Source organism: Typopeltis vanoorti, chromosome 6 (genome assembly GCF_054136105.1).
Source record: "Typopeltis vanoorti isolate ZY-2024b chromosome 6, IOZ_Tvanoo_1.0, whole genome shotgun sequence".
Classification (NCBI taxonomy): Eukaryota; Metazoa; Arthropoda; class Arachnida; order Uropygi; family Thelyphonidae; genus Typopeltis; species Typopeltis vanoorti.
In genome coordinates this window covers 29,774,497-30,033,743 of record NC_143554.1, presented here as the reverse complement: position 1 = coordinate 30,033,743, position 259,247 = coordinate 29,774,497, and the positions used below count along the sequence as shown (strand labels likewise).

Below are 259,247 nucleotides of genomic sequence, written 5' to 3'. Positions count from 1 at the left end.
AAGAGGACCTACACGCTATTAGGTAGGTATCGCTAATGTTTTGTGCCACTGGGTGTATAAGCCCAGCAAATGTTAGCACTTTTAATAATTTTTAATTGTTTTAACTTCAAGAAAACAATACGAGTTACAAAAAGGAAACTAAATCAAAATACGTAACAAAAACTGTACAATGCAGAAATACATTTATGGAAAAATTAGTAATACTAAATAAGAACAAAATCTATACAAAACGGAACATAACGACTAACAAAAAGTTGCTCAAGTCAATGCGCATAAATATTAACTGAAAAAAGTGAACAAACTGCAGCACACAATTATTATTATTATTATTATTATTATTATTATTGTTGTTGTTGTTCTTGTTGTTGTTGTTTTAAAAAATAATTATTAATGCTTAACAAAACGTTTGCTCTAGAGCAGTGGTCTCCAAACTTTTCGCCGTGAGGTCCACATTGGGTACTTCAGCACTATTCAGCGGGCCGTAATAATAAAAAACTCTTGAACTAGATATATGAGTTTTTTTGAAAGCAGATAAAAACTGATTACAGAGCATGCGAGATTAAATTATCGTATATTAATGACAACAAATACTATCAGCAAATTTTTGCTAGTCGTTAGTTTTTCAACCGAATATACACCGACAATTTACATGTAACTTTTTTTTAAATTTCGTATAACTTCGAGTTTTTTGTCAATGAATACAGATCGGAAAATTTTGTTTTTATTTCGTTTTTTTCTCGTTAGTTCATTTTAACCGTGTTTTTACCGACTTTTTTAAGTGTTCTTATTTCGCGCGATAAAAATTTTTTTGTTGATAAATAAGTTTATTCGAATGTAACTTTTTTTATTTCATTTTGAATTCTTTTATTTTTTTTTTCTTCGTTAGTCTATTTTAACCGACCTCTTACAGTCAGAAAGACCGTAACTTGGATTACGGTTACTTTTTGCTATTCAGGAATATATTTTGAACACAATTTTAATTAATGCATTTGAAATCTATCAACACCACGTGTTTTTTTTTTTTTTTTTTTGCGAATTCTTATAAAAATTAGTCCAGTTGGCGGGCCGGATAAAATCATATCGCGGGCCCCATCTGACCAGTGAGCCGTAGTTTGGAGACCCCTGCTCTAGAACATACAATATACAGGAAAACCTCGTTTAACGCGAATTCGATATGCGCGATAATCAGCTTGAGTGGCTGAGTGAAATGATACTATTTCCTGCTTTAAGCTAGTGATTAATCAGTTAACGCGATTTTTTTACGTTACCCGAAATTTTTTGTTGCCAATCTGCAGCGAACGGAAAAGCTGGAAGTCATTATAAGAGACATGAAAGTAGTAATACAATGATTGTGCGAGAGGGATACAGCGAGTCTACAGTTTGCACTGTATTAAATAAGAGTAAAGAACAAGGAAAAGTTGCTTCTACTTCTTTAAGCGTGCAGATCACCCGAAATAGAAACCATTTATTGATCCTGATTGAGATGGAGCGTCTTCTGTCACTTTGGATTGAGTATTATAATAAAAATAAATAAATACCTCTTAGTACATGGAATATTCAGGAAAACTGTCAATATTTTTACCTTATTGAAAGAGATCAAATTTCAAGAAAAATGTAAAAGCTTTACTGCGAGTTTAGGATGGTTTGAACGTTTTAAAAATCGAACTGGACTGCATAACGTAATAACTGGGAAATCTGCTAGTGCTGATAAAGATTCTGCAGCCAAGTTTCCTGGAGAATTGTAAAGGATAATTCAGGAGAGTGATTAGGATGAGCGGCAAATAAAAGTCAAAGAAATTGGTATCTTTTGGAAGCGTATGCCAACAAAAGCTTTCCTAGCTAAAACTGGAGCATCTCAAACAGGATATAAAGTAACTAAAGATCGTCTTACGCTTTTATTAGGAGGCAATGCAGAAGGAAACTTTAAACTCAAGCCTATATTAGTTTATCGTTGCCAAAATCCAACATCTAAAATTATTGAAGAAATCAGCACAATTGGAAAAGAACTTGGATTTAATGAACTGCATAATGAAGATGTGAGAAACTTGCTCGATTCCCATTCAGAACAGTTAAGCGAGAATGATCTCCTTCAACTAGAAGGAGAATATTACGACTAAGTAGCTAACTGCAAAAGAACTTGAGCTAGTGTTCAGTCACACCACACTGAGTATGCTAAGGAAATTTTGTTTGATGCTGATCGTGATATGGAACGAAGCTAGTCCACCGAAATCTTGATAACGCAATCGCTAGCTATCGCAAATTGCATGACGAGATGAAAAAGTCGAGCACGATTCACATATCTTTACTTAATTTGTTTTGCAAAAAAGTAGCTCGGAAAAATGTTTAGACATTAAATAAAAATTTAAGCAATTGATTTTTATCAACTTTGATGATTTTATCCTCTATTATAGCTTATACTGTAATTGTTTCCAAATTTACGCTAACTGATTAATGAATTATAATTATTCCTATTGTTTATTGTATTCGCTTAACGCGATTTCGCTTAGCGTGCATTAATTGATGGATTAATTAATCACGTTAAGCAAGGTTTCCCGTATTGCAAATATGCAAAACAAAAATAAATGCCGAATACATTGTATGTTTTATTATTATTAAAATTGCTTTCATGGCTTACACATGTAACATAAATTATATAGAATTTTATTTAAAAAAAACAACTTCAAAATCTGTAATATATTTCATCCGCTGTTAGGTGAACATCGTCAGGAAGAAAGGGGCTGTTAACTACATTCAAAGGATGAATCAAAATTTGAATGTAGTTAATGGTCTCTCTCTCTGATGATGATGTTCAAGAACGTTGGAAGAAATATATTGCTGTTTTTGAATAAACTTTATATAATTTTTGTTACACGAGCATGCTGTGAAACCTACTTTAATATGTCTAGCACACATATTCCATTAAAGCTATTTATTTTATTGTTATGTATTACGCATTGTGTTTAATGCACATGAGATCGTATCAAACATATATTGACATTAATTCCATACACTGTAGTAATATTAAACACGAATAAAACAATCACAAAAGAACGTTGTACTTCATAATATTTTTATTGCATGGTGACACAGTTCATTAGCTAATTATCCTTCGACATGATTCTATTTTGCCATTTAAATTGTCTAACTGCAACTAAAATTGAAATCTTTTCATAGTTTAATAGATATTCTGATATTTGACATCAACTGTTTATTAATTAATTTATTTATTTTAATAGTTATTAAGTTGCACAAATTGTAGTTATTGTGGCATGAATGACAAAAACTGCAATCTCTTCCCCTAAACCGATGATACATAAATTATGTATCAATATATTATGATCGTAAAGCTTTAGCACAATATCCGGGAGGACGTTTATATTCTCTGAATTATCTCATAATTTCAATAAATTATTTTTAGTTTAAAAAAATAGAAATACTTGAACGTTTCAGAATTAAACTTTCCTTGCAAATTGATTTATATTATTGATATCTATAATTATAGATAATAATATTCACATCACCACCCTTTTAAATCATAATATAAATTATTAACTGAATGCTGTTCTCATTTACTCATTTTCCAAATGACTGAATTAGAAAAGATCATTGATTTTTAAGACTTAAAATATGCTACGGTACTGCTTTTATATGAAGAAAAATCCGAAATATTTCTGAAATTCACTGAGTTCTTGTCAAATATTTTAAATTATGTCTAGACATCCGTTGCATTATTGAGCATACTGTGCGTGTTCAACAATGCAACGCATGTTTAGCCACTTAAGTGTGTTCAAACACTATAGTGAGAACAAGCACGTTGTGCGTGTTCACACTTACATGTTTAGCTAGCTACGAGCAGGATATATTCCTTTGAGTTTATACTAGGATCTACATTTAAGAGTTTTTGGATTCGATGCTATTTCTATAGATTTTCAAGTTCTTCTCTTGGTTAGTTATAACTAAGGTACAACAATTCGTACTCACTCCATAAGACTCGGTGTCTCTCTGTCGAGGCGTCTTGTGGATCAGCTGAAGAGAGTACATGTGGTGATAGAGCTGAGACTCACGTCTTTGGTATTTACCATCTTTAACACGTTCTTCAATGCGTTTACAAAATAATACATACTTACACATACCTATATGCCTCTTCCTACCATTACAGATATTGAGTATTATTTCAACACTAGAAACATGAGTCCTTTATATTACTGACGACGATGAATTATTTAAAGAATCCAGTTCCTAAAAAAATCTTTTTACAAAATGACTATAATGAACGCCATGTCTCAAGACTTCTTAACGAACATACCATTGAGGTACTTCTAATGAAAAATCGAAAGTTTTATTATTCTCTATATTAGCTCTTTTTTTATAAAGCTATCAAAAAATCCTTAGAAATATACAATCAAATTAGTATTCACTCCTGTTATTACAATGAGATCACAACTTCAAACCGTTAAACCTCAACAAGGTTCCTTAAAATATCCCTTTTTTTTTTACCGACTATGGTGTAACTGCAGACATTGTACTATGGACAGACGGAAAAATTTATTTAACAACGCATTGAAAAAAAAACACATCCAAGATATTGAATACCCAATACCGAAGGATCGAGGTCGCAGCTTTGTCATCACATGTATTGTCTTCAGCTGATCCACGGGAATCCCATAATATTTATCCCATAACAAGATGTATCATTCGGAAATGATACATCTTGTTATGGGATAAATATTATGGGATTATGAGACAAACAAACAAGTTATTGTTCCTCTATATCGAGCCTTGATAAGACCTCATCTAGACTATTGTGCCCAGATATGGGCGCCAGGGTTTCTTCTTGATGGGGAGGAGGTGGAGAGGATCCAGAGACGAGTGACCAAGATGATAGCAGGTCTGTGAAATGAACCTTATGAGAACAGATTGAAGATTTGTGGGTTGCAAAAATTGGTTGATAGGCGGAAAAGGGGTGATATGATTGAGACACTCAAATTACTGAAGGGTTTCTATAGGATTAATCCAGAAGATATTTTTGAGAATAGGATTGATCGTGGGAGGACTAGGGGCCATACATGGAAGCTGGGAAAGTGTGGTTAGCAGGGGTGTTAGAACTAGTTTTTTTACTTGGAGAGTGATGAATGAGTGGAATAAGCTGCCAGAGTCTGTTGTGGGTGCTATGACCGTGAATGAGTTCAAGGCGAGGTATGATAGATACTGTGTGAATGTGAATAGTTGCTCTTGACATGATGTTAGGGCCTCCCTCGATGAGTCTGTCGACTCCTTGGAGTTGCCCGAGATGATAATAATAATAATAATAATAATAATAATAATAATAATAATAATAATAATAATAATAAATCGGAACTACTATACCGTTTTTCTGCTGAATCCTGGCAAATCAGCAGAAAAAAAGTTAATTATTTACGCAGCATCTCTTTTAATTTGCACAATTTTTAAATAATTTCATTATGTTATGTATCACTGACATTCACCTTAATAAAGATTTACCTTTTAATGATTTTATAATACCCTTTATCATCCATTGATTATTTACAAAAATGAATGCAAAATGTCTTACGGCGAAAATGTTTACTGGGAATTTTCCTACGTCGAAAATCTTTACAGCGAATATTCCAAGAACCATCATGGCCATAGCTAGCAAAAACGATAGATGCTTAACAACGTAACGTATGTCTAGAAATAATGTAAAATCATCGAAATCATGTATCTCTATAATGGTTGTCACCTAATTAATCTTTTAATGTTTCTTTGTCTATTAGTTTCCTTTATATACAGTATATAAAGTTCACTGTTAATGCCCTTAAAATCTATTGCTATATAAAGGTATTTATATATATGGCATTTCTGTACAGAAGTGTGAATACTGTATTAAGAACACTTGGAGTTAAATATGCAAATACGATTACTGGTCGTCCTGTGGCACGTCTAGAAATACTTCCTGATTACGATAGTTGATGAACAATTAATTTCAATAATAATAAATGACCATCATTGTGTTCTGTTCTTCAGATGATGGTATCTGACGAATCTGATTGATTCCTGGTTAAGACATCGCGCTTGGATACTTCTTCCAACTGCCCTATCTGAGATATACCTTAAAGCTACTTCTTTATATCTGCTAATCCATTTCATTCCATATATTCCTTTTTATTTACATACTGTTATATTTCTAAATGACCTCTCATTGAGTAATATGACAGTCTTTGCATTGTAAATTTTCTCTCTGTTCACTACAAAAAAAAAAAAAAAAAAAAAAATTGTGGAGCAGCTTAAAGGTCGAGATTCTTCTACAAAACTCTGCAAGTTGTAATTACCAAATAAAAAAAAATGTATGAAATGCTCAATAACTAATAATAGTAATTAATTAATAGCAATTCTGGTCGATAAATTCTAGTAATTTATTTTGTATTAATTTTTCATTATCTTGTCTTACGGTGCCTTTTTATATCAGATACTGTAAATTTCCTTGCTTTCATTTTAATCATTTAACATTAATGAATTTTATAACTTTATATTATCTTAAAAATAACAGAAAAGGACTTTAGTCAGAGAATTATAAAAAAATAAAAAATAAATCGGCAATGAGCATGCGAACGAAAGGGTAGTTAAAAGTTTAGCTACATGCATCAGTCTGTTTTCTCTGTCTCTCTCTCTAACACACACACACACACACACACACACACATACATAAAAAGATTTACAGTAGTCCATATTATATAACTTGGACTTTCTGTCCGGATAAGATAAAACATGAATGGCAATGCAGTTTGAGAGCTTATAGGCAGACTAACAGCTTAAACATGAAAATGAAATCTTCTTGTGCACGTCTAGACTCCTGAGGTTGCAACTTTAATTCGTTATTAGGTTGTTTTAAATGATCTATGGTGGTTTCCCCTTGTTTAGAAGCAACAAACCTTAAAAATCTGTGTTGTGGGAGACATTAATCGAATTTGTCCCGGAACTCTGAGATCCTAGTTAATCCGCTGGGCTTGTATAATTGCTTCAACTAGGAGATAAAAGATAATAAGATACTTTAAATGAACTATTTCGTTCCTTTCCTCTCCAACAAAGAGAGGAGAGGAACGAAATATTTAATAAATTATTGATTTTCAGAGACACTACTAATTAAGGATGCAGGAAAGATAGCAACAGAATAGGAACTATCGAATCAGTTCGACAATCTCGATTCTATTGTATATATTTCCAGCAAATTTTCTGCCTTCAAAGAGTATGCATTTCAAATAAATTTTAATATTTGACAAATTTAATAAATCCTGAAAGAAAACAGGTAGTCCAAAATGAATCGCAGAATCTCATTTTGAAAAGAAAAAAGAAAAGAAAAAGAATAGTTTATTAAAAACTTGCATAATCCTTGTTTAAAAAGGACTTACACCAAATGAACACGAGATTAACTTCAGTAAAACGATATTTCATAATGATGTTATCATTACCTGCATTTTGACTAAACACAATATTACACTATTCTTCCACAGGTTCCATTTTTCAAAAGACAATTCATCAAGAAACCAATTCAGAGATAATTAATTTTCGATTAATATCCTTTCCTAATTCATGGAAAGAGTTATTTTCTTCTGAATTGCTATTTAGTGTTCTCGTAAGAGTCCTAACATTATCTAAGACAACATTAGCAGGAATGGTAATCAAGACTATTAAGAATTATTTTTCTTCTACTCACATGCACATAGACACATACTACGTTGCTTGGAGAAAAGTCAATGCACACTCCATGGGGCAAGGCGCATCGTGCCATGTAACGAGTCACATGTTTGCAGTTGGTATAAATTGGAGGAATATGATGCTCCCAATTCAGTGCAACTGTGTCTGAGTGAAATGGCTGTTAGAAAGGAACTAGCGGAGTTTTATAACCGTTTTGATAGGGTGCCATGTTGACTCGCCGTAGGGTGCTATGAAGGATAATATGAAAATACCACTATTCGTCGGCCGACATGTTGAATACGGAGTTCTGGGCATCAGCTGAAACACAAATCTGCACAAAGACATTCAGAACACCGAGGTTCACAACATGGGTTTCCATGGTAATGCAAAGAGAGTGTACAGAGTTCTTCAGTGATGCAAAGAGAGTGTACAGTGGAACACGGAAGCCGTGACTGTTTGTTACACTATGGTGTCCGTTGACTTCTTTCCAAGCAGCGTGTGTGTGTGTGTGTGTGTGTGTGTGTGTGTGTGTGTGTGTGTGTGTGTGTGTGTGTGTGTGTGTGTGTGTGTGTGTGTGTGTGTGTGTGTGTGTGTGTGTGTGTGTGTGTGTGTGTGTGTGTGTGTGTGTGTGTGTGTGTGTGTGTGTGTGTGTGTGTGTGTGTGTGTGTTTATATATTATACATATATTAAATTATTTTATAATTATATATTAAAACCTAGCTTATAAAAGTGTTTGGTATCTTTAACATATATATATATATATATATATATATATATATATGAGAATTTTTTTACTCGGTTGGAATATTATGGAAAAGTCATTAAAGATTTTCCATATATATATATATAATCTCCTCTGATGTGAGAAACTTTTATCAAGGTTTTTCAGTCAAAGGTGAGTTAGCCAGTCGTCTCCTACGGAAGCGGAGGGCTCCTGGAGATTCGGGTTTTATTCGTCTTTCAAACCGACCCCATAAACACATATATCTACAGACATAGGATTACACATATATCTACAGACGTATTTCTTCCATCTGCGAGATGGAAAAAATTAGAGTGTCATAATCTTAGGTTTCTACTGCACATTATGGATCTCAGGTAGAAATCCGTAATCTTCAACCTCCTAGATAGAGTGACACTAGACAGGACAGATACTCGAAGTAAAAGTATTCATATTCATTATTATATGTATTACTACTTGTTCGTTTCGGTTTCTTCTATCGTATGAAGGAAAGTTATTAAATAATGCTCAGCTGGCATTCATTCTTCGCAAATAACACTGATCTTAAATTTATTGCAGATGTTTTCCAATCATAATGTACCAATACTTACCAGTTGTAGTTTTATTCCTTTACTTTTATGAACTTTGTAAATTGCTCTTCTCAAATAAAAATGGAATTGTCATGTTTTATTTATTTTTATTTTTTGCTACAGTTAACTAAATAAATATCTCAAAGATCGTTAATGTGAAGTTATCAAACTCCGGACTTTGATACAAGAAAACGAAATAGAATAATTCTAAGGAGTGAATTAAAAAAAAAGCGGGAGGGGTTTCCATTTGGCCTCCATAGCAGTCAAGATGTGATATTTATTTTTTTTCTCTTTACACACACACACACACACACACACACACACACACACACACACACTCACTCACTCACTCACAAACTTGGTGTGTACCCTAACCAGATCATGGGGAAGCGATTTGACAATAAAAACAAATTTCAAAAGTAACCGATAATTATATGGAAAAGTATGGTTTTATTATAAATCCTTAGTAAAAAAATATGAAATTTAAAACAGTACATAGTATAATAAATGAAGTAACATTGCATTTCATTGTACATAATGTGTGCACATCTTCAGTATAACGTTTATAGTACAAGAATTCGATAGTTCTCTTTACGTAATAGGCTTAATGGTCTATTACGCCAAGTAACTTGGTTTCATAAAAATCTAATCATATAACAAATCGGTTAATCCTCTGCATGGCATGCTATTTCATTTCTATTTTTCAGACGGCTTTTTCTGTCTTGCAGAATGAAAAACCCAACTTTCCAGAAGGAAAATTCTTCGCCTCCATATCAGACTGGCTACGTCTCCTTCATGTGAAAAGCTCTTATGAAGGGTATCTCGAATCCTAGACCAGATCCAAAATCAGGTCTACCCAACCAAAGGGCATCGTCGTTACAGACTGCGTTACGAATATTTTATAGATATGTAGTAATATAAATATTTCAAAATTTTAAATATTTAAGTTCATTTTATATACAGTAGAGAAAATTTGCTGACAGAAAGAATTTCACTTTGTATATATAGACAAAAAGAAAACCAGTAATTATATATGAAGATGGAACACGCAGTGAATAAGACAAGAACTTCAAAATACTAGTTTACCATTATACTATACCAGAGTTATACTTGCCCTTCATTTGATATTTTGCACATATTTTTTTTTAATTAACGTCACTTCAATAATCCATTTTGATGAAATTGCAATTCATTTTTAGGTAAATTATTTCCATCGAGAATTTTCTCTTTCGATGAAGTGTGGTTTTAGAATTAACAGACTATCAAGTGATTTTTGGTGAATTGTCTTTCGATATATTCTTTTTTTTTTCTTCAATGAATTGTCTTTAGATTAATTCATTTTTCGGTGAATTGTCTTTGGATTAATTATTTATTTTTCGGTGAATTGTCTTTGGATTAATTATTTATTTTTCGGTGTTGTTTTTGGATTCATTCTTTATTTTTAGGTGAATCATCTCATGATTCTTTTTTTTTTGATGGATTATCTTTAGATTAATTCTTTGTTTTCGATGAAGTTCGTGCTTTTTGATTAATTATGTTTCAGCAGTCGTTAAGCGAAATACCCTTCAATGAGTTGATTGCAGTATGGTTTCTGGACACTGTTTATATAGATGGTGGTCATAATTAAAGAGGAGGTGTTCAGAGCCCTGCAGTGAAAAATACATTGGACGAAATATAACCAAACTTGGTAAGCACCCTCTGGAACTTTGGGTATTTATTAACAGAAGATAAAAAATAGTACAAAATTCTGTCATCAGGGGACATTTGACACCAAAAGCGCGTGCTTAATAGCTAGAATAAACCCAACAAATCAATTTTCGTAATCGTATAGATGTGGTTCAATATGTCCTTTCAGATGTTCTGTGAATGACATATTCTATAGCGGAACGCAACAGATCTGCATTGATTTGCCTCACATATTGCGTCATTCTGTCTTTGAGGGTTGCTAAATCAGGAACATGTCCTTCATACACCAAGCATTTCAGATGGTCCCCACAACCAAAAGTCACAGGGATTGATATTAGGCTAACGAGGTTGCCATGCTGTGGGAAATGCAGGATTAATCACTCTGTGTTCTGTGAAGTGTTTTCATAACAGTTACTGTACTGGCAATCCAAACCCCATGTTCCAGAGTGTACTTACACCAAGTTTTTTTGAATTTCGTCCAATACATTTTTTGCTTTCGTCCAATACATTTTAAGGGTTGGTTCTGAACACCTCCTCTTTAATTTTTAATTATGGCCACCCTGAACTTAAACATACAAAGTGGAAATCTTTCAGTTGATGATTTTGTTTAATTTATGATATATTTAGTTTAATATATATAAATTTCACTCTACTATGAATACTGTAATACAATATTACACATTATGTTGAATGAAATCTTATTTTTATTTGATTATACTCTATACTGATTTTGAAGTCAACATTTTATTGAAGATATACAGAATCATATTTTACCACAAAGATATAGAGCATATAGAACAAAATATTTTTTAAAAAATCGTTGTCATAGATGGAATTTGCCTAAAATGATTGATATCCTTCGAAACTTGCCACTCGCAAACTTTTTTGTGCTAAAGTAAATTTAAATTTGATTTTTTCCATTACGTTTCTAATTAACATTCCTAGTTTTTTTTCAGGTATCAAACAAACTTATAATTGTGTTACTTATTATGTAGAGAAATAGTATAATTTTCTTTGGAAGCATTTAGATTCATCTAAATTACTAATATTGATTAAGTCACTAATGATGCCTCAGCTGTCTACGTAAATTGCAAAAGAGGACAAATGGACTGCAATTCGTGTTTGTAAAAACAGCCATGCCATTTGTACACACATATCAATGACGACGAGTAATATTTGCACAAGTAACAAAATCGATCGCTCGCAAAAATATCATTAACTTGGAGCTTTAATTTTGAGTTGAATTGCTCTGATTTTATAACATTTTTATTCAAGAAAATGAAGAATTTCCGACTTTTCATAGAAGCGGAAAAACTGAGTATAAATTATAACAACGATTTTAATATTTTACTTTATTTATACTTTTTACTTATCATCACATATTTTTTGTTTTGAATACAAAAAAGAACAGGAGACAACCTTTTGAAAATCTCTGTTCGCAAAAGCATTGGCAGTATTTCCATGTAAAATGGGATCAGTGCTGTTAGAGAGAAGAAAGCAGGTGGATATTCTTTTCGTGAATAAGAAGACAGAGGAAATGTAATTCTTAAAAGCCTCGATTTTCCGATGGCTGTATTTGTCTCTTGTAAATACCACAAGGTACTACATAAATGTAAAAGATAATCTTTTGTAAGAAGGAATGGCTTCGATTAGATTAATCGTCTTTCAATAAATTGCTATTCTGTGATTTTTTTAATAAATTCATTTTAATTCGTCTTATAAATTCGTCTTCTCACTTTTATTGGATGTTTCCTCAAGTTAACAGATATTAAACCAACACACAGAAAAAAGCGTATCTAAGAATGAAATGGTGCATCCAGGGCCCGATGTAAGGTATACGCATGTTGTAGAAGAAAGGAGAAAGTAAACTTCGGTGATGATAGAGTATGATAGAGTAGGTGATGATAGTAGCACTTGATGTTAAAACACGACTTTTGCCTATTCGAAACTTGAAGCGACTAAAATCCATGTTTGTGCTCTAGAAAAAAGTCGCAGTTTATATTAGCATGTAGTGTAAGTGATATTTTCATAATTACTTTAGACATCATAGAAGGCCCAGAATTTTTTAGAAGATACAGCTACAATTCCGCAAAACTAGTCATAGCATGGTATTGGGAACTGAACTATTAGGAAACTTTAATAGTAATGGTTTAATAGTCTATTTTTAAAAAAAAATTCAAAATGTGTGCATTCCAAGAGCGATATACTTATTACAGTTTTCACATTTTTAAGAAACATTTCATAAACATTTTCCGTCACCTTTTGTTCTTTCGTTACTTTCATTTGAATTCCTTAATGTCTTTAGATCTACTTCCTTGTAACCCCAGAAACAAAAACAGCTGTACGGGAGTCAGAGATACGGTGAATAGAGCGCGTGATTAGGTATGACACTTTTTTCCCCTCAGAAAATCACCTGACAATTTGTGTGTGTGTGTGTGAAAAAGAGAGAGAGAGAGAGAGAGAGAGAGGAAAGACAGCGGTGCACTTCAAGAAGAAGAAAAACCAATTCCCGTTACGATAACTTAGTCTCGTGTTAGCCCCTTAGGAGCTGCTTCATTAAATTTGAAATAATTTTTCCTACTGATAATCTAACTTTTCTGAACAAACCACTCATAGATTATGTCCCTACCTTTATCATCAGTGACTGTGATAAGGCGGCACCAGTGTTGGATTTTTTTTTTTGGTAACAGAATATCTTCGCCTTTAGCGATCCATTCTACACATTGTCTTCTGGTTTCTAATCACATTAAAAGAATCAAGTCGTCACCTTTACAAGTGACGACTTGATTCTTTATTATTCTTCAAAGAATAATAAAATTCAACTTTAAAGAATATTCTATATTCTTTAAAGTTGAAAATAGTTGTTCGCATAAATATGTGCATTATGAACATTGAAAAAATACGCCTAATTGCACATAACACGTTAGGGTATCGATCGACTGATAAATAATTATAGAACTTTGGAATTCCGACATCATACATTTTGGTTTCAATACGGAATCACACTGAATTCGATTAAATCCGACTGTAAATTGACATTAACAGTTTAAACATCAATCGATAGAGGAGAAGTAAATAGGTAAAACTGATTTTCATATTTCTTAAAATCTAAAAATCTTCTTTCGAATTCCTTTTCTAATAAATTAATTTGATTGGCATATTCTGAAAACTTTAATTTCGGTGATTTTCGTAATAATGATTGAAAATACTCAAATTGGGATAAATTTTCATTTTGAATTTGTTTTTGCCAAAGTAATAATTTCTGTTTGAAAATGTTAATATTGTCAAATAACATGGTAACTACTTGATGTTTGGCTTGTAGCTTAAGATTAAGTTGACTAAGGTGACTTGTAATGTCAACTGAAAAAGCCAGGTCCTTTATCCATTGATAATTTTTTAATATTTCACAATCATAATTTTTCGATTCTGAAAAAATGGTAATTTTGTTCAGCAATTCGAAGAATCGCTTTAAAACTTTATGACCGGAAAGCCATCTAATTTCTGTATAATAAGGTAGAGATCGCTATATTCACTTTCTATATCTTCTAGAAAGTTACTAAATTAGCGATGATTAAACCCACGTGCACGAATATAATTTACAATTTTACTGACATTTTTAGGACATGTCCGATATTTAAAACTTGGAGCATAGTGATTGATGATGAATAATGCAATCAAAATGTTAAAAATTATTATTACTTTGTTCTTTGCATTTTTCTTTTATATTTGTAACAATTTGTTAACTCCTTTAACAACACCAGTCATGTCGGGAGCACCATCAGTTGCAAGACAAACTAGCTTTTTAACGGTAAATTGTATTCATTCAAAACTTCCATAAGGGCGTCAAAAATATCAACTCCAGTGGTTGTATCGTGCATACGAATAATTTCTAGAAGTTCTTCACTTACTTTTAAGTTCATATCACATCCACGAATAAAAACAGCCAGCTGAGCGATATCCCGTACGTCTGTACTTTCGTCAATTGCAAGGGAATAGGTCTGAAATGTTGAATTATTGATTTTAGTTGATTACTTAAGTTCCCGGCTATATCATCAATTCTGTTAGCAATGGTATTTCGAGATAAGCTTATATTTTTAAATTTCTTTAATTGATCAGGACATAACATTTCAACTGCTTAAATAATACATTCACGAATAAATTCTCCTTCAGTGAATGGTTTCGACTTGCTTCAACTAAATGTGATAACAAATAACTGGTTTTTACCGTAGCTCTATTATCTTCAATAGGTTTGATACTTTTGTTGATTTTGAAGTGTCAACTTTAATTCTGACAATTTATCTTCAAGAAGTTTCGCAACATATTTGTCATAGTTTTCTTTATGATTTGTATCCTAATGCATTTTAATATTATATTCTTTGCAAACTGCAATAGAGTTTGTACATATCAGGCATAATTTTGTTTCCTTGAATACAAAAATATTGTAACTCCCATTTTTCTTGAAAACTACCAGGTTCTTTTTCAATTAATCGTTTTTTACTCACACTGGTTGAGGTTTCGACATTATTTTTATAAATTTATTAATTATAAAGAAAACACTACGCTTTCTTAGAACTTGAAAATTGCTAAAGGCTAGCCTCCAATTTTAACAAGCAAGTCCACGTACGTAGACTTGCTTGTTAAAATTCGGAAAAATTCGATATTTATTGCAGTGGTGTAACAAGATTTTTTGAAATGACAAATAGAACATTATTTCCTTTAGAAATTGCAGAGTAGTTTGGCGTATAAAATAATCTTAAGTGGAAATGTTACTTGTTTAAATATGTTTATTTAATTCAGTGTTGTCAAAAGTTAAATAACCATATTGGTTACAAAGTTTGGCTGGCAGCATGTTTACTTGTCGGCCTACCTCATGCGGCGGCCGTGGGCCGCGTGTTTGACATGCCTGGCTAAGATGCTCAGAATGTTTTGCAAAAAAAAAAAAAAAAAAAAAATGGATATCAATAATGAAAATATTAATATACCGTATTCTCTTCAAATGTTTGATGCTCACATAATGTAGGATATTCTTCTATGTTTGACCAGTCCAAAGCAGACCACTTGAAAACAAGGATTATTTAATAGACCACAAAGCTGAGCTCTTTGTTTTTTTTTTCTTTTTTTACTCCTTACTTAATACATTTTCTGATCACGGAGGCTCTATCCGGAAATGATTTAATGGCAGCTTCCATCGTAAAAAAGCAGCCTGCTGAGGTGTTCAGTTTTTTAATGTTTATCTGTTTTAGTTTTTGGTCTTTTTTTTTTTTTTCGTAGTCCATTCTAGTTTCAAATTCTACAGTAAAAATTTGCACTACTGCCTTAAATTTCTTTTTAGTCCATTATATAAAAAAAACATAAGGTTCTATACAACGCTGTATAATTAATGTAAAAAAAAAATTGCTCCTAAGCTCAATAAACTGACTATCAACCCCGCTGCAACAGATACTACGAAGTAAGCTAAGGAACATTAAAATTAAGTGGGCTACTTTAATTCTTTGTTGACATTTTTTTATTTTTATTTTTTCTGATTTGCGTTTTTCATACCATTGACATGAAGATCTGTGCTTATGAAGCAAAAACTTAACAGATAAACTGTATTAGAGGTATTAGTGGTCGAGAAACTCTTAAAAATAAGGCATTCTTGATTTTTCGTCATCGTTTCATTTGTTTGTTTGAGATGTGGTTCGGTATTTCCAATGAAATTGGAAATACCGAACTGGAAATCCAATTCTGACTGTGTATACTATGTGACAGGTAATATTACGTATGTCTCCAATAAATTCTATTGCAAAATAGGCGATATTTGTTACCAATAACTAAAATACTAAAATACTAAATACTAAAACAATAAATGAAACAATAAATTTGCAGTTATCGGATAACCAGCCACTACATATATTATAAAAATGTTGTTGGAAATATTAAAAAAAAAAGTCTTAAAACCATTACTGGGATTGATTTGTGTTGTTTACTAATTATGTGGTATTTAACTAGACATCCAGGTTTGTTCAAAAACAAATCTGCAATGTGGTATTACTTTTGTGATTGATCTAAAAGTACAAGCTAGAAAAATAGCTCTTATTTTTTTTAGAGTTTTTGTTTTATAATTTTGTTAATTCGATAAGCAACATGCAAAAAATGAGATGGACATTTTACCTATGAGGTTTTTTGGTAATGTTTTGTAATTACTTATTTCTGTAATTACATATTTCTGTAATTTGTAATTACTAATATGCATGATTCCAGTGAACCTTATAGAAAGTGAATGTTTTGTAACAAAAAATGCCTCCAAAGTGCAATCGCGAAGACATTACATTTGTACTTTAGTTGGAAAAAAACGGGACTCGAACCCTTCCTTCCACGCAAGAAACCTCTATGTAGTTTTTGAAATGAAATGAGTTGTCCGTCTCACAACAATTTTCATCCTGCAAAAACAGCCAAACCGGCCAAAAGAACCCACAATAGCAGACAAAATACACTGATCTCATAGCATAATTGTTTCGGTGTAATTCCTGTTCACCCAAACCCAAACGCAAAGAGCCAGTACCGCTTTGTGGCTTCCGTATACAAATAATGCGCTCTTTTGTATGTATTTAAAGTTCAATGTTCTTTCAAACCTGCATGTTGATATTGCAACGAAGCTATTAAACTGCACTTTTAGACACGCAGTTCTAACCTTATGTAATCGTGGACCTATGAAAACTTCATGTGCAGTTGGAATCAAAAATAGTAGTTACGCCACTAGAGTGGAACTAAAAATAAATGCTCTTATGGGAAAATCAGTTTTCCCAACAGATTGGGAAAATAGTCATATGAGCATGTCTCCTGTTAAAATCTGTGCCTTATTTGATCCTTTCTTATGATATCTTTTCCTACGTGTTAAACTAGACCGCATGTTAATTTGTTACATTGATAAAAAATATGGTGCTGATATTATGCTTTCTCATTATTGTATAATTTTATCACGAATATTTTGTAGCATTTTCTTTCTTTATCCTCCTTAAGACTACAAGAACTACTGTATATCGCAGGTTCCCGAAATCCATTTTCGTTTGGTATGAACAAACGCTGTTACGCGTTTGTTCATACCAAACGCATGACCTGCTTTAGAATTTTTAAAAACAGATCAATACAGTACTGAATGAATATTCTAAAATGTTTAGAATAACATGAATTATAAGAAAAAACGTATAATATCACTAAACTTATTCTCGTTGCTCTTAAATGTATTATTATATATAATATGTGTATCAGAGTACTCTTTGTGAAGTATGCATTTTTGCAATAATCCTTAGTCATCTCTAAATAACTCGCTCACTAGCGTCAAATGAAACGCACATGCATTCTATTAAGATACACTGCCGCCTCTGATGTTGACACTACAATTAATTCATGTCTGTCTCAAGGACAACAGGCGAATTCTGTCACCAATTCTGAGGATATTTCAGACATACATGTTGGCTTATTTTATGCGTTTGAGGAAGCATGATAGAAAAACGTGACAGATATCGTTAACATATTCAGTTTTCCTAGATAGAAAAAAAAAAGATAAATACTCGATGAGAAATAGAGTGGACAAGCTTTCCTTCTCCGTTTGTTTTCTTATGAGGCATTTTATGTGCTTGCTCAGTAGTGTGTAAGCAACTATTTCATTTGTTCCGTCCGTTGGACATTTGACAATTTTCGACTTCATCTCACATTTTATTTTTAAATCTGATCCATTTAGTAACCAAATTAGGCAAAATGATTCAAAACAATGCAAAAATTCACGTACATTATATTTGCAATAAATCCTCTACATTCAGTTGCTGTGGAAACAATGGTGTCACCACACAAAAATGCTATTACGAAAAGCACTTTTCCATGATTCTCTAACACTTCTGTACTGTTTGCACAGTTGTGGTTAAATAAATACACTTCATTTTAAGATTTCTCCTTGTGAAAATGCGTTATTCGCATTCTAGCAGCGCTTTCTGCAAACATAAATAATTTAGATAGCAGTGGCGAGTTGCTAGGTTTCCAAAACTCCGTTGCAACTTCAGCTGACTGGTATTTCTACGTACAAATTTATAAAGATGCCAGAATTTTTGTAGTTCTCTAGCGACTCCATGGGAGCAGAGGCAGCCAAGTAAAAGAAGAAAACACAATTAAATATCCTTTGTGTGTGTGTGTATGTGTGTGTGTGTGTGTGTGTTCGCTAGTTCTAACTTCTCAGTTGTGATGATGAAGAGTAGTTTCTCCTGGTGCTCCGACGATGCGTGCCTTCCCATTTCACTTATGGATAATCTCAAAAATAAGCTCCAAGAAAAGAAATATGTATGCTAAAAGAAAAAAAAGAAAAGAAAAGGGCATTTATGTTTTCTTTTTCCCTACATTGTGGAATTTTATGCTTCTTATTTTGAATATTAACTAGTAGCTTTCGATCTAGATCAGGAGCAAATAATTAATATTTCTTTTCAAGAACCAGTTTAGTGTCTAAAATATTCATTTATTTATTTGACATCGTGTCAGATAAATAAGGTTAATTTCATGAAATTTTTCTCTCTCACATAAATTTTAACTAAGCTTTTTTCTCCAACCGAACGTCTTAATTACACGTTAAGAATTACTGCGATGTCTTGGGATGTGACAACAAAGCTGATAATTGAGTTGCCGTCACTGCTCAAGCGTGAACGTGCGTGTTACTGCAAAGTTTCTGTTCTTCCAACTAGTAATTTGATAATCACAACCGATGGAAGAGCTTTTCGTATAACTATTAAGTTAAGCATGCAGAACCTTAAAAGTGTCTACGTAAAAAAAAAATTACTAATAGCTAACATAAGACCATTTCTTCTTGAGCATGTTCTGTAAAAATTATTATTAATCAAGGACACTCTCGAAATCATAGAGCAATAACGAATACATTTATCTGATGAAAGTGATTTTATCTCATCTCATATCATATCGCCATTCGCATAATTGGTATCTCTCTCTCTCTCTCTTCATAAACCTAATTTTTCTAGTGAAGGATGATTAATCCAATGTCCATACTTTGTTTTTAATGGAGGAAATGGAAACGATTTTCTGACAGGGAAAAAATGTTATGAAAATACGGAGGTGTCTGTATTTATTCCAGTTGAAAATTCCTTATGAATGAATAAAAACAATTTAATTTAATTTAATTTAAAAAAAACAGGAGTAATACAGTCAAAAAAAAGAGGAGAAACTGTTGAATGACCAGTTTCATACGCCTAATCGCATTTATTTTCTATATTAAAATTACAAAATAAAAAAAGTTGTATTAAAAGCGAGTTATACATGGAATGAATTTAAACCACATGTTGAATACAGCATAGAGACTCCTGACTGACTGTTGTGATGCGCAGTGTAACTTCTGTTATTATCAAATTCATTGCTATGTAGGTCTTTGATATATGCTTTCATATATGCTCGAAGATGTACATGATAAGACGTGTAAATCTAATCAATAAATAGTTTCTTCTTTTTTGAATGTATCTTTCGTGGGTTTTTGCCTCTTAAGTAATAATAGTTTTTGAATGTTCCACGTGTACCATGGGGATTTGAACTTTCCATGGTATTTTCCATTGTTTTCCCGACTTAAAAGAGTTTTATATAGGTACTAGAAACGGACAATATATTATTGAATATCGCATCGTAATCAGTAAGAATGCGACTCAGGAGAAATTAAAACGGTACAAAGTAACTCTGTAGTAACCATAAACATAGAAACATTTCGTAAAAAAAATTAATAAATAAATAAAAATAAAAATGAAAACTTTTCAAGTAATTCATTCCTAACATTAAACAAAATAAGGAAATGATCATAGACCATCGTAACATGGAGCATATTTTTCCGTATAGTACAACACTATTTCATTATTAAACCAGTTATGTAACAGATTTTTGTTCTTCCTAATTTTGACATTAAGCAGTCTGATAATATTGAAATTATTCGATAAATTTTAACAGAGGTGCCAAATACTAAATTTCAATTAAATCCCATACGTCAATGTGGAATTATTTCTTATCGTTTCAAATTGTTACATAATTTTGCTAACTGAGAGCACAGTTATCGCAATATATAGTTTTGAACACTTTTGCTCTCGTAAATATTGGGTTTCTTGGTGATGGGGAGGTGGTATAGAGGATCTAGAAGCGAGCGACCAAGATGGCAGCTGGTCTATGGAATGAACCTTACTAGAACAGATTGAAGTTTTGCGGGTTACAGCAACTGGCTGATCCGCGGAAAAGGGGCGATGTGATTGAGACATTCAAATTACTGAAGCCTTTTTACAAGATTAATTAAGAGGAAATTTTTCAGAATAGGTGTGGTGGTGATGGTGCGAGAACAAGGGGTCATCCTTTGAAACTGAGCAAGCGTGTAGTTAGTAAGGGTGTTAGAACTAGGTTTTTTACTTGGAGAGTGATGAATGAGTCTAATAAGCTACCAGAGTCTGTTGTGGGTGCCATGAATGTGAATGAGTTCAAAGCAAAGATGAAAGATACTGTGCAAATGCTGAATAGTTCTTGAGATGATGTTTAGGGTCTCCCTCGATGAGTCTAAGGACTCCTTGAAGTTTCCCGTAATAATAATAATAATAATAATAATAATAATAAACAGCCTGGTTGAAATAGTCGGATTATCGGAATATTAAGTCTCTAAAGTGTTAAAGTTCATACTGTAGACGCTTACAGTGTTGATCAATACTGATGGGTAAACAATGCAAACTTTAATTCACCAATTAATGTGCTTCAATAGAAACATTATCGGCGATAAGAAACGCAGCCATTTCACGCCGTTTCATCCCACTGAGTTCGTCTCTTCACTATGCCTTTTATGTTGCTCTAAACCCGGAATTCAGTTGTTGAACTATGATGCTTCACACGTCATGATGAGAGATAATTTAATGAATATTGTTTGATTCATGCCACAAATTGGTTACGTTACTTTTTTTACATGCTGTAATTTATGAACCTGAATCCTCCTCATCAAAATATGTATGCAAGCCTAGAGGCAGATTTTACTTATCGTTTTTAGGCGATCATTAATTCTACAAAAGTGTTTAATGAGGTATTCATAGTTATAGCCTACGAATATTTCATAAGCACTTCCTCATAGAAAAATTGTGAATATATATATATTTATATATTTAATTATATTTATATTTAATTATTTAAAATAATATATTTAAATTTAAAGTAATATATTTAAAGTAATTATTTAAAGCGACTTAAAAGTGGATAGTGCGTGAAATTGAGGGAGGGGGCAGAAACGAAAAGTAAAAAGATATGCTGCATATCAAAATACACAATTTTGATATGTGAATTTGAACTGCTGTAAGGAACTAGAAATTAACAACCATCCTTAGCTTAATAGCAGCTAAATGAGATGTTGCGAAACGATCGATGCCAATGGTTTCAGCTTGCATTTTTCCTCATGTTTCTAATTGTGTCTGTAATGAGATTTGATGCCAGAGCATACTTCATCTTGAACAGCTTGCTATTAACCTTTTTTTTAAAAAAAAAAAAAAATTAAATGATGACTACGCACAGTCGGCAGAAATTAGCGGTTGCATTCACGGCAAAGAGAATTTAATAGGAGGAGGAGCGTTTCGAAGGTGATATGAAAGCAGAGCCGCAAAGAGGAGAGTTTTATTAATCATGCTTCATTCTCGTCCCAGTCATGACCTGAATTTCTGAGGCAATTTTACAGCAGCGCTAGCATGTTTGCTATGCAGGAATTACGTATCTACATGGAATCTACGATACGCTTCCGTAATTTCGCTTATTATACTTTTTCGCAGACATGGTTAAGTGATGTAAGCAATATCTATAGTGATTTTATTTTGTTTTATCGTTATTATTTGTCTCTAGCAATTTCGTCATTAAAGGAGTGAAACCCTGTGGTATAATCGCATTGCGAGTGATAAGACAGACAGAAGAAAATAGTTGATATTTTCTTTAAAAGAGACATGCCGATGTATGTATGCATGCATACAGGAAATTCTGCTGCAATGAGGGTTGCTTGATATGTGGAATGGATGAATAAAGTAGTTAATTCTAAGTATACGATAGATTTACTTTTCGTGGGTGAAAGTCACATGAAGATCCTAAATATGGTATTTACTGTATTCAAGGCACTTCAGAATGACGAATAGGTTTATCAGATTTCAAATGCTCATTCATCTGAACGATAACTGTGCATGCATCTGCAGAGTATTTGGTTTAATTTGGTTGGAATTATATCCAAAGCAACTAAGTGTATGTGCGAGTCTGGTATCGTATGTGTTAATTGCGTAGTTTGTCTGGTCAGTGTGGTGGTCACGTGGGATGAAATATCTAGATTGCGAAGGGGAAAAACCCCTGTCACATATGTGAGACTGGCTAATCTATGGAAAAAGAAGTGCGAGACATAAACTTCAGTGTGTGTGTATATATAGGGGGGGGGGATTAATCAGTATGATTTGCTTTCTGAGTCTATAATTTTTAAGGCATTATTCTCTCGTAAGATGGAGGAAGATCTTCAAACTTGAGAGTAGTATTTCACAACTTAGAAGACTTGAACTGCGCAAAGGATAAGCGCAGTTCAAGTTCAATTTAGAAATTACTCCTAAACTAAAAGAAAACGCTTTGCATTTCAGATGTTATATTTTTCTGTCACGGAAAGCAAGATAATAGATTATTTCTAGATGGCAAGTGTATTCTATAACCCTAGTATTTTCAAATTAGGTGAAGAGAGTATTTTAGACATAGAGAGAGAGAGAGAGAGAGAGAGAGAGATGGTGGAGAAATGAGTTATAAATGGACCAAATATGACTAATTTAATCTCCTTCCACTGAAAAATGGCATTTTAACTCTGTGGGAGAACACATCATTTCTAAACAATCTTGCAATAGACGTAGCTAATTTCTTCAATTCGCTATTTATTTAAAATATCAAAAGTTTCATTTATAATTCTTATAATATGCTAATGTTTATCTCATAATAAGACATCCATTAGTAACCTAGTTTTATTATTTCAAGTCGCATGTCAAATTAATGATTACTAATATGAGTAACTCCACTCGTGATCTTCAAGAAGGCCTTTAGGTTACTCTAGTCATCTTTTATGTCACTAATAGAAAGTCCTAAGAAACTAAGATAATTCATCTTGATGTTTTAAAGTCATATTAGTTACTACATAAAAGCTTCCAAATAGACTTTTATTTCATAATCTGTGTGCAACTGGATGTCTATTCATTTGGCTATTCATTGCGTGAAACGTTCCTTTGCTTTCATAATAATATTCTTCGCTTTTCAATGCTTAATTTCTACGTTAAGTATTAAAAAAAACTGTAATCCCAGAAATACAAAAATATAAAGAATCTGCATCAAAAATATCTTGTATTCGAGTTATCTCTTACTACAATGTTACTAAAAATGTTATCGTGTTTGGTAACAGGATTTTTTAGCTCTACATCTTTTAAAGTCTGCATATGGTGTACCTCTACATCGATCTGTCCCTGGCCACCTGAACTCGAGATAGATAACATACGTTAGAAACCAGTAATGATGCAGAAAGTTTAACTATTAAAACGAGACATGTGACTGAAACGAGAATTTTACCCCCACAGAGACACTAATGGAATTAGATTTTTTCATGAGAATTTGAAATTCTTTCCCCATCAGTAGAGGTTGTGCAGAAGTTTTTGAAGTCTCGTTTCTCTCTACTTTTTATGAGGTTATCCGCAAGGAACCAATTGCATTTTAATACTCTTTGATGAGACTTTTTATGAATGATTTATATTTACAACTGACGTAAGTGTGCTTCATCAAAGATATAGTTTTTCTTTTCTTCATCTTTTAATAGATTTAGGACAAATAATCTCTACTCTCATTTCATGTCTTCTTGACCGTCTTACTTTCTTCTTTCAATTTATGTTATATTTGTTTCAGTCCAGCCAAACGGTTCTTGTCCATTTGGTTTAAAATGTTCTGTCCACTTTTCTATTTAGTTTCATAAATATATAGTGGCTTATTACTTTTACATTAAGCGAGTGTAGAATTTCTTTATCGGTTTTGTGGTCCAACTTAATATATTCAGTGGTTGTTTTCGAAGAAACTTCATTACTAACTGAATTATTAATACTGTTATTATTATTATTAGTAGTAGTAGTAATAATAATAGTAATTATTTATTAAATTTAAATAAGCTGTATAAGCTACTAAAAGCTGAATATTTTGATTTTTAGTCGTCTTCTGATATTTCAAGCACTCACCTGTTACAGTATTTGGTTATGTATACAATGATGCAATGAATCACTCTCTATATAAATATTCGTTTATATGGAGTGATTCCAGCTGCCATAAACTTTATAGTATTAATACCTCAGAACTATTCCAATAAACGTTCCAATAAGCATTAGTCAGGAAATTACCTTGCTTTTCAGAGATATAGCCCCTTTCATCATGAACGAGAAAGCAACTTGCAAAGCAGATCGACTCAACTCGATGAATCACGTCATTGAAACCATTCAAAATCACGTGCAGTACATATTTAGATTGACGTTCAGTCTAATTAATATCGTTCTTCCTAAGAAAAAAAACATTGACCGCATGGAAGAGAAAAAAAACTGCGTCTAGTTGCACGGAATTCATGCACTAGCACATGGAGGATTCTGGTGGAAGAGAATGCATATCGAGCAGTTGCATGGAGGTTCCTGCATGAAAACTAGACCCTTACCATTTTCAGGGGGATTCAAGCACATTTATTAGACGTTCATTATCACGTCGATTGTTTGTTAGTTGTTTTTTTACAATAGTGCACGCAAGAACTAACGATTTCTTTCTTTTTTTCTTTTTCTTTATTTACTTTATTTTTTTTTCAAGACTAGACAATGTTCACTTGAGCTGTATTTTCAATTATTGCAACTATTACATAATATCCAATAAAAATCCACATGCGAATATTCAATCAAAATAGCACCAACGTATGGGCAAGCATTCTCAGTCAAAGAATATAGGCAAGCATTTCGGAAACATTACTATGACGATATGTTCATCAGACATACTTACATTAACTTTGTACTCCGACTTCTTATAAAACCAGGTAGAAATATTTTCCATGATGCGCTCGACGACAGTGTGGAGAAGAAAGATGTGGTTCTTGAATGATGGATCCCCACACTTCTGCCATTAATTCTCGAGGGTATCTCGATAAAAGGATTCTTGAAAGAGGGACTGGTCGATAATGGAATGAACTCAAACCACTGGGGAACGTGTTGAAAATGCTGGTATTGCTATTAGGCATTAACCATGAACCTTCGAGTAAGTGAGCCTGTCAGTGATGATCATCTCAACTGGAAAGTCATTTTGAACACCTGCTGGTGAAATATGTTCATCCTACAAGGTTTCGTTTAACGGTTACCAAGGTATTTATGTTTGCTTATTGACATTTTGTCTTCTATCTGAATCGCATGTTGTCAGCATTCGTACTCCCATTAACAGAGCTCTGGCCTCAAAAGTACAAGGTTTTTCTAAGTCCATGTTTATTAGAACTTTTTTGTTAATTTTAGCTGTAGGGTATAGTTTACAACAGGGATATGGAATCATCTTTGTGTGTGTGTGTGTGTGTGTGTGTGTGTGTGTGTGTGTGTGTGTGTGTGTGTGTGTGTGTGTGTGTGTGTGTGTGTGTGTGTGTGTGTGTGTGTGTGTGTGTGTGTGTGTGTGCGCGCGCGTGCGCGCGCGCGCGAGCACATGTATTGAGAGAGAGAGAGAGAGAGAGAGAGATCTCTGCAAGTTATCCTATTTTCGGTCTAAGGCTGAACTGATTAGAATCACGCCAAGACAGTAGAAGACGACGAGAGTATTAGATCACGTTTCTTGATTGTTTCTGTTTCACGCTGATTTCTGTTTGTGGGGAGGTTCAAAATTCTGCATAGAAAAGCACGATCTTAGTTGTCAGTGTGATAGCAACTTAAATTACACTACGCTAAAGAATATTAGCCAGAGATTACCAAGAGATATTCATAGAAATATCGCTGCTATGGCAACACGTATACATTATTAGGATAGACAGACAGATTGTCATAACACGCAATCCTTTAACTTGCTATCTCTTCTTCCTTTAGGCATCAGGCATAATAGACTATTATGACCAAAAAGCTTAGTGTCTTGTAAATATGATTTTAATAATGATGTTGCGGTTAATATTTTCTCCATAGATACAATGTTTTCCATTTTTGTAGAAGATAAATCCCACCTTTCCACAGGGTGGAGGAAGTCAGTCACATCCATATAAGTCGGATTACTTCATCTTCCTGTGAAAGGCCATTAATTGCAACACGAATATCCAGGGTTTTCATCTATACAGCATCATCAATATCACACTGTAGAAGTCTGTATATTGTTTATTTTTCCTCTTGTTGGAGACGTGAAGAAGAGCTCTTTAATTTTAAAATAAAAATCACATAATTACATGTGTTGATTGGCTTCTAACTAACATGCTTTTCATATGTTAGCATCTTTTCCGGACTTGATATATTCGCTTTAATTTGGTCCTAGAACGTCTGTATATATCTGAATTCTAGGACCAAATTAAAGCGAATATATCAAGTCGAGAAAAGATGCTGACATATGAAAAGCATGTTAGTAAGAAACTAATCAATACATGTCATTATGTCATTTTTATTTTAGATTTCCAGAGCGCCTGTCTCCATCTCTAACAAGGTGAAGAAACTCATGTTGAAGTCCCCAGCACGATCAGGGCAAAATCAGGGTGTACTGACCTTTCATAAACAAGTAAAGCTTGAAGAAAGTCTAATAAACTATGAAACGTATTAGATCTGTGAAATTCGAGAAGGTGAAATGCGCCTTCGGGAAGAGAGGAAAACAACACTTACTTTAGTTCTAAAACCTAGGTCTCGATGGTAACACCATGCCCTTTAGATGGAAATACTTGTCTTCGAATCCTGTCTGTGGCGCGAAGAACCCTCATAAGTGCTTTTTAAATGGAGTTGAGTTAGTTAGTCTCATATAGGGATGGAAAGTTTTTTCATCCAGAAACTAGGAGTTTCTATCAAGAAAAGAAACAAACTGATCAGAAGAATACATGGAACAACAGCCATAATATACTAGCCCTAGTTAATTCAAAACAACTCAAGCCAACATGTGCCACGAGTACTCCGAACTATCTCGTAGCCAAGAATGACGAACTCATACTAATTACATTTCATACGAAAACGTCTATCATTTTAAGCAGTTCTTGTGCTAAAAAAATGAAACAATTTCCATAGAGGAATTTTCGTTCTTAATTATAAAACAGAATTGTAAAATGGAATATTGCATTTGGCCTTTCAGTTCCTACTGTAATGAAAGAATAACTCCTGAAATGATAAGAAAACGCAATCCCAAATTCCTGACTTATTACTAATCGATTACTGAAGTCCACCCAACAACTTTATTCCGCAAACGTGCACGTCTTTTAAAGATAAGGTAGTACAACATGTTTGCGCTATTACCTCTCTACTTACTCTGTTACGTACGAAGTGCTACCCAAACGTTTGGGGAATTTGCCCATAAAGAAATTACCCTAACTTCTAGTTTCCGCCATCTCCCTCAAAGTAATCACCTTGGGCATGTGTACAGCGCTTCCACATGCATCCATTGAAGCCCTCCATTCTGCCTGGATCTCTTTAATCGTGTCAAAATGACACCCTTATAGTCGGAGTTTCATTTGAAGAACAGGAAAAAGTTGCGGTGGGCAAGGTTAGGCGATTGGAGAAAATGGGGAATGACTGTCATGTTTTGGAAGCCAGGAACTGTCTAACAGCGAGTCATAGTGGAGAACCCATTGGTTGTTCTTCCACTTGTCTGGACGTTTGCGCCAAATGCTCTCCCTTTGGGCTTCAAAATCTCAAAAGAAAATTTGCTGCTGACAACACTACAACCGGTTCGTGCACGCTATTCAAATTCCCCGAACTTTGATGTCGGGGAATCTGAGTAGTGCGCACACGAACCTGTCGTAATATACTATAAAACCTCGTATACCATATAAGTGCATAACATGGGCTTTGCAATATTTTCTTTCTTCGGTTTATTTATTTAGTTTTATTTTTTGACCCTCTTCGTTTTATACGTCTTCTTCTTCTTCATCTTCTGTTATATTATCCATATATTTATCTAGCAGTTCTGGACTATGCACACTACTTTCTCACAAACGAAATCAAAATTACTACTGAAAACTGTTTTCGCATAAATTAAGTTCTAGATCTTTCTTTCATCTATCTTTCAACTATAGAAATTAATGGTGATAATACTTGGAAACTTACTTCGTTCTGGATTAAAAGCCTTCTTTTGTATATATAGCAATTAAAGTTTCTAGAATTTTCACAGCTACCTTTTCTTTAATAGCTACACATACCTTTAATAGAAACTGTTACGTATTTTATGGAAAATATCTTTGTTCAGGAGTTATCTTTCAGGTTGTCCATATGGAAAAGAAAGACAAAATTCTACGTCAAGTGATTTTATCCGTTTAATTCACTCGCTTGAAAAACAAGTAGAATAAGAAAACGAAAAACATAACATTTAAATACACACACACACAAAAATTAAAAAAGGCAACGACATTCAGAACAGTCTCGATTCTTAAAGGGTTTTAATAATTCTATCTAGCAATAAATGTGATTACATAATTGGAACCTCAAGCATTATTGAGCCCTTGATGACATTAACGTCGATCAAAGACAAAAATACCAAAATGTTATTAAGGTGAATTTGTTACCTGTCCTCATGGGTATTCTCAAGATAACAAACGAACTGTCTTTCCTTGGCAAGCCTATCAGTATTTCCTGAAGTCGTTATTTTGCATTAGAAGAGGATATCTAATTGTAAAAGCTGAATAGTATTCATTTTTTCAATCATTCTTTCGAAAGTATTACTCATCGTGGTTTGTATGATCTCTTTCAATATTGAAAACTTATTTTTTGTTTATTATAGGAAAACTGCAAAAAATAAAAAAATAAAAAATAATAATCTTAAACTTTAGTAAAACTAAGGAAGCATTTCGACATTTCCGCTGAAATTAATATCAAAAGACTGGAACAGTTAAAAAACCTATAAATAAAATCACGCTTTTACAACAGTAAGAAAAATAAAATAAAATGCAAGAAAAACTTGGAAGATTTACAACCTGTACTTGCTCAACAAGATGCTACATCTTCTCAAGGAAAATCCTCTTGCACACCACACTCAAAAATTCATGTTGTTTCCACGTTTCCTTATTATTATTTTTCTTCTTTTATTCATATAGTTTCATTTGTCTGGAACCGAAAATCGATATTATAAAAATAAAAATAAAACAATCAGTCCATGAAACAGCAGCAGCAGATAAGACTCATTCTCCGTTATATAATGAGAGAAGGGGGTAGGAATCTCACAAAAACAATAAAAATTTCACATATCAAATGAAAACACAACCATCTCTAAAATATAAAAAATGCCTGCTCCTATAATCAAAATAATACATCGCACACAAACATGTACTTATAAAAACAAACATTTATTTGACATTTTAATTATGACATCTTCCTTCCATTTTATAATGATGAAATTCATTTCCTCTACACAATGTCTGCCACTAATTTCCTTAAACTTCATTCCCCTTTTTGCAACCATTATAATTACGTTCCAGTCTATTCGCTGATTAGAGGAACTCTTCTAGCATTGTTTCAGCAGGGTTCGAGTTGGTCTATCTTTGGCAAAGTAAGCAGGGTTTTCTTATTTAAGAAAGTTGTGTATTTAATGCTGCAAATCAAAAAAGACTAGAAATCACACGATTCAGGCGATAATATATAATATTAGGGTTAGGTACCATAAGATCATGGCGAATGTCTGCTGTTCTCTCCTCCCTGGATGCCTGTGATATAACTATCACTAAAGGCTATGACCAGCTATCACTAAAGGTTAATTGTGGAGTTTTATTCCTAAGTGCCGAATAAAAGACGTTAGATGATTGATTTATTTTTAAAAGCTCTAAAAAAAATTAGAAGTTAACTTTAAATTTTAATTACACATCTATATATATATATATATATATATATATATCTGAGTGTTTGTATATGTACTTGTGTATAAAATGGTACTATGTAGGTAAAACGTATTTATATATAAAAGTATAAACGTACAAATTTTATACATAGAAGAAATATATCTGTTTAGATTTATAATGAAATAAAACATGCATCACTACAGGCTATATAGAAATACATGATGCTTAAAGCAGGGCAAAAGAGTAGCGGAAACACCATAAATTACCAATGCCGATAATTGGAGTCTGCCTGTGACGTCGGTAGCAACAGCGGTAGTGGTGCAGCTTGCATCAGTTGTATTGAGCAGCGACATGTGGGACCGTGATAGACGTACAATTTAAATTACATAAAGAGTGGCTATATATTGGCCTAAAACATGGTACACATCTCGAACAATATTTTTGGATTACTGTTGAGGTCGTGGAAAGTTATAACGATGCCAGAATTTCACTTGCTTGATTTACATGAAGTCTGCAGCAAGAAAGTACTGCTCGATGAATGAGAGCCTTTCGAAGAAGTTGTCAGTGATTGCCCCACAGTTAAAGTAGAGATGGTGGAAGAGTTGTCAACTTTGTCAGGAGAAGACAGATGAATCGGAAGACTCTGGTTTTGTGTTGAAAGATTACATGTCTTGTGAGTTAATAGACTACCACCATGAGGATATATTTAGAAAGAAATACTACCCTGCTGATGGAATGTTCCGATATGTGGAAAAAGGCTATACATATGACTGATATTATGATGGAGTAAATAGAAGAAAAAAAAGTTTAATTTGTTTTAAATTTTTTTAAATATTCTTCAGTTTTACTTGTTTTATGTCAATATTTATTAAAATTAGCTTAGTCATAATACAGAATCACAAGACGCAACATTTCTCAACGTTATCCTGCTGATTAGAGTACCTCTGGTGTTACGGTGAACAAGTTTTGAGATATGCATTAAATGAAGAAGAAGAAGAAGAAGAAGAAGAAGAAGAAGAAGAAGAAGAGGAAGAAGAAGAAGAGAAATTATATATATATATATATATATATATATATATATATATATATATATATATATATATATATATATATATATATATATATATATATATATTAAAGATACCAAGCAATTTTAAATAAAACTTGGTTTTATTCCTATTTCCCAAGTAAGCAAACAAGTAAGTCAAGTTTGCGCCTGAACTTAGTGCAAGTCAGGGCGACTCCGCACGTAGTGCAAGTCCAGGCAACTCGTGGTAAAGGTGGAGTAAGCTTTGATCACTATCCTTGGTATTTACCCTTAATGCAAAGCACATCCCCTAGCGGAGATGTATGATGCTATACATTAAAGGCAAGGGTCACTACGCAGACCGGTTTCGGCCTTTATTGAGGTCTCATCAGCGGGAGCCAGGCTTAAGAAATGCCAAGGTTTAAGTAATACAGAGCTTATAAATTTTACCAAAAGTTGCCACAAGGTGCTTTGACCTTAAATTAAAAATCTCAGGATAGCGGAGTTAAGCAGCTTATCTTGTTAAATTGAACAAGATAATTGGGCACCTGAGTAATGAGTGGTTTTGTTTTACGATGAGAAGCACACACACAGTAGAGCAATCGAATAACAATAATAGTAATAATAATAATAATTTTTTTAAACATTTTATTGTCTCAGATAAATTACATACATAGATACAACAATAGTTTTATATTCACGTATATATATATATACATAATATTTATAATACATTACAATTGTGAATAACAAATACTGGCGAGTTATTAATATTCTTAAATTATAATAATTTTTTTTTAAATAAATAATATTTTTGTTCACTGCTAAAATATTTACACTTACATATATACAATAGTTATCTTGAGTATAATAGTAATATTTTTTTATTTTTTTTTTAATAAATAAAAAAAAAAAAAATTATTATGTTTCAGTATAAGTTACATACAATGTTAATTTTTACAGTAATTACTATAAGGATTATACGGAATTTTTTTTTTCTTTTTTTTTTTTTTTTATGTCTCAGATTAATTGCATACATAGTTGCTGTAGTAATTATATATATATATATATATATATATATATATAATATTTATAACGCATTACAAGTGTGTATAACAGATTCTTGCAAAATAGTAATTTTCTTCCTCGAAGCTTAGCAGAGCTTATCTGGGGAAGATAATAGATGACTGAAGGTGGTAGTTTCATGGTTGTGTTCCTATACTGGTCACAAGCCAGGTGTTGATTTTACTGTTTGTTGGTACGTGCTTGAAAGACTTCGACTGCTATTACAGTTTAACTTTTTTTTTTTTTTTTTGTGCAAATAGGGTTGAATTTAGACGTGGTATGTTTGTTCCTTTGTGTTCTTGTAGTGATAGTTTTTGAGAGGGGGGGGGGGGTTGTCACAGGTTTGTGTGTGTGTGCATGTGTGGTGGGGGAAGAGAGAGACAGGAATTGCTCTAATTTTCATTCTCGCAATAATATTTATATAGTGCCTGTTTCAGCTCTCTGTATGTTCCTAGGTTTCTGTTGTCGAACGGCAGTTTGTTTATCATGTCAGGTACGTAGAAGTTTCGAGTGGCTTTGCCGTGGTGATTGTTGTACTTATATGTTATGTAGTTTGTTGACTGTGGTCTTGTTATTTGATATGTTGTTCTGGTTATCTATATGTTGAGCTGTAGTAGTGTTTTAACATGACTGTCTAGTGGCGTAAGTGTTTCACCTTAAATATTTTGTGTTTTGTCCGTGCTTCCTGCATAAGAGTGGGTTGTTCCCAGAATATGAATTTTATCATTTTATCTTGCAACCATTGTAGCCTGTTAAGTCTGTAGTCTGCGCAGAATGCGTATGATGTGATTGCATATCTTAAAATGTTTTCACATAATGCTTTATAGATTAGTATTTTTATGTGGGTTGGGGCAATGTCTTTTAATCTGTATAGTTTGTTTTGCTATTATCCTAAGCTTGGTATGTAGGTAGTTTGTATGGCTATTCCAACTTTGATCCGCATCGAAGTGAAGTCCAAGATAGCGTGTTGTTTTCACCTGTGTGATGGTTGTGATTTTAGGTTCTGCACTTTGTGTATAGGAGGATGAATGTTTGATAGTGAGATATTTAGTTTCTATGGCCAGGGTTTGGGGGTTTTTGAATATCATTAGCTTTGTTTTTCCAGGGTTCATATATATGCCGTTTTCGGTTAACCAGTTAGTGATTTGATTGATGTCGTGTTGCATATTTTTGTAAGCGATATTTGCATTGTTGTGAATGGATACTATGGCCGTGTCGTCTGCATACTGGAAGATTTTACTTTTTAGGGGGAGTTGGCTTATGTCATGTGTGTATATGTTAAATAGAATGGGAGATAGGACAGCTCTTGCGGTACTCCACAGGTTACATGTACCTCTTTGCTGTGTGCTGATCCTATACGGGTGATGTGCTTTCTGTTTTTCGTGTATGCTTTAAACCACTGGAGTAGACGACCTCCAATTCCGATATGGGTAAGTTTCGTTAACAAGGTTTTATGTGTTAGTGTGTCAAATGCTTTTGTTAGGTCAATGAATACCACTAATGTTATTCTGTTTTTATCCAATGCAGCGTTTATTAGATTTGTGAAATCTTCCAGGAGTGTTGCTGTTCCTTTATTTTTTTGAAAGCCATATTGTGTTTTGGGTATGATTTGAAATTTTTCAACGTATGTGGAGAGTTTCTGATGTACAATGCGCTCCATGATTTGGTTGATTACAGGCAGCGTAGCGATAGGTCTGTAATTACTTATTATGTTTCTTTTTCCCTGTTTGTGTATGGGTGTGATTAATGCAGTCTTCAGTGTTTCAGGTACGTGTCCCGTTTCGAAGATTTTATTTAACAGTTTTTGTATGACTGGAAGTAGGTCGGTTGAATGTTTCTTGATGTCTTTTGGTCTGATTCCGTCTATCCCTGGTCCTTTGTTAGGATTAATTTGTTGAATTGCCAGTGATAGTTCTTCTTTTGTTACTGTGGGGAACCACATCGACTGGGTTGCTCGTGGACCTAGTGGAGAATGTTCGTTTGTGTGAGGAAAGGTTGTTTCTTGTAGCTTTTGGACAGAGTTCACGAAGTGTTGATTAAAGTTATTTGCCAACTGTTTGAGGGATTTGGGGTCGCAGGCAAAGCTGTGTTTTATTGTTTCTGAGGCAGTGGTTCTGTGTATATTGTCCAGCATTTCATTAATCAGGTGCCAGGTTTCCTTTATGTCATTCTGCGCGGTTGTTAATTTGTTGCTGTAATAGTTTCTTTTTGCCGTTCTAATCTGGGTTGTTAGGAGATTCCGTTTTCTTTTGTATTCAGCTTTTAAAGCGATATTGTTTGGCGACTTCTTAAGTTGTTTCCATAGGGCATCTTTTCTTTGTATGTCTGTTAGTATGTTGTCTGTTATCCATGGATTTTGTTTCATGTATTTTTATTTTTGTTAATGCTTTGTTATATATTTTGTTAAATGCAAGTTTAAGATTATTATATACAGCTTCAGCAGAGTCTAGAGATGCTATCTGCATCCAGTCTGTTTTTCTGATTTCATCGTTCACTATTGCTTCGTTTAGAATGCTATGATACTGTTTTGTAGTCGCAGTGATTTTTATGGGTTCTGGTTCAGTGTGTAACTGCAATGCTGTGAAATAATGGTCTGCTAGTTTGCATGTTATGACGGCTGCTGTGTGGCTGTTTGGAGGGGCCCTTATATTTATATGATCAATGCAGGTTGAGGTTGTTGTGTTTCCGACTATCTCTTCTCGTGTATACGACTGTATGGATGGGGTTATGTTATATGCCGATAATAGGTCTAGGTATTGTTCTGTGTTGTTATTTATGTTCCTAATGTTTATATTAATGTCTCATATTACTATCAAGTATTTTGAGGTGCCTACTTTTGTGGCTGAAAGCCATCTGTTTAGTTCTGCTAGGAATTTTGTGGTGCTTAAGTTGGGTGGTCTATATATTGCGTTTAATATCAGGGAGTTTTCTTGTTTGATGTTTTTAATTTCGATGCATATGTTTTCTGCGTATTCTAATTTATAGTTTATTTCTGTTACTTCTAGTTTATGTTTGGTAAACATTATTATACCACCGCCTCGTTTTGTTTGTCTGCAGTGTTAGTGTTGTTGGATGTGTGGCATTTGGTAGGAGATTGCCTCTTCGTTTGTCGTAGATACTTCAGTCAGTATTAAGATGTCTATTTCGTCTATATCTTCCTTCAGATAAGCTTGCAGGGTCAGCCAGTATTTTTGAATGCTTCTGATGTTGATGTGGAGAATAGATAGTCCTTTTTTGGGGATTGTCAGTTGTTTCCATTCTGATATTGATTTCAGAATAATAATAATAATAATAATAATAATAATAATAATAATAATAATAATAATAATAATAATAATAATAATAAATTAAACATTCTGGTTGTTTTCACTAACTTGCAATAACTTGCAGTGACATCATTAATAAGGAATTACAGTCAATGGTCAACCATCTTTAAAAAAAATTCTGTGCTCATATTCAGAGGCGTTAACTCACAATGTAGGGCGATTATGGTTTAGACCAGGGGTCTCCAAACTTTTCGCCGTGAGAGCCACATTGAGTACTTCAGCACTGTTCAGCAGGCCGTAGTAATAAAAAACTCTAGAACTAGATATATGAGTTTATTGAATTATTACATTGCACCACTTGCAGTGGTGCAATGTAATAATTTGGATATTTCGGTTAATTACTTACCCGAAATTCCAAAAAAGAAGGGGGGAAAAAAAGTTTTATTTAAAAATTTTATTTTTTTTTATTTATTTCAAAAAAAAAAAAATTGTAAAAATTACCAAATAAATCTCATCACGACAATTTCTATGCACGAACTGATATTTTTTTTTTTTTTTTGAAATAGCCGAATTCATTTTTTCGGTTCGGGAAACAATTTGTTTACATTTTTGCCAGTCGTTAATTTTTCAACCGAATATACACCGGCAATTTACATGTAACTTTTTTTTTAATTTCGTATAACTTAGGTTTTTTGTCAATGAATACAGATCGTTTTTTGCTCGTTAGTTCATTTAACCGTATTTTTACCGACTTTTTTAAGTGTTCTTATTTCGTGCAGCATAAATTTTTTGGTTGATAAAAACGTTTATTCGGATGTAACTTTTTTATTTCGTTTTGAATTCTTTTAAGTTTTTTTTCTTTTACAGTCAGAAAGACCGTAACTTGGATTACGGTTACTTTTTGCTATTCGGGAATATATTTTGAACACAATTTTAATTAATGCATTTGAAATCTATCAACACCACGTGGTTTTTTTTGTTTGTTTTTTTTTTGCTGATTCTTATTAAAAAATTAGTCCAATTGGCTGGCCGGATAAAATCATATCGCGGGCCGTAATTTGGAGACCTCTGGTTTAGACAGAACTAACAAAGCCCGTGATGTCGAAAGCATAATAGTAGATACTAGAGTTAAATCGTAAATTTTAATAAGTTGAAGGAATTAAATAAATAAATAAAACAGATTTTTTTCGAATACAGTTCTGTTTCAGTAATGCACTATATTCTCATAGCTTTAGTTCGAAATCCGATTATTTCTCTGTATTTTTTTTTCTCATGCAATATTCTACTGAGTTCAAATCCCTATTCTAAAATCATTATACTTTACAATCCGTTTTTACCACATAATTTTCTTTTTCGGTTTCCAATGGAAGATCTTTATAGATTCGATTCTAGTCACATATAATTCACATAAAGGAAAAAAAATCTTTAGTCATAGACTAAAGATTTTTTCCTTTATCAGCTGATTCCAGAATTATTCAGTTTATTCCACCTCTAGTTTAAGCAAAAAAGTGTTCAGATTGTAATCCCTATCTGATCAAAATCGACCGTGGATTACATATGAGTGCATAGAAATAATACCAGTTAGGGTTAGGAACATATCCTCTAGCAAACCACAGGAACACACTAAACCCTGGATTGCGATGTTCAGTGTTTATGCTAGAGGATGTGAAGACTGGTTACCTGTCGATTTCAAAATAATATAATATAATATTATAAATATAATATAATATAATATATATATATATATATATATGTGTGTGTGTGTGTGTGTGTGTGTGTGTGTGTGTGTGTGTGTGTGTGTGTGTGTGTGTGTGTGTGTGTGTGTGTGTGTGTGTGTGTGTAATATATATATAAGATACTTTATATAATAATATAAGGTGTCGCCTATTTCATTTTAGGAATAAAGATATTTATTTTATGGTTATTATTGTCATCAGAATAGCTCAGTATTGCTTCCTTGTTAATGTTGCTTGTTAATGCTGCTGATGACATAATATAATTTAATTTCCTGAAACAAATTTGTAATGGCTTTAGTAAAGTCACTAACATCAGTGCGCTTTAATTTCGTCAAGTTTTACTTGGTTGAAAAGACTGGGTTCAAATCCTGTCACATATTTGAGAAAATGTTTGACCTTTTCAACTAAGGCCTTGTTAGCAGGTTTTGGATGCTAACTATACGATTTTTTTCAGCTAGAAATTAAAGCTTTCTATACATTTATAATTTATGTCGAAGGTAAAAGTTCAAGCCGTAAGTTGGGTGTATTAAATACATAACTACTTGTTTTCATTTGTTTTGCATGTTTTTCATCATCATCAAATTCCTGCCATGTACCCTCAAGGGGTGTACAGGATATGATAGTACTATATGAAAAATTTACATCAACACTAACTTCCTATCTACAATTTCTCTCCAAATCAGTCTGTTGCCTGTCTTATATTTCTATCTTCTAAGACACTTTTTCAATCAGATCTTATATTTCTATCTTCTAAGACACTTTTTATTGTATCAATGCACCTATATCTTGGTCTTCCTCTGGGGGTCTTTTTCCTGCCAACCTGGCAGAGAAAACTTGTTTTGTAATATTTTCTCTCTCTCTCATTCTGTTTAAGTGACAATAACACCTGAGATTAGCTCTGCAAACACATTCCTGGATGCTAACAATGTCACGTTCTTTCCTAATATCCTCTTTTTTAATATGATATTGCCATTGATGCCATCTGTTCATGCCCCTAATCTTTCTCAGGACTCCCATATGTGCGGTCTCTAGTCTTTGATCAAGTGTTTTATTTCTAACCCAGTTCTCAGATCTATAACTTAAAATTGGTTTGAACACTGACTTGTATAGCTAATTTTGTGTTTTGACTAATTTCTCTCTTTTTCCATATAAATTTATTCAGTTGACTGCCTACCATATCAGCTTTGTTGATTCGATTCTGTTGTCCATTTCCATATATAATTTACCATCTTCACTAAAAATCGTACCTAAATAGCTGAAATGTTTTACTTGTTCTCTATTCACAATGCAGTTGATATTTTCAATGCTTCTGCTTGTTTTCATTTTATATTTTTGTGGGATTCAAAAACGGCATTTTCTGAAGAAAATTCATGCTACTCTAGACCGGCTAGCTTAGATGCCAGTAAACAAGCCTATAAAGTTTGAACTCGTTTTTCTCTCTTGTTTGCTTATTTGTACAATAGTACTTGCTATTCTTCTGGCTGAAGGTATCCTAATCCAAACGGACAAAACCGGTTAGAGAACAAACGCATTTATTGACGAAATAAACTCCCACAGCGCCTGGAAAGCAATTGAAAACTCTCTAAGAACTTACTATCATAGTCTATCCTCAGAGGGCAGCACTGGATAGGATAAGGTAGGGTAGGCTCGGATACAAGAGAATAGGATAGAAAGGCCATAAGTAATCACTTTAAACATGAGCTGACATTTTTGCGTGATGGAAAATTTCTCTTTCAGGAGCTAATAGTCATGGTGTATTGTATGAATAATTTCCGTCAGTAGTTTTTAGATAGGTTAAGTAAAATATGCATATCAAGACAAAACCGCCTGCAGTAAAATGCGTTCAAAGAAGATCGTAGAATCTCATATACAATGAAATAGGTAAGTTATGAATTGTTTTTCCTAGTAAGGCCATATGAATTTCCTTGCTGATTTACAAAAGTTGTTCTAGTTACCTGTTATATGTATAACATTGAAAAATCACATGTGATATGAATTTGCTGTTATTTTTTAATGTTTGTTAGAAACGTATTCGTTCGCTTCATTTGGTAACGGATTACGATCGCATATTAATAGATAGAAAGTAATGCTTTTTGAGGAATTAGTATTGTGAACAAAATGTTTTTACGTCACCTGTTAATGCAGTGCTACAAAACCAAAGTAAGTTATACCATATATGAGTATTGACTCACCAAGGTATCTGACTATTTTTCCTCGCATTATATTGGTAATTGTAGGTCGTGTTTCTCCTAGCTCACTCGATGGCAAAGATGTTGGAAATACCTGGATTCTAATCCTAGGGATTTCTAAAGAGAAATACTTATAAGGATATTTTTTGTTTTTCAAATGAAGAGGTAGGAGTTTTTCTTCTGGAAAAAAAAAAACGGCCAACTGTCCACAGAAAATTAAGTAAATGGAGAATAAGGTATATAAAAACTGCAATATTATGTTGTATGAAAATCCAGAGATTCTGGGGGAGGGGAGAGGAGAGAACCCTGCACTTATACGTGAGATGGGTATGAGTGTAACTGAATAACTTTCACACTTATGATTCTCTCCTTCTTATTCTCCAACGGGAATCGAATCCCGTTGGAGAACGAATCTTTTTAGCCAAAAAAGTTGTCGGTACAATTTGCCCTGAGGAGGAAGTGCAATCATGAGGCGTGATACGATAATCTTGTAGTAATGTATCTTAAAAAGGACTTTATAGCTCAGTCCATTTCACGAAGCTTTTCTGGAAAGAGTTGAGCGAATTCTAGGACTAGAAGAACCATTACCAGGCCTTTTCAATGGAAGGTAAGTTAGCCAGTCTCATACTGATGTGCATAATTTTAGGTGCCCTCCCTTTTTCCTCTCTGAAACTAGGTTTTTCATTCTCACTATCAGAGAAACCGGCTAGTAGAAAGCACGCAATTTTCAAAAAAAATAAAAAATAATATATATATATATATATATATGAAGTTTTTTATCTTGGGTATGTTATATATTAAAGATACTAAGCAATTTTAAATAAAACTTGGTTTTAATCCTATTTCCCAAATAAGCAAACAGACAAGTAATTCCAGTTTGCGCCTGCACGTAGTGCAAGTCCAGGCAAATCGTGGTAAAGATGGAATAAGCTTTGATCACTATCCTGGGTATTATAAATAAAATTATTAAAATAATAATTATATATAATAAATATATAATAAAATAATTATTATAAATAAAACCAAGTTTTATTTAACATTGCTTGGTATCTTTAATATATTACATACCCAAGGTAAAAAAATTTTCTACATCTATCTCTCATCCTGAGATTTTTAATTAATAAGGTCAAAGCACCTTGTGCAACTTGTTTTGGTAAAATTTATAAGTTCTGTATTACTTAAACTTTGGCATTTCTTAAGCCTGGCTCCCACTGATGAGACCTCAATAAAGGTCGAAACCGGTCTGGGTAGTGGCCCTTGCCTTTAATGTATAGCATCATACATCTCCGCTAGGGGATGTGCTTTGCATTGAGGGTAAATACCAAGGATAGTGATCAAAGCTTACTCCACCTTTACCACGAGTTGCCTGGACTTGCACTACGTGCAGAGTCACTCAGACTTGCACTACGTGCGGAGTCGCCCTGACTTGCACTACGTGCAGGCGCAAGTAAGTTGTTTGCTTACTTGGGAAATAGGATAAAAACCAAGTACAGTAGGACTTCCGTATCCGCGTTTTCACTTATCCGCGGTCAACCTCGGTCCGAAGATGACATACGAAAGGTCAACTTACGAAACTTTCATGGTCTCTACAAACATTCGGCTTTGAAATAATATTGGATCTAATATCCACTTTACTTATATAATTTTACATCGCCGAAATGAAGCCGTAATGCTCTTTGTAATAGACAGTTCGGCTGATCGCAGAGATTGTCCAACACCAGGGCAACTCGTTGCAAAGGTGGAGAATACACACATCTGAGGTTGCTAAGATTCCATTCACATTCAGATAACTTTATTACAGTATGTTGTTATAATTGTTCTGTTTTATTATTAGTTATTGTTGTTAATCTCTTACTGTGCGTAATTTATAAATTTAACTTTGTCATAGGTATTTATGTATAGGAAAAAATATAGTATATATAGGGTTCGCTACTATCCGCAGTTTCAGGTATCTGCGGAAGACGATGGAACCAAACCCCGCGGATACGGGGGGGGGCTACTATATATATATATATATATATATATATATATTTCTTATATATATATTTCTTATATATATATATATATATATATATATATATATAAGAAAGAAAGAGCGTAAGAGGTAAGAAAGAGCGTACGAGAATATAAGAACATAAGTTACCTTCATAACTCTGCTATAACCTTTCTTGTGGTTATATCAGTTATTATTATTACCCAAGACCTCATGGAGTCAAAGACTCATCTGGGAGTTGCTTTAATATCATTTTTGTTTTAAGTATTTATCAGAATTTTCCATCCGGCCTCCCCCTGGTAGTCTCTAGCTCCCTCGCTCTTATATTTCTTAACCTGACATCAGTACTGGAAATCTAAAATACTCAGTGTAGTTTAGATTTTCAGACCTTCGTGTGTGAATTTGCCATAATAGTAATAATATGCGTTCAGAGTAGAGGCAATCTGCTATTGAGTAAAGATATTTCTTTATAACGCATACCGTCAGATTTTGACTATATAACTGCAGATTGGCTGTGAAAATGTTGAATAAGCATTCTGATAATATTTCCCTTTTGACGAATGCTGCAGTCAGTGTTTTAAGGGAATTATTCTGCAGTATGAAAAATATTACAATAATGTAGTTGAACTGCAAAGATTAACTGGTTTTCATTTAGAATCAATAGTGAGCATTCTAGAAAATCTCAGTAAGATTTAAATATATATATATTTTTTTTTTTCAAAATTCACTTTTAAATTCATATTATTTAATAAATAAATAAATAACAATAATAAATAAATAAATACGTAAATAATACAAATAAATAAATAAATAAACAATAGTAAATAAATAAATAACAAATATTAAATAAATAATAAATATTAAATAAATAAATAAATATTTATTTAATTTCATCATCCTTTTGTCCATCGAGTATTGTTCATCGAGTCTTTGTGTTCAGTGGTGTTTTTGTTGCTATCCGGTTTCGATCTAATCATCCAGTAGATGATAAAGTTTCCTAGGTTGACTACTCTTCGAATAGAAAGAAAGGAATAATTTATTTTGACATTTTGGGGCTAATTTAATTAAATCTATTTAATTAAATCTATTTAATTAAATCTAGATAAAGTTTTACATTTGATTTTCGAGATGGCTACAGCTAAGATTTTTTAAAATGTTATCTAAGGGACTACTCCCTGTGTTGCTAGTTGACTTTTAAAAATTGGCAATCTTCTGTAATCTTCTTTCTTAAATTTGCAATTTGTTTCTTGAAAGCACCATTAATTTGTCCGCTGGGTGTTTGTCAACTAAATTATATTATGGAAAGTTGTTCTGAATAATTGTTGGTGAAGGAAAAGGGTTTCTATTTTTAATGAGTAGTGCGTTTTACTATTATCTTCATTCTTTTATTTTCTCTCCGAATGACGCAAATGACAGGCATAGCAGACTTTGTAGAAAATATTAACAACCCCCTGTCATACCTTTAATTAGGTTATACAAAGTTAATTTACTTGGCTGTAACACACCATTTGGCCGACCTAACACGTTATTGGAAGAAAAGACTAATAAACTTATTCTGGCATATTTGCGACTGATGGCTTGTTTCTATGTACAAACTGTGCATTCTTTTCTTAGGATTCTCTTTGGATGACTATAATAATAATCTTCATTAATAACATACAGAAACGTTCGGACACCTGCAACTTATATGGAGTCCTTCAGTCCTCGGACTGATCACAAAGTCCTAATGGGTTACGAAATGTCTTTGCAGGCAGTATAAAATGCAGGCCTCCAAATATTTTTTTTTCTAACACAACCTAAAATCTAAGCGCCTTCTGAGTCTAAGAGTTTTTTTTTATAATTTTAAGAGAACGTTCTTTGAGAGTTTCCTTTGAATTTTAATGCCTAATACTATATTAATCCTTTTCGTATATTTATCTTTAAACTAATATATATATATATATATTAGGTTAAGAACAGAATAAGATTGTAAAATATTATTTCTAATTTTTTAATTATTTCTAATTTTAGCGTTTAAGAAACTAAAATAATCATGTTATTAGTTTTCATTGTGATAGTTTTTTTTATTTGTTTGCTTTACGGCGGATCACAAGTTTGCCACTTGATATTTTTCTTCGAGAAGAAATGAGGGTATTTTAAAAAAAGTAATGCCAATCACGATTAGGGACACCAGATAACAGTAGTTGTGTACCATATTAACGCGTCACCTTTTACAATCATGCTGAAGAAATGCACTCAACTTGCTGGAATGGCCAGCTGCCAACCAGTTTATAAAAGTTACGGTTAAAAGCCATGCCATTTGTAACCTTTCTGGGGGAAAGGAAAAGGTGCTGGAGAGTTTAGTTTTAATGATTATGAATGAATTAATAATAATTAATAAATATGCATACTCCGTGCCTGTGTAGCTCTGTGATTTGCGTCCACAGAACTAAACTACCAAACGAAGACCGTTATAGGTTTTGTTTTAATCATCGATTAAAACACAACCTATACGAAGAGCTTTCTTTGGTACAGGCGGGTAGGTCCTTCCTTCCCGGCAGCTTTTAAGTTCCGCAGCTCAAAATAAATAAATATGAATACATATATATATATATATATATATATATATATATGTTTTTTTTTTAATCGACTAGGAATTCGTACTATTTCAGGCATAATATAATATATACGATTATAGACACAAGATGGCAACGCTTGTATACCTTATTCTTTACCCTGAAAGTCTTGATTCAGTGATATCCTCCACCTTAGGCAGTATAAATCTTTATTAATATCATACATGTCAGTGAAAGCTAGAATGTGGAGTCTTGTTAACTATCAATATTCATAAATTTAGCGAAAGGTAAAGGAGCTCCATCTATTTCATTTGCAAATATCATGCATTACAGGATTTATTATTAATTTTTATATACAGCCTTCTACATAATAAATTTACAAATTTATACCAATTATTTTTAATATCCTATGATCTAATTCCTAATCGTTTATCATCCCCCCCCCCCCCATGAAGACTGATATGACCAGCAGGTACAAAGAAGTTTCTGGCCCATGTGCTCCAGTATTTTACAAATATACAATTATATTGTAGAAAAAGTCATCAAAAATTTGAAATGTGGAAAGGCAGCTGGAGTAGATGATATTCGATCAAAATTTTGCAGTGGTTACTCTACATAATTCAGAGGACCTGGTCAAAAGGTCGAATTCCGTGATTGGAGTAGAGCTCTCATAGTTAATCCCATCTATAAAAAAAGGGAAATAAAACTAAATGTGAAAATTACGGAGGAATCTCGCTCTACGAAATGTTCCAGGTAAGATTTATGTAAGCATACTTGAAAAGAGGTTGAGAAAAATTGTAGAAGAGAAACTTAGAAAGAAAAACAATCTGGATTCAGGCAAAATAGAGGTTATCAAGATCGGATTTTCACTTTAAGGCAAATAGTTCAGAAATCCTTGGATTATGACAAGGATCTGTACTTAAGTTTTGTAGATATGTAAAAGCATACGACAAGGTGCCCAGAGAAAAGCTTTTCAAAACCCTCCAATTATATGCGGTGAATAGAACATTATACAGACCAATACATAATCTATATTTAGTCAGCTTTAGTCAGCTGTTAGACTTGAAGGAAATACAAGATGGTCTGATGTGAAATCAGGGGTAAGACAAAGATTATCTCCACTCTTATTCATCATCCATATGGATCACAGTATGAAAAAAGTGGCGTTAAGCCTGATATTATAATTGGAGATGTCAAACTTAGCTCTTTGCTTTATGCAGAATGATGATGTACTCCTAAACACATCTAGTGCAAGTCTCCAGGATTCATTAACTAAACTGAATAACAACTGTAACAAATTTGGCATGAAAATCAGCCATAAAAAAGATCAAAACTATGAAAATAGGCAAGAGCATAGAAAACTTCAGCTACATTCTGAATCTTAATGTGATATTATAGAACAAGCAACACATTTCAGCTATTTAGGCACAGTTTTTAATGAAGATGGTACGTTAAATATGGAAAATATGGAAATAGGCAACAGAATAAGCAAAGCTGGTATAGTGGGTGACCAGCTGAATAAATTTATATGGAATAAGAGAGAAATTAGCCAAAATACCAAACTTGCAGTATACAAGACATTGTTTAAACTAGTCTTAAGTTATGGATCTGAAAATTTGGTTAGAAATAAAGCACTTGATTCAAAGACCAGATATGTGAGGGTTCTGAGAAAAATTAGGGGAGGGAACCGATGGCATCAATGGCAGAATCATATTAAAAATGAAGATATTAGAAAGGAACTTGACATTATTAGCATTGAAAATTAGCATTGACAGTAGCAGTGGCACACCCAGGGGGGCCCTCCCCCTCCAAAAGAAAAAGGGAAAAAAAACACTAGAAAATTTTCCAAAAATGTTTTCCAAATTAAAATTCTTCTTTTTTTTTTATTTATGTTGTGTCGTGTCTTCTATTTCTATACTATTTATGAAATAACGGTCACATAAGGTTGAAATACCCTATAGCTCTCGGGAATCACGGCCGCTATGAACGCAAGGCGAACGAAGTAGTGCTCGGGTGGACAGAGCGCTACTTCGTTTGCCGAGCCGGGCCAGAGGAGATCACGGGTTTCTTGTATTGGCGATCACTGCAGATGCTCAGTCATAGGTCGTATGCAATACCTAGTGTGTATTCTCAAATCGTCTCCTCAACTCGCTCCCCCAATATTAAATCATGAGTGCTTGCCCCCCCCCCCCCCATCAAGATTAAATCCTGAGTGCGCCACTGGTCAGCAGCGTCAATCTAAGGTGGTATGGCCACTTAAATAGAATGGATGAAGAAAGGTTAGCAAAACATGTTTGATGTCAAGATGGAAGGAAAGAGAACCAGAGGAAGACCAAGGTCTAGATGGATTGATTCAGTCAGAAGTGTCTTAAAGCACGAAATGTTAGATATGACATTACTGGAGTGTTCACAGGTAACACATTGATTTGTAGGAAAAATTGTTGATAGGAGATTAATAATAATATAATCCATTTAGTTGATTTTTTTTTTTTTTTTTATAATCCATATTCTACCAATTCTGTTTCCCGGTAGTTGCGATGGAAGAAAACAGTACTAAGATATCAATATTGACGTTTAACAATATTAAGTAGTTTAATTTCCTTTATGACAGTGCTCCTACAAATTTCTCGTTTTCTAACATATCGTAAGGTTTCTGTCATTTATACGATCTTCCCGTGATGTCTCTGTTATAACTCGCATCAAAGCAGTTACCTTCTTAGTTCCCTAACGCATACATGAAATTATATAGACTTAATCCTATACTTTCCTGTAGACGCGTCTTACGTGTTTGTACTAATCTTCTGACTCATTTCCAATCATAGATACTTCTTATCTTCTTCTTTGACGTAAGTAGAAACTTGACTTAACATGCATGGAAATAATCTCGGCAAGCTGCAGCCACGTTACTGATAGATTTATTTGTTGTCATCATTGTATCCGGGAAGCTCTAGGGAATGCTACTAATTATACTTCAATTATCTTTGTGCGAAACGGTGCATTATAAGAATGATGTTGTCCTCTGCTTGCCCAGATTTCTCTATTATGTCACTACACAAAGTTATTTGATACGTGGCTAAACATCATCACCAAATGCTACGATGTAATTCGAGATATTTCACATTACTTTTATCAAATAAAAATATCTCTTTGAAATTAAACAAGGCATGGTATTTGTTTCACAATCAAATCCTTCTTGGTTATATATAGACACAAAGTAGTTTCTGAAATGCTATTATGTTGCCAGGATAATTCCAGAGATTTGCCAATTTGTAAGAAAAGGTGAATTTATAAGACTCTTGCGTAACTGATCAAGCAAACTGAAAGTTTCTGTCTCAAGTTAAATTTGAAACCTGAAGTTTACTTTCATCACAAAAGATTTTTTTCTTTTAATTGTAATAACAAACTTACTCTGATAAGTGTGTTTTACTTCATAGAAGAGTCTTTATATATCGATATAAACTGATTTTTATCAAATGTACTGTGTGTTTAAATACAGTAGGACATTCCCGTTTGAATTATCCAGTTTCATACAGCGGAAGCATAATTTTCCTTTCTCCGAAACTTGGATTTTTCATCCTGCTGAAGAAGCGATCCACCAGAAGAAACACATGCAGTTTACAGACATAATACACTGACCGCACATAGTCTTAGTTTCTTCGGCCGTAATTTCATCTCAATGAGTCTAGCCTACCAATTTTAACCCTGCTGGCTTTGCCATTTGCTGATTTCGCGAATAATTTTTGAGAATTACTCTGTGGATCACTGGAGTTGCTGTAATTTTTCGCGGTGTTTAGCAAGAGAAAAAGTCAGACTAAAGTTAAGTTGTTCCTTGGAGTATGATATCATTTTCTTTCTTACGTACAATTCGTTAGCTAGCCTGCACGTAGAGTGGTCTAGTCTTCATCTGCTCGCGCTCTTTCTGTCATACACACACACACACACACACACACACACACACACACACACACACACACACACACATGCGCTGAAATTAGCTTATCTCTTACGGTGATAGCTTTTTCTCCCAGAAAATCGGATTTTTCATACCGCATGGAGAAAATTGGCCAGGGAACACACACTTAACTAACAAACAAAAATGCAAAAAGCAAAACACAATTAGTGGGTGGATATGACATAGCGTGTTTAAATAATGAATTATATAGTAGTGTACTGGTGGATGACTTGAAGTGTATGGTGGATTATTGGATATAGGTGGTGTGGAGCGCCTTTCTGCGACAAATCCTTGAACTTCATGGAGGTGTCACACAGTACTACCACCACTCCTCCTCCCCCTACTACTACTACTACTACTACTGCTAATAATAAGAATTTCATGCATGGTGGATTCCAGAGCGTTTTTATTTTAAATTGAAAAGCTGGTTTGCTTGTTTGTTTGTTTTTAGTTGTGTTCGGTCATAGTTCGGTAATTACATTTTTCAGAAGAATGTGTAGATCGTCATATCCAGCTATTCGGTTAGTATTTTGTATAAGTATCAGTTTCTCCAGTAATTGGTGTTTGTTACGTTAGCAATATATAAACTGTATGTACTGTAGGTTTGCATGATCAATAGAACGGATATACAGAGACATACATTTATAATAGTATGTATATACGCACAGCAAAACTGTACATATATTTGTAGAATTTAAAAAAAAAAAAAAAACTTATCAGTGAAAGTTGAAATATTCTACAGTCATAATTCCGACTTCTGACCTGCGAAGAAATAGAATTCAAGAATACCGTATGTTTATTGCATAAACATTGCCAGAAGAATTTAATAAATGATCCAAAGAAGCAGTGAGTGATGTGCTAAGTAAAAAAATAAATAAATAAAATGAAATAAAATAACATGAATAGAGTTAAAGGAACGACAGCTAATCTCAACTAAGCAGGTGCAAGTTGTTAGCTCATCCTATTATATTCACGTGTTGAAAATGTTTGCTTTAAATTAGTTTAACCGGTACTTCAATTAAACAGTGACGAAAGCAAGAATATCATTAAAAAAAATATGTCTGAGAAAAATAAAAATCTGAATTACAAAAAAGGAAAAACATTAATAATGGAAAAGTTTTAATCAAATCCAAAGAAAATAAAGACATTAATTTAATACATAACGAAATCTCAATGGAATGGAATGATACGCTAGCAGCGAATCAATGCAAAAAAATATCTTCCAACGCTAATTATCTAGTATAGTGATTCTCAGCCTATGGGGCACGCCTCCTTTGGGAGGCGCGAAATATCGAAAGGGGAAGGGGGGTGAAGAAAGTGGAAATCAAAGGAAAAACTTAAAAACTACTTTATTGAATCTATTCTCCCACTTACCAACTGTCCAAGTATCTTGCGAAGATTTTACAACAGCACATTCACGTCTCGGATACTTATATTAAAAACTCAAAACATTTTATAGATAAAATAAAAAACATCCCTATTTTCGAAGAGGATATACTAGCAAGCCTGGACATTACATCTCTGTTTACTAACATTCCAGTGGTTGAAGTCATCAACATCTTAGACAACGTGTTCCCAAAAAACATCACTACTTTGTTCAATCACTGTTTAACTTCTATTTTATTTGGCAAAAAACGATCTACAAACAACTCACTGGATTAGCTATGGGTAGCCCCCCCTATCACCTCCTTGTGCTGACTTATTCATGGAAGATCTAGAGAAAAAAATCTTAACCCAGATCATTCCAAAACCGAAAATTTGGTACAGATATGTAGATGACATCTTTATCATTTGGGATCATACGAAAGAAGAACTAATGAATTACCTCAACCAAATCAATAGTTTCCACAATACCATCAAATTCACATTAGAAATGGAAAAAGATAAAAACTGTCATTCCTTGACATTTTAATAAAGAAACAATCCAATAATAGTATCAACCTATCTGTATACAGAAAACCTACAAATACTGGACGTTACCTCCATTTCAACTCAGCTCATCACATAGCTCAGAAACTTAGCATTATCCATAGTCTCAAGAAAAGAGCTATACAGTATACGACAGACAAGGATGACCTACTAACGGAATTAACCACAATATCCAGAGAACTTTCTTTAAATGGTTACCCAAAAAGACTCTATAACAAGATTCTCTTTACTGATATACCACATCAACAACGTGATGACGTCCAATACATCAGTACAATTACGATTCCTTTTGTCAGCAACCTTTCCAAAAAATGAGCTAACCTTTTAAAACCACATAAGATCAGAGTGGCATTCAAACCAATCAACACTATTCGGAAATTTTTAAGATCACCGAAAGATCCTCACCCATTCTACAAGTACCCTGGAGTATATAATATACCTTGCTTATGTGGTATTAGTTACGTAGGTCAGACCTCTAGAAGCTTTGAAACGAGAAAGAAAGAACACATAGGATATGTCAGAAATAACAGACAAGACATTTCAGGCCTTTCATGCCACTTTGCCTCTACTAAAACCATCACATTGAGTGGGATAAGAGTCTTATGCCATACATAGAAGATAACTACCATTCAAGAACCTTTAAAGAAGCAGCTATAGTCGCCCGTAAAACTGAAAACCTAAACAAGAATCAAGGTCTAATTTTACCAGAAATTTGGAAAACTTTTATCAGATCATTAAACATCAAAGAAATGAACTTTCATAACAATTACGTCATGAGCCATAACGAATAAATCACGTTAACGAGACACGCACATTGTCACGCACAATACCAATTTTTTGTATGAATTAGAACCATCATTAGAACCATCAATTAGAACCTAGTCTGTAACCTTCATTTTAGCTTACTAGTTTGTATTCCCTGAGGATGCCAATAGAAAAAGATTGGCGAAACATGTAGGAGGATAAAATAAAGCTACTTGACAAAGATTATATAAAAAAAGTGTAATAGTCTTATGAATAATTGTCAAGAAAAAATTCAACATAATTCGGAAATTTTAAATGATTTTCAATAGTTGCAAATAAAACTTTGATGTGTTGCTCTTCTGCCTTGTACGTTCAAATAAATTCATCCACATTTGCAAACACTTCTAATTTTCTTACTTTTCCTTTTTGGTAAAGCAACAAAAATTCATAACTTTAGTTATGAATAAACTACCTTTTAGTTTTTTACAAAAAAAGCATTCACTTTGTCACTCATCTCTAAAATATGTGTATTTTTTCCCTTGGAGTTGCAGGTTTAATATATTTAGTTTCTCGAATATCTCCACCAAGTAGCACAACTTCATCCCAAATAAGTGGTCTCTAAACTTCTCTGCTTCTTCGTGATTTTCCTCTTCCAAGAAGATTGCTATTTCGTCTCTTAATTCGTAAACACGTTGTCAACATTTTCCCTGTGATAACCATCTTGTCTCGCAGTAAAATAGTAACGCTGAATGTTTCGCTCCAGCCATGCATTTGCAAAGTTCAGAAAACAATCTAATTTAAGATTTTAAGGGTCTCATTTTTATATAATTCACTCCGGCTATAACTGTTGTTAACAAAATGTTAACAGGACTCATTTCCAGGACAACCAGGACTCATTTCCTTTTCAGCAAGAGCTTCTCTATGAATTATGCAATGTGTCCAAATACATTGTGGGGATTTTTCCCTCACAAGGATTTGTAAACTTTTAAACCTTCTAGCATAACTCGAGTAGAATTATGTTGAAATATTTTTCTAAACAATTTTTCCACTGTATGTTTGCCTTGCATGTAAAATCGCCCAATATTTTGAACAATTCAGGTGCTGTGGCTCTCCTTTCTATTGGTTTACAAAACAATAACTCTTCAACTGCTGATAATCCATCACAAAATCGAACATAATCGAACAATGCAGCTTTGATTTGAATGAGCTGAATTGAGAATAATTGGTCACAAAGCTTCGACAAAAGTTATTGCTGCATATCTTCACATATATCACCAACAAAATTAATATACCATTAACACTAATATACACATCACAAATCACCATCATCCAATGCCTACATCCCATCCATAAACAGTAACAACAACATAAATAGTGAAGGCTAATCCCATTCTCTTCATAAAAGCGAACCCAAGATTCGAAGAAGGTGGGATTAATTAGCCTCACTCATCCACACGTAATCCTCATAATGACTGCAAATTATGTAACAAAACAGTCAGTACGGTGTATAATAATAATGAAGATACTGATATAAAAAAAGTATATGAATTTGTATCCAAAGAAAAAAAAAATATTGAAAAGAAATAATGTACCTTAAACTGAGTAGAGTATAATGTACAGAGCATCAAGTGTAATATGCATTAATTGTAAATATGTAAATATTCTGTACGATGAAAATAGAAAAATTGTTATTTCATAGATAATGTGTAAGCATGCAAATAATTGCCTGTAATAGGCATATGTATGTAATTTATCTGAGCCATTATCATATTATTATTATTATCCATTATTCAAAAATTACGTATTATAAATATAGATACAAAAAATATTATTATCAAAATTTTAATTGAAATGCAATGTAGAAAATAAGACACATGCAGCACTTAGTGCTGAATTTTTGAAGGTGATTATTGTAATTGTGTAAATACTGTATTTCAGAAATCAATAATAAAAAAATGAGAGAAGGGGAAAATATTATTATTATTATTATTATTATTATTATTATTATTATTATTATTATTATTATTATTATTATTCCAGTATATTAATTATTATTACGTAACACCTTCAATGAGTCCTTGGACTCGTTGTGGACGGGCAATAAGTTCGTTGAAATTTCCCATTTCCAAAAAACTTGTGAGTGACTTAAGAAGGTTACTCCTTTTCAAGTAAGTAGCTCAGCTCTGTATTTGTCATGAATCTCTGCCCTGAGCTCGATCACTGAGTCGAACCTCATCCCAGTACAGCATTCAGCATTAAAAAAAAAATTACGGCTGTCAGAAACAAATTTCAGAAGAAAGCAAACATCATTTCTTCAGGACTTACTATACTATTATCGGGCGTAGAAAAGAAATTATCTTTACAAATTCCACATTTTTTAATCATGATTTTTGCACTCGTAGTTCACATGAAGTAATCCTGAGCAGTGCAATCGAGGTGCTTGGTGAGACATCTGGAAAGATTAGAGAGCAGAAGGAGAGTTGGTGGTGGAATAATAATGTACAAGTTGCAGCGACAGCTAAGAGGAAGACAAAGCAGAAGTGGGATGAGTCAAAAGTGGAGGAGGACAGAGAGGTGTACAGAGAGAGAAAGCAAGAAGCCAAGAGAGTTGTGGCACAGGCGAAGGCCATGGCATATCAAGATCTGTATAATCAATTAGAAACAAAGGAAGAACAGAAAAAAATTTACCAACTAGCGAAATGTAGAAATAAAGCAGTAAAGGAAATCTTACATGTGAGGCAGATCAAAGACGCTGAAGGAAGAGTATTATAGACGGATGTGGCCATAAGAAACAGATGGAGAATATACTTTGAAGGAATTTTGAATGAGGAAAATGCAAAGACTCACAGAGAAGATGGGTAGCCTTCTGAGGAGATGGCGCAGAACATCAGTAGAGTGGAAGTGACGGAGGCCATGAAGAGGATGGGAAATGGAAAATCGGTGGGCCCCGATGGGACTCCAGTGGAGGCATGGAAGGCACTGGGGGAAGAGGGAATTGACCTGCTGTGGGACCTGTTCATGAAAGTTTGCCAACAGGAAAAGATACCCGAGGAATGGAGGGAGAGAGTATTCTTGTTCCCATCTACAAGGGTAAAGGGGATTCACAAGACTGTAAAAATTACAGAGGAATAAAGTTGATGTCCCACACAATGAAAATCCTAGAAAGGGTTCTTGATGGAAGATTGAGGAAGGAGGTGGAGATTGCAAAGGAACAATTTGACTTCATGCTTGGTAGATCAAAAACAGATGCTATCTTTGGGTTACGGCAGATGATGGAAAAGTTTCGAGAGAAACAACGGGAGCTACATCCGGCATTTATTGATCTGTAGAAAGCATACGATAGAGTGCCAAGGCAAGAAATCTGGAGGTGTCTGATGGAGGAGAAATATGTCAGGTTGGTGCGGGAGATGTACAGAAATGTGAAGACAAGTGTTCGGACCTGTCTGGGACAGACAGAAAGTTTTCAAGTAACAGTTGGCTTGCATCAAGGGTCAGCATTAAGTCCGTTTCTGTTTAACATTGTGATGGAGGAATTTTGAATGAGGAAAATGCAAGGACTCACAGAGAAGATGGGTATGACGGAGGAGGTGAGAGAAGATGCACCTTGGACAATGTTGTATGCATATGACATCTTGCTGTGTGCAGATTTAAGAGAAGAAGCTGGAACTAAACTGGAAAGATGGAGAAAAGTACTGGAAGATAGAGGTATGAGACTGAGCAGATGTGTTACACAGTGGGCGGCGGCCAGGAGACAGATCTGGAGCTGGAAGAAAATGCCATCAGGAAGGTGAGGGACTTTAGATACTTTGGTTCAACAGTGGAAGAAGATGGAGGAGCTGAGAAGGAAGTGGGATGCAGGATACAAGCAGGTTGGAGGAACTGGAGGTAGATGGCTGGAGTGTTATACGATAAGAGGGTGCCAATCAATCTGAAAGGCAAAATCTATGGGACAGTAGTGAGGCCAGCTATGACGTATGCTGTAGAAACTGTGGCCCTGAGGAAAAATAACATCAGCAGGATGGAAGTAGCAGAGATGAGAATGCTTAGGTGGATGTGTAGTGTGACCAGAAAGGATCGTCTGAGAAATGACTATGTGAGGGGAACAGTGAAAGTTACGAACTTAGGAGCGAAGATACAGGAGGCAAGGTTGAGATGGTTTGGTCATGTGATGAGGAGGAAGGACGAATATGTGGTAACAAGGGTCATGCAGATGCATGTGCAAGGAAGGAGGAAGCGTGGGCGGCCAAAGAAGAGATGGAGGGAACTGGTAGAAGAGGACTTGAGGATGAAGAACTTGGATGTGGTGATAGCCCAAGACAGCAGGATGTGATGGAGACTCATCATCAACAGTGACCCCACTTAAGTGGGAGAAGCTGCAGAAGAGGAAGAAGTTCACATGCTAAACATATTGTTCATCATCTATCAATTTTTGAATGTGAATTACTGGATTGCACTTAGTGGCATCAGATACAGTATATTATTTCAGGAGTCCAGTGGTCATTTTCAAAACAACCGAAATTATTATTCAAAATTTTCAGTTTGCCATTAAAACTGATATTATTTCATATTAGATGTATACTAAGCTATATCATACATTAGAAATACAGTATCTTCACTCTTCTAAATTTTGGGTTTTTGAGGGAATATTTGATAAAAAGTTATTTTTTTGTGTGGAATTGACAGTCGTCAAGTAAAAACGGTGAAATGTTTCATATACCTGTTTCCTGCTTCAATACTGGTAAGCTGAATTTTATGAAGAACACTGTTAATATTTTGGGTATTTGTTTTCACTTTGCACTGAAGTTAGACACATGTTGGATACACAGATATAAGTTCTAATTCTCTTGTGTGAATCTGAGCAAGAAAATTTGTTGCTGCACAAATTTTCTTGCTCAAAAGTTGCTGCCTAAAGCAACTATTATTATGGTAATAACTTTTTTATTCTTTTGCCAAATTCGGCGTGTGTGTGTGTGTGTGTGTGTGTGTGTGTGTGTGTGTGTGTGTGTGTGTGTGTGTGTGTGTGTGTGTGTGTGTGTGTGTGTGTGTGTGTGTGTGTGTGTGTGTGTGTGTGTGTGTGTGTGTGTGTGTGTGGAAAGTTTTTTCCCTTGGGTATATACTGTATTAAACATACCAAGCAATTTTATAAGCTATGTTTTAATCCTTTTTCCCAAGTAAGCAAACAGACAAGTAAGTCAAGTTTGCACCTGCACGTAGTGCAAGTCTGAAGCAACTCGCGGTAAAGGTGCAGTAAGCCCCGATTTTAGGTCTAGCTCCCACCGACGAGACCTCAATAAAGATCAAAACCGATCTGCGTAGTGGCCCTTGCCTTTAATGCATAACATGATACGTCTCCACAAGCGGTTGTGCTTTGCATTAGGGGAAAATACTAAGGAAAGTGATCGGAGCTTTCAGTCTGCCCATTCAGTCTCTACCAGTGGAGACTGAATGGGCAGTTCAATCTCCACTGGTAGCCAATCAGAAATAGCTTATATATATATATATATATGTGTGTGTGTGTGTGTGTGTGTGTGTGTGTGTGTGTGTGTGTGTGTGTGTGTGTGTGTGTGTGTGTGTGTGTGTGTGTGTAATCATAGACTTCTACTCCGTTGTTGTGATACATTTTTAAAAAATAGATTTAATGACTTAAAACCGAGGTAACTTATAAAGTTTTAATGAGAATAATACAACTAGTTTCAGCTTATAACAGCCTTCAACAGGTATTCAGTAAAAGAAGAGTATGGTAATAAGCATTGAAGTATCTAAAAAACTGGGAATTACAGGTAAAAATTGCAACACATAATTGAAACATAAAACGTTGTATTTTTTAAGTTGTTCTAACTGGGCGCTATTGTTTATTGCGTGTGTGCGTGCAGGCTCTCGTGAACGCCAATATCGAATAACTGCAGTATGGGTATCTGGGATGTTATAACTTAAATTGCTGTTTAAGTGTTCAGGATTCAGAATGATTTCCCTGGATTCTACAAATTTCTTTCGAACTCATCACCACAGCAAAAAATATTTTCTGATTTATCGCAGCAAACGGAGTGACTTCGGAGATTATCATTAGGATTGTTTGAAAAAAGAACATGACTGGACAACGCAGTTGCACGTGACCTTTTATAGGAGATGTCTCTCTTATGATCCTCTATACGTTGTTCAATAGATTTGTTGGTTTCACCAAAATAAGGGATATTGCAATCGCACCATAATTTGTATATACCTGGATATTTTAGGTTGTGATGAATAGGTTTTGGATGGCTGATAAGAGAATGGATTTTTGGAAGAGTGGTGAAGAGCGTTTTGATGTATTTTTTAAGGACCTTAGCCAATTTGTTAGAGACTGTGCTAATGTATGGGGGATGGAGATTCTACCTTTAAAATTATTATTAGTTTCTGTGGTGCACTGTCTAGGAGGATCCAGAAGAAATTTCTTAATCGTTTTTTCGGAGTATCCATTTTGTTTAAAGATAAGAGAGAGGTGATTTATTTCTTTTTGTAGTTCATCTGATTTATTCAAAAGAGAGTGTGCTTTGTGTCCTAAGGTAGATATAGGTCCAAGCTTCTGTGGTGAGAAATGATGAGAATGACTGTGTAGATATCTACTGGTATGAGTAAGTTTCCTGTATATAGAGATTTTTAATCTTTCAGAGCATCTTGTAATCATTACATCCGGGAAAGGTAAGGAGTTATTTTGTTCTAGATCAGCAGTAAATTTTATATTAGGATGTTGGTTGTTAAGATGATGAAGAAAATCTATGAGAGATGTGCGTCCGTGACTCCATATAATGAAAATATCATCAACATAACGTTTTCATAATATAGGTTTAAATGAGAAGGAAGAAATAGCTTTCGTTTCAAAATCTTCTAGGAAAATGTTAGCTAGAACTGGAGACAATGGGTTGCCCATTGCCAGGCCTTGTTTTTGTTGGTAAATGGAGTCCCGATATCTAAAGTAACCAGAATGAATGCAATGTTTTAATAAAGCAAACATTTTCTTTTTGATAATTTTTCCTTTAGTAACGTAAGTACTTCGTCTGTAGGAACGTTAGTAAATAAAGAGACAATGTCAAAACTTGCTATAGTGTCATTTTCATTAATGGAAATATCTTTGATATGAGAAACAAAGTCTGTGGTGTTTTTGATGAATGATGAGGATTTATTGGAGGAAACATTTTAGGTGCTTTGCTAGATATTTTGAAAGATTGTAAGCAGGTGAATCAATTCCTTCCACGATTGGGCGAAGAGGGGTGTTTTCCTTATGCATCTTTGGAACTTCATAGATGCGTGGTATAAGAGGATGTAGAGAGCGTAAAGAAAGGCGAATATTATGAGGAAGTTCACTCATAGTCTTTAACAAATTCTTTGTACGGTTTTGTAATTCTCTTGTAGGATCTTCCTGAAGAATTGAATAAGTCATGTTGTCTCCAAGTAATTGAAGAATTTTGCTGTGATAATCTTCAGAGTTGAGGACGACCGTGGAATTGCCTTTATCTGCAGGAAAAATATCAATGTTATTATTCTTTTTAAGTTTTTTTAGAGCTTGTCTCTCAGCAGGAGAAATATTATCTGTGGGAGGTTTAGCATTAGTGATAATGAAAATCGATTCAATACGGAGAAATTTCGCTAAATGATTAGGAATGAGAGAACTTGCTTTTTCTATTTTTGTAAGAAGAGATTCTTTAGGGATAAATTTTGGTGAGGGAATGAAATTGAGACCTTTACTTAAAATATCTTTTTCCGCATCTGCTAAAATATGAGAACATTTGTTCACAACAACTTTTGTCTGGATTAATACGCGTTGTAGCACGATCAGATGTATTTTGTATTCTCTTCAGCATTTTTACCTGTAATACCCAGTTATATATATAAATATATATATATATATATATATATATAACTGGGAGCAAAATAGAATGCTGTAAATAGGGAATGTCAACCTTTATGTGCGAAAGTCTGGAATGGCTAAGATGGCAGAAGAATCAACATTGACTGATCAATGGCATCAACTTGTGGCCAGCCGTCGTGGAAGAGATTGGAGCCTCACCACGTATTTATCTGCTGTCAACCATGAAACACACCATATCACAATATGAAGTTAGAGACCCCTGCAACCATCAGCTCTTATAGCTACAGGGAAGAAGAGCTTTAAACCAGTAATTGTAAGACAAGAACTACTAAGGTAGTGTATGAAGATGATATCCCAAACCCTCCAGGGAGGATATTCTCAGATGTCCCTTGTCTGAAAATCAGGAGCAATCTCTTGAAAATAATAACATGGAACGTCAGAACACTCTATAAGGCAGGCAAATTAGACAAGTTAATCCAGGAATTAAAAGTGATGAAGGCTGATATTTCAGGTATCAATGAAGTAAGTTGAACAGATATAGGAATAATAACGATAAAAAATCACACTATAATCTACTCTGGCAGTGATTTATACCTTAACGCAGTAGCACTTTTCCTAAGTAATAGAACTGCAAAATCTCTACATGGTTATTAGCTCATAAATGAGAGAATCCTAACAGCCAAAATCACTGCACAACCATTCAACTTGTATATTATCGAAGCATATGTACCAACCCAAGACCACCCGAATGAAGAGTTGGAACAATTTTATGAAGACATCCAAACTGCAATCTCTATTGTCAGGTGTTATAATTATAATGGTGGGCAACATAAATGCAAAAGTGGGCTCAGAAAAAATCTCATTTTGCATGGGAAACCAAGGGTTTGGAACTAGTAATGAAAGAGGTGAAAGATTAATTCAATTCTGTGAAACCAATGACCTAATAATTGCCAACACACTATTTAAAAATCCTCCCAGAAGTCTATATACGTGGAAGAGCCTTGGGGACATCTATAGAAACCAAATTGACTATATAATAATAAGCAAAAGATTCCGAAATGCAATAACACAAATAAAAACACATCCTGAAGCAGACATAGGATCGAACCACAACTCAGTGATTGCAAAAAATCCAAATAAAACTTAAGATACCAAGCCAAACAATTAATAGGAGAAACTTATAATTCTGACTCACTTAACAACCAAGATATTAAAGACCGCTTTATAAAAGAATTCCTAAAATCCCTTAACAAGTCGGGTACCACAACTCACATGGAAAATAGAACACCAAATGATGAAACATAAACTGCAAGCATTCAAGAATAGCATCAATCAAGCAGACAAAAATACACTCCCAAAATTAAAAAGGAAAGGGAATAAACCTTGGATAAATGAAAAAATATTAAAGTTGATGAAACAAAGAAAAAAGTTAAAGAGCAAACTGAATATAAAATCATGAATAAAGAAACAGAATGCAGGAAAGCCAAAGAGGAATGGATTAAGAATCAATGCACAGACATAGAAACCCTTCATAGGAAACATAGAAGCAGAGAAATGTATGATAAGATCAGAGAAATGACAAGCAAGACAAATACAAGAAATCATGCAAGTGTCATTAGAGACTCAAGAGACTATATTCTAATGTATAAAAAAAGAAATCATGGAGAGATGGATTGAATACACAAAGAAATTATACGAGCAACAAAGAAATAATATTCTCGAACAGACTGATTTAGAATGACCACCCATTTTACTTTGTGAAGTTTAAAACGCCGTCGGAAAACTAAAACCACATAAAGCTGCGGGAATAGATAACATCTTGGCAGAATGATTGAGGGCTGTCGATGAAGTAGGACTGAAATTTCTAACAAATTTTTGCAATAAGATTTAAGAAACTGGATTTCTACCCAAAGATATTAGTCACTCAATTTTCGTTCCAATTCCGAAGAAAAACAAAAGCTACAAGATATGAAGAGTTCAGGACAACTGGCCTCATCAAAGTATCAAGAGTCTTCTTATATGTTATTCTTGAAAAAAATAAAAGAAAAATAAATATAGACATAAATGATACACAAAGTGGCTTCAAGGAAAACGCACGTACAAGAGAAGGTATTTTCAATGTCAGAACTATCATAGAAAGATATCTAGAAAAACAAAAATATGTATACCTCTGTTTCATAGATTACACAAAGGCATTCGACAATGTTCAACATGAGCAATTAATTGAAATCCTTTCAAAAATAGGCATGAACGGAAAAGACATTAGACTAATAACTAATTTTTACAGGGAACAGACTGCATCTTTAAGAATAAATAGAGAGCACTCAGAAGAATTCCCAGTTCAGAAAGGTGTGAGACAATGCTGTATCTTGTTTCCGATTCTCTTTAACATGTACACAGAAGAAATATTTAATAAAATTAGTAACCTCAAAGGAATCACTGTAGGGGACAAAAATATTAACAACCTAAGATATGCATACAACACTGTTATAGCTGAAAACAAATATGACTTCAAGACTATTCTTGAGGGTTTGCTCTATAAGCAAACCCTAAAGCGAACAGTATGGCCTCAATTTCAACTTTAAAAAGACAAAAGTCATGATAATTTCAAGAGAAAAGGAAATACCAAAATTATGCATCAATATAAAAGGAAACAAATTAGAGCAGATGCAAACATACACATACCTCGGACATTTGATCACGGAGAAAGGCAGGACAGAAGATGAAATCAGAAAAAGGATTGAAATTGCAAGGGCAACTTTCAACAATATGAAAAATTTATCGACATATAGAGAATTAAATCTGAAAACAAGACTAACATTCTCCAAATATTACATATGGCCCACATTATTATACAGAGTAGAGACATGTACACTCTTCAATCTGAGTGTGAAAAAACTGGAGGCCTTTGAAATGTGGATGCTGCGAAGAATTATGAGAATATCATGGAAAGACAAAAAGATAAACGAAGAGGTGTTAGAGATTGTAAGCGTAAACAGGAGCCTGATAAAAGAAATTAAAAAGAAAAAAGTCAGTATTTCGGATATATTGTGAGACATAAATGCTTACAAAGGACACCTCGACGGAACTGTTGAGAGAAAGAGAAGGAGAGGAAGACAAAGACTGGAGTGGATGAAAAATATAGAAGACTGGACCTATCTCTCATATTAGGAATGCAGCAGAGAGGCGCAGAATAGGACATGATGGAGACACGTGGTAGTCAATCTCCTAGAGGGAGAAGACACCTGACAGTACAGAAGAGTCTCTAATAGCTAACCCAAAAAAAGTTAAGCAAGTCTGAGCGCGGTTACTAGTTGGAAGGGTATCAATTGTTCGATGTTGCTGGCATCCTGCTGAGAATTGGCCATTTTCACAGGGTTAACTTCGGCCTGTAAACTGACGTATGTCAGACCTCTTGTGCCCTCGGGTCGCATGGAGATATGACGATATATATATATATCAAACCAATACAATAAAATTCGAAGATAGCTACAAATATTTGAGAATTTTAGAAACACCAGAAAGTGTACAATTAAGATCAAAGAAAAAACTAGAGCAGAATATATAAGGCGGCTAAAAAAACTTCTTAATTCAATGCATAACACTGGAAATTTGATAAAAGTAATTAAAACCTGGGCCATACCAGTTCTGAGATATTCAGCAGGCATTATTGATTGGACCCAACAAGAGGCAGAGAATTTAGACCGAAAAACTCGAAAATTAATGAAAATGCACCATGCCCTCAATCCTCATTGATAGTCATCAATCCTCAATGAGTGACATTGATAGGCTCTACCTATCACTCAAAAAAGGAGGCAGAGGATTATTACAAGTAAAACAAGTTGTTGAAGCAAAACGAAACCTGAATAATTATCTGCAGCAAACAACGGTAAATGTTTTTAATTGAAGTAAGGAAAGAGGGTTTATTTAAACCCAGGGAGACAAAATTGGAGTACACTAAGTAAAAGTGAGAACTGAAAGATGGAAAAATAAGGCATTGCATGGAAAGTACTGTTACAACATAGAGTACAGCGCTGACAGCAACTTGACCTGGCAATGGTTGAGAAATGGAGCATTAAAGAAAGAAATAGAGTCGGTAATTTTTGCTGCACAAGAAAAGGCCATTAAAATCAATGTTATGAAGTCAAAAATGCAAAAAAATTCAAGAAGAGTGTAAATGCACATTATGCAAAGAGAAGGAAGAAACAGTAGACCACATTATTACTGGTTGCACCAAAATCGCACAAATTGAGCACCGTAAAAGGCACGATAATGTAGCTTAGATAATTTCTGTCATTTATGTAAAAAGTACGGGTTTAAATTGTCTAAAGACTAATGGAAGCATGAAACTGACCAAAAAGTGATTGAGAATACAAAAGCTAAAATACTCTGGCATTTCAAAATTCAGACTGACAAAAGCTTGGAATGTAATATACCTGATATAACAGTGGTTGACAAAAGTAAAAACAAGGGTGTTCAGTTTATCGAAATGTCAGTACCAGGAGATAGCCGAATTGATGAAAAAGAAACTGAAAAATTTATAAAGTACCGTGAGTTGCAAGTCGAAGTTGAACGAACTTGGCAAAATAATACGAAAGTTGTTAATAATAGGTGCTTTAGGTGTTATCCCCAAAACATTGAAAAGACATCTAGAAACACTCGAGTTAGAAATCATAGGTTCCCAAAGTGGGCGGTACCGCCCCCACTGGGCGCTGTAGCCTTCTTGGGGGGCTATAGTGGGATGAGAAGCATTTGAGGGCGTTCAGGCAGTCTAGGGGGTTGGTGACTCTTTATAGAAGAAATTAATAATATATATTTAAAAATTAATTATTTTCGTGATTTTGCGATTAGATAATCATTTAAAATTTAAATATTGCATTTTAATTCATCTTATGCCCGTCTTACACGATCAATTTTTTTATCAATTTTCTATTGCAATTATTTAATCATTTGAAAATTTACCATGTCAGATAGAAATAGATGTCAATGAGAAAATAGAGAATGTATATATGTGTGTATAATAGGTTATGTTTGCAGTACCAAATATGTTCGGTATATTTCATTTCAAAATATATATATAATATATAAAACCACTTTTCTAATTGATTTGTACAAAAATAAACCCAATTTTATATAATTTAATATTACGAGTAAAAACGCGGAAAACTTATAATGAGGGGCGTTACAAAATTTATGTCTTGCAAAGTGGGAGGTGGTCTGAAAAAGTTTGTGAACCTATGAGTTAGATGAATTAAAAACCGGGCAGATGCAAAAGGTCGCTTTCTTCGGCACAGCATTTATATTCAGAAGGTATTTCCACAACTCATAGGTCCTTGGGTAGGACTCGAATTAGTGGAATATAATCAGCCTTTTATTTAAGGATGAGGAAGCAAATTAAGCTTGGATTAATATTATATACAGGGTGTTCGGGATAAATTTGACAGTTTCGTAAGGAAAAAGAAAATCTTCTTTGTATCTATTAAATTTAATGAATTGACAAAAAAACATTACAGGCAGAGTTAATTACAATACTATCAACAAGATTTACTCAAAATAACCACCATTAGCATCGATCACAGCTTCAATTCTGCTTCGGAACCTCGAACAAGCTGATGCTACAGTCTCCCTGGGAAGGGCCGCAAAAACTGTTTTAATTTTATCCATTAACTGGGCTTTTGTATTACTGGAAGTGCGATTGGTGTCTTTTTCAACTGCGCCCCATACAAAATAATCCATGGGGTTAAGGTCTGGGGAGTTTGGAGGCCAAACATTTGGACTGGTGAAGTCGTAGAAATTTTCAGACAACCATTTTTGACTTTTCCCAGAGGTGTGGCAAGGGGCCGAATCCTGCTGCCATACATACGGCCTACCATTGGCTACCCTTGTTATCCAGGGCTTGACTACAGTTAGCAACTCCACGAACAAAGCCCGAATTCCAATGCCAGGGTTCTTCAATACCTGTTCCTGCAGATTTGCGAGGAATTCTGCTGTACGAACGCAATCAGATCGTCTGCTAGGGATCTTTCTTCTTGCTACATCCTCGTAGTCACCATTGCAAGTCTCTAGTTCATGCCTGATTGTTTTACTGTATTCAGGGAGCATTGGGCAGCAGTCGTAATATCCTTATTTTGATGGCGGGCACGAATCATCATGATACAAGTTATTCTCTTCCATGATTCAGGTGGGTTCCAGCTATCCATCCTTTCTGACATCTTGTATATGAATGAAGAAGGGTCCAAACTTTTAAATGAAGAGAAGTGTGTGTTAATACATGTAACTTACGGAAAAATATAATTAATTATAAATATGTCAAATTTATCCCGAACACCCTGTATATATATATATATATATATATATATATATATATATATATATATATATATATATATGAAGAGACTTCAATAAAGGTCGAAACCGGTCTGGGTAGTAGTAGCCCTTCCCAATATGCATTGGATTATACACGCACGCCTGAAAGGAGGTGTGCTTTGCATTATGGGATACATACTAAGGCAATTGATACGACGTCATTAGCCTTTATGTACAAGTAGGTCTGACGTAGGCTAACCATACGTACCGTCTTTTTCATATTTTCCGGCCGTTCCGTCGTTTAAATAAAAATGTCAATTTTGTCCCGTTTTTAATAAAACTATAAATATACTTTAATATTGGTCAATCATAAATTATTATTCATAATCTATAATCGTTTGTGGATCAGTGGACCCTCATAAAATCTATAATTGCGAGGCAATTGGATACATGGAATAAGAAAACATTCCTGTATCTGATGGGCAGGTACAGATTTTTTCTGAAATGAGCAAAAAAAAACATCTAGACTTTCAAAACTTTTTTTCATATTATAGAGTTTATTCTTTGTCTTCCAGGAAGTACAGCAAGATGAGAGAATATTTTCTGTTATGAACAGTATGTGGTCAAAGGAGAAATCTTGAGACAGTGAGGCTATGTTAGCTGTAAGACAAAATTGTGTCATGGAGTGTGAGAAGTTTTATGACAAACTGTTGAAAGACCAAAATTTGCTGCATAAGATCACTTATCGGAGAAATATTCATTTAATACTGTCCACCCTCTATGTCTACCTAAATTTTGGTATGGGTTCTGTCACAGAAGAATAATGGTAAGCTCAATATGTTTACGTAATAAAACTTTTTATCGTCTTTTCATGAATACAGAATATTACATAACTCCATCCCGTTTTTGCCATCCCAATGTCCCGTTTTTGTCTCAAGGAAATATAGTCAGCCTAGTCTGATGTGAATACATTTCGCGCGCAAAACTTTGTTTTGATTACTTGGGAAAAGGATTAAAACCAAGCATAAAATTTCTCGATACCCTTAACGTATATTACACCCGAGATAAAAAAAAAACAACTTTCTGTACGCGCACGCACACACACACACACACACACACACACACACACATGCAGCATATATACTTGTTTAATAAAATACAAAAAGAAACTTAGTTTTTCATGTATGTGTCATAGTGAAACACCAAATACAGAGGCCTGGGAAAGGAACCTGTGAGATCCGTAAGGGGGAAAATAAATATATATATATATACACATATAAAACACTTCCTTTAAAAAAAAATTAAGACTCTCATATGTAGAAATCTAAAGGATTTAGGTCGGTTCACCAAGAAAGCTATGATTGTTCCATTTTGGCCAATCTCTCTCTCTCTTTCAGAAATAGTTTAATGATGATACCTTCGGTCTCATGATTGAAGTGTGGTGGAGCAGTATCATGTATAACCCAAATGTTTGTATTCTACAACAAGGGTGCATCTTTGAACAAATCATGGAAGATGTTTTCTACCAGAAATTGCAAGAAAATGCACGTTACCTTTGTACCGCGACTAGTTCCTGTAAGCCTGTTTGGCACATATATGGCCATATTAATGTCACCAAAATGCTTACCCATATACGTTTTATGGGAATTACTGCTGATGTATTGATTGAATGACGTGTGAATACAAGTACGATCTCAGTGAACAAGCCATCCGCAGAAAAACACCCAAGAAAGAAGTTGTTCCTTTCTCATACACTTTTTGCATGAGGAAGGAAAGATTCCATTCATCGACTTAAAGGTCCTTATAGAATGAGGATCATTAAGTCGATCATAACAATTATTTAGTAAAGGTGCTTGAATCCTGTAGGAACTGTATGGATAAGGCCAGAGCCGGCGGTAGGGTCTTTGCCGCCTGCGTGCAATTTCCATCTAAGCATCCCTGTAACGATCCGGGCGTGTGTGATTCTTTACGATAATAAAAATTTAAATTATTTGAAATTTCTTAAATAAATTTTGACAGAACATCCACACGTTGGTTCGCTAAATGTAACGAACCGGGGGTGTTGACTAGGCAGGATAATCGTTAAAAACTCGAATACTCAAAAAATTCTCAAAAGGTAAAGCAAATTTAGATAAAGCCACTTCACTTTAATCGTTATAATGATACAGGGATTAATAGCCTTCTCACCGACCTGAATCGCTAACAAAATTAAAATGAATTAAAAAAAAAAAAAAATCAGCTAACGCCTTTTTATTCCCATATACGGGAGTAGGCGAGGCTATTTAGCCCAATGAATTTTAATTAAAGTTAAAATTTATTTGAAGTAAAGTTTAAAAAATTCTTGCATAATACAAGTTACTAAATTCTTAGTAACATGTAAAATATTTTTAATAATTTTTATTAATGGAACTATCTTTTAGGGAAATAAATGAAACCCAAGATAGATGAGAAAATAAAAAAGAATTCAGAAATAATTAGAACATTTAATATAAGTATTCAAAAAATAACATCTTTACAGAAAAACAGAAAATAAATTAAATTACATAAATATACTTGAAATTTTTTTAAATTAAAATTTTTGGGTTTTTGATTTCCTATTCATAAAATTAGAAATAATGGTCTTAACGTCTAATTCCGCACATATGCCATTTTCAATAGCTATTAACGCCAAACTAACAAGCTTTTTTTGTGACATACTTGTTCTTAAGTAGGTTTTAATCAATTTCAACTTGGAAAAGGAACGTTCTCCGCTTGCTACACTAACAGGTAAGGTTAATAGTATTCTTAAAGCAATTGAAAAGTTAGGGAAAGATAAATTATTGGACAGAATAAAATTAAGAATATCGAAAGGGTTTTGAATATTTAAATTATCCTTCCGAAAAATATCCCGGAAACCACATAACTCGTCATATAGTTCTATTACATTTACGTCTTTATTGTCGCCGTCCTTAAAGAGAATCTCTAAATCGTCACAATTTTTTCGTAAAATCTTCATTATTAATTTGTAGTAATCTGTACAATAAATTGAAATTATCATAATATGTTTTTAGTTGTTCAAAACGTTCTATTATCGAACAAATTGCAAAGTCTAGAAGTGTATAAAACACATTCACTCTAAATTTATCTTCTGGCGATTGTGGTGTTTCGTCATGAAGCTCGTGGTCAAATTGTGGTCTTCTTTCATCGTCGAACTTCCGTACCAGTTTTAAATTCTTGTTCTCCATCCACCTCTTCACCCAGTTCTTTTGCCGTGTTTAGAACTTCTTTAAAATTTGTATCTGATCGATACTTTTGTAAAAATACAAAGCAAGTGTGATGTTCATATTTTTGTCTTGAAGCATTTTACTCACAGGGTTTATTCTGTTAAGTAAATCATGCCAAATTATAAGAGAGCAAATAAATTTGTAGTCCTTTAGTTTAGCACATAATGTTTGTGCTTCATGCTGAGTTTCTTTATTAAAATTTTCATTATTTAAAATTTCAAAAAGTGCATCGTAAATTTCTCTTGGAAAATATTTTCTTGCATTGCAGTTCTTCTTGTGCTAGCGGGTGGATTCCATGCTACTTTCCTCACTTTCTCATTTCGTGGTAATGAAACTCTGTCTTAGGGCCTCTGGAGTTTAGTTAATTTTAAAGAATTAACTAAACTCCTTTGTTTTTTGAAAAATGTGGATTCTTTCACATCTAGGAGACAATTTTTCCTCTAAACACCAATCAAATAAATTCTATCGAAAAGATGTGTATTGTCATAATTTCGAATTGTTCTGCTGGTTTTAGTCTCAATAAACAGATTAAGAGTACAAATTGCAATCAGTGCAGATATTTAGTGAATATTTTGAGTTTAATTTCGGTTCGGGTTTTTGTGTGGATGAACTGTGGCTTTTTGACTGAGATCGATAATGAGCGATTCTGTTCGGTGGTAGGGTGAGCCTGTTACCGAGTGGAACCCCCCCCCCCCTTTTACCGGTCTGGTTAGCCGAGTGATTAGTGTATCTGCTCTCCAACCAAGGCTACGGGTTCGAATCTCGCCGTGGGCTTGGATGTTTGTGATTGTCGGTGAAAATACTAGTGTGGTGATTGGCGGTAGATGACAATGGTGTAGTTGTGCTTCGTTGTAGTTGGTGGAGAATGGGACTCTTCGGAGGTGTGACGTAATAATAATAATTTTATTCGCTTCTATTCTATTCAGCAAGAGCTATTGTATAACTTTCTATAATTCTGGAACGTTTTGCGATGTATTGTCCCTTGAAATCCTCAAAAAGAAAAATCAGAAAGAAAGTTGTCTGGCTCGAAATACTGTGTCAATATTTCCTTCCAACTCCTGACGAATACTTCAAATTTTGTTGTGGTAGTATTCCTTTTAATAAATCTGGCTGAAAGAATTTTTTTTAATTTAAATTCAGTTTTAGCATCCCCCCCATCCCCTTAAAAAAAGAAACATTAAGAAAAAGTAGAAATTAAAAAAAATGACAACTAAGAATCAATAATTCTCCGTTTTAATATGAATCGAGTGAATAAAGAAAGTCTTGTTTTAAATTAGGATAAAGAGCTTTTTACTAAAGTTGCATAAATTTAAATTGCCGTTGGAAATCACAATATATTTTCTGAATATTTACAACTCTGTATTTAGTGCGAAAGGAAATAAGGCGACATCTGTTAAGAAGTTTCATAATTACCGTGAAAGTAACAAACGCCGGTTTTTGTTGTTGTGTTTGACGGTTGTAGTAAAGCCAAGAATCTGTAAAAGATTATAATGAGGTAAGCTAAACGGAATTGTTGATATACATTTAAATACTAATATTTAAGCCACCACCTCCCGCAATGGGAGAAGCTTTCACCTTGCAGTGGGTAGAAAAATAAGTTGTTAAATGTTTAAAAAATAAGTCATACTCAATTTCAAGCAGTACACTTATTTCAATGGCAATATTTAAAAGACTAAATTGAATCAAGGCCGTTTAGCTTAACTTCTTGCCTTCAATGTACTGTGCAACACAGTAGAACTCGAGGAGTTCGCCAATGAAGTGGAATAATGGGTTACATGTAAATGATGTGTTTCAAGTAGTGTAGTGCATGCAGAATGTGAATACTGCACACGCTATATAAATTATTTTATATTGAATGACAAGCTAATTAGTTAGCTACGAAGTTTGTATTCCTCTGCACCAAGCCTTCACACACGCACAAGAGTTTATGTTGCTCTCGTTAACGCATCTTTAAGTTCTCTCATTGGAAATTAAGTTTTTCAGCTTTCTGTTTGACAGAAAGTCGCTGTAGGTAGTAGATAGTTTTGCCCTATAACATCACCCTGCTTATTCCTGGTTAGAAATGCTGTGCTATCTAAAATAAGTTCCTAATTTATTTGACTTGGCTCACTCATTATGCTCATAGGGTTTAATCTTTTGTGGGTGCGATTACCATTTAAAATCTTGGGTCATAGTTTCGATATTCTACGCATACCACATATACTGATGAATTCTGATACATTACAAATTTTCACAATTGTAAAAAATTGTGAAGGCTGCGGGTTGTAACCATTATAACAGTGGTTGACACAAAAATTGTCAATCACTGATCTACCTGAAGAAACTAGACACTTTTAACAGTGGAAACAACTTCAAACAATGTGTAATATCATTAACAGATAAATTAAACAGTAGCTTGTCAGCAGTTTTCTTTCCAGAGGCATTTTGCACTAATTAAATTGCATGTATTAAGCACTGAATCTGTAATATACACCCAATTATTTAAAAAAAAATCTCATTGATCATACTATATGCCACTAAATAATTGTGAAAGGATAATTAATACCTTCCAACAGAAGAACTTCTAATTCTGATGTATCTGCCAGAATTTTTTTGTTATACTATAAGGGAAATTAAAAACACTTCAGAATATTGCTAACAGCATTAGTAATATGTACAGTGAATTATTTGTTGTTTTGATGTTGATCAGCAATTTTTTGAGGCTATGAACTCCTTGTATTATGCCTATTAATTGCATGTCTTTTGACCAATTTGCATGTTTTGCAAGATATGAATGTCATTTTTCTGAGAGGAAAAAAAACAGTGCCCCCTCTATATTAGACTGGTTAACTTGCTCTCAGTTAAGAAGTCCTTTCCATCCCAGAGTGATTCGAATTAAGGTGTTCCAACTGAAGGGTGTTATCAATACCAAACGAGCTATGGAAGCTCCTGAAGAATTGAAACATTAAAAAGTCCTATAACTGAAGTGGAGACTAAATGCAAAATTATTTAGCATACATTTAATGTTATATGTTTTAGTGCCATTCTAGATATTTTTCTCAGATGTCTTAAGTACCTGTCAGATTTTCTTGTGTAATGTGACCTATGAAGTATCCATAATTTATAGACTAACACCATACTAAAAACTAATTTATTCTAGATATTTCATCTTGCATATTATGAGTAATCTTGAATGTGATCAGAGAACAACTGAGAAATTTGAATAAAAGAAACAGTAGAGTACATGTGTTAAAATGAAATCTCTCTCTCTGTGCATGCATTTGTAAGTTCATGGGTTAAAAACTGCCGAAAATAGTCTGGTTGAAACTAAACTTAAAATAATTTGAATTTAAAAAATTAAACTTAATACAATTTATTTAATATAGTTGAGGATAACAATTTACCACAGTGAAGGCATGTCATTCACAGTCATTAAGAAGCTCAGTCGATGAAGTAGGGATTCGGCGTGTTCATTAAATAAATGTTTCTTTGTTTATGATATCTCATTCCCATGTTATGCTAGGCCAGATTTGCAAGATTTTATGAGCTGGATGTGGTCTTGATTATCAAAAATATCTTTCACTTATTTTCCTGTTTGTCCCTGTAGTAAGACAAGTTGCATGAACCTGTTACTTTGTATATTCCAGGTAGCATCTTTAGTAAGTTTGTCCTTTGGAAAAAGTAACAGATTATGAATTTGATTGATGGGATTGTGGGTAGTGATACGTTTATATTTTTTGTAATCTTTGCGACACATGGTTTTGACTGTGGTACACGTGTGATTTTGAAATTACCTAGGAGTTCGACAGATTTTATGGACAAACATCTTGTAGATTTGCTGTGTCCCTTTTATGTGAATGTCATTCCTAAATCCACTAGATAGATTTTATGAATATTCAAGGAATCCATAGCAGATTTTTTAGCCATTTCAGAATTTATTTCAGTTGCAGAATTGGACAGAATGTTTTGAAATCATACAGAGCAGCACTTGATAGTAGATGTAGTTGCACTTGATATCTTTAAAGCCTTTGACTGGGTCTGACACTAAGCAAACTCCCATCATTTACACTGTCTCAGGACTTTTGCAAATAGATTGCCAGCTTCCTGTCTGGATGCACAATGTGTGATAGTAGACTGCTCCATGTCCTCTCACCATCCAACTAATGGTGTGTGTGGGGGGGGAGGTCCCACAAGGTTCAGTTCTCTCACTTACCTTCCTTCTGTATAACAATGACCTACAACCTCCAACCCAATACACAGTTTTGCAGATGACAGCACATTGCATTCCTCCCTTTCATTTGACAAACCCTACCCTACACAACTCATTTCAACCCACAGAGCATCCATCACCACTGTCCTTAATTCTGACCTTGAAGCCATCCTCCAACGGGGCTCTCAGATAAATGATTCATCATCAACTTCAATGCTAGTAAAACCCAGTTCTGTCTTATCTCTCACAAAAAAGAACCATTTTCCCCCCAGTATTATTTTTGATAACACTCAAATTCCCAGACAAGATGACATCAAGCCTCTCCTGGCATAAACACATCACAACCATTGCATCCACAGCTTCCAAAAAACTAGGTTTTCTCTTTTGCTCAAGACGTTACTTCACCTCTAAATAGCTGTAACCTTATACAAATTACAAATCCACCCAGCTATTGAATACTGCTCTTACATTTCGGGTGGGGCTCCTAAAAGCTCCCTCAAAATTCTTGACTCAATACAAGAGAGCAATTAGACTGATAAATGACCCATCTCTTACCAACTTGCTCCCCTCACTGTCACATAGACGTTTGGTCTCTGCATGTATATTCTATAAAAATTTCCATGGGAAATGTTCATCTGTATCAATAATTTCCCCACTCTGTACTAAGCCCATTGGAACACGTACAGCTTCCACCCAACCTCCTTTCACAGTACACCTTGAAACCCACAGAACAAGTTTCTTTTCATCCTCCTCCTCCATCCCTGTTACTGCTGTACTGTGGAACAGTCTTCCCCCAACGTATTCCCCAAGGAATATAACATACAGACTTTTAACTCAAATGTAAAAAAGTTTCTCCTTTCCTAACCCACTACCCATGTTTGGTACTAATATAATATAGGTTGACCAGCCAACCTCTTGTATATTGGCCCAACATAAAAACTACTTGCGGTTGGACTGAAATATAAATATTCTTTAGTATAGTAAAATTTGATGTTAAGAATGAGGAATAGCACTCTTATAATATAATTTGTATATTCAGTTTTGATTAGAGCAGACTATTTTTATCGATTAAATGAATGTAAGAATTCTGTCCTAGCTTAATGGAATTAAATAAAATTTAATATTTGGAAACCCACAAAAGATGTGTAGTTGATGAAAATTTTGGTTTCAAGTTGGACTGCTTTTAATCACAGAATGAATGCAAATCAAACTTTAATAATTAGAAATAATGAAATCAGTAAGAAGAATCTTTCATTCGCTACTATTAGAAGATACAGCAACTTAAGTTTCAAATATTTTAGAATAATATCTGTATTGTGCCATTGTGAATAATGTTTGGTAGCATAGAATGTACAGTAAAATTCAAGTTATGTACGAGGTATTACTGTATATCCTTCAAAAGCAGACAGAAATCAACTTTGGTGATTTTGTCATGAGTTTCCACTCTGGATACCACAGCAGTTTTGTGTATATGGAAGTTGGCATTCATGTAAAATCCTTAGTGTAGTTTAAATTCCACCTTAGTCAGAGCTGTTTCTATGTTGCTATCTTCAGATTTTAATTCACTGTTGGCATTGAAAAAAAAAAATTTGCTGTAGTGAAAAGATATGAGAGCTGGAAAAAATATATACAATTATGATTAAGTGAAGTTCAGTTTGGATTTAAGTGAGTCAACACTGCTGGTTTTTGGCCTGTGTAATGGGGGGGGGGGGGTGGAAGCCACCTTCATGAATTGAGTTCAAAATAAAGCATACCCATTTCTACTCCTAGTGATTAAAAAAAATATATAGATGCATTATTAAGAATCCCAAGGCTAAAACATTTACCACTAAAATTATAAACTCAGGCAGGTGTTTAACTTAGATACTGTTACACCCTGATACCTTAAGAATGTAGAATTCTCAGTTATCATGGTGTAACATGAAGAGAAAATAAAATAAGTCTCCTGTATAAAAGCTAATAGATGAATTATTTAAAAGAAAGAAAAATATTCTTGCATCCAAGTAAAATATATAACAAAAAAAGTGTTTGTTAAACTAACTAATAAAAGAAGGAATATATTACAGTTGTGATATGAAAAAAAAAAATTTAGCTAAGTAAGACAGAAAGGATTAGTCATAAGAAATTGTATGTGAGAGACTAGAGGTTAAAATATTAAGTAAATTCTAAAAATTTTGGAAGGGGGATTAATTTAGAAGCTAGCAAAATTAAAAAACAGTAGACTATCGCTCAGAGTCAATACCTGGATTTGAGACATCGTCATGGGCTCGCCGACCAAAGGATGTTTGGCAGGTCGGTGGAGTCGAATCAAGTAAGGGGCGGAGAAAAGAAATTAAAGAGGGTGCCGTTAGGAGTCAAGGTATAAAAGGGTTAGACCCCCCCCCCCCCAAGGAGGCTTTTTCCCGGAGAGTTTCTTCACGAGCTTTTTCGTATAGGTTTCACGTGGTTTTCCTGAGTGGCGGAATTGGAGTTAATCTCCGTCATCACAACAAGGAAACAAAAGTGAGCGGGATTTCGATTCTGTATTTCCTATGGTAAGAAACAAGGAATGCCATTTAGCCAAAGGAAAGAAGGTATTGTCTAAGTGTTTCATCCAGTGACAACTACGAGAAAGGGAAATCTGTAAAGACGTTGGTGTCCACGTGGCGAGTTTCACAGCCATTGTATAGATGATTCTAAAAGTGTCCTTAATTCAAGTACGAAAGGTTAAGATCGCGTAAGCACAGTTTATTGCCAAAAGAACTTAGGAGTGACAGATTATAGGAGAGATCATACCAGGATAGTACAATCGGAAAAAGGTAGAGGCCAATATAGAAAACTCAAGAGAAAAAGGTGCTGTAAAAATCTCGTGTTAACTGAAAATCATCTGTAATTGCAATCATTATTCTATTACTGAACTGTTGAAGAGACTAAGGAAATTTATACTAGGACTTTAGTACATGGCTGATTATAATGAAAGTATGCCTGTTAATATTAATATTATATAAGTAATTACGTGTCCTGAGAATTATGCATGTGTATTGTAACGTATAGGAAAGTTTTACATGTCAAAGTTATGTGTTAGTACAGTGAAAGGATAATTTAATTTACATAGTTTTAGATAGTTAAATTGAGTGAGTTGATGACATATGTCCAGGTGCTACAGCATATAGCATATTCAGACTAATATAGGATTAACTAATGTGTTAATTAGATAAGGGATTATACTTATGGTTGTATGAGTTGAATTTGTTATGGCAGCATGATTGTAATACCCATATAGGATCATAGCCAAATACTTGTGATTAGATAATGTTATTTTGTAAATGTTTCCCTAGTATTGAATTATATTAGAAATTAAATTTACCATACTAATGAGTTTAATAAACCTTTGTTCATTGATAAAACTCTGAAATTGCTGCCCAATGCATCACTTGAAAAACGTACGAACCTAATCACGCGCACGAACCTAATCATCTGTTAAAAAACGAGATAAAGTGTCACAACTGCAGTATTGTTTCACATTCAGACATATTTTAGTACTTTCTCCTTGTTTTTGTATTTAATATCTCAAACTAACTGTCCCAAAAGGCACAGTATAATATAAATATTAGGGACACTAAGGGGGGGGGGAATAGCTTAAATATTTGTATTTTGGGGTGATATCTCGTGCATAGATAAGCAGAATTTCACTAGATAGAATAATAATCATAAATTGGGACACAACAATACTTAGATGAAACTGATCTATTTTGGAAAATCATGCTCAGCCAAAATATATCTTTCCCATTTCAAGTTGCTAAAGTTTGATTCAATTTAGTTAGGATCTAGTGCTTCTAGTAATTATTTTTATGATTTTCCATTCTGAAAACCCCAGAGCTTTTAAATGATTTCTCAAAAGTACACTTAACTATCTATTGGAGGCCAAACAAAAAAGGTGGTCACAGGTATTTTGTTTCCAAACTTTTAGTAGTTTACTTATTCCTACGTGGGAAAGATTCCATATAAAATTTTAATATTGCCTGAGAATGTTTTGGGAAATCTGCAGATTATAGTGCTATTCAGGCCACTGAACTCAGTTTTAAAAATTCTTGATTCTGTTCAGAAGAGAGCAGTTCAGTTAATTGATTATCCCCTCCCCCACCATCTCTTACAGCCTCTTCAGCCACTGTTTCTTTCATAGTCAGTTTCCACATTCTCTTCTACAGATATTTATGTGATACTGTTCAGCAGATCTCAGCATAAGATGCTAGTTCAGCAAGTTATGCTAGTTTCTGCCAAACCTTTGTGAACATCTGCAACATCCTTTCACACTTTAACTGCTGACTTACCGAACCTTCTATTCCTTTTCTTTTATTCCATCCACCTCAGTTCTGTGGAACAGCCTTCCATGAGAATTACAATCTTCATTTCTTCAAGAGAAATATCAGCAAGTTACTTTGCTCTTGATCTCAACTCACACATAGCATTTATTTTCTAAATTATAAGCCTTGCTAGCCGCTCGTACATAGGAATGATATTAAAAAATAAAAAGTTAATAAGTTGGAAGAACTGGTTGGTTTTAAGTGGCGAAGAAAATGTTGAAGAATTGCTAGTTTCATGAACAAGAACTGTCATCATTATCAATTTCTTAATATGTATCCTTCAGGGATGTTCAGGCTGCTATAACATCATTGCATGATTATGTTTCTTCTTCTTAGCCTTTCTTTGTTGAATGTAGGACATAGGCCTCCCTCCCATCTTCCATTTTTCCTTCTCTTTTGTTTCTGACCATCATTCACTTCTCTCTGTGTCTGGATATCATCTTTCTATCCTTTTCTCTATCTGCCCTCTTTCTCCTCTTTTGGTTGCCATTCCATTATCAACCTTTTCCACCTTTTGTCTCACATTCTCCCTACATGACCAGCCCATCTCCATTTTGAATATTTTATCACTTCTACTATATCTCTTACTCCTGTTTGTTTTCTTATTTCTTCATTCCTAAGAATGATTTTCAGCATTCTTTACCAGTTTTCTCTGTGCTACCCTCAGATCTAACTACAAACTATTAGAAAAAAAAAGAAAACCAGGATGACCTCTTAGGCCAGAACAAGAACTCTAGGCCTAAATCCCTGAAAAGCATGACAATGATCCTCAGATCTTCACATTGCTTCTTCTCCATGTCTCACTACCATATGTAAACACTGGTGTCACACAAGTGTTGAATATTTTCCTTTTTAAATGCAATGATAGTTCTATTATGTGTTCTTTCAGTATATTACAGGCCCTGGTACCTTGAATGATTCTTCTGTTGATTTCTTTATCTTTCTTTAAAACTTACTGTTTGTCCAAGATAGATATATTCATCTACTTGATCTAGTACTTTTCTGCCTATAGTTATTTTGTCCTCTTCATATTCTTTTGTCATATGCTTTGTTTTTTTCAGTATTTTTTAAGTCTCGCTTTTATGCTTTGCTACCATAGTTTATTCGTCATAGACTGTAGTTCTTTACTCTTTGCGATGAGTACTATGTCGAAATTTTATTTTTCACTTGGTCAGACTATAATAAATTTAGTTTAATCCTTTATCCAAGTGTGTGCAAACATAGTTTGCGCCTGAAAGTATCTTCAGGACTGGGGTAGAGTGGTACAACACCGGGAAACTCCTTGCAAAGGTGGAACAAGCTACCAAATCACCTATCTCAGTATCTCCCATAATGCAAAACACATCTCCTTGCAGATATGTATAATGTTATGCATTAAGGGAAGGGCCACTACCCAGACTAGTTTCGACCTTTATTGAGGTCTCTTCAGTGGGAGCCAGGCCCAAGTGGAGATACCAGGCAGAAGAATTAGCAAGGTCATCTCCTCCTATAGGAGCTGCCAAACGGTGTGCCACCTTTTTATTAAATTACTCTGGATTTAGAGAAAGATGTTGAAAGTGTATTTTTCGCTTGGTCAGACTATAATAAATTTAGTTTAATCCTTTATCCAAGTGTGTGTGCACACACTTGTACTTAATAAGGGAAAAAGATATCACAACACTCGTGCTTTCCAGGACAAAACAGCCCTCAACAGATTAAACAAATCTGTCCGAGAAGCTCTTCACAACTACAGGAACCAACAATGGGACAACAAGCTCACCTCCATCTCCACAGCAGATCATTCCATATGGAAATTCCTAAACAACCTCAGGAACAAGCACAAATCCCTCCCCCCCCCACTCTGCAAGCAGAACATCATCTTGAATACACAGATGCTGACAAAGCTGAAGCCATAGCAAGAAACCTAGAGAAACAATGCAGTCCTGCATATGAGAACCTAAACATCAGCCACGTATACAAGATCCATCGTAAAGTCAGGTTCAGAGTAAATCATCCTGATGTCAATTCAAGCCCTATAATGCCTACCTCACCTACCAAAATAATCGGCATCATCAACCATCTCAAGATCAAAAAAGCCCCAGGTCCTGATGGCATCACTAACCAAGTCATTAAGGCACTACCACGCAAAGCCATAGTGCATCTGGCAAACATCATAAACTCCATCCTCAAATGGCAGCACTTCCCCCTAGTCATGGAAAATAGCTGACATCATTCCAATTCACAAACGAGGCAAAGGCCGACACCTACCTGAAAATTACCATCCCATCAGCCTGCTATCCAATTTAGGGAAAATAGCTGAGAAAATCATCCTCATCAGACTCCAAGATCGTGTTCAACCAACTAAATATCATTCCACAAGAACAATTTGGCTTCCGTCAAAATCACAGCACCACCCAACAGATCCATAGACTGGTAGAATACATCACCATAGGATTTAATTAGAATCAACACACTGGAGCCATCTTCCTAGACATCTCAAAGGCCTTCGATAAGATCTGGCACCAAGGCCTCCTCTACAAACTTATCTTTGCTAACCTTCCACTAAGCATGATACACCTGATCAAATCATACCTCTCCAACAGGAGGATGCAAGTCAAAATCAATGAAACAGTCTCAATCCAACGGAAAATCCTCGCTGGAGTTCCTCAGGGATCACTGCTAGCCCCAATCCTGTTCAACATCTATATGGCAGGCATCCCTCAAAATCCTCTCACATCCACCATCGCCCTTTATGCAGATGACACGGCTATTCTAGCCATATCTCGTTACCAAAAAACTACATCCTGAATCCTAGAAAAATGGTTTAAAGACTGGTGACTACAATTAAACCCCCAGAAAAGCAAAACGATACTCTTCACAAGAAGATGAGCATACCCCAAAGGAGACATCACGCTGTTCAACTCCAAAATTCCTTGGAAAACCGAAGCAAAATACCTCGGAATAATTCTCGATAAGCGATTATGCTTCAACAGCCACATCAAGAGCACATGCACCAAAGCTTCAAAAGTTATCGCCCAGCTATACCCCTTGATCAACAGACACAGCAAACTAAGCTCAAGAAAAAAAATTCTACTGTACAAGACAGTGATCCGTCCCACAGTTATATACGCCTCCCCAGCCTGGAGCCATATCTCCAAGACAAACATCCTCAAGCTACAAAGACTACAGAACAAGTGCCTGCGAATGATACTGGATGCCCCGTGGTTCATCAGGAACTCCCAGATCCACCGAGACATAAATATCCCCTACATCTCTCCACTACTAATGCTCCCCAGCAGAAAAATTCTTTATGAAGACATCTATGCATCCAAACCAACTAATATAGCAAGCCGGAAACTATGACAGTAATGACCACTGGAAACATAAAAGACCAAAAGCCATCCTAACACTCAACGACAAATAACCACTTTTGCCCACTCAGGGTGAGCTAAAATAGCTCGCAGATCTCTCCCATCACTGCTCCCAAAACAGACAACAGGGAATATGAAAAGTGTCAAGCTTCACCCTCTAGGCCTCAATAAAGGTCGAAACTAGTCTGGGTAGTGGCCCTTCCCTTAATGCATAACATTATACATATCTGCAAGGAGATGTGTTTTGCATTATGGAAGATACTGAGATAGGAGTGTTGGTAGCTTGCTCCTCCTTTGCAAGGAGTTGCCCGGTGTTGTACCACTTTACCCCAGTCCTGAAGATACTTTCAGGTGCAAACTTCGTTTTGCATAAAAGGATTAAACTAAATTTATTAGAGTACTATGTCATCAGTAAATCTTAGATGGTTGAGGTGCTTCCCATCTATATTAATTCCTTTCACTTCCCAATTTAGTTTTTAAAATATTTTTAATGTTGTATTGAATAATTTGGGTGAAAGTGGATCTCCCTGTCTGTATTAGGAATGGTTTTCCTGTTTTCTAGTTTTATTGTTGCTGTTGCTTTTTTTTATGTAGTCTCTTTATTAGCCTAACATATTTCTTTTCTGTATTTTGTTTTTCTGATGCTTCTGTCATTTTGTCTTGAAATATGGAGTCAAAAGCTTTTGTATAATCTATAAACATTATATTAAGGTCTATTTGGTGTTCATTCGTTTTTTTCTGTTAATTGGTTTATAGTATGAATATGGTCTATCGAAGAAAATTTTTTCTATAACCAGCTTGCTCTGCTGGTTGAGCTTCATCCAACTTTATCATCTATTTAGCAATATTTTTGAAAACAGTTTATATACTTGTAATAATAAGCTTATTGCTCTGTAATTATTTATTTCTTCTTTATTTCCTTTTTATGGCAACCACAATTGCATTATTCCATTGTTCAGGGTTTATTCCTTGTTTGATGATATCATTAAGTAACAAATTCAGTTCTTTTCATAATGTCTTTCCTCCTTTTACTTTATTTATGCTATGGCTTTTAATTATATCATTTCTTATTTCTATTTTCATTAGATTCTAAATTCAGTTATATTTTATTTCTTTCCTTGTATCTTTGTCTTTTCCTTCTCAGTTCTTCTCTTTTCTTAATTAAGTTTTTAGTATTTTGACTTAATCTATTAGTTCTCACTTTACTTTTTTGCCATGTTTTTATCGTTTCCACATTAGATTTCATTATTGATGATATGTTTTCTATTCTTTGTGTAGAGTGTAGATGTCCTCTTCATTTGAAATAAGATTTTTCTCTCAAAATCTTTTCAGATTTTTTGTACTGTGTTCTAATCATTTCATTATCTATTTTAACACCAGTTCCTTTTGTTTCTCTCTTATTTTTTTTCTGTTGTTTAATTTGTTTTAGTTCTGATCGTTTTATGGTCACTATCAAAATCTGTTTTATTTTTACTCATATATTCCTCTACTAATTCTTTATTGTTACTCAAAATAAAGTCTTTCATTTTTTTAGTACCATCAGGCGACTGCCATGTCCATTTTTGTGCTTTTTTCTTTTCATACAAAGTATTCATTATAAATAGACCCTGACTTTCTGCAAATTTTACTAGTCTTTCTCCTCTTTCATTTCTATCTCCACAGTGTTCCTTTGAAAAATCTTGCATGTTTCTTAATTTCAGGCATTATAACTCCATTAACTGACAGTGTTAAGCTAAATTAATACATAATCCTAGTTGATCATGCATTAACAGATGCTAATTTATGTAATATCAGAATTTTAATAGCTTTGAGTATATCTTGAAGAAACACCAGATTATTTATTGTATTATTATTATTTTTTTAATGCATCAGTTGCCTACAGAATGTCGTAAACCTGCAGTATATTGGGGTGGGGGGGACTTGGAGATTTTATATTTATTTTTATATATGTATTTTTATTTATCTTGAACATAATCTGGGAATCCTGCTCTAGAAACTAAAGATGGAACTTTTTGAGGCCATTTCAGGCCTTCACTAAGCAGGGTGACAGTCCTTAGGTAGGAGATGAAATTTTTCTTTTACCTAAGGACATTCACTAACAACTATGCCCACAACCGAGCCCTCACCAGTTGGTTTGAGAGCAGTTAGGTTAAACCACTCAGCCAACCAGACCAGTAATATTACTGCTATACCAGTAATATCTATGCTTAGAAAGAAGTCAACGAACACCATAATGTAAGGAACAAACAGCCATCATGCCTACCTTGATAAGATATAGATCCTCCTTCCACTGTGATGACTGCAGCAATCCCACAAGACATACTTTCCACAAGTGTATGATAGTGATCAATAGGAATTTTGGACTATTCATGTAGACATATAATCGAGTCATGAACGGTATGAGTGGATAATCACTATGCGAATCTGAATATTGAATATGTCTAAGAATGTTTAAGAGGATTTAACCTAAAGAGTGAATGTTAACAGAGATTGTTAAATCTAAGATTATAGTGTGAGACTTATGTTTTATGTGAGCTAATTAAGGTAGATTAAATTTTGATGGGCTTTTCTGTGGAAGGTATTAGAGTTAACAGATTTTGATTTATTCTTTAGATAGTTTTGAATGGAAGCTCTTCTTTGTATTATTAGCTGTATGTACCTTATGTTTAATAAACCTTGCTATTCTTTAACCAAATTTGTCTCTTTATGGAATTCGATGCACTGCTTGTAAAATTAGTTACGAATCTGGGCGGGAGATTTATAGAATATAATTTACGGTCATGATTGCATATCTTGTGTTATCTTTGTACAACTTCTTGATTAATATTCTAAATCTAAAGGTCCTAAGTGGCACAGCAGAAAAAAATAAATTTTCTTAGGACTTAACAAGAAGTTGGTCACGAAGAGCCCGCCACATAGGTTTTGTCTCAACCCTTGGGCTATTCCTTTGTGACCCAGAGATATCACGTGTCACACATAGGCAAGGCTTTAAGGAAACTCTTAAAATATATATTTTAAAGGAAATGGGACACAACATAAATAGCCCGAGGGTCGAGCCAAATCCTATGTGGCAGACTCTTCGTGACCAAAAAGTTATTTTATGATCAGCCACCAGTGTTAATATGCAAATATCATAATTTTTACTTTTTTATTTTCAATAAAAATGAAACAAGCTTTTAATGAATACACATATCAACTATTAGATTCAGACACTATTTTGATTATGTAGTTCTGCTTTAAAAAAAAATTAAGAAGTGTATTTCCAAAATTAAATTACTATATGTATTTCTTCCAGGGTCTATAATTTGTGCTAAATGCCCATGGGACAAGTTATTTTGGTAAAGTAACTCTCACATATGGCAAGGTTTTAATGTGATATAGTACTACATAGGAATTAAAGTCTAACAACACAAACATATCTGGTTAAATAAGAAAATTTTATACTTGAAGAAATATGCAATTTCACTTTTAATTAGCTTTTTATGTTATTTATAAGCTTCCCTGCACAGTTCGACACCCTGAATGATACCCCTTAAATTTTTTGCTTTTTTTCTTCCAAAAGATCACTAATTAGTGATCTTTTGGAAGAAAACAGGATGGGCTGGATTGCTTGCCATTTTACGGCCTTTCAACATGCTGATGGTTTTAAATTGAGGTCATGTGTTTATTTTTCTCTTCATCCTTGCTTTTACATATGGCTAATTGCACAAGATCTTTCTATTAACTCAGCTATGAATCTCAGATCAACTCTGGCCTGAGAGCATAGTTCAAGTTTAGACCTGTGGACAATAATGTCAGCAAAGCCAACATTTCTAACAATTACTAATACTCTAGATTACTGGCTATTTCTCCAGGAGCATATTAGGCTCACTATTTCCTAAGATTGATCCTCATCCCAAATGTTGCTGTTTATTTATTTTCTAGATGGAACATGGCGATTCATAAATGATCATTTCGCACTTTACGATGTACTGGAAGAAGCACTTATTTTAATGCTATTTAATTTTAACAGTGAAGCAAACAATAGGCTTTTTAATCCCAACCAACCATGTCAGCAAAAGTTATGTTTTGGTGAGGGATTAAAAAGCCTATTGTTTGCTTCACTGTTAAAATTAAATAGCATTAGAATAAGTGCTTCTTCCAGTACATCCTGAAGTGCGAAATGATCATTTATGAATCACTATGTTCCATCTAGAAAATAAATAAAAAGCAACATATGCTTGACTGCACGAAGAAAGACTTATAAGTCTTTTTTTCAACTGGTTCCCGAGTTAGTCGATCTCTGGCACGGGCAAGTAGGTTTTTTCTCCCTGAAACTCAGGTTTTTCGTCCTGTAAACCCAAGAAAATCAGCATTGGAACTCTCATTATTTTCAGACATGAAAAATATTGTGTTAGGGCAACAAGATATAGGCACTTGTTAGCCGAATTCTTCACTACGTACCGATTAATTGGTGATAGCTTTGGGCCAGCTATCTCTGATTGGCTACCACTGGAGATTGAACTGCCCACTCAGTCTCCAAAAAGTTAGATAGGGTTAAAATGGCCTCGCCTACTCCCTTATATGGAAACAAAAAGGCATTAGTTGATTTTTTTTTATTTATTTTTATTTATTTATTTTTTTTTACTATTCTGACTCAAAAGACCTACATAATATCATCATCATCAAATTCCTGACATGTATCCTCAAGAGGTGTACAGTCTAATAATAGCATGTGTTTTAAATGTCAACTTTACATAAGCAATCGCAAAACCTATAACACAACTGTACTGTACTGTGTATGTATGGGAATGTTGTTAGGAAGAAAGAAGAAACTGGTTGATGCGAGGTGTTTCTTGATAAGCTGGGGAGGAGATATTCTTTGGGAAAACAGTATGGAGAAGGCTGTTGGGAAGAATGAAAGAAGTAGATGAGAAGTTTATAAGTTTGGAGTTGAACTGCATACAGATATTGACTAATGACTGCTTGTGTTCTTACATTACAGGAAAGTGGAGGTATGATGGTCATCAGTTCAGTGGAGAAGCATTCACTGAATTGATGACCATGAAAATACCTATAGAAAAAAGACAATTTAGAAACAGAATCTATAAAAAGAAAGTGATTTGAGGGAGTCTGTGAAACAGAGTCTCTTCTTGATATGGTTTGAGCATTCTGAGGGAAGTTTTGGTGCACTATCCCAAATGTCAGATCAGTATTTTAAGGTTAGATAGATTTGGGATTTTAAAGTGTTACAAATACAGTCATACCTCGGTTAATCCTATCTCTAGTAACAAAGCCTAGATATAACGAAGTCCGCAATTTCAATCCCCATTTTATGTAAAAATATTAAAATTTTAAGGTTAGTGCCTGGCAGTCATCCAATTGGCAAACAACGGCGACTCACCATGTATTCTCAAGCTGTGGGTGTGTCTGTTTTAACAGTTTTGTATGTCATCCATATAATTTAGTCGTTACTTACACTTCGTAGCAGTGGCACAATCAGGATTTAATCTTGGAGGAATGGGGGCAAGTTGAGTAGACGATTTGAGAATACACACTATGCATTGCTTACAACCTATGACTGAGCATCTATAGTGATCACCAATACATGATACCCATGATCTCCTCTGGCCCGGCTCCGGCAAATGAAGTAGTGCTCGGTCTGCCTGAGCACTACTTTGTTCACCTTGCATTCACAGCGGCCGTGATTCCTGAGAGTTATAGGTTATTCCCACCTTATGTGAACCAAATTCATAAGGTTGGTTGAGTGGATAGCATCTCCACTATCTAATCCATAGGGTGTGGATTCAACTCCCATAGTGGCATCAGAACTTATACATGCTGCTTAGATGGGATATGGATTTCATCACCCAGTGTAAGACCACTGCCTACTTATTAGAGGCCTGAAGTGGCTTGAAAAAGTTCCCCATTTGGTCTCTGAAGAAGGCAGGGTTTCTGGACTTGGAACAAAATAAATAAATTAAAAACATATATAAAATCAATAAAAATAGAAGAAAAAAAATCCTCAATTCACACTTTTCTTACTGGACTGATATTTCTTTGACTATTCAATTTTTGTGAAGGAAAAGTGGCGAAGTGAAATTGAAAGATGCATAGGAATATGGTTACCTTGTGTATATAGTTTCCTTAGTCTATATATCAGTGGTTTGGACTTATCTGTAAGTTTTCCCTCTTAATGCTACTTTTTCTTTCCTCCATTCTGCATTTGGGTAATTGTTTGCAACATGTCTAGAAAAGAAAATCAAAAAGTAATCGGTCCAGTAAGAAAAGTGTATTTGTTAGATTTGTATTATGGCAATCCTGCCAAAGCTTGCTATCCTATAGCATCTTAGTACTATAAGTGGGTTAAATGAAACAGGAGCTCTTCTCTAGTTACCATTTTTCATCTCTTTTCTTCAGGATGGTAGTAAACGTGGTGTTTTTATGTGATTCACACCCATGGAATATTTATTTGTGAACTTATAGCACATTTGTATTGTTGGTGAGTTGAGGATTTTTTTTTTTTTCTATTTTTATTGATTTTATATATTTTTTTAATTTATTTATTTTGTTCCAAGTCCAGAAACCCTGCCTTCATCAGAGACCAAATGGGGTACTTTTTCAGGCCACTTCAGGCCTCTAATAAGTAGGCAGTGGTCTCACACTGGGTGATGAAATCCATATCCCATTTAAAAGCATGTATAAGTTCTAATGCCACTATGGGAGTGAGTTGAATCCACACCCTATGGATTAGAGAGTGGAGATGCTATCCACTCATTTGGTTCACATAAGGTGGAAATAACCTATAACTCTCAGGAATCACAGCCACTGTGAATGAAAGGTGAACAAAGTAGTGCTCAGGTGCACCGAGCACTACTTCATTTGCCAGAGCCGGGCCAGAGGAGATCATGGTTATCATGTATTGGTGATCACTGCAGATGCTTAGTCATGGGTTGTAAGCAATGCATAGTGTGTATTCTCAAATCATCTACTCAACTTTCCCCCCATCCCCCCAAGATTAAATCCTGATTGTGCCACTGCTACGAAGTGTAAGCAATCACTAAATTACGTGGATGACTTGCGAAACTGTTAAAACAGACACACCCACAGCTTGGGAATATATGGTGAGTCGCCGTTGTTTGCCAATTGGATGACTGCCAGGCACTGACCTTAAAATTTTAATATTTTTACATAAAATGGGGATTGAAATTGTGGAATTCGTTATATTTAGGCTTTGTTACCAGAGATAGGATTAACCGAGGTATGACTGTATTTGTAACACTTTAAAATCCCAAATCTATCTAACCTTAAAATACTGATCTGACATTTGGGATAGCGCACCAAAATTTCCCTCAGAATGCTCAAACCGTATCAAGAAGAGATTCTGTTTCTAAATTGTCTTTTTACTATAGGTATTTTCATGGTCATCATTTCAGTGAATGCTTCTCCACTGAATTGATGACCATCAGTGGAATACGAACAATTGATCATTCACAAATAGAACAAGCCAATGTCATATCGCTAAGTATTAAAAGAGTAAGCATTTTTTATCAGTCATGATTAAATTAAAGATATTAATTCAGAAATTCATGTAATAATCTTAAATAACATTAGACTAATATAGAAAAAAAAAAGTGTTTATCCTGATTAAACTTTCCCAAATTTTTGATACAAATATACAGTCATTACGATTCAAGAGGACTTTGAAGTAAGGCCTCCACACTTTCTTTAAATAAACGTTCAAATTTATAGCAACATCTGTGTAAGAGGAGGGTCTTGGACCAAAGGATGTTGTGGCTTGTTTCTATTTTGTGGTGAGCTAATCTAGATTTCTCGGGTTTGTTGTGTTGAATGGATGATTGATGCACATGAATTCTTTTTTCTATAGAGCGTCCAGTTTGTCCAAAGTAGGAAAGATTACAGTTACATGGAACTTGATACACACCAGGTAGAGACATAGTTGAGCGTTTATCCTTAGAAGCAGGAAAATGGGTGGATAATTTGTCAATAGGTGTAAAAGTGGCTGTTAAATCATATTTCTTCAGAATTCTTGAAATTGGTACTGAAATCCTGCAAATGTAAGGAATTGTAACTCGACGTATTGAATCTTTGTTGTTTTCTTTTCTGCTTGTTCTATTTGTGAATGATCAATTGTTCATATTTCACCTTGTTTTTTAAAACAATTCCTATGTAGCCACTGAAGATGGTCTAATATTCAGACTGAAATATTTGGCAAATTAAATAATATTCTTGTGTAAACGTGTATATATTTTATAATCCTAATACTTAACACCTAATATGTATATTTTCTGACATAACTGGTAAGATGCTGATATTACCATTGATTACTCTGATATTCATTTATATGTTTCTTTCTTTAACAAAAAAAAAAAAAAAAAAAAAGAGAGAGAAATAGAAAAGAACTTTAATTAGCACTTTTGGCCTATTCATTCTCACACTTGGATGTAGGAGTAAAATTAAAATAGACTTTAATTTTAAGAATGCATATAATGTATAATATGCATTCTCACATAATAAGGCACTCACTGGAAAATATCAAGAAATAACTTACTTTTGAAAAAATTATTATATCACACCTCCAGGGAGTCTAAAGACTTATCGAGGGAGGGCATCAACTCTACAACTCTTTGTCTCACTACTCCACCAACCTTCATCATCTAACACCAATGCCGTCTACTGCCATTAGTGCTTTCACAGACGATCACAAACATCCATGCCCACGGAGGGATTCGAACCCTCAGCCTTTTTGCTGGAGAGCGGATACTCTAACCACTCGGCCAACCAGGTCGGCAAATGTTGGACATAACACACAAAAAAAATTATTTCTAGTTTCTTTACTGAATCAGAAATCTCATTGTGAAACAACACTAAAGACTGAGCAATAGTGTTTTTAATTTTATTTTTTAGATAGTGATTAAAGTGATGTTTTACTGATTTGGCATTGCAAGCAATTTTCTTCCTCTTTGTGTTCTTGTGTATGTGCACGTGCCAGAAAGCCTTTGTACCGAGTATTATTGTTTGAAGAGAGTCAAATAGTCCAGTTTTCTTCATTTTGATTTCTTATATGCCTAAGAAACTGTAAATCTCTTTCTCTCTCTCTCTCTCATTATCATAATACTTGTTATATATCACCCTGAAATTAATTTAAATTTGGTGCATTCCACTCTTCCATACATTTTAATGCAAAACAGTACTTTTTGCTATAACTAAGGTTTTGAAAACTCAGGTCTGGCCTAGATGTTGAGTCAGTCTAAAAATTTAGACTAAAATAGTATTTTATGCTATTTTATTATACCCTGAATTAGACTGTTTTATTTAATTATACTACATTCTTTGATCACACACCATTTTATGTGATTATTAGCACTCTTGAAGGATAAATAAGTTTTTCATATTTTAATGATAATATTAGTTTAACTTATTGTAGTTTTTGTTTTAAATGAGTATATGATTCACTGAGTTATTTAATTTGTTAGTAATTTTTTTTTTTAAATATGATATTGTTGATATGGTGCCAGTGCATGATACAACAATGGGCAGCAAAGACTTTGATGCCAAGTGATTTGAATTTGCAAGATTTTATGCAGTGCAGTGTGTGTAAGATGTATTCATCATGAAAATTAAAGGATATGCAGAAGGAAATTTAAACTGGAGAGAGAGAGAGAGAGTGTGTGTGTGTGTGTTAAATGTTTCAAAAGTTGAGTGCCAATGGAGCAAATGTTACCAGAGTGGACAGTGTCGACAGTAGGATGGAAGATGTGGCCTTGGAAATAGAGGAAAATGAAATGGGCATGAATAAAGAAATAGTTCACTTGAATGTTAACCTTCACAGGATAAAGCGTGAAATTGAAAATTTGCAGAGGCATCAAGGGATTTGCAGGGCTGAGAAGAGAAAGATGCAAAGAAGCAGATGGTCCAAAGTAATAATAAAGATTGAGCAAACAAACAAGAAAAGCAAGGAGAACATTATGTACAGAGACTCAATGATCAGGGAGTACTTAATGAAAGAGTAACAAAATTGTTTTCCTAGTGCAAAAATATGATATTAGTCATGACATCTGGGTGCAAAAAGGTAAGATAAAAAAAACTAATTGTCTTGGCACAAATGATTTGAGAAGCAAAGAGTATTCTATTGGGGAAGATGTAAAGAAGTTTTAGAAGAAGCAAAACTGAAGAACAAGAAAATGAATATTGTAAGTCTCCTACCACCCTATGATTGAGGTAAATTTGCGAGAAGGTATCAGTAGCAAATGAATCAGTAAGCAGGTTGTGCAGAAAGACTAATGTAGGATTTGATCTATGTTTGACAGAAAGAAAGATTTGTATAATGTTGATAGACTCCATCTAATGGTTTTGGTGTTAGGTGTCAAGAGAGAGTTTTGTTCACTAAATATGCCGAAGCAAAAATTCAGTCTAACTTAAGCAATTAGGATGGAAGCAGGTGAGTTTATGTGAAGGCACCCATGAGGCCAGTGAGTGTGAGAATGACCAAGTGTGGAATTTGGTCTCTCGAGCAAAAATGTTGAAGAGGGTAGTCAATTCAGGAAGTAAAGGTAGGTGGGGGGGGGGGGCTTAAAGAGTTGCTGCAGTGTCTATACACTAATGCCAGCAATATCAGGAACAAGAGGGAAGAGTTTTTGGCATTGGTGAGTTTATGTGATCCTAATTTTTTTAGAAGCTGAAGATGCAATGATTGTGATGTTTGTGCCAGGAGAGGCTTGATGTTAGGGTGATTTCAAGAAATAAAATCTCATCTTTTCTGGAAATTTAATTGTTGTTAAAAATAATAGTAATAAATGGGAGAAAATGGTTCTTTTTTGTGAAAAATAAGACAGAACTGGATTTTACTAGCATTGGAATTGACAAGGCTATTTTAACCCCATTGGAGGATGGCTTGGAGCTCAGAATTGAGGGCAGTGGTTATTGATGTTCTGTAGGTTGAGGTGAGTTTTGTAGAGTAAGATTTATTAAATGAAAGGGAGGAGTGCAGTGTGCTGTCATCTGCAAAACTATATTGGGTTGGAGGTCTACTTAAGTAGGTCATTTGTATATAGAAGGAAGAGAGTTGGTGAGAGAACAAAAACCTTATGGAACCCTGGCATTAATTGAATGGTGAGAGGATAAGAAACCATCCACCATTACACATAGTGTACTTCCAGACAGAAAGCTGGCAATCCAACTGCCGAAGTCCTAAGACAGACCAAATTATAGGAGTTTGCTTAGTAAGCCTTTGTGCTAGACCCAGTAAAAAGCTTTGAAGATATCAAGTGCAACCACATGAGTTTCACCAGACTTCTCCATGGCATTTGTCCAAAGAATGGTGGATCTACTCATATGTATCTGATATGAGTAGATCTCCTGTTGATCGGCAGGCAGCAGAATCTAGGCTGGTGGTCGTTTATTAGTTGGGTGCCTTCGAGGTAGTACGAGCTGGGAATTGATGGTTCTCTCCATTACTTTAGATAGGAGTGAGATGAAAGAGATAGGGTGGTAGTTTGACTGCGGTGCTATATTGCCTGTTTTGGGAATGGTTGAATATAGGCCAATTTCCAGGCTGTGGGATAGATACTATTGGAGTAAGAGTATATACAGGCGAACTGACTGAATTCAGTTCTGGTGCAACAAACCTTCAACAATTGGAGGACTGCCATCAGGGGCCAGGAGACTTTTTTATGTCTAATTTGGACAATCGTTTTCTGATCTCTTTCTGGCAAAAGGACATAAGGGACATTGGAATGGTTGGAGAAGGGATTTACTATTGTCAGTTGCATGCATTGGAGGCAAAGTGTGAAGCAAGAAGATTGTTTTCTTCTGTAGGTGATGATGCAATAGAGCCATCTGGATATGATAGGGATGGAATAGCATTGGGCAAAAGTTACAACCAATTGCTTTGCCAAGAGACAAAAAGGCTCGGCTGCTGTTTGGACAGGCTGCAAGTTCCTGCTTTTTTGATCTTTCAAACTCTGGTTTGGAAGCATTGATAGTTTTCTTGCAGCAGTTTTGGGCTTGTGTATAAGCACTAAAGGAAGATGAAGTTCTTGATGTGAGGCTGCCCCACTTGGCACTGTTATAATGTCAAACTACTCTTGTATAGGAGTGGTTATGTAAGCATTGCTGCATTGGGGGGGATGAGCACTAGATTGTGGTCAGAATTGCCCCCGCTAGGTAATTCTAAGGGTCCTTGGTGAGAAAGACATCTAGGGTGTTTGGGGGTGGTTTGAATTGTCTGGTATTCCCATAGAGTTCTTTTGTTACTTGGCAAGTAAGAGGAAAAATGACTACGGAAGATTAACCTTAATGAGTGATGATGGTCACGAGGTAACAGAAGCATGTAAAATAGTTAAGTTATGGAGTGACCAATTTGCAATGGTATATCGAAGTGAGGTTACTGCTGTAACATGTGACAGACACTGATGTGGGAACAGAGGTGGATCAATTGGATGTTCTTATGATATTGCAGAATCTCAATGTAAATATAACTGTAGAATTAGATGGGATATCAGCTAGGATTTTGTGAGAATGTGCAAGGGAACTGGCAATGCCTTTGACTATGCTCTTTCATTTAAGTCTCAGCTCTGGTAGAGTTCCAAGGGAGTGAAAAGAGGGCAAAATAATTCCTTTGCATGTGTTGTTGTTTCAGTGCTGTGAGGCCATTATGCTGGAGGTTTAATAGAATATTTTCAGAGCTGGAAAAGGATTAAAACTAATTTTAATGCTTCCAATATTTTGTGTTAGTCAGTGAGACATCTTCAGGGATTACAATGGAAAAGGATAACAACAATAGTTTATCACTTCTTAGACACCTTAGTAAACATGCCTTCCTAATGGTAACCTTTCCTTCTCTTATATAGAAAACCTACCTCACACAGGCAGATATACATTCACAAACTCTCCCATCACCACCCCTCTCAACACTATGGCGTTATTAAAACTAATCAATAGAGCCCACAAACTTTGTTCCAGTGGAATTTCCCTTTCATCCGAACTCAACCACATACACAACACCTTCCTTTCCAGTGGCAACAGCACTTAAAGAATTAAAAATAAAAATAATCATTCCCTGGCCATCTCTTCAGAAGGCCTTCAGAAATGCCATCTCCATACCCAACATCTGTGGCACATCAGAAAAAATAGCCAGGTGCTTAAAGCAGTGCATCCACACAGCATTTAATCCCCACCACAAACTTACTACCCTTATCTGTTCCACCAAAGATCAGCTCCTCTCTCTCTCTCAGTGCCTGGAGTATCATCGTCGTTCGTTATCAGCCATTGTCAATCCACTGCTGGATAAAGGCCTTTCCAAGATTACTCCAAAACTGTCTGTCCATGGCTCTCTTTTCCATGTCACTCCTGCAAATCTGATATCATCAATCCACTGTGATTCAGGTTGCTGTTGTGGTCATTTTCCTCTTATGGAAGCCAATCCAGTACCTCTTTTGTCCATCGTTGATCTTGTCTTTGAGCAATATGCCCAGCTCATTCCACTTCAGATGTTTCACTCTTCCTATGATGTCAGACTTTGGTTTGATTTCTTATCCATGTATTCCTTTTGTGATCCAATCTTGTGGTACCAAGTATACTTTCCATACTAAATTGTGTTGTTCTTAATTTTTTGAATTTCCTTTGCATTCAGTGTCCATATTTCACAGCCATATGTCAGTATAGGAAGAATACATTGGTTAAAAACTTTTCTCTTCAGACATAATGGTAGTTGGCTTTTGAATATTGAATGTAATTTTCCAAATGCTTTCCACCCAAGCATCATGCCTTTTAATTTCGTCCATGATATTTTGTTCCATTGATATCTGTTGTCCTAAGTATATGTAATGATCTACTTTAATTTCCTCATTGATTTTTATTATTTCTGGTTAGACATAGCTATTGAACATAACTTGGGTCTTCTGTAGGCTTGCTGTTTTGCTAGCAATTTGGAGTTCATGGATACGAGTCTGTAATTCATGCACAGTTGAAGTAAAGATAACTATGTCATCTGCAAAGCATAAATGGCTTAAATATCTTCAATTTATCTTTAGACCTTTCTCTTCCCAATCAAGAAGTTTGAATATTTCTTCTAAGCAGACTGTGAATAATTTTGGAGATATTGTGTCACCCTGTTTTATACCTTTCTGTATTCCCACAGTAGAGATGTTTCCATTGAAATGAATTGCTGCTGTGGCATTGGTATATGCTGATTTGATGGTTCTGATGTATGGCTCCTCCACTTGTTGGTTTCTTAATGCTTTAAGTATTGCACAAGTTTTAAGTAAATCAAAGGCTTTCTGATAGTCAATAAAACAAAGACATAGTAGTAATTGATATTCATTACACCGTTCAATAATCTGCTGTACAACTTGAATATGGTCCATTGTACTAAAGCCCCTTCGAAAGCCTGCCTGTTCTTTTGGTGGTGCTAGGTCTAGAGTCACACAAAGCTAAGACTTTTGTAAACACTTTGTAAACCACTGATAGTGGACTGATAGGTCGGTAGTTCGTCTTCTTTCTCACCTTTTTTTGTATCAGAATTGGGTAGCCTTCTTCCATGTTGTTGGTACATCATTTTTCTTCAGTCATAAAGTAAAGCTAAGAGTTTGTAGATTATTTTTCCACCTGTTTTCAGAAGTTCAGCTATAACTCCATCCTCACCTGCAGCTTTCCCATTTTGCAAGCTTTGGATGCTCCACAAAACTTTTTCTGGTAGAATCTGTGGTACTTCAGCTGTGTCATAATTGTCTTCTTCTTCTTTTAATTCATCATCCTAATATAATATTGAGTAAAATTCTTCAACTCTTTTTGCTATAGCATATCTATCTCTGGTGATGGTCCCGTCTTGTAGTTTGACTGCAACCATCTGTTTGTTGGTGTTCATCAATTGCTGTTTGACTTTTTTGAGACTATGGTTGTTTTCAATTGTTTGTTGTATGAATTTACAATTGAATTTTCTTATTTCTTCTGTGATACGTTTTCTGATTGTTTTACACAATTCAGTGTATTCAATTTTATTCAGTATTAGTTTGATTGTTTCATTTCTCTTAGTTTCTTCGGAGATTTTGTCTTGTTTGTGTTCTGTGGTACAAGCTATTTCAAGTGAGCATTGTAAATGGTTTTGGGTAATAATGTCATTACTTTCTGATAGATCAGCATTGTCATCTATGGTGAAATGTTTAAATCTATTGTTTAGTTCGTGTTGGAATATATCGTTTTTTTAATGTTGAGTTTGTGTACATCTATGTTTTGCTTTGATCTCCGAAACATTTTTTCTTCTTTCTTTTTGGCAGTTTATTTTGATTTTACTGTATACCATATGACGTCACTTCCAATGTTGAAGGTGTTTATAACAGAGCAGTCTTGAAGGATGTTTTTCTTATTGCTGAGGATAAAGTCAATTTCACTAGTTTTTCCATTTGGACTTTTCCATGTCCACTTTCTATGTGTTTGTTTCTTGAAAAAGGAATTCATGATATACTGGTTTTCTTTTTCTGCAAATTCTATTAACCTTGCTCCTCTGTCATCTCATGCCATATCCAGAATTTCCAATTGAGCTTTCATCTGAATGTTGAATACTAATTCTGGCATTAAAGTTTCCCATTACAATTCTGAAATGATGTTTTCCTTTATTGTACAGTTGGGATACATCATGATAGAAGGCTTCAATTTTTTTGTCAGTATGACCAATTATTGGTGCATAGATTTGGATGATCTTAAGAGTGTATCTTTTCAAAATTTGAACAACAATACTTTCTATTTGATCAGATACACTGCCAAATTCTATTATGTTGTTTTTCAGTTTTTTGTTGATCAAGAATCCAACTCCACTAATTCTTTCCTTATATTGGCCTGTACAATACAGTATGTCTCCATTTTTTAATTGAAGAATTTCTTCACCAGGCATTTGCACACCACAGTGCTTGGCTGCACGAAGGAAGACTTGGTTTCGAGTCTAGTTGGCGACTAGAGGAAATTTTTCTAAGCCTTTTTTCGACCGGTTCCCGAGTTAGTCGATCTCTGGCACGGGCAAGCGGGTTTTTCGTCCCGTAAACTCAAGAAAATCGACCGTAGAACCCATATTATTTCAGACATTAAATATATTGTGTTAGGGTTAGGGACCACGAGATGGCAGCACCGAGCCGTCTCTCTTCACTGTGTACCGCTTAATTAGTGATAGCCTTGGGCCATCTATCTCTGATTGGTACCAGTGGAGATTGAACTGCCCACTCAGTCTCCAATAGTTAGATAGGGCTAAATGGCCTCGCCTACTCCCGTATACGGGAATAAAAAGGCGTTAGCTGATTTTTTTTTTTTTTTATGTCTAACTTCGCACAGTCCAAGAATGTCCCATTTTAGTTGCTTTAGCTCTTCAGTTAGTTCCATGCTTCACTGAAAGAAATTAACAATGTTGTCGCGAGCTAGGAAATGAAAGAAATTAACAAATAATTAATATTTAAGATAATTAGTTTTTTAATGATTACATAAAATAAGTCTCCCAGATCTTCTAGAGAGAGAGAGAGAGGCAATCATTTCGATTTAAATTCGGTCGGTGTAAAAAAGCTTCACAACTTTCTTTAAAGAGGCGTTCATATTTGAACCTGCATCTATGAAGTAGAATAGCTTTATCCCACTGGATATTGTGTTGTGCTAGACCAGACTTCTGAGATTTGTTGTAATCAATATAATATTGATGTTCTTTAATTCTTTTTTCCACAGAACAGCCAGTTTGTCCAAAACAAGAAACATCACATTTCACAAGGAATTTTATAAACGCCAGCCAAAGACAGAGATGACAGTTTATCTTTTGTAGAAGGCAATAAGGAAGAAATTTTGTTGATAGGAATATAAGTGGGAATCAATTAGTACTTTTTTAAAATTCTACCTATAGGTTCTGAGATTCCTGGAATGTAGGGGATTGGAACATAAGATTCAATTATTTGTTGGATTTGATTAGGGTGGTAATTATTAGATACCATTAACTTTTTAATGATGGAAAGTTCTTGTAAGATTTCTGGAGAAGAGCAAACTTTATGTGCCCTATTAATTAGAGATTTAAGAATGCCAAATTTTTGAGATGGTGAGCAGACATTTTATGAATGTATCTGCCAGTAAATGTGGGCTTTCGAAAGACGCTTGTAGATAAGGTACCAGAAGAAGTTCGAGTAAGCAGGATGTCCAAAAATGATCAAGTACCAGAATTTTCCTTTTCCATGGTGAATTGGATATGAGGATGAAAGCTATTTATCTGTTGTAGAAAGGTGGAAAGCTCATCTTCAGTATGTGACCAAATGGCAAAAACATCATCGACATAACAATACCAAAGAGATGGTTGAGGTGAAATGAAAACATAGTCTCTTTAATTGTTTCAAAAAATAGTTAGCCAGAGACTTTTATTTTATGTAATCATTAAAAAACTAATTATCTTAAATATTAATTATTTATTAATTTCTTTCATTTCCTAGCTCGCGACAACATTGTATTTTAATAGGTGATCCACCGAATATTTGTTACTTGTATTCTATTCCTATCTGTTTGTAACACTGAAGATGTACTATTATTTTTAGTACAAAATATCTACCTTATTTCTTAATTAAAGTTATTACTGTGGACTTGCGTGTTGTTTTTAATAATTTTTAATTACATTTTTACTTTGATTTAAAGATATCTGATAATTTTGATGAACATGCATGCAAAAATTTGTTCTGAAAATGTTTTTTTCTAATTTGTTGTTGCTGCTGAATGATTAGCCAAGTGTGATATAATTTTTCCAGGTTTTCTGTTCTTTCTTTGTATTGTTAAATAAAATAATTCTTTGAAAAAATGGTTTTAACTTAAAAATTTTATTTGTCTCTGAGAGTGGCAGCACTAAAGAATTTTTGTACCTTCTAAAATATGCTTAAATTCTTCTTCCATTGTTAATGTTTTTTATTCAGTAACCTCACCAATATTTTTATTTCAATTTTCCTGTTGAAATAAAAATATTTCAACAGGAAAATTGTTTCATTACATTCAGTACTTGAACCAGGAAAAAGTCTCTACATAGTTTTTCTTGCAAATACCATTAGTCGTGTTAGTAAATTATTCAAATTAAGCGATTTAATCTTGAGGTATTTGATTAAATTTGCACTACTGGTATTTTTTTTTTAGAATCACTTCAATGAACTTTAATAGTCATAACTTATTTTAATGGTATTACAACTACAAGCAAAACTAAATTATAAAAGAATGTTTATTAACTGGCGTACATTCCACTGGATTTCAAACCAGCACAATCAGTAAGTGAAATGATTCTCTCCCATATTTTTGGCAGATTAATGTAGCCATACTTGTTAAGGTTAAGAGTGCTTCATAGCATTGCTGACTCTAAAAATAGTCCCTCTGACCTGTAATAATTACTTTATAGCATACTGGATTTCTTACATCTGATCCTGTGTGGAGGGAAGTCCAAAGAACTGTTTTGGTTTTCCAGTCATGAATTGTTATAATGTTGGTAGCAAACGTATTTGTTTTGTTCTCCAAGGCATATGCTAATAGGTGTTCTTCTCTGTGCATAGTAGGCTTAGTCACAAGGAACTACACTCCAGGATATGCTAGAGGATGGAGTTTGTCCTTACCAGAGCTGATCAGAGTTACTAATTTGATGTAGTTAAAAGGTTATATTTTATTGGTACTTTGGCTCTCTTTTCAGATGTACCTCATTATTATTATTATACGGTATTTCCATGAAGTTCAGAGACTCATCATGGGAGACCATACTAATGTTTATACACACAAAACCTATCATACCTCTCCTTAAACTCGTACACACTAACTACATTCTTACACAACTTCCGGAGATAATCCTCTAGTTCTCAGTGAAGCATAACCACACAGTTTGAAAGTATCTGTAGTAAGTACTTCGTTCTCACTGAGTTCCATGCATTACAGTATCATTATTCTCTTTGTAGATTTTTCCTTGCAAAGTAAAGTAACCTGCATTCATAATAAATTTGAATAATTCCAAGATATTAGGGGAGGGATTTAGACATTACATCAAGAGTGCATGTTAGAGGTATGTTAGTAAATAAGGAAGCGACATCAAAACTAACCATTCTGTCCATTAAAGTCATTAGATAACTGATACAAAACTGTCAATTCATGAACAATATAATTAACCATGATGCGAGCACTGCTACCAGTTGATTCAATAATATGCTTCTCAGAAATTATATTGAAAGTGCTCATATGATTTTTGACTATTTCTACCAGTTGAGATGCTGAACATAATTTATAAATTCAAACCAAGGTTAGAATTTCTCTGTAATCATGCATCTCACATCTTTGTACTAGTCCATTTATGAAGGCGACTTTATCTCTGATCTTCCCAGAATTTTGCTTGAATGACACCATTATATCTGTTTTCTTCTTTTAAAAATCGTGAATCAACTTCAGATTTCTTCTTGCAGCTTTTGAAAGCTTGGAATCTGACTTTGTTATTCCTTCTGACATAAACTTTGATTTTGTGATTGCTCTTATCATTATATTAACAACAGTGCTTGTTTAGCAGAACGTTTCTAAAGGTTTTTTTTAAATATTTGTCAATGGTTTTGATTTTTTTAGAAGCGTTATCTTGTATTTCAGTATCATTTTTCAAAATAATGCATTGTTTAGTTGTTAAATGCACATCTTTATTTGTAGCTTCTGAGTTTGCTTGAAAAATTCCCAAACTTTTGATTTATTTTGGAATAGTTATTTTTTTTATCTACTTATTTTCAATCTTTACTAAAAAAAAATTCAAACTTAAAATAAAAATAGAAACCTGCTTCTAAATAAAATTGGCATATTCATGTGCAGTGCACATTATTATTATTACGTGACACCTCCGAGGAGTCCAAAGAATCATCGAGGGAGGGCACCTACTCTGTCTCCACCACTCAGCTCATCAACTACACCAGTGCCATCTACTGGCCACTACCACCAATTGTATTTCCACAGCAATTAACTGAAATATCCATGTCTACAGTGGGATTCAAACCTGGAGCCTTTTGGCTGGAGAGCAGATATGCTAACCGCTCGGCCAGCCAATATGCTGCAGTTTGTTTCTACAATGCATAGCCTGAAAGAATAAAGTTTATAGTCACATGTGTGAAACACACACATGAATACACATATAGATTTGCTTAATTATGGTAACTTTGATTTTAAAAATCCAGAATTTCAGTTAATAATTTTTATTAACTGAAAGTTATTCACAAGCAACATAATTTTTTAAGTAGATGATTGTAAATATGTTAAAATATAAATCAGTTAGCTTATATCATGGAAGCAAGACTATATTCATCCTATCCTAAAAATGGAAAATAAGTCAATCTTCACATTATTATCCCATTGCCTTCACCTCTGTTCTCTCAAAAATGGAGATGGTCGCTGTTAAATTTATTTGTCCCCTGTGGGTCCACTATTTAATTAGTAACAGCAATATGGATTTTAATCTCATATCCACAGCTGATTTCATAGCTACATTTGGGCACATATTATGTAAGGTTTTGGAGAGAAAGTTGTGTGACAGCTGTTGACATTTCCAGGTCATTTGATTTTGTCCAACATGGAGACCAACTTATTGTGTGCTATTTTATGATTTTCCTTTCTCCAACACATAAATAACCCACTCTCACTAACCTCAAATTCTGTTTGTAGTTTTACTGATGCAATAGTACAACATTGTTTCTGTTTATTTGACAGAAACTTGAAGAAAGTGCCTAAGCTTTCCAAGCCTTCCATTGCCTTGATTCTGATCTTGCCATTCTCTGATGTTGATGGGGATAACCTTATGAATCTCAATATTCCCAAATCACAGTCCTCTCTTCTCACAATAAATATCTCAATTAACTTTCTCTTAGATTTGGTAATACATGGATCCCTGTGATTTCTCTTCGTGGACTAACATACATCTCCAACCTTTCCTATTACATCACAGCCCATAATATTTTCTCAGCTTTTCCTCTGCCGATGCTATATAAATTCCATGTTTATTGAACCTTCAAATACTGTTTTCACTCTGGAGCACCATATACCTCCCTAAAAATGCTTGATGCTATCCTAAAGAAGGGTAGGTCTGGTTATTAGAGATCATCCTCCCCCTCCCTTTCCCAACTCATTCCAGTCATTTCTTCTTAGACATTGTGTCTGCTGTCTTTCTTTTCTATAGGTATTTTTATAAGTGTTGTCCAACTGGCCTCAATCATTCCTCCTCTTTGCTTTTAGCCTATAAAAACAAATAACTGCTGGTCATCATTCAGACAGTTCATCTTCAAGCTTACTGAACAACTTTTCATTCTCTTGTTTCATTCCATCAACCTCTGTTCTTTAAAACAATTTTTACAACCACATTCTCCATGGACTGCCATTTCTGGCTATTCAAGAAAATAAATTCTATCTTGCTCTTCATCTGTATGCCTGCATACTATTGATAAGCTACAAGTTTTGTAACATGTGTGTGTGTGTGTGTGAGTGAGGGGGGGGTGATTGATATGTTACAAAAATCAACAGGTGTTAAATAAGCCATGTCACAAAACATGATCCACATAATTGCAAAGCTTACTTAATGTTACAGTAGAATGTTACTAGTTTTTGCAGAATTAGATCTCTATCCATTTTGACCAATATGTGCTGCTTTCCTCTCATGCACAGCATGTTGATACATAAATTAATTACCAGCTTCTTAACTTCTTTATTAATTTATTGACCCTTCTCATTCCATTTTACATTAATGTTAAAGTAGAACGTTACTGGCTTCTAGAACATGTTTATCTGAAAGATAAACTTACTCTATCAGTTTCTTTTTGTGTGTGAATAATTGAGTAAAATTACTACTTGGTAACTGAGTAAAATTTTTAATGCTAATAGTTGTTCATGATTATAGTTCCATCATGATTGTGCTGAACAGGATAATTTTCCTTTTGGAGTCAAATGCATCTATTTCATTATGGCAGTACTGAAATCCAAAATGGCAGAATTTGGGCCAGATTCAGGTGGTAGAGTAAAGGTATGTTTCTACTTCTAGCTCTTGATTTTGTGACCAAAAAAAATTGGTTAAGAAATATTTTTTGTATATTATTCTCTAATCAGAAAAAGAAGATGAAATACACTTCAAAATGAATAATTTAAATAACATGGATACAAGATGCAAGCCATTAATCTTCTCATCAGATGTAATAATCTTCACCCAAGGCAGTAGGCACTAATGGATCAATTAATCATCAAAAATCCTGTTTCTAAGTTTCAGAGGTATGATTCATTAAGTGAAAAGCAAGAAAGAGGTGTGTGTTGCTTATATATTTTGTTTATATTAGGATCCCTTCCATGAAAGGTTGTAAATGTATCATATATAAGAAACTTGAGCGGAGTATGAATTAGATAATTCAGAAACCCTGCTTTAGAGATCAAACATGGCACTTTCTCAAGCTACTTCAGACCTCCTGTAAGCACTGTGGTGATTTCACACTAGATGTTGAAATTTATCTACAACCAAATGAAATTTTATAAAATGACCATGCTTGCAGTGGGATTCAAACCCATGACCAGCTTGTCTGTTGTTGGAGAGTTGAGGTGCAATCCATTCAGTCAATCAATCAGGCTTGTCAGAGTTGAACTTGTCTCTTGCCTGCCCAGCTAGTGACAAGGTAAACCACTAAGTCATTACTGATTGGTTTTGAGTTATAACTTTGCGATGCAGAAATGTTGTCTTAGCTTTAATATTTTTTTTTTCTTTCAGAGAGTTCTTTTGAGAAGACTGTTTGTGAAATAACAGTGTCACTCAATAAAGGTGTGTGTGTGTTTAACATTTGTGGCAGGAAAAATGGACTAATGTAAAGAGAAGCTTAAAAAAATAATTAAATTTAGTGAAATTGTGAACAAAATGAAATGTAATTTAGTTAAAGGCAGGTCCTGTTTAACAATCTTGGTTAAATATTATGGTATTATTATAAGGAAACTGAAAGTAAGAAATAATTTTGTATCATATATTTGGATTTTAGAAACCCATTCTGTGTAGTAATGTGTAATAGTCATGGATATTAGTTGAAAAAATATAGCATTAACTGGTAGGGTACACTATCTGACAGTCATTAAAATGGAGTTGGTCAAACCTTTGCTGCTGTAACAGTCTTCAGTCTTCTGGGAAGTCTTTATACTAGATTTTTGTATGTTTCTGTGATAATTCCCTTCCATAAGAGCACTAGCAAGGTCAGTTACTGATTTCAGGTGATTCAGTATTCCAATTTATCCCAGGTGTTCTATGGAGCTGAGATCAGGTCTCATTGCGGGCCAGTCAAATTTGTCAATACCCATCTCATCAAGCTGTTCCTTTACAGACTTTGTTTTGTTGATAAGGGCATTGTCACATTGATACAGAAAGGGCCTTCACCAAACCGTTGCTATAAAGTTGGAAATTTGTAGAATGTCATTATAAGCTGCAGGGTTCGCATTCTTCATTCCTGGAACTAGGACATTTAGCCCAAACCATGAAAAACAGTTCTAGACCATGATACCTCTTCCACCAAACTGCACAGTTGGCACATCACATTTAGATTGATAGCATTCTCCTGGGATATGCCAAAAGCAGGCTCATCTGTCAGACTGCCAGATGGTAAAGCATAATTCATCACTTCATAGAACTCATTTCAACTGTTCCTGAATCCATTGGTTGTGAGCTTTACACCACTCCATATGACACTTGGCAATGCCCTTGCTGATGGTAGGCTTCTGTGCAGCTGTACAACCATGGAAACCAGGGGAGAATGCTGGTCTTGAAATTCACGCTTGCTCTTGTTATTATTCAGGGAGTGAGAGGTGCGATTGAAGTCTGATTAGCAGAATAATGAATTACTGACCATTTAAAACTATATATTTAGAAATTTATGTACATTTAATCATACAAATACAACATTTATTTTCATCATCCGTATCAAGGATTTAGGTCTAGCATGGCCTGTTCCGGCCTTAAAAGTCATCGTTTGAGAGGTCGTCCTGGTTTTCTTTTTCCTAATGGCTTGTACTTTAAGGCTTGTTTTGGTAATCTTTCTGTTTTCATTCTTTGAATGAAATTGTGTTCCATCCATTTATGTTTATATTTTTTAATTTTTTCTATTACTGGTTCTTGGTTTAATTCTTTCATAATTTCTTATTTCTTTTGTGATCAAATAGGGTATACATTGCAGTTTTTCTCATAAACTTCATTTCTGCTGTTGTTAATCTTTGTCTTTTTGTTTTATTGTCCAGATTTCACTTCCATACATTAAGACTGGTAGGACTAATGTATTGTATACTTTTAGTCTGGTTTGTTTTTGAACTAGGTTTGGTTTAAATACTTGTTATTTTTAAATATTTTGCAATTTTTACGTTTATATGTTTTTCATTTTCATATGTGATCATACATCCTAGGAAGTTAAATGAATTCGCCTGTTCTAAGATCTTGTTATCTATTACTATTTTAGTTCTTGCTGGACCTTGTCCTTTAAAGGCCATAGTTTTTGATTTTTTTGTTGATATTATCATGCCATAATCTTTGACTATCTCATTTAGATCTAAAATAGCTTTCTGTAAGTTATCTTCAGAATTTGTAATTATTATTTGGTCGTCGGCAAAAAAAGGAGAGTGTTTAAATTCACTGTAGGAGAAAGTTTAATTCCTTGATGTAAATTGTTATGCCATTTTATTATTATTTCATTTAAGTAAATATTAAAAAGAGTTGCTGAGAGGGGGACATCCCTGTCGGACCCCTTGGTTTATCTCTCTCATATATGATAGCTCGTGATTTAATCTTATTTGTATTTGATTATTTTCATATATACTTGTGATAGCTTTTAGGATATTATTTGGTATTTATCTTTCTTTTAATATGTTAAATAATGTTTCTTTTAACTTTGTCAAATGCTTTTTCAAAGTCAATAAATGCAATATGTGTTTCTAAATTATATTCTCTTCTTTTCTCTATTATTAATTTTAGGCAAAAGGCCGGGTCTATACATGATCGGAATATTTCATTAGTTTGCTATTTAAGATTCTGCTATATATTTTGTAACAGGAATTTAGTATACTGATACCTCTATAGTTTTTAGGGTTATCTCTATTACCTTTTTTAAAGATAGTAATCACAATTGCTTTTTTCCATTCTATTGGGGTGGGGGGATACCAGTTGAATAAATTTTTTGAAAATATTTATTTTACAAATGATATTCTTTCTGTTTCAGTTTAGTTGACCTACTCGAATTCAAATTCTACCCTATAGTTCTTCTTTATGAACTGGTCAATAACATTGCCATAAAAAGTTGGTTATAACTTAATTTTCCCAAGCAACATTTTCTCGATACATAAAAGGGCTAACGATACAGTCTTTCTTGTCCTTGGGTTGACTACAGTATGTATTAATGCACCTTAGCGCCGAAAATGAGTGTTCCACGTAGGATGTCGTGGCAGGAATACTTACTACCAACTTTGAGTTTGAAAACTTCAGGCATACCCAAGTACACTTTATTGGTGTGCATGAAATTCATTAAGTCTGAAATGCTTCTGTCTTTGAATTCAGACAATACGTACATTACAATTAGTTCAGCCTTTAAGCGAACTATATCGAATAATGATCCATAGGTTTTTTGTCAGGCATGTTACATCGCTTTCAGAGAATTTATTTCTGTAGCTTACAAAAAAAATCATAATTAAGGAGAGAAAAGAACTGAAAATTTGCAGTAGATTTGAAGCGTCTCTTGAATTTGTAACATGATGTTGTCCAGGATTTCATTGAAATGATGCTTAAATCTTAACTCTTCTGAGTCATCGCACACATGACATCTCTTATGACTTGGTTCCCCTTCACAAACATATCACGTATAACATTATCATAAATACTCGTGAAACCTTCCTCTCTCATAGTCTGAATATTTAAAGAGAATTCTTCAATAGTTTTGGCACAATACCTTATATCTTGAGATTTGGTTTGCAAAATTTTAAAGACAACATCAGAAAATGAGAAAAGCTTTGAAAATACTACCAGTAGAAATCGAGTGTTAAACGTATGTAAGAAAGTTAAAAAACCTTGTGCTTTCAAAACTGTGTCACTGTCCCAGTCATTGGAGCATCCAAAATGTGTTGAAAGATTGCCTGTATCATACCATAATTCTCTTTCACAGTGTACACAATATGCGAAGTGAAGTTCCATCTCGTTGGCTCTGCAGTGGGCAATTTCCTTTCAAAAAAGTTCTTAAGAGCAGCTCTCCTCTTTGTAGACTTGAGAAGAAAGCAGTAAGACCAACATAGTTTGAAAGAACACTGTACACTCTTTGATGTTGGAAGCAGATTGCTGTAGTGTTAAATTCAGCAAATGGCTGTAATAATGCACGAAAGTCACACGCGGATACTGTTCTTGGATCCATTTGTTTAAACCACTCACTTAACTGGCTAAGACAGCAGCACCATCATATGTCTGAGCCACAAGTTTTTTTCTCACACTTGTACTCCTTCAGAACTGCACTTGTGTGTTTGAAAAGTGCTGCAGTGGATCGATCTCGGCTCACATCAGTGAAATCCAGAAATCTTTCGTGAACTTCATTGTTGCATTCAATGTAACGAAGAACAGTCGAAAGCTGAGACTTGTTTATGATGGCAGAAGTTTCATCCATAATTAGTGCCATAAAGTCAGTTTGCTCGATCTCTTTCTTTCTCTATTACCTCCATAACTACTGAGGTAATTATAGCAATCAAGTCGTTCTGACTAGCTGAAGATGTACCTTTAAAAAAGACTCCTTCAAATGAGTTGCCAAAAGAGGATCATACTGACTTATTAGATCAAGAAGTTGTACATAATTTCCTCTGTTTGCAGACATCAGGGACTCTTCATGACCACGAAATGGTAGCTCTTGCTTTGATAAGTAATGGACAACATCTATTAAGCCTTTCAGAATTTCGCGATTTTTTTTTTTCACCTTTTATTATGCAGTACATCTCTGACACATTTCTGTTTATCAAGCTGGTGATCAATTGTTGTTCTTCCAAAGCTGTTTAATTGAAGAAAACACTTAATATGGTTGGCAGATTTTTCATGCCTGGTAATAGATAATGTCAAAGTGTTGTAAGTTGCTAATACCACTTTTGCACCACACCCTATTATCACTAGAAAACAGAAGAAAAAGGCCAACAAAACAACTTATTCAATTTCTTTGATCTGCTAACCAGTGAGTATTCTTGTACTGACCTTCACTGAATGAGCGAACATATTCTCTGTTTTTTCCTTGTGATGAGTTTTTAAATTTGGCAGTGACGGACATGGCCTGCTGTTCTTTACAATATCATTTTTCTTCGGGAAAAGGGATTTCTTAATGCACACCTCTAATGACTGTCCGGTATCCATCTTAGCGCCTCAAAATTAACAGAAAACTAATAAATGCAGCAGCTTACATACACAGTCCCCTACAAAGCAGTTAACTTAAACATCACTCACACTTGTAAAGGCTGGCTAGAGCTGCGTATAGCCTGTGTTTAAGCAACAGTGAGACAACTTGGAGGGAGCAGAAATGGCTATGAAATCACAGTGCTGTAGCGAGGACCTGGAAGCTCCCACAACCGATCAAGCAGGTAGTATAGACTAGACAAGCAAGCATCGGTTTTCGATACACAATGCAAAGCTCAATTATTGCCACGCAAACTTAAGATGTCTTCTGTCTACAAAAATAAAAACCTAAATGGAATGCTTATAAATGCATGCATTTATTAACAAATAAATATTACTTCTTTCTCAAGTAATGAGTTTGCACAGCAAGTGTGGAGAATTCGCCTCTGATAGAAACCCATGTTCTTCAGCTCCTGACAAACAGTTACTGTGCTGGCATTGCTTTCAGGGGCATTTTGGAACTTGGTAGTAAGTTTCAACCAAGGGCAAACATTTTTTTTTTGTACCCTAGTCTTTGTCACCAGTCTTGCTCTATATTATATGGCCTAGTATGTGCAGAAATTTCCCAAACTGAGTTGTTGCAAAGGTGGCATCCTATGATTGTTCCACGTCAGAAGTCGTTGTGCTCTTCAGTATAGCCCATTTTATTTTTTATATTTATCTGTGAAGATTAGAAGACCATATGCTTCCTTTTATATCTGTATGAGACATGGTTGTAATGTAATGAAATGTACTTTACTCATGTGAAAAGAGCAGTTACCATTAAGGCAAATGGGATATATTTGGTATTGTAAAAGGTTAAGATTTACCAATCCAAAATGTTAACTTACTTGCTTGGCTTACAGAAATCCAGTAGTATAAAATAAATAAATGACTTTGGACTAATAGTACAATTAAATACAAAGTTTAAGAACTTTACTTGCACAAAGATGCAATTAATCTTTTGTATGAAGTAACAGTTTGAACTCATTAACCACAGTACTGGCCTGGATGGTATATACATCCATAATTACATGGATGTGAATGTCCATTGAATTAAATATAACCTTTGGATATTATGGAAAAAATGATATGGATATAAAGCATATATCTTGATGTATTTGATCTGTATGGCTAGTTCGGTGGTTTAAAGTAAAAATTTGATATAAGGATTTGGTTGTAAAATTTGTTTAAAAAAATTTGGTTACCACCCTTTGTTGTAAACAGTGAGCAGATTAGTAAGGCTAAACCTACCTTTCACAATTTACTTGGACAGGAATATGATACCGTATGAGGTATAGCATCATATTCCTGTCCACCCATTTCTGACTTGTGCATCTTATCAACTTTTCCAATACCTTAACCAGCACTCCTGAGATACATATTTTTCTGTAATTTTCTACTGTCTTGTAGTTTCCTTTATGTGATAGAACTATTTTATCTTCTTTCCACTCCCATTACACCTTCCCACTACTTGAGACTTAAACAGCTTGGCCAGTGGAGCTGCCAGTTCCCATGCACGTTTTCATAACAGACACATACAGGATGATATCTTTTCTAATCCTATGGTCATATCTACATTAAGGTTCTGAAATATCATAAGCTCCTGTTAATCAAATAGGAGATTTACTCAGACCCAATCTAGTGCAAGTTTCCAGTCTCACAGAATATCCTCCTCCAACCACACCCAACCTCATGTCTTCTCGCACTACAAGATACAAAGTGGGATGATCTCCAGAACTGGTACTCTTCTTTCCCATGGCATGACTATTGCTTCTGCTCTTCTGACCCAGACACCTGCACTGAGTGAGCCATAGAAGTCATCCTCAGTGGCATGAAGGCATTAATCCTTCATTCCATCCAAAATTCCTGTCCACTTTTCAAGCAGATGTATGAAAACAATTGAAGAAAAAAACTCAGCCTATGCAGAAGCATGCAATAAATAAAAATTAGCTATCAGCAAATCCAACTTCATAAAAGCCACTAGCAGAAAACTCGTCTCTTGTTTAAATGGCAGCCATGCCTTGTGGTCCCTCACAAAAGCCATTGGACACAACTTCTGCTTACCTGCACTCTCATTCAGATGGTGCCATGGCACCATCTGAATTTCTTTGGGTGCCACAGCACCTAAAGAAAAAGCCAACCTCCTAGCATCACTATTCTCCTCAATGAAGGCAAATCTCCTCTTTCCATACCAGCAAGTGAGCTCCACATGCCTCCTGTAGCCTTTCAGCAGAAAGACATAAGAAGAATATTAAACAACGTAAACACTACAAAGTTGTCAAAGTGGTCCCAATGACATCTCTCCTATTGTACTCAAGCATGCTCCAGAGCTAATGCTTATTCCATCTCATAGAAACTCGTATATCCAACCCATTCTAAAAGAAGGGAAACAAAAGCCTACCAACCAGTTGCCATCACCTCAGTCATCTCCAAAATAATAAGAAAGTTATCAATGATCAACTTCTTCACTACCCAGAAGCCCACCAGTTGAACAGCGACCACCAGTATTGATTCCGTCAATGCAGATCTGTGGCTGATATCTTAGCCTTTATTACTCACCACTGGACATGTGTGTCGTGGAAAGGTTTGGAGAAATGTTTGCCCTTGATATTTCCAAAGCTTTCAATCATGTTTGGCATCAAGGCCTGTTTTGCAAATTGCCTTCCTTGAGATCTACCTGCCATCCTCTGTAACTGGCTAGCCACCTTTCTCTCTGGTTGTTCACCACATGTCACGATGGATGGCACCCTGTCTCTTTGAGCTTTGCCACCAATGCAAGAATACCTCAGGGCTCCGTTCTCTCACCTACTCTCTTTCTCTTATACATAAATGATCTACTCTGTCACTACAAATCCTATCCATAGCTTAGCCAATGATAGCACTCTCCACTCATCTCAGGATGGGTGAAGCATGTGCCAAAGAGATCCTCTCCTTTGACACATTTGTCCTGCCTTTTCTCTTGCAAAAGGGATCTCATCTTACCTTCCCTCATCCTCGGTAATAATCTACACACATCACCAGATAAGATGAACTCTCTCTCCTCCGACTGACATTTATCTCCAATCTCTCTTGGCACAAACACATCACATCAATAACTTCCTCAGCTTCTAAAAAAAACTAGGCATTCTTTTTTACTCAAGAAGTAATTTTACACCTATGCAGCTACTAACCCTATATAAATCCCAAATCTGCTCATCCTTAGAATACTGTTCACACATTTGGGGTGGTGCACCTAAAACCTTAAAATTCTTCATGCAAAATTAAGTAGCATAATGGTTAATCAAGATGTCATGAAGGCAAAAATTATGTAGAGAGCTTACAGAATGATTTAAATAGCCTAAATTTAAATAATTATATAGGCAAAATATAATGGATTCCAGTTTAATGTGGAAAAGTGTCAAGTTATATATTTTGAGATAAAAAGATTACAAGCTATGTGTATACCACATTGATGGAAAGGTACTCCAGAAAATTGATTATTCTTTTTTTTATAAGGCCTTGATATAGCCATGGATAATTACTTGTGCTCAGGTCTGTTTGTCTGGGTTTTTTGAGATGAGAAAGTGGTGGAAAAGATCCAGAGACAAGTGACTAAGATGATGAGTGCTCTATGGAATGCTTTCTGTGACAGTAGATATGGATTGATGCAGAAGAAATATTTCAGAACTAGACTAGTTGGGGACAGAAATCATCCCTGGAAATTTATTAAAAGTGCAGTTAGCAATGATGTATAGGTGTGTTAAGATTTAAGTTCTGGGAAGAATTCATGTTGAAAGATTAATGGAATAAAACAGCATTGAGAAAGAATAAAAAAATACTATTTAACCTTTTAATATTTTAAAAAGTTAAATAGTAGTTAAATAAAATTACAAACAGATGGAGGGTATCTGTATGTGTTCCACCCTCTCACTCCTCCTGCCAAATTTTTCATGGAAGATTTTGAAACAGGCTTCCCCTAATCCATGGCATTTTCTTCAGAAGGCTTAGTAATGCTTTCACTATCCCCTGCATCTGAAGCATATCAGAAAAAATAGCCTGAAAGCTTCGAAGCCCTACTGGAAACTAGCTATCCTTATCTGCTCCACTAAGGACCAACTCCATGCTCTCTGTGTCTCAGTTCTTCTTGTATAGAGAGTACCCTGTCCCTGCAAGTTGACTTACTATGGACAAAAAGGAAGATAAGTTGCCATCTACATAGAAAAACATAAAAATTACATCTGTAGTCATGACTGTGATCATTTGGATCTTGCAGACCATGTTCCATAGCTACCAATTTAAATGAGATAGACTGTTTTTAGAATCTATAGCTCCTCTCAAAAATCATCCTAACCTGAATTGATATGGTTGCATAAAACTTCATAAAATATGGAAAATGCTAATACTTTGAGATCCTAGTTTATATCCTAGGCTGTCAGCAGGTGTTTACAAGGCACACTCCCACCTAGTTTGGACTAGATTTATTCATTCATGTGTTTCATGTGTTTGCCTTTTATGTGTATTACAAGTCTTATACTATACTCTGACTGAGACAAAGAATTAAAAAGTAATTTTAATTCTTTCTCATTTCATTCCACTAAGCTTCCAATACATGCAAAGATGTAAGGGCTAGTTTTTGCATGGAGAGTAGTGAATGAGTTTCCGAAGTCAGTTGGGAGTGCTTTCTAGGAGAGAGATGATAGTTATAATGTGAATAGTGTTTTTCTGTGGTGAGTCTTTGGACCCCATGGAGTATCCCATAAAATAACAGTAGTGGCAGAAACAAAATGAATTACTCAGTGATCACTTTGCAAGTGTATACTATCCAAGTATACACTTGCAAAGTGTATACTTGGATGCATTATATTATATCCAAATGAAATGTTCCCACTTGTTATGAGATGGTGCTGTACTACAGGAAATTGATAAAGTTAGGGATGTGAAGGTGTTGATGAATGGCTGACGTGTTATGAGAAAGTGCAATAAAAATAGCACCAAGTCTCAGCTCTAGTTTATTCTAAGGATGTGGAAAGAAGGCCACATAGTTGTTATGGGAAGGATGCTTCAAGACACGTAGACAGTTCTGGACTGATTAGCAACTCAGAAGTGGTTATTGTATGGTATTAGGAAAGTTAAAGCCATATAATTCAGGAATGATTGGATACGAATAGAAGTACAAAGGTCGTGATAAAAGTTTAATGGAGTGAAACAGCTCTGAAAAAGGATTAAAAATAATATTTAATTATTCTAATATTTCATTTCAGTTACAGAGACATATGAGAGTACAGTATGAGAAGACTTGTGAAACACAAATTAGGTAATGGGAAAGTTTGTGAACATATATCTATGTGTGCATGGTTGGGTTTCCTGTATACTGAAAAGGATAGGTTACCATTAGTTAGGCATGTTACCAAGGAAAAACTTGTTTTACAAATGATCCATAAAAAAAATGGAAGGATGTGGGAGATGGGAGAACTTATAGAGAGTATCCTCTATCTGTCCATAAAATTTGTTCTTCCAAGAGAAATGGCTAGACTATTATTAGTTTCCTTATCTATTGTAAATTAGTTTCTAGGGTGAAGACTTGTGGAAGGAATCTAATGTGTCTAGGTCATGAGTCCAAATAGAAAACACATCATCTGCATATCTTTTCCATACAGAAATTTTGAGAGGGCTGAGTCAAAAACTTGTTTTTCCAAATGATCCATGAAAAAATAGAAAGATGTGGAGATGGGAGAACCCATAGATGTTCATAAAATTTGTTCTTCCAAAAGAAATATCCAGAATGAATAGTGAAGGAAAAGAGATCTATCATGCCAGGAGGGAAAACTTTTTTTTAAGTAATAAGTTGTCATAAGGGAATGTTGGTGAACTGTGAGATGATATCAAAGCTCACTAGGATGAATGACATTCGACGTCATATCCTTGAGTGAAACCTTATTACTTCATAAAAAAAAATTTTCCCTCCTGATGTCACAGTTTTCTTTTCTATTCATTCTGGATATTTCTCTTGGAAGACAAAATTTATATACAGATAGAGGGATTGCCTTTACAGGTTCTCCCCTCTCATCTCCTCTTACCAGTTTTTTTGTGGAAGATTTTGAAAACAAGCTTTCAGCTCATCTCCTCTCAAACCTACCTGTCTAAGATATGGATGGTGTGTTTTCTATTTGGTCTCATGGTCCAGACACATTATACTCTTCCTACCTCAATAGACTTCACAAAACTAATTTACAATGGACAAGGAAACTAAGAAAAGTCTACCTTTCTAGACACCTTGGTAACATACCTGACTAATGATAATGTCCTTTTCAGTATACAGCAAATCCATCCCATCTCAACAAAATGGTATCATTAAAATATTAACCAATATATCCTATAACCTTTGTTTTAGTGAGGGCTCTCTTGCAACAGTACTCAATTATATACACCTCACCTCTGTCTAATATCTACAATTCCCTTAGTATCAAAACAATAATCGATCTTCCCCTAATTCACGACCTCTCCTTCAGAAAGATTTTAGTAATGCTATCATCTACCACTATGTTTGAGGCACATCAGAAGAAATAATAAGATTCTTAAAAAAAAAAAAAAATACAACCTTTCTATATAAGTTTCAAGTCCCACTTATAAATTAGCTACCCTTATCTGCTTCACTTAGGACGAGCTCCCTGTCTCAGTTAGTGGTGTATGTAGAGTTCCATGTTCCTGCGAGTTGGTCTACTATGGATAAATAGGATCAGCCACCATCCACATGAAAGAACATTAAAAATGCATGTGCAATCATTACTGCGGTCGGTTGTGCCTTGCAGACCATGCTCACTACAGAAAATTTAGAAGACGGTCTTTACAATCTACTACTGCTCTCAAAAATCAGCCTAATTTGAATAAATATGGTTGCAGAAAGCTTTTCAAAATATGAGTAACACTGATACAGTTACACCCCGAGTTACGTAAGTAATGTGTCCTGTAAACCTCTACGTAAGTCTAATTTGTAAATTACATACATACAACAAAATGTTCAATGGCTACTCATACCGCTGTATTACATTATTTTTTTACAGTTGGACTCAGTCTCTTCTTGGTAATAATTATGCCCTTTTCAACTCTACTGCACCTTTCGTGCTTTCAACAATGCAAACTTTATCTTTCACTATTGTATTCACTGTCGAAATGGGTCAATTTATTTCCCGAGCTATTGTTGATAGAATTTTCCCGCCTTTGTACATACGAATTATTTTCAACTTTTCTTCTAAAATAATTGCAGACCTTCGTTTTTTAGATTTATTACCAGTGCATTCAGTTTTGAGTTTGCATTCCATTTTAAGGGTAAAAAAAACAGTGAAACTAGCTGTGATAACAAGTGACTGAGTTAACCGTGCGAGGCATCTACTAACTGTACTGCAATAAGGCTGTCCAAGATGCACCTGCACAAAGCTGCAAACGTGTTATATTTAACAATGTATTTATATTTTATTCTTTTTTTTTAATTTCAATATCTACCGTCAATTCTTTATTTTAATTCTATATCTATATTCAACATCTCATCCTTGCGTTAATCAATTTACTTTATTTCTGCCTTAAACTGATTACCCTGATAATCCTATCTTAACACAAGCTATGGTGCTAAACTATGAAGACTATCTATCTACTTGGCCGACTACTTAGAGTAACCACGTGTATTGAACTCTCGGACAAAGGGCCTATTTCCTTGTTGGAGACAAGTCCCTTGTAATTGCTGTCTGGAGTTGTTTCCCCGTCAGATACTGGCAAATTTGTTCTGCTGTGCCAGCCAGTATTCTTAGGTTAGGAGGAATCCTTAACCAAGGAACTTCTCTCAAAAATTATACAGAGGTGATTATCCCTACACTTATCCTTCAGCACCTAATTATCTAATTATACTCAATGATGTTTGCAATCGTGGCCTATAAATATTCAATTATTCTCCACATTAGGTTCTTAATTTATGAGCGATGAGTTGAATTCAGGCATCTAATTTCAGGTTAAAACATAAAGAACATTTATTAAGATCACTAAATTGTACATAGTTACATTCATTCTGACTATTATATTAAAGTCATACTCAGGTGAGGAGCTATCATTGATATTTGGAACTTAATTGGAAATTTAACATAGGCTACTTTTAAGATTCCATCATTTGACTTACACAATACATATATCAAAACTCTAATCTTCTCAATTTATCCTATCAAGCTATGTTAAAGGCTACAAATCATAATTATCACACTCTACTTTATTCACAATCTGAGACAAAGATACCTATACCTATATATTCTAGACCTTTGCAGTTAACGCTAATCACCTAAAGTCCCTCACTAGAATGTTCGTTCACACTTAACTGCAATTCACACTTATTTTACAGCATGCTTCTCATCTAACATAAGGGAAAATAAAACATTACTTTACTAAGATGGTCCACTTTCTGCATACAGTACTGGGTTCTCATTCCTTGAAAACTTAGTTTGGACCATCGTAGAATTACCTTTACACATGTGGTCATACATGGTGTACTTCTCACTTGCCTCTTTCAGCACGGCTGGTGATCTGTCCACGTTGGTCTGGTTCCGTTTCCAGTGATCCTATTCCACATCGCGGGCACGAATATGGGAACTATGGCTGCCAATCCATCACGAGATGAGAATAGAACCGCTCATCTGAGAAGAGTAGGTCAAAAACAAACTGTCACGACTTGAGCATGGGCGAAAGTGTCATGATCAAAAAGCCTTCTTCGTGGGGGGGGGGGGGGGGGGGGGCAACCCTTTTTTTTTTTTTTTTTTTTTTTTTTTTTTTTTTTTTTTTTTTTTGCACCTTTAGCGCTCTCTTTTTTTCTTACGAAACATTGCCCGACACTCACCTTCTTTTTCCGCTAGTCCATCCGGATCACCATGTTCCCTTAGGGCAGCGTATTCTGTGAATTCGAGCATGAGCCACTTTCCGATAATTTACGCTGCCGCAAGCGTAACACTCGTCCAAGCGCCTTGACCCTTATATTACATACATTTTACATAGAACATAATATTGTCGTTGCAACTTGCTAAAACATACTTCTTTACATAGAAATATTGACATAATTGATTTATGCTTTGTATCTTTACATAAAATAATCATTGTATGCTTTTTTCACAATCAGTTTCTATACTAAAGCTCAAGTATCTCTTAATTGTTTTCTAATTCTTGTTGAATCCTGAATAAATTAAATTTAGTATAAAATTTCCCATTCAACACGTGTCCATACGCGCTAATAGATTTGTTACGTAACTGCGAATTTATGTAAGTCGCATGTTACTTAACTCGGGGTATAACTGTACTTGGAAATCTCAATTTCCATAGGTGCCTATTGAGGGTTGTCCCGCCTACCATATTTCTCCGAAAATAAGACCAGGGCTTATTTTCAGGAGATGTCTTATTTTTTAATGTACAACAATCTACATTTATTCATGTAAAAAAAATCTACATTTATTCAAATACAGTCGTGTCATCTTTTTCTGGAACATCGTCATAATTCTCCAAACTCCGAAATCTGGCCTGAATTCAACAATAAGTCTTGAGTTCATCTGTTTACATAGGTGTTTACCTCTCATCCAAAGGCACCTGCTTGGGTATTTACAAATACTTAATTATAATTTATATTATTATTTATTTATATTTAATTATATATTAATATTATTATTTTATAATTCAATATGTACGTTGTGTGTTGCAACGGATGTACTAAATGCATCCGTCTGGCTGACGATCTTAACTTGGGCTTATTTTTAGGGTAGAGCTTTATATTACGAGCATCTTGAAAAATCATGCTGAGGCTTATTTTCCGGTTAGGTGTTATTTTTGGGGAAATATGGTAATTAGGACTCTAGTCTTTCTTCCACATGTTTCACTTAGTTTTGTGTGTATTAAGTTTCATATTGTATTCCTTGAAGATGTATAACTAAAACAAAATGTTGGAAGAATTAAATGTTATTTTTAATCTCTTCTCAGTGGTGTTTCACTCCATTAAACTTCTGACATGAATTTCTCCCATCACTTAAGCCTTAACACACAGATAGTGAATATGGAGGTGGGAGCAGCATGGTGAAGAGATCTTTTATTTTTACAATTTACTTACTTTCTTCAATAAAGTGACAGATGAGTTTGATTATGTAAATAGCTTTGCCATTATATTGCTAGACTTTGTAAAGGTATTCTCATAGAATCCAATTATGTGAATTCAGGCCAGTGAGGATGGACATAATGCTGGCGCTATGAATAGGAGGGTCGCTGTAGCCGCCCCCTGGGGCCTATAGCACTCAATTCCCCGAGTTCCGGACTGGCAGGATGGTTCTCCTTGAATTCTGATGACTCAGATTTTGAAAACTTGAAGGGGGATACCGCCCTTGGTGCCTACAGCTTCCCCCACCCCCGAGAGACCGGATGTTAGGCCGGTTCTCCTTGAATTCCTGATGACTTGAATTTTGAAGACTCTAAATGGGTTCTGCACCCCTGGCACATACCCCCCCCCCCCCGGAGTTCTGGACTGGTTGGCCGATTCTCCTTGAATTCTGATGACTCGAATTTTGAAGACTCAAAAAGGGGGGTTCCCCCTTTTTTTTTGAGTGAGAGGTGTATAGGACCATATAAATATCCTGTAAGAAATCAATATTTAAGTATCATATAAAAATTACTTTGATTGTGCTGTTATTATTGCTATTAAGAATTTTTTTTATATCTTTTTACTTTCAAAATAGTGATTATTGATTTATTTCAGGGGGTTACAATTATTAAACCGGTAGTCTATGGGAATGTTGCCCGTTACTTTGGAAAAAAGAGAGAAGAGGATGGTCATACTCATCAGTGGACAGTTTATGTTAAACCATATAGAAATGAAGTGAGTTATCCTTTTCTATCTTTGCGACTTTCTATTGTTTCTATTTCTATTATGCAAATTTTATTGACAGATATTCATTTCTGAATATCTGTCATTGCTTCAGTACTGGAAATGCAAAAATTGCTCATTCTAAATAAAGTGTGTTCAAATCCTTGACAATGTGTGACATTAAAGAATAACTGATATAAAGAAAGACCCATGGTTTGTGAACATCCTCAAATTGAAAGATGCTGAGTCATCATCAGATTCCTGATATGCATGCACCTTCTTACATATTAGGAATATCTTACATACAGGAATAATAGATACATATGTATCAATCCACCTAATCTTGCTCTTCCTCTGGATACATTTCCTGACATTTTTATTTGCCTTTCTCTCCCATGTGACCATGCTACTTTGAGATGAGCTCTGCTGACATATTCCTGAATGCTAACAGTCTCAAGTTCCTTCCTAATCACTTTATTTATAATGATTTTACTATTTATGCCATCTATACGCCTACCCAATTTTCCTGACAACTCTCATATCTTATCTTCGAGCTCAGTATACAGTATGACTGATTTTTCTCTTATTTCATATAATTTATTCATTTCACTTCCTGCCATACTCATTTTCTAATTGTGTTGTTTGTTTTCTTATTTACTTTGCCATTTTCACTAAAAGTTATGCCTAAATAGCTCAACTGTTTACTTATTCTGTGGGTTTCCTATTAGGATGCAGCTGAAGTTTTCAAAGTTCTCCTTATTTTCATAGTCTGTCATTTTATTGTGAATTTTCATATTAAATTTGTTACAACAGTTATTCAGTTTAGTTAAGGAATCTTGCAGGATTCTGCTGGATTTATTTAAGAACATCATGTGCATAAAGTAAACAGCTGAAATTAACATTGCAATTTTATCAGGCCTAATGACACTTACCTTCATAATGTGGATGATGAATAACAGGATATAATATGTACCCTTTTCACACACCTGATTTTACATCAAAATATCTTGTACTTTCAGTTTTAACAGCTGATTTACAGCTTAAACATAGATTATGTATTGTTTGATATAATGTGTTGCTTATACCTTATAATTGTCACATTTTGAACAGCTTTTCTTTGATTAGCCTTTTCCACATCTACAAAACTGAAATACTTGTTATATTCTCATGATTTCACTATTTGTTAGAATCACTATTTTCTGCTACTAAACTACTCACAAAGAAGTCAAAAAGAAATTGTTTTAATTCAACTAGTTTCCTGAAAAAACTTTTAAACGATGGAAAGCATGCATCCACTGGTTCCTGGGTTGCTGTATACTGCTGGCAGATATGTGTGCTGTGATGGATTAAGGAAGACGAGAAGACTAGATTTCATGTAAAATTATCCCTTGTTTTTTGTTATACTGTAGAGTAGGCATGTCAAACACACAGCCCGCATGACGCCCACCAAACTTTGTAACCAATATGGTTATTTAACTTTTGACAACACCGAATTAAATAAACATATTTAAAAAATTAATGTTTCCACTTAAGATTATTTTATATGCCAAACTACTCAGCAATTTCTAAAGGAGATAATGTTCTATTTGTCATTACAAAAAATCTTGTTACACCACTGCATTAATACTGAATTTTAATGAGCAAGTCTACGTACACATCTACATCCACTGACCACAGCAGTCGGAGGCTAGTTGTTAGCAAGCGATTTTCAAGTCCTATGAAAGTGTGGTGTTTTCTTTACAATTAATAAAGAATTTATAAAAATAATGTCAAAACCTTCAACCAGTATGAGTAAAAAACGATTAATTGATAGTTTTCAATTAATCATTCATAGTTTTCAAGAAAAATGGGAGTTACAATATTTTTGTATTCAAGGAAAAAAAAATTATGCCTGATATGTAGAAACTCTATTGCAGTTTGCAAAGAATATAATATTAAAAGGCATTAGTACAAATCATAAAGAAAACTATGACAAATATGTTGCAAAATTTCATGAAGATAAATTGTCAGAATTAAAGTTGACACTTCAAAATCAGCAAAAGTATCAAACCTATTGAAGATAATAGAGCTACGGTAAAAATCAGTTATTTGTTATCACATTTAATTGCAAAACAAGTCAAAATCATTCACTTAAGGGGAATTTATTCACGAATGCATTATTAAAGCAGTTGAAGTGTTGTGTCCTGATCAATTAAAGAAATTTAAAAATATAAGCTTATCTCGAAATACCATTGCTAGCAGAATTGATGATATAGCCGGGAACTTAAGGAATCAACTAAAATCAATAATTCCAACATTTCAGACCTATTCCCTTGCAATTGATGAACGTACAAATGTACGGGATATCGCTCAGCTGGCTGTTTTTATTCGTGAATGTGATATGAACTTAAACATAAGTGAAGAACTTTTAGAAATTAATCCTATGCATACAACCACTGGAGTTGATATTTTGATGCCCTTATGGAAGTTTTGAATGAATACGATTTACCATTAAAAATCTAGTTTGTCTTGCAACTGATGGTGCTCCTGTCATGACTGGAGTTGTTTAAAGGAAAAAAGAAATGGAGTTGATACAAATTTAAAAGAAAAATGCAAAGAACAAGGTAATAATAATTTTCAATATTTTCATTGCATTATTCATCAGCAATCACTATGCTCCAAGTTTTAAATATTGGACATGTACTAAAAATGTCAATAAAATTGTAAATTATATTCGTGCATGTGGGCTTAATCATTGCCAATTTAGTAACTTTCTAGAAGATATAGACAATGAATATAGTGATCTACCTTATGATACAGAAATTAAATGGCTTTCCAGTCATAAAGTTTTAAAAGGGATTCTTCAAATTGCTGGACGAAATTACCATTTTTTTAGAATCAAAAAATTATAAATTTGAAAAATTAAAAAATGATCAATGGATAAAGGACCTGGCTATTTCAGTTGACATTAATAACTCTAATGTTAATATTAAAAAAATCTGTTCCCTCTTTATTTCGAGATTTTTTTTCTGTTGCAGCCTGCGGCTTGATGTATAATTCTTAATTTGGTAAGAATTTATAATTCTTAATTCCAAGTTTGACATGCCTGCCTCAGAGGCTACTTCATTTCAGCTGATTCTTTGAATGCTCTTGAGTAAAAGTGGTAATCAATGTGGAGCGTTTCAGTTTATTGCCATTCTACTAGATGTTATGTGCTGCCAACCCTAATTTGTGCCTGCTTTCATTCGTAACGTCCTTGATGTGTTCAAATCAGCATATCTCCCAAGATCTGCCAGCTTTTTTATGTATTTTAGTCCCCAACTGCAACTGATCTTGTAAACACCTGGTTTTTTAAGTGGCAGATATGATGGTTTATGAGGTTTCAGATGATTGGAGATTTTGTTGGTTGAGAAGAAAGAAAATAGCAAGATTGCTTCTCCACAAAACATCTAAGTTACTTTCCATTTTTGAAAAGTTTTCAAATATTCTTCACTAGAAATGTTAGCTCTTATTACTTTGCTTGTAGTTTTTTAATTTATTTGTGCTATTTGTGAAACAGTTTTTTAACGAAACTAGTCGAATTTAAACATAATTTCTTTCTGACTTCTTTGTGAGTAGTTTAATATTGAAAAATAGTTATTCTAATATGTCCTTTCTCCACAGACTCCTACACAATGAAACACCTCTGTTTTTCTTTAACTAAGCTTGTTCTTAAGTTTTCCTTCCACAATTTTTGCTAACCTGATTACAAGTATTGCATTCTTAAATTTTACACAGAGCTTGGTAGGAAAATTCCTACCAAGACCCATAGAGATATTTTCCCTAAATATCTCTATGGGTCTGTATTCATTTCCTGCTCTGCTGTTTAGATTTCCAACAAGGACCAACTTTTTCTTATTAGCTTCCTTCTCTAATGAATCAAATTTTCTTCACTTCTTTATTAATAAACCATCTGTGGGACTAAACACACAAATGTCTTTTGATTTTGTCCACATCATTCTTCAATTCTTAGATTGTTTTACAGAAGAGAGATACTCCAGTTATTCAGAATTTGATCCTTTGTCTAGGCCAGGGGTCGCCAAACTTCTTTGACCATCGACCCCCTTTAAGAGTTTCTTGACTTTTTATCGACCCCCTCTATTTTACTATTACGTAATTATAATAGGACAAGGAAAAAAGATGCTTGTGAGTTTTTAGATTGTTTATTTTATGGTTATTACAGTGTTTCTTGTATGTATAATATAGTATATATTATTATATTGGCTTAACGTCAAAGGGATAGTTTTTGTTTTTGATGTCCTTCTTAACATTGCATATTTGATAGGAGGGATAAATAATATATAAAATTTAATTTAGATAACAAAATAACAATAATGCAATCTTCCTATAGGTATATATAGTCTGTACAAAACTACCAGCCCTGCTCAACTCTTCAACATATTGAAGTTTAGTTCGTGAATGAATAACGATTCAATTATAATATGTATGTTGATGAATTTTAGAACATTAACGCACATGTATGTCGATGTGCAAAAATGAGACTGGAATCGAATACGTGTAAGTATGAGTAAATAAGCAACCATGCACAGTTTGCAATCTCGCGCCGCCGTGCGGAAACCACCGACATCCGTTTATAGATAAATACATCATTTTGGCCTACATGATTGGCCTCCATAACTAACTCAAAGTCACCAGAGTTAAAGATCGGTACTATTAACATAAGAAGCCTGAATGGCAAAGAAATGGTGCTGGCAGAGGAATTAGATAAGTACCAGATTGACTTAATAGGGGTGACTGAAACAAAAAACACAAAAACTGGTAAGATCTTTCTGAGCAATAAATACAAAATGTTATATTCAGGCAATGACAATCAAGGAAAAGAAGGAGTAGCCATAGTATTCAACACAAAATACGAGGCTAATCTTCTTGAATGGCAGTCAGTCTCAAGTAGAGTAATGTGGGCAAATATGAGAATGGGGAACTGGACAATGAGACTTATTTGTGCCTATGGTCTCATAGAAGGTTTTACTAAGGTAGAAGTGGAGGAATTTTTTGAGGCTCTAGAGAAAGCTACTGACACAATGAAAAAGGAAAAGTTGGTTCTTGTTGAGGATCTAAATAGTAGGAAGTGATTCTCAGCCATACAAAAATGTTTTGGGAAAATTTGGAGAAAAGAGCAAAGCTAATAACAATGGCAAATATCTGTTGGATTTCTGCTCAGGACATGGACTGGTTATTACTAACACCACGTTCCAACATAAAAATGTGCACAAATTCACATGGAGAGAAGAGGCAAGGAATAAGAAAAGTCTCATTAACTTTCTTATTGTTGATAGTGATGTTTTCTTCCTGGTGCAGGACACCAGAGTGTACAGAGGATTTGAAATTGGAAGTGATCACTACTTATTCTTGAGCAGGATAAAATTGAATTTGATATCGAAAAGAATGACATGTAAGAAAGTTTTAAAGCGAATAAAAGTTGAGCAGCTCTCAGATGTGAACTGTAGAAGACTAAAATATACAAAGATTATTGAAGAAAAAATGAAAGTGTTTGAGAACAGGAACCAAACCTTTGAGATTCAGTGGCAAGCCTGGAAGAAAACCCCGATTGATTCAGCTAGAGAGGCATGTTGTGAAGTTGTCTGCAAGGATAGAAAAATTAGAACTCCATGGTGGACACAGGAAGTTAAAGAGGCAGTGAAGGAAAAAATAAAGCATATCAAAAGTTCCTGGCAAATAAGTCAGCTTGTGCTCTTAGAGAATACAGAGACAAATGTAAGAAAGCTAAACAGTGTGTAAAACTAGCTAAACAAAAGTCATGGGAGAACTTTGGCAAGAACATAGAAAATAAATATCAAGAAGGTGGAAAAATATTCTGGAGGTTGATGAAGAAGCTTAGGAATGGAAGAAAGAGTGCTTTAAAAGGAGTTAGAGATGATAAAGGTGACATGAAAAAGAAGGAGAAAAATATATCCTTGAAGTATGGAGTAATTACTTTGAAAATTTGCTAAATGAAACAAGCAGTGATGACATGACAGCACAGTGATAAAAAAACACTGACCAGGTGTGCAGTCAGGAATACATATCCATACTTGAAGTAGAAAAAGCCATCAAAGGCTTGAAATGTGGAAAGGCAGCAGTAGTAGATGATATTCAACCTGAAATGCTCAAGTATGGTGGTATAAGAGTCTTACAGTGGCTGCACTGCATAGTTCAGAAAGCCTGGACAGAGGAATGAATTCCCGATGATTGGAGTCGAGCTCTAATACTACCCATATATAAAAAGGGAAATAAAACTGAATACGAGAATTACAGAGATATCTCCCTACTGCGTGTTCATGGTAAGATATATGCAAGTATACTTGAGAAACGGTTGAGAAGAATTGTGGAAGAACAAGCTGGATTCAGGTCAAATAGAGGCTGTCAGGATCAGATCTTCACTTTACGACAAATAGTGGAGAAATCAATGGAATATAACAGATCTGTATTTAAGTTTTGTCGATTTGAAAAAGGCATATGACAAGGTGCCAAGAGAGAAGCTATTCAATACGCTACAGTTATATGGTGTCAATAGGGCATTATATCAAGCAATACTTAGATTTGAGTTAAGTCAGCAGTTAGAATTGAAGGAAGTACAGGAAGATGGTTTAATGTTAAATCTGGTGTGAGACAAGGATGTACATTATCCCCACTGTTATTCATTATCTGTATGGATCACATTATGAAGGAAAGTGGTATTAAACATGATATCAAAATTGGAGATGTTAATGTCAGCTCTTTGCTTTATGCGGACGATGTTATACTTCTAAATAAATCCGATACAAGTCTGCAAGATTCTCTGACTAAATTGAATAACTGTTGTAATAGATATGGTATGAAGGTCAGCAATAAAAAGACAAATACAATGAAAATAGGCAGAATCATTGAAAATGCCAACTGTGTTGTGAATGGAGAACCTGTGGAACAAGTAAAACATTTCAGCTACTTAGACACGATTTTTACTGAAGATGGTAAATTAAATATGGAAATAGACAGCAGAATCAACAAAGCTGGTATGGTAGGCAGTCAATTGAATAAATTCATATGGAATAAGAGAGAAATTAGTCAAAACACTAAATTAAATTTAGTGTTTTGACTAATTAAACCAGTTTTAACTTATGGATCTGAGAGCTGGGTCAGAAGTAAAACACTTGACCAGAGACTAGAGACTGCAGATATGAGAGTCCTGAGAAAGATTAGAGGCGTGAACAGATGGCATCAATGGCAATATCATATTAAAAGCAATTATATTAGGAAAGAACTTAGTATTGTCAGCATCCAGGAATGCGTTAGCAGAGCTAATCTCAGGTGGTATGGTCACTTAAACAGAATGGGGGTGGAAAGATTAGTGAAACAAGTGTTCTCTGCCAAGTTGGCAGGAAAATGGCCCAGCGGAAGACTAAGATATAGATGGATTGATATGGTACTGTTGTATCCAATTAGTTTTTTTTATTGTACAATCCTACCGGCTGCGCCCTTTATGTTGTGTCCAATTCTTGTTCACAACTATTTTAACCTTATCGGCTGCGCCATTTATGTTGTGTCACTTCTTCTTATTCACACTTATTTTAAACCTTTGTTGCTTTATTTCCATAAAACGCTATTGGGTAGCACGTGGTACCTCTGAGGGACAGTGGAATTTCCTCGAGATAGAATCAGTATCAGAGTGTCTAAGATTTACCTCTCGTAAAATGCCAAGAAATGTATTTGTTTTGCTGCGCCACTTAGCGCTATTAGATTATTAAACTTTAACAACCAAGAGATAATCTCTGGACAGTACTGAATGATACCTATCAACTCTGCAGATGTGGCCAAAATTTACTCTTTTCTAATATCCCACATAGGTTCGCATTAATATTTTATAAGCGGTGCATCGGATTCCAGAAATCACAGAAAGTCTTTGTTAGAATCAAAAGCAAGGTTTGTTATACTCAAAAGTTGATACACATAATAACACTAAATGAAATCCCATCTTAAGGGTGTTTCAGACAAGGTATATAAAATTCAAACGCTACTATTATACTACAAAAATAATATATAGTAGCTTCCTAAAGTATGAATTATATTAACCTTCGCTAATGCTTGAATCATGTACTTATTATCACAATCACTATAAGACTCCATAGCTCTGTCAGACTACACAAGATAACATTCATATCTTTCACAATCTCTTTATATTATGCCAATTCTTTACTCTAAACATATCCTTAATTTCATTCAATATAAAGGCGAACATTCACACAACGACAGATAGTAGGGTAAAATCAATATTCTTCTAAAGTCCTAGCAATACAATCCTATCCTAGATCATTAATGTTCTTCTTCTATAACATATTAACGTGACACAAATCTTTCATTCCTATTCAGTATAACACAAACAAAGTTTACTTATTTTCCCTTTTCGATTCTTTAGTGCCTTGTAGGTTTACAGGAACAGGCCTTCTGTGGACTGCCGAACTTGCTTCTTTTCGCAGCGAATACGGCCACCAAGACCCGCGACTGCCCATCGGGATCCGTCCGACATCGAGGCACTCGCACCCCATGCCGCCACGAAAGGCGAACACACCAGGAAAATCCAGGAACAAAAAGTCCTTGTTACAGGGTTGCACGACCCTTATATTTCCCCTATACTTTTCGGCGATTCTTGCCCTTTTCGATGTCCGGCCGACTCACACTTGCTATTATGTCATAGCGTCCATTCTCTGCCCTGCTTATTGCACGTATGCTGACATCATTGTTTACTTGGGGCGAGACGCTCCTTCGCATAACCTTTGGACTTGACTCCCCCTCAACTGTTGAATATATGCTTACATTCAATAATTCTTTGATACATGAACTTTTATAATGCTCTGTTACTGTTTTATACCTTCAATATTAATTAACCACATTCGTGAATGGCACAAAATACATACTTATTTAACCTTTTCATAACAGAACACACTTGATTTATATATACATAATACTTATTCTACACTTAGAGGCAATGTATTGTATTTATCTCATTCTTTTGTTTGGAAAAGCATGTTAGACTGTGATAAGATAGGAATACATAATTTTTCACTCTATCACAATCTAACAGTACAAAGTGCCTTAGACGATAGAAATATAAGATCTGGTAATGTTGGAGTTTTGAAAAGTAATAGACTGATTTGGAGGAAAATTGTAGATAGGAAGTTAGTAATGATGTAAATTGTTTCATGTAGTACTATCATATACTGTATACCCCGTGAGGGTACATGGCTGGAATTTGATGATGATGACTATTTTCATGACCTTGCTCCATCTTACAGGTCCTATTCATGTCACTGGTTCCATGATTCCCTCTTAATTGCGTTGTCAATCAGGATGGAGGTAATCCAGGTTAACCGAATTAAATATTACCTGTACAATGTTTTATATTTTTCTATCGACCACTTTGGCGATTTCTGGTCTAGGCCATCAGAAGTATGTAGTTCTCCTGAGATAATTCTTTTTGAATATTTTCAGTCACCACTCTGTCATTCCTATTTCGTTTTTTAATGTTTCAAAATTCCAGACATTTAGAATATCTATCTTCAGTTACCATGTCACTTTTATATCTGATTCTGTTTAGAAAGTTTTGCCACCTTCCTGGTATTTATCTTGTTTTCTTACCATTGTCTTTCTGTGACTTTTGCGTAGCTGTTTTTACATTTTTTTTTTTTTCCCCACTGTATTCTCTCTCAGAGCACATGCTGATTTACTTGTTAAAAACTTTTGATATACTTTCTTCTTTTCCATGACACTGCATCTTCAACTACCCGAGTCCACCATGAAGTTCTGATTTTTCTATCCTTGCAGTCAAGTTCACTTCAAAATTTCAAATTCCCTATGTACTTTTGTATCTCTCCTGAGCTTGCATGAAGATATAATCACCAACAATAACACTCACTTTTTTTATTTCTTGTGTCTTTTCTTCATGTCAATTTGTTCACATCATTATATTGGAATATTGTTAGCAATGACTAGCCCATGTCCTGAACAGAAATCCAGCAGGTGCTTATCATTATTAGTAGCTTGCTCTTTTCTACAAATTTTCCCTAAATATCTCTATGGGTCTGTATTCATTTCCTGCTCTGCCGTTTAGATTTCCAACAAGGACCAACTTTTCCTTATTGCTTCCTTCTCTACTGAATCAAATTTCCTTCGCTTCTTTATTAATAAACCTTCTGTGGGACTAAACACACAAATGTCTTTTGATGTTTGTTCACATCATTCGAAACTGCTATTCAAGAAGGTTATCCTCATGTTTAGCATTGAATATCAGCTACTCCTCCCTTTGCTTTGTTCATTGTTGTCTATACAAACTTATTGTTTTAATACTGACCATATGTAAGATGTACAAACATCTTACATTCTTTGCCTACCAGTTTCGCTAGCAAACTGTCTATCTTTTTCAAGGCGTAACGGAAAAGCATAAAAAACTAGTAAATGCAAATTGAAAGGAACATAAAAACGTTGTAAACAATCTAGTAGCTAAGGTTACATGTTCGCGTGACAGAGACAACTTATTGTTCTTATTCATTATCAAGCATGTGTGTTTGTTGTAAATGCGTAATGTGATTACTGGCTAGCTGTAGTTCAGATGGATTTAGAGAGAGGATCAGGTTTTTCCACGAACTGTTCAGAATAGTACCCTGATTTCTGTTGCGGTTTCTGCTGGTTATTAGCACTATTGTGGCTTCCTTGAATAAACAGTGTTTGTAGTCGTCATCCAAATATGGCTTGGAGCTGTTTTGCCACTTTATCGTGTGGTTAGACATACAGAAATGACGTGCTAAGCGGGAAGAAATGCTTCTGTTGTGGTTTATATCACCAACATGTTCTTTTTGTCTGGTCTCTAAACTCCGTGAAGTTTGTCCGATGTAGGCAAGACCACAGGAACAAGGAATGTAATATACTCCTGGATATTTGTAGAATGGCACCTTATCTTTTGGGGATCCTAAAACCTGTCTGATGCTGGTGGTTGGTTGGAAGATTACTCTGATGTTGTAGGCTCTTAGTATTCTGGCTATTTGATAAGAAATTGACTTGATGAAAGCGATCACTACAGTAGAGATGTACTGGGAGCATGATTCCTCTTGTCTGGGGTTGTCACCATATAGATATTTTTTGATGATACTCAGAGGATATTCATTTTGTGATAATGTGTTGGCTATTAGTGAGATTTCAGAGTCTGTATCCTCCTCTTCTGATCTAAACTTTTAGGCTCTATTTTTCAACATGTGGATAATGCTCAGTTTGTGTGTCCTGTGATGGTTTGAAGTATAATGAAGATATCTTCCAGTGTCTGTAGGCTTTCTGTAAATAGATAATTTGACACTACAGACATTGTTTATTCAAGAAAGCCACACTAGTGTTAATAACCTGTGGAAACCTCAACAGAAATCGGGGTTTATTCTGAACAGTTCATGGAAAAACCTGATCCTCTCTCTAAATCCATCTGAACTACAGCTAGCCAGTAATCACACTATGCTTTAACAACACACGCATGCGTGATAATAAGAACAATAAGTGCTCTGTCTCTGTCACACGAACGTGTAACCTTAGCTCCTAGATTGTTTACAATGTTTTTATGTTCCTTTCAATTTGCATTTACTAGTTTTTTATGCTTTTCCGTTATGCCTTGAAAAAGCTAGACAGTTTGCTAGCGAAACTGGTAGGCAAAGAATGCAAGAAGTTTGTACATATTACATATGGTCAGTATTAAAACAATAAGTTTGTATGTTAAGGGGATAAAAATCCCTTATTGTTTTTCAGCCAGTAAGCAAAACTAAGATCGAAAACTACGATCTGAACGTTTCATGCCGACGAACTGTCGGCAGATCCAAGCGTAAGTGACCACTTGGTAGTGCCACACCAAGGCAACTCGTTGCAAAGGTGGAGCAAGTTCCCTCACTGTTCTTGATATTTTCTCATAATGTAAAACACACAGCTCCTAGGAGATGTAGTACTGCTTTACATTATGAGGAGAAGTCACTACCCAGACCGGTTTCAACCTTTTTTGAGGTCTCATCAGTGAGTAGCTAGACCTAGAATATCAGAGTTTAAGTGAAAAAAACTTACATACTTTCGCTATACGAATGCCAGAAAGGTGTGTCACTATAGTGACCTCTCCTCATAATGTAAAGCAGTACTACATCTCCTAGGAGCTGTGTGTTTTACATTATGAGAAAATATCAAGAACAGTGAGGGAGCTTGCTCCACCTTTGCAACGAGTTGCCTTGGTGTGGCACTACCAAGTGGTCACTTACGCTTGGATCCACCGACAGTTCGTCGGCATGAAACATTCAGATCGTAGTTTTTGATCTTAGTTTCACTTACTGGCTGAAAAACAATAAGGAATTTTTATCCCCTTAACGTATCAACCTCGTCAGAAAAATAGCCGTTTGGCTTTTCATCTTAATAAGTTTGTATGTTTAATTTTCAAACGACCAAATATGTTTAATTTAAACATTGTTGTCTATCTTGTATTTATTAATTTGCAGAATATTACATCTGCTTGTCTTTGTTCCAGTAACATGAATTATATCATCCTGGCACTTCCAATTCTTCTGCCAGTTTCACTGCTTTTCTATTGATACTTATGTTGATGGTGACTATCTTGAATTCTGCTTATGGTGAAGCGCAGATTGTTCCAATATGTGACTTTTCACTGTTCACCCTGGTTCCTTGATGACATCAGTGGAGGAGATTTGTTTGATCAAGCAACATCCCTGTTGGTATGAAATTTCATGTTGTAGAATGTTGTTTTGGTCAGCTAAATCACAGATTGCCAACCCATCTCATTCATTCAGTATCTAGATACTTTGCAATAGGAGTACACTGTGAGAAGGTGAGGATTAAACATTACATCAAAAGCCCCAGGTAGTTCTCCATAGCTTAACAAACTCATGGGTTCCTCTCGGTTATTCAGCTTTCTCCCTTAAGCAATTCCCCAAAATGCTCAAATCTAACTCAGATTTAAACACAGATTAACAAACTTCATGCATGTGTATTTACATTATAAGGAAGTAGTAAATAAACAATGCTTTATTTTATTTTAGAAATGATCCTCTTATCCATTTTTTCTTAGAAATTTGTATCATTAAATCCATCAATCATTACTTAAATTAAGGGGATGTTAAATCCCACATAGTTTTAAAACCGAATAAGAAACTCAAAGATCGGAATCAGAGAGTTTCTTGCCGAATATGGTAAACTATAAAGTATCGGTGACACTAGCGTTAGCCAATGCAAGTGATCCTAGTACGTAGTACAATACCGGGCAACTCGTTGCAAAGGTGGGGGAGGTTCAGATCGCTATTCTTAGGTATTTTCCATAATGTAAAAACACATTTCCTAGGAAATGTATGCTGTTATTACATTATGGAGGGAGATCACTACCCAGACCAGTTTCAGCCTTTTGAGGATGAAGCCTCAAAAAATGTAATAACAGCATACATTTCCTAGGAAATGTGTTTTTACATTATGGAAAATACCTAAGAATAGCGATCTGAACCTCCCCCACCTTTGCAACGAGTTGCCTGGTATTGTACTACGTACTAGGATCACTTGCATTGGCTAACGCTAGTGTCGCCGATACTTTATAGTTTACTATATTCGGCAAGAAACTCTCTGATTCCGATCTTTGAGTTTCTTATTCGGTTTTAAAACTATATGGGATTTAATATCCCCTTAATTTAAGTAATGTTTTCATTGCCGAAATGAAGCTTATTAGCTCTTTATACTTAAGTTCCATCAATCATATTTTCCAAGAAAAATTGATCTTTTGTCCATTACAGTTTGATTTGTTTCACTTACTCATTGTTGCATGTAAACTATAACATGCTGGTTTGAAATCCAGCAAAATATAAACTAGTTAATAAACATCTTTTTTTTGGAAAATATTTCATTTGATGTTATTAATACTGTTATAATAAGCTATGAAAACGTTCAACACCTAAGCTGGTCTGTTAGATTCATTAAAAAAAAATCTTATACTGAATATCATTCTTTGTATATATAATAAGATTATTAATATAACATATAAACAGCAAATGATTACTCTGTCTGCTCTCATTCTGCTCAAAATCTGTGGCAACTGTCCAAATCTGGATTTTCCAAGAAGTGTGTCAATACATTGGATACTAAGAGCCATTATAGGGGCTTTCAGTTGAATGTGAGTTATCTGGTTTCATATGGTGGCAGCAGGTTTTTCTCATAGAAACTATATTATCACATCACATCACATCACAAAGCAGGCAAGACAGGTAGAAGAACACACACACAGTTAGCAAACACATGTCCTCATAGTCTTAAGCTACTATGGCCATAGTTCCAAACACCAAAAATAGAACCTTTTTTTTGTTTGACTTCTGGCACAAATGTCTCATTGTCTTTAGGTTTCCTAGTTTGTAATTTTCCCACACCTCTCTGCTTGAAATTGACTCTTTCATCCAAGAAATTTACTTTTCTATTTGTTGGGAATGTTATTACTGCATCCTTTCTATGATTCATAGCACTTGATTAAAGAATTGTATACTTAGAAAGAGTGCACCTGTTTTAGTTTAATAAGGCTCAGTAACATACTTTACATGTCTTCTCATTATACTGGTGTATTATCTAGTTCTTAAGAGTGCATAATGTGTGTTCCACTCCCACAAACTTAAAACAAGAACTCTCTGCTATCAAAACTATAGAATTAAATGGTTACAACTCTTGTCAGATCCAACAGTTGACTCCTACATTCTGATACTTATGGATTTTTCGACAGACTGTAGGGTTCTAATCCCTTATATTTCTGGTATCTTTGAACATGTTCGTAGAATTTTGAAGAAGTTTCACTTTAATTCGACATTTTTCTATCAACAAAATTTATCGTCTGTTACCATCTGCAAAAGACACTTCTTTCACAAGGGATCTGATGTTTACCAGATCCCTTTGAATGTAATTTGACATACTTTGGACAGAACAGGCCATTCTGTGAAGAAAAAAAAAATTATTGAACATTGAATAAGTGAAACTTCAAAAGTCTTTTCTGGCACAGTGTAGTATTAACACTAAACAGTATCCTGTGGGATAAAGCTTTTCTTCTCCATAGAAGCAGTAAATGTGAATGCTTTTTCAAAAAAAGTTTAGGCTTTTTTACATCAGCCTAAACTGAATTGGAATGATTCTCTTTTTTTCTCTCCCTCCCCTCCCAAAAAAAAGTTGGGGTGGGAGATTCTCATCTTATGTAAATACCAAAAATAGTTTTTTAATATTATTTATTTTAATATTAATTTCTAGCATGTGGCAACCATTTGTAATTGGTAAATGGATTGCTCTATATACATTGTATTCCAGTTCTTAGATTTGCTTGCTGTTTCCATGCACTGATGATGTACTGTCATTTTCAGTATGAAATATTTCTGCTTTCAAGTTTATTATAACTGTGGTTATTGTGTAATAATTTTGTTGTAAGTTTCATCTCCTCCAGCATTTGTTTAGAAGAATTAAAACTGTCAGGAAGTTTGAATTTGGAACAAAATGAAAAATTTGGTAATTCAATAAATTGAAAATCATTTTTGATAAATTGCTGTTTGAATTTCTGATTAATTGATAAATTTCTTGTGTTAACTTATTTTACAGGACATGTCAATTTATGTGAAGAAAGTCCATTTTAAGCTGCATGAAAGTTATGCAAATCAGAATCGAGGTCAGAACGTATACTGTATATATATGTATAAATTGCAAGTTTGGTTTTTTTTATACAGAATTACATTTATTATAACTTCAATAAAAATTAGAATAATGAACAAAATATTGAGCTGTTTCATCACTTTATTTATTATTATGTGATTTCTATTAATATTCTTCTCTGTATATTATTTTTAACGAAAAAATTATTTTTAATTATTAATTTGGTATTATATATTCACTATGTGGAATGTTTTGACTTTGTTTTAGATATTTGGTCCCACTAATACAGAATTACTACAATTCTTGGATAAAATAAACTCTTTGTGCTCCCATATCCAGTTTGCTATTGAACATGAATCTGACAATAGCCTTTCCATTTCTGGATACGTTGATAATCCATATTCTTACAGATAGTATTGGATTTTCTATTTATAGGAACCCTTCCTTTACTGGCAGATACATTATTACACTATCATTTATTACAAGATAAGTATTATTAAAAGTCTTGTACACAGAGCCCATACAACCTGTTCTTCTGATTTCCTTCTGTTAAATGAACAAAATGAAAATCACTCTCACAACTAATGGCTACAACAAAACTACCAACCAGAAGATACTAAGATTAGAATACAAGAACATCAGGACTACATTAAATTTTCAGATCTGAGAGGTCTCATCTACTTCCCATGCCATTGACACCAGACAAAGAGCTCTTTGGAACCAAACCAAGATTCTTCATTCCAGCAGATTCAGATTTGATGTCTGAACCTTAACTGCTCTGTTTATATGCCATTCAGAGTAAGTGATTGCTGTTAACTGTTGATAATTTTTTAATATTGATTGGGTTACTTAATATTTGGTTTCAGAAATTATTCATCTTGTTCTTTGAACTCTAATAGTGCATTTTCCTGTCAACTAAGCTGAGACATGGGCTAGTAAGCACATGCTACTTGACTCATATCTTATGATTCCTAATTTTAAAGTAGACACACCCCAACTCAACATCACCAAAGTTAAAGATCAGTACTATCAACTTGAATTGCAAAGAAATGGACCTAGTTGAAGAATTAGATAAGTACCAGATTGACATAATAGGGGTGACTGAAACAAAAAAAGACAAAAACTGGTGAGATCTTTCTGAGCAATAAATACAAAATGTTATATTCATATTCAGGAAATGACAATCAAGGAAAAGAAGGAGTAGCCATAGTATTCAAAATACGAGGCTCATCTTCTTGAATGGCAGGCAGTCTCAAGTAGAGTGATGTGGGCAAATATCAGAATGGGGAACTGGACAATAAGGCTTATTTGTGCCATTGGTCCCACAGAAGGTTGTACTAAGGTAGAAGTGGAGGAATTTTTTGAGGCTCTAGAGAAAGCTACTGGTTATTACTAACACTATGTTCCAACATAAAAATGTGTGCAAATTCACATGGAGAGAAGAGGCAAGGAATAAGAAAAGTCTCATTGACTATGTTATTGTTGATAGTGATGTTTTCTCCCTGGTGCAGGACACCAGAGTGTACAGAGGATTTGAAATTGGAAGTGATCACTATTTAGTCTTGAGCAGGATAAAATTGAATTTGATATCGAAAAGAATGACATGTAAGAAAGTTTTAAAGCGAATAAAAGTTGAGCAGCTCTCAGATGTGAACTGTAGAAGACTAAAATATACAAAGATTATTGAAGAAAAAATGAAAGTGTTTGAGAACAGGAACCAAACATTTGAGATTCAGTGGCAAGCCTGGAAGAAAACCCCGATTGATTCAGCTAGAGAGGCATATTGTGAAGTTGTCTGCAAGAATAGAAAAATTAGAAACTCCATGGTGGACACAGGAAGTTAAAGAGGCAGTGAAGGAAAAAATAAAGCATATCAAAATTTCCTGGCAAATAAGTCAGCTTGTGCTCTTAGAGAATGCAGAGACAAATGTAAGAAAGCTAAACAGTGTGTAAAACTAGCTAAACAAAAGTCATGGGAGAACTTTGGCAAGAACATAGAAAATAAATATCAAGAAGGTGGGAAAATATTCTGGCGGTTGATGAAGAAGCTTAGGAATGGAAGAAAGAGTGCTTTAAAAGGAGTTAGAGATGATAAAGGTGACATGAAAAAGAAGGAGAAAAATATATCCTTGAAGTATGGAGTAATTACTTTGAAAATTTGCTAAATGAAACAAGCAGTGATGACAGCACAGTGATAAAAAAAACACTGACCAGGTGTGCAGTCAGGAATACATATCCATACTTGAAGTAGAAAAAGCCATCAAAGGCTTGAAATGTGGAAAGGCAGCAGTAGTAGATGATATTCAACCTGAAATGCTCAAGTATGGTGGTATAAAAGTCTTACAGTGGCTGCACTGCATAGTTCAGAAAGCCTGGACAGAGGAATGAATTCCCGATGATTGGAGTTGAGCTCTAATACTACCCATATATAAAAAGGGAAATAAAACTGAATACGAGAATTACAGAGATATCTCCCTACTGCGTGTTCATGGTAAGATATATGCAAGTATACTTGAGAAAAGGTTGAGAAGAATTGTGAAAGAAAAGCTTGGTGAAGAACAAGCTGGATTCAGGTCAAATAGAGGCTGTCATGATCAGATCTTCACTTTACGACAAATAGTGGAGAAATCAATGGAATATAACAGAGATCTGTATTTAAGTTTTGTCGATTTGGAAAAGGCATATGACAAGGTGCCAAATGAGAAGCTATTCAATACGCTACAGTTATATGGTGTCAATGGGGCATTATATCAAGCAGTACTTAGATTTGAGTTCAGTCAGCAGTTAGAATTGAAGGAAGTACAGGAAGATGGTTTAATGTTAAATCTGGTGTGAGACAAGGATGTACATTATCCCCACTGTTATTCATTATCTGTATGGATCACATTATGAAGGAAAGTGGTATTAAACATGATATCAAAATTGGAGATGTTAATGTCAGCTCTTTGCTTTATGCGGACGATGTTATACTTCTAAATAAATCCGATACAAGTCTGCAAGATTCTCTGACTAAATTGAATAACTGTTGTAATAGATATGGTATGAAGGTCAGCAATAAAAAGACAAAGACAATGAAAATAGGCAGAATCATTGAAAATGTCAACTGTGTTGTGAATGGAGAACCTGTGAAACAAGTAAAACATTTTAGCTACTTAGACTCGAATTTTACTGAAGATGGTAAATTAAATATGGAAATAGACAGCAGAATCAACAAAGCTAGTATGGTAGGCAGTCAATTGAATAAATTCATGTGGAATAAAAAAGAAATTAGTCAAAACACTAAATTAGCTGTATACAAGACAGCGTTCAAACCAGTTTTAACTTATGGATCTGAGAGCTGGGTCAGAAGTGAAACACTTGACCAGAGACTAGAGACTGCAGATAAGAGAGTCCTGAGAAAGATTAGAGGCATGAACAGATGGCATCAATGGCAATACCATATTAAAAGCAGTTATATTAGGAAAGAACTTGGCATTGTCAGCATCCAGGAATGCGTTAGCAGAGCTAATCTCAGGTGGTATGGTCACTTAAACAGAATGGGGGAGGAAAGATTAGTGAAACAAGTGTTCTCTGCCAAGTTGGCAGGAAAATGACCCAGAGGAAGACTAAGATATAGGTGGATTCAGTTTACCACTTGTTGTTTTTTGCTATTGCTAATGTTATCAAAGCTTGATTCAGGTCTCAAAAGCAATACAGATTTCTTCTTTATAAAGTTGTGGCTATTTTTCTTTTCTGAGTCCTGAATATAAAGAACAGCAACAGCATGTAACTTGCATGTTGAGATGAGTAGATTTTGGGATGGTGAGTGAATCAAGCATTTTATTAACTTCACGTATCTTGTTAGAACAGAAACCGATGGCTGTATTAGCATTTATAATACGATGTTGTTGGCGAGGAGTGATCAAGTTTTTGAAGTATCTGAGCTAGTTTCCTGTATATTGTAAAAGAAAAGATTCTATTAGGAAGTTATGCTTTTGAAGCATCTAGAAACACCAAACTATTGAGATGGAGAAAGGAATGTATTTGAGATATATAGCAACATTGCCAACCTGTATGGCTAAGAAGTTAGTGTATCCAATTGCCAAGCAACTTGATCGGGATATTGTAATGACTTGAGATAAATGAATTTCATTGCCTAATGTGAGACCACCATCACCCTGTTTATTAGATTCTAAAATAGTATCTTTCTTCTGGTATCCACTATGCAGGTTCTTCGTTTTCTAAATACTATGCATATTATGGGTGAACCATCCAAATCCTTGAACTTTTAGGCTATTACTTTTTGTAGATTTCTTTGGTTGATAAACATTTCACAGACTTCCTTGAATTTATGTTCATATCATGTTTTGGTATGATGTAAGGACTGAGTGCCTTTCCAGTCAGTCCAGTGGTAAGTTTCTATTTTGGGATTGTTCATACTGTTTCACTTGTGTAGAATAAGTTACAGGTACACCTGGATCTTATATACACCTGGGTGGGAAAGGGATCTTTAGAAGAACTTAGTATATCCTTTATAATTTTCGATGGTAATTTAAATGTGGCTTTAATGTTATATTTTTGCTATATATTGTCTAGTCTATCAGATAATCCTTGTATATAATGGATGGCTTTTGCCTTACTATAATCTTTTTTTATGTTTGGGAAGGATTCTATGGATTGTTTTCTAGTTGTAGTCACTTTTTATAAATGTTTCGCTTATTATTTCACATTTATTTCAGAGCCTGCTCATCAGAATAATTGTTAAGTCTGTTTTTAGGGAGAGGAAAGATTAGCAAAGCAAATATTCTTTACCAGGTTGTCAAGAAAAGACTTCTAGTAAGGCCAAGATGTAGGTAGATTGATAAAGTAAAAAAGTGCATTAGAAGACATAAATATAATATTGATAATTAAGTTAAGGGGATAATAAATCCCTCATTATTTTAAAGCCGGATACAAAACTTGGAGACCAAAATCTAAGAGTTTCATGCCGAAGAACTATCGGCGAGTAAGTCTGGGTAGTAACACCTGGGTAGTACAACACTGGAGCAACTCAGAGCAAAGGTGGAGCAAGCTCCATCACTATCCTTAATATTTTCTCATAATATAAAACACAGCTTCTAGGAGTGTATTACTGTTTTACATTATGAGGAGAGGTCACTACCCAGACCAGTTTCGACATTTATTGAGGTCTCATCAGTGATTAGGTAGACCTCGAATATCAAGGTTTAAGTGAACCGAATTTACATATACCCCTACTAACGAATTGCCAGACCGGTGTACCCATATATTATTATTACTACGATAAAGAGCCAAGAGGCTATTTTTCCGGTGGCGTAAATTAAGTTAATGGGATAATGAATCCCTCATTATTTTAAAGCCGGATACGAAACTCGGAGATTGAAATTTAAGAGTTTCATGCCGAAGCACTATTGGTGAGTCCAAGCATAAGTCAACACCTGGGTAGTACAACACTAGGGCAACTCGTAGCAAAGATGGAGCAAGCTCCATCACTATCCTTTATATTTTCTCATAATGTAAAACAGCTCCTAAGAGATGTATTACTGTTTCACATTATGAGGAGAGGTCACTACCCAGACCGCTGGGTAGTGACCTTGCAGTGGTATGTTCATTGTAATCTCTCTTTAACGCCTCAATTCTTTGTTAACTTGAGCTCACTATCGGTGATGGCTGAAGGATGGAGACCAGGTACTGACTGACTGAGTTTGAAAAAGTTATTTAGGACTAAAGCGTATCTACCTCTCTTTTGGGAATAGAAGGCTTTAGAGGATCATTTTTTTATATAATGATATCTGTTATGGCCTATGATGAGTGCATATTATAAATGTAACAATTTTCTGTTTTTGAAGCTTTTGTGAAGATATTTATTTCATTCATTTAGCTGAAATTTCTGTTGTATAGATATGTAGGGTTGGTATAAAAGCAGCAAAATCATAAGTTTCATAGATTGTTTTGTTTTTATTTTATTTATTTATTTTTTTAAATATATGTAGTTGTGACCAAACCACCATATGAAGTAACAGAAACTGGATGGGGTGAATTTGAAATTGTCATCAAAGTCTATTTTCATGATACTAACGAAAGACCTGTAAGTAACCAATGTTCTAATCTCATTTTTGGAATAGATATCTTTTTTTTTAAGTTAGGATTATATTTTACTGATGACTTTATTATTAATATTCAGTTATTTCAAAAGTTTGGTTACATTTTTAGCTTTTTCTTATGTTCTTGATTAAAAAAAAAATTTATTAGTCAATTATTTTCTTTATCTGTAGAAAATCTTTGTTCAGAGAATATTATTTTAATTGTTTGTTCCCTTCATTGAGTGACTTCATCATTCTTCACTAGTTCAATGAGGAGAGTGAGATTTCAATCTTATGATGGGGGGAACTATTCTTTCTCTTCCCCTCCCCACTTCAGACCTTTTGATCCCTTGACCATTCTTAAATGGCTGGTCTTATGAACTATATATAACCTTTAGTTTGCAAAGCAAAGATATTGCTTGTTTTGATCAACCTGCACAATTAAAAATGTGATAGAGATGTGGTTTAGTTTATTTGGATAAACTAAACCACAGGAGGAGAAAGCAACATTATTTGGCTTTTATGTTTAAAATAGACTACTATGGCTAATTCTTTATGGTTTGCATTCTGAAAGCACCTTTATTTATTAACAGTAAAGTGCCTAAATTTGAGTATATAATTTGAGTAGATCAGCACATTTTTCACTTTCTTCCATACTCCAAAAAGATAATTCTTAATAGCCTTATTGCCCTCTTTTGACTTCTGGTCAAGAATTTTTAGGAAGCTTAATGATACTACTGAAAATGTGAGAATAGCATGCTGTTGTTATCTCTGATTTCATTGACATCAAAGAGCTGGTTGTGGAGGAGGTTCTAAGAAATAAGGATTTTACTAGTACAAGTTATGAGTTCCTCATTGAAGAATAATTGGGATGTTGATATTTAATGTTGTAGATGTAGCTATTCTTGATGTGGCGATCGTCAAATTAATAAATGCAGTATACTACTAACATCATCTACACCATGAATTTGATTTTTCATTCAATTAAAGATTATTGTGATAAAAAAATGTAAGCTTCAGCTAATGCTGGGGACTGTGGTATCCCACATGAGTTGAAGAATAGTTTAGTAATCAAAATTTAGAATTATAGATGATATTCTAGAAGTTTTGGTAATTTGTGCAAATCCTGTCAGATGAAACCATAGTGTACTATATTATCATCAGCAAAAATTTTTTGAATTTGCAGTCAAATGGAGAAGGTCGCTGATGTTATAGAAGGAACATGAACATTGATTGCATAATTTATTCTTCTGACTTTTCCAGGATCATTTGTCTAAAGTTGGGTAGCATAACCAAGTAGATCTGTTTTGGCAAAGGGAGAATCTATTTGCTTATCCATAGTTGGGGTAATTTATTAGTCGAGAGTCTGCAAAGTTTTCTTCATCACTTTAGAAAGAACTGAAGTGAGTGAAATTAAGCAGTAATCAGGTGGCAAAAATATTTGTTGCTCTTAGGGATGGGTTGACTATTCACTAATTTCTTGGCTGCAGGGTAAATATTTGTGGAATAGGAGAGAATAAAAAAGACAACACCAAACAAGGCAACTCTGGAGCTCAGACCTTCAGTACAATTGGATAAATACCACCAGGAGTACTTTTTGGTATATAGTTTAAACAAGATTCTTTTGATCTCTTTGGTGAAAAATCAGATGATCATTGAATGTTAAGAATAGTAGAAGGACATTTACCAAGATCATCTGTGCAAGAATTAAAGATAAAATAAGATGCCAGGAGTTGGCTTTTTCTCTGTTTAATGAAAGCAGTAGAACTATCCAGATCAATGGCTGCTCGTGGCTTGAAATCATGGGGGTGCTGCAACATTCGAAATATACATACACAATGTAAGTACAGTGTATACGTGTTTGGATAAAATATCGAAATTATGGTAAAAATTAAAAAAAAAATTAAACATGAAAAAATATTGTTTATTATCAATAAAATTATACAATTTGGTGTAATTCAAAATTACTTAAAAATAAAAATATTCTTCTTGTTTTATTTCATGAAAAAATATTCTTTATAATTGATAAAATTATACAGTTTGGTATAATTCAAAATTATTTAAAAATAAAATCCATTCTTGTTTTGTTTCGAGTGAAAAGGTCAATGACTTTTTCCGTGATGTTTGTGTGACTGTTGAAGAATTTGTAGTTCACTTAAAGTCACTACTGTCACAGAACTTATTTCTTGAGGTTGCATTTCTGAGGTCATAATTGTCAATAACCCCAATAATGTTCTAAAATAAACACTATAATAAATGTTATGTCTTTAATTGCAATGTCCAAATATTTAAAGAGAGAGAGAGTAAACACGATAAGCACTATGAACACTAAACTACTGGCGCAAACTGCATATAAACAACAGTGGAACTGCGCGACGGACTGTGCCGCATTATGCTAATACCTCTTATCTCACTATGACGTGCATATGCTTGCGTGTAGCAATATGACACTGTGGTAAACACAGTGCTGCTGGCGTCCTTCGCCCTCCTAAGTGCTACAAGATGGATTTTTATTATTTTTTATGCAAATTATGAGAATTGTATAGGATTGTTGATGATAAAATTAAATATTATAAGCAAATATAAATAAATTAATAAATATATATTTATATCGAGAAAAATTGGTGTGCTTCAGTTCTGCAGTGCCTATGCATGAGCCGCTCCTGATCCAGATGCAAGACAGGTGGAAGTGTGGTTGAACATAAGTTATGGCCAATAGCTTTGGCAAGAGACTGGAAAGCATAGTTGCTGTTTGGACATAATGTAAGTTTCCTGCTTTTAACTCTTTCAGAATTAACTTTGGGATAGTTTGCTTACAGCTAGTTTGCCCTTTGTATAAAAAGAAAAGGAAAATTAATTTCAATGATAACGAGTTGTGATATGCCTGGTTCTTTTCTTGTGCAGCCTTAGTACACTTTATTGGAGAATCAAGGCTTGAATAAGGATGATAGTTTAAAGTGGAATGGGGATAAATGTTTCCATACCAATAAGCAGTTTTTATTGGTATGGAAGTGAAGCATTCACTATAACAGTTTGAATTAGAATACTGTAAATAAGGAATTCCAGATGGATGAAAGTTACAGTGCATTTCTCCATAGGAGAAGTCAACGCTAGAATGGGTAATGCCTAAAGGAAATAGACAATGTCCATTGTATAGTTAAAAAGGGTCATTTAAAGAAAGGAAATCAAAAAGTTTGGAATCAAAGTGGATGGTGCATGAAGAGCTGAAATTTCAGATTCTTTTAGGAAAAATGCATGGTGTGCACACTGGAGGTGGAAATGAACATTGAAGTTGAACCTAAGACCACGTATATTTGCAAATTGTTGAAATCTTTGGGATTATAATCTCTGCATATAATCTCTCTCTCTCTTTGCTTGACTTTCCATTGTAGTTGTTTTTGGTTGAATTGAAATTGGAAAGTACTTGCAATATACTATTATTATCATTATTACACCTTCCATGGAGTCAACAGACTATCATGGGAGGTTCGTTTAACCGACAACATATTTATCATGCTGAATCTTAAGATTTTTAATACTTCCTGCATTATCAACATATTCCAGTATGCATTCCATTTGCCCACATCGCTCTATGTAAAAAATCTACTTCTCATGTCACTCTTGCACACACTCTTAAACAACTTCTAGTGATAGCCTGTGGTTCTTCCCCTCTCATCTTCTACTCTTTTTATAATCCCTCTCTGGATTAATCCAATAAAATCCCCTCATTAACTTAAAACATCTCTATCATATCACCTTTTTTCTTCCTGTCTGCCAAACTTTGTATTCTACATTCCTTTAATCTCTTTATAGCCACATTCCAGAGCCTTGATATTGTCTTAGTCAGTTGTCTGTGGATCCTCTCCAATGTTTCCACATTACAGTGAAAACTTTCACTTCTTGAAAACCAGGTGGCCAAATCTGAACACAATAGTCCAAGTGTGATCTAACCAGTTCTTTGTACAGTGGCAGAATCATCTCATTATCCTTACATGTTAGGCGTACTTTGTATCAAAAACTGCACATTAAACTGCTGTAAAATCTGTTGTGAAAGAAAGAAAATAATGTTGCTATGTTTAAATTTCATAACTGATTTTCCATAATTTTTTTTTCTCCCAGTGTTTCCTAATATTTAAAATAGTGCTAATAAGGTGTGTATGTAGCTAGACAAGATTTAATTTGCTACTTTTAAATGCTGAGTTTATGTTACTTGTAATCACAGTGCACAAATTTTGTATAGAAATGTCTCAGGAAACTTCCTTATAAAAGTAACTTAGTGCTAAATACACTGTGAGCTTTATTGTATGAATTTTACATTCATATGTGTGTGTAGTAGTGTGGTTTAACTTCTCAGTAATTTATGTCCTTTGTAATAATTGTCTTAGCAAAAAAAAAATAAATGTTGTGTTTTTGTAATTACCTTGGTCTGTTTTCCTTAGCAAATGCACTATCTCTAAAAAATTAAATTTTTGCGAACCTGCGGGCATAACAAATAGTCACGACTTGCATTTTAGAGAATTAGTAGATATGTTTTGTGATTATTTTCTGTTTTTCCCACCCCATCTTTCTAACAATATCCAATCAAATTAGGTGGTGCAGTAAAAAAAAAAAAATAATAAATTTCCTAATTTGACTTTGTGCAAGAGAGGGAAACTGCTCACATTAGACTTGTATCACTCAGCTAACACCTTTTTTTTGTTCCATATTTATAGGGAGTAGGTGAGGCCGTTTAGCCCTATCTAACTTTTGGAAACTGAGTGGGCAGCTCAATCTCCACTGGTAGCCAATCAGAGATAGCTGGCCCAGGGTTATTATCACTAATTAATCGGTATGCAGTGAAGAAGACAGCTAGCAAGTGCCGCCATCTCGTGGTGCCTAACCCTAGCACAATATTTTTAATGTCTGAAAATAATGTGGGTTCGACGGCTGATTTTCTTGTGTTTACGGGACGAAAAACCCGAGTTTCTGGGAGAAGAAACCCGCTAGTCCATACCAGAGATTGACTAACTCGGGAGCCGGTCGAGAAAAGGCTTAGAAATAGTTCCTCTAGTCGACGACTAGATTCGAACGCCTTTCATCGTGCGGTCAAGCGCCATTGAGTGCAAACGCCACTTCTACTGATCTACAGGCTCTTTAGTTTGTCTAATAGCAGGGGGGGTAGAAGTAGGTCACGAAAGGATTAACTTTGAGAGGCTTATGTTTAAAATAGAGATAGTCTAAACATAATGAGTTTGAATTGAATGAATAAAGTAAGGTTAATAGTAAGGTCAAGTTAAGTTAAAATAAATGAGTATAAGTAAACTATAAATAAAATAAGTAATAATAATAATTTTATACTGCCACAGTTTAATGTGCAGTTTTTGCACATTCAAATAATGTGCAGTCTTTGCAACATGCCCTCTAAACTTCACTCTACTGTCAACCATCACTTGCAGATCTTGAATCTCATCCACCTGAAGTATAGTGCCATCATTGTAGTACATAGCCTTATATTTCTGCAATCTAGAATGCTACACATTGCACTTATTAATATTAAAACTATAACCCCCACTCATTTATCCAAGCCAGAAGTCTATTCAAATGTTCCTGATGGGAATTAATATCAGCAGTGCTCCTTATAATTCTCCTCAACTTTGTATTATCAGTAAACAACTGAAGATCCTCAGTCAGTCCACATGATATATCATTTACAAACCAAATAAACAGCTGGGCCCAAGAACACCTTCTAGGGCATTCCACTGGTTAACCTCCTTTTTTAAGATGCTGCTCCATCATACACAACTTTCTGGCATCGTTTATAGGGCCAGTCTCTGATCCATCTAACCAATATACTATCTATTCCCATCCTCTGCAGCTTGTTCAACTTATCACAGTAATGATAAGTTGGTGAACCACTTATCATTATCTGTCAAACACTTTTGCACAGTCCGAGAATATCACAGTATATGATTCTCCCTTATCTAACACACTCGTTACCTTCTCATAATATGCAAGTAAATTGCTAAGATAAGCCCTACCCTTTACAAATCCATGTTGATCATCATAAAGAATCCTTTGTCCATCAATCCAATCTTGTATTTTATTCCTAATCAATCTCTCTAACACACCTCACCCTCAATAACAGTTATATGGAGTGGTCTATAATTGGAAACTTCTATCCTAGCCCCATGCTTGGGGAGTGGTACTATTTTGTCTCTTTTCCACTCCTTAGGCAACTTACCCGGTGCAAAACTTTCACTAAATAACCGGGTAAAGGGCATAACTAACTGTTCCATATGATTCCACATATATCCTTTTTTGGGGGGAAGTAACCTTTTCTTGTTTCACAACTTCCCAAACAAGTACCTCATGATCACTCTCACTATCTGGTAGCAGTTTTAATAACTCATTAACAACTACATCTTATAAAGATATCACTAAATCCAGCACATTAAACCCTTGAGTTGTTTGTCATGCTGCTTAAGATAGTTATCAATTAGAAATTCCACAAACTCTCCCTCCTTATTCCCTTACATTGTCTCCTCCTTTCAATCTACATTCCTGAAATTAAAATCTCCCATTAGGGTCATCTTCTTTTATGTCCAATTAATTTGCCTAAACATTTCACAATCAGTATTCTCTACGTTCCCTGGCCTATAACAGCATCCTACCTGCAATTTTTTGATGTGATTCGTCTGCAATCATTAACAGTACATCTGATAAACACATTAATGACTTTATCAACAACACTTATCCTTCACCTCCCACGACAACTTCCCTTAAGTTGCTTTTAACATTCTTTACTTAATCATCTTTAACCATTTCTTAACCATCTAAATCATTTGTGCACACAAATACCAGTAATTCTCAAGCCTGCTCTTTCCTTTTCTGCAAAGCAGAAAACTTATTTGTTTTAATGTTCCACCAGGAAAGCATGTTTTGTATTCATTTTATCTCTAATGATTGAGTCCCCATACAATGCTATATGTATGGGGGCTCAATTTCGCTCCATACCGTACATCTTTAGATGTACGGTATGTAGCAAAAAAAAAATGGTACTGAACTTTAAAATTCAGTTATTCTGTAATTTTTTTGCGCCATACTGTATAATCTCATTTCCAGATGCTTCTTTTCATTTTCATCAACTCTTGCCTAATCTCTTCCTCTCCATTCCCTTTATTATTACTAACACTTCCATCCCATTGTTGTTTATTACTGACAGTGCTAGCTCTCATTTCAAAAATTCTAACTTATCAATACACTACTTGAGGGAGGGACTATAACAGTAGTTCCCCCTTATCTGCAAGGGATACATTCCAAGCCCCCCCCCCCCTCCCACGGATACCTGAAATGACGGATAGTACCTAAGCCTATATATACTTTTTTCCCTATACATACATAACTAAGGTAAAGTTTAATTTATAAATTAGGCACAGCAAGAGATTAACAACAATAACTAATAATAAAATAGAACAATTATAACAATGTACTTTAATAAAAGTTATCTGAATATGAATGTGAATGGAATCTTAGCAACCTCAACATAAGTTTTTTTTTTGTGTGTGTGTGTGTGTGTGTATTCTTTCCTTATGAAGTGGAGAACTTTCACCTTTTCCCTTAAAGGAAGTACTTTACAGCTTTTCTTTGGCATATCCGAATTGCCAGCATCATTGCTCTTGCACTTTGGAGCAATTATTAAATAAAATAAGGGTTACTTGTGCACAAACACTGCAATACCATGATAGTCAATGAATTTTTACATTTAATATTTTTGAATCAGAGTTGACTGCAGGTAACTGAACCCATGGATAAGTGGGGGGGGGGGGGGATCCTGTATATTAATACTTTCCTTCTTTTTGTCCACTCTAACAGTCTGCAGATCTTTTTTTAGTGCTTTCATAAAACAGTTCTTGCAATACATCCATTGGAAAAATCCAGGTCAGAATCATTGTGCCAAAGCTTTCTGTGCTGCAGATGTGCATTTCCTTATAGACACCATTTTTAGAAAGAAGTAGGAACATAAATACAAACAAGTAGCAAGAACACAAAGAAAAAATTACAGCAAACATTACTGAACAACACTTGTATCTAGCATGAATAAAATGACGCACGGTTACATGGAAGAAAAAAAAAAGCCACAGTATGCACTATTTCAAAAACTGTTCTTAGCACAGCTCAAATAGGCTGCCATATTTACTTGCAGCACTCCTTACTAAGCTGAACATATGAAGAATTTGACCAACTCCTCTGCAAATTGTGGCCTCAGCAGTGCTTTCCTCCTCACAGCAGTACTTCAACTCCTTCCAGGCACACCTAGCAGAATAGTGGCAGCAAGATTATTTAATGGATAACCTGGAAACCTCTAAAGTAGTGGTGTCAAACTAAAATAGGAACATGGGCCATTTAAACTTGTACCTGAAAGAGGCATTCTAACTCTAAAGACAATATTAAAGAGGATATTGAAAATAAATTAACCTCTGAGATTACTAGGCTAAAGCAGATTATTAGACAGACGATGAGGGAACTACATAAAGTCAAGTGGCAAAACAAAGCACAGAATCAGATAAGTTAGTGCATGATAACGAAATTCTGGTAAGTAAAGTTGATTATAAAAAGAAGGATGTTATTTGGTATCGTGATTCTATCAAAAAACATGCCATTGATGAGAAGGGTTATAACATCAAGTTTTCCTGGTGCAAAAATTGAAACTATAACACAATTCAAAAGCAGAAAAGAAAAGTAAATGAGATTGTAATTGTAGTAGGTACTAACGACTTAACTAGTGATAAGTTCAGTACGATGAAGTACATGAAAGGGTTGTTGGAAGAGGAAAAAGTGAGAAAATAAAAATAGTAAGTGTATTACCTCGATAGTATAAAAATGAATTAAGAGGGGCTATGGCGGCAAATTATACTGCTCAAAACAATTAGGGAATATTTGAAATTGTTATAATTCTTGACCGCAGAGATTAATGAATAACTAACTCTTATTTAGAAGTATTGGTCAAATGTTGATAAACTATTTAATAACTAACTAGTTTCGCTGGCTATTGCTATCGACATCTTCAGGGCATAAATAAGGTAGGCAAAGTAAATTACAAGGTAGATGTTAACTGACAATTGTAATTCAATAACAAAATAGTACTGAGCGTGAAACAATACACATGTCGCAGATACATGATTAACTTGTCGAGAAACATTTTGTAGTTGCCGCTGAAGTTCATTCATGTGTGTTTAGTGGTCTGATTAAGGTCTTCCATATATCAGGTAGGATTAAACCTTGATTCCTGTTGAGGTATTTTGTGGAACGGGCAACTGTAGCTGCTTCTTTGAAGATTCTGGAACAGTAGTTTTCTTCCATATAAGGCATATAACTTTTATTCCATTCAATAATATGGTTGGTTGTAGAGAAGTGGGAAGAAAGACCAGAGATATATCTTGTCTGTTATTTCTTACATAACCGATGTGTTCCCTTTGTCTCATTTTGACGTCTAACCAATGTAACTAAGACCACAGGAACAAGGGATGTTGCGAACTCCAGCATACTTGTAGAAAAGATGAATAGTTTCAACTGGCTTGAAGGTCACTCTAATATTGTGTGGTTTTAGGAGGAGAGCCAGTTTTTTGGAAATGGTACCAACATATGGAATAGTTATAGTGGTGATGATATGTTGGGTGACATCACGTTGTCTTTGTGGTATGTCAGAGAAGAGAATCTTGTTAATGAGTCTTCTAGGGTAGCCATTTAAGGTTAGGTCGTTGTATATTGTAGTCAATTCTTCTTGTAGATCATTTTGGTCCGCAGTAAAGTGTATAGCTCTTTTCTTTAGCATATGAATAATGCTAATTTTTTGGGAAATGTGCTGTGATGAGCTGAAGTTGGATTACATCCAGTGTTTGTAGTTTTTCTATAAACAGATACGTTGACACTGTTATTTTCTTGTTTCTTTATAATGATGTCCAGAAATGGTAGTTGGTGGTCCTTTTCAAGTTCAAGTGTGAATTTGATAGTATGGTAGAACGAATTGATTTTGTTTAGGTAATCCAAAATCTCTTCCTTTTTGTGGTTCCATATGATAAAGATGTTATCTACATATCCAAACCATGTGTAGGTTTTGGGTTAATCTGAGATAAGATTTTAGTTTCAAGATCTTCCATAAATAGGTCAGCACAACAGGGTTAGAGGGGGACTACTCATGGCCAATCCGGTTAATTGTTTGTAAATGGTTTTCTTCTTCCATATGAAATAATTAGAAGTTAAACAGTGACTAAACAACAAATGATGTCTTGTGGGAACAAACTGTCTAAGATGTTGATGACTTCAACTACTGGAATGTTGGTAAACAGGGAAGTAACATTGAGGCTAGCAAGTATATCATCTATAGAGATAGGGACATTTTTTTTTTTAATTTTTCAATAAAATGTTGAGAGTTTTTAATGTAAGTATCTGAGTTATGGATGTGATTTAAACAGTAAATAGGTTGGAGAATTGATTCCATCTACAATTGGACGTAATGGGGAGCCACCCTTGTGCACTTTTGGAACGCCGTACAGCCTAGGAGTTAGAGAATGCATAGATTTTAACTTTTTAATTAAATCTGTAGGCCAGTTTGTCATCCGACGTAATAGTTCATTGGTGTCGTTATGATTTTTTAACATTGGATCTGTATTAAGGACATTATAGACGGACGTATCTGATAACAGATGGTTAAGGTTATCTTCATAGTCTTTTGTGTTTAAAATGACAGTACTATTTCCTTTGTTCGCTTTAAGTATGATGATGTCTTTGTTATTCTTTAAGTTGAGCAGGGTTCTTTTTTCCATAGGGGTGAAATTTGTGTGTTCCTTACACCGCAGAAAAACATGGTACGAAAGAAAATTTAAAGAATCCTGCGAAATCCTGATAAACCACCCAAATATCAACAATAAAGATGGTATGAAAATTCCAAGGATTTGGATGGCACACATTCAGCCAACCTAATTTGAAAGATTCAACATAAGTCAGGACTCTAGCCAATCTGCTATTATTAGAAACCATTCCACTCCAACTGGCTGGAATGATGTTAATATATGTATATAGTAGACAACACAAATAATAGGCACACATTCAGCCTATCTAATATATAAGATCCAGCATAAGTCAGGACTCTAGCCAATCTTCAGCTAGTATTAGAAACCATTCCATACCAACTGGCTGGAATGTACAAGTATAATCATGATGTTAATATATGTATATAGATACTTGTTGTTGCACCCAATGTATCTCTACAACCAACAGATAACACTAATAATAGGACTTTAGCATTGATGTGTGTATATATATATATATATTTTTTTTTTTTTTTTTTTTTGCACCAGAGGTCAGGCCAACAATTGTTGTAGCAGTTGGTCAGTATCTTTAACAAACCAGTTTGATTCTAGTGTAGCTTGTTTTCTGTGTATAGTTGTATGCTCCAAAAATGACCTTGACATAAAGGTCGAAACATCAAATGTAGATTTTAGTTATATTAAACTAAAGTTTTTATTCAAACGCGGTAGTTGTCTCCATAATTCTCAAAAATGCATTAAAATCTATGCATTTTATGCATTCTCTAACTCCTAGACTGTACGGCGTTCCAAAAGTGCACAAGGATGTCTCCCCATTATGCCCCATTGTTGATGGAATCAATTCTCCAACTTATTTACTGTCTAAACATCTAGCCAAAATTCTACAACAATGCATCCATAACTCAGATACTTAAATTAAAAACTCTCAACGTTTTATTGAAAAATTAAAAAACGTCCCTATCTCTGAAAATGATATACTTGCTAGCCTCGATGTTACTTCCCTGTTTACCAACATTCCAGTAGTTGAAGTCATCAACATCTTAGACGATTTGTTCCCACAAGACATCACTTTGTTGTTTAATCACTGTTTAACTTCTAATTATTTCATATGGAAGAAGAAAACCATTTACAAACAATTAACTGGATTGGCCATGAGTAGTCCCCTCTCACCCTCTTGTGCTGACCTATTTATGGAAGATCTTGAAACTAAAATCTTATCTCAGATTAACCCAAAACCTACAGCATGGTTTATGCTATAGAATATGTAGATAACATCATGGAACCATAAAAAGGAAGAGATATTGTATTACCTAAACAAAATCAATTCGTTCCACCAATCTATCAAATTCACACTTGAACTTGAAAAGGACCAACAACTACCATTTCTGGACATCATAATAAAGAAACAAGAAAATAACAGTGTCAGCTTATCTGTTTATAGAAAACCTACAAACACTGGACGTTATCCAACTTCAGCTCATCACCACATCTCCAAAAAACTGGGCATTATTCATATATTAAAGAAAAGAGCTATACACTTTACTGCGGACCAAAATGATCTACAAGAAGAATTGACTACAATATACAACGACCTAACCTTAAATGGCTACCCTAGAACACTCGTCAACAAGATTCTCTTCTCTGATATACCACAATATATCACCACTATAACTATTCCATACGTTGGTACCATTCCCAAAAAAACTGGCTCTCCTCCTAAAACCACACAATATTAGAGTGACCTTCAAGCCAACTGAAACTATTCAGAAATTTCTAAGCTCACCGAAAGACTTCCATCCTTTCTACAAGTATGCTGAAGTTTACAACATCCCTTGTTCCTGTGGTCTTAGTTACACTAGTCAGACGTCTAGAAGCTTTGAAATGAGACAAAGGGAACACATCAGTTATGTAAGAAATAACAGACAAGCTGCATCTGGCCTTTCATCCCACTTCTCTACACCCAATCACATTATTGAATGGAATAAAAGTCATCATCATCAAATTCCTGACATGTACCCTCAAGGGGTGTACAGAATATGATAGTACTACATGAAAAGTTTACATCATTACTAACTTTCTATTTACAATTTTCCTCCAAATCAGTCTGTTATTTGTCAAGACTCCAACATTATCAGATCTTATATTTCTATCGTCTAAGGCAGTGCTTCCCAAACTTCTGGATGTGAGGGCCCTGTTTATAAAAATTAAAATATTTAACCCCCCCCCCTCGAAAAAATCGTAATTGAAACATATATTATTATAATATTTATTGTATTTATATTCAATACTAATTTATATCCAAAAACATATGCAGCGAATATTGCAAAAATCAAATGCAAATATTACATTTTTAGCATTTTACATACACATTTGACATGGCACATTATCTCAGATTTTTATATAGGTAGATATATTGTTATTGTACATTTGCATATTTTATACAAGCATATGAAACGTAAGACGATTAGTAATAAAGAAAGAATTAAAAACATAAAAGAAGTTTAATAACAATTTAATGTGATGGATGTGTTTCTATACTGCTACACAGAAAGTCAATATCAGGTGAAATATTTGAAATGGCTATTCTTAGATTTCTTTCCAATTCTTCCATCGATAAGCAGGACCTATGTTTATTTTTAATTATCAATAACGATGAAAATGCTGTTTCACAAAGGTATGTAGATGTGAAAGGAATTAACATATTTAAGGCTGTTTTTGCTAATGAAGAACGTTCTTTTTCTCGTCGAATCCAAAATTCGGATAAATCACTGTTAAGAAATTCTGATTCACGGGTTGAATCTGCTCTCATATCAGTTAGTTCTTCTTGGGATGATCATGGAAGATTGCTAAATTGGAGAGAAGGAGCAAATGGTGTTCTTATCCAATCATATTCTTTATCTTCATTCAAATTAGGAAAATATTTTTCGAAAAAAAACATAGAATTTGTGAGGTGGTTAATTATTATCGTTTTATTTTCTGTTGATAGTAAAATATTATTTTCTTTAACATATTTATGAAGAGAAGCAAACATTTCCGTTTTATTATCCTTAAAACTTTTTAACCATGCAGAAAGTTTACTTTGAAATGCTTGCAATTTAATTTAGTGTTAACATATTGGTGCTTTTTCCTTGCAGAGAAAGATTCATTTCATTAACTTTTTCGAAAAAATCCGACAGATAAGAAATGAAACAACCAATTTTGATAACAAAAATGAAATGCTAACGTGGGAATCTTATCAAGAAGAAAAATTCGTAGTTCATCTTTCAATATTAAAACTCGTTTTAGAACTTTTCTGCGGGACAACCACCTTACTTCTGCGTGATATAAAAGAGTGTAGTAACTGGAATCCATCTCTTGGTATAAAATACGAAACAGTCTTGAATTAGTAGCATTACTTTTTATGTAATTAACTACAGTAGAAACTTCTGATAACACTTTACTCAGCAATTCTTCCATTTGTCGAAATACTAAGTTTTCTCTATGGATAAGGCAATGAACATGTCTTGCATTTGGATAAACTTTTTTTACTTTTGCTACAAAACCTGAAATTCTCCCCGTCATGGCTGCGGCACCATCAGTGCAAATCCCGATACACTATTGCCAATCAAGTTAATATTCTTTAAAAAAATTATTCACTTTTTCAAATATATCTTTTCCTTTGGTTGTACCAGAAAGATTTCTGCAAAATAGTAGATCTTCATGAATTTTAAAATTATAGAGGTATCTAACAAAAACCATTAAATTAGCGTCCATTTGTATTATCTGCAGATTCATCAAGCTGAATGGCAAATGCATTACTTTGTTTGATTTGTGAAATTAATGTAGGCATGATATTATCGGCAATGCAATCTACTCTTCTTTTAATTGTGTTATTAAACACTGGAATTTTTTTTAAAGGTTCTGAGATTTCAGAACCATAGATAGTTTCACAAATTTTTATTGCTGCTGGTAAGATGAGGTCTTCACCAATTGTATGAGGTTTCTTTGTTTTTGCAATTAACAAAGCAATTTCAAAAGATACTTTTACTAATTTGTCATTCAGTTTAGCATGCTTTGAAAAACATTTAGTTTGTCGTTTTAATTCTTCAGCCTTTCTTTGAAAAAACTCAATTGTCTTACTCTTATATTCCCCATGAACAGTATCTAAATGGTGACAAAGTTTTCCAGGTCGCTTGCAATCATTTGATAACTGTTTACAGCAGATTACACACATAGGTTTGTTTGGATTATTATATGATGGTACAAAACCCATATTTCAAATAAGAAGGATCGTATTTTCGAATTTTTTCATGCAACATTTTTTGCATCTTGCTGTTTGGTGCTGAAGATGACGTGGGCTGTTCTGGTAAAATATGAATTTTTTTTTTATTTTTATTTATTTTTTTTTTTTAGTCTGTTGTTTCTGCTTCTTCTGATTGTTTGTTGGATTTTTTTTTTTTTTATCAGCCACTTATCCAACTCAGGGTTACATTTTTAACGTAGAATAGATCAAATAATAGCACCACTTACCGATACTGGCACACCACAGACTAACAACGTGAAATTAGTGAATATTACCTGAATAAGGGAATCTCCGGACCAGGAACATTTTTTCTTTTGTGACTTTTCTCCCTTTACAGTAATTAAGCCTAACGAGAAACAGACATCAAAGACAGGTTATTAAAACGTGGATATGATTGGTGCGGTATTAACAAAAGATTGCATGACCGAAAGATAAAAGCATAGCTGACAATTGAGTTGAAATGCTAACTCTCTTCAACCAAATTCCATATGTGAAACTGCCATAACATTCACTATATATATATATTTCTTAGTTTTAACACGTTCAGTTGAATTTTATTGCTGCCTTGCGAAATCGAACTCACATCTAATTAATAACAATAGTTTTTAGTTAGATACTGTGTTTGTAGGTGCAACACATGGTTTTGCTTGAGTCTATATATATAGCATAGTTTCTGTATGGGGGGGGGGGCATGTGATTCATTAATTAGTGTCATTTTTATCTTAGTTGTCTCTAATTGCACTATTTGTTGAGAAATATATTAGCAGACTGCTCATACCTTAATCATACTTAATCATAATAAAAGTTGTTTACCGCTGCAAGCAAGTTAATATTGCCCCATGTGAACTTGTTTAAGCTCTTTTTCATGTGTGAAGTATATGCAAAACTTTCATTGGTAATGGAAAACTAGCTTGGATGACAGTGATAATAAAAAACGAGTTTTGATATGTATATAAAGTCAATATCAACAGTCGTCTGATTACGAACCCGTGATGAAAGGGACGGGAAGATTTTTACCTTCCCCGGAGAGCATTCAAAACAAATACAATTAACCATTGCTATGAAATGAAACTTATATGACTAAGCATACATTTACTAATATTCATTAAGCGCTGAAATACGCAGAAAGCAAAGTTTGTGAACCAATACCAATGTGTGAATTTTTCCATTAAAATATAAAAAATAACAAAAAATAATAATAATAAAAGTTAAATACGTTTCTTTTAAGATAAGAAAAATCTACTTAGTCTTAAAACATTTTAAATTTGTTTTCATTATTTCACCCCCCCTCAGCAAAACCTATGGTCCCCAAGGGGGCTGCGGCCCACAGTTTGGGAAGCGCTGGTCTAAGGCACTCTGTACCGATCAATCCACCTATATCTTGGTCTTCCTCTGGGTCGTTTTCCTGCCAACCTGGCAGAGAACACTTGTTTTGCTAATCTTTCCTCACCCATTCTGTGTAAATGACCATACCACCTGAGATTAGCTCTGCTAACGCATTACTGGATGCTGTCAATGTCAAATTCTTTCCTAATATCCTCATTTTTAATATGATATTGCCATTGATGCCATCTGTTCACGCCTATAATCTTTCTCAGGCCTCTCATATCTGCGGTCTCTTGTCTTTGGTCAAGTGTTTTACTTCTGACCCAACTTTCAGATCCATAAGTTAAAACTGGTTTGAACACTCTCTTGTATACACCTAATTTAGTGTTCCTACTAATTTCTCTCTTATTCCATATGAATTTATTCAATTGACTGCCTACCATACCAGCTTTGTTGATTCTGTTGTCTATTTCCATATTTAATTCACCATCTTCATTAAAAATCGTGCCTAAGTAGCTGAAATGTTTTACTTGTTCTACAGGTTCCCCGTTCATAACACAGTTGACATTTTCAATGATTCTGCCGATTTTTCATTATCTTTGTCTTTTTATTGCTGACCTTCATACCATATCTATTACAACAGTTATTCAATTTGTCAGGGAATCTTGCAAACTTGTAACAGATTTATTTAGAGGTATAACATCATCCGCATAATGCAAAGAGCTGACATTAACATGTCCAATTTTGATATCATGTTTAATACCACTTTCCTTCATAATGTGATTCATATAGATAATGAATAACAGAGGATAATGTACATCCTTGACTCACCCCAGTTTTAACATTAAACCATCTTCCTGTACTTCCTTCAATTCTAACTGTTGATTTACAACTCAAATAAAGACTAAGTATTGCTTGATATAATGCCCCATTGACACCATATAACTGTAGCATTTTGAATAGCTTCTCTCTTGGCACCTTGTCATATGCCTTTTCCAGGTCGACAAAACTTAGATACAGATCTTTGTTATATTCCCATGCTTTCTCAACCATTTGTCGTAAAGTGACAGCCTCTATTTGGTCTGAATTCAGCTTGTTCTTCACCAAGCTTTTCTTCCACAATTCTTCTCAACCATTTCTCAAGTATACTTGCATAGATCTTGCCAGGAACACTCAGTAGGGAGATACCTCTGTAATTCTTGCATTCAGTTTTATTTCCCTTTTTATATATGGGTACTATTAGAGCTCTACTCCAATCATCGGGAATTCGTCCCTCTGTCCAGGCTTTCTGGACCGATGGACTATGCAGTGCAGCTACTATAAGACTTTTATACCACCATATTTCAGCATTTCTGGTCGAATATCATCTCCTCCTACTGCCTTTCCACATTTCAAGCCTTTGATGGCTTTTTCTACTTCAAGTATGGATATGTATTCCTGACTGTATGCGTGGAGTGTTTTTTACCACTATGCTATCACTGCTTGTTTCATTTAGCAATTTTTCGAAGTAATTACTACATCCTTAAAGGATATCTTTTTCTCCTGTTTTCATGTCACCTTTATCATCTCTAAGTCATTTTACAGAACTCTTTCTTCCATTTCTAAGCTTCTTCAACAACCTCCAGAATATCTTACCACCTTCTTGATATTTATTTTCTGTGTTCTTGCCAAAGTCCTTCCATGACTTCTGTTTAGCTAGTTTTACACAGTGTTTAGCTTTCTTACATTTGTCTCTGTATTCTCTAAGATCACTAGCTGACTTATTTTCCAGGAACTTTTGATATGCTTTCTTCTTTTCCTTCACTGCCTCTTTAACTTCCTGTGTCCACCATGGAATTCTGATTTTTCTATCCTTGCAGACAACTTCACATCATGCCTCTCTGGCTGAATCAATCAGGGTTTTTCCTCAAGGCTTGCCACTGAATCGCCAAGGTTTGGTTCCTGCTCTCAAACTCTTTCATTTTTTCTTCAATAATCTTTGTGTATTTTAGTCTATAGTTCGCATCTGAGAGCTGCTCAACTTTTATTCGCTTTAAAACTTTCTTACATGTTATTCTTTTCAATATGAAATTCAATTTTATCCTGCTCATGACTAAAAAGTGATCATTTCCAATTTCAAATCCTCTGTACACTCTGGTGTCCTGCACCAGAATGAAAACCTCACTATCAACAATAACATAGTCAATGAGACTTTTCTTATTCCTTGCCTCTTCTCTCCATGTGAATTTGTGCACATTTTTATGTTGGAACATGGTGTTAGTAATAACCAGTCCATGTCGTGAGCAGAAATCCAACAGGTATTTGCCATTATTATTAGCTTTGCTCTTTTCTCCAAATTTTCCCAAAATATTTTTGTATGTCTGATAATCATTTCCTACTCTGCTATTCAGATCCCCAACAAGGACCAACTTTTTCTTTTTCATTCAGTTGCTTTTTCTAAAGCATCAAAAATTCCTCCACTTCTACCTTAGTAGAACCTTCTGTGGGACCATAGGCACAAATAAGTCTCATTGTCCAATTCCCCATTCTGATATTTGCCTATATCACTGTACTTGAGACTGCCTGCCATTCAAGAAGATTAGCCTCGTATTTTGTGTTGAATACTATGGCTACTCCTTTTCCTTGATTGTCATTACCTGATTATAACATTTTGTATTTATTGCTCAGAAAGATCTCACCAGTTTTTGTCTTTTTTGTTTCAGCCACCCCTATTATGTCGATCTGGTACTTATCTAATTCTTCAGCCAGCTCCGCTTCTTTGTAATTCAGGCTTCTCATGTTGATAATACCGATCTTTAACTCTGGTAATGTTTAGTTGGGGTGTGTTTTCAGATTTGTTCCAGTAGCTGACTTTGCTGTTTGCCCTGGTTCCCTGGCGAAAACAACTGGGGCCTTGTTTAACCGGGTGGCGTCACAGCTAGCATGAAATTTTGTCATGTTGTACCATCATTTTCTGTATTGGTTTAAGCCAATAGGAATACAATTTGGTCGGCTAAATCCCAAATTGCCAGCCCATCCTCGTTCGTTCAGTATCCAGGTAGATACCTAACATGGTGCACCACGAGAAGGTGAAGATTGGACATTAGGGCAGAATCCCTGGTCGGTTCTCCACATTCCTTTAAAGGCAATGTAGAGGTCTCCACTCCGTTATACAGCTTTGACCCTTAAGTACCCCTGGAATAAAAGTTTTATGCCTTATATAGAAGAAAACTACCATTCTTCCAGAATCTTCAAAGAAGCAGCTACAGTCGCCCATTCCACAAAAAACCTCAACAGGAATCAAGGTTTAATCCTACCTGATATATGGAAGACCTTAATTAGATCACTAAACACACATGAAATGAACTTCAGCGGCAACTGCAAAATGTTCCTCAACAAGTAAATCATGTATCCATGACACGTGTATTGTTTCACGCTCAGTACTATTTAGTTATTGAATTAGAATTATCAGTTAACATCTAGCTTGTAATTTACTTTGCCTACCTTATTTGTACCCTGAAGATGCCGGAAAAACTAGTTGGTTATTAAATAGTTTATCAATCCTTGACCAAGAGTTAGTTATTCATTAATTAGGATATTTTGGTTTTCTTGTAAATTATAAAATTATAAAAATAATTTACAAATGTAACAAATTTATTTAAAAATATTCTTAATACACAACAGTGTAGAACATGCAGCTGTGTATAAAATCATGTTAAGACTTGATTCTCGTAGACAGGCTTATACGTTGGTTATGCATTACTAAATCACTTAAGGAATTGAACAACGTAGATACGAATATAAATTAAATTACACTTTAATAAATATTTCCGATATTTCGGCAACGTCACGTTGCCATTTTCAAAAGGAACTTACAAAAAGGTACGTGCACGCAGGCACTACAACACAGTAACTGAGAATGAAGAGATGAAGCTATTGTTCTCCTAGAAGTCCTGATGGTGCCCTCTAGCGGGCTAAGTAGGTGTTCTTGGTCATCGGGCTGAAGGTCTGCTGATGTATGCCTCCCAAATTTGGGGCAGTCACATACAACCAAATTTGTTGAGGTTTGGAGAGTTTCTTAGGGCTGAGGCTGATTCCATAAATAGTCTTTTGAATTTGTATTTGCTATGGTGTAAAAATTTCGGAATTTTTTCAGGGGTGCCTCGGATGTAGGGAATGGTGATGGATTTAGAGTAATCCTTGTGGAGGGGGGGGTTGTAGGTTTTAATACTTTTTGGATTTTTTTTGGGGGGGTGGATAGACATTGGCTGAGAAAGTGTTGAGGATGTGATTTAGTTCAGTGTTTAGGGCCATGTCATTAAAACAGAGTTTAGCCCTGTTGTATAGTGTTTTCACCACTCCATATTGTTGTGATTGGGGGTGGTGGGATTGTTAGTTAATGTATCTGCCTGTATGGGTGAGTTTTCTATAAACTGAGAAAACCAAGTTTCCATCAGGCTGGTGGGTGACTAGTGTGTGTCTAGGAAAGGAAAGCTGTTGTTTTCCTCTTTTTCCAGGGTGAACTTGATTCTGGAGTGTTGGTTGTTTAAGTGTGTTAAGAAAGAGAGGAGTGTTTCAGAGCCATGTGGCCAAATAGCGAATACATCATCAACGTAGCGAAGCCATATGGTTGGTTTTTGTGGGGCAGAGGCTAAGGCTTTTTCTTCAAAGGTCTCCATAAAGAAATTGGTCAATGGTGGGGAGAGTGGTGACCCCATGGCTGTCCCCTCTATTTGTTTGTAGAATTTTCCCTGCCAAACGAAATAGCCTGAGTTCATTGTGAACTGAAATAGGGCTGAGATATAGGGAGAAAATTTAGCTTGGATTAGCTCTAAAGTTTCCTTGAGTGGGACATTTGTGAATAAGGAGGAGACGTCAAAGCTGGCCATTATGTCAGTATGTTGGAGTGTAAGGTTTTCTATGCTGGCTTTGAAGTGGGCTGAATTTTTTATGTGTGATGGTGTGTTGCCAGTATAGTGTTGTGAGCTCTTTGGCCAAATGTTTAGCTAATTTGTATGTGGGAGGAATCAGTGCCATCCACTATGGGACGTAATGGCACATTTTCTTTATGTATTTTTGGGAGTCCGTAAATACGGGGGAGGGGGGGTATAGAGTTAAACGGCTTTAATCTGGTAACTTCTACAGGCCAAGAAGTGACTTTCTTAAGGAGCCTGATGGTGAAGTTTTCTAATTTGTGAGTTGGTGAGATTGTATTCGATAGGGAGGTAAGTAGCCTGATCTAATAGAAGAGCATTAAGCTTACCTTTGCAGTCCTTTTGATTAAGTACTACAGTTGCATTTCCCTTATCCACTTTGGTGATAACTAATTCTTTATTATTCCTCATTTCCTGTAGAGCTTTAAATTCCTTGTTGGATATGTTGGTTTTTGGTGGTCTTGCTTTTGCAGAGGACACAAGCTACATCCAGTCTTATACTGTTGGCGATTTGATGTGATTTGTTGGTGGATTCCACGTTCGATCTGGATCATAATATCCTCACTAGGTATTTTTCTGGGAACAATGGTGAAGTTGTAGCCACGTGAAACCGCGTTGAGTGCTTTAGAGTGAATGAAGAAAGGTTGATTACAGTGTTGGTAGCAAGTTTTAGATTGACGGTAGAATTCTATTTTAATTTTTCAAATTTTTTAATCGGCCTCGTATTTAAAATAGACCACAGTTCGTGATTTAAAGTGCACGAAAGCTCATCTTCGAAGACACGAATAGCTTCATTAATTTCCGCTAAGAGAAACCGCGTGGCGGTGATTTGTTCACGAAGCAACGCATAGCTAGCGCGGTTATATATATATACGGAGAGCTTTTTGTGAAACAAAACAGTGCTTGAATTTTACACAGTTCAGGATTACCTTATTATCCCAGCAGCGTTTCAGGAAAGTTAGACGATTTAATTGTCTAGACAGCTTCAACTTCATTTTACTGTATTGGCGGGCCTTCCGTGTGATCGTATCTCCGTGGACGATGTTGATTCTCGTAGACAGGCTTATACGTTGGTTATGCATTACTAAATCACTTAAGGAATTGAACAATGTAGATATGAATATAAATTAAATTACACTTTAATAAATATTTCCGCTATTTCGGCAACGTCACGTTGCCATTTTCAAAAGGAACTTACAAAAAGGCATGTGCACGCAGGCACTACAACACAGTAACTGAGAATGAAGAGATGAAGCTATTGTTCTAGAAGTCCTGATGGTGCCCTCTAGCTGGCTAAGTAGGTGTTCTTGGCTTGGGCTGAAGGTCTGCTGATGTATTCTCATTCTCAGTTCTCACTCTGTTCTCAGTTACTGTGTTGTAGTGCCTGCATGCACGTGTCTTTTTGTAAGTTCCTTTTGAAAATGGCAACGTGACGTTGCCAAAATATCGGAAATATTTATTATTAAAGTGTAATTTAATTTATATTCGTATCTACATTGTTCAATTCTTTAAGTGATTTAGTAATGCATAACCAACGTATAAGCCTGTCTACGAGAATTAACATCATCCATGGAGATACGATCGCACGGAAATATTTTATCTATTTTGTAGAAATCGTAGCCTTTAGCCAAGAACATATGGTGCAGATATTTGAGTTCTGTGGACAGAGCTGTATCGTTAGAATATACCCCCCAAAATGGTTCTGGCTCTGTGTGCAAGTGTTTTTAAGATGCCATACTGTTGGACTGGATGATGATGTGATTGTTTATATAGGTGTTGGTTTTCTGTAAATGGAAAAAAATAATGACCCATCTGAATGGTGGGCCTCTAATGTGTCAAAAAAAGGTAATTATTAGGTTATTAATTAAAGGTATTATTAGTGTTTTGTCCATGGGGAAAATGGCAAACACATCATCAACATCATGTAACCACACTAGGGGCGTGTATGTAACTGTGGAAAGAATTTTTTTTTTTTCAAAGTGTTCCATGTAAAAGTTTTGCTAAAGGGGTAACCCATAGCAGTACCATTAATCTGTAGATTTTTCTTCCCTTAAATTTGAATAATTCAAAGATACCAGGGGGAAATTGATCAAATCGAGAGTGTCTATAAGTGGTACATTGGTAAATAAAGAGGTGACATCAAAACTAGTGGTGGAGACATCACTCAAAGATAAACCACCAGACAATCGTACAGAAAAAATGGATACCTCGATACCCACTGAAAGCAAACTAAACATACCAACTGACCCTAACACGTTTGATGTTTTGAACACTCTACCAGAGGAAGAGATGGACACTGGCTGTCCATACTTCCCTAAAACAGTGGATAAATATATATCTGACAAAAGTGAGTCCTCAACCTCTCAAAAACCAGACAAGTCAATATCAAAACAATAGAAAATTTTTGCAATGTAACTGTCGTGGCATCTGCTAGAATATTGACGATATCAAGATGTTGTTGCAGAAACGCAAACCTTTCTGTTTCTGTCTACAGGAAACTTACTAAAGACCCAATGAGGACCATACCTTTAGGAATTTCGCTGTTGTACTTAAAGATAGAACTGGAGTTGGTCCTGCTCATGGAGGAGTAGCTATCCTAGTGGGCAGTCATATTCCTTTCCATCAGGTCCAACTTAATACGTCTCTGGAAGCAGTAGAGATTTGCTTCTCTTTGGGATTTCTTATTACAGTATGTTCAATTTATTTACCACCAAATGCTGAGTTAAATGAAATTGATCTTGATAACCTTATCTCGCAACTGCCTGAACCCATACTTTTGATGGGTGACTTTAATGATCACAATACTCTATGGGGTAGTGCCAACACTAATAGACGAGGTCGAATCATTGAAAACATTCTTGTTAATAATAACCTTTCCCTTCTAAATAATAAACTCAATACTTACTTTCATATTCTGCAATTGATCTTACAATCTGTTCCCCTTTCATTCTTCCACTGCTCATGTGGGATGTTGAAGAGAACATATTTGGAAGTGATCACTTTCCTGTTCTTTGTACAATGTCTTCAGGAACCATGTTCACCCACAGGGATACCTATATGGAAAATGGACCAGGCTGACGTTAACAATCTTGTCTCAGTTTTTTTTTGACATGGAAAAAGCCTATGACTAGGAGATATGGCATATTAAAAGACCTCTATAACCTAGGTCTCAAAGGACACCTCCCTGTATTTATTAAAAACTTTCTGTCCAGGCAAACTTTCCAAGTCAGAGTGGGAAGTACGCTATCTCAACCATATCATCAAGAACAATTTGTTCCCTCAAGGCTTTGTCTTAAGTGTAACCCTTTTTGCTATTAAAATTAAACTCAGTTATTGAACTTCCTCCCACTGTAGACAATGCTCTATATGTTGATGACTTAACAATTTACTGTCACTCACGTAACATGAGGGTAATGGAAAGACAACTTCAGCAAGAAATTGATCATGTCTCTCTCTGTGGGCTCTTAATAATGGGTTTAGGTTTTCAACAGAAAAAAAGTGTCTGTGTTACACTTCTGTCGAGAACACACTCATCACCCAGATCCTGAACTAAGAATGGGACATACTGTTATTCCAGTAGCTACAGAAACCAAGTTCTTAGGCCTCTTCTATGAAAGAAAACTCACATTTCTAGCACACATTAATCAACTAAGAGAAAAGTGCAAAAGAACTTTGAACCTCCTTCACATTCTGTTCTCTACTGAGTGGGGTGCTGATCGAGCTTCATTGCTCCATCTTTATCGTGCACTTATATGTTCAAAGCTGGATTATGGGTCCCAAGTCTATGGTTCAGCAAAACAGAGTAACCTATGATGGTTGGATTCCATCCATCATCAGGGTATACAGATAGCTACTGGTGCCTTTCACACCTCACCCACTCAAAGTCTCTATGTTGAAGCAAATGAACTGGCTCTATCACTTCGACAGAACCAGTTGTCTCTTAATTACACCCTAAAAATAAAATCTCTCCCAGATCACCCTACATGGAATAGTATCTTCTCTCTGCATTGGGAAGCTCAATATCACACAAATCAAACTGCTATACATCCTTTTGGTATGCATATTAAAGAAACTGTGCAAGCTGTTAGTATAAATGTTGATAACATTAGCTACATTAAACATAACAGCATTCCTCCATGGCAGGTTTGCACACCATCCTGCAACCTCTCACTTTGTCAGCTACAGAAATCTTATGCCCCATCATCCTTTTGCCTGCAATTGTTTAATGCACACAGAGCAGCACACACTGATTTCTTACTCATCTATACTGATGGTTCAAGAACTAACACCTCTGTTAGCTGTGCTTCCTGACATTATCTCAAATCAGATCCTGTCACACTGCAGTAATTATACAGCAGAGTTACGTGCCATTCAGCTTGCACTTGTGCATATAAAAGAAAACTGCTACCAAAAGTGTATAATTTATACAGGCTATCTCCTCTCCTATGTATAATCCGCATCCAGTACTTTATGAGGCGCTACACCTGCTTCACAAAATGAAAATCCTTACTTCGATGTTCAGTTCTGCTGGATTCCCAGCCACATCGGAATCAAAGGAAATGAGGCTGCAGCTGCTAAATCAGCTCATACCTTCTCCACGTACTCTTTGACAGTTCCATATACAGACAACTTATAAGATCAAAGCTAATTGCTCAGTGGGAGTTAACATGGCAAGAAGCATCAACAAGCAAATTATATAACATTAAACCTGAAATTAAACACTGACATTCTAGTCAATGTACAAAGAGAAGGGAGGAGGTTGTCCTTGCTAGGCTCTGCATAGGTCACAGTTACCTTATGCATTCTCATTTACTGAGAGCTGATGACCCTCCCATATGTGAAAAATGTAACACACATCTCATTATTCATCATATTCTGGTAGATTGTCAAAATTTACACGAGAGAGGAATGAAATTTTCACTATCTAACCAAGCCATATACACACAGGGAAATTGCATGATGTTTTTAATTTTTTAGAAAGAATTAATCTGTACAAACACATTTGACCATAAATATGTAAATACTTTTTTGCTTAACTTAACTTTTATACATACATATTATTCATTAGGTTAAATCTGACCAATTGTGTATTACCATAGACCTTGATCTTGTATATTTGTATCACCCTGCTGTAATTTTGTTAATATATAAATACCATAATGCTAAACTTAAATTTTATGCATCTATCATCATCACCATGAACCATGGGCTCACTGCCCGTTGATGTCTGATGCCCGTTTCACTATCTTCTTCCACCTTTCTTTGTCCAGTGCACAGTGTCACAGTTTTTGTACACCCATTCCACACCAGTCTTTTATATTGTCTATCCATTCTCTGTATGGTCTACCTCTTCAGTTTAAACCATCCAAAATACCAAACATAAATAACTTTATCTTCCGGTCCTCGCTCATTCTACAGATGTGTCCAAATAATTGCAGCTTCCGTTTTATAATCTTCTGCATTAGATTCTGTTTTGGTTGTATCTTCTGATAAAGCTTTTCATTGGTGATTTTCTGTACCCATCATATTCTTAGAATCTTTCTGTAACAAGTTCTTTCAAATGCCAAAATTCTTTTTCTTGATTCCTTATTTATTACCCACGTTTCAGATCCGTATACAGTACACCGCTAAAGATACATGTTTCCATTACTCTTAGTTTTGTTTGCAGACTGATCACTTTACTTTTCCAGATGTTATCCATGGCCTTCAGATTTGTTCTTCCCTTTGCAGTCCTGATCTTTATTTCTTTTTTACAGTCCAAGTCATATGTCAGTTTACTTCCTAAATATGTGAATTCTACATTTTCTATATCATTTCCATCCACTCATATCTTTTTGTTTCATGTTCTTCTCACCAAATACAATTGTCTTTGTTTTTTTTTTCAACGTTCATAACAAGTCCAAATCTCTTCCCTTCCTCATTTAACAGTTTCAGTGTTTTTTGTAGTTCTCTTTCGTCTTCTTCAATAATAACAATGTCATCTGCAAATTTCAGATTGTTAATTCTCATTCCATGTACAGATATTCCTTTGGCATCTTCTTTCATTTTATCCATTGCTCTTTCTAAATGTGCGATGAAAATGCTTGGTGATATTGGGTCTCCCTGTCTAGTACTTCTGCTTGTTTTAAACCATTTCCTCAAATCATCACCTATTCTAACTGCTGCAACTGCATTCTGATAAACATCTTTTAATATAGCTATTAGTTTTTTATCAATTCCATAGGATTCCAGAACTGCTAATGTCACTTTCTGGTCAATACTGTCAAATGCTTTCTGAAAATCAAAAAGCAAGTATACGTGTTTTTTCTCCTAGCTTTCTCTGCTATTAACCTCATTGTCAAAATCTGTTAAATTGTAGTTCTATCCTTCCTAAATCCTGCTTATGCATCAATGCTGTATAATAATTCCTTTCTGACTCTTTAAGTATTAGTATAATAATGTTTGTTGTAATCTTACTAGATGTAGACATTGCTTTCCTTGATTTGTTTTGTATATACATATGCTAACCTATAGTTATCTATTTATGTACTGCTGAAATCTTTGCAGTAATTTTGTTTATATGTAGATACTGCATCACTTAACATACATTTTGTGTTTGCATCTTATTTACTACTTTATTTTTTGAATAATCATGTAGTGCTGTAGGGCATCTTACCTATTTGTGTACTTTCTAATAATTCTGTTTATATGTATTGCTAAATTTAATTTTCATCCATGCATATTGTATAATAAACTCTTTTTGCCTATTTTTGTACTGCTATAAAGGCATCTATTATAATTTTACATGTGTTTAGATACTGCATTCCTTGGCTTAGTGTTTCATATATTATGTATTAACTGATATTGTTAACAATTTTTGCACTACTGTAACAACCTCTGACCTTGTGTGTTGCTGTGACTGCTGCAGCAGTTCTATTTACCTAGAGATGCTGCTTTGTGTAACTAGATTCTTGTAGAGACATATTGTTTACAATTTTCTGTAAATGCTAATGTTGTAACCTTTAGTATGGCACAGTATGACCTTTGTAGTTTTTGTGCCAAATAAACTATAAACCAACCAACCTAACACTCTCTCTCCCTCTAGGAGTCTTGGGATCTTTATAGCAAAGTGGAGAATGAATAATTAGTCCTGTTTGAAGTTTTCGGTATTGAGACCCATCATATTATAATATAAATAAATAGTTTAATAAAAAATAAGCAGTTAAAACCCTCCTAATGAGAGGTTTTAATTCCAATACCTATTCATCCTTAGACAGGAATCCCACATGGCACACATAATAAAACCAATGGCTTGATCAAAAAGTTACCTAAGTGGCCAGAAGAATTAAAAAATTATTTTTTTCCAAACATCCATCGATCCCAAGAATTTATGGCACACCGAAAATACATAAAAAGGAATTCTGTTACAGCTAATGTAGATGGAAAAGATTCTCTGACCTCAAACTTAGCAAAATATCTGTCAAACCTGATATCACTGCACAAGAAAAACAGAATCATTTGTAAAAATCAGTTTACATTTTATTGAAAAGGTAAAGGATATAAATATAGAACCTTCACACATCTTAGCAAGTTTAGATGTATTCAGTGTCTTCATCAATGTTTCCAGAAATGACATAGTGGATCTACTCGTAAATCTTTTCTCACCAGACACTGTAGGGCTATTCAAACACTGCCTGGAAAACACTTTTTTCATATTTCAAGACAAATATTTGAAACATAAAGGACTTGCCATGGGTTTCCTCCTCTTTCTCCAGATATAGCTAGCCTGTTTATGAAAATTTTTTCTAATGCATTAAAAAACTATGAAAAGAAATCAAAAATTTGGTTACGTTACAACAATATTTTTGTCATTTGGTCAGGAACGGTGGATGAGCTGATTCCCTTCAAAGATTATCTGAAGAACTTTCATCCCAATATAAAATTCACTCTTGAACTAGAACAGCACAAAAAATTGCCATTCTTTGATAACTTTGTCAAGGTAAACAAAGAGAAAAAAGGTTATCCTTTTCTGTATACAGAAAACATACCAGAATGGGGAAATTTTTAAATGCCACTTCACACCACCAACATGTGAAAGATAGGCATAATTAAAACTTTGAGATTGGGCATACAATATATCAAGCATGTCAATTAAAAGGAATAAAGAACTTCACTTCCTGAAAAGGATCTCACACTTAATGGTTTTGAACCCAAGACGATCAGAAAAATTCTTAATACATTTCCCGCAACTACCTTAAACAAGATTTCAAGAATGCGAGCACGTTGCCTTACATCAAGAATGTCACAGACAAAGGTGGCTGCATTACTCTGCAAGTACAACATAAAAGTGGCTTTTTTTTTACCTTTACAACAATATCAAGATTCCTACATCCATCAAAACCTCCACATCACCCCTTATATAAAAAACAGGCATCTATGAGATTCATGGCTTTTGTGGCATTTGTTATGTTGGCCATCAGGAAGGTTGGGTGAGATCTGCATGCCTGAACACATAAAAGACATCGAAAAAAGAAGAGAGCATAAATCAGGCCTCAAATTTCATACAATCACTACTGGCCATCAAGTACTCTGGAACAAATCTAAAAATGTCATATATTGATCATAAACTGTTTTACTCTATAAGAAAATTTAAAGAAGACTCACAAATGCTTAGGATCCCTGCACAATACAATAAAAATCAAGGCTTAATTTTAATCAAGTATGGTCTGCTTTCATTAAAAATTTAACTCCCACGGACCTAGGATATAATACACGTTATAGCAACAACTAGCAATGTTCCAACATGCCAGTAACAAATTTACCATCTGTATTCATATTCTGGTTTATCAATTATATTATTTAACAGTTGTGAAGTTATCAAAAACATCTAATATCTGTGATTAATTGTTAATAAGCTTTTGTTCTGTAAAACTTTCATGTACCACTACCCCTGATGATGCAAGTCTTGCAATGTATGAAACTTGTTGGATTTTAATTGCTTATTTTTTTATTCAACTATTTATATTATAATGGGTTCTCAATACCAAAAACTTCCCAACAGTACTGCCAAACCACAGAAAAGTAAGTTTGTGGTTTGGCATCTAGAAGAATTAGTCCATTATCTAATTTTATATATCCTGGTGATTCTAGATCATCCCCAGTGGTGTTTTTTTTTTTTTTTTTTTTTTTTTTACCAGAAGTCAATCCTCTAGTGCTATTTTATGTAAGCTATCTGATCTAGCTATGTGGCCCAGCCACCAGAGCTGTTTCTGGCATATTTCAGTGATAATATTTTCTTGTGTTGTAGCAATGGAGCTGATTCTCTAACCTCGTCATTTGTTACGTGTGCTGTATATGATATCTTCAAAAGTTTTTGTAGCAATTTATCTGGAAAGTCAATTGTCTTTTCTTATCTTCCTTGAGCAATGCTTAAATCTCACATATCCATATAGTAAGACAGAGTTAATAAGGGTATTATGAGGTAGAGTTTTATAGTCAGCTGTATTTTATTGTCCTAACAAAGTGGCTGTGTTAGGGAAACAGTTGCTTTAGCAGTGCATGCTTTAATGTCATGTTTAGGCCAGTCATCTGTGTTGTATGCTTCACAAGTAGCTGAATCTTTCTTCTACTTCCAATTTTTCATTGTTAACTGAAATTTTCATAGGCTTATTGCCTTGAAGATATTGTTTTTGATTTGCAAATGCTGATCTTTAATCCATTATATATGCTAAATGCATTAAAAACTGTTTGTTAATTCTTGTAAGTGATGTTCATTTTCTTCTATTAGGTCAGTGTCATCTGCATATTATTATTATGTGACACCTCCAGGGAGTCCAAAGACTCATCGAGGGAGAATGTGCCAACAGCATCGAACGATTGCTCTCCTTTCAAGATAATTGATTTTTTTGCCACCAACTAATTCCGCTAGCACTGTTTTCTAAGGCTATGGTTATTATATATTCAAATAAAGATTAAAAAGCATCAGCAAAAGTATGCAGGCTTGACACACACCTCTTTCCATTTTGAAAAGTTTGCTGTGGTTACCATTGATTTCTGTTAATATTTCTGAGGAACAGGAAAGAGTTTTAATTATGCATACTATTTTATTAACCGTTCCATGCTGGTTCAGTATTTTCCACAATTCTTTATGCCATACTGAATCGAAGACCTTCTGTATATCTATAAAATTATGACATAGTATTTTATTATGTTTAATATATTTTTCTCCAATGAGATGTATTGTAAATAAATGATTTATTGTACCCTTGTTTCTACAGAATCCTGCTTGGTTTTCTGAAAGTATACCTTCTGTTTTGCTTGAATCACCGATTAAACTGATGGTTACAATTACTGTAACATTATCCTAATCTTAATTTTGTATACTTTTTGAAACCTTTCAAGAATGAGTTTGGGGATCTTTAAAAAAATAAAAGGAAGGGGGATAGAGAGAAATTAAGACTTTGTGTTCACATTGTTGCCAAAGTTTATGAAAATGAAAGTTTCCATTATAACGTTTTTCAGAAAAATGCCAGGTTATGTTGTTAAGATATGTAAACAAGCACATGTTTAAAAGGAGTACCACTCCAAAATACATTGAAGAGTATGTATGAAACTCTTAGTTTCACAGTAAATCCTTTTGTGAGCCTTATTGTAGAAAAATGTTTAAAATAACTTTTTTTTTCTTTCTTCAGGTTACAATATATCATATTTTGAAACTGTTTCAAAGTGAAACAAATATTATGCTAGGAAAAAAACATCTGGTCTCTGAATTTTATGATGAACTGGTAAGTTAAACTGCTAATCTAAAAATTAATTGTTATCACTTTACATTAAGTTGCTGTTTCTGTTGTAACTTATGAAAATAATACAAATCTGTGAATTGCATGAGTAATTAATTCATTAATCACTTTCTAAACAAGATTTGATAGCTGTTATTCAAACAAATGAAATGGAACTAACCCTTTGCAGAAATGGCTCTCTTTATCAAGGTCCAATATATAACTATAAAAATCTCTTAGAGAAGAAATCATCACAAGAATCCAATATTGTGGGGTATATCTATCATGCTGTGTGAAGTCCAGTAATAAATTAACAAGGCTATCATAGTAAATGAAAATTTCCTTTAGTTTTAAGTCATGTATAGCTGCAGACCTAAAGTGCAAGTAAGGTAACTTTTCATTCACATATATTTATTAGAATAAGCTTGTTAATCTACTGTTGGGCTGTGTACAGCATGAAAGAGCCATTTCTTTATAAAGCTGCTTCAAAGAATTATTTTTCTTACCTTTTGTGGACTAAAAGTGTCATCCAGAAGTGACAATTTAATTTTAGGAATGTAATTTTTTCTTAATATTTTAAAAAATATTTAATAACTGATAATACTGTGCGTTAGCATATTGGAGAAGTGCCAAGTTCGTTTGTCTCAAAACATTTTGCGCTCCAAATATATTTAGCTATCACTATAACAGACTTTGTAAATATGACAGGAATAATTTACTGTAGTGATTTTCCTTCAGCATAGCATTTGTCTCTCTTTTGGCTATGGCAGGAAAGTTTGTCATAATGGGTGGGAGTGGACTTCAATTATCACTACAATATTCCAAGATATTACTCCTCTTCTGTAGGGAGAGGGGAGGTGGAATAACAACTAGGTCTTGACAAGATTGGAATTTTCTATTGTCTTATTTTTTCTCTTCATCTCTAGTGAAAGATAAGATTTTTTTTAACATATGGTCTAAAGGTTTCTGCAGACCTGTAGTTTTCATTTTTGTGCCATGAGTGGGCTAAGTTTTTTTCTTTGTTTTTTAGTTATTTATTCATATTTTAATTTATTTTTTACATAGTTTGGAATGCTCTAGAAACCAAACATAAAACTTTTTTGAGCCTCCAATAAACAGAGTGATGGTCTCATGAACAGTTGCAAACATCCATGCCCATAGCTGGTTTCGAACCTGTAGCCTTTTCATTAGAAAGCAGATTAGCTAACCACTTGTCTAACCAGACCAACCACTCGGTTCCTGTTTTCTTTATTCATAACTTTTTTGCTTTCCTGTAAGCTTTACAAACGTTACCTGTGTGAAAATTAATCTTAATATTATTAAAGTTTATATCTGCTCTTCTGCTATCATTTCATGTTAAGCAAGTATCATTGGTGTAAATTATATATTTAGTTTAGTCCTTTATCAAAGGACTAAACAAATTTATTCAGGTGCAAACAAAGTTTGCACACCTGAAGTATCTTCATGACTAGGGCAACTCATGGCAAAGGTGGACTGAGTTCTCATCACTTTCCTTAGTATCCCATAATGCAAAGCACATTTCCTTGCAGACATGTATAACGTATGCATTATGAGAAGGGTCACTACCCAGACCGGTTTCGACCTTTATTGAGGTCTCTTCAGTGGAGCCAGACCCAGAGGTGATACCAAGGTTGAAGCAATGCAGAAGTCATATTTCCATATGCCAGTTGCCAAAAGGTGTCACACCTTATTATTAAATTACTCTGGATTAGAGAAAGATGTTGGAATTTTTTTTGTTTGATTAGACTATAAATTATATATTTAGTTTAAACCTTTATCCAAGTGTAAGCAAACAAAGTTTGCGCCTGAAGTATCTTCAGGACTGGCTCCCACCGAAGAGACCTCAATGAAGGTCAAAACCAGTCTGGGTAGCGAACCTTCCCATAATGCATAGCATTATACATGCTGCAAGGAGATGTGCTTTGCATTATGGGATACTAAGGAAAGTGATGAGAACTCAGTCCACCTTTGCCATGAGTTGCCCCAGTCCTGAAGATACTTCAGGTGCAAACAGTCTAACCAAGGGAAAAAACTTCCAACAATGTATCATTAGTAATGGATGTCTTGCTCGTTCATCATTTTCACATATCATCATCATGTTGAATCAATCAAAATCTCACATTGATTTATGGAAATTTTACATTATGGTTCTTGATTAATATATTGTGTATATTAATAATTACTATATACTGCTTGGAAAGAAGATGTAGGACCTCTTTTTTCTGCAATGACTGGACGATCCTATGGGGTAGAATTGCTATAAGCGTGTGATAGCAATCAATGAGAATTTTGGAGCATGCAATGAGGTCCTGGACTGTGGAGTCCCTTGAATTCACTCCAGTTCATCCCAGATGTTCATTAGGGTTGAGATCAGGGTTCTGTGAGAGCCAGTCAAGTGTGGTGACTTTCATGTCCACATACCAAGCAGTTACAGCAGCAGCCTTATAACATGTGTTGCATTGCTGAAGAGACAGTGGTTAGCTTTATAGAAATGCCACAAAGTAAGTAGCATTGCATTGCCCAGAAACCTCTCGGAGTTCAATGTCCACAAATTTCATAGTTGGAGTTACACACTCTAGTAAGAGACGTTTGCTGGGCATCTGCTCAGTAGAGGGTTGTATTGTGATTTGTTGTTCCATAATACAGCTTTTCAAGCTTCCACATTCCACTGTACATGCGCTCTCTTTGCACCACTGAAAACGACTTCATGTTGTTAAGCCTCAGTTCTAAATGTTTATTGCAGATTCATGTTTCAGTCAGTGCTCAGAACTTCGCATTCAATGTGTCAGCTGATAAATGGCTGTTTTTCATATTATCCTTTGTAGCACCCTACAGTCCCATTTAGTAATTGTGGTGGGTCATCCACTGCAGGTGGCACTTGCAGTTGACTCCCTGCACTTCCATATCAGTATGATATCACTGATTGTTGATCTGGGATAGCCCAATTTGTTAACAGTTTTCTGAACAGAATACAGCACCCATTAACTTATTTTCAAGCAGTGTATTTTCATAGTTTAGAATAAATTATTTATGACATTTATTTTTTACTTTTTTAAATTAAAGTTCCTGTTTAACATATTTATTTAATTAAGAATAAATTATGAAACTGACTCTTTGGGAGAATTCGTTAAATGATGTATTCAGGTAACTCGTCATTTGTATACTTATCTTCAGTGTTTCTATATGCATGATTTTTGAAGTAAATATGTGATAGTTATTTTTAGTAAATGAAATTGACTACCTTAATTATTCTTTAGATTTGTTCTGATATAAATTCTGAAACCTAGTTGTTCTTTGTTATTTGTGAAATAAATTTTTGGAACTTCATACATTGATAAGTGACTGACAGTTACATTTAACTTTTCAAATATGCAAACTAGCATATTGCATACGAACAGCCAAACTCAATCTGATTGATAGGTGTCATAGGCAGGGCACCCAAGAAAAAGTTCAGTGCGGGTGGGGGGGTATAGTCCCAAATTAATTAAATTACAGTATAACATATGCCTATGAGAATTATTACCAATAACAAATTAATGTTAATGTATTTTATAAACTAACAAACAACAGCATGGCATTTTTCACTGAAATGCAGCTCATTAAAAAAAAAATTCAATGGCCTTTCACAGCCCTACAGATTTCAAGATGGTCTCTTGCCAGAACTTTCATTATCATTGCCAACCAGGTTTGCAGAGTGGATAGTGTATGCTCTCTAACCCAGTTTTGATTTAATAGCTCAATAGTATGTGTCTGAATCTCACTGTGGACATGAATTTCAATGCCTAGTATGAGACTATCACTCCTTTTAGGAAGGGGGAAGTTTAGAAAAAGTTTCTGGATTATGTAAAAAAATAAACCTTTTTCCCATGGTGCTAATGTGCTATAGGTTTACAATTTTTCATGAGTGGAAGTTAACTAAAAATTTTTTATGGTATGATTTCTGCTTTTAAGCTTTGTGATGTGCAATTTAGAAATTTTAACAGCTATTAATTATATTGTATATTGAGTATACTTATTTATGTAGGATAAAGAACTCAACACTACAGACATATGATACACGAGGGCTGACCACCTTATCCTTTGAATGGTTTTTGAATGGAACACTGCATGGTAAAAGAGGGTAAAAGGAAAATGAGATGAGATGTAGGATAAATAGTCATCAAGATAAAACATTTATGACTTGCCACAGATTACTAAAATGAAGATGACTTTAAAAAAAAAATGATATCCTTCAGCATAATCAGTTATTTGAGCAGCAAGAATTGGGAAAAGGAGATAATAGCCTTACTGTTTGCCATTTACCAGTCAACATGAAGATAAATTGCATGCATACTTAACTAGTTAGAATTGGGAAATTTTCCAAATTACTTACTTGTACCCATCAAAGGATCAATTAATGCAAAAATTCTTAAGTTCTAATAACTCAACTATTTATTCCTTTTTGCAACCAAAACAGCAGAGTAGGATATAAATCCCACACTTAATGCTCTGAGAAATTTTTTTGGAAAAGAACTTGATTAACAAAAGTGGTTAATACCTGCTTGATTTATCTTTGAACATCATCTCTCTCAACAGTATGATACTAAAACTAGCCAGTAGAGCATACAACCTTTGTTCCACTGAGGCCTCTCTGACAGCAGAAATCAACCATATACACCACACTTCCCATCTTATGGCTACAGTTTCTACAAAATCAAGAAAAAAAATTATAATAATGAAATAAATAATAATGCATTCTTCTCCCAATCCACAAACTTTTGATATTAGTAATACCATCGCCATTCCGTGTAAAGAAATAAATATCTTCCCAGCTTTCAATCAACATTTGAAACTAGCTACCCTTATCAGTCCAACTCCCTACTCTCTTAGTTCCTGGTGTATATAGACCAACTTGCAGGAACAAGGAACTCTATGGCCAGAGAGGACGATACACGATCTGCATAGAAAATCAAAAATATATCTGCACTTGTGACTCTGGTCATTCTAGCTTTGCATACCATGCTGTAGATACAACTCAGAATCAATTGGACAAAACTACCATGCTGCATTTTAGCAATGAAAGAGAAAGACTGCTCTGAAAATCATCAGTTGTCTTCGGAAATCAGCCTAATCTGAATAAATATGGATGTATAAAACTTCTTAAATTTTCGGAAACACTAATACTTCAAGGCCTACACCAGGCACACAACAGAATATATCCCACCTAGTTAGGACTCCAGTCTGTTGCACTCCCTGAAAATGAATCTCTGACTGATATGAAATTAAATTGTGCTTTTAATCCTTTCCCAATGCTGCTTTACTCTGTTAAATCTCCAACATGAGTTCTTCCAGGCACTTAAGCCTTAACACATTGAAATTGTTTCCATAGTCCCTGTAAGTTTGCCTAGTGAGAGTTGACTGTATCTGTAATGCTGATAAGTGGATGCCGTGTTTGGCATTTGGATTCTAGTATTATCAATGAATGCTTTGTCTCTTTCTTTTGTGAGTTGATCATTAAGATAAACATGCTATTTAGTGAAATTAAAGTTCATCATCATCAGATTCCTGAAATGTACTTCAAGAGTATACAGAATATAGTAGTACTACACTGGTGTTCAAAAGCTAAAGACTAACTACATTTTTACATGCAGATGAAAAATTTTCATGACTACAGCCAAATGTGGACATAAATTTATTGCCAGCATGCTAATAAATTTTATTAACAAAAAATATGTTATAAATTCCTAAGAACATAGGCAATTAAGGTATAGTGCTTACAGAAAACTATGCAGAGAGACATTTCGGTATGGAATATGTCCATCCCAAACTGCCCCACTCTTCCTTCAGAGCAAAGATAAGTCCTTGTTTGTTTTCTGCAGGGGAATTTCGAGTAGCAATGCATCTCCCTATTGTGTCCTAAACATTTTTTATGGTTGTTGAGATCTGGGGAGCATGCTGGCCACTTGATTAATTAATATCCTCTGTCTCCAGAAGTATCTTTCCTGCTTGTGTATGATATGGTGGCATTGTCATCCATAGAAATGAATTCTTAGCCTACAGTCCCGTGGGACAGTCGAACATGACGTGACGTTGAAGAAATTCATTGCAATATGATTCAGTCATGGTCCCTTTTTCCAGCACTGCTGTGTATATATCCCTTTCAAAAACATTTTCGTAATGATAAGCAGTATCACTGTTGCACCAGATCAATATCATCTAGAATCGGAGGAAAGACTAAAACTATTCTCACATGTAAAGAATACATTAGCCCATTAATGTCTTGTTCAATTTTTATGGATACAACATCAATGAAAATGTGCTCAATGTTGAACTGTGAATAAAAGGAGGCAAACTATAGGCCTTCTGGTGTATAGGCCTACTTGTAGCAGATGTCTTGCCATAGTTTGCTGAGCTATCCATGTACCTGTACTTGAATGAGTGTGTTGATTACATTTTGTTGTTTTAACCAAAAATCTGTCTTCATGCTCTGTGGTAGAGCGAGAACAACCTCTTGGCAAACATCTGGAACACACTCCATTAGATTTAACAGCTGCCCGACTTGACCTGGATACAATGCCATGTGAGATTCCAAACTCTGTCAATTCAAGCGTTCTAATAATTCTTCCCCATGTGAAATGATCTAGATGATGTCTTTGAGACATTACAAGACATCCAAGATTTACATCTTTATTCCTTTATGAAAAGAGCTTCCTTCAAGCACAATTTGCCTTTTATCCTATTGAGTGCTATCATGTGACCCCTTTGTGTGTATCATCTTTCTACTCAAAATCGTCAGTTATACAAATAGTCACAAGCTGAATCTGCTGAGTCTGAATTTGCAGGTTATAATCTTCAGAAATAGTGTTTGACCTTAGGTTTTGAACATCAGTATACATGAAAAAGTTACATCATTACTAACATCCTATCAACAATTTTCCTCCAAATTATTAATCTTGTCTTTGAATACTCCAATATTATCAGATCTTATATTTGTATCTTCCAGGACACTTTTTACTGTATCAATCCACCTAGATCTTAGTCTTCCTGTAGGCCTTTTCCTGCTATCTTGGCAAAGAACACTTGCTTTGCACCTTTCCTCTACCATTCTGTTTAAGTAGCCATACCACCTGAGATTAGTTCCCTTAACACGTTCCCGAAAGCTAAAAATGTCAAATTCTTTTCTAATTTCCTCATTTTTAACGTGATATTTCTATTGGTGCCATGTGTTTACTCCTGTAATCTTTCTCAGAACTTTCACATATGTTATCTTTAGTCTTTGATCAAGTACTTTATTTCTAACCCAGCTCTTTAACTTAAAGTGGTTTGAACACTGGCTTGTATACATTTAGTTTTGTGTTTTGACTAATTTCTCTCTTATTCCATATAAATTTATTCAGCTGGCTACTATCATATCAGCATTGCTAATTTTGTTGTCAATTTCTATATTTAATTTGCCATCTTCACTAAAATTGTGCCTAAATAGTTGAAATGTTTTACTAAAAGTTTCTCATTCAGGATGTAGTTGATGTTTTCAATATTTTCATGCCATATTTATCACAACAGTTATAATCTATATCCTTGTCTCATACCTTACTTAACATCACACCATCTTCCTGTTCCTCCTTCAATTCTAAACTACTGACCTACAACTCAAAGATAGACTGAATATTGCTTGGATGTTGTGAATAGCTTTCTCTTGTCACCTGGTCATGTGCCTTATTCAGATCTATGAAACTAATCCCTGTTATATTCCCATGATTTCTAACCTATTTGCCTTAAAGTGAAAATCTGATCCAGACAACTTCTGTTAAGCTTGAATTCTTCATCTCCAAGCTTCCCTTTCACAGTTTTTCTTAGTCTTTTCTTAAGAATACTTGCATAAATCTTACCAGGGACACAGTGGAGAAATTCCTCAGTAATCTCATGTTCTGTTCTATTTCCATTTTCACAGATGTGTACTATGAGAGCCCTACTATAATCATCTGGAATTCGACCCTCTGACCAGGCCTTCCTGAATTATGCAGTTACACTGCATAATTCAGAAAGCTTGGTGAAACTTATGTACCTCCATATTTTAGTATTTCTGGTTGAATATCATTTAATCCAGCTGCCTTTCCACATTTCAGGTTTTTGATGACTTTTTCCACTGTCATGGTGTCACTGCTTATTTTATTTAGCAATCTTTCAAAATAATTAATCCAAACATCTAGAATATCTTTATCTTCAGTTTTCATGTAATCTTGATCATCTCTGATTCCTTTTATACTACTTGTTTCTCCATTTCTTAGCTTTGTCAGTATTCATAATATTTTGTTACCCTCCAGATAATTTATTTTTGTTCTTACCATGTCTTCCCATGACTTTTGTTTAGCTAGTTTTACATTGAAATTGTTGAGATATGATTATAAAGCTATTACTGTGTTTGCTATTTGATTTTTGAACAGTTTTACCTTTCCTGTTATTGTGATAATTTGTTATAACATTTTTTCCCATCTGTTGTGAACACTTGTTTGTTTCAGGATTATATGCATATTATTAAAGGCATTATTTTAATAGCCCTGAATTCTGAGGAAAGGAAGACATCCATTATGGATGTCTTCCTTTCCTCAGAATTCAGCAAGCAACCAGAGAAGAAATTGGCAACCCATTTGTGCATGTAGGGAGGTAAATAACAGGGATGGAAGTCTGGTAGATAGGCCCATATGCTAAACATGACCACATGTCAAGAGTGACCAAGAATTTCTTCAAACCTTTTCCATTGGTTGTTTCCAAAGATAGCTAGGACATCATATGTACAAGAAATCTGATAGGCTTGGCTGGAATTTTAATATCCATGCTAACTGACCCTTTGTGAACCATATTTATAACTGAACTTTCTCTTTGATCCTAGTATTTCTGAATTGGACTCTTTTGTTATGATTATCAGTAAAACTTATCAAGACTTCTCAGAGTTCACTCCAAATATTTCTAAGCATTATAGCAAATTAATTTTACTTTTATGATTTTCACTCCACTTTTTTCTTCATATTCCCTGTCCTCTGTAAACAGGGTTCCATTTTAGATTTACTGTTTGATGTCACATCTTTTTGACATTTGAAGGTAAATCCCAAATAACTGATCCTGGGGATGAAGAACTATTTCTACAAAATTCAGTATATATATATATATATATATATTTCTTGAAACTTGCATTGCAATAAATTGTTTCTTTGTCTATATGTTTGTTATAGTAATTGTCTGCTATATTGGAAAGGAAACTAGGAATTGTTAGTATTCAAGAAAGTGTAAGTAGATTTAATTGAAGGTGATATGATCGTGTAAACAGAATAGGAGATGATAAGTTAGCAAAACAGATGACTGAAATCAAAATTGCAAGTGCGTATGTGTGTAAATGGATTAAGGCATTTCTGCTTGGAAAGAAAATTATTATGATGAAATCTTGATTATATGTTATTATTTTAAGGTACATGTCAGGAAATAATGAAGATAAAATATCATTTAATATGTTAAATAAGCCATCATTGCAAAAAATAAATAAAAATAATTTTAAAAGTTTGGCATTTGCTTAAATGTTAATTCTCACCTGCTTTTGTATGATATATGCCTGGCATGGCCAACTTCATTCTATACGAGTGCCAATATATGATGAGTGGTAGTGTCACAGGCCGCACACTTTTAGACAGAACTTAAATAAAAATAAACTGCATTTTTTCAAGACAATAGTTACATGTATTGAATTACTATATTTGTTAAATCATTTTACTACTGGGAGAACAATATAAAATAGTTGATTGATTTAAATATAAGTTGTTAAATCAATCAAGTATTTTATATTTTAATTACATATTTCTAGTCAAATGAAATGTATAATAATATTTTTATTACTTTTTAAGTCACTTGGTGTTACTGCAGATTTTTCAGGATCCTTCAGCCATGATGCAGCAGCTGTTGACAAGTTCACGTCAGTTGACTTTAGGCCCATATAAACACGAAACAGATTGTAAGTTATACTTTTTTTTAGACAATAGTTGCATATGAGGAATCCATTGAATTTGTGTTTATCCATTGAGTTCATGTTTACCTTGTTTCAATGATTTTTTTTTTTTTTTTAGATGCTAGTAATAAAAAAAAATGAATTTGAATATTTCCATACAAATAGAATATTTTTTTTCTGTCACCATTGTTGTACCATCATTTTAAATTGTGGAATCAACGTAAGAAGCCTGAATGGCAAAGAAATTGAGCTAGCTGAGGAATTGGATAACTACCCGATCAACATAATAGGGGTGACTCAAACAAAAAAGACAAAATCTGGTGAGATCTTTCTGAGCAATAAATACAAAATGTTATATTCAGGCAATAGTAGTTTCGTATGATGATACAATGGCCCTGAGTCCCTTTTACGGGAAGGTACAGCACCATCCCAGCCCCCCCCCCCGGGAAAAAAATTTATCCGGGCTTGGGACCGGCATAGCTGTGGCTGGGTCAGTATTCCTAACTGTAATCCATGTGTGTTCACGGGGCCAGTTTGCCTGCTTGCAGGATGAAAAACACCAGATAAACTGGGGTTTTTCATCCTTCGAAAAAAACCCTGCTGTCCATGCCCAAGATGGGCTTCGCTATGGCTGAGGAAAAAGGAGTAGCTATGGTATTCAACGCTAGATAAGGTTCTGCTAAGGTAGAAGTGCAGGAATTTTTTTAGGCTTTAGGGAAAGCAACTGACACAATGAAAAAGGAAAAGTTGGTCCTTGGGGGATCTAAATAACAGAGTAGAAAGTGATTGCCAGACACACATTCAAAAATATTTGGGGAAAATTGGGAGAAAATAGCAAAGCTAATAATAATTGCAAATACCTGTTGGATTTCTGCTCAGGACATGGACTGGTTATTACTAACACCATGTTCCAACATAAAAGTGTGCACAAATTCACATGGAGAGAAGAGGCAAGGGATAAGAAAAGTCTCATTGACTATGTTATTGTTGATAGTGATGTTTTCTCCCTGGTGCAGAACACCAGAGTGTACAGAGGATTTGAAATTGGACGTGATCATCATTTAGTCTTTAGCAGGATTAAATTGAATTTCATATTGAAAAGAAGATGATGTAAGAAAGTTTTAAAGCAAATAAAAGTTGAGCAGCTCTCACATTTGAACTATGGACTAAAATACACAAACATGATTGAAGAAACAATGAAAGAGTTTGAGAACAGGAACCAAACCTTGGAGATTCATTAGCAAGTCCTGAAGAAAACATTAATTGATTCAGCCAGAGAAGCATATGGTGAAGGTTATCTGCAAGGATAGACAATTCAGAACTCCATGGTGGACACAGGAAGTTAAAGAGGCAGTGAAGGAAAAGAAGAAAGCATATCAAATCAAAAGTTCCTAGCAAATAAGTCAGCTTGTGCTCTTAGAGAATACAGAGACAAATGTAAGAAAGCTAAACACTGTGTAAAACTAGTTAAAGAAAAGTCACGGGAAGACTTTGGCAAAAACATAGAAAATAAATATCAGGTGGCAAAATATTCTGAAGGCTGTTGAAAAAGTTCAGAAATGGAGGAAAGAGTGCTGTGAAAGGAATTAGAGATGATAAAGGTGACATGAAAACTGGAGAAAAAGATATGTTTGATGAATGGAGTAATTACTTTTAAAAATTGCCAAGTGAAACAAGCAGTGATGATAACACAGTGGTAAAAAACACTTGACAGACATGTAATCAGGAATACATATCGATACTAGAAGTAGAAAAGCCATCAAAAATCTGAAATCTGGAAAGGCAGCTGAAGTAGATGATATACGACCAAAAATGCTCAAGTATGGAGGTATAAAAGTCTTACAGTGGTTGCACTGCATAGTTCAGAAGGCCTGGACAGGGACAAATTTCAGATGATTGGAGTAGAGCTCTCATAATACCTATTTACAAAGAGAGAAAGAAAAATGAATGTGAGAATTAGAGGTATTTCCCTACTGAGTGTTTCTGGTTAGATTTATGCAATTATACTTGAGAAAGATTGTTGAAGGGAATCATGGTGAAGAACAACCTGAATTCAGGTCAAATAGAGACTGCCAGGATCAGATTTTCACTTTACAACAAATAGTTGAGAAATCATGGGAATATGACGAAGATCTTATATAAGTTTTGTAGACCTGCAAAAGGCGTACGACAAGGTGACAAGAGAAAAGCTATTCAAAACACTAGTTATATGGTGTCAGTGGGGCATTATATCAAGCAGTACTTAGTCTTTATTTGAATTTTAAGTCAGCAGTCAGAATTGAAGGAAGTACAGGAAGATGATTTGACATTAAATCTGGTTTCAGACAAGGATGTACATTATCCCCTCTGTTATTCATTATCTACATGGATAGCATTAGAAGGAAAGTGGTATTAAACCTGATATCAAAATTGGAGATGTTAATCTCAGCTCTTTACTTTATGTTGGTGATGTGATACTTTTAAATAAATCCAGTACAATTCTGCAAGATTCCCTGACCAATTTTTGTCTTGTTATTGCTGAAAAATCAGCAATAACAAGACAAAGACAATGAAAATAGGCAGAAGCATTGAAAATATCAACTGCATTTGTGAATGGGGAACCTACAGAACAAGTAAAACATTTCTGCTACTTAGGCACAATTTTTAGTGAAGATAGTAGATTAAATATGGAAATAGATGATAGAATCAACAAAGCCAGTATGGTAGAAGTCAACTGAATAAATTTATATGGAATAAGAGAGAAGTTAGTCAAAACACTAAATTAGCTGTATACAAGACAGTGTTCAAACTAATTTTAACTTATGGATCGGAGATCTGGGTTAGAAATATAACACTTGACCAAAGACCACAGATATGAGTCCTGAGAAAGATTATCTGAACAGATGGCATCAATGGCAATATTATATTAAGAAAGAACTTGACATTGTTGGCATCTAGGAATGTGTTAGCAGAGCTGATCTCAGGTGCTGAGGTCACTTAAAAAGAATGTTCTCTGCTAAGTTGGCAGGAAAAATACCCAGAGGAAGACTAAGATATAGGTAGATTTGATACAGTAAAAAGCACCTTAAAAGACAGAAAGATGAAATCCGATAATATTGGAGTTTTGACAGATAACAGATTAATTGAGAGGAAAATTATTGATCAGAAGTTAGCAAGTTTTTAAGTAAGTGAGAAAGATCAGAAGTTTTTTTAAGTCAGTTTTCCCTATAACAAATTTAGTCTAAAGAAATTTTTGATGTAGTGGAAGATCTGTTATAGTATATTACTTTAGCATAGCATTCATTCTATGGAGCTTAAAGGTGATGTAGTCATGTAATAACTGACTTTCAGTTTTTTAATATAATTTCCTGTTAATTAACTGATGCTCTAATCAAAGCTGAATGTATATTGTCATTTCCAGAGCAACATTTGATTGAACTTAGCGCCAAAGTTATAGGTCTTCTCAGCAAGTTGCTATCCTTTAGTCTACCTTCCATTGGATATCCTCCCTTTGGACTGCTGCATTAATGCCATGGGGCTCTGTTCTGTTGTCCGTCTTCTTTCTCTTATACATATGTGACCACCTCCAACTGACCAATAATCCTATCCATAATTTTATTGATGATAGTATACCCCATTCATCCTACTCGTTTGATAAATCCTATAGTGAACAGACATCCATTGCCTTAAACACAGACTTTTGTGTTGTTCTTCAGTGGTGCAAGAATAACTAGTTCACCTTCATAGTTCCAAAAAAATCCTCACCTTCGTTTTTTGCAAGGTTTTATCTCAAATCATTATCCCTTTCCCTTTTGATAATATCCAAATCATCAAGCTGGATTAGATTTCTCTTCTTGAGCTGACATTTACTTCTAGCCTTTCGTGGTAAAATTCATCACATTTTATAGCTTCCTCTCAGTCTCTAAAAGTGTGGCATTCTTTTCTGTAGCATGCTCAGTATATTACTCTTGTCAGTTGAAAGTTTTCCACTTGGTTATACTCTAAATTAAAGATACCAAGAAATTATATACATGGTTTAATCTTTTATCCAAGTATAAGCAAACTACTTTGTTTGCTTACACTAGGGTGCATAACATTATACATACCCATAAAGATATGTGTTTTGCATTATGGGATAATAAGGCAAGTGATGTGAAGTCATCAGCTTCTATATATGAGTTGTCCCAGTCCTGATTATATTTCAGGAGCAAACTGTGTTTGCTTACATTTGGATAAAAGGATTAAACCAAGTATATAATTTCTTGGTATCTTTAATTTACTTTTGTCAATCTCACTGATAACATTATACCAATCCTAGATCTGCCTAACCTTAGAATGATTCTTGTTTAGAGTGGTTCAGTTACTCAGATCCATTTCACTGATCAAGTTCAGCTTTTGTCTCAGGTCAGTTTTAGTATTGTCTTTTCTGTAGATATTTCATTTGCTATTTCTCTACTTTTCACTGTTTGTTAAAATAAGAGTTGTAGCTCTACAACATCTTTTTAAAGTCCAGTTGTAAACCTACCATTTACTTTTTTTTTTTCTTTCATTCCATCCACCTCCATTCTTTGGCATGGCCATCCTCACAAAGCATTTTCCAATAATTACAACTTGCAAACTGATAACAGTTGTTTTGCATAGATTGGTAATACATGTTATTTTGCCTTTCACTAAATATGGGATAGATGGCTGTTATTAAAACTTGTAATTTTTTGTGTATTAAAGTATTGATGTGTTATCAAGCAGAGTGCAACATCATGTATTATTTGAGCCAACTATCATGTGGTTTGTTTCTATAGTGAATCAACATTGATATTTTAAAGCATCAAGAAGGCAGTAAGTTTGAATGATTGAACAATACTTAATAAGATCTCATTTCTGCAGTTAGTGTAAAACATTAGCAGATACCAAAAAGAAACTTTTTTACAGAATTCTGTATACTTGACTGAAAGTATTTTTTATTTTTATGTCTAAATTAGAACCTAATAACTATTGTTATACCTGATATCTTGAGAATATAGAATTCTCAGCTATCATAATTTTTGGAAAGGGGATTAAATTAGAGGCTAGCAAAAGAAAAACAACAGACTATCGCTCAGGGCTGATTCCCGGATTGAGACATCGTTACCAGCTCGCCGATCAAAGGACGTTTGGCAGAAAAACGCCACCCTAATTGGTCGGTGAAGTAAAAACAAGTAGGGGGCGGAGAAAAGAAGTTAGAAAAAGTGCCGTTAGGAGAACAGGTATAAAAGGGTTGGGAAACCCCCCCCCCCCCCACAAGGCTTTTCTTGGTTTTGGTTTTGATTCCATTCCAGGAGAGTCCTTCGCGAGCTCTTCCGTAGGGATTTCACGGTGATTTCCTGAATGGCGAAATAGGGGTTATATCTCCAGCGTCATAACATGGAAACGAAAGTGAGCGGAATTTCGGTTCTGTATTTCCTGTGTGAGAAGCGAAGAATGCCATATAGTCGAGGAAAAGAAAGCATGTTCTTTGTGTTCCAACTTCAGTGACAACTACAAAGAACGGAGAGCTGTAAAGAAATTGATATCCACGTGGCAAGTTGCACAGCCGATATATAGATGATTCAGAGTGTGTTCGGAGTTACGAAAAGTTAAGCCAGTGTATGCCTAATTCAATTCCAAAAGGAGCGTAGGAGAAGCAGATTATTGGAAGAAGATAAAGGTAAAGAATTCAGAAAAAGGTAAAGGTCCATATGAAAATCCCAAGAAAGAAAGGTACTGTAAAATATATCTAATGTTAACTAAAATTTGTCTGTGATAAGTATCATTATTCTAATATGGAACTGTTGAAGTGACCAAGGAAAATTTATACTAGGACTTTAGTATCTGACAGAATATATATTAAAAGTAAGCTGGCTAGTGTTAATGTTATGTGAAAAATTACGTGTCCTGAGAAATTTGCATGTCTGTTGTAATGTATTGGAAAGTAAAAATGCCATAGTCGTGTTAGTGCAGTAAAGGGTTTAGTTAATCTACTTATGTTTGAATAGTTGAATAGTATGAATTAAGTAATTGTGTGTCCTGAGAATTTTGCATGTCTATTGTAATGTATAGGGAAGTTAAAATGTCATAGTTGTGTGTTAGAACAGAAAAAGATTTAGTTAGTCTACTTAAGTTTGAATAGTTATATAGTGTGAAGTAATCTTATTTGTCCATGTCAAGTGAATTTATGTGTTGAATTGTTATGGCGGCATGATCGTAATACCCATTATAGGATCATAGCCTAATTACTTGTATTAAGCTTAATGTTAGTTTGTAAGTATTTAGTTTAGCATTAAATTGAGTAATCACAAAAATTGAATTGTACCATGTTAAGGAATTTAATAAACCTTTGTTCAATGATAAAGGAGTTGTCTGAAATTGCTGTCCAATGCACCACTTGAAAAATTACGAACCTAATCATGCGGGAAATTAATGTTAAGAAACGAGATAAAGTGTCACGACTGCAACTTTGTTACACTTTCAGACATATTTGAGTTCTTTCTCCTTGTTTTTGTATATAATATCTTAAACTAAATATTCCAAAAGGCACAGTATAAATACAAATATTAGGGGTGCTAAGGGAAGAAATAACTTGAGTATTAGTAAAATTTTGGTGATATCTCATGCGTAGAAGTACATAGATAAGAGGAAATTGTTAGATAGAATAAAAATCGTAAAATGGGACACAACACTATGTGAATGTAGCACATAACATTTCTCACATGTTGTTGATTAAGTTTATTCCTATTAGAATAGGTACTAAAAATAAAAGATTGGAAATATTTGGAATAGTGTAGCTTTGTTGGTCTGATTAGTTTAGTAGACAAATCTTTGCTCTCCATGTCAGATATGGTTATAAGTTCAAATGTAAGCCTAGATGTTTATAAGTGTATTTAGGTAGTAGATGAATTTCATCACCTGGTGTGAGACCCAGGGGCACCTGTGTAGCTCAGTGGAGATGGCATTTGCCATCCACTGCACTAGATAAATAAAATAAAGACTTACAAAAACAATAAAGCATTGTGGAATAATATTTATTTGTAAACCTGTACTACATCAACGGGGAGTAACGAGGATATGGTCATACGACTCCAGGGTGAAAGGCTAATTTTAGGGAAGAAATTCAAGTACCTTGGGTTGGTTGTCAAGGAATGGTGACTTGGATGAGGAAATACAGCATCGAATAACATGCGTTTGGATGAATTGGAAAAAGATGAGTGGGGTCCTGTACGACAAGAGAGTAAGTTGTAAGAGGAAAGGAAAGCTGTATAAGATGGTGGTGAGGCTGGCAATGCTCCATAGTCCGGAGACGTGGCCTATAACCAAGGCACAAGAGAGGAAGATGGCGGTAGCGGATGTTGAGATGGATGAGTGGTGTGACAAAGGACAGGATAAGGAATGACTACATCAGAGGGACAGTTAAGGCGGGACCAATTGGCAAGAAGATACAAGAAAGTAGGCTGAGGTGGTTTGGACATGTAGAGAGGTGAGGAGTATGTTGGTAAACGAGTGAAGTATATAGAGTTGGAGGGAAGGAGAAAAAGAGGCAGGCCCAAGCTCAGGTGGGGGGGGGGGATAAGGTGACAGAGGATCTTATGGAGAAAGGATGGAGTCCGAAGGACACCATGGACTAGAGAACTTGGAAGAGGAAGGTTAAAGATTGGTGTGCCGACCCCATTTAACATGGGATAAGGCATAGTGAAAGAAGAAGAAACCTGTACTACATTTGTACTGCGAATAGGCTAAGGAGTTTTATTGATTTTATATTTTTATTTTTCATAGTCCGGAAGCTCTGCTCTAGAGACGAAACATAGAACTTTTTCATTGTTCTATGTTTCGTCTTTTTCATCCCCCAGTGCAATGGACTCACACTGGGGAATGAAATTAATCTTCCACCTAAAGAACAATCGCAAACATTCATGAATCGAAACCCACAGCCTGTTAGTTGGAGAGCAAATATGCTAATCACTTCACTAACCAGGCCAGCTAGATCAGGGGTTTTTAAGATATTTTTTTATCTGCCCAGATTAATAGCATGTTTCTTGATATTAACTTAAAGATGCACTGGTGTAAATGTTAGATTTCGGTTTTCAGGTTATCATAAGGCTTGATTTTAATAATTATAATTCATATCATAATTTGTATTATAGTTATTTGATTACAGCCTTCTGGAATATATTCCTTAGAAAGGTAGTTAAATGTGTTTGATTATCTTTGGTCAATCATTCGAGTTATATGATCAGAATTTCTGGTCTCAGTGCTTGTATAGTTTGGTGAATATAATTACTAGAAATTGCATTTAATGGAGTTAAAAATTTGATGCATGGGAAGATCACTGTTCTATCACTGGATAATTGCGCAGTCCTTCAGCCCTGTGTTTAGTTTCCTCTCTCCTGTATAAATACATATATATTTAGCCAACCTATGCTACTAAGGTACTACAGGTTTATAGCCTTTCATGGATGGGAATCAAATAATTATATACAGTTGACCCTTGAACGACTAGGGGATAATGGGCGCCTACCCCCCCTGCATTGTTCGAAAATCCACATATAACTTTTGACTTCCCAAATACTTAACTACAAACAGCTTGCTGTTGACCGGAAGCCATACCAATAGCATAAACACTCGATTAATACATATTTTGTATGTTGTGTGTGTGTGTGTGTGTGTGTGTGTGTGTGTGTGTGTGTGTGTGTGTGTGTGTGTGTGTGTGTGTGTGTGTGTGTGTGTTATATAAATAAACAACACTTAAACAACAATTTGAGTTATAACATCCCAGATAGCCATGCTGCAGTTATTCAATATTGGCATTCACGTGAGCCTGCATGCACACCTGCAATAAACAATGGCACGCTTGTTAGAACAACTTGAAAAAATATGTTTTTTATGTATCAATTATGTGTGGCAATTTTTACCTGTAATTTCCAGTTTGTTTTGATACTTCAATGTTTATTACTATTCTTGTCCTTTAAGAATACTGAGGAAGGCTGTTATAAGCCGAAACTAGTCGTATTATTCTTATTAAAATCTTTATAAGTTATCTCGGTTTTTTTAGTCATTAAATCAATTTTTTAAAATGTATCATAACAACCGAGTAAAAGCCGATTATCTCTCTCTCTCTCTCTCTCACACACACACACACACACACACACACATTATATACTGTATTCTTACAATAAAGTAAGTTTATTTAATCATAAGGAAGAATCACTATCTTCCTTAAGATTAGAAAATCATAAAGATATTGGTAGCCTAACCTATACACTAATGAATGAATTGTTATAAAATGTTTATTTTATTCTAATTAATTAAATAAATTTAACCCATTAATAAGAGTTCATTTTATGCAGTGCTGATTTAATACTGCATCTTTACATTTGTTTACATTTCTCTGAACTGTGAATGGTGCCATGTACGGTGTGTAAGTTTTGACAAATCTTAACTTTTTATAATAGATTAGTGTATATTTTATGAATTCATAATATACTTAACTCTTCCTTCCCCCCCAGGCTTCGTGGTTCACCTGTGAATTTTTCAGATTGTTGTAAATCTCCAAAAAAATGTTTCAATATATTTATTGAAAAAATCTGTGTATAAGTGGATCTGCACAGTTCAAACCCATGTTCTTCAAGGGTCAACTGTGTGTGTGTGTGTGTGTGTGTGTGTGTGTGTGTGTGTGTGTGTGATGAAGATGAACATTCTATTTTTCTACCCACTGCAGGGTGAAAGGCTCTCCGATTGAGGAAGGTTTTGGGTCCACAACTCCCATGGTGACCCAGTCCATACTGGGAGAGTGTATCTATACTTAGGTGAATGTAGGTGGAAGACGATCACAAATATTCCATGCCTATGCGGGATTCGAACCAACGGCTTCTTGGCTGGAGAGCGAATACGCTAACCCCTCGGCCAACCAGGCTAGCATATATATATATAAACCCTAAAATCCTGTTACCAGAATGCACTTAGAGACATTTTGTTAATTGTGAGAAGAGAGATTCACCTATAAAGACATCATAATAATCGCTATGGGAGCCATACTGAGAGGAAGGAAAGAACCCTCATATTAGAAGCACATATCACTAATTAGAAATTCCAAATTCTTAGAATTTGGTCCACCTTCATCCACTTAACTATCATCTCTTATCATTCGTCTAGTTCAGCCCCCATATCCTAACTCACTTTCTTTTAAAATTCTGTATTTTCAATGTCTGTTTAGTAATATGTGTGGTATCATAATCTCTTTTAATTATCATGATTCCTTTCTCCCAGTGCATATAGCTCATACATTGAATATAGGATTCTAGTTCTATAAAATTAAGGACTAGCTGGACTCAGGTTTTCTACAGTACTTAGTAGATTTGGCATATTAATTTGGGTAGAACAATCATTTCTTCCTTTCTTCTAGTGTAGGTGAATCCTACAATAATTATAGAATTTCATCATCATCATCAAATTCCTGACATGTACCCTCAAGAGGGGGTACATCATTACTAACTTCCTATCTACAATTTTCCTCCAAATCAGTCTGTTACTTGTCAAGACTCCAACATTATCAGATCTTATATTTCTCTCGTCTAAGGCACTTTGTACCATATCAATCCACCTATATCTTGGTCTTCCTCTAGGTCGTTTTCCTGCCAACCTGGCAGAGAACACTTGTTTTGCTAATCTTTCCTCACCCATTCTGTTTAAGTGACCATACCACCTGAGATTATCGATACAAAATTAATATAATGGAAAAAACTCTCATACAAAGATTATTTAATAGTATAATCTTCGCCTGTGTGTCACAGGCATCTTCAGTACATTAAGCTCAAATTAAACAATAACTGACAATTCCAAAAAGTGCCACCTGAGTAGCTGGTGTAAGATAACTATAAAGGTCAATAAGTTTTCTAAAAAAAAAAAAAATAATAATAATAATACAATAAAAAGTTAGGAAAGATTAGCTGATTTCTAAAGTACTATCTCCCAAAAAGGGGATAGACGTAACCCATCGGATCTGTTTAAGTTAGGAGAATGAAATAGAATTTCACATGTTTCTTTATAAAGATGTTCCATGCGAAAATTATACTATTAAATAACTTTGTACATGAGTTTTTTTCCTTTATTAATTTTGTATTGATATGTCTACTCACGGTATACCTCTTTTAAAACTCACCTGAGATTAGTTCTGCTAATGCATTCCTGAATGCTGACAATGTCAAGTTCTTTCCTAATATCCTTGTTTTTAATATAATATTGCCATTGATGCCATCTGTTCACGCCTATAATCTTTCTCAGGACTCTCATATCTGCGGTCTCTAGTCTTTGGTCAAGTGTTTTACTTCTGACCCAGCTCTCAGATCCATAAATTAAAACTGGTTTGAACACTGCCTTATATACAGCTAATTTAGTGTTCCGACTAATTTCTCTCTTATTCCATATGAATTTACTATCATCAGTAAAAATCGTGCCTAAGTAACTGAAATGTTTTACTTCTTCCACAGGTTCCCCGTTCACAACACAGTTGACATTTTCAACAATTCTACCTATTTTCATTGTCTTTGTCTTTTTAATGCTGACCTTCACACCATATCTATTACAGCAGTTATTCAATTTAGTCAGGGAATATTGCAAACTTGTAGCGGATTTATTTAGAAGTATAACATCGTCAGCATAAAGCAAAAAGCTGACATTAACATATCCAATTCTGATATCATGTTTAATACCACTTTCCTTCATAATGTGATCCATGTAGATAATGAATAACAGAGGGGATAATGTACATCCTTGTCTCACACCAGATTTAACATTAAACCAACTTCTTGTACTTCCTTCAATTCTAATTGCTGATTTACAACTCAAATAAAGACTAAGTATTTCTTGATATAATGCCCCATTGATACCATATAATGGTAGCATTTTGAATAGCTTCTCTCTTGGCACCTTGTCATCTTCCTTTTCCAGATCTACAAAACTTAAACACTGATGTTCATTATATTCCCATGCTTTCTCAACAGTTTGTCGTAAAATGAAGATTTGATCCTGACAGCCTCTATTTGGCCAGAATCCAGCTTGTTCTTCACCAAGCTTTTCTTCCACAATTCTTCTCAACCGTTTCTCAAGTATACTTGCATAGATCTTGCCAGGAACACTCAGTAGGAAAATACTTCTGTAATTTTCACATTCAGTTTTATTTCCCTTTTTTACATATGGGTAGTATTAGGGCTCTACTCCAATCATCTGGAATTCGTCCCTCTGTCCAAGGCTTTCTGAACTATGCAGTGCAGCCACTGTAAGACTTTTATACCACCATACTCGAGCATTTCAGGTTGAATATCATCTACTCCTGCTGCCTTTCCACATTTCCAGCCTTTGATGGCTTCTACTTCAAGTATGGATATGTATTCTTGACTATATGCCTGTTGAGTGGTTTTTACCACTGTGCTATCACTGCTTGTTTCATTTAACAATTTTTCAAAGTAATTACTCAATACTTCAAGCATATCTTTTTCTCCTGCTTTCATGTCACATTTATCATCTCTAACTTCTTTTACAGCACTCTTTCCTCAATTTCTAAGCTTCTTCAGCAACTTCCAGAATATTTTCCCACCTTCTTGATATTTATTTTCTATGTTCTTGCCAAAGTTCTCCCATGACTTTTGTTTAGCTAGTTTTAAAAAGTGTTTAGCTTTCTTACATTTGTCTCTGTATTCTCTAAGAGCAAAAGCTGACTTATTTGCTAGGAACTTTTGATATGCTTTCTTCTTTTCCTTCAATGCATCTTTAACTTTCTGTGTCCACCATGGAGTTCTGATTTTTCTATCCTTGCAGACAGCCTCACCACATGTCTCTCTGGCTGAATCAATCAAGGTTTTCTTCAAGGCTTGCCACTGAATCTCCAAGGTTTGGTTCCTGTTCTCAAACTCTTTCATTTTTTCTTCAATAATCTTTGTGTATTTTAGTCTACAGTTCACATCTGAGAGCAGCTCAACTTTTTATTCGCTTTAAAACTATGTTACATGTTATTCTTTTCAATATGAAATTCAATTTTATCCTCCTCAAGACTAAATAGTGATCACTTCCAATTTCAAATCCTCTGAACACTGGTGTCCTGCACCAGGGAGAAAACATCACTATCAACAATGACATAGTCGATGAGACTATTCTTATTCCTTGCTTCTTCTCTCCATCTGAATTTGTGCACATTTTTATGTTGGAACATGGTGTTAGTAATAACTAGTCCATGTCCTAAGCAGAAATCCAACAGGTATTTGCCCTTATTATTAGCTTTGCTCTTTTCTCCAAATTTTCCCAAAATATTTTTATGTGTCTGACAATCATTTCCTACTCTGCTATTTAGATCCCCAACACGGACCAACTTTTCCTTTTTCATTGTGTCAGTTGCTTTTTCTAAAGCATCAAAAATTCCTGCACTTCTATCTTAGTAGAGCCTTCTGTGAGACCATAGGCACAAATAAGTCTCATTGTCCAATTCTCTATTCTGATATTTGCCCACATCACTCTACTTGAGACTGCCTGCCATTCAAGAAGATTAGCCTCGTATTTTGTGTTGAATACTATGGCTACTCCTTCTTTTCCTTGATTGTCATTTCCTGAATATGAATATAACATTTTGTATTTATTGCTCAGAAAGATCTCACCAGTTTTTGTCTTTTTTTGTTTCAGTCACCCCTATTATGTCGATTTGGTACTTATCTAATTCTTCAGCTAGCTCCATTTCTTTGCAATTCAGGCTTCTTATGTTGATAGTACCGATCTTTAACTCTGTTGATGTTGAGTTGGGGTGTGCTTTCAGATTTGTTCCAGTAGCTGACTTTTCGCTGTTTGCCCTGGTTCCCTTGGCGAAAACAACGGGGGCCTTGTTTATCCAGGTGATGCCCCAGCCGGCATGAAATTTTGTGGAATTATAGAAATTATAGAAGTTTGAGTCTATAAATATAAGGACTATCTTCATCCTCATATTGTTTAAGGAAATTAACAAATAATAAAATTTGTTAATAAATAAAATTATTTACTTATTATCCTATATTTTGTGAAGTCAAATCGGCATCATGGATTAATACACTTGTATTAATCCATGATGCCGATTTGACTTTGCGAAATATACGATAATAAGTAAATAATTTTATTTATTAACAAATACTTTGTTAATTTCCTTAAATAGTATATGATGCTGCAGAATCAAAAGTTTAAGCCTAAACACTAGGATAAGACCTTAACTCGACTACTGTTCCCAGATTTGGTCACCTCAGTTCCTTCTTGATGGGGGGGAGGTGGAGAGGATCCAGAGACAAGTGACCAAGATGATAGCAGGTCTATGGAATGAACCATATGAGAGCAGGTTGAGGATTTGTGGGTTGCAGAAACTGGTTGATAGGCAGAAAAGGGGGAGATATGATTGAGATATTCAAATTGCTAAAGGGATTCTATTGGATTAATTCAGAGGATATTTTTGAGATCAGGACTGGTGGTGGGAGAACTAGGGGACACCTATGGAAGCTGGGCAAGAGTGTGGTTAGCAGGGGTGTTAGAGCTGGGTTCTTTACTTTTAGAGTGGTAAATGAGTGGAATAAGCTGCCAGAGTCTGTTGTGGGTGCTATGACGGTGAGTGAGTTCAAAGCAAGGCATGATAGATACTGTGAGAATGTCATATGGTTGTGTGGACATGTTTAGGGCCTCCCTCGATGAGTCTAAGGTTTTATTGTTTTTATTAAGTATTATTATTATTAACTATTAAATATTATTATTATTTCGGGTGACTCCCTGGAATCGCTCAAAATAATAATAATAATAAGGACCATCTGGACTCTAGTAAGTACATTCTTGTAACAGGAACTTACAGGTTTTTGCAGGTTATCCAGTAACTCAGGTTCATCATCTTGCCAAACAGGCACCTGCCAGAAAAACGCACACACAGTTGATAGTCATAATGCACTATATAGATAGGAGTAACTGTCCTATCAGAGTATTAATTAGGTTTCAGAAGTGAAAAATTACTTGGCTGTGACAGGCCATTGAACTTCACATGCATGGGAAAAATGGGAATGGAGTAATGTTTTTTGCCCCATTAAATTTCAAAACATGAGAAGCTCTTCAACCATGCCAGATAGTGATGATTTCTTAATAGGGAAATCAACCTGTCATTTGATGGATGAGAAAGGAGGTGGAATATTAAATACACAGGTTATATACTAGAGTTGAATAAATCAAACTCTGCTGTGGAGATTGTGCTTCTCATCAAGCCACTTGAGGTTTTCAACAACAAAGTGGTGAAAATCATCTACAACTTCACTTTCATCCTTCACATCTATGCCACAATGATATTCAAATTTGCAGATATTGGTAAATAGAAAACAGAGACATTATCCATTTTTCTATCAGGATGGCATTCGTTATGGCCTGGTGTTGTTTGTAATGCTTTCACATTGTTCTTCATGTAACCCCATAATGGAAATAGTCTGATTTCACCGATCCAATCTTACTACGTAGGGGAAATAACAACAAATGTTCTTGTACAGAATAAGCAGTATGATGTGCTGTACTGTCCTGAAAGATTGTTGGAGTTCTTAAATAGTTATGGCTATCATGTCAAGATGCCTTCAGCCAGTAATAGAGTGGGTGTTTGAAGTGCCATAATATGCATCTCTTCATTTAAAAGAACAAACCTAATGAAAGACTTCTGTACTGTCTGGTTCTTCGCCCTCCCCTTTTCATTTGAAAGAGAGCCTCATTTCTCCCCCGATACACACACTTATCCCAAAATGGATCATTCATGGTTAGTAAAAAATTAGCAGGTGAGAAAGGGCTGTACAAAATTTTTGTATCACCCTTTCCATTCATTAATACTAGTTGTCTGTAAACTGCCTTGGTTTACAGACAACGTGCTTTGAAAACTCCAGTATCGTTGTTACTGTCCTTTCATTGGAAAATGAAGTCAGGGGAAGAGAAAGAAGTCACAGGGTGCTAAATCAGCTGAATACAGTGAGTGATATAACATGCCAACTTGGTTTTTGCTCAAAAACTGTTACAATGTTCCAACGATGAGATGGTGCATTATTGTGCAAGTGACCAGCTGCCTGCATCACAATATTCATGCCATACATGCCAAATTCTCGCTATCAATCGCCTCAAAACTTCGAGACAAAACTCACCATTGACTGTTTGGCCAGGCGGAACTAATTCTTTGTGGATAATGTTCTTGGAATCATAGAAACAAATCAGCATTGTCTTTACTTTTGACTTCTCCAAGTGACTTTTTTTCAGATACCTCCTCTTCTGGTGGTGTCCACTCAGCGCTGCACTCTGATGCTTTGTTTTGGGCTCATACTCAAAACTACGTTTTGTCACCAGTGATGATCGTTTCAAGGAAGTTTGAGTCCTTACGAACGGTTTTAATAGAATGTTGTGCACAGTTGATTTTGGAATCCCCAATTTATCTTCAATCAACCTTACGGACAATTTCGGGTTTTCTTTGATTAAATCACTCACTTTTTTGATGTTAACTTTGCTCAGTCCAGTTTCTGGATGGCCCAGCTTTTCGTTGTCCTCAAGCATCTCACGACCACTTTGAAATTGCTTAAACCACTCATAAACTTGAGTATGGGATAAGTGTTCATCACCATATGCTTTTTGAAGCATTTGATGCGTTTCGGTAAAACTTTTACCAAAAGTTTAACACAAAAGTCAATCACAGCTCTCTGTTTGAAACTCATTTTCCGACCGTTTGTCAAAACACACTGTCACTTTTGGCACTATAACTCTGCTTCTAATGAAACAAATCTCATAAACAGTTGACACAACAATAATGAAGGTTGCCGTTTTCGACAACAAAAAAAAGATACAACAGGTGGTGCCACCAGTTTCTTCTTTTTTCAAAAAGTTTGGTATATTTTTGGACAGAGGTGTGTGTGTGTGTATATATATATATATATATATATATATATATATATCCAAGTAGTATGTAGTATACTATGATGGAGTATCCTAAGCACTGCTGTAGCATAGTTGGAAGAATGACGGGACATTGCACCCTTAATTGGAAAACACTTGAATCCAGTAATCATGATACGAGGAATCTTTATACGCACTTCACGTGAAGGTGAGTTGCATGCATATGAAAATTTGTTCTCATTTTGACTCGATTTGGCTACATCAGAAGTCAAGATGAAAGAAATTTGTATGCATGCAGATGTAAGTAAAACTGAAAACATTGTTTATATATGGGTACTGTTGTGACACAGATGCAATTGTCATCATTATTGTCATAAATCATTTTTTAATTACTTTCTCCTTTCAGAAAGCAGGAACTCATGTCATGCAAAAAAATTACCCACCATCCAAAGAAATTCATAATCATCCACTGTCACAGTGTGGAGTTGAATCCTCAGTCTAGAGCAGTGATTCTCAACCACTGTGCCGTGCACTTTGGTGTGCCACGAAATTTTTTAAGTGTGCCGCCACTGCGAATACCCATACATAAGTGCCGTCAGACAAGTGGTTCAATCAGTTCTGGCTACTGGCTAACAAAGCTACATATTAGTTTAGTCTACTAGTCACCCGTTTGATGTGTGCATATGGTTAGTTACAACTTACATATACATTTCCGTACGTGCAATACCACAATATTGTGTAGTCAAACTTAATTAAAATGGATTCAAAGGCAATATACAATATGTCGTTTTTAATAATTTTTTGACAAATTTATTTTTATTTTCAATGGATAAAAAAAAAAAAAGAAAGCTTAACGACGATAATGATGATGCTAGCGATCATGCTAACGAGCCCAGTACAAGTAAAGATGTTTCCTCTGCCAAAAAATGTAATGATCATCGTAAGTATAATGATGACTTCTTAAAATTTGGATTTACATCTACAATGGAAAATGATAAAACTGTTCCCGAGTGTGTGGTATGTGGTTGTAAATTATCAAACAGTGCTATGGTTCCGAGCAAGCTCCAACGTCACCTGCTCACTAATCATCCTTCGCTAGCATCAAAAGACAAAGCCTACTTTCAAAATTCATTATCTGCAAGATCCAAACAATTAAAGATTTTTAAAAAGGAAATTAGTGTGTCTGAAAAAGCTCAGATAGCTTCTTATGAAGTGGCTGAATTAATCGCTCTCAAATTAAAATCTCATAATTTGGCTGAAGAAATTATATTACCTGCTTGTCGTAAAATTGTAAAAAGAATGATCAGTGAATCAGCAGAAATTGATGTTTGTAAAATACCACTTTCAAATGACACAATTCATCGCAGAATTATAGACTTGTCCCGAAATATTGAAGAAAATACTGCTAAAACTCTTGCAAATTCAAATTTTGCTTTACAAATCGATGAAACAACTGATATTACAGGAAAAGCACACTTAATTCGTTCGATTCATTCACGAAAATGATATAATTAATAAATTTTTATGTTGTTGTGAATTATCTGATTTCACAACAGGAAAACATTTTCGATGAAATTAATTCTTATTTATAAGAAATTAAAATATCGTGGAATCTGTACAGATGGTGCTCCAGCTATGACAGGATCTATAAAAGGATTCGTAGCACATGTAAGAGAACATAATGCAGATATATTAATTACCCATTCTTTTTTGCATCGGGGAAACACCCATTTAAAAACAATTGCCATCAGAATTGAAAGTAGTGCTGGAACAATGTGTTAAAATTATTAATTATATAAAATCAAATTATTAATTATATAAAATCAAGATTATTAAAAAGTCGCCTGTTTAGTCAATTATGCCAGGCTATGGAGTCTAAATACGAATCATTGTTACTACACACGGAAGTCAGGTGGTTATCCAGAGGGAAAGTTTTGTCTCCCATGCTTGAATTAAAAAACGAGATAAAGATATTTTTTGAACAAGATAATGATTTTGTTGGTTAGTTGGATGACAAAATATGGTGTGCTAAGCTGGCTTACTTATCTGATATTTTTTGTTATTTTTAATAACATAAATACGAGTTTGCAAGGACCAAAAGAATATATTTTAAACTCGGCCGATAAATTGTTGGGATTTCAAAAAAAAAATTACTTTATGGAAAAATAAAGCACAAGAAGGTAGTTTAGAAAAGTTTGAGTCAGTTCCAAAAGATTGTTATAAAATAATTCATAAAATAGTTATTGATCATTTGACAATACTAGAGCAAAAAATTGTTCATTACTTTCCAAATTTAGAAATAAAAAATTTGATTGGATTCAGAATCCATTTGTGATAAACGACACATCGGTGTATGAACTAACTTTGAAAGAAGAAGAACTGATTTCTGTGTGTAATAACCGAGATTTAATTTCAAAATATTCAGAAGAATCAATTAATCCGTTCTGGATTAATCTTAGATACGATTATCCAACAATATCACAAAAAGCTTTAAGTGTGTTATTACAATTTTCCACATCTTATTTGTGCGAATTCGGATTTTCGGCTTTGACCGATATAAAAACGAAAAAAAGATCCAGACTTTTAAATCTGGATCATGAAATGAGAGTAGCATTATCATTTATATGCTCAAATATAAATGAAGTTATCAAAAAAAAACATGCTCAAATTTCGCATTAAATGTAATTTATCATTAAATAAACATTTTGTTTACTTTGTAATGCAATTTCATTTTATATTTTATTGCAAATTATTATTGTATGCTATTTTTACAAAATATATTATAGGTACATGAATTAATTAAGTAAAATTCTTTTAAATTTATCTTATTGTTAGTGTGCCGCCAAATTTTAAAATTATTAAAAGTTACCGTGACGAAAAAAAGGTTAAGAATCACTGGTCTAGAGAGAGTAGAGTTTGACTACATACCTGGTATGGAATTTGATTCTCATCTCTCCTGAGACTCTTTGCAATGTTCTTTGTTATGCTTCAGCTATTAGTGGTCACTTCTCATATTTGGTTATACCTTGCACAATAAATAAATAGTCAGTGGCACTTCAACCAATATTAATTTTAATTTTTTTTATTATTATATTATATTTATGCACATATTGCAATAAATCTATATGTATTTGTTTATTTTGATTTTATATTATTCTCTGTTTTTCTTTTCCAGTTGAAGAAAAGAAAGAGAAAACACTGCACTGTATTTTATCAGCCAAAAATAAAATCCGGCTTGAGATAACAGATCTTAAGGAGCGATTGAAGACTGCTAGAGAAACAATTGCAAAATTTCGTGAAGAAATAGTGAAACTTGAAGATGAACAAGATAAGAGTGTTACTTTGACTTAATAAATAAACTGTAAATACCAGAAATGCTACTGAGTACATTCATATATGGTTGTCACATTAGTCTAATGTGATTTGGATGACTTTCTTAATAATGTATGAAGTTGATATATCAGCAATCGGTAAACTGATATATCATTGGAATAATTAGTTGGTCTGACTTTGATAATATGTAAGCTCAGCTGAGTGTTGCAAAATATAATGGATTTTAGATAACAATGCATTTGTATATTTTGATATGATGGTGACAAGTCTTTTCTTAAATAAATAAAAAAAAAAAGTTGGAATTCTGGGCATTTCAGTCTTAAATGCAATATGTGAACATTTAGATATAAAATATATTAAACAGTTATAAAAATTAGAATTTTTTGACATGCTTCAATATAACAAAATGACTAGCAGTGATATTGTTAGAGCTGCAAGAAGGGATGCATTCCATTTTAATGATCTTGTGCCCCTTACAATGATTGTTTAGCAACCTTGTCGTCTGATTCTCTAAAAATGATTTGCTAATTAGTTTAGGGCAGTTCCATGGAGAGGGGAATTGGAAGGGTGAGATATCATTCGTGCTTGGAAATTGTGAAGAAATATTTATTAGCAGGAAGAGCAAGATGTATATCATGAGGTAAATATGATTTCTCATTGCTTCCACCTTGGTATCACCACCTCTGGGTCTTGCTCCCATTGACGAGTTATGGGAGATATTGAGAAAAGGAGTGATGAGAGCTTGGTCCACCTTTACCAAGAGTTGCCTCAGTCCTGAGGATACTTCAGGTGCAAACTTCGTCTTACGCTCGGATAAAGGATTACACTAAATTTATTATAGTCTAACCAAGTGGAAAAAATTTCAACATTTTTCTCTAAATCCAGAGTAATTTAATAATAAGGTGAGACACCTTTTGGCAACTCATATAGGTAAATATGACTTCTCCATTGCTTCCACCTTGATATCACCACCTCTGGGTGTGGCTCCCACTGACGAGACCTCAGTAAAGGTCGAAACCGGTCTTGGTAGTGGCCCTTCCCTTAATGCATAGTATTATACATGTCTGCAAGAAGATGTGCTTTGCATTATGGGAGATACTAAGACAAGGAGTGCTGAGAGCTTGATCCACCTTTATCACGAGTTGCCTCAGTCCTGAAGATTACACTTGGATAAAGGATTAAACTAAATTTATTATAGTCTAACCAAGTGAAAAAAAACTTCCAATAGACTAATAAGTTAAACAAACCATGTTACAAAATTACTACTGAGAATAATCCTAGAAAGAATAAAAAGGTACTTGTGTAGAAGACACAAAATCAGGTTTTCAAAAAGACAAAGGTACAAGAGAAGGAATTTTCAATTTGAAAACATTATGTTGAAAGAAGCCTCGATAACCAGAAAAGCATATATCTTTATTTTATCGATTACACCAAAACATTTGATTCAATAGATCACAAGAAATTAATACATATCCTACAGAATAATGGGTTAAAAGAGAAAAGATCTACACATAATTACAAATATTTACTAGGTATCAAATGGCTTCAGTAAGATATAAAAATGCATATTCTGGCAACTTTGAAATTAAAAAAAGGAGTAAGAGAAGGATGTGTCTTATCACCCTTACTGTATAGCATATGTATAGTGAGCAAGTTTTTAAAGATATTGCAGAATTGAAGGTTTTAAAAGTCTGGGGTAGAAACTTCAACAACTTCAGGTATGCAGATGACACAGTCCTTATAGCTGAATCTGAAGGAGATCTTCAACTCGGTCACAGAAATTTACAACAGAAGCTTAGACATGGGACTAATTATTAACCTAAAGAAAACAAAGTGCATAATTATATCAAAATAACCAATAAATAAACCAAAATGTTAACCAAAAGAAAATTGAACAGGTTCGGTCTTTTATATATTTGGGACAAATATTTACAGACAGAGGAAATTCCCTTAAAGAAATAAAAAGAATAGAGATAGCAAGAAAAGCCTTTATTGATATGATTGATTCTAACATCCAGAGATATTAACATAAACACAAAAAAAAAGATTAATAAAATGCTATATCTGGTCAAGCTTCTCTACAACAGTGAAACTTTGACTCTGAATAAAGAAGCAGAGAAAAAATTAGAAACTTTCAAAATGTGGACCATCAGAAGAATGTTGAAAATACCATAGACAGAGAAAATGAAAAATGAAGATGTTTTAAAGAAATCAAAAATGAAAAGAACAATGAAAATTATTAAAGAATGAAAACTTTAATATTTTGGACATCTAACTAGACAAGAAGGCATTCAGAAATTAATATTAGAAGGGAAACTAGATGAAAAAAGTAGGAGAGGTCGACCCAGGAGATTGTGGTTTGAAGACATTAAGGACTGGCTTGGATTACCATAAATCTTCCAGAACAGCAAAAAAAAAAAAAAAAAAAAAAGTTCCGTGATATGGTTGCCAACCTCCTCGTAGGGTGATGACACTTGAAGAAGGATGACAAACAGACAGGAACTGCAAGTTAAAAAGTTATGGAAGAAATATAAAGAAAGGAGTGGAGTGCAGATGCATGAAGAATATAAGACTCAGGCCAGGAGAGTGACTAGTATGGTAAGGAAGGCAAAACTGGAATATGAGAAGAGATTCTCCCTAAGATACAAAGAAAATCCTAAGGAATTTTTTGAGCTATGTGGCTAGTAGGAGGAGAAAGGATTGTGGAAGAATGACATTGTTGGATAAAAATGGAAATAGAGTGACTGATGCAATGGACATAGTGGAGTTGTTGAAGTGATTTTTGATACTAGAGGGATAGATCAGGTTCGAGATTTAGAAGTGCAAGAGGAGAATGTGTTTCAATTACCAAGTACTTTGGATATCAATAAAGCAGTGGGACTGGATGAAATTTCAGCACATGTTTTTGAGAGAATTTGCTAAAGAACTGCCAGCTTCAAAATGCTGATTGAAATGCTACAGTTATATATGATGTGAATAGCACATTATATCAAGCAATATTAGTATGCATTTCAGTTTTAATTCGGCAGTTAGAATTGAAGGGGTACAGGTAGATGGTTTGTTAAATCAGGTTGAGACAAGGGTGCACATTATCTCTACTTATATTCATCATCTGTATAGATCACATCATGAAGGAAAATGGTATTTAGCCTGATATCAAAATTGGAGATGTTAATCTCAGTGCTTTGCTTTAGGCAGATGATGTTATACTTCTAAATTAATCCAATACAAGTCAGGGAATCCTGCAGACGAAACTGAATGACTGCTATAATAAATTTAGTATGAAATTATAGGCCAATCTGTGTGTGTGTGTGTGTGTGGAGTTAAGGTATTAGATTTGTAACTGCAGTATTCTATATGATGGTTAGCATGGGTTTGTTAGAGGGGGGAATCATATTTCAGCAGTCTGCTTACATATTACAAGGTGAAAAATTCACCTTGAGTGACAAATGAGTTGTTATAAAGGAGATGCATATCAATGATGTACTTGAATTTTTCAAAGGCCTTTGATAGACTGCCACATGATCAGCTAGCAGCTAAACTGAAACAGATAAGTTGGATAGCTAATTGGCTGTCAGACAGGCTTCAGTAGATTGTATATGGAGGAGTGGTATCCCAAAAGAGAAGGTCATTAGTGGAGTGCCACAGGGAACTATTTTGGGACCATTATTGTTAAACTTGTACATTAATGACATTGGAACCAGCTTAACTGGAGGTGTGCAGCTGTTTGCAGATGATACAAAGTTGGAAAGGCTGTTACAAGGCCTTAATAAGACCTCACTTGGACTATTATGCACAGGTCTGGTCTCCTAGTGTCTTGTGATTCTGATACAGTGAAGACAGTGCAAAGGAGTGTGTGTTAAAAAATGATATCAGGATTGTGGAATACTGATTATGAAGATAGATTCAGAATTTGTAGGTTGCAGAAATTACAAACAAGAGAAAAAAGAGTAATGTGATTCAGACTTTCAAACTTCTGAAAGGATTATACAAGATTTCAGTTAATGGAATTTTTCATTTTATGGAGAGTGGGGAAAAGGATGAGGGCATCCATGGAAGTTGAGAATGAATGCTGGGAAGAAGGGGGTTAGGGCTAGATTTTTCTCCCATAGAGTAGTGCATGATTGGAATGGATTGCCATTGGATGTTGTGTGTGCAAGCAGTGTGAAGGAATTTAAGAACATTTATGATAGCATGTTAGTATAGTATATGGCCTCCCTCGATGAGTCCCTCTTAATAATAATAATACAGAAGAGACTACAGATATAGTGGAAAGTGAGAAGGAAATATCATCCTTATAGAGATAGTGAAGAGTAATTTCTCTGTTATGGAGAGTGGAATGCATTGTGAATGATATTAAGGTTCAGTACGATTGATATATATTGCTTGTAGAGAGAGACCGACCAGCCTCCCATGATGAGTTCACTGATTACTCCATGGAAGCTTATTATGGTTGATTGGTAGAGCCTCTGCTACTAATGGCTCAGCAAAAAATTAAGTAAGTTTGAGTGTGGTTAGTAGTTGGAAGGGTATTATTCGTTCAATGCTGTTGGCACACTCTCCCTCGAAGAGTCTTTGGACTCCCTGGAGGTGTCACATAATAATAATAAATGTTTAGAAAGCCAAGAAGTTATAAAGATTGTCTTTTGTAGAGATAAAGTGTTGCAGTGAGATAACACTGGCCAACAAAAAAAAATTGTTTTCCTGCTGATTATGATCTGACACTTGTTTTTTACTAATTTGGGTGCGCTGATTTCAAATATCAAATCCATTTTTCTCAATCACATCAGGTTTTTCCTGCATGGCATTTTCTTTTTGCTAATTTGTAAGTTTTTGATAGTTTTAAGGAGGCAGTACTATTTAGAGGATCAAAAAAATCGATTTTTTAATATTATTTTCTGAAAGTATGTGCTTTTAAAAATCTGTTCGTAACTTTTTATTAAGAAATTCGAAAAATTCCTGAAGATATAGCCTATTATTTAAAGCGGTGTGCAGATCAGAATCGGAGTGCTCGCCACTCTCACTTGTTAGTAAACGAATAAATGCGTAAGCAACTGCACGTACTGGTGCTTTGAATGCGAGAGAGGCCGATAACCAACCTAATACATTTAGGTGATGAAAAGTAGGCGATGACAACTGCCTAAAACAAATGATATATGCGTCTAGCGGACAAAGAACAATCGAAATCAGTCAATCGTTATTCAATTGTGAAAGTATGATGAGCGCTGATAACATTTCAATAAAGTCTCCTTTTTTTTTTTTTAATTGCATGTTAGTCGGCAGTGAAGAAAATACATCATGTCTACTACTCAAAAATGTGTCAATAGTGTAGATTCCTTCTGCTACATTAGTGGCAGCTTTACTGTTCCCAGTCAAAGGACAAATATCACTGATTTCGTTAAGAAAGTGTACTTTGCATACTTTGACGTAAAACTTGCAGATCAGGACAATTCATGGGCTCCAAATAAAGTAAGTCATGTGTAGAAAATTTACGATTGGAGCAAGGGGAAACGCAAAAAATTAGCTTTTGGCATTCCAATGATTTGGCGTGAACATCGAAAAATCACATAGATGATTGCTATTTTTGTTTAGTTCAGACTTCTGGTTATAATAAGAAGAATAAGAAAAAAATTGTGCATCCAAATCTCGACTCGGCAATTCGGCCAGTTGCTCATTCCAATGAAATAGCCGTGCCAATTTATAAAGGACTTCCTTTACTTGAGAACGAGCATGATCAGGATATGCCAGATGTTCTTGAGGAGCAAAACCTGGATGTTGATTTTAGACAACGAAAATAAAATTCTAGTTCTGGACCGCAATGTTTTACTCAAGCAGAATTCAATGACTTAGTAAGAGATTTGGGCCTATCAAAGAAATCATCGGAATTGTTAGCTTCAAGATTAAATGAAAAAAACTTACTGGAGCAAGATACGAAGATAACTTTTTATCATAACAGGGAAAGTAATCTTGTACAATATTTTAAACACGAGTGTGGATTTGTTTACTGTAACAACGTGTCGGGTTTACTAACTAAAACGAGTGTTGTACAATATCATCCAAATGAGTGGCGTTTATTTATCAACAGTTCAAGCAGAAGTCTCAAGTGTGTCTTACTACACAATGGGAATGTATATGGCTCAATTCCTATTGGCTATTCAGTCCACTTAAAGGGGACATTAAAAAGGTTCTGAAGTTATTAAAATATACAGACCATAACTGAATCATCTGTGTGGATCTTAAAATGGTGAACTTTTTACTTGGCTTTCAAAGAGGATATACAAAGTTTCCGTGTTTTCTATGCTTCTGGGATGGGCGAGCTAGAAACCAACACTGGAGTCAGAAACATTGGCCTCTTAGAATATCCTTAAATGTTGGAGAACAGAATGTTATAAATCAACCATTAATCGACAGAGAAAAAATCATTTTTCCACCTCTATGCATCAAACTAGGTCTTATGAAGCAGTATGTTAAAGCTTTAGATTTACAAGGTGACTGTTTCCAATACATATGTGAAAAATTTCCAAGACTTTAGTTATGAAAAAATTAAAGCCGGTGTATTTGATGGACCGCAAATTAGAACTTTAATGAGAGACCCAAATTTCATCAACTCTATGAACGAAATTGAGAAAGAGGCCTGGACTTCATTTACGATGGTTGCGAATAATTTTCTTGGAAAGAAACAAAAAAGCATGCAATTACAAAGATCTAGTGGAAACAGTATTTGAAAATTTCCAGCGCCTAGGTTGCAACAGGAGCATAAAGCTTCATTTCCTATACAGTCATCTTAATAGATTTCCCGAGAATTTAGGTGCTGTAAGCGATGAACAAGGCGAAATATTTCATCAAGACTTAAAAACTATGGAAGATCGGTACCAAGGAAGATGGGATTCTCACATGATGGCTGACTACTGTTGCGGTATTCAAAGGGATTGCCAAAACAGAACACACAGTAGAAATTGCTACAAACAAAAATTTATTCCCTGAAACTCGTGTAAGTAAAATTGTTATTTTTTTATAAATATTCTTGTAATTTTTAATGAATATTGTTAAGTAGTTATGTATCTAATTATCGGCCTCTCTCGCATTCAAAGCGCCAGGACGTGCCGTTGCAGGTTCTTATGCATTTATTCGTTTACTAACAAGCCAGAGCGGTGAGTGCTCCGATTCTGGTCTGTGCACCGCTTTGAATAATAGGCTATATCTTCGGGAATTTTTCGAATTTCTTGATAAAAAGTTAGGAACAGATTTTTAAAAGTACATACTTTCAGAAAATAATATTAAAAAATCGATTTTTTTGATCCTCTAAATAGTACTGCCTCCTTAAAACTATCAAAAACTTACAAATCAGCAAAAAGAAAATGCCATAGAGGAAAAATCTGACGTGATAGAGAAAAATGCTTGATATTTGAAATCGGCGCACCCAAATTAGTAAAAAACAAGTTCATAAAAAAAGTCAGCAAAAATTGTGTTGGACTGTATAATTAGCTGAATTATTCTGTTGTGAAAACAAAGCTTTTTTTGAATATTTTAGTGCATCATCTGAAGTGTGAGAACAGTATTACAGTTGGGCACAGTCTGATGAGAAATTGCATCTTATATGGAAAGGAAGGATACTGTGGAAGCTAAACATGAAAAGAGTTTGTGCTAGGAAATTAAATTGTAGAAGGGTGATGTGAAGGTTTTTTTTTTTTTTTTTTTTTTTTTTTTCAAAAATAGCCAAGACTACTTTAGTTGCATTGAAAAATAACATGGAAATCAATTTTTATTTAAGATATTAGTTGTAGAATGTTTGTGAAATGAGAAATCTGGTGTACCATTATTAGTAAAATATGAATAGGTTTCAGGTCAGAGAGAAGATCATTAATTACCAAGTAAAAGAACAAAGCTGTGGGGTCTTGCTTCATTACTAGTAGAAAAGACAAAGTTACCATCACTGGCTACCCAATCACAATGAGAATGATGGCAAGATCTGCTGTGGATTGTAAGATTGACAGCAGTGGCGGCTTGTACATAAGCACTTCGATACTACAGCACCCCCAAGGAAAAAACAAAAAAATTTAATTTTGTTGTGTTTATAAATAATAACAATCTTACAACATTATATAAATGCAATACAATATGTTAAAGGTTACAGCTTATGTTTCGACATTGATTGAATATTGAATAGTTAATAATGGGAATTGTTTGATTAATGCTTTAGATTATCAAACAAATGCACTGCGATCTAATGCAGTGTTGGAATGATCACGTTTGGTCATTCGTGATCACGTCGCTACAGATAAATTGTATGCTTGTATGCGTTATTTCTGTGAGATACAAAACTTATTATTGGTGTGTGTTCATGGTGAGGGTGAAATATTTTTAGTAAATCTTATTTTATTTATGGATTTTATTTTCAAATAATATTTTTAATATGCAAATTTACTTATTAAATAAATTGGTTACTGATTAGGAAGAAATGAATTATTTTTCTTATTTTGTATATACAGCTTCCCACTTAAAAGTTTCACTTGCCACCACTGATTGACAGAATCCATGTTGATTAATTAGTGAGAACATTAACTGTTAATAGCCTTGATTAATTTGGAACTGAGATGATAGTATCTTTTATCTCTGGTATAGGCTACTTTCATGCGATTATACAGATGCCATTGTGTGTGACTATAAAGACCACAAGTTTGGAGACTGTGATATTGTTGTGATCAGCATACCTTCATTGTAGTGAAATTCTGATATCCTTTTGTCAAAAGATAAAAGGAAAGCATTCAGTGTATTGTTCTTTATAGAAATTAATGAGTTTAACTTGTTAATAAAGGAGTTGAGAAGTACCAAATCAGTTTTATTTATACCTGATGGTTTTTATCTGTATAAGTGGGAGCATAGAAATGAAGCTTTTTATTTATTTATTATTTTTTTAAGGTGATGTATAGATTGAGAATGAAATTTGAATTTTCATGAAACAAAATTTGTGATATGCTGCTTGTCATGGAAAAAATTAATAGAAAATAAGAAGAGCAGCAAAGGCTTGGGGGAGGTAGCTCTGATACCAGTGTATTATATATGTTAATTGCCTGAGCATAGCAGAAGAAATACAATTGTCATGCAGTAGATTACTAAGAAGTAAGATTGAGTGGTATTCTGGACAACTTGTAATAAGGAAAGTCATTGGAGCTGTGGATGTGATCTCACTGCTTGAGAGAGAGAGTGTAGCATAGGAAATCAATGTTGAATTTGCGCAAATGTAGAAATAGTGTGATGATAGAAGAAATCACAGAGAAATCTCAATGCATTAAATGGGTGATAACTCCTTACCAACTTATACATATCAATCATGTCTCTTCCGCCTTCAATCTGTCTTCATACTCAACATTTCAGAGACCAGAAACTTTAGCCAATCATCTCTTGATCTGTTCAAATATTTCTTTATTCTTTTTTTGAAATGCTGGTGATCAAATCCATATGTGGCCTGATGAAAACCTTGGGAAGTAGTGAAACAAGAAAAAGTTATTGTCATAAATGGGTATATGTAGAAGTATAAAGCAGGTATTTATTATGTGAAACTCTGTAGTCAGTTAGCTTCATGGGTAGATAAGCTGAACAGAAAAGATATTGACAGTGCATGGAAATCCATAAGGCAGTATCTGACACGAGCAATGTATAACTGCATACTGAGGGTTAAGTGAGTAAATAGATTAGGAGTGAAGCAGATGAACAGTAAAATCAAGCAAGCTGTGTTGTAAAAGGAAATGCTCTGAAGGGGTACAAGACAGCTAGTAGTGCTCGGATCCATGAGGCATATAAAGTGCAGGCTAGGAAGGTAACGAGCATGGTAAACAAAAGGTGCAGTATGAGAGAAGATTATCTGGTTAGGCCAAGGCTAATTCAAGGAAATTTTTCTGCTACATGGCAAACAAGAGAAAGAGTAATAATGGCAAGTTGATGCTGATGGATAGTCATGGCAGCAGAGTGACAGTTACATTGGATATAGTGGAATTATTGAATGAGCAGTTTATCAGTGTATGTCGTACTGATATAAATGATGCTGTGCAATATATAGAAAGTAGGCAAATATTAGGAGAACTGGAGGTTAAAGAATCAGAGGTGTAGCAGATGGTGATTGGGTTAGATGTTAATAAGGCTGTGGGAATGGATGACATGTTATCACGTATTCTTTAGGAATGTGCACGACAGTTAGCTATGCCCTTGACTGGGTTCTTTAATGAAAGTCTTACAGTGGGTAGGGTTCCTAAGGAGTGGAAAGAAAGTAAACTAGTACCATTCCACAAGCATGCTCTAGGACAAAAGTTTCCAATTATAGACCAGTCTGTATGACTGCAATTGTAGTCAAGGTGTTGGAGAGATTGGTTAGGAATAGAATAGGGTTGACAGACATTGCATTCTTTATGGTGGTCAGCATGAATTTGTAAAGTGTAGGGCCTGTTTTAGAAATTTACTTGCATTCTATGATAAGGTAATGAGTGTGTTAGATAAGGGAGAATCATATACAGTGATATTCTTGGACTTTGGAAAGGCATTTGATAGATTACCACATGATAAGTTGGTGTATAAGCTGCATAGGATGGGAATATCTTCTAACCAATACAGATAGTATATCGGTTAGATGGATTGGAAACTGGCTCTCTGAATGATACCTGCAAGTTGTGTATGGTGGAGCAGTTTCTCAAAAAAGGAGGATACCTAGTGGCTTTTCCCCAGGTTTCTGTTCTTGCACCCCTGCTGTTTAACTTGTTTGAAAATGATATATCAGGTTGACTGACTGGGGATGTTCGGTTGTTTGCTAATGATGCAAAGTTGGGGAGAATTATAAGTAGCAATGCTGATGTTAATGTCCTTCAGGAAGATCTGAACACACGTTTATTTGGATAAAAGAGTGGGGTTGTAGTTTTAATATCAATAAGTGCAAGGTGTTATGGTTTGGAGTGCAGAAATATAAGACTGTTTACTATATTGATGCTGCCATACTACAGGAACTGGATGAGATTAGAGATTTGGGAGTGATAGTTGACAGTAGACTGAAGTTTAAAGGGCATATTGCTAGTGTTACAAAGTCTGCACACCCTCTTGCTACTATGATAAGAAGTACTCTAACATGTAAGGATAAGGAAGTGGTTATGCCACTTTAAAAGGCACTGGTCAGGTCACACTTATACTATTTGCTCAGATCTGGTCACCTGGTTTTCGGTGGATGTGGAGACATTGGAGAGGGTCCACAGGCGAGTGACTAAGACAGTATCAGGACTTTGGAATGCTGGTTACAGAGAGAGGTTGAAGAAATGTGGATTGCAGAGTTTTATGGACAGGAGGAATAGAGATGATGTGACAGAGACATTTAAGTTAGTGAGAGGATTTCATCAGATTAATCCAGAGGGGATTATAAAACGAGTAGAAGGTGAGAGGGGCAGAACCAGAGGTCATTCCTGGAAGTTATGGCGAAGGGTGCAAGGAGTAGGTTTTTTACATGAAGAGTTGTCAGTGAATGGAACACATTACTACAATGTGTTGTTAATGCAAGGGGTGTTAAGGATTTTAAGATTCTATATGATAAATATGTCATCAGTTGAATGAACTTCCCATGATGTGTCAGCCAACTCCATGGAGAGTGTAATAATAATAATAACGACACTGAACAGCAACCTGAATATTTTTTGAATTATGAACAAGCAAAACATTTACAAACATCTGCCTGGAACCAAACAAGAGAGAATTAAGATACCTCTGAAACTCAACAACAATTGGAACAACCTGAAACGTCTTGTGATGCTGTACAGAAATCAGTTCAAGATGGTTACACTTTATTATGTTTTTGGAATGAAAAAACTTTTTTTTTTGAAGCGTATTGGTTGTTGAATATTTCGAATATATCCACTGCTTATACTCATATTCCTCATAAAACTCCTCTCCACCTCTCTCTCTCTCTCTGTTGACTATTTTATTTTTTCCATAACCTCTTTTTCATCTAGAGTTTCTGTTAGATTGGTCATCTGCTTTACACCAATCATATTATCAGTATATTAGTATATTGATAAATATTTCTTTACTAGCTCCATTTTAATTTTTTTTTTTGTTTTCCCAACATGATTTTTAAAATAGTTACCTGCCAGATAATTCCACATAAATTAATTTTTAATTCATACTTCTGCATGTATAAGATTACACATTACAAGGAGTATAAGATTACATGTGTTTGCCACCCTCCCTTTTCTCCTAGTCTTAAGTTAAAATCTGATCCTCTATATGCCTGGACCAAATCCAAAACTCCTGATCCTTATGCTCTCTCCACTACATGTTACCTAAGACATTTGTCTCTCAGAAATTCTATTCCCTACTCTATTTGTTTCCTCTGCTCAATCCATACTGCTATAGCTAAAATCTTCCACATCTTAAAATCGCAAATGTGTGAAGTATTTGCGATTTTAAGATTTAGCTATGTAAACATTTCTTACCCATCGGTATCCATGTTCTCTGGCCTTACAGCAACATCTGCCTCCACCTCACATCATACCCTAAACAAATTAATTGCCATTTCCTATCAAATTCTCTACTTTGAGAAGACAAATTATCACTTTTCATACAACACTCACATAGATACAGTATATCAGAAAAATACTTAAATGTGAATACTTCACATAAAGTTTTCACACTCAGTGAAAACTTTAGACTGATTTGAAGTTTAAAGATTATATATATAGATTTTTTACTTGGAGAATTGTGAATAAATGGAATGGGTTGCCGGTGTCAGGTGTGAGTGCTTTGTCTGTTAATGGGTTCAAGGAGAGGCATGATAGATTGTGTGGATTGTTTGGGTCTCCCACAATGAGTCTTTGGATCAATGGGATGCCCATACAATAATAATAGATATATCTAAGAGATATGCTTTCAAGCTCACATCTACAGAGTTATAATTATATCCAAAATTTCATGTTATGATCAAACTGCACAGATCCAAAGAGCGCTCTTTGTTAAGTTTTCACAAAATAAAAAAATTCAATCTTGTTTAGTGCACAAAAGACAAATTGTCCTTAATGGTAATGAACTTAGACAAGTGAACCTATGAAAAAAATTTTCTTCAAAAACTTTTTTTCTTTTTTTTTACAAGAGTGCTGGTGAGTATATTACATCCAATGCAAAGTCAAAGTTTTTTCCTTAAAGGCTACAGGAGAATATTTCCTACTAAAATATTATATAGTCAAATTTCAATCTTGATTAGTTGAATAAAATTAAACTTATCAAATTTTTTTATTGACAACTTTTAATCCCTAAACCAATAGAATTGAGACTCATTTTTTCCCTAGTGCTGTTCACAACACATTCAGCTATTTCTTAATGATATGTTTCTTAGTGATATGCACATGTATTTGGGGGATGCACCTGGAAAGGTCTGATAAACACCTAGAACAAAAATGATATTAAATCAACTGATATAACTATATAAGAAAATAAGTTACCTTCATTGTAACTAGTATGTTCTTTCTTGTGGTTTTATCAGTTGATTAGGTATTTATCAGAACTTTCAAATCACCCCCCCCCCCCTTGTATGTGCATGGGTAGTCTGAAGGATTCTCGGCCTAGACCATAGTTGGCAACACTATCGGCAATTTTTTTTTTTTTTTCTAAGTTGCAACACTTGTCATAAGTATCCATGTGAAATTGCAAGCAATACTATCAAGTAGTTATTTTTTATACAGCCGTCTGAAGCCAAAGTGTTATCTGTATTCCTTGAAATGGATAAAACTGAGTATCATGCAGTTATAAAATTCTTTGTAAAAGAAGGTTTAATGGCAAAAGAAATTCATTCGTAGTTCATGTAAGTTTATGGGCATTCTTTTCCTTCATTTTTGACAATTAAAAAATGTCCTGCTGAGTATAAATGTGGCTGTACCAGCCTTGAAGATGATCCATGTGAAGGATGTCCAAAAAGTTTAACACCACCAGAAATCATTGATCGAGTGCACAATATGGTATTGGATGACCGGCGAGTCAAAGTGCGTGAAATTGCTGAGACTATAAGCATTTCAAAAGAATGTGTAGGATATATTTTGCATGAAGAATTGCAAATGAAAAAGCTTTGCGCAAGATATGTGCTGCATTCACACAAAAACACACTTGCAAGAAAATCTCTGAACAGTGCTTGGAGCGTTTTAACAAGAATGAAACTGATGTTGTGCGTCGATTTATTACTATAGATGAGACTTGGATTCACCATTACATACCAAAATCTAAACAGCAGTCAAAACAGTGGGCAGAAGCCAGTTATTCAGTGCTAAAGAAGACAACGTCATAGCATCTGTGTTTTTGGATGCTAAAGACATTTTGTTTATTAATTATCTTGAAAAGGGTAAAACAATAATCAGGGAATATTATTCCAATCTTTTAACCAGACTAAACATTCATGAGAAAAGACCCGGTTTGCAGAATAAAAAAAAAATCATCTTTCATCAGGACAATGCACCTGCCCACAAAGGAGTTTTGGCAATGGGAAAATTAAGGTATCTGCACTATGAATTGCCAGAACATCCACCCTATTCCCCAGATTTAGCTCCCTCTGACTTCTATCTCTTCCCGAAACTAAAGATCTTCCTCACTGGTAAGCGTTTTTCTTCGAATCAAGAAGTGATTGCAGCTGCAGAGGGGTATTTTGCAGATTGTACTGAGAACCACTACAGGGACTGGATAATGGTGCTAGAGCATCGCTGGAATAAATGTATTAGTCTTAAGGAAGATTATGTTGAAAAATAAAAATAATTTAGAAATTATAAATTCGTTTTTTCATTGTTAGGCCAAGAACTTTTCAGGCCGCTCTCGTATGTACACACTTACTATATACTGTTGGATGAAAAGTGCAGAGTTCTCCAAGAACAAATGCATTTTTTTTTATTACGAAAAACAGTTTCATCAATATAGCTCAATCCGTTAAAGGAATATGGCTACAAGTACTTGATATCCACTGAGATAAACTAAATATTACGATATTTAAATATTAAAGAATGATATTAAATCTTTAATGTTCAGTAACTTCTACATCCTCATGAGTTATGAACCATAAAGATAATGCATAGTACAAATTTAAGCAACACAAGTTTATTACAAACAAAAACTAATACTCTGTGCCCTTTTTTAGAAATTGTATTTTTCATTATTATTTATAAAGCTAAAAATTATGAAAGCATTTATATTAACAAAAAAGAACATATTACTGTGTTATGAAATAAACTAAAATGTAACTTGAAAAAATATCAAACAAATTAGTTTCTTTCACTGATTATTTATGAGAAACTGAATACATATACATCTCTCTCTCTCTCATTAGTAGCAAATGATATTTAGTTGTGTTATTGATAATAAAATAAATACTGAATAAAGTATCATATATTCAAGGCTGAATCAATCTCTTCTTTGGATTTTGTCACTTAATCTCCAGATGTGTTTCTTGCTTTTAAATTCCTTCAGTTTTTTTTAGAGAAATTTATTTATTTTGCTTTCTAAACTATTTTCATCCTTTCAAAAACTGTATAGTCCATATGTCACCTGATAACAGGTTGGTTCCTGCATTGCAAGTGCTCTGTAACAAGACATGCAGATACGTCTCACAACTGTCTGGAAAATTCTATTAAAGATTCTACATTTCTGCCTATTCAAGATAACACTTACACAGGAGTTGCACCTGCAGGACTTTCAGCTGACATTCGCTTTAACATTTCGTGCTCAAGTGGAGTTGGGTGCTGTGAGGCCATGGAGACCAGGTATTAGCTATGCAAACCCACATGCAACAAATTGCTTCGAATTCAGCCAAAGTTACTATGTGGGATGGGTTTACAGCAGGGGTGGGGAACCTTCTTAGTATCAAGGGCAAAAATTGCTAATTTAAAAACTTCCGTGGGCGAGTGGCAAATTTTAACTCTTATATATAGTGTATGTAGTGTGCAATATATATCTCAATAAGTAAATGTGCAACATTCTCATCTGATATGGTATCTTTTAATTACAATTGTGTAGAAGTATAATTATAACAATCAAGCAAAAGCTATATTTAATTTATTTAAAAAATGATATTTATTTTATTTTAACTGAGAACTTTATTAAAGCAATAATAGCATAGGTACAGATGGTCTTTCCTGAATAAGCTTTTTAAAAAGAGATTGGCTTTTGATTTTATTTTCTTTCAAAGCGGCTATCTTGTCTAAACGTTCTGATCCTTTTAAATTTTCTTATTTCTTATGCATCATCATCATCAAATTCCTGCCATGTACCCTCAAGGGGTGTACAGGATATGACAGTACTACATGAAAAGTTTACATCATTACTAACGTCCTATCTACAATTTTCCTCCAAATCAGTCTGTTACTTGTCAAGACTCCAACATTATCAGATCTTATATTTCTATCGTCTAAGGCAGCGCTTCCCAAACTGTGGGCCACGGCCCCCTTGGGGGCCGTGGGTTTTGTTGAGGGGGGCCGTGAAATAATGAAAACAAATTTAAAATGTTTTAAGACTAAGTAGATTTTTTTTATTTTAAAAGAAACGTATTTAACTTTTATTATTTCTTTTCTGTTATTTTTTATATTTTAATGGAAAAATTTACACATTGGTGTTGGTTCACAAACTTTGCTTCCTTCGTATTTCGGCACTTAATGAATATTAGTAAATATTGCTTATTCATATGTTTCATTTCAAAGCAGTGGTTAATTGTATTTACATCGAATGCTCTCCAGGGAAGTTCCAAATCTTTCTGTCCCTTTCATAATGCGTTCGTAATCAGGGACTGTTGATATTGACTTTATATACATATCAAAACTCATTTTATATTATCACTGTCATCCGAGCTAGTTTTCTGTTACCAATAAAAGTTTTGCATATACTTCACACATGAAAAAAAGCTTAAACAAGTTCATGTGGGGATATAGTAACTCGCTTGCAGTGGTAAACAACACTCCCTCCCTAAGAGCCACTATACTGCAGAGGCAATAAAAATAAGTACTTTTATTATGCCAGTGAATAAGGTATGAGGAGTCTGTGTAATATATTTCTCAACAAATAGTGCAATTAGAGACAACTGGGATAAAAACACACTAATTAATGAATCACATGTCCCCTTATACAGAAACTATGCTGTATAGACTGAAACAAAACCATATGTTGCATGGGCAAACACAGTATCTAACGAAAAACTATTGTTATTAATTAGATGTATGTGAGTTCGATTTCCCAAGGCAGCAATAAAATTCAACCGAACGTGTTAAAATTCGTAAAAGTGTTAAAACTAAGTAATATATATATATATATATATATATATATAATGAATGTTATGGCAGTTTCACATATGGAATTCGGTTGAAGAGAGTTAGCATTTCAGCTCAATTGTCAGCTATGCTTTTATCTTTCGGTTGCGGTTGCGTGATCTTTTGTTAATACCACACCAATCATATGCACGTTTTAATAAACAGACTGCCTTTGCTGTCTGTTTCGCATTAGGCTTAATTACCGTAAAAGGAGAAAAGTCACAAAAGTGAAAAATGTTCCTGGTCCAGGGGATTCCCTTATTCAGGTAATATTCACTAATTTCATGTTATCAGTCTGTGGTGTGCCAGTATTGGTAAGTGGTGATATTATTTGATCTATTCTACGTTAAAAAATTTAACCCTGAGATGGATAAATGGTTGGTAAAAAATAAAAAAATCCTGCGAACAATCAGAAGAAGCAGAAACAGACTCAAAAAAAAAAAAAAGGACAGTATTTTACCAGAACAGCCCGCATCGTCTTCAGAACCAAACGGTAAGAAGCAAAAAATGTAATATATGCATTTGATTTTTCCAATATTCGCTGTGTATGTTTTGTATTGAATATAAATACAATAAATATTTTAATAATATATCTCTATTACGAGTTTTTTTCGAGGGGGGTCGTGAAATATTTTAATTTTTGCAAAGGGAGCCCTGACATAAAGAAGTTTGGGAAGCACTGGTCTAAGGCGCACTTTGTACCGTATCAATCCACCTGTATCTTGGTCTTTCTCTGGGTCGTTTTCCTGCCAACCTGGCAGAGAACACTTGTTTTGCTAATCTTTCCTCTCCCATTCTATTTAAGTGACCAATACCACCTGAGATTAGCTCTGCTAACGCATTCCTGGATGCTGACAATGTCAAGTTCTTTCCTAATATCCTCATTTTAAATATGATATTGCCATTGATACCATCTGTTCATGCCTCTAATCTTTCTCAGGACTCTCATATCTGCGGTCTCTAGTCTTTGGTCAAGTGTTTCTGACCCAGCTCTCAGATCCATAAGTTAAAACGGGTTTGAACACTGTCTTGTATACAGCTAATTTAGTGTTCCGACTAATGTCTCTCTTATTCCATATGAATTTATTCAATTGACTTCCCACCATACCAGCTTTGCTGATTCTGTTGTCTATTTCTATATTTAATTTACCATCTTCAGTAAAAATCATGCCTAAGTAACTGAAATGTTTTACTTGTTCCACATGTTCTCCATTCACAACACAGTTGACATTTTCAATGATTCTGCCTATTTTCATTGTCTTTGTCTTTTTATTGCTGCCCTTCATACCATATCTATTACAACAGCTATTCAATTTAGTCAGAGAATCTTACAGACTTGTATTGGATTTATTTACAAGTATAACATCATCCGCATAAAGCAAAGAGCTGACATTAACATCTCCAATTTTGATATCATGTTTAATACCACTTTCCTTCATAATGTGATTCATATAGATAATGAATACCACAGGGGATAATGTACATCCTTGTCTCACACCAGATTTAACATTAAACTATCTTCCTGTACTTCCTTCGATTCTAACTGCTGACTTACAACTCAAATAAAGACTAAGTACTGCTTGATATAATGCCCCATTGACACCATATAACTGTAGCGTATTGAATAGCTTCTCATTTGGCACCTTGTCATATGCCTTTTCCAAATCGACAAAACTTAAATACAGATCTCTGTTATATTCCATTGATTTCTCCACTATTTGTCGTAAAGTGAAGATCTGATCCTCAAGGCCTCTATTCGGCCTGAATCCAGCTTGTTTTTCACCAAGCTTTTCTTCCACAATTCTTCTCAACCGTTTCTCAAGTATACTTGCATATATCTTGCCAGGAACACTCAGTAGGGAAACACCTCTATAATTCTCACATTCAGTTTTATTTCACTTTTTATATATGGGTACTATGAGAGCTCTACTCCAATCATCGGGAATTCGTCCCTAAGTCCAGGCTTTCTGAACTATGCAGTGCAGCCACTGTAAGACTCTTATACCACCATACTTGAGCATTTCAGGTTGAATATCATCTACTACTGCTGCCTTTCCACATTTCAAGCCTTTGATGGCTTTTTCTACTTCAAGTATGGATATGTATTCCTGACTGCACACCTGGTCAGTGTTTTTTTATCACTGTGCTGTCATGTCATCACTGCTTGTTTCATTTAGCAAATTTTCAAAGTAATTACTCCATACTTCAAGGATATATTTTTCTCCTTCTTTTTCATGTCACCTTTATCATCCCTAACTCCTTTTAAAGCACTCTTTCTTCCATTCCTAAGCTTCTTCATCAACCTCCAGAATATTTTTCCACCTTCTTGATATTTATTTTCTATGTCCTTGCCAAAGTTCTCCCATGATTTTTGTTTAGCTAGTTTTACACACTGTTTAGCTTTCTTACATTTGTCTCTGTATTCTCTAAGAGCACAAGCTGACTTATTTGCCAGGAACTTTTGATATGCTTTATTTTTTCCTTCACTGCCTCTTTAACTTCCTGTGTCCACCATGGAGTTCTAATTTTTCTATCCTTGCAGACAACTTCACAACATGCCTCCCTAGCTGAATCAATCGGGGTTTTCTTCCAGGCTTGCCACTGAATCTCAAAGGTTTGGTTCCTGTTCTCAAACACTTTCATTTTTTCTTCAATAGTCTTTGTATATTTTAGTCTTCTACAGTTCACATCTGAGAGCTGCTCAACTTTTATTCGCTTTAAAACTTTCTTACATGTCATTCTTTTCGATATCAAATTCAATTTTATCCTGCTCAAGACTAAATAGTGATCACTTCCAATTTCAAATCCTCTGTACACTCTGGTGTCCTGCACCAAGGAGAAAACATCACTATCAACAATAAGATAGTTAATGAGACTTTTCTTATTCCTTGCCTCTTCTCTCCATGTGAATTTGTGCACATTTTTATGTTGGAACGTGGTGTTAGTAATAACCAGTCCATGTCCTGAGCAGAAATCCAACAGATATTTGCCATTATTATTAGCTTTGCTCTTTTCTCCAAATTTTCCCAAGATATTTTGATATGTCTCACAATCATTTCCTACTCTGCTATTTAGATCCCCAACAAGGACCAACTTTTCCTTTTTCATTGTGTCAGTAGCTTTCTCTAGAGCTTCAAAAAATTCCTCCACTTCTACCTTAGTAGAACCTTCTGTGGGACCATAGGCACAAATAAGTCTCATTGTCCAGTTCCCCATTCTCATATGTGCCCACATTACTCTACTTGAGACTGACTGCCATTCAAGAAGATTAGCCTCATATTTTCTGTTGAATACTATGGCTACTCCTTCTTTTCCTTGATTGTCATTGCCTGAATATAACATTTTGTATTTATTGCTCAGAAAGATCTCACCAGTTTTGGTCTTTTTTGTTTCAGTCATCCCTATTATGTCGATCTGGTACTTATCTAATTCCTCAGCTAGCTCCATTTCTTTGCCATTCAGGCTTCTTACGTTGATAGTACCGATCTTTAACTCTGGTGATGTTGAGTTGAGTATCAATGTAGATATCAATGCTCTGGATACCCCTGCACACAGGATCAACTGGAAAAACACAAAAGTACTACACAGAAACCCGTATAAATCAGAGAGATTGTTCTTAGAGGCAACAGAAGCCCTAAAACAAACTCCAAATCTCAACAAATATGGCTGTATTAAGTTGCCGAAGATCTGGGAGAGAGTCATATTAAGAAAAAACTAGCACTTTTCTAGGACTCTAGTAATATATGATAGCTTTTTTTTTTTTTTTTTCAGATAGAGGGTGCCAAAATCAGGACTCTAGTCTTTATGTTGCTGCTACAATTTTGTTTAAGTACACCATGTTGTTTTAGTCTTGCGTATTGTGACAAGCAGTGTTTTTGTGCTCTGAAGATGCTGGTTATAACACCAGCGAAATATCAGCATTAAGTTAATAAATTAATTATTTAGTTAGTTTCTGTGTTCTATTATACGGTTAAAATAGTAAACAACTTGCCACAGTTTGTCGAGATATCCTGTGCCGGAATGGAGGCAACCTACCATGGTGCATTGATTACATTTTGCTCTTATAACCAAAAATCTTTCCATGCTGCTTGGAAAAGTGAAAGCGACAATACACAAAACATTTACAGTAACTTAAAAGTTCAAACTCTATTTCCAGGAATGCAAGTCCCTGTAAATAAAGTTATACACTACATTTATAGTGTCGTACACTATCCATCTTTACTGTTATTTATCTTTTTACGGGACACATTATGAAGAATATAAATGGCTAATGCCTTTGATTCCCTTACAGGGTGTAAGGAGATATTAAGCTGATTCTTTATGCATATTACATTATCCTCTTAACTAAATCTGCCTTTTAAACCTTTCTTTGGCAAATTGGAAAATCCAAACACAAACAATTTTTTTTTCTATTGTAATTCAAAAAATTGTTTCACTGTGCATCTATTATGAAGACGAATGTTACCTGGAAGATAATTACAATAATTGATTGGAACCCTTTATTGGCACAGCTGTAAAGTCATGTTGCCTGAGAGGAATGCTGTCAAATAAAGGGCTAAATAAATCTGAGATAACATACCAAAACACAATCCTACCGGTTTTTTCATACAAAAAGATCTTCGTTTATCTTCTTTTAATCTGCATAATATACAATCTGACCACCTCCTCCTTTCTGCACAATATTCAAATTGCTTCCTAAGTGCACTGTTCAAGCTGTCAGTGATACATGATACAAATAGTTGCTGTTAAAATGAACTAAGGTAAACTGCCCATCTGTTGGATCAGATCTCTCTTCTAGGAATGACATCTGCTGCTGCTGTTCCCCCCCCCCCCCCAACTCAAGCTCATTGCATTAACTGCTTCGTCAGCCTCTAAAAAACGTGGCAGCATCTGCAACTGAAGATGCTTCTTTTCACCAATTCAGCTACTGATCCGGTATAACTCTCAGATTTATCCAACATTAATATTTGTATCACTGAGAGCTTGAACAGTGCATTTAGAAAAAGGAATCCGATTTCAGATGTAACCATTGAAGTTCTTCAAGGAAAACAATTCAATATTTGAGTTATATCATGCTGCAGAAAATGTATGTTTCATACATATAAAGAGTTTGAAGTAGTCATCAGAATTTGGAGATAAAGAAAACAAATGAATTCCGAAAAATGGCAATGAAAGGCAACAGCAGATTAGATTATAAAGGCGAGAATTAAAGTTTGGTATTCTCTCACAGAGCACATCTGACATAATTTCTTTTGTGCAGAAAGAAAAATATAAAATGTAGATTACACTTGCTGAAGTTGACAGTAGTTGTTGAGATCTTGTTACAAATATATTTAAATGCATATATTTTACATAGAGCATTCAAAATACTGCCACTTATCAGTCATTGGTACAGCAGGCATTTTCTTACCTCCCTAAGTGGGTGCTCAGACAGCAGTGAACATTGGATTTTTGAAGTGTCAAATTCGTTACCTGATGTTCTGAAATGAATGCCTCCTTCAACAAGTTTTATTGTATAAAATTAGAATTTTTGATTATGTAAAGAAATTGTGAAAGATAATTGCTGTTCTCCTTTTCCATCAAAGTTTTTATTATCTTTAGCCTGCATTCCCTCTTCAGTATTGCTCTGTAGTTCTGCTACTGGTACAAAACAGTTATATAGATGCTGACATAATTGATAAAATTGAATTGAAACATAGTTCTGTAATATTAATAATAATCTTTCAAATATCCAATCACAGCAGGAAAGAAATTTGTTGAATCTTCTATTAAGGGTACAAATTACATGGTGCCAAAGAAGTAATTTCACACACTAACTCATTCCTGGGATGTTATTGCAGGTTTATTAATTCAAGGTTGAATAATTGAGAGAGAACTATTATTAAAGATGTAACATTATATTTAACAAAAATCTCATCCTTATTTTATCCAGATGTAAGCAAACAAAAGTTTGCATGTGAACATTTGACAGCCTGAATAGTTAGTGTGAGTTCAGTTATTATATTTTGTGAATTAAGTGGAGATGAATTTCATCACCCAGTTTATTGGAAGCCAAAAGTATCTTGAAAAACTTTCATTTGGTCTCTAGAGGAGATTTTCTGGATTATTTAATCCTTAGCCCACTCATAGTACTATAAGCTAACACCTTATGGGGATGGGATTTACATTAAAATAAAAAAAAGAGCAATCAACTTCCAGTAGGGTGCTTTTATATCCAATAATATATATCGCACTTGATTCTTAGGTGGGTGTAATGCCATGCATTATAGTGAAAATCGCTACCTAGATAGGTTTCGACCTTCATTGAGTATTATCATTGGGAGTAAAACCAGAGATTAAATGTTATCTTAACAGAAAAGTCATACCATGTTCAAGAATATGATTTCTTGTCAAGAAATTTTATGACCTAGCAAAAAATGTTGCTGCAGTGTGATACTAAAACAATCGGAATCATTGGAAAAAACAGTTAAGATAATGTGATGGATGATGCTATTAGCAATAATTTAACCTAAAGGTAAATATTAGATGAAAAAAAACCCCATCTAAAACCATGTTAGATCATGAATGGGAAACCTTATTTACAAAAGAGTCACCCATACAGGATCTAACAGGATGTGCTTAACTGGATGAACATACTTGCCCCTTTTAGCAGTCAAACTTAAATTTATCAAGAAAACAATATCATGTTGACGTGGAAAGAATAAGAAAAAAGACGAAGTATTAAGCCTGAGGTTTTATGCAATCTAAAACGATGAAATAGAAATAATGTATTCTGAATATATGTGAAAACTTAATCGGTAGAATTAAAACTGTGCATGCAAGAAGGTTAACACACTGCCAACGAAAGGTCAAAGGTTGCAGAAATACCACGATTATGACGCAACGACCAAGGCTGAAGAATTCGTGGAAGACGTTCGGGGGCTCGTGTTCCCGAAAATACAAGACTCCGAAAGGTGGCAGAATGACATCATCCAGTCAGAACGAATAGAGGAGCTCCCGTGTGTGAGATTCGAAGTCAAAAAGAGGGCGCTGAGAAATGAAATAAATACAGCAGCGCAGGTCTGAATAAGTCCCCATTTATTTTCTCTGTTCCGGTTTTCTTATTGTGCTAAGACAGCGATGTCGAGTCTCTACGTTTCCCTAGCTGACTAGCGTAAGTCCTGTCTGGTGCTTCGCCTTGCCGATAGATCCCAAATTGTGGGCCATCGGCAAGAGCAAGCCGATGTTAGATAACAAAGACGAGTGCCAGATTCGTATCGTGCACGTGATTCCCACGTGGCAGCGTGTTGTAACAACAATGAAATTCCACTAGAAGCAACAGACGAAAGGATCTCGATGCAGACCGTGCAGTGTAGATAAGTACTGTAAATTTCTTATTACATTGTTTAGATATTTGTGAATGGAAGAAATTTAGATCCTTTCTGAAGGGAAGTGAACTTTGATGACTTAATATAGTCAGGGACACTCGAAAATCTCATTGGACTGTTTGTCTGAGAATCCTAGTATTGTGCGATTGCAGCAGTTATGTAATGGAACTGATAGAACTTATATGATTTAAGAATCTGAATAATGTTTGTACTAAATACACACCAGATAATATGTGATTAATGTAGTAGTTGCTTAAATGATTCTTTAATGTAATAATGATTTGTATATTTTAAGTGAGAGAGTTGTGCATGAAGTTCTAAACAATTCTTTATCTTAGTATTGCCATTAACATTATGCTTTTCTTTGTAATCTTTAGTTGTAAAATAAACATGTTTTCTAATTTATGCATGTGTGTGTTCTGAGCATGTTGACTGACTTCACCACTCATAAAAATATCAAACCTATGCATGCAAGGAACATCCAAAGAGATATTAAGCCCTCTTACTCTTAATCCAAAGAGAATTAAGAGTAAAAGGGCTACGACTGCAAAGCTAAGGTATCCACAGCTCCCTGATCTAATTTAATATTATTGGTGACACTTAATCTCTGTGAACTTACCCTAGGATAAGATATTTCTATCCTTAGATTTAGGCTGGTGCAGCAATTAATCAAAGAAATTTGCCTGAGTTAAAAAGGGGACGTCTCACAGGAATCAAGTTAGTAGATAACCTCTGAAGCCCTATAGAGTGAATAAAATAGATAAATTACGTAAAGTGAAGACGTAACAACCACATCTCATATTTAGTCATTCAGATTCAGCCTCATGAAGGAATGCTCTGTAAGACTTATCCATCTTTCAAATATTTAACTTTGCCACCAGATCACATGCTCTTTTAATTATGTATATATTAGTACTCTGATGTTACCAGCTGATGAAATATTGCAAGTAAATTATTACTAACATAGCACTGTGTCTCGGTTCTATTTTACTATTGTAATATAACATAAATATTGATGAAGAAAAGTTTGCAAACAGTTTGACTGCTTGTATAATCACCTAAACTTTCTAGTTCAATGTCAGTTGACTCAATCACACTACTGAAGTAATCAAGCATATCTTGGATTTTTTTCAGCTTTCAAATTCCCACAATGAAGCCTTTAACTCCATGGATGTCAGATGTTAATAATAAAATGTATATAGCATGCTATGAAAAAAAAAATTGCTGCGATCTGTCTGAAAAGAAAAAAAATGACTCAGGACATGTTGTCTTCTATCTGAAAACAATTTTTTAGCTGAGGGATAGCATTTCCACTCTTCAACAAACAAACTATGGCTTAGATGTTTCTGAAATTCTTTTTAGGTAATAGATGATTTTCATTGTCCAGATCTTCAATAAATTTAGAAGAAGGGCACTACATTTTTCCATTCTCTTTTGGTCTCAAGGGACTAGAGGTTTTGTTATTTACCCCGTCTTTCAGGGTTGGCTGATTATTTTACATATTTTCAGAATCATTAATTGGGATCAGCCAGAGTGAAAAAGTGCTTATAAGTAATGTACAGTAGTGTCTTTGGAACAGTGAAACTTTCTTTAATTATTTATTTGTATCATTCATTTTTCAGTAATCACAAGACTCAAGAACAAATAACACGTTTACTATGTGACAGTGAAAGCAGGAGGAGAGCATTGTCCATGTGATTGTCTATTACAGCCCAAACAGAAACATTACCATTGTAAATGGGTAAGCATAATATTTCTTCTTCTTCATTTCACTGGGCATCTACAGATGCCGTATGGTCACCCTGATGCTCAGTGATGTGCCACAACAGGCCTCGCCATGTTGTTTGCTTTTCTGGGATCTAGTCTGGAATGGAGTGACTGATCCTCAACTCTCTGAAGATCAGTCACTCCACACATGCCATCCATCCATCTCATTGATGGTCTACCCCCTGTCGCTTTTTCCAGGAACTTCTGTCAATATCCTTAAGGAGCCTTTAAAAGTTCTGCTGAACACCCATTCATTTGTATGCCTTTCAGTATTATATCTTCAACAGCCTTCTGTTACACCACATCTCAAAAGCAGATATCCGTTTCTTATCTGACTTCTTTAGGTTCCAAGTCTCACATCCATAAGTCGCTGTTGGAAAAACAACTGCATCCAAAATCCTCAACTTTGTTTCCATGGAGAATATTTTTTTAGCATACTAAATTCTGATTTTGAGAATAATCTTTTTTTTTTCACACAGGTAAAAAATTCACTTTCTTTTAGAATCAAACATTAGTGAAGATTTTGATGCATCGTCCAAATGTCAGAATAGCATTCTAATGTTGTGTAAATTTTGAATTTACACAACATATAGCATTTATATAGCATTATGAAAAGTATTGTCTTCAACATAAAAGCCAAGAAGACTATGGATTTGCTATGTTTATACTAGGAAATAGTATAAACATAGCAAACATGTTGACTGGAAATGAGGGGAAGTGAAATTTTTCTGATGAAAAATTACACAGGACTGGGTTTAAGTGTCATTGAAGTTCATAAGGCTGTCTTTTTTTTTTTTTTTCCCTGATTGAAGAATTGCAGAGAGAAAGAGATATGAGTGTAAATCATTGGTCATGGGAGATGGTTGAGCTTGGATTGTTAAATTAAGAGAAATGGAGTGCACTGTCAACTGTAAAGCTATTGATAGGTTTGAATTTTTGAATTTTTACTGAATTTTGTGTTATTCTTTCTCTCTTTTTTTAAAATAACCTTTTTTTTTTAAATTTTCTGTCTATGAATCTTTAATTTTTCTTCTCTTAAATGTTATTAAGATGATTTATTTTAAAATTTTCTTTCCCAAAGCATAATTTCCGAGAGGTGATTATAGATAGTGACAATCCATTTAGAAGACTTGACCACTTCAAGATTCATCAGTATTCCCAGAAATTGGGTCTTTCAGGAGATGACAGTCCTTTAGTTATCACTTCTGCTGCTGATGGCTTATTTAAACGTAAATGAGGAAGACCACCTAAGAATCGAGTAATTTAGGTAATCATACTTCTGCGATGTGGCAGTACATAATAAATTCTGAATTTTAAATCATTCTAGTTATCTTCTCCTTTTCTCTTATTATTTCTGGATGGTAATGGCAAAAAGATGAAGTAAAGAATAGTCAGTTGAATTGAAAATACAGACATAAGTTTTTTTTTTTTTTTTTTTTTTTTTTTTTTTTTTTTTTTTGTACATTATGTCTGTATTCTGCATAACCAAGTTGGACAACTTGCAGGTATCCTTGCACATACTTTATAAGTTTGAAACCATACCAACACATCTGACCACCTTTTACAGAAATGCCCTTCAAAGATGGAAAAGCCTAGATCATTGGTACCACCAACTGGTGGTATGCACTGGGCTGTTCAGGGGTACACAAAAAATAATCATGTAATTTTGTTCAGTGGCAGTATTTAAAAACAAGGGGTATACAAGTGGAAAAAGGTTGGGAACCACTGGCCTAGATCAATAACATACAGTGAAAGTGGCCTCACTTCCTGAAATACTCAAGGAGCCTCACATCTTATCATTTATATGATAAGAAGTCTCACCACAAACAAACAGTTTTTCTTCCCAGGATGGAGTTGGTGTAGTTTTTAGAACTTGTGAGGGTCCGCTATGACTCTCACAAGTTCTAAACTTGTGAGTCAGAGTGGACATTTTATTTCCAAACCTCACATGGTGCTATTCCCAATCACCAGCAACCCTGGAATATTGGGAACCAAGTTGAATAGATGAATGCATTCAAATCTGTGCTTCAGATTGATTACCATGCTAGAAATCACATAGAATTCTCAAAGGCCTTCAAGAACCAACAGCAATTCTTCCAACATGTACAAGGCCTTTCTAATCCAAAGGACATAGCAAGACGCTTCACCAGACAATTCTTCATCTTCAAACAAGCATCCATCCATTAAAAGTATCTGCCTTACTGAAGTAGAGCCATTAAATCCGATGCTACATACAATACAGAATGTGGCACGACATCCTCTCACCCTTACTATACTATACAAATTTCATTCAGAATTATCAGAGAATTGTCTCTTCTGCAACCAAAGAGGAACATCCTGTCATATCTACTTGGAGTGTCCTGTAACAGCAAACTGATTCATTTGTCTTGGGAAACTGCTTCTGGAACCTGTGGGCCAGCTGCATTCAGAAGAATACTTCAGCCTTGTCCATGCACAACCAAAAAACCACCCAGTCTGCAACTATCACTGTGAAAGTAATGATATATAACTTTTAACTTCGATACACGAGAATAGGTGGCATGACACCTTCACAGAAAGAAGTAAAGCAACTGATCATCTGCCTGCATCTTTCATTAAAAGGTGCAATGTTATCTATGAGCATCATCACAGTACAAACAACATCCTTGACTTCTTTCACCAATAGTTTTACTTGACTAAGCATGGCAATCCAGTTACCAACATCATCTCCCTCCCTCCCCCACTCCACACACACACACAAGAAAAGATTAGTAGACTAGAACCACGTAAAAAAGATCATAAAAATGACTATTTTCCTTAGCATGTTTGTAAACTCTCTGCCTGAATGCAGAGCAGTCTGTGTCAATTAATGCTGGTTGATGTTTAGTACACACTATTGTTATTTTTAATAATAATAAAAAAGGTCCAAACTGGATGATCACATGGTCATTTTCTTCATCATGATAATGCACATTAGTATCATTAACACAGTTGCATAGATTCTCACCATTCCTGACTCTCTGTATTGGCTGTTCTTGACCAATAATTTCTTCACTCTCCTTATATCAAAAGCATAATTTGAAATATGCAAATCTCTGATCATGTGATATCAATATTAAATATCAGTGGTTTGATAGTAAGAGACATTTAAAAAATTACCATAATCTATTTTCTGATATTTACAGGCTACTATGAAAGTACTATATGATTGAGTATACATTATTTCTAATCTCCTATCAATAATTTTCCTCTGAATTAGTCTATTACTTCTTAGCACTATCGAAAGTATTATCGAATCTAACACTATGGTCTTCTAAAGCACCTCTGAATGAATCAATCCACCTAGATCTTTTTTTATGCCATCTTGGCATCTAACCATTCTGTTTAAATGTCCATAACATCTTAGATTAGCCCTACTCATACATTCATTGTAGTATGAAATTTTTACATTTTTCTATTAGATAGTTATATTTGTTATTTTTACATACACTATGTCATCAGTGTGTTTTGTATAATAAATTTGATTCTAATTCTCTGTGCATTTGCACAGTTCTCCCAACATGGCTTTATCAAGCTATATTGGCAGAGCTCCAGGTGGCACAGTTAACTTCTAAAAAGGTTATGTTTTAATTATTTAATCTCCTGTCCACTTGATAATAATTAGCATCTTTCAAGAGATCACCACACAGTTAATTATTTTATTTTTCTAGCTTGTAAAAGTATACCATCATCTGAAAGACTTGGAAATTTATAACCAAAAAAAAAAAAAGAATAAAAAGTCAGAATTCGTATTAGAAAAAAAGAAAATTATTAAACATACAAAATGTTTGACTAGTTTCATGTGCTGCCATGTGTACTTCATCAGAGCATGCTTATACAGGGTGTTTGGGATAAATTTGACATATTTATAATTAATTATATTTTTCCGTAAGTTACATGTATTAACACACACTTCTCTTCATTTAAAAGTTTGGACCCTTCTTCATTCATATACAAGATGTCAGAAAGGATGGATAGCTGGAACCCACCTGAATCATGGAAGAGAATAACTTGTATCATGATGATTCGTGCCCGCCATCAAAATAAGGATATTACGACTGCTGCCCAATGCTCCCTGAATACAGTAAAAACAATCAGGCATGAACTAGAGACTTGCAATGGTGACTACGAGGATGTAGCAAGAAGAAAGATCCCCAGCAGACGATCTGATTGCGTTCGTACAGCAGAATTCCTCGCAAATCTGCAGGAACAGGTGTTGAAGAACCCTGGCATTGGAATTCGGGCTTTGTTCGTGGAGTTGCTAACTGTAGTCAAGCCCTGGATAACAAGGGTAGCCAATGGTAGGCCGTATGTATGGCAGCAGGATTCGGCCCCTTGCCACACCTCTGGGAAAAGTCAAAAATGGTTGTCTGAAAATTTCTACGACTTCACCAGTCCAAATGTTTGGCCTCCAAACTCCCCAGACCTTAACCCCATGGATGATTTTGTATGGGGCGCAGTTGAAAAAGACACCAATCGCACTTCCAGTAATACAAAAGCCCAGTTAATGGATAAAATTAAAACAGTTTTTGCGGCCCTTCCCAGGGAGACTGTAGCATCAGCTTGTTCGAGGTTCCGAAGCAGAATTGAAGCTGTGATCGATGCTAATGGTGGTTATTTTGAGTAAATCTTGTTGATAGTATTGTAATTAACTCTGCCTGTAATGTTTTTTTGTCAATTCATTAAATTTAATAGATACAAAGAAGATTTTCTTTTTCCTTACGAAACTGTCAAATTTATCCCGAACACCCTGTAAGAGTTAATAGCTAGAGATGTAAAACATCATAGTAAAGAATGAAAAGAGTACAAGCGATGAAAATTTTAAAATGTTGGAAAGAACACGTAGATCTGGTTTAGCTTTTCACACAACCAGTGTGGGACCATCCAGTATTTGGGCAAAAACCAGAAATGCCATATAATAAACATAACTGTTTTATCTGAAAATTTAAAGAAGCTTCCAAAATGCTACGTCTCTTGTTCAATGTAATAAGAATTAAGGCATGGTTTGGTTTACATTCATCAGAAATCTCGCATTTACAGACTTCTGCTCCAATAAGAGTATATGTTGCCACAAAACTAGCCAAACATTTGTATGTTTGCATATTAAAAAAAAAAAGAGGTCATTATATTGTAGTTTTAAAAGTATTTTTACAACCTTGGAAATCTAAAACGTTCATTTATAAACCTGTCAGTTTGATAACAAATACATTGTACACACTATATCTCTCAAAGTCCATCCCTCAAATTAAACTCACTGAACAAGTATGCCTTCGCTACCATTTTCCCATTGATGGAATATATTGCAGGAAATTAATAAGGCTGACAGAACAGCTCAAAGAATCAATTGGATGTTGAAGGAAAAAGTGACAAGTTCAGATAACAAAGTTATTATCCCTGTTTATGAGGATTTGATACCACATCTAGACTGCTATTTGCAGATTTAATCACCTTGGTTTCTTTGCTGTGAGGAAGTGGTAGAGGAAAAATTTGGTGACCAAGACATTGACAATTATGTGGAGTACATATAAAAAAGAAGATATTTCACAATACATTAGAGAGAAAAGAACAAGAAACTACTTCTGGAAGTTGTGTAAGGCTGTAATGGTTAGTAAAGGAATGGAGATTCAATTTTTTTTTTTTTTTTTTTTTTTTTTTTTTTTTTTTTTTTGCTTATGGAGTGAGTAAGGAGAGGTATGATTGGGATTGTGTGAGCCTCTCGAGATTAGTCTTCAGTATCTATGAAGATACCCAGTTAATAAAATACTTTTGTACCTAAACTAATTACAAACCAAAAACATTGTTACAATACACTTTCCTGTGAAGACATAGGTAGAAATTTATTTACATTTCTTTTATACAGTAAATATTCACTATAGAAATCTGTTTTAAGCTCAGGACCATTAGGGTAATATACTGAGTTTCCTAACAAATGATGAGAAATCAACATTTCTCATCATTTCAGAGAGCAGAAGACAAAGGATTGGCTGAAATGTAACATAAAGGACCCAAAACTGAAACAATAATAACTAGAAGAGTATGGAAATTATAAAAATGTAGAATTAATGCTTAATTTTCAAAATTATGTGTAAAATGTTCATGTAAATTAATTTCAAAAACTCTAAACAGAATAATTTTTTTGATCTTATTGATAAAGAATCTCATCATCTCTTTTGTGTTAGGCTCAATGACCTATTACAGTGATAATCTTTCAAACATGAAATGAGCTGTTACCTATACAAACTTCAGATTAAAGAAATACTGTTTATTGTGCCATATTTCTTTAATTTACAGTTAATGCCAACAATCCTGTTAGGAAGATGACTTGTTCACACCAGCTTTACCTGCTAAAATGTCAGCAGGTATTTTTGATTTTATGTTAGGTTCCTGCCATTTCTCCTTTCAATTCTCATCAAACAATCTTTCCTCCCCACTTTAGCTTAAACATTGTGCTATAAACAACTATTTCTCTAGTCTCTAGAGCAGTGGTTCCTAACCTTTTTCCACTTGCGTACCTGTCTTAAACCCATTTCTATAAATTGTACCCCTTATTTTTAAAATAGCTGTTTTTAAATGCTGATGCTTTTTGTTCAGTGCCTATCTTAATGTAAAATAGTTTACTTGTTTTTCCACCATTACTGATTGTTAGGAACCGATGCCCTAGGGGTTTGCTATAGCATGTGTCTACTCTATCAAGAAATGAAGTCTCTGGGATGAGTAATTTTAATTTCTTAGCTTTCAACTGATTCTGCACAAGTCCTACAACTTGTGCAGAATCATTTAGTAGACTTAACTCTGATTCTGTTTTGTAGTAATTTAAGTGGTGTAGTTTACTCTAAATTTGAAGGTGGTAACAGTCACTCTCATTGTTTGCAGACAAGTAGTGTCTGCAACTATCTTGATTCCTTAGTCTTTGATTTGGCCCAAGAGACATGGAACTAATTTAACTTATAGTAGCATAAGATTTGGAGTTGACTCTCTCTATATCAAACTTTGGGATCACAGAAAAAGTCTATGGTGAATTTCTAAATGAAATCCACTCCTAACCTGAGAGGTATATTTTTGTGGTGCTAAAACACAAAGTCAGTCTCTATTAAGAATTTGAGGTGGGAGTGATGCTATTGGAACCACACTTTGCTTAAAAATTCCTATTTCTATTCTGTTTAACTAAAATTAGCTCAAAATTTGGCATTTAATATAGACACAAATGATTATAAATCCTGCAATTCAATGTTTATTTTTAAAACTTGAATTGTACATCTTGAAAAGGTACATCGTGTTTCTGATTAAAATTTTTAACCATGTGTATATTGCCTTTAGTTTCCAGTGTCATCATCTCATTATCCTCCAGCCATATACACCAGCTTTAAGTTACCCAAACCTGTAGATCTCCCGCAAGGTTTCACTGGAACATTTTGCCCTTTCACTTCACCTTTATAGTCCTGTGCCAATCATTGCCACTCCTACAACTGTAGTAAATTCCATCTCATCTGGTATGCCTCAGTTGATTCCTCTAAGTGCTGTGACCTCATTTTCTGCTGCAAATAATTCTGATTCAGTACCCAAACGAGATCTGGAAGTTATCCTGCTTACATTACAAGAAACAAAACCACAAATCAAATTAGAGGTAAGCAGTACAAGTTTAAAATCTTAACACATGAAAACAGTTGAACTGTTATAGCTTTGTTTTATATTTATTGCAAAACTAGACATTCGTTATTTTGGTATTCACAGATGAACACACAAGAAAAAACAGAACAAAACTGCACACTCTTTGAAATACCATTTTTCTATGTTTGAACAAATACTACAAAATAACATATATGGACCCAAATCATAGAGACACCACTTGTGCATGTTTTATAAATCAGAATACGCTGTTTATCCAACTTTGGTCACATTTACCACTTTTCTGGATTGACTTCTTTAAAACTCAATCTTATCCTAGTTCTCACAAAAGAAAAAAAAAAAAACTTTTTTGCCTCAGTGCTTGTTTTTAATAATACCCAAATCCCCAGACAAGACATTTTTAATTTCTCTTCTCAGAATACCTTTAATCTGTGCCATTTCTTTCCAGGTAGAACTCAAAGGACACCATAATGTAAGGATCAAACAGCTATGGCACTCACCTTAATAAATGTAGTACCTCCTTTCACTGTGATGACTGCAGCAATTTTATGGGGGCATACTTTCCAAGCACATGCTAGTGATCAGTGGGAATTTTGGACCATTCTTCCTATATGCACATGATGAGGCCTTGGACTGTTGTGGAGCACATATCTCTTGACCTCACCCAATGCTCCAGTTCATTCTGCAGATGCTCAATAGGCTTGAGATCAGGGCTCTGTGGAGGCCAGTCAAGTGTGGTGATGTTCGTGTTCACAAACTGCTCAGTTACAGCAGCAGCCTTATGGCATTGGTTTATTGTCTTGCTGAAAGAGACTATGGTCAGTTACATAAAACACGAATCATTGCTGCATTGTCCTGAGTGTTCAGATACCTCTCGGAGTTCCTTGTTCATGGCACTACAAAGAGAGGTCTGAGGACAAACCAGAAAAGCAGGACCATACCATCAAACTGCCAACTCTGAATTTCATAGTTGGAGTTACACTCTTGGGTAAGAGACATTCACTGGGCATCAGCCACATCCCCACCTGCCCATCTGCTCAGAAGAGGATGTAGCATGATTTGTCATCCTAACACGACAATGTGCATGCTCTTTGCACATTGGTTTGGGTAATGTAGGATATGCATATTGCAGTCCTACCGTGAAAACCCACTGTGAGTCTCCAGTCCGAATGTTTTTGTGCAGATTCGTGTTCCAGTTGATGTCTGAAACTCCACATTCAATATGTTGGCTGACAAATGGCAGTTTTTACATATTATCCTGCATTCTACGGTCCCGTTTGGTGAGTTCGTTCACTGTGGATAGCACTTGCAGTTGATTCCCTGTGTTTCCATCTTAGTATGGTATCACTAATTATCGACTTGGGATGGCCCAATTTGTTGAAAAAATAGGCCTGCAACATGACATCCTATCACCACACCTCTTTCAAACTCCATCAGTTCCTGTCTCGCAGCCATTTTACCTGGATACAGTTGCACTGTCTTGGGGGATCGTATTCCTACAATTTATACCGGCTACAAATACACGATCCATTACATGGCACAATATACCCTGCCCAATAAGGTGCCTGTTGACTTCTTTTCAAGCAGTGTATATCACAAGTATTGCTTCCTTGGAATCCAAAAAAACTAGGTTTTTATCTTTCATTCTGGATGTTACTTTATGCCTAAGCAAACAGCACTAACACTATGCAAATCTATTCAACTATAGAATATTGTTTTCACATCTGGGATAGTATCCACCAAAGCTCCTTAAAATTTCATGTCACATTGTAGAGAGAAGTTAGTTTCATTAATTACATTTCTCTCACACTCACTTTCTGCTACATGCATTTTTTACGGATATTTCCATAAATCATTCTTGCATTGATCAACCATTACTACAGTTCCAGACTTAGAACTGAGTAACAGACTTTGCCTATCCATTCAACCAAGTTCACTTTTGTACATATTTTCTCAGAACTGCAGTTCACAGGTATTTGAAACTTTGTATCACATCAAAAGATTCTTTCTTTCTTCCCCATCCCCCTTCCGCAAATGGTGTTAGAGTAATATAGGTTGAATAACTATCTGTATTTAAGATCACAAAAAAATAAAATAAGACTTCTCTTTTCCTCCACCCGCCACTTGAAGTACATTATGTTTGTTTATGCTAGAGTAAAATATGACAAAAACAAAGGCTTATGCAGGAAGTAGCTTCAATGCTAAGCTAGTTGTATATAGGAAGTACTTGTGCTTGCCATAATAAAGTTAATATTAGAAATGCTCTCAATGCAAGTATAAAAGTATGCCCAGCTATATTAGAACAGGATGAGGCATCAACTTTTTGCACTTTTATTATTATTATTGTTGTTCCGAGCAACTCCAAGTTATTGCTTGTTCATGGAGCATAGGTGGATTAAAATTTGTCTAGTCTTGTTTCCTTCATTATCCACCACAGTTTAGTATACGGTGGTGTGATCAAAGTTATATTTGTCATATTACTGCTTACACAATGCAGGAGTCTTCAACTTTATCAAAACATGTAAAAGGTGTACAAAATCAATTTTTTGATGCACAAAAACTTAAGTTATATTGAAATTAACTGCTAATTATAAGGATTTTTATGATAACGCAAAAGTAGATATGAGTACTGTACATCATGGGTATGAAAAACAATGTGCATTTCATATTAATGAATTCACAAGTAGGCAGCAACCATCATTGATTTCCATAATTCAGAAATCACTAGCACTGGATTAACATGAATTAACTACACTGTTACAAAATTGGCAACAATAAAGTGTGCAACTTCAGTTATTATTATTATATGGGCACCTCCATGGAATCTGAAGGCTCATGGTGGGAGACCCAATTTATCACACCTATCCTTGAACCCATTTACAGACAAAGCACTCACAACTGACTCTGGAAACCCATTCCACTCATTCACAACTCTCCAAACAAAAAAATCTATTCCTCACATCCCTACTAATGACACCTTTATTCAGCTTAAAGTGATAACCTCCTTGTTCTGGTACCACTAGTCTAGTGCTAAAATATTTCCCTTGCATCTATTCTATAAAACTATCCTCTATTTTCTCCTATCAACCAACTTCTGCAATCCACACACCCTCAATCTATCCTCATAGGGAACATTCCACAAGTCACTCACCTCTGAATCCTCTTCATTGCTTCCTCATCCCCAAGAAACCAGACTTGAGCATAGTAACCCAGATGTGGGAGTATCAAGGCCTTATAAAGAGGAATAATGACTTATATCTACTTGTTAATACTGTGTTCTTCATTACTTAAGTAGAGCTATTATAGCAATATGTAATACTCCTAAATCTCTAGCTTCATCTATTTCTTGGAGTAAGTTGTGTATCACATGGACTGCCATCAATCTGATACACAGCTTGTAATCTATTTATTCCAAAATGCATAACTTTACATTTTTCAACATTAAAATGATACCCATTATCATTTGAACATACTGACAGCCTATTTAAGTTGTCTTGCATACTCTCCCCATTACCTATTACTCTACCTAATTTACCATCATCAGCAAACAACTGAATATTTCCCATATCATTTATGCACAAATTAAATAGCAATGGTCCCAAGCACACCACTAGTCATGGTTTTCAGGTCTATTCTGCTTCATATAGTACTTTTTGATATCTGTCCAGTAGCCACCCTCTTATCCACTTAATCAGTGTCATATCCATCCTTATTTGTTCTAATTTGTATAACAGAGTTCCACTTGATATCCTGTCAAATCTTCAAATACCTTTGCAAAATCATCATGTAGCCATTTCCTTTATCCAATTCATATGTTACTCTATTATAAAAAATTAGTAAATTACTAAGGCATGACATACAGTATCATATTTTTATCTACCCATTCTTGAATTCTCTTTCCTACCACTACACCTGAGATACTAATTGGTCTATGATTTGCTACTGCAATCTTAGAACTTACAGTCTTAGTTACTGCAGCCTCCCTCATGCAAGGGAATTATTTTGCCCTCTTTCCACTTCCTTAGAACACTACCAGAACTGAGACTTAAATTAAAGAGCCTAGCCAGTTTTCTTGCAAAACCTTAGCTAATATCTCATAGTTGTATTTACAATGAAATTCTGCAATATCCTAAGAATCTCTAATTCATCCCACATAAGTTAAAGCAGTAACCTCACTCGGATGATATACCCTTGCAAAGCGGTCACTCAGTAACTCAACTATTTTATCCACTTCTGTCTCCTTGTGACCATCATAATTCATTAAGGTTAATCTTCCATAGTAATTCTTCCTCTTTGGATTTCCTTTGGACTGCATGGCTAGATTCTTTTCATGAGTTTGATATTCACCTTTCTCTTTATATACCCTCCACATGATATTACTCATCCAACTCCTACCTGATTAAACCTCTTTGCCCTAGGTATACAATTTAATACTGCTTCCTCTAGATGATCCTTAACTATATCTCATGCACTACTAACATCCTTATCCTGAAATGTTTTATGCCATGGTAGAGATTTAAGCCTCTCATAATCATCTAATATGTGATTATGTAGTTCCATGTATACTCCTTAACAGAATATTCCTCATGTTTTACAATCTCCCAATCAAGACTGCATGATCACTTTCACCAATTGGAGGCAATATTGCCACCTTGGTTATGGATAGCTCTTCCAATTCTATGACCAGGTCCAAAACTCTCCTGCTCCTAGTCCCTGCCATCACATGCTGCATTAAGTAATTATCTCTCAGCAGGTGTATAAGTTCTATTTCCTTCCAGTTGAAATCCCCCATAATTATCACTTGACCTGTACTAATTTGGCGCTGCATGTCTTCTAGGTCATCTGTGGGACTCTGTGACCTATAGCAACAACCAACTGTATATATTTTGTCTTTCTGGCCTTAATCTCACACTAGATTGCTTCAAATGAATCTTCAAACTTCTTTCCCCCATCCTATCTTCTCTATCTTCCCTGAAAATACTAAACCCTTCATATTCAATCCCTGTGACTACATCATCTGAGGTTAGCCAGGTCTCACTAATGCCTATAACTTTTGGCGAGGTGGCACTAACTAATGCCAAAAATTCCTCCCTCTTGTTCCTGATACTTCTGGGATTAACATATAGCAACAGCAAGATCCCTTTATTTCCCCACCCACCCACCTACCTTTACTTTCTGAAGTAAAGGTGGGTGGGGGAAATAAAGGCTCCTGAGTGCCTTCACACAAACTCACCTGCTTCCACCCTAATCGCTTAAGTTTCCCTGAATTTGCACTTCAGCATGCTCAGTGAATAAAGCTCTCTCTCTCTAGACACCTAACACCAATACCATTTAGCAGTCCATCATCATCATTGTACAAATCCTTCTTTCCGTCAAACAGTGACCACAGATCTACAAATTTACATCATTCCTTTTTGCACTCATTGTCTATCAATTCCTTCATTCTCAGTTCACCTCTATCATAGCGTGGTAAGAGACTTACAATCCTCACCTTCTCACTTTTTAGTTTTCTCTCTTCTAACAACTCCTTTACATCCTCTCTAATAGAATACTTCATGCATTTTCTACAGAAACAAAACAGAAAAAGACCACAAATTTGCAGATGATTCTTTCAACTCTTTTCTACACAAAATCATGAGTGGAGATGAAATATCACCATCCTATCTCACTAAGAACCAAAAAGTTCAAAACCCAATCTTCTAGAAGAAAGTGCACATTGACAATCTTTTGGGACAGTAAAAGTCTCATTCAATAGGATTACATTGTGAATGGAGAGACAATAAATTCACAAAAGCTATGTGAAGAGAATGCAAAAGTTGAAACAATGAGTTAATGGTGTTCATGCCAAGGAATAGTTCTTGCATTTGCAGTAGAGGCCGCACAAAAGCATGTTCATTTTAATGACTACTGGAGAAACTTGATTTGAAGCTGTGGAACGTTCCCCCATTCTGGACTTGACTATAGTGAACCTCTCTTTTTTTATGGAAATAACCAGAGATTATTTCCGAAACCAAAAACATATCTTAAGAATATTTATCCTTGAAAGAAAACGGTTTCAAATACAATCTCAAAAGTTTCACTTTGACAGCTTGAAAGACCTGTTACAGAGTGCAGAAAATTCACTGAAAGGGAGAGAGAGATTATTTCAACATAAGAAAGAGACAAAACCTTTTTTTTTAAAAAATTTCATTGGCATATCTCATTTGGGTGGAGAGCGATCACAATGCAAAGATTATTTTCATAAATACCCTCACAATGTTAAAATCACACCTTCAGTATAATTATATCTTGAATTCCATTTTCTTGGCTCAGAGGTAACAAGTTGGTCTGAATTATCTACTGTATCATAATGCAATTTTACTATAGTAAAATTGCATTATGATACAGTAATGTCATATACACTAATACAGATACAGTCATAATGCAATTTTACTATAGTAAAATTGCATTATGACTAAACTACATATGCTTCTGTTCTTTATGCATATACTCTGCATGAAAGCTTTGATGTCAAAGCCCCCAAGGTAGTTATTTTTAATCCAAAAGACAGTTGTATCCATAAATCTAATACATTAGAAGGAAGCAATCGGCTAGCAAATGCCACTTTCAAGAACACACAAACATTGTAAACAAACTAAACAAAGCTATTTAATAATATTTATTATCATATTCCACTATGTAATGATAAGAAATAAGAGAAATGAACAATAAAATAGAGTGTACATCATTACCACCTAATATTAGGTATCCTTTTTTAATGACGATCCTCACTATACAAGGTTGGAAACATGGGTAGGTTAAGTGTTCATAATCAAAGTATCATACCAGGGAGACATTACATGTCTACTTTCTTTAATAATAATAATAAAAAAAAGTGCTATAAACTCAAGCAGCTATATATATATATAAGCGCTTCTATAGTAGGTTTTTACAGCCATCTATGTCCACAGTGGAATTTGAACTCATGACCTGTTGTTTGGAGAGCAAGTATGCTAAACACTCAGCCAAGTTAGAAACATGCAATATTACACTCCTCTGTGAATATCACTATAGAACTTGGGAAACAAACCTGTTTGGAAACTATTGATTATAATGTCTTTCCATAATTTGTAGACTGTACCACATCATGCAAACGTTGTCACTTCAAGACAAAGAAAATTTATGTTTTCCTGTGTTATCAAAAATTTAAATCAATTATGCATACAATTTCACTTATCTTATTCAAAAAACTTGTGATAATCAATATTATGTAAAGCACAGTATCATGTATAATCCAAAATAGCACCTCCAGACAGCAGTTCAAAGAGTAAAACCAAGCATTTTCCATTCAAATATTAATCTCTCAGTTTACAAAGAGCAAAACTCTGTCCCTATCTCATTCACACAAAAGAAACCAATTGGCCACAAAATACATGCAAATGACAGAATAAAGTAATTATCGAAATAAGATTAACTGCCTTATTTAGATGAAGAATACCAAATTACTTAACAAAAATGAGCTATTAAATCTAATATATGAATAGAAAAATGAAATACAATACAACGTAGATTACTAAAAAAAAAAGTTACCTCTTCAGATATAACAATAGGAAGAAAATTACTAGTTCCTGAAAGCAATTTGAGCTAACCCCATTTTTCTCCTTATGTGAATATAGTTAACCACTTGAATGAAGAACATAAGTACACCCTGAGGATAAAAATAAGATATATTTATGTTCACATGTCTTATCACTTTTCTAAATAATATAATAAAAATATTTTAGCATTTTTTATAAGATCCAGAAAGCAAATTTGTCATCTATTATTAAAAAAAAAAAAAAACAGCTTGATTTAGTACTAAGATGATGCTATCTAATCAAATGAAACAAGGTCAAAGACATATGGATGCCTAACACAACTGTTTGGAAAATTCTATGAAACATCCTGAATTTCTACCCATTCAAGATAACACTGACACAGGAGTTATACCCAGACTTGGAAAGTTGACTGACATTTGCTTTAATTTAACATTCCTTGCTCCAGTGGAGTTGGATGCTGTGTGGTGATGAGGCTCACTTTCACCTGAATGGAGGTACGAGTATCCACAATCACCAGGTATGGACTATGCAAAAGTGGGATGAAAAGCCTGAAATATCTTGTCTGTTGTTTCTAACATAGTTTATGTGCTCCTTCTGTCTTGTTTCGAAGCTTCTAGAGGTCTGACCAACGTAACTATATAGAAGAAAACTACCATTCCAGAACCTTCATGGAAGCTGCTATAGTCACCTGTTCAACAGGAAACCTAAATAAGAATCAAGGTCTAATCCTATCGGATATTGGAAAACTTTAATTAGATCACTAAACATTAAAGAAATGAACTTTCACGCCAATTACATTATGTCTCTCAACAAATAAATCACGTACCCGCAGCACGCATATTGTCTCATGTACAGTACTAATTTTGTATGAATTAGAACTGTCAGTTAAAACCTAGTCTGTTACTTTCATATCGCTTACCAATTGTATCCCTGAAGATGCCGATAGCAAAAATTGGCAAAAATAATATTTATTGGATAAAAAATATTACTCACTTGACTAACATTCTTAAAATGAGTTATAGTTTATGATAAACAATTGTTTTGTGCCACAGCTACAGCACTGCCTGTGCATGGATTCATTTTCATGCACGATAGGGCCCCATCACACTTTGGTCGATCTGTATAAAACGTTCATCAACAACACTTCATGGAAGCCAGAGTGATCAGCCATGCATTTCTCACTGCACAGCTGCCTCATTCACCTGATCTGACCCCTTGTGACTTTTGACTCTGGGAATTTTTAAAAGACTGGATTTATTGGAATGTTGTGTGGATCACCACGCAGCATTCCAGAAAACAAGGAAAGGCAGCACACTTTAACAATACAGACTGTGAATGCATAATGGAAGTGATTAAAAATGTGTTAATTACGCTTGTGTAACTTTTCTCCTTCTCACACACACACAAAAATTATTATATTATATCTACATTTGGTACATCATACAGGTATTTCCATATGACTCATTTGGATGGAACTCCACAAGACCTTAAACAGGGATACTTTAAATTTAAATGTGATTACCCTCTATATACACTGGTGTCCAAAAGCTAAGGATGAACTACATTTTTACTTGTATATAAATAAAAAGGTTTCATGACTACAGCAAAATGTGGACATAAATTTATACATACCAATTATTTTGTGAAACCTCCAAGAACTCATCAAGAGAGGTAACCTACTCTACAGCTGTCTCCATTATCTACACCAACCATCTACTGTTCACCACCACTAGTAATTTGCATGTGTCCTGAAGGCAGGATGAAAAAACCCACGTTTCTGGGAGGAAAAAAAAATGCCATTTCAGTATAAGATTGGCTACCCTCATCTTCAATTGAAAATACCTATTAAAGATTCCTCCCATCACGACGAGAATTGAACTCAGGCCTTTTCCAATCGAAGGATACAACATACTGCCATTCTTCCAATTGCGCTACTAATAAATTAAATTACACAAATACGTTTTTGAAAAAAGTCACTAAGGACTTAGTTAATGAATTAATGTACAGTGCTAACAGAAAACTAGGCAGAGACACATTTCAGTATGGAATATGTCCACACTGAATTGTGATGCAGGAGTTCTTGAAGGAAACTGGCCCGCTCCTCCTATAGTGCAAGGAAACCGTTTTTGCTTTCTGGGGGGGGAATTTCGAGCATAAATGTATGTAATGTATATATATTACATACATTTATATATATATATTACATATTTTATATATATATATACAGGGTGTTCGGGATAAATTTGACAGTTTCGTAAGGAAAAAGAAAATCTTCTTTGTATCTATTAAATTTAATGAATTGACAAAAAAACATTACAGGCAGAGTTAATTACAATACTATCAACAAGATTTACTCAAAATAACCACCATTAGCATCGATCACAGCTTCAATTCTGCTTCGGAACCTCGAACAAGCAGATGCTACAGTCTCCCTGGAAAGGGCCGCAAAAACTGTTTTAATTTTATCCATTAACTGGGCTTTTGTATTACTGGAAGTGCGATTGGTGTCTTTTTCAACTGCGCCCCATACAAAATAATCCATGGGGTTAAGGTCTGGGGAGTTTGGAGGCCAAACATTTGGACTGGTGAAGTCGTAGAAATTTTCAGACAACCATTTTTGACTTTTCCCAGAGGTGTGGCAAGGGGCCGAATCCTGCTGCCATACATACGGCCTACCATTGGCTACCCTTGTTATCCAGGGCTTGACTACAGTTAGCAACTCCGAATTCAAAGCCCGAATTCCAATGCCAGGGTTCTTCAACACCTGTTCCTGCAGATTTGCGAGGAATTCTGCTGTACGAACGCAATCAGATCGTCTGCTAGGGATCTTTCTTCTTGCTACATCCTCGTAGTCACCATTGCAAGTCTCTAGTTCATGCCTGATTGTTTTTACTGTATTCAGGGAGCATTGGGCAGCAGTCGTAATATCCTTATTTTGATGGCGGGCACGAATCATCATGATACAAGTTATTCTCTTCCATGATTCAGGTGGGTTCCAGCTATCCATCCTTTCTGACATCTTGTATATGAATGAAGAAAGGTCCAAACTTTTAAATGAAGAGAAGTGTGTGTTAATACATGTAACTTACGGAAAAATATAATTAATTATAAATATGTCAAATTTATCCCGAACACCCTGTATATATATAAAAGATTACACAAATATATATATTATTAAGATAGCTTACATTGAAATATCTTATGCTTCATACTAGTTATATATATATTTATTATTAAGATAGCTTACATTGAAATATCTTATGCTTCATACTAGTTAAATGTAGAACATACAGTTTATAACAGATAATTGCATGCCCATAGTACAAGACATACACAACTCTATAAAGAAATGTGTTTAAAAATAAATTAAAAAAAGCAAAATCTAAATATAAGGCAATTTAGATGGATATCTAAGCTTTCTGCAGTCATTAGCTTAATTATTTTCAATGCTCTTTCCTTCAGCTCTGCATTGCCAAACCACCCAAGCTGTTCTCTTATCTCTACAGTTGTTGAGACCTCTCAATTTTTTTTTTACAATAAAATATTACTGTTTTAAGTAGTTCCATTATATATAGGCATATGTACATTTGAAGATAGTTCAATATAAACATGATTATGGCAATTATTATTATGCCTGATACTTCCAAGGAGTCCGAAGACTCATCGCGGGAGGACACCTACAACTGTCTCTACACCTAACCTCTACTACGAATCAACGCCATCTACCGCCCACCTCCAACACCACCACAACTAGTAAATTTTGTCTGTAAATTGCGTGTGTTCTGAAGAATTACAGGAGCTGTATTGGCCAATGAATTCATAACGAGTAGCAGACATGCATCATGTGACATGATTTATCAGACATTGAATGTCTTGCTTAAGTAATTCAGTACACTGTTGGTTAAACCCAGTTTTCTTTTTTTTTTTTTTTTTGTTTTTTCTTGTAAAAAAATAGGTGACACACTCTTTGCCAGTAGGGAATATATCAAATTAAAAAGATACGAAAAGAAAACCTAAAAATATTATTAGTGATATTATTACTCCACAATATTATATACTGTTTTTGGAATAAGAATAGCCAATTAAGTATATAACACAGTTCATTAAGCACACAATTATTCTACAGTATATAAAAGTAAATAAATAAGATGATAAGTTTTAATAAAATGATATAGCAAATATCTTCATATGTATACACACTCAAAGTTCTATTTATATTTGTATGAAAATTGTTATAGTTTTTAAGTCTCATAGAATCATCTTGTGATAATTTTGATAAAATCAGACATTACTACCATCCAGTACAGTATTTAAAAAAAAATAATCGTGAATACAAGATGAGTAAAAATAAATAAATACTAATATGGAACAATGATTTTAATATCATAAATGTAATTAAATTACCTATTTTTAAGGAAAAGCTCAATGATGAAAGTTGTTAACCTACTGCACATTAGCATGAGTGGACTAAGAGTTAAAATAATATGGGAATCCTGCACTAAATACTAAATGGAAATTTTCTTCACGTTACTTCAGGCTTCTAACTGCTCTCATGACCTGCACTACATTAATCTCAATACCCAAAATAGATGGAGACAGTATCTGCTGACACATAGAAGTAATGGTGTCATATAGTAAATGACAGGGGCTTGCACAAGTAACATTTACAATAGCACTTTCGACAAAATATAGTCTAAGAACATATGCAGGAGGAACATTGTGTTGTATATTTCCTTTAGAGCTTCCATCGTCTTGTCAATGACATCATTTTTTTTTCTTTTATTTCATGTTAGTCCAACCAATAAAGTACATTAGGTACTAGTAGAATGAGTGTGCTAACTGTTAGATAATCCAAGTATCATGCTGGAAAGTGAGTGGGAGAAACATGGAGTTCATGCTCTGGGAGGGTGATGAGAGTGAAAATAGCAAATGAGCTCAAGGAGTGGTATGTTAGACTAGATTATGTTGTCAGGATAGACCTCCCACAACGAGTCTTGGGACTACATTGAGCCAGAACAATAATAAGCAGAGTGGGTTTCATATACTGAGTGATATCACCACCAACAAAGGGCTAACACTTAGCTAACTAGGTCAACAGTTGTCATTCACAATTCAGTGCTACACTAAATGAACAAGTTATCACATCTCAGGGCCTGTAGAAAAGTTGTACAAAGAGGGGGGGGGGGATTTTAAGTAAAAAAAGCAAATATTTTAAATTAAATTAATTGTTCCATATATATCTCTCTATATATATACACATATATATAGTACTAATTTATTTTTTTCAATCATCTGTATTTAGTGATTTAACTGAAAATATGTAAACAGTCTTCAATATATAATCAGATCTTTAATATTTCTATTAGAGCCTGCTGTGTTATCATTTTGGAAATCATTCAGCATATTTTATGATTCTTACATTACACTACTGAATAAAACTACAAACTGATGCGCCATGTGCACATCAGAGAAAGGAAGTCACTCAAGACTCGCTCTTTGCCAGGTACACGAAGGAAAGCCAACCTGTCTTAGTGATGAGGTTTCTTCATAAGCAAAATAACAGTGTTCTACTAGGCAACGATTTTTGTCTACTACCTATACTGCAGAAGGATGTGGGCTTGTCCATATACATTCTAACTTAGACAATATGCAGTTTTTTTTTTAATTTCCTTCTGTCACAGATCACACTATATACTTGCTTGACTGGCATCATAAAACAACACATAATTTAGCTTTTAGTTTTCCTTTTGAGGATGTCTTTCATGCTTTCTATGAAAGAAAAGTGATATTTCGAGAATCAAGATTTTGTCATTAAACTTTTTGGTTTTTTTTAAAAAAAAAGAGTTATTCCACACCTTCATGGACTGCAGTCAGAAATTAAATTAAACTTGCCAAGTAATTATATTTTTGTTTAATCCGTTATCCAGGTGTATGAGTAACATTTGATGTGAAGTCATGCCTTTATGTACAAGTAGCCTAGTTATTAATATACTTAATGTGCAAACTTTCTTTGCTTATGCTTGGATAAAGGATTAAACAAGAATATAATTTCTTGGCAAATTTAATTTAATTTGTAACGAAGTGAGAAAACTGTCTACTGTGAAGTGAGACATAATTTTACAGAGAGGATAGTTTCAAATGAAACAATGAAAGATGTTCTTTCCTATATAACAATTTTAAATTCATGTAAAAATTACATTTCATGATTTGTGTTTCTGATATTAAAAAAAAAGTATCAGTACAAATAAAACAATTAGATTCTCAAGATTTAAGTTTTAGTGTAATCATCATCATTTCTTAACAAATTTTTAACCTTCTTTAATTAGGTAATATTGCTATCTTCTATAACATGGGTATATTAGTTTTAATATTTAATATAAAAATGAGAAACAGATGTTGTGAAGAATTAATGGGGAATAATTATGCACAGGAAACTTCCTAATAAAAATAAAGATCTGATTATGTATAAATATTATATATGCATACCATATTTAGTGGCTGCAGATATCTCCAAAAATGAAATTATTTCATAGTCTCATTATGAATTTATGAAATTTATCTTGAGAACAAGACTATCCCATCAAATGAGTTTCAGAATTACTCAATCCAGAGAAAAGAAATTTGTCATAATTCTCTCAGAGTAAAGTGGAAAAAAAAAAAGACCACTGCTTTATACATACTAGACATGACCCCAAAAAAAACTCAGTTTTATAACCACGTAGGTCTATCACCTCCTACATGCTTTTGAAGAAATGACCACATTTGTTGATAAAATACAAGATTATGACAATGCTAACACCAGTTTGTAAAAATACTGGTGCAGGATTATTTTAAATGATACTACTCAAGTGGTATCACTTTTTTTTTTTTTTTAAATGTTGGGCTCATATACAGGAGGTTGACTGGTCAACCTATAGTACGTTAGTACCGTATATGGGTGATGGCTTGTGAAAGGAGAAACTTGTTTATATTTGATTTGAACGCCTGTATATTGTTTTCCTTGGGAAATATGTCAGGGAGGGAAGACTATTCCACAGTACTGCAGTAGCAGGGATGAATGAGGAGGAGAAGAAACTTGTTCTGTGGATTTTGAGGTGTACTGTAAAAGGATGTTGGGCAGCAGCTGTACATATTCCAATGGGCTTGGTACAGGGTGGGGGAATTATTGATGCTGTTTCAGATGAACCTTTTCTGTGAAAGTATTTATAGAATATACAGATTGCAGAGACCAAGCGTCTATGTGAAAGTGGGGGGAGCGAGTTGGTGAGGGATGGGTCATTTATTAGTCTAATTGTTTTCCTTTGTATTGAGTCAAGCATTTTGAGGGAGCTTTTTGGAGCCCTACTCCAGATGTGAGAGCAGTATTCGAGAGCTGTGCGGATTTGTGACTTGTATAGTGTTAACAGCTGTTTAGAGGTGAAGTAGCGTCTTGAGCGAAAGAGAAAAACCTAGTTTTTTGGAAGCTGAGGATGCAATGGTTGTGATGTGTTTATGCCAGGAGAGGCTTGATGTCAAGGTAATTCCGAGAAGAGAAATTTTGTCTTGTCTGTGAATTTGAGTGTTATCAAAAACAATGCTGGGGAAAAATGGTTCTTTTTTGTGAGAAATAAGACAGAACTGGGTTTTACTAGCGTTGAAATTGACAAGATTGTCTGAGCCCCATCGGAAGATGGCTTGGCGGTTGGAATTAAGGGCAGTGGTGGTTGATGTTCTGTGGGTTGAAGTGAGTTGTGAAGGGTAGGGTTTGTCAAATGAAAGGGAGGAATGTAGTGTGCTGTCATCTGCAAAGCTGTGTATTGGGTTAGAGGTCAAAAAAGTTAGAGGAAGAGGGTCACTGAGAGAACTGAGCCTTGAGGGAACCCTGGCATTGGTTGGATGGTGAGAAGATAGGGAGCTGTCTACCATCACACATAGTGTGCGTCCAGACAGGAAGCTGGCAATCCATCTGCAGAAGTCCTGAAGCAGTCCAAATGATGGGAGTTTGCTTAGTAAGCCTTTGTGCTAGACTCGGTCAAAGGCTTTGGAGATATCAAGTGCAACTACTTGGGATTTGCCAAATTTCTCCATAGCGCTTGTCCAGTGATGGGTGATGTATGAGAGTAGATTTCCTGTTGAACGGCTTTGGTGGAATCCGTACTGGTGGTCGCTTAATAGCAGGGTACCTTCAAGGTAGATTATGATTTGAGAGTTGATTTTCTCCATTACTTTAGATAGAAGTGAGTGAGATAGGGCGGTAGTTAGATGGCAGTGATTTGTCACCCTTTTTAGGAATGGGTTGAATATAGGCCACTTTCCAGGTTTTGGGATATATATATACCAGTGGAGTAAGAGAGTGTGTACAGGTAACATAGGATAGGAGTTAGTCCAGATGCACAGACCTTCAGAATAATTGGAGGAATTCCGTCTGGGCCAGGGACTTTTTTTTTGTGTGTCTAATTTAGACAGCAGGTTTGTGATGTCTTTTTGGCAAAAGGATATAGGGAACATTGTATGTTGGGCAGTTGGAATGACTGGAGGGCATTTGCCATTGTCAGTTATGTGTGCGTTGGCGGCAAAGTGTGATGCCAGGAGGTTAGCTTTTTCTATGGGTAATGTTGCAAATGAGCCATCTGGGTATGATAGAGGTGGGAATAGTGTAGGGCAAAAGTTACGGCCAATTGCCTTGGCAAGGGACCAAAGGCACGGCTTCCGTTTGGACAGGCTGCAAGCTTCCTGCTTTTTGCCTGTTCAAAATCTGTTTTGGAAGTATTGATAGTTTTCTTGAATTTGTTTCGGGCTTCAGTGTAGGCATTGAATGAGGATGGGGTTCTTGATTTGAGCCAGTTGTGGTATGCCTATTTTTCATTTGTAATGCCTTAGCACATTTTTTGGAGAACAAAAGTTTAGTTAGGGGGACGGCGGGTCTGAGTAGTGTGGGGAATATGTGCTTTCATGCCAGCGAGGATCACTTTGGTGATGCGTTCGGTGCATATGTCTGGACTGGAAGATCGGAAACAATAGTCTAACCATGGGAATGAAGCATAGTGGTCTCGGAGACTGTCCCATTTGGCACTATTATAATGCCAAGCTACTCTTTGGTGGGAGTAGCTGTGTAGGCGTTGTTGCATGGGGGAGGAGATAAGCACTAAGTTGTGGTCAGAATTACCCAGGGGACTTACTACATTCACTGAATATTTGGAGGGGTCATTAGTAAGGAGGGGAATGGTTTGGGTTATCTGGTATTCTGGCCGGTTTTTGAACAATTTGTGCAAGGTCATCAGTGACTGCAAATGTTTCAGCATCCCTGCCTACAGGATCTGTATGAGTGGAAAAAGAAAGCCAATTGGTGTTATGGACGTTGAAATCACCCAGGAGGATGATTTCACTGTTTGGGGAGTGGAGAAAATCAACTTTTAAGGAGAGGAAATGAAAGAGCTCTGAGATTGGTGGTGTTAGGAGAGAAATAGAGACAGCAGATAAATTTGACTGAGTGGGGGAGGGATATCTTCAGCCAAAGAAGGTCGAAGTCGGGCGATTCCAAGCTAGTTGTTCTCTGGCAGGGTATGTCAGAGCGGATATATGCACAGATGAGTCGAAAGGAGTTAAATAGTGTATAGTTAGGAAGGTTGAGATGAATAAGGGGGAAGTGAGATTTGAGTTTCGGTTAAAAAGAGTAGGTGGTGGGGTTTGGTGGACTGCAGGTGGTAGTGGATACTGTTGAGGCCACAGATGTTGGTGAAGTGGATATGCAAGGTTCTGTAAGACATGGATTTGACCCCAAGGATCCTGCATGTTTCCTATGCAGTGCCTGCATGCTGGTGTTCTTGGTTGCTACTGGCGTCACTTGGGTTTTGTACTAGTTTGGATTGTTTGTAGTCTATTACCCAACCGTTGTCTCCATTTTGGCGTTTTTGTTCTCTCTGGACAAAGGTTAAATCAGGTCGTGCACGTATGAGCAACTGGGGACAAGTGTCCTTTAGCTTGTTGTTTATCGCTGTTATAAATTTGTTGTTTATTTGTTAGTTGCAGGTCACTTTCACGAGACTTGGATAGTTCGTTCCATCCTTTCTTTTGTTTATGGGTCCGATACAATGGCATGTGACGATGTTTCTGGGATCGAAATTGCATTCTCCTGCAAGTTTGCTGATGTCTTCTTTTAGGGATTTACTTTTCTGTCAGAAAGATCAGGATAACAGCATTGAGTTTCCTATTTTCAGCATCAAGCGACTCATGTACCGATGATGTGATTAGTTCGTTAGCAGGCATGTGTGCACTTGCAGTCGGGCGTTGAGCGTCTCGAGCTTAGCTTCCAACTTTCCGATTTTGGAGGAGAAGGTATCGATTACAATATTAAGCTGCTGCTCGAGGTTTGTGACTCATTTGCCTAGGTTTAGTATCTATTTTATGGAAGGGAGGCACATCATACAGAAGTAGGGCTGGTTTTGAGCGGTGAAAAGCTTGTGCGCTGATTAATTTATTTTCACGCAAGAAATATGTATCCAGTTGCAGCATAAATTGCACAATATACCTTTTTCCCCCTTCTTTGATTTCTGTTTCACAGCTGCAGCACTTTTAATATCATTCAGTTTGTCGTTGATTGGTGACGCTATGCTGATGGGGCTCGAGGTAGTCTTCCGTTGTTGGCTTTTGTTGCCGCCATCTTTATTTTGGACGGTAGGCATAGCGCTTTCACGTGGCTGTTTTTTAGTTGTAAAATATAGCAGATTTAATGGACTATGGGTACTTATGAGTTGTACTGTAGTAGTCAGCTGCTTATTTTGTACAAAAAACACTTGCAGTTACCATAAAATGTGGGAGCACAAATTTAATGTTGATTATTTGCTGGCACCACCTGTGCTTTTGCACAGGTGGCGCCAGCAAATAATCAATGCAGCAGTTCAACTGCCTCCAGCCAGTCCTCTCTAAGGCCATGTTTTCCTCTAGTCCAAGATATTGGAAGTCCCCTGTGAAGCTGTCCAGTCATCAATGTTTACATCTTTTCTTACTTCTTTTGCCTGGCAGATTCAATGCCAGCACTCTTCTTCCCAAATAGCATTTGTCACATATTGTGACCAAACCACCTTAGCTTATCAAGGACATATGATTTCTTAATCTTCAAGATACTTGAGTTACAACTCTGGTTCAGTAAGTTTTTGATCTTACTAAATCTTATTATACCAATTGAAAGTTAAGACATTCTCATTTCAGCTACATTCGTTCTCTTCACCCTTTCCTTGGTCATTTGCCAGATCTCACTGGTATTACTACTGGTGTTTTTGTAGATCCTTCCTTTTAACTTGCTAGACACTTTTATATCACACAACACCATGTGTCCATCACTTTGTACACATGATCCTAGGTATGTGAACTTAGACACACATGGCTGTCTGTGCTCTGTAATGTTACACTCCTTACTGCTTCACCACAAGGCATGTACTCTTAGTTCTACTAAACCTCAAGCAAGTATCTTCAGTCTTTGTTCAGCTTCCTGCTCAGATTTTGTGCAAATCACCACATCAGCAGCTCTATGTTGTTTTGATAATTCCTTTCACTCACTTCAGTTTTACCCCTTTCATTTCCACTTGGCAGAGAAGAGTAGAGTATTGTGTTGCTCCGCCACTGCATCTCTTGGTACTACCTTACAATCATTTACCTTCTTCGTGTGTTCTCTTCTGCAGAGTATGTAGTCCACCTGGGGTGCTCATGTTTCAATCATCTGTTTACTCTTCACAACAGAGTAAGAAGAGTAGTGGATGAGAGTAAGGCATACACTGTCGTTTTTTTTTTTTTTTTTTTTTTTTTTTTTTTTTTTTTTTTTTTTTTTAATTTTGCAAAGGCATTTGACATGGTGCCACATGACAAATTGGTTGCAGTATATGGGTTTGGATATTCAGGTTAGTGGATTTGATTGGTAACTGATTTTCTGAAAAATATTAGAGTTGTATATGAGGGATAAGAATCAAGTAGTAGGAAGGTTATAAATGGAATTTCACAGGACTAATTACTGGGACCATTACCGTTCATTCTTTATGTCAATGATAATGTCATAGGACTACAGGGAGATATTCAGTTGTTTGCAGATAATGTGAAACTTGGTAGGATTATTAATAACAGTGCTGATGTTTGGCCTTTTCAAGATTTGAATAAGCTGGAAATGTGGGCAAATGAATGAGGCAGGCAGACTAAATGTAAGATTTTAAAATTTAGGATCCACAGATGGGTTGCTTCATTCTTATTTGGTGGAATTATACTGGAAGAAAGGGGTTTTGGGGTGATTGTAGATAGAAATTTGAAGTTCAGAGGACATATAAAGGTTATGAAGACATCATGGAGAATTGCAGCAATGTTGAGGAGGATATTTACCACAAGAGATAAAAAGGGTGATGGTTCCATCATATAAAACTGTGATAAAATCACATCACGATTTATGTGATCTGGTGTCCTGGATTTGAAGGGGATGTAGTAACATTGGAGAGGGTATGGAGAAGGATAACAAAAATTATATCAATCCTGTACAACAGAGGTCAGCAACCTTTCACCAAAAAGGGTACCCTGAATGGCTGACTTATAATAAAATGCACTTTACCTTAATGTCCTTGCTGACAGTTGGATTGTATTTATTGCTGTTGTTATTTGATTTTTATTTTCATATTCATCAAAAAGAGACTCAGAAACCAACAATATGGCTTCTTTATATAACTCACCCTCTAAAAATGGTTTATTTTTATTTGCTAACAAATGAGCAATTTTAAAAGCGGCAACCATTGTTTTCTTTGACTGTGAAGTTGGCTTGGTAAAAATGATTTGTTGTTTAATTAAGTTCAGCTCACAACTCCTTTTTTTTTTTTATTAATTATAGAATTTACAGGAAAGTTTTTATGAACAATGTTGAAATATCTCTCTACATTAGACTTTTTAGGAACCACAATTCTTGCACTGCATAACAAGCATATAGATTTTCTCTTAAAATAAATAAAACCTAATTGTTCTTCCCACTCTATGTTAAAGTTATAAATCTTTTTCTTTTTATTTATGTTATTAAAGTTATAAAACTGATTGTCACTTGGTCACTCTAGAAAAGAATTCAGGCTACTAGCCTAGTGGGACTGAAGTGCATAACCCATAACTGTTGATGGGTAGTTTGCATGCACATTAAAAATATTTGAAGGTTGTTTAACGCTTCAGTATCTATCACAGTGGTGGGCACTTAGGTGCCCGTGAGGGCTGTGTTACTGACCCCTGCTGTACAGGTATTGATTATTAGGATAGATTGAGAGAATGCAGACTGTGTGAGAAGGCAAAGGGAAGAGGGGTATGATTGAGAAATTTAAGCTGTTGAAGAGTTATTATGAAATTAACACTGTTGAGATTTTTCAAATGGTAGAATGAGGGGAAGGAACAAGGATAAGTTGTAAAAGGAAGTAGAGGTGGGAGAATGGAACAAAGTACACTTTCACCATCCTGAGAGGATGATGAAAGTGTAATTGGGTGATGAAATGAAGGAGTGCCATGATAGACTTTGTATTGACTAGCATTGACCTTTTACAATGAGTCCTGTGACTTCATGGGGATCGAGAAAATAATACCTATAATAATTATTATTATTTCTTGGGCATCACCATGGAGTCAGAGACTAATTGTGGGAGATCAGCTCTATTACTCACACAATACTTATCATTTGGGTTGGCTATGGGGGGGAGACATTGTATAAGTTGTCTGCAATTAGTAAGCACTAGTGAAGGATATCTTTTTTATAATTTAGTTAATAATTCATTATATTTTTTATTTTACAGGGATGTATAATAGATTGTGTTATTTAGTTTTAAGTAAACCTTGTATTTTAATTTAAATTTGATATTGTCAGTATGGCATCATTAAATGGTAGAACAATGTCAGCCAAGATGTTGTAGTTAGATGAAATGAATTTGCATGATTTTGTTCAGTGCAGTGCGTGTGGTAGAGAGATATATATTCTTGTTGAAGGATTTATGGAAGAAGAGCAAAACTGGTGAGTGATAGTATGTGGTAAGTGTTTTGAGAATGACTGAGTTGGGTGGAGAGAATGAAGCAAGTGTTAGTACAGTAGACTCCGAAATTTTAATGTTCAGAATAGACGTTATATATATGTGGTAGAGTTTTCAGAGAGCTCCTGAAAGCTAAGTATAATTTTGAGTGAAAATTGGAATATTGGTTTAAATCTTAATGTAGTATTGTTTATTTTTGGTAGCTTGTTGTGTCTGTGTGATTTTGGTGTGAATTCCGTTTTATTTAACTTAGTATTTTAAAGATATGTTTCATAGAATAGCACATGGCAGCAATGCGACGAAAAATAATGGCGTCCAAAAATACAATGCCTTTGTTCAAAAACTTTAATGTGAGGGAGTTTGTCCAGTGTGATATGTATGCTTTCCCAAAAGAGGCTGGAGTTTGGATGGAAAATGATAGTGGTGTGAGACTGTGCAGAAAGTGTAAGGAGAGTGGGAGAGTTTCAGAAATGAAGGAAAGAGTATTGTATGGTGACTCGTTATTAAGAGGTGTGATAGATGGGTTTAACTAAATCGTACTTACCGGGTGCAAAATTTAAGGATGTAAGTGAGAGTATTACAGCACAAAAACAGAGGATGAAAGAATTGATAGTTGTGGCTGGTATGAATGAACTGAAAGGAGATAAATTTTTTATGAGAGAGGACTTGAAAGTATTGTTAAAGGTAGCGAAAGAAAAGAGTAACAGAGTTAGGATAGTGAGTCTGTTGCTGCAATACGACAGAGAGGAGTTTAGGAGGAAGGCCATAATCGCAAATGACTTTATGTGCAGGTTATGCAGACAGTGTGGTGTGGAAT

General features: G+C 34.7%; 1 protein-coding gene and 1 long non-coding RNA gene across 5 annotated transcripts; one reads left to right on the top strand and one right to left on the bottom strand.

Annotated features, from left to right (window-relative positions):
* The first annotated feature begins 39,561 nt into the window (after window positions 1-39,561).
* LOC150105356 (YEATS domain-containing protein 4-like) lies at window positions 39,562-203,077 on the top strand. Of its 2 annotated transcripts, none has more exons than XM_090394736.1 (8): window positions 39,562-39,690; window positions 102,355-102,477; window positions 118,598-118,717; window positions 134,354-134,420; window positions 140,395-140,489; window positions 172,481-172,573; window positions 182,480-182,567; window positions 202,618-203,077. In XM_090394736.1, the coding sequence occupies exons 2-8, from the start codon at window positions 102,418-102,420 to the stop codon at window positions 202,791-202,793; spliced, it is 699 nt and encodes a 232-aa protein (XP_090250862.1). In that variant the 5' UTR covers window positions 39,562-39,690; window positions 102,355-102,417; the 3' UTR covers window positions 202,794-203,077. The 2 variants fall into 2 exon arrangements, with proteins under 2 accessions (XP_090250862.1, XP_090250861.1); XM_090394735.1 differs by lacking the exon at window positions 39,562-39,690 and adding an exon at window positions 70,016-70,081.
* Window positions 153,743-246,947, bottom strand: LOC150105355 (uncharacterized). Of its 3 annotated transcripts, XR_016548479.1 has the most exons (7): window positions 246,060-246,947; window positions 244,420-244,537; window positions 202,371-202,467; window positions 182,151-182,252; window positions 164,716-164,863; window positions 155,847-155,917; window positions 153,743-154,135 (listed from the first exon to the last, which is right to left on the bottom strand). It is a non-coding gene; the product is annotated as an uncharacterized LOC150105355 (long non-coding RNA). The 3 variants fall into 3 exon arrangements; XR_016548480.1 differs by lacking the exons at window positions 155,847-155,917; window positions 164,716-164,863; XR_016548481.1 differs by lacking the exons at window positions 155,847-155,917; window positions 164,716-164,863; window positions 244,420-244,537 and adding an exon at window positions 228,059-228,179.
* Window positions 246,948-259,247: the final 12,300 nt, after the last annotated feature.

Bases quoted from the DNA above. Each gene is read 5' to 3' on its own strand.
- LOC150105356 (XM_090394736.1), top strand. From the start codon at position 102,418: ATGGCAGTACTGAAATCCAAAATGGCAGAATTTGGGCCAGATTCAGGT. The intron at 102,478-118,597 runs GTATGTTTCTAC...GATTTATTTCAG, and splicing joins ATTCAGGTGGTAGAGTAAAG to GGGGTTACAATTATTAAACC. The intron at 172,574-182,479 runs GTAAGTTAAACT...GTGTTACTGCAG, and splicing joins CTGAATTTTATGATGAACTG to ATTTTTCAGGATCCTTCAGC.